Source organism: Anabrus simplex, chromosome 7 (genome assembly GCF_040414725.1).
Source record: "Anabrus simplex isolate iqAnaSimp1 chromosome 7, ASM4041472v1, whole genome shotgun sequence".
NCBI lineage: Eukaryota > Metazoa > Arthropoda > Insecta > Orthoptera > Tettigoniidae > Anabrus > Anabrus simplex.
The window spans coordinates 342,529,505-342,817,862 of NC_090271.1; the positions used below are offsets into that span (position 1 = coordinate 342,529,505).

The window sequence follows — 288,358 nt, forward strand, 5'->3', positions numbered from 1 at the left end:
CCATAGAGCACAGCGCTGCCCTCTTTCGCTACTTACCTTTGAAATGTGGTGGCGGATAATTTGAAAAATGCTTTTTGACAGCAGCCATCTTTAATCTAGAGAGCACCATGCTACCCTCTTTAGCTAGATACCTTTGAAATGTGGTGGCAGGCAATTCCACATGACAGCAGCCATCTTAAATCAAGAGAGCACCGTGCTGCCCTCTATGTGGTGGCGGCAATTTGAAAAATTCTACATGCTCCTGTTTGGAAACAAATTCACGCGCTTTTTTGACAGCCGTCATCCGCCATCTTTAATCAACAGAGCACAGTGCTGCCCTCTTTAGCTAGATACCTTTGAAATGTGGTGGCGGTAAATTCCACGTGCTCTTGTTTGGAAACAAAGCCATGTGCTTTTTGACAGCTGTCATCCACCATCTTTAATCAATAGAGCACTGTGCTGCTATCATGCGGGCAATTTCGTCAGTTGTCATCCGCCATCTTTAATCCACAGAGCACCGTGCTGCCCTCTAAGTGGTGGCGGCAATTTGAAAAGTTCTGTTAGCTGTTATCCGCCTTCTTTAATCAAGAGAGTACCGTGCTGCCATCTTTAGCTAGATACCTTTGAAATGTGGTGGTGGCAATTTGAAAAATTCTATGTGCTCTTGTTTGGAAACAAAGCCACGTGCTTTTTTGACAGCTGTCATCCGCCATCTTTAATCAATAGAGCACTGTGCTGCTATAATGCGGGCAATTTCGTCAGCTGTCATCCGCCATCTTTAATCTACAAAGCACGGTGCTGCCCTCTGCAGTAGCGGGCAATTTGAAAAGTTCTGTTAGCTGTCATCCGCCATCTTTAATCAAGAGAGCACCGTGCTGCCATCTTTAGCTAGATACCTGTGAAATGTGGTGGCGGCAATTTGAAAAATCCTATGTGCTCTTGTTTAGTAAACAAAGCCACGTGCTTTTTTTGTCAGATGTCATCCACCATCTTTAATCAATAGAGCACTGTGCTACTATCATGCGGGCAATTTCGTCAGCTGTCATCCGCCATTTTTAATCTACAGAGCACCGTGCTGCTCTCTGTAGTAGCGTGCAATTTGAAAAGTGTTGTTAGCTGTCATCCGCCATCTTTAATCAAGAGAGCGCCGTGCTGCCATCTTTAGCTAGATATCTTTGAAATGCGGTGGCGGCAAATTGAAAAGTTCCACGTGCTCTTGTTTAGTAAACAAACTAACGCGCTTTTTGCCAGCTGCCATCCGCCATCTTTAATCTATAGAGCTCAGTGCTACACTCTTTAGGTACATACCTTTGAAATATGGTGGCGGATAATTTAAAAAGAAAAATTCTACATCAGTCATCTCTCGACGCGAATTGCACAAGATGGTGGCTATACATGACTCCTTAAAGGTGCTTATGCAAGATGGCCGCTATACATAGGTTCTTATGAGATGCCCTTGGGATGCTTAGGCAAGATGGCGGTTATACAAGGCTCCTTATGAGACGCCCTAGAGATGCTTGCGCAAGATGGCGGTTGCTCTTATGAGGCGGCGTAAGGGTCCTTGCACAAGATGGCTAGAGATGCCCTAAGGATGCTTGCGCAAGACTGCGGACGCAAGATGGAGGCTATACACGACTCCTTATGAGACGCCTTAAGGGTGCTCGCGCAAGATGGCTGGTGCTCTTATGAAGAAAGCTAGCTTAGAGGCTACCGTGTCGTGCTAGTTCGATTCATTAAATTTGGGGCTTAAATGCATAATGTTAAATATCTCGAAAACAGTGCATCGTAGAGTAAAACGGACAAAATTTTTCTACCCAATACCTCGGTTCGCAGTATGGGGAACATGATATCATAAGAAAAACATAGTCTAATGATGAGATCAACGTTCGGTTCTAACTTAGGCCCTTTGGCATTAGCTCTGTTTCAGCTTGTAATGAAGCAAGTCTTCGTAACATGATCAGGTCTAGCTATGGTAGAGAGTATAACGTACCGTGCTGGTTCGATTCATTGCATTTGAGGCTTAAATGCAAAATGTTAAATATCTCGAAAACGGACAAAATTGTTCTACCTGATACCTAGGTTTGCAGTATCAGGAACATGATAGCATAAGAAAAACATAGTCTAATGATGAGATCGACGGTTCGATTCCTACTTAGGCCCTTTGGCATTGGCAGCTATCTATTTCTACAAGATGGCGGCTGTACATAGCTTCTTATGAGACAGCTTAAGAGCGCTTGCACAAGATGACTGCTGCTCTTATGAGACGCCCTAGGGGTGCTTGCGGGAGGTAGCAGCGACAAGACGATGACTATACACAGCTGCTTGTGATACGGCCCAGAGGTGCTTACACAAGATGGTGGCTGCTATGATGAAGAAAGCTAGCTTTGCATCGTGCAGATATTTATACAGCACTAAACCTCATACCTTTGAAATGTGGTGGCGGGTAATTTGAAAAATTCGACGTGCTTTTTCATAAGCTGTTAAGGCCTCCTCTTATGTCAAGGCATAGCTCTATCGAACAAGTTTAAACCTGCATCGGAATAGCTAGAGTAAGCACGTGCTGCGGTGATGACGTCATTAAGCATGTTTAGACTTGCAAATCACAGAAGAAACGTAACAAGGCTTGAATCGAAAACTGCACTCTATGCCGTTAACTTTATCATGTGATCGGAACATTGATTGAAGTGTTTAGAACACTAAATAAGTAGAACCGAACACTGTACTCGACACAACATGTGTTTAGAACATGACAGGGATACCTTTGTTCTAAGAAGATTAGTTTACCGCACATTCCTTGTAGGGCTAATAGGCTAAGGGGCTAATGGGCAAAAGGGCTAATGGGCAAAAGGGATAAAGGGCTAAATGACTAATGGCATAAGGGCTAAAGGTCTAAAGGGCTAAAGGAGCAACAACCTCATCGATCGCTATCAGCAAGAACGCTTATACTTTGCTAAGTGTAGAAAATTAATCTTTATTTGTAAATGGTTTCATGTTCAGAACAAGGAATGGAACCTAGGGGTTACGTCTTACCCAATAAATCCCCGAGGTGCGATGAGTTACGTTTTTCGAACTAGTGTTTGGAACACTGAACTTTTCAAGATGATAGCAGAGAGTTTAGCAATGTTCTGTTGTTGGATTATAAATTCCGCGCTACAACATGCATAAGGTGGCAGCCTTGAGGTTTACTGCCGTAAAGATGACAAGAGTGAGGTTAACAATGTTCCGTTGTTGGATTTTAAATTCCGCGCTATAACATGCAAAAGGTGGCAGCCGTGAGGTTTACCGCCATAAAGATGGCAGCAGTGAGGTTAGCGACGCTCTATTGTCCTTCAAAGTGAGGTTAGGGTTCGTCAAGAAGACAGCTGTCATAAAAGCACGTGGCTATGTTTACCAAACAAGAGCACGTGGCTGTGACGTCACGGTCACGTAATCAATCCTTAGCTGGACGTCGTTAAGAGCAGCATTAGGATTAGCTATGCTTAAAAGTATTGGGAACAGAGCAGCAGTATGATTTGCCATCTTTCAAAGCGTGTGCTCATCACCTATCGATTTTACGTGCATCGACCATCGAACTAAACTTCATCCGCTAGATCGTGCTGCTATCTTAGCATAACCTATACCCATAAAATTAAAGTACAATGAATAGCCATGTTTCAAAGCGTGTACACATCACCTATCGGTTTTACATGCATCGATCATCGAACTAAACTTCATCCGCTAGATCGTGCTGCTATCTTAGCATAACCTATACCCATAAAATTAAAGTACAATGAATAGCCATGTTTCAAAGCGTGTATACATTACCTATCGATTTTGCATGCATCGACTCTCGTACTAAACTTCTTCCGCTAGATTTTGCTGCTATCTTAGCATAACCTATACGCGTGACCTTAAAGTACAATGAACAGCCATGTTTCAAAGCGTGTCCACATTACCTATCGACTTTGCAAGCAACAAATATCGTACTAAACTTCTTCCGCTAGGTTGTGCTGCTATCTTAGCATAACTTATACACATGAACTTAAAGTACAAAGAATAGCCATGTTTCAAAGCGTGTACACATTACTTATTGATTTTGCATTATTCGAATCTCGTAATGAACTTCTTCCGCTAGATTGTGCTGCTATCTTAGCATAACCTATACCCATGAACTTAAAGTACAATAAATAGTCATGTTTCAAAGCGTGTACACATCAACTATCTAATTTGTATGTATCGACTCTCATACTAAACGTCTGCAGGTAGATTGCGCTGTTATCTTAGCATAATTAAGACGCATGAACTTAAAGTACAAAGAATAGCTATGTCTCAAAGCGTGTACACATTACCTATCGATTTTGCAAGCATCGACTCTCGTACTAAACTTCTTCCGCTAGATTGTGCTGCTATCTTAGCATGACCTTAAGGTACAAAGAATAGCCATGTTTCAAAGCGTGTACACATTACCTATCGACTTTGCATGCAACAAATATCGTACTAAACTTCTTCCGCTAGGTTGTGCTGCTATCTTAGCATAACTTATACACATGACCTTAAAGTACAAAGAATAGCCATGTTTCAAAGCGTGTACACATTACTTATTGATTTTACATTCATCGAATCTCGTACTGAACTTCTTCCGCTAGATTGTGCTGGTATCTTAGCATAACTTATACACATGAACTTAAAAGTACAAAGAATAGCCATGTTTCAAAGCGTGTACACATTACCTATCGATTTTGCATGCATTGACTCTCGTACTAAACTCCTTCCGCTAGATTGTGCTGCTATCTTAGCATAACCTATACGCATCACCTTAAAGTAAAAAGAATAGCCATGTTTCAAAGTGTGTACACATCACCTATCGATTTTGCATGCAACAAATATCGTACTAAACTTCTTCCGCTAGATTGTGCTGCTATCTTAGCATAACTTATACACATGAACATAAAGTACGAAAAATAGCCATGTTTCAAAGTGTGTACACATTACTTATTGATTTTACATGCATCAAATATCGTACTAAATTTCTTCCGCTAGATTGTGCTGCTATCTTAGCATAACCTATACCCATGAACTTAAAGTACAATGAATAGTCATGTTTCAAAGCGTGTACGCATCAACTATCGATTTTGCATGTATCGACTCTCGTACAAAACTTCTTCAGGTAGATTGTGTTGCTATCTTAGCATAACTAAGACGCATGAACTTAAAGTACAAAGAATAGCTATGTTTCAAAGCGTGTACACATCACCTATCGATTTTGCATTCATCGACTCTCGTACTAAACTTCTTACGCTAGACTGTGCTGCTATCTTAGCCTAACCTGTACGCGTGAACTTAAAGTACAAAGAATAGCCTTGTTTCAAAGCGTGTACACATTACCTAATGATTTTGCATGAAACGACTATCATACTAAACTTTTTCCACTAGATTGTGCTAAAATCGTGTAAGTGTGTTGCTATCTTAGCATAACCTACCGATTTTACATGCATCGACTATCGTACTAGACTTCTTCCGCTAGAGCATGTAGCAATCGCTTTTGTGTATCCCTAACCCATGTGCACGAATTTAAAGCACAAAGAAGAGCTATTTTCTAAAGCGTGTACACATCACCTATCGATAATGTATGTACCGAATATCTTACTAAACTTCTCCTGCCAGAGCGTACGACTATCGCTTGTGTGTGCACGAACTTAAAGCAGAAAGAATAGCAATGTATAAAAATCTTGTAAACAAAGCAGCAGCATTAAGTATAGCCATGTTTAAATGCGTGTACACATCATGTATCCATGATGCACGCAGTACTAAACTTATTCCATTAGAATGTACAAAGTTCGCATGTGTTTGTGCTGCCATCTTAGCATAGCCTATGTGCATGAACTTAAAGCATAAAGAATAGTTATGTGTAAAAAATCTTGTGAACACAGCAGAATGTTTACTACGTAGGTGTAGACATTGAATTTTGCATGCTGAGGCGGCATACTACGCGACCGTGACGTCACAGCCACGTGCTCTTGTTTGGTAAACATAGCCACGTGCTTTTTTGACAACTGTCTTCTTGACGAACCCTAACCTCACTTTGAAGGACAATAGAGCGTCGCTAACCTCACTGCTGCCATCTTTACGGCGGTAAACCTCAAGACTGCCACTTTATGCATGTTATAGCGCGGAATTTAAAATCCAACAACGGAACATTGTTAACCTCACTCTTGTCATCTTTACGGCAGTAAACCTCAAGGCTGCCACCTTATGCATGTTGTAGCGCGGAATTTATAATCCAACAACAGAACATTGCTAAACTCTCTGCTATCATCTTGAAAAGTTCAGTGTTCCAAACACTAGTTCGAAAAACGTAACTCATCGCACCTCGGGGATTTATTGGGTAAGACGTAACCCCTAGGTTCCATTCCTTGTTCTGAACATGAAACCATTTACAAATAAAGATTAATTTTCTACACTTAGCAAAGTATAAGCGTTCTTGCTGATAGCGATCGATGAGGTTGTTGCTCCTTTAGCCCTTTAGACCTTTAGCCCTTATGCCATTAGCCATTTAGCCCTTTATCCCCTTTGCCCATTAGCCCTTTTGCCCATTAGCCCCTTAGCCTATTAGCCCTACAAGGAATGTGCGGTAAACTAATCTTCTTAGAACAAAGGTATCCCTGACATGTTCTAAACACATGTTGTGTCGAGTACAGTGTTAGGTTCTACTTATTTAGTGTTCTAAACACTTCAATCAATGTTCCGATCACATGATAAAGTTAACGGCATAGAGTGCAGTTTTCGATTCAAGCCTTGTTACGTTTCTTCTGTGATTTGCAAGTCTAAACATGCTTAATGACGTCATCACTGCAGCACATGCTTACTCTAGCTATTCCGATGCAGGTTTAAACTTGTTCGATAGAGCTATGCCTTGACATAAGAGGAGGCCTTAACAGCTTATGATAAAGCACGTCGAATTTTTCAAATTACCCGCCACCACATTTCAAAGGTATGAGGTTTAGTGCTGTAAAAATACCTGCACGATGCAAAGCTAGCTTTCTTCATCATAGCAGCCACCATCTTGTGTAAGCACATCTAGGCCGTATCACAAGCAGCTGTGTATAGTCATCGTCTTGTCGCTGCTACCTCCCGCAAACACCCTAGGGCGTCTCATAAGAGTAGCATTCATCTTGTGTAAGCGCTCTTAAGCTGTCTCGTAAGAAGCTATGTATAGTCGCCATCTTGTAGAAATAGATAGCTGCCAATGCCAAAGGGCCTAAGTAGGAATCGAACCGTCGATCTCATCATTAGACTATGTTTTCTTATGCTGTCTTGTTCCTGATACTGCAAACCTAGGTATCAGGTAGAACAATTTTGTCCGTTTTCGAGATATTTAACATTTTTCATTTAAGCCTCAAATGTAATGAATCGAACCTGCACGGTACGTTATACTCTCTACCATAGCTAGACCTGATCATGTTACGAAGACTTGCTTCATTACAAGCTGAAACAGAGCTAATGCCAAAGGGCCTAAGTTAGAACCGAACCGTTGATCTCATCATTAGACTATGTTTTTCTTATGATATCATGTTCCCCATACTGCGAACCGAGGTATTGGGTAGAAAAATTTTGTCCGTTTTGCTCTACGATGCACCGTTTTCGAGATATTTAACATTATGCATTTAAGCCCCAAATTTAATGAATCGAACTAGCACGACACGGTAGCCTCTAAGCTAGCTTTCTTCATAAGAGCAGCGGCCATCTTGGGCGAGCACCCTTAAGGCGTCTCATAAGGAGTCGCGTATAGCCTCCATCTTGCGTCCGCAATCTTGCGCAAGCATCCTTAGGGCATCTCTAGCCATCTTGTGCAAGGATCCTTAACCCGCCTCATAAGAGCAACCGCCATCTTGCGCAAGCATCTCTAGGGCGTCTCATAAGGAGCCTTGTATAACCGCCATCTTGCCTAAGCATCCCAAGGGCATCTCATAAGAACCTATATATAGCGGCCATCTTGCATAAGCACCTTTAAGGAGTCATGTATAGCCACCATCTTGTGCAATTAGCGTCGAGAGATGACTGATGTAGAATTTTTCTTTTTAAATTATCCGCCACCATATTTCAAAGGTATGTACCTAAAGAGTGTAGCACTGAGCTCTATAGATTAAAGATGGCGGATGACAGCTGACAAAAAGCGCGTGAGTTTGTTTACTAAACAAGAGCACGTGGAATTTTTCAATTTGCCGCCACCGCATTTCAAAGGTATCTAGCTAAGGATGGCAGCACGGGCTCTCTTGATTAAAGATGGCGGATGACAGCTAACAACACTTTTCAAATTGCATGCTACTACAGAGAGCAGCACGGTGCTCTGTAGATTAAAGATGGCGGATGACAGCTGACAAAATTGCCCGCATGATAGCAGCACAGTGCTCTATTGATTAAGGATGGTGGATGACAGCTGTCAAAAAAAGCACGTGGCTTTGTTTACTAAACAAGAGCACATAGAATTTTTCAAATTGCCACCACCACATTTCAAAGGTATCTAGCTAAAGATGGCAGCACGGTGCTCTCTTGATTAAAGATGGCGGATGACAGCTAACAGAACTTTTCAAATTGCCCGCTACTGCAGAGGGCAGCATCGTGCTCTGTAGATTAAAGATGGCGGATGACAGCTGACGAAATTGCCCGCATGATAGCAGCACAGTGCTCTATTGATTAAAGATGGTGGATGACAGCTGTCAAAAAAGCACGTGGCTTTGTTTCCAAACAAGAGCACATAGAATTTTTCAAATTGCCACCACCACATTTCAAAGGTATCTAGCTAAAGATGGCAGCACGGTACTCTCTTGATTAAAGATGGCGGATGACAGCTAACAGAACTTTTCAAATTGCCGCCACCACATAGAGGGAAGCACGGTGCTCTGTGGATTAAAGATGGCGGATTACAACTGACGAAATTGCCCGCATGATAGCAGCACAGTGCTCTATTGATTAAAGATGGTGGATGACAGCTGTCAAAAAGCACATGGCTTTGTTTCCAAACAAGAGCACGTGGAATTTACCGCCACCACATTTCAAAGGTATCTAGCTAAAGAGGGCAGCACTGTGCTCTGTTGATTAAAGATGGCGGATGACGGCTGTCAAAAAAGCGCGTGAATTTGTTTCCAAACAAGAGCATTTAGAATTTTTCAAATTGCCGTCACCACATAGAGGGCAGCACGGTGCTCTCTTGATTTAAGATGGCTGCTGTCATGTGGAATTGCCTGCCACCACATTTCAAAGGTATCTAGCTAAAGAGGGCAGCACGGTACTCTCTAGATTAAAGATGGCTGCTGTCAAAAAGCATTTTTCAAATTATCCGCCACCACATTTCAAAGGTAAGTATCTAAAGAGGGCAGCGCTGTGCTCTATGGATTAAAGATGGCGGACGGTAGCTGTCAAATAAGCATGTAGCATTGTTTCCAAACAAAAGCACGTGGGATTTTTCAAATTGCCGCCACCACATTTCAACTAAAGAGTGCGGTACGGTGCTCCCTTGATTAAAGATGGCGGATGTAGCTGTCAAAATAGCACATGGTTTGTTTCCAAACAGGGTCACTTAGGAGTTTTCAAATTGCCGCTACCACATAGAGTGCAGCACGGTGTTCTCTTGATTAAAGATGGCTGCTATCAAAAAGCATTTTTCAAATTATCCGCCACCACATTTCAAAGATATAGAGGGTAGCATGGTGTTCTGTTGATTAAAGATGGCGGATGACAGCTGTCAGAAAAGCACGTGGATTTGTCTACCGATTCAAATCTCGCGCTAGTGAGGTTAAGTTGGTAGCACTAAGGTTTAGGCCCGTTAAGATGGCAGCACTGCGGATGACAGGTGACGAATTTACAGCTACTGCGATAAAGAGGGCAGCACGGTGCTCTGTAGTTTAAAGATGGCGGATCACAGCTGTCAAAAAGCACGTGGATTTGTTTATCTCGCGCTAGTTAGGTTAAGTTGGTACTACTGAGGTTTAGGCCCGTCAAGATGGCAGTACTGAGGTTAGCGATGCGTTGTTGTCGATGATAGCTGTCAAAAAGCACGTGGCTTTGTTTACAAATTCAAATTTCCCGCGGGTGGTGGAGGAGACCTCTGGGAGGCCTCTGGCTGTGGTGGTGGTGGAGGAGGCATCTGGGAGGCCTCTGGCTGTGGTGGCGGTGGAGGTGGCTTCTGGGAGGCCTCTGGCTGTGGTGGCGGTGGAGGTGGCCTCTGGGAGGCCTCTGGCTGTGGTGGCGGTGGAGGTGGCCTCTGGGAGCCCGCGGTGGCGGTGGCGGCCGAACTGTCCAATTATACTGCTCACCTTCACACGGTGAAATGCCCAGAGTTTTGGCCTCAAGATGTTTCTGTAAGGCGGTATGCCCTTCGTCCCCAACAACAAAGAGGAAACTCCTTTCCACACAGTGTTGGAAAGTGAACAAGGTCTGATTGTAAAGGAAGACTTGATCTCGCAAGAAATTAAAATGCTATCGTGGAACGTAGAAGGACTCTTGAGTATAGCAACAACAGTTCAGAATATGTTACAGACTTACGATATCGCAATTTTAGTTGAAACTTTCCTAACGTCGGAGTGGAACATCAATAGTCATTATTCAATTCATGTCTTGGCGGATAAAGGCCCAACTGGCAGGCCAAAAGGGGGAATCGCCTGCTTTTTCAAAGAGAATCTCGCACCGTTCGCTATACAACATAAGTCAAAGAACACGTTAGTAATACGAACAAGACAGTGCGTACTTATATGTGTTTATTTTCAACCAGAGTTTACATCCACAGATATTATAGAAGAAATAGGTAACTGCTTGAATATGGTAACTAAGAACGATCCCATCATCCTAGCGGGTGATCTCAATTGTCGTGTAGATACAGAATTCCAGAAGTCGAAAGAAGTTTTGAGCTATCTAGAAGAAGGGCTAATACTAATCAACAAGAAAGAACAGCCAACATATATTTGCTATAATGGCATGAGTACAATTGATCTTGTCTTCATAAATTCTAGTATAACCACCAAATGTCAAAGTGTTATCATGGAAGCTGAGAAGAAGCATCTGCCCGTGAAAACAACGCTGCTGCTAATAAACGGTATGAGGCACAGTAAGAAGTTACAGCCTTTAAAGTTGAGAAGAACATTGGACTTAACAGTACTGGAGGATTCAGACAACAAAGCAATAATCGAGATACTAAACAAAGGGACTCTGAATCAGGCTGCTTTAAAACTGGAGGAAATTCTTAAGAAGGCAATACATCCTACAGTAACTAATAATAGAAAAGCAAAACCATGGTTTACAGATGCATGCTACAAAGCAAGAAAAACAGCTTTGTCAGCCCTGCACGCAGCAAAATTGCAGCGCACGAAAGAATGGCTGGAGTACTACGCTAATTTAAGAAGAGAATATAAAGCCATAGCTAAACAAGCCCGTCAGACGTTTTTGGAAAAGGAAGAAAAACGTTTAATTGAAGAGGCTACTCAGGACCCTTACAAAGCTTTGCGTCCTAAACAGCCAACTTTTTCTCGTAATATACCAATGGATGTCTGGGAAGTGCACCTTCGTGCAATTCTTCAGGAGAGGGACACGCGGCCAATCAATTTTCATGTCGACCCAACAGTTATCCCGAATGACTCAGAGAGATTTACGCTTAAAGAAATAGAAGAAACTGTTAAAAGCCTAAAAAATAGGAAAGCATGTAGTCCAGATAACATTTATAACGAACATTTGAAAGGGATATTCCCAGTGTTGAAAGAATCCATCTGCCAGTTATTGAATGAATGTTTACAGCAGGGTAGGATACCAGACAGCTGGGCTAAGTCCACAATAAAAATGATGTACAAGGGCAAAGGTGATACAGCAGACTCTAATTCGCACAGAGGAATTGCTCTGGAATGCACTCCCTTAAAGACACTGACTCAGTTAGTATGTAAGCGCCTCACAATATTAATAGACGACAAGCTCCCAGATTCCCAGTTTGGCTTCAGAAGAAGAAGATCAACCATTCAAGCAATCGATTGTCTACAACAGTATATTAATGAAGCTCTCGCAATTCCAAAGGGAAAACCTCATGCAATCTTTATTGATTATTCTAAGGCTTTTGATACGATCAATAGAGTTATCGTATCAGAGAAGTTGCGAAATATCGTCGGGCCTAGTTGTTATCTACTTCCAATGATCAAGAATCTCCTTACAGACAACTGGGTAGAGATTAGTGATGGCATCACCAAGTCATATCCGATACTTCAAACCATTGGTGCCCTCAAGGCGACCCCCTAAGCCCATTGCTTTTCATTGCCGCCACAGCTGACATCGTACAAAGAGTCAATATTCTCATGTATGCAGATGACATGGTTCTGGCGTCAACTTCTCAGTTAGATTTGCAGACTAATTTTAATAAAGTTACCAAATGGGCAGAAGAGAACCAGCTGAGGTTAAATGAAAATAAGACTGTCTCTCTGACCTTCAGAAAAGAAGGAAAACGGGGAACATTCTTAATCAATGACCAACAACTAAAGTCAGTCACAAACTTTAAGTACCTAGGAGTCACTTTTCAAACACCTGGGAACGTGTTCTCTTTACATGTAAAAGACCGACTAAATGCTGCCATAAAATCCATTAACGACATCAGATCTTTGAGCCACCCCTCACTTTCATGTGCCATCGAGTTATTTCATCTTAAGGTTAGTCCTGTAGCCACCTATGGATTAGAAAATATATGGATATATCTTGGAAAGAGGCAACTACATAGTATAGAGAAGGTGAAAGCATTATATTTAAAGAAAGTACTTTGCCTGTTAAAGTACACTCCATCACGCCTCGTATACCAACTGTCGAGGGAATTATTCTTTGTGGAAGAGCTGCTCCCGGCCACCCCAGTGTATGAGGAACTCCTACAAGAGCTTCAACAAAAGAGAGACAGCATATGGTGTGATGCGATGATCAACCGCAACTGGACTCAGGGATGCTATGAGCTGAGACACGTTGTGACCAGACTTTCAGTCCACGCCTGTGTGTTACAGCGAGCTTTCATGAGCCAAGTCCGGACTGCAGGCGAACTTCGTGAACGCTATCATGTACTTAAGTGTAAACTGAGAATAGAATCCTTAACAAAATTCTGTACAGACGACTGCTCATAAGAATTTTTTTCCATGCACATTTGTGCGCAATAAAACATTTATTATTAAGCATATCAACATACCTAATATTTATCTCCGTTACTTCTAACACTTTATTCAAAACACTAAGGGAACTTCTTAGCCTAATTTCTTCTAATGATCTCTTCTTTTGCATATATCTAATCCTCCTGCAGAGTGCCTTCCGCTCTCTTGCTTCTGTCTTCGACCAAACCGCATCCCACATGTACCCCAAACTTATTTTCTTCAAATATCCTCTAATTTTTTCTAGCCAACACCCCTTATACATGCTCTTCAGTTGTTGATTGTACGCGGCTTACAACAATTTCACGCCCTCTCCTTTTTCAAAACTATTCTTTTACACACAACTTCTGTATCTTCTCCACATAGTAATTCCACCCCTGCATTATTTGTGCACTGCGGGAGCCGCATCACCGACTTCCCAAAATTACAAATGATTCGTCTTAATTCCACTCTTTTCTCATCCAACCCCAACACTTCAGCCCCATACATTACCCTGCCAAAAACCACCGATCTTAAAACTAACCTCAAGGTTTTATAACTGATACCTGGAAATTTAGCCAATAAGTTTTTGACTGATGCTAGGGCGGAAAAACCTTTGCTTCTCGTTCTACTTAATTGATGGTCCCAAGTCCCTTTTCTGTTAATAATAACTCCTAAATATTCCATCCTACATACTTGTTGCAGCCTTTCTCCCTGCACGACCCATTTCCCATCTTCCTTTCTTCCTTTGTGTATCTGGGCAACTAGCACTTTCGATTTATTTCCGTCAATTTTCAAGACCCATTTCTTTGCGAAATCCGACACCGCACTTAAGCCTCTTTGCATCCCTCTTGACGTTAGCGTCATCAAAATCACATCATCAGCAAAAATAAATCCCGGTATTCTCCAACCCATTAATTACCGGAACGGCCCAATTGCTTCCCCCATGTCCATCCAGAATATCGTTAACAAAGAAAATAAACACTATTGGCTATAATTTACACCCTTGCTTTAAACCCACCTTAGACTCTGGTGGTCTGCTCAACCTATCGTCACCCAATTTTACACATCACCTAACCACTTTATATATCGCTTCCACTGCCCTTAACATCTTTTCCGACACCCCAACCTACCCAATTTATCTAATAGAGCCCGTCTATTCACTCTACCATACGCCTTTTCAAAGTCAATTGTCGCTACATACACCTTACCTCTTGGCAAGCTCATATACTTCTCCAAAACCGTCTGCATTATCATTATATTGTCCACTGTTCTTTTCTTTTTTAAGCCACCTTGGTAATCTGACAATACTTCGTTTCTTTCTGCCCATTCACTTAACCTTTTTGCTAACACCCCTGTATAAATTCTACTTAAGGAATCTAGCAGAGATATACCCCTATACTTATTCATACCGTTTTACTACCCTTTCCCTTATATATTGGGCATACAATTCCTGTCTCCCACTCCCTAGGGTACTTCCACTAATCATAAACCTTATTGAATAGTTTAACTATGCCCTCTATCATTGTCCCATGTTTGCTCATTTCCTTCCAAAACTTATTATTGATACCATTGCAACCCCCCGCCGCCCTGCCCCTAATTCTTCTTATCACTCCCAAAGTTTCTTCTCTTGTGATTTTCTTGTCTAGTTCGTAAATTGCCACTCTTCTATTCCTCCAAATTTCTTCGTCCCTGGCCTCACTCAGCCATAACTCCCCCTCCCCCCGAGTAATTCCCTAAAGTAGCTAACCCACTGTACATCCTCAATACTCGTTTTCTCTAAACTCCTTCCACTCTTAATTATTTTATTTATCCTTCCCGAAACTTTCTCAGTGTTATTCAACTTACATTATTCATTTATGGCGTCAGTCTGTTCCTCTAACCACGCCTTTTTACCTCACAAATTTTCTTTTTGTAATATTTCCTTAACTTACAAAAGACCCTCTCTTTCTAAGCACCCACCTTTTTTCTATACTCCCCTAACGCTCCCAGCACCCTCTTTCGTATACCTTCACACTCTATATTAAACTATTATTCTCCCTCTTTCTTTTTTCTTCTTCTACCGTTATCTATCTGAGCTATCATCTTTATTGGATGTAGCAGCAATTCCAAGGTTTTATCGATCTTGTTCTCCTCTAACGCCCTTTCCCATCTATATTTCAGTAAGTGTACTTCTTCTTTTGCTACCCTGTCCCAATCCCTTTCCACTTTCTCTGTCCATTTGTACTTATTATACCCTCTCATTAGTTCGTCCTTCATCTTAACTTCTTTCCTTATATTCTTCTCCTCACCCCTTTTAACAGAACCCACACTGGGATATTGTGTGATTCAATCCGGTTACCTACTTCCATCCTTATTATATCCTCTAACACTCCATCCGAGCTTAAAACTATATCTATCACACAACCCCCCTGCTCTGAGACATAGGTCAATTTACCCGTACTGTCACCCTCTTTCCATCCATTCAGAATATATAAATTACCCGCTGCGTACAAATCTAAAGCTTCTCCCCATAACTGGTTATAGTTTTATCCTAACTTTTTCTACTCCTCAACATGCCACTCCTGTCTTCCCTACTATATACTACCGAGCTCGATAGCTGCAGTCGCTTAAGTGGGGCCAGTATCCAGTATTCGGGAGATCGTGGGTTCGAACCCCACTGTCGGCAGCCCTGAAGATGGTTTTCCGTGGTTTCCCATTTTTACACCAGGCAAATGCTGGGGCTTTACCATAATTAAGGCCGCGGTCGCTTCCTTCCCACTCCTAGCCCCTTCCTCCCTCATCGTCGCCATAAGACCTATCCGTGTCGGTGCGACGTAAAGAAAATAACAAGAAATAACCTACTATATACTGGGCTCTGTTCCCTTATTCTCGCGTTCCAATCTCCAAATATCAGCAAACCTCTCCCTTATCATATTAATGTCCACCAACAGCTCTTCAAAAAGATACTTATTTGTGTATACGGAACTATAAGGATGGCAATGCACGAACGCTAGGATTATTGTTTTTATCCTTCCCTCCACACATCCCATATTAAATCTCATCCTTATAACTTCCTGCATATCTGTCTCGATATTTTCTACATCTTCACTAATCTCTTCTTTAATTAGAACTACCATTCCTCCTGGGGCGGGCCCCTTATTCCTCTCCTTTCTTCTATAGTTATATTTAATCACAAATCCTTTTCATGAAATCTCTTTCCCTGCTTCCAACCACGTCTCCAAGAGTGCCACAACATCGAAACCTTCTACTAATTCTCTCACATTTTTATTTCCTATTTTGTTTCTTATCCCTTCTATATTCACACATCCTATTTTCCAATATAGTTATCACTTATCCTCCCTCCCTTCTAAATTGCCTCCCTTAATCTTCCTTCTTGTAGCTCTCACCACCCCATTTCCTGTTTCGATACCTCCTTTTCTTAACATTCTTTGCCGTTCTATGCCCTCCGTATCCTTCTCCCCTTGCACACGTTACCCCACAACTCTTTTAGGCTCCTATTTCTTCCTCTGTTCATAACATCTTTACCTTTTTGTCGATCACTCTTCTCATGTTCTTTCCTGGTCTCTAAACCATTACAAACTACACTCGCTGGTTCTTGCTGCTCACCCTCACTCGCCCCATTCACTGCTCTGTTCTTCCGTATCCACTTTGCGTTGCCCACTTCCACATGGGTTGACCTCCACTCCTTCCTCCACTTCACCCCTAGTTGTTTCTGGTTCCTGCCTTCCATCTTGCACTGCCATCACTCACCCCTCGGAACTGACGTGTTCGTGCATCTCTTTCAGCTTCGCCACTGGGTGTTCCCTAACCCATCTCCCATTCGTCACCACTAGTCTCTGGCCTCTTATGCGGGCTTTTAGCCCTTGCTGCCTCGCTCTCCAAAGATGCCTATTCAGAATCTTCATGTTTTCCACACCTTCTTTACCCATGTCCCTCCATAAGTTCTGACCCTGCAAGTTACTACCGTTTCTTATCACAATTTCTGCCGTTAGGGTAGAGAAGAACTGTACCCTAATTGGTCTCCGTCCTTTTGCTTTGCCCAATCTCTCCACATCGTCTATATCCACTTCACTGAAATTTATCTTCATCCTATCCTGTATGACCTCTACCACCTTACAGATTAAATCAATCTTTCCTTATTTCTCACCTTCTTCCACACCATATATAAATATGGCTTTCTTAATTCCTTCCTGCCTGTACCCCTCTGCTTCCTTCATCATCATCATCATCATCATCATCATCATCATCATCATCATCATCATCATCTCCTCTTCCAGATGTTTCACCTTCCCTCTTAATAACTCTATCTCTTTCTCACTGTTTCACGCTCTCTTGTTCGATTCTTCAGTCTTCGTTTCTAACCATTTCTTCATGTTCTCTATCTCCTCTCTCTGTTCATCCATCATGTCCTTTATTTCTTGCACCTTATCCCATTGAAAATTTTTTTCAGTTGGGTACTTCCTTCACCGCCACCCTCAGTGCTGCCATATCTTCCATGCTGAATTTGCCACTGGTATTTGGCCTGGGTTTAATCCCCCCCGCCCCCCAATGACCAGAAGCACAGCTAACACTGCTGCTACCTGTACCGCATCACCCCATTTTATCTCCTCTTTTCCTTTTGCCAGTCCATTCTTGGCCTCCTTCCTCTACTTCAGCTGCCACCTCCCAATCGCTGCCCAGTTCTGCTCGATACCAATCATATTTACGGCACGAACTGTACAAAGCGACCTCGCTCCTCGCTTGTTCAAGCCAGACTGATATCGTCTAGTACGTTGTTCATTATGGCTTTGGTAATTAGAAATATTTCTTCTGACAACTCTAAAAAGTCGTTATTTCTGAGTATGGGTCGTCTTTTGTTTTCTTCAGTTTATAAATAATTTTCATACAGCAGTAAATCTACATACTTACGTCTTCTACATGCCTCCATTTTGAAATTGTAGCAGCTGTGTAAAGGTTTAACAGTGGGGTGCTGCCAGGTTAATTTAACACAAGTAATAACCATTTGTCTGGTGTAGTGGTTAGTGTGATTAGCTGCCACCCCCGGAGTTACGGGTTCGATTCCCGGCTCTGCCACGAAATTTGAAAATTGGTACGAGTGCTGTAACGGCGACCACTCAGCCTCGGGTGAACAACTTAGTAGAGGTGGATTCGATTCTCACCTCAGCCATCCTTGAAGTGGTTTTCCGTTGTTTCCAATTTCTCCCCCAGGTAAATGCCGGGATGGTACCTTACTTAAGGCCACGGCCGCTTCCTTCCGTCTTCCTTGTCTATCCCTTCCAATCTTCCCATCTCCCCGCTAGGCTCCTGTTTAGCATAGCACGTGAGGCCGCCTGGGCGAGATACTGGTCATCCTCCCCAGTTGTATCCCCCGACCCGATGTATGAAGCTCCAGGACACTGTGCTTACGGCGGTAGAGGTGGGATCCCTCGCTGAGTCCGAGGGAAAACCAACCCTGGAGGGTAAGGTGGTGATTATTGTTTTAAGAGGAAGTACAACTGGGCAACCATCCTCTATATAACACTAATCAGAGGGAAAAATGGAAGGGATCCGACACTTCGAAAAATGAAGATATCGGCCAAAGTAAGACGAGGGCCACGAAGGGCGTGAAAATGAAAGACTCCCTAGCCCTCCCAAACCTAATAGCGTCGGGGTCGGAAAAGAACAAGAGTTGACCAAGGGTGGTCGGATAGGATAGATGAAAGTGAGGAGCCTGGCACAAGTAAGTGGAAGTAATGCCAAGGCTCAGCTGAGGGCCCCGTGGTCGCCAACCCACGCTCCAAAGTTCAGAGCCCCTGAGGCCCCTTTTAGTCGCCTCTTACGACAGGCAGGGGATACCGTGGGTGTTATTCTACCGCCCCCACCCACAGGGGGCCTGGAGGGTAAACAGATTAAGAAAGAAGGAAAGAAAGTAAGCAAGAAAGAAAGAAAGAAAGAAAGAAAGAAAGAAGATTAACAATTTGTTAGAGCTAACAATTCTTGATGAGACGTCTATTTTGTTAAATTTTGTGTTTAGTGTCCTTAACAGCAGAGTTAACACTTAACATTCGTTGAAGAAACCGGGCGGAAGTGTATGCTGTATGCGTATATACACATCCTCTTAGTTACCTTGGACGTGGAAAGAAAACGTCGTGGAGAATAGATAATCATAACCATAAGTGGTCGTAATTAGGTTGGCGGGTTCACAGTGTTTGAAGTTCATGAAAAAAGTTTAATTCACTAAACAGAAGTATTTGTTAGGGATCAATATCAGTTGTGAAGAGTATTCAAACAGGAAGTAAAGTATTAATTGCCACCGATGTTATATGACAACGTAACTCTAGAGTGGATAGCGCTGTGATTATGATTTAACCTAACCTACAGTTATAATTGGTGTGAGTTGTAAAGGTAAAGGTGTGATCTTTTATTAAACACCTTTGACTTGGAATCGTCTCTGATAACCAATCGTGACGAGTGTGTACGACTTAGTGTGAATATTTTTGTTATTTTTTTCGTGGTTTATTGTGAGAAGTGAACGCATAAGGATTTAGTGCATTAAAGACTGCGTGCAAGCCATACAGCTTCTTAACAGTATTGTGTAATTCATATGCTATTACGAGCCATTGTTGATTTAAACAAGACCGACTCCATTCCTCAGACCATAATACAAAAAACATTGCGGCCGAAGTAGCCGGATTGCTGGTATTGGCTAACACTAAATATCACGTACATATTATATAAACGGCGGTAATTTAACATGATAAATGTAACATCTTAGGGAAAATCACTTTTACACGTATGAAAACGCTTCGCCAACAAGTACAAACCACATATAATCAACTACAATCACATATATTCTAATAGAAAAGAGACCAACAAGCTGATTATTTAGACATTTCAATTCGTCAAATAACATTTTCTCTTATATTTCACTTCGCTGGATAAATGAAAATACATGATAAAACTGTTAAAATGATATTTCTAAGATCATTTTGAATGTTTCAAAATAAATTAAGGTGCGAAATTCCTCGATTTATACGCACTCATGACAACTGTGAAACCTAACTTGTTGCCTTAGTTTTGAAGTAGTGGACAATTTCTTAAATTCACCATCCAATGGATGGAAAGTACACCCGAAATAATAATGATATTAGCTAACGTCCCACTAACTAAATTTTTTACGGGTTTCGGATACGTCGAAATGCCGAAATTAAATCCTGAAGTAGTTCCTTTACGTGCCAATAAATCTACCGACACGAGGCTGACGTATTTGATTATCTTCAAATACCGCCGGACTGAGCCAGGATCGAATCTACAAACTTGGGATCAGAAGGCCAGCGCCTTAACCGTCTGAGTCACTCAGATCAAGTACACCGGAAATGATTATGTTAACCCAATGAACGGCCGTGGTAATGTTAACATACTGTTGACATATGGCACTACAGCACTTCACACAATGATAGCAACCTTAGTAAAGAAACGTTCAGACACTAAAGATGTATTAGGTTTTTACCCATTAAAGATCATGAGTGCAAAAACTGTATTGACTAAACATTGATATTTAACCACATGGACGAGCTTCAGTTCGGCGCAGTCTGCTTGATAACAGATAGCCACAGCACGAATCGGGAGGAGTTGGTAATGTAAAACCCTACGTTACAAACCCAGCTAATCCCTCTAAGTCACTATTTCTTTTGTGTAACAGTATACAGATTGCTCCATCTGTCACACTTATAGGTTTTTTATACTCCATATCCAGCCATTAATTTCCGCAGGCAAAGCAAAGATTATTGTAGAATACACTTGCATCTAAATCACTAGACACTATGAAGCACATAGACACTGACGCAATAACACAGTATCAATTATATTCTATCTAAGTTAATGTTTTTCAAGGAACACGATTAGTTCGGAAGTAGAGAAATGGCTCCCTAACCTCAGACTTATTCTCAAAATGATGTGTGCACTCTACGGTTTTTGCCATGGACTTCAAAATAATCATGATGTATATTCCTAATCGATTTCTCTTCTAACGTTCTATTCCGTAGGAAACTTAACAACAGTTGTATGAGAGGCATTGCCATAGTTAGACTAAAAACTGGTCCACCTAGTGCACTCATGTTCTTTAATGGGTAAAAACACGATCTTCATTTTAGTTTGTATTGCGTATTGTAATGTGTTATTTTAACGTCTAATGTAAATGATATATCTGCACCACCAAGCAATGCCTTATTCCTTTTCTCCCTGTATTTTCTCTTATTTTATTAGAAAATAAGGCATTACGAATTAGATCCACTGCTGTTTTAATCTCATACTCATTTCTCATCACCATATTTTTTTAACTCTTGTCAGTGGATATATTTTAAAATTTTAAATATCATGTATCATGTCGTCCATCACGTTCCATTAGGGGCCGATGACCTTCGATGTTTGGCCCCTGAAAACAACAAGCATCATCATCATCATCAAAACACGATCAAAACAAGCACATTCTCACATTACTGTGAATAATTTCAGATTCTATGTATCCACTGACTCATATAAATACACTCGCACACTTCTATTCTACAAATCAACTAGCATTTATCGTCAACTTTCATAAAATTACACCGATTACATACGATAACAACAAACCAAAACAAACCCACATTTCCAACAATTCCGACTACTCGATTCGCCATCTTTGAACGATCGAGAATAGCATGAAGGTCTGAGGATCGGAGTCGGTCTTGATTTAAACACGTGGATATCGACATTGCTGATTATTTGATATCACGGCTTTCCAGATATCAAAACTGATTATGACATCTTGAATTAGATATTATCATTGATCTGGCCGAAGGGAGTATTTGCTAGGAGATTTCGCCTTCGGAGGGGACACCCACGAAGAGATGAGGAAGACGGAGGATCACTTGAATAAACCATCAAAATACTTCTATGGAACGTCGTATGATTAAAAATGACATGGCGTATGGCTTTTAGTGCCGGGAATGTCCGAAGACATGTTCGGCTCGCCAGGTACAGGTCTTTTGATTTGACTCCCGTAGGTGACCTGCACGTCGTAATGAGGATGAACAGCTCCCGTGCCAGCGAAATTAAGCAATTATGGTTAATTCAGTGCCAGGAATCAATCCCGGGACCCCTCTGACCATAGGCCAGCACGCTAACCATTGAGCCATGGAGGCGGACGAAGGATTAAGGAATGCACTGCTATACATGCAGGAAAGTACATTAAAGGAGCGATACTTACCGAGACATTTCCTACAGAACCACGCATTGGCAACACTGACAGCAGGAGGAGTCACATACTACTGTAAAGGCTACTTGGGAAAACTCGAGGGTACTTCTAAAGAAGATAACATGCTAATAATTAGGGCTACAATGGTCAATCTCATAGGAATATACATCGCACCGGGCGAACCAACGGAAACTGTATCCAAGGTAATAGAACAAACAAAAAACGAGGAAATGTAATTATCGCTGGGGAACTGACAAACCCTGCACTAAAACAAGCTTTAGAAGAGCAAGGTTTTAAAATGTCAAACAAGAAACACGTACCTACATACATAGCCCGAAATGGAACCTTGTCTTCTACAGAGGGAACAGGCTACAATTAAAGAAACAGGAAGAATTGTGGACCTCAGAAGCACCCATAAGAAAGCATATCCCAATTATAACGCCGTTTCAAATGGAAACTAAACAAACAAACAAACAAACAAACAAACAAACAAACAAACAAATAAACAAACGAAGACAAGTGTGTTTGAGGGAATCAAATACTCAAGGAAACTGGATCTCGAAATCCTGAAAAATAGTAGGGAGAAATAGAGAAGCAAGGAAACAGGCAGTGGACGCGAGGGCTGACCCTTTCATAGCTCTAAGGAAGAGGAACTCACCCACTACAGGAGAAGTACCAATTGAGGCATGGGCAAACCACTTCAGAAAAATTCTAAACCAGCAACAGAAAGGTCAGACATATGATCCAATAATGCAACAGGTTCATGCGTATGATCCTATAACGAAGGAGGAAGTAAGGCGGGCGATAAAGGAGGGGAAAATATAAAGGCAGTGGGACCAGACAATATCTATATCGAGCGCCTGAAAGAATCTATGTATATTGTGCAAGATCTCTGGGTAGATCAGATGAAGAAATTCATTGAATTAGGACAGATACCCGAAAGCTGGAGAACAGCAACAATGAAGCTTCTCTATAAAGGTAAAGGAAGTATTACAAGCCTGGGCTCATAGAGTGGAGTGGTATTGGAAAGTGCTACCATCAAGATGTTCGCGAAAGTTCTAAATGAAAGGCACTGGAAATTATCGACAATCAAATACCTCGGTGTCAATTTGGATTCAGGAAAGGCAGGAGTACCTTACAAGCAATTTCTTACCTATTAGAGCAAATAGAAGACTTCCTTAGACACCCGGGGGGTATTATGTTGTATTTGTAGACTACAGGAAAGCGTTCGACCTGGTAAACAGGAAGAAGTTTATCGAGAAATTTAAAGGAATGACTGGAAAGGACCAAACATTTGCAAGGATACCAGAATATCTCTTAAAGTATAACTACATATGTATAATATAAATAACAACGTGGGAACATCGGAACGGATTATTCAAATCAATAGCATATTGAAGGGGGACCCTATCAGTCCTACACTATTTAACATCTATACAGCGGACATCATGAAAATCATTAAGGAGAACTCGAACTCAACTACAATTCTATATGCAGATGTCATGGTGATCGGGTCTCCTATAAGGACAGAAGTACAAGAAACAATTAACAAGCTGGAGAATTGGGCCAGGGGAAACGATGTCACTATAAACCAAGAGATAACTGTACATCTGACTTTTAGGAAGGGTGGTAAAGCAGCAGCGACTGACAAAATTGTGTTTTCAGGCAATCCACTAGAGAGAGTTAATAAATTCAAATACCTAGGGGTTACACTGCAAACAGTCTTCACATATAAGAAAAGACAGCGGCAGCAATCAGGGCAATATACTACGTAAAGAATATCAGGAACCTGTCTATCAGCACTATTTAGAAGTGCAATAGCCCCGATCATCACCTACGGCATACAGATCATCTGGGAAATTTTCAAAATATGTGAATTAACCAAAATTGAAAAGGTGAAGGCGATGTACATGAAAAGAGCAATGGGAGTAGGGAAGACAGTCCCCTCACAACTTCTATACGAGATGATGGGAGAAACCTACTTCATAGAGGACATCGGAATCTAACACCACCTACCATCAACAGGACCATATCAAGAGCTACTAAGGAACCGAAATAAGAAGAAATGCAGCTGGAATTCTACAGTTCGCCTGCATTGGTGGAGAAGTCCTGGACCAGAGAGGGCCAGAAGCAAAGACATGTGATAGCCAGACTTTCAGTACACGACTTTCACTACAAGCTGTGTATGAACAAACGATTTCACATACCAGACGCAGATTGCGTGTGTGTGCTGTGCGGCAAAAATGGTGACACAGACCACACACTAAAGTGAACGAAAAGATCGAAATCGATCACAGACTACAGTAGGGACAGAACGAATAGAAATGCATAGTGTAACGACTTCTGCTGATTGATATGTTCCTACACCACGCGGCACTGGTTTAGATAGACGGTGATCAGCTTTCTCCGAACATGCGATTCTAAATGAGATCTGATGTGACTTAATTCGGAATTTATCGTTTAAATGAATTATTTAAAACCGTGTGTTAATTATTGTGAAGTTTCAGGATTGTGTATTCTGTTTACTGGCTGATGACTGTGTTTATGTGCGATCTGTGCTTCGTTCAAATTAAGATATAGTGTTCCTTGTTTTGAAAGTAATAAGTGAAAAATACGTAGGAAATATTTTGCATTCAGTAATGATTTAATGACATTGCTTCTGAAATTGTTTCGTCAGTATCTTAACGAATATTTCAAACGTGAATATGTCTGTAGAGACAAGTGATCTTCCTTTAATTGACCCCGAAATCAAACTCATTTGCAATTATCAATTATAACCTTAAAACCCATGTTCAATTGTTAGTGTACATGCTACGTAAAATAAACATATTATAAATCTGCATTCACCCACATGATAGTTACTTACCGGTATCGCAGACACATTTAATTCCTGTATAACTACTTAAAAATATGTTAAAATGCTTAGCTTAATGAATTCTGCCAGCCCTTCACTCCCTCAGTCAGCTAATTGAACACCTTTGACATTTTACGGATATGTTTTGCGGTCGTGTGAGCTTGCATTTCTTTCCTTACTTCTTTTATTCGGAAATAAAATCGGAATCGTATTGTATTGGAAAACAAATTTTGGTACCAAGTCCTGATCAATGTTCAGTACAGCACCCAGGTCAATGGAGGTAAAATATCCAGGTATTCTTGAAATATTTCTCCCCATAATGCTTCTTGTACGCTAAAATTTGTCACAACTTCCACATGAGAAAACTTAAATATTTAATCCGAGGGGTAAATGGGATAGTTGAGTGAGTTACTATATTCTGGTAGACTTGTTAGTAATGAAAACGGACTGCATTTCGCCACCTCTGTATTAAATAAAATGGCGTACGGCTTTTAGTGCCGGTAGTATCCGAGGACAAGTTGGCTCACCAGATGCAGGTATTTTGATTTGATTCCCGTAGGTGACCTGCACGTCGTGATGAGGATGAAATTATAATGATTCGACGCATAAACCCGACCCCGTGACAGCGAAATTAAGCAACTATGGTTAATTCCTACCGGGAATCGAACCCGGGACCCCTGTGACCAAAGGCCAGCGCGCTAACGATTTAGCCACGGAGATGGACTCCTCTGTATTGTTTTGCGGAGAACCAATACATTCTGTAAAATCTGTCACTTTAATAAGAAGAAATTGCGCACAAATGTGCATTACATTTTAGAGTAATCCAATAAGGTGTGACGATATTTAGTGTAATTTGTTTATCATATCTAGTCGTGCTATGAAGTGCTACGCTCTGGCGACTAGGCTTTGAACTTTCGAGTCCTCCTGAGGGATTCTGCGCGTGTGCGTGCAGCAACAAGGTAAGCGACGCTGCTTGGCGTACGACGCGAGCAGTTGAAGTGGAATCGACACGAGGAGAAGTCGTGTGCATTGCAGCGGTGGTATGCTTCGGGTCGGTGGCTTTGACCCAGGCTAAAACCGGGCCTCTGTGGACATTTGGTGCCCTTTTAACCAGGTAGATGGCTTCGACAAATTCAAGTGCGGCACGAGCAGTTAAGCAGCATTTTTCTTCTTCTTTGGACCTTCTTGTATAAGGTAACATAATGTAGCTCTCGGCGTCCCTTCGCTGTTCATGGATCGAAAGCTGTTTCAATTTTATCTACTCATGAGAATTCTACAAGAACTGTGAAAAATTCCAAGAAATGATTTTGGTTGGTTCCAAAAGTGATCTCTACCCGGGATAATAATAATAATAATAATAATAATAATAATAATAATAATAATAATAATAATAATAATAATAATAATAATAATAATAATAATAATAATAATAATAATAATAATAATAATAATAATATTCTCTGACTTTTGTAATGACTGCATGTTCGTTACGTTACCATGTGTTCACCAAGAAGCTTCATCTTAATGTTTTAGTAGAAAACAGCGGTGTGGACTGATTATCAAAATTAATTTTAAGTTCAACGTTCAACTATGATTTTAGCTGGTAAATTTTTCTAGAACTTCATGTAAATGGTGACCCAGCGCAAGGTTCTGTTAGATTTTGGTTAACCTTCTAAATTTTCTTTATGGGTTGGGTTTTTGGGTTAATCTATTGTTTTCTGTTCTCCTTTTTCTGGCTCTTGTAATTTATTTTACATTTTGGTGCTATTTCTGTGTCGGTTTTTGTCCTTGCAGACACGCTTTTGTTGTTGTTGCCCTAGCAACGGGTTGTTGATTGCATTGTTGGGCTAACTTGGATTTTAATGGGTCGGTGGCGACTTAATTGTACCTTCAGTAACGTGGATGTGATTGATTTTCGTGTGCTCTAAGCGTAATGTTATTCTAAATTTTATTTGCCATTTATTTTTCTCGGTTTGGTAATGTTTTGAAATGTGGATTCGCGTGTTTTGGTGGGATCATATTCTATCCTTTGCGTAGGCTCGCCGTGATGTAAAAGAAATTCCTTATTAGTGAATTCTACTGCAACCTAGGCCTAATAATTTTCTAGATTTTAAGGTTAATCAATTTTAGGGTAGGCGACCGGTCGTCTAGGTAAGCTTTAATCCTTCTTGTTTCATTAGTTTCCTTATCGAGGTCAGCACTTTGTTATTTTTTCTTTAAAAATCAATTCTATTTGACTTATATTTTATTGTTCCTGTAAATTAATGTCAATTTAAATTATTCTTCCTTTTTAATTTAACTAAGTTAATGGGTTTTCCACTTGTTGGTTTTTAGCATTCCAAAACAGAATGGTTTTTCCATGGTTTACTAGAGTTATCCAGAGAGTTTTAACAACATTCAAGAACTTACAATTTCAAGCTGAATTTAAAGTTTCTCTTTTAACTTATTAAAAAGTTTTATTAAGTGAATTAAAATTATTTTTATTTACAAATCGTGGATTTTCATTTCACTAAATCAATGAAGCACTGTCACTGTTTCTTATTCAATTTCTGACCGTGGTCTTTTCTGCTTCCTGTCACCTTCTAATGTAAGTGTGCATTTTCCTCTTGTTTGGTGGATTCTTGTGTGTCGTTGTCTTACTCGACTATTTTTGGCCTCTCTATGGTGTTCGCTTTAACTCCCATTTTGGGGCGGACACGCTACCAACCTTTTCACCTGGGGACCTCACTCCCATGCGTGTAAGGTTATAAACCCATCGTCCGAAGGTTGTTTCGGGGACCATGAGGATGGTGCCGGTTTGAAAGGAAACTGTTCTTTCACTGCATTCACTAAAATGGTATCGATCACATTGTTTGTTATATAATACGCACACGCACTGCACAGATGGGTCATCAGAACCAGGTCGTACGCACAGTTTGTGATGGAAATCATGTATGTCCAGTCGTTTGAGAGCACTCCTCAGTTCGTTTTACGGCTCTTGTCCAGCTTCGATTAATCATTGCGTCCGTCCTGTAGAATTCCATGTCAATTTCCGATCGTTTTCTTAGTCTAATATGAAGTAGTTCCTGTTCTTGTCGTGTGGAGGGTAATTGTAGTCTCATTCTTATACCTTCCATAAGTAAGGTTTCTCTGGCTAGCTCATAAGCAAGTCTTGATGGTGACATTTTGGAAATACCTAAAATTCTTTTCAAGAATCTAGCCTTGACATTCTCAATAACTCTAAGGTCAGATAGATTTATATGTTCTCAAATTAGCTCCAAGCCGTATGTCTGGGCAGGTAGAACCTTTACATACAACAGCGTCATGGCTGTATTTAGAGACAGTTTAGCGGGTTCCTTCAAATCATACATATTTCCGATGTCTGCCAATGACCTTTCTCTTACATGAATTCTAAAGTAAGTAGAAGAGGGATGGAGCGTAATCTCCAAGTATTTGAATGAATTCACAACTTCCAGGGCTTCCCTCCTTCCGCAAAACCATTTGGGTTGTTTTCTTTCTGTTGATTACGATACTATTCGTGTCGGCATACTCATCGAGCTTATCCATTACAGCTTGTAGGTCATCTCTGTTGATAGATCCCATTGCTATGTCATCTGCGTACTGGTACATCACAACCGATGTGTTGTCACTTTGCTTGCAGGTTTAACAATATTCCCACAGAAGTGACCTTGACGCGGGATAGCCTCCGACCACTTTCAGAAGAGAATGGGATATTTGGGTGTGAAAATATGCCGTGTTTCATTCGAATGTTTATCGTAACCCGATTTGCAACCCGAGACATGGCAAGTTGTAGGCATAACCACATGCGTTAGTAAATTGATGGATATTGCAAAGTATACGTCCTACTTCTGAAATGGTTAATCGTTTTCACTTTTCAGTTCACGGAAAGTTAACACCAGGTATTTTGCACATATAAAACTGGAGAACGTATAAAACTACCAAAAAATACTACAGTATGTTAACACACATCCACATTAAGCCGACAAATAGCGACAAATAGCGCGCGTACTTGGACTTTTATCGACAGCAGCGCTACACGTGGCGGAGAACATGTACACCGTGTCTGTTAACCACCGCCGTCTCGATCCTCTTTTACTGCCTGCTCTATGCCACTAGTTTAACACAGGAAGGCGCGACTACCAATATTTCTCCAAGTCGCCGTAAGAGTGCAGCAGTAGACGCACAATCTTGGCTGTCAGTGTGGGGTGTAGCACTGTGTTATTGGAGCATGAATGTGTGTGAAAACCTGAATTATTTCGTATAATGAGTAAACGTGCCTGGTCACTTCCGTTCGTACATGAGATATTTTGTATAGACCTGTGAAATGAATTAATCATGTTATGCTTATAGATATTTCAAAATTGATATTAAGGGGTTGGTACTTGTTTCTTCCCGTTCATGCAAGGCATATTTTTCGTAGAACAGAAACTTCAGATTCTTTTCCAGAAATATTCAACTCTTGTGTACCATTTTGCCAATCTCGGCAAGGTGGTTCGCAGCCAGAAAAGATACACCTCCATGAAATACCGTCAAGAAGGGAATTAAGAGAAAAGTGGCTGTCAGCTTTATCGCGGCAAGGGCCTAATAAAGGAAGAAATTGGATATCCTCAGATTACCCTCGCGTCTGTGCCTTTACAACTTATTTCAGAAGGTGATGGAGCCTCCGCGGCTCAGGCGGCAGCGCGACGGCCTCTCACCGCTGGGTTCTGTGGTTCAAATCCCGGTCATTCCATGTGAGATTTGTGCCGGACAAAGCGGAGGCGCGACAGGTTTTTCTTTGGATACTCCGGTTTTCCCTGTCATATATCATTCCAGCAACACTCTCGAATATCATTTCATTTCGTCTGCCATTCATTAATCATTGCCCCGGAGGAGTGCGATAGGCTTCGGCAGCCGGCACAATTCCTATCCTCACTGCTAGATGGGGCTTCATTCATTCCATTCCTGACCCGGTCGAATGACGGTTTTTTTTCCAGAAGGTGAATAAAGCCGTGGAGGATAGTGGATTCCTTGTGATAAAAACTGTGACGGACAATCACAAAACAAACTCTTCATGTTTAGACATTTTGGACAACCTCAGATATCCAGACGATAATATTCCAATCAAACTAGGAACAGGAAATCAAATTCTAACTTGCGGGTACTAGGTTCGTGTTGTTGAAGAGAGGATGGAGTGTGACATTTTTTTCAGCAACATCTCACTGCCTAGAGCTTCGACACCGCTAAATGGAACTGATTATGCATTAGGACGGAGGAGGAGTTCGATACCCAAAACATTGTTTTGTTGCTCTGGTGAAAGATCTGCAGGAGTTCGTTTAAGCTGCTGTGCCCTATTGTCGAAGTCCCTCAAACGTACGAGCGTAATACGAGGACTTGCGACGTCTTCCCTTTCAGAATACCGGGCGAGTTGGCCGTACGGTTAGGAGCGCGCAGCTGTGAGCTTGCTTTCGGGAAATAGTGGGTTCGAACCCCACTGTCGGCAGCCCTGAAGATGGTTTTCTATGGTTTCCCATTTTCACACCAGGCAAATGCTGGGGCTGTACCTTAATTAAGGCCACGGCGGCTTCCTTCCCATTCCTAGGCCTTTCCTATCCCATCGTCGCCATAAGACCTATCTGTGTCGGTGCGACGTAAAACAAATAGCAAAAACCACCTTTCAGAATGTGGTTTTTTTTTTACAGTTTGAAGTCAAAGAACATCAGCAAACTGTTAGTGATATTATCCTAACGAAGTTCGTAAGACCTCTATTATTTGATATTGCGTTGGCAAGAACATAAAGAGTACGGTGCCACTCCAAGCCTTCCTCCAGGAAAATCTTTAAATTGTGCATGAAGAGGCCAACTGCGACTTCATACAGGTAATATGGCCGATATTTAATATTACTGATGTAATTTACGAACTTCAGGGAACATATGACCATACTCCATAGTGTTTTGTAGGCTGTCGTCATTAGAATAAGTTTAGAACATTGTGCGTCTATGTCTGCCATCTAGCGGAGAAATTTTGTCGCAGCGTAGTCGCAAAAAGGCTCGCATAGAGCAGGCAGTATAGGAGGATCGAGATGGCGGTGCTGTTAACATGTGATTCAGAGGGAGTCGTCACACCAATCATTTCTATTCGTCCTGGTAAGGACTAAGATGCTCAACCGTGCCAAAGCCCACTAGATACTACAAGCCTGGACAGAAAGCCAATTTCCTGCATTAAAAGCGGGGTAATGGTTTTTATAATTTCCACCGCTAGTTTCGCGTTTATGTTCTGTTGTTTGACGCGAATTCTATGATTACGTGTGTTACTGCAGCATGTTTTATGAGAAGAAAAGCGATCTAACATGAAATATAAAGAGTTTTTCGTTTTTTAAATTTAGTTGGTCTCACGATTTGCAAAATATGGATGGTTGCTGAGATGCATTTAACATTTGTTTGATTATATGCTTCCAAATTAATTTCAAGTTTCTCTTTCCGTTCTGTAGGTTAAGATGGTTTATTGTTGCGTGCCTAACTGCACATCTAACACAGCGAAGAAAGAAACAAATATCAATTTTCATTTTTTTCCTAAAGATCCGAGTTTACGGGAGAAATGGAGGGTCGCTTTTTCTCGACCGGGCAGCAGAAAAGAATCTCTTTGGGCTCTTAATGATAGCTCCAGAATATGTAGCTTGCATTTTGTCGAATCAGATTACAGTGTAAGTACTGTGAGGAGAATTCTGCTCCCCGCCAAATTGCCGACAGTTTTTAATAATTTCCCTGATCACAAGAAAAAATTCTTAAGCGTAGAAAAGACCCAGTTGTGAGGGCATGCAGTTCACCGATTAAACAAAAGAAAATTGACTGCAAACCAATGGACGCAGACGATCAACACCCTTCTATAGAATTCGAAAACGTGTTAAAATCTGATGTAGGCACCCAAACACCTTCAGTATCTGACTACAAAGACAAGCATAAGAATATCAAAAGGAAATTTGTTTTAAAATGAAAATCAAATTATAGGTTAAGAAAATTTTTAGTAAAACTGAGAAGTGAAATTAAACAGCTGAAACCTAATAAGAAACAGAAGTCTCCTCTAGAAGAGAAAATCCAGAAAATTAAGAAAGATGGAGAAAATAGGGTGATAAAAGCACTGTTTCTAATCGAACAAATTAAAACTTATAGTAAAGCACACATTTCATACGGCGAAACAACTCTTAAAATTTGCACACTTTGGCATATGAAAGCTCCGAAATGATACCGTTTCATAAGATCTGTAAACTGCCTCAAAATCCCTCATACGAAAACGCTAAAATGGTGCATTGGCTTCTCTAATGGGGAAACTGGAGTCACATCTTTAATAAAAGAAAGACTACAGCACGAATACAGTAATTTGGAATATCCAGGAGAAAAATTGTGGTCTCTCGTTATTGACGAGATGGTAACCAAACCCAGAGTGCGATATGACAGTAACATGGACCAGTTCCTTAGATTTTCTGAAAATGAAATAGAGGACTTGGGCCGAGTTGAAACTGTGGCTCCGTAGTTTGTCAGCTAACATCAGAAAACCCGTGGCATATTACTTCACTAGGCAGTTAACTGGCAGCTAGCTGTTAACACTGACAATGAAAGTAATCAGCGAAGTAGAAGAAACTGGATTTTTAATCCTGCTCTTTGTGACAGACAATTGCTCTGTGAATTCGAATATGAAGAAAGAGTTGTGTGAATGTCCAATCTTGTCTGAAATAAAACATCCTAATGATAAAAGCAGACCCGTGTTCCTCATTTTGATTCCAGCCATGTTCTGAAAAATATTAAGTCTCAGTTTCTAGCAAATAATCTTCGTTATAGAGAAATTTTGATTTCAAGTGAACATGTAAAAAGACTGTATAATATGCAGAAAAAAATCATTGTTAAACCAGTCCGTTGTTTAACAATTAAGGTTGTGTACCACTCCAACCTTGAAAACATAAATGTTAAAAGAGCAAATTACTTATTTGTTTTCCCTGTTTTCCCTTAATGTCACTGCAGCACTAAAATCCCTGCCTATTGTTGCTCCTGAGTCAGTGTTTGATCCTGTCAGTCTGAGAGAAACAATTAAGGAAACATCATGACATATACGATTTGTGCAACATAAAACAAAGTTACAATTCCAGGAACACAGACAAGAAAATGTTCACCGAATTGACTGACGATAGGTTTTGTAGTTAACAGAGGAATTTCCGCCGTTCGTTGATACAGTTAACAAATCTGGTCATAAGTTAAAATTCAGTCAAGAAACATATGAAGCTCTTATGATCACAACACATTCAACGGTAAAGTATATAAAGTACTTATTTCAAATGGATTTCATTATATTCTCATTAGAATCTTTCCAGTGATGCCATTGAACTGTTATTTAGTCATTTAAGAACGAATGGAGGTTTCAATGAAATGATGGACGCCAGGTCGTGTTTATATGCATTAGAGACGACTTTTTAATGTGGTATGCTCGATCCTTCTGACACTTCTAATGTAAAATCTCAGAAGTTCATGTTAATGGACACCATTAGGCAGAGAACAGCCAGTGATATTTCAACCTCGGCCGTTGTTCCCGGAAGTGTTTTGGAATTACTCGACGTGCCTATTCGAGGTAATTGCTTTATTTTAATATCCGTTACTCTGTATTATTCAGGTTCGTTTAAATGATCGCTGACCCTTTCACATAATAACCGTTTTCCATGGAGCTATCTGCATTGGCTATGGTCGGTGGTTATTTAGTTAGGGTCGCAGAGAAGAAAAATTGTGGATCTTGTTTGGAGCAACTGTCGTCTTGTATTACGGACAGTCCACTAATGTGCTTAAGAGGGGCTCAAGATCGGGGAAATTTGCGCTACCCTTCACGCAAATTCGTCTTTTTCTAAAAAAATATGTTAATATGTACAACGCGGGCGTTAGGATATCTCGGAAAAAGTAACCTTGTCCGAAGCTTAAATTCCTTACCACTCCAAAGATTAAAGAGACGTTTCAGTGCAGCGACTGTAATCAATCACACATCACAGATGTTAGACGTACACAATTTTTCAGACCTGTTCTTGATAACTATGCAAAGAAATTGACTAATCACTATGATTTATTAAACAAATTCGACAGCAAGCCTCTGAGCAGAAAAGTATTGAAATTATAGAAATAAGGAAAACTCGGGTAAGCACTTCTATTTATTCCCTATATTTTTGTGTGATAATCAAGTGCAAAATGAAAGAAATCTACGAAGTAAATGTGTTTTAAGCTGTTTTATATTTTTATATCTGAGTCACACCGGGCATAATGGTAATAAAAATGTATTATTTCGCGTTATTCTATGAATATTCAACGTAAGGATGTAGACAGAACATGCGAACAACAGAACATAAACGCGATCCAAACGGCCATTGCCTGAACTACTTTGTTCACCCAGAAATGTGTCGGCTTGTCCAGGCCTTCTATTAAGTCCCGCTCCCACCTAATGGATTGGAATCGAATCGAGCCGAACCAAAATTTGTTTTAACATGTGTTTAAAAGGGAGGTAGAGATGGTGATCGCCACGAGTCGAATAGAATCGAACCGAACGGAACAGGATTCTCTGTCAAGAATATTTTTCGACTAGCGGAGCGGAATCGAATATAAATATCAAGATTCGTGCAACTTCGTAGATGGCCGGGTCGAAATTTTTCATCACCTCCCAGTTAATAAGGCCTAACAACAGCGTGGTGACGTCACGCTAAGGAGGTAATGGCAATGCAAAGAAACGCGGAACATGGTTAAACACAGACATGATTTTAATATATTTTGCCATTGGAATAATTTATTTACTAACAAATAGCATTTCAAATTTAAAGGATATTGAATTATACTGCCGTTATTACCGTATTTTAGTGACTGCCGTTAAAGAGAAAAGCAAACAGTTGTAAAACATGACAACATTTTGCAATGTTAACTTACTTAGACCGAATTGCTCACAACACAACAGGATGTTACAAACATATTTCAATTTAAATAGGCATTGCACGATCTTAAAAGAAAACTAGCACGTATAATATTAGCATAGGCCTAACATCTAAGCTGATGTAGCATCACTGACAGTATTTGCAGTATTTCCTCCCTTGAAGTTCATGTATGGTTTAATGAGAATTTCACCTACCATCGATTTTACCAATTTGTCATTCTCTTCAAAGCTTGAAGTTTATGTTTTATGTATTCCAGAAATTATGTAAGTTTCTGTCCTAATATTGGACTACCATTCAGACTGGAGCCTACTCTTTTAAAAGTATTGACATCTGACAACATTAAATTGCTACTATGTCTCATAAATTTGTAAAAATCGCACAGCGCAACAGCCCTGAAGAGCTTAGCCTTGGCCCTGCTCAGCCCGAAGGCCCGCAGTTTGCGAGGTGTCTTGTGTTCGGCAGGACGAATCCTCTCAGCCGTTATTCTCGCTTTCTAGACCTGGGCCGCTATCTCACCGTCAGATAGCTCGCAAATGTAATCATGCAGGCTGAGTGGACCTCGAACCAGCCCTCAGATCTAGGTAAAAATCCCTGACTTGGTCTGGAATCGAACCCGAGGCCTCCGGGTAAGAGGCAGGCATTATATCCCTTCACCACGGGGCCAGCCATAAATTAGTAAACATGAGGAGATACCAGACAGAAGGTTCAACAAATAACAAGAAAATCATACACATACTGCTTTATGAACTAAGAAATGTTTTAACTATGACTATTAAATGAACTGTGGAGACATCATCCTCGGTGTTCAATTCAACAAATTTGGACTAGAATGAACTTACTTCTTGAATCTTTCTACACATTGTTACACTAATTCCTTGTGATGCAGCTATGATGTTTTGTAACTAAAGACTATACCGCATTTTTTATCAATAATTTTGTCCACACATACATTATAAATACTATTTTATACTTTAATAAACCCGCTTAGAATAAAGGCCATGTCCTATAAGATGATTACATATGCTATGCAGTATGGCTGCCTTGATGTATCGACGTACAGAAAAATTACTTACGTTCACTTCATCACAGTACAACAACCATCAGGTAACAACATGTTTATTGTATTTTTCAGCTGTGTAAGATTGCGGATTGAAATTCTGTGTATGAGATATGTACGATCTTCAGTGGCTCTGTTTATTGCTCCTCATTCTATTCTACATTTTTGCCTGGTTTTTCTCCTCACGTGCCAGAATGTAAATATAAATATGATGGGCAGTTGAGAAAGATATAAGCCACTGCAGTCTCTGACAGCCATGGTCTTGGAAGAGGAGTAGTTAAAAATATTTCCTGAGTATCAGTACCAGTTACTTCCCATAAAATATCACCGACTTTGAAATGTCTGTGGCATACCTGTACAATAATGTATTACCATGAGCGAAATTCGTTCATTTACAGAGTGATTCGGCCAACACCAGCAGCTCTTTTAGGTGGTATGTTTTAATGCGTATAATAATAATAAAAATAATAATACCGTTGAAATAATGTATCCCATGATTGTGAGCTAACATAACCTTATATCATTGAAAAGTAAATCTGCCTAAATACCACCAGCTGTTGCGTGTAGTTAAATACGTCATAGGCCTATACTCATTATGATTGTGTGAGAATGTAACAATAATTGTTACTCACCATCAGTGGCGACTCGTGGATATCAGCAGTGGGGGCGCACCTTAATTTCATAATTCCACAAATATCTCAAGTTCTTCAAACCATGTTATCAAGATACACACTTCGAACACCATACGGTGCAATGCATATGCAATTATTATTATTATTATAATAATAATAATTATTATTATTATTATTATTATTATTATTATTATTATTATTATTATTATTATTATTATTATTATTATTATTATTATTATTATTATTATTATATGCCTTTACTGGCAGGACCTAGTGTTTACAGTGCACTATGTCTTCTGGTATTAGCTAGAGCAATTTTGTTACTTTCATTGATCTGTCTCTGTCTTATCCTTGGCTTTGACAATATGAAAGTGACTGAGGTATGAGCGATGCTAGTAATGCCGTTCCTTCTTCAGCCAGTCCCTGCTATGAATGGTGTGAAAATGTTGCTCATAGGGTCGGTTGGTGCGTGCATTTCAGTGGGCTTGGCAGACTGATATGTAACAGCAACTTCTGGGTCAGTGAGGAAAGCAACGGGAAACTACCTCACTCCTGATTTCCCTAGTATGCCTCTTCAGTGATGCCTAGGCCATCTATGACAGCTGATGGCAGAGCTGTTGAGGATCCAACCAGCCTTAGGGCTGAAGACTGAACATACATCCCCCTGTGGGTGGGGGCGGTAGAATAAAACCCATGGTATCCCCTGCCTGTCGTAAGAGGCGACTAAAAGGGGCCCCAAGGGCTCTGAACTTTGGAGCATGGGTTGGCGACTACGGGGTCCAGTCCTGGCATTGCTTCCACTTACTTGTGCCAGGCTCCTCACTTTCATCTATCCTGTCTGAACTCTCTTGGTCAACTCTTGTTCTTTTCCGACCCCGACGCTATTAGGTTTTGCGGGGCTAGGGAGTCTTTCATTTTCACGCCCTTCGTGGCCCTTGTCTTTCTTTGACCGATATCTTCATTTTTCGAAGTGTCGGATCCCTTCCATTTTTCTCTCTGCTTAGGCCCGGTTTCATCAACACATGTTAAATATATACTGCACCCGTCCACCTCCCGAGTCCCAGACTAGCATTTATCTCAGGGGTGTCGGTTCATTATTTAAGTCATCAAATATAAACATAGCGGCATAAATGAACGCGGGAATGAACGGAGCAATTAAAATTAAAAATGGGGAAGGCTCGATTGTAAACTCGAATTTAAGGACTCCATGATAGGACTAGGAAGTGACTGCTAACTTTAAAAAGGGCATCATCTAACTGCAATAAAAAGATTATGAGAATGGTTTCCTTTGAAATAATTGCCAGAAAAAGCAGTTTATTACGCCATCCGACGTACGAAACTTTGATACATTTGGCAACGATATTTAAATTTTCCACACCTGTTACAAAAACAAATCACTTGCTATACCGCAAGTGGTATCAATATCGTGCTGGGTTGCTTCTGAAATAAAATGACATTTTGAGGTATAATTTACGGATCGATTCCATTTGAATCGAACCGTTGTTCAAGGATATAGCTTCCTTCTATCGGGAGCCCGAGCATAACCCATGTTACGGTCGGCTTCTCGATTTAACTAAGATGATGTACCCCGGCTATATACATTTTTCCGAGACCGGTACTCGGACTGGGTAATTTCTCGTGAATTACGAAAAATGGATTACACGGACAGTTCCTATCTTACGATATCCAGCTGACGCCATACCACTGAATTAGCATTTACATTTTTTTTACACATGATTTGAAATGTTGCAAAGTAGCCTCAGTAGACTACTGCCACAGATTAGATAACGAGAAGCGGTTGGGAAATACCGTGGCAATGGCCCCCCTCGCATCGCGAGCGAAGTAAACAAACACGCCAAATATTACTGTAACATCGTCCCATGTGGAAACCGTACGATAACGAGGCAACAAATGACTATAATATTATCATTCTTATTATTCAACATACGAATAGAGGGATGTTGTCACCAAGTAATTTAATTCACTATCGTCAGAATATTCATGTAATTATCATCTTTGAAATTATTATTATTATTATTATTATTATCATTATTATTATTACTCAACGGTTCCTGGCACTGTCACGTTTGATTAATATCGTCATTATTATGCGGGACGCAAACACAGATGGTTATTACTGTTATTATTATTATATCCCTCTTGTGGTTATTATTATTATTATTAAATAGGTGACTCCAGATTTTATTATTATTATTCACGTCACTCAAGAGGTTATTATTATTATTAATGAACCGGTCACTTCCGCCAAAATATTTTAAGATATCGGTCGCAATTACAAATATTTCACTGATCAACCAAGGGCATCATTACTGTTATTATTATGACAGTTATTATTAATCTGACCGCGATGATTTAACATCGTCCTTACATTGTTATTATTATTATCGGTTGCATATTATCATTTATATTCTCGTTTAACATCTTTATCAACGCTCATTTAATTAAGGCGGTCCAATCATTTATCTGCAATATTATTATTATTATTATTATTATTATTATTATTATTATTATTATTATTATTATTATTACGACATCATGATTGTCATCGCTCGTTATTACAATGATTACTATATACGATCCTTTATGTGGACTCCGAACTCTCATTATCCTTAGATCCGTAGTATCTCAACGAATAGCGGTGCAGTCTATTTATTTCGTACATGCTGTCACGGGTCCGAATTCTACCCGCTACGTAACTCAGTATTTCTCTGTGACACTGCCCGTACATTTTACACTCATATCAATATCCTAAGTGTCTCTCGTACGGAATTTATTTCCTTTTCTATCTCAATATTCCTTGATTCATTTATTTCTCACAGAATTATCAACTGACTTATTTACTCACTTTTGACATCGTACGACCTTTTATTATCTGACTGCAGATTCTTTAACATTTTCTATCTCATTTTGATCTACGCCTTAGTTCATTCTCCACAAATAATCGTAACATTTTGAAATTATATTTACCAAAATTTGACAATCATGGTTTCGTAATATTAGTCCTACGTATTCCGGCTAATGAATTGCAACTTTTAAGACACGATATTTATTCGTAAAAATACATTGGACCGTAATTTAAACCACACGTTAATTAACATGTACGGATTATTAGCACCGATCTACATTTCAATATTATTAATTGATCAAATTAAATTACCACACACTTTAATTCCGAATTAAAAACGACATCACGTCATTAAATGATTCCCGACAAACTCAACACCTGATCACTCAAATTTTATTATTACGCATTGATCACTAAAAATTTCCGATATCTCATGAATTATTACTATTTCCAAATTCAATTATAAAAAAAATTTCTTAAAAAAAGGAGTTTTATTTTTATTTATTATTATTATTAATTTTTTTAAAAAATTATTAATTTTCGCCTGTTACACGGTAGTCCACTCTTACTATGTTTAACGCATAACCCCTTTCACAAACTCGATTTATTCTGGCACTAATCACTCCAGATACGATTTACTTGGAATATATTTATTATAATCGCTTCTCACAAATTTGAAAAACTTCACTTTGAAAATATGAACATACTAATCACAACAAAACACAACTGGTATGGCGAAGCTGGATTTTTCTTCAGTGTCATTACATAGCTCGTTAAAATGACAAAACAGAAAAACACATATCGGGTCTTATTTAACTATCATAACCAAAATCAAATGAAAGAAAATTATTCTACAAAGAAATATGAATGCATGCATGACTTAACGTACTACACTATATATACAAAATTTACATCGACAACAAACTGAATACGTAAAAGACCCGATTATTTACATTGTTATATTTACTACTGTCCGTGCTACAAATTTAGGATGGAGTCGTTAAGCGACTCATCTTGTTACAGAAGGTAACCAAGTATAATAAAATTATTCCCATTTTTCCCAATCACGCTAACATTTCCCAAATATTATTTACAGTTTAGTACTCATCTTAGTTATCGGTATTCCATTACAGCTTTGCAGATGAGAGGCTCCTTTCGGCCCCTCTCTGCATTTTACTCCTCCATTCTTGATGGCGTAGTTCCACAAAAAATTTCCTGGCACATCACCATTTTACACTAATACCTTAATTCTCACCAAAACTTCACAATCGACAACGTTAACACTGAATACTTTAACTTTTATACAACAAATTAATCTCCTAGACCCAAAAATGTAATATTTACACTATTTTAATCTTCGTCCAATTACCGCACAATGGACCTGGACACGTACGACGAGGTGTCAAATTTTACGCCCGTCGCGATTTATGTCGTCCGACGCGATACGCCCGTTTCATACGGCACTCTTAAAGTGTTCATGATAGCGGTTCGATATTGCAAAGTACAGGCTATTATTCCCTTAAAGTACTGTTCGTCACACAGTAGGTTATTTACGTACTTATTGTGGTACAATTTATATTACTCTCTTGCAGTGCAATTAATTTACTTCACTGATATTTATAACTGACAAACACTGTCCTACGTTAACTATTTCCAGTTCATGTTGCTTGAGCGCGATCACATTTTACAAACACTGGCGGATGCTCGCGCCATTAAATGTTGAGTTACTGTATGCCCGTAAACTTCGAAGTTAGCTGCGACCGACAGTTCAGCTCCAGAGATTCAGTTCAAGTGTGGTGGCGAGGATCCCTTGTCCCGTATATATGGATGAAGCTTTCTCCCGCGGATTCATTGACGTCATACCCCTGAGGGAGGGGGTGGATTTTTAATATCGGTACTTGCACTCCGAATTGGACGTTAAAATTTACATCAAATTAATCCACTCCGCTAGCATATTTGCTGGATTAAATATGAACTGGTGATCACAGATTTAGGAGATACGGGTGGATTTAGCTCCTCACATTTCGCGCCTTCGGAAGCGTCCCTTACAACGTGGTCTTCGTCCAGCCAATGAGATTCAAGCTGTCTGGTTTCCAAGAAATCCAGCCTTCAATTTATTTAATTTGCCAATAATTATTGATTATTTTTCCATGCGTGACATTTAATAAATTCATTACATCGATCCGTGTACTCATAATAATTTATTACTGATTAATTTTGAAGTTACGAGAATATCTCATCCATCATTCTTTAAGATGGTATCCCTGAGTCTTCCATCAAATTTTTACGATTGGCCGGCAAGCGATCACGTGATTTAAATCTCCACCTGCCCGAACCTAGGCTAGCGAATGTACTGCAGCCGCTGTAGTTTTCCATGACGGCGCGGAATTTCCGTCCTGCCAAAAATATCCCAGTGCATTACTCACGTAGCGAGTTTCCTTTGTATCACCTATCCCCTTTCTCTTTCTGACCAACACTTATTTGTGGACTCTGTATTTCCTTGTTCGCCAACTAATGAGATCCCCTGCTGTGAAGTAGCTAAATTTTGTTGTGTCGAGCTAATCCGTCAGGCTCCAGTCTGTCGTCCTTCCTTCGCTCATTATTTCGACATTACATATATGAAATGTTTTCAACTAAAAATCTGTATTTCAATAAATGTACCATATATTATTTTATCAATCAAACTATGACTGACTATGGGCCTAAGTCACTCGGGTTCAATACTAACAAGTAGTTAGTTAATACGGAGTTAGTTAGAAATTTAACATCTACCGGGCGAGTTGGCCGTGCGCGTAGAGGCGCGCGGCTGTGAGCTTGCATCCGGGAGATAGTAGGTTCGAATCCCACTACCGGCAGCCCTGAAAATGGTTTTCCGTGGTTTCCCATTTTCACACCAGGCAAATGCTGGGGCTGTACCTTAATTAAGGCCACGACCGCTTCCTTCCAACTCCTTGTCCTTTCCTATCCCATCGTCGCCATAAGACCTATCTGTGTCGGTGCGACGTAAAGCCCCTAGCAAAAAAAAAGTTAACATCTTGTTAGGTTTCTCGCGTTTCATCAAACTTTTCTTGTGAAATGTTAACTAATCGACTGTTAACTCTCCCAATATTGCGAACTGGTGCGAATCAAGGAGGCAGTGGTACGAACATGCTGTTTTACAGCGCGCTCCGATGCGCTTTTGTTTGAGCACAGCTGTAAAATATGGCGCGTGAAGTGAAACTGAATCGTAGTTCTAATTTTTCCTCGTTCGAAAAAGAGTTGTTAATTGAATTTGTTAGTAAATATATATAAGTTATTGAGTGCAAGCGCACAGATGGCTTGACGATAAAAGAAAAGGACGAGGCGCGTGTAAAGTCCGCGAGGGTTTCAATGGGGTTAACAGATACTTTTTTTAGCGGGTATCCGCTGTCACCTAACAAAATCACTTCGTTAATTGTCCCACTTCAAACTGTGCTCCGATATGGGAGTTATAAATATTGTATTGTCGTGTGCAGAACCAGACCACCTAGCAAGTATATCCCTGATTTGGAGGTTAGGCTCACGAATCACCTGAACATTAACATTAACAGAGAAATAGCCTTTTTGATTACGATATATTTCGGCCCAATTGCCTCCAGGTGATTGGATTCTTACATGTGTGCAATCTATTGCACGTAGAACAAACACCAGGAAAACGGCTTATTTCATAGAAGTCGCGGATAATTTGCTGACGCTCTTCTACTAAAGGGAATGTTATATACCTCCTTCTCATGGATGCTATTGCTGCAGACACTCGACAAACAACTCTATTAACAGTGGCTTTAGAAATTCCAGCATAGTCTCCGGCCATTATGTGAAAATAACCAGTAGCAAAAACTCGTAATATTATCAGTACCTGCAACATTGGAGAAAGAGGTAAGATTCTCTTCGTAGGATATTCTAACCTCACTTGAATTTTGTCAACAACCTTGGCAACGACTGTTTTCGAAAACCTGTATCTATGAAGAAATTTCGGATCCGTCAAATTTTCAAAGTCATTATGTCGCTGAACTCTTCTTCGATCAGGATTGTTTTGTAAAAGATCTAAATAGAGCAATTCCGCCTCAAAAGCGCAATTCACAGCAGCCATTTTGGGACAGGATGCTAAATGCTAATGTTAGCCATTTAACATTGGAAATGGCTGATGTTAACTTTAATACGCTGTTTAACATTTGTTAATGTTAACATTTGTTGATGAAACGCAAATTTTCTTAAATCGTATGTTAAAATGATTTAACACCTTGTTAAGTACTAACATGTGTTGATGAAATCGGGCCTTAGTGTTATATAGAGGATGGTTGCTTAGTCGTACTTCCTCTTAATACAATAATCACCACCACCACCACCACTGAACATACATACACATACATTATTATTATTATTATTATTATTATTATTATTATTATTATTAAATAATAATTATATAATAATAATAACAACAACAACAATAATAATAATAATAATAATAATAATAATAATAATAATAATAATAATAATAATAATAATAATAATAATAACAATAATAATAATATTATTTGCCTGTTCTTGTCCACTATCGAGTTATGTTTACGAATAGTTTCACTGTAGTGATCACTTAAACAAGACACGACATTGACTTCACCAAGCATTTCAAAGTCCATGGTACTATTGATATCACCCCTGTGGTGACCCATTTATCTCCTTTCCTGGAACGGGAGAATAGCAAGCAAGGAAAGCAGTAAAAGATTTCTGAGATATCACTTCCACATATCCGCGAGTTCTTGTTATATACGTCAGGAGAATTAATTTGTCTTTGGAAAGCCCTATTTTCATTTTTCTTGGTCTCCGGTTTTTTCAACAAGAAGTCTGGTGTCGGCCTAAAACACTCCTTCAGTTCGTCTTTCTTCTCAATAGAAAGAGAAGAAAACGTTAGTACTTTAATATGTTCGACGGTAATCATACCGTACAAAGTGCAAACATAACTCTACGCCTACATATAAATCACAACCTTTCTCCTAAATTCACCTTGTCACAGTCACCTCACGAGATCATTCATCAACATCGCGCTCTCCGGTAAGGCCAACATGAGTCAAGTGCGAGGAGACAGTAGTTACAGTCGTTACTCGTTTCGTTAGTTAATAATCCTAAAAATTACAAGACTATTTTAAATATGTACCAGCACATTTAACTCAGGTAACTGCCTCAGTAAAATAGTTCCTAGTTTTAGGAGAGAAATGGCATAAACTGACCCCTATTAAATAGAAATCAGATCACCAATGTTTCGGGTAGGTTGGCTGCAACAATAGGCCGCGGCAGAAACGCGCCGGAATCTCCGAAGAACTGCACATCTCTACTACGCCTCTGATTGGCTCCCTCAAGGCCAGTCAAGCGAGACTCAGAGTATTTGGTCCGCTATGAGAGAGCGCCCTCCTGCGCGCGGCCAGCAGCGCTTCGGGCAGCAGTACAGTACCACTCGCGCCCTTGATAATAATCTTACAGTAAAATATTTCCCTTGTTAACATTTAAGATTAAAATTCCCGAATTTAATGGAACCCCGTGGGGGGCGCCAAACGAGCCGCCACTGCTCACCATTGACTTATTAGTAAATCTGTAGTCTTGTCTTGGAATTGCACGTAAACATATCTGCCGCATAATCTCGTCTTTCGTAAACTTAATGCATGCACTTCGTTATCACTGTCGGAATTCCCCTTACAGCTTAGTACGCAACACATCAGTACCATTATGTACAACGGTATTAGCAATTGGCATCATTAAACGAATTAAAACTCTTCTAAATTCAGCGTTACATGGCCAAACTCATTGCTGTGTTATTACTGAAAAGGTCCAAGCTTTCCTCCCTATGCTGACGTCACAGTATATTCCCAGAACAGTTGTGAGGCCTTATATATCTAGGAGGTGTTGGATCTTTCGGACGACCCCTTGGCGGCAAATGTGTATCAGCTTCAGCTGGGAAGTCAGCTGTTTCTTGGATACGGTCGGAAAGGTTCTGTTTTATGATAGTTTATTTCATCATCATCATCATCATCATCTGTTTACCCTCCAGGTTCGGTTTTCCCTCGGACTCAGCGAGGGATCCCACCTCTACCGCCTCAAGGGCAGTGTCCTGGAGCTTCAGACTCTTGGTCGGGGATACAACTGGGGAGTATGACCAGTACCTCGCACAGGCGGCCTCACCTGCTATGCTGAACAGGGGCCTTGTGGAGGGATGGGAAGATTGGAAGGGATAGGCAAGGAATAGGGAAGGAAGCGGCCGTGGCCTTAAGTTAGGTACCATCCCGGCATTCGCCTGGAGGAGAAGTGGGAAACCACGGAAAACCACTTCCAGGATGGCTGAGGTGGTAATCGAACCCACCTCTACTCAGTTGACCTCCCGAGGCTGAGTGGACCCCGTTTCGTACTGTGCCCTACAGGACCCTAGGGTTCCGGCCAGGCGAAAGCCGGTCTCGAACCCAGAGTACAGTAGTGAAAGGACTCTCACAAACGTGAGCTTGTGCACATAGTCTTACCTGAACACTTATCCTTGCTCAGCCGGATAATAGCGCTCTTCTCAGGGATAACATGGGTAACAATGGGCAACATGAAGATAAAACACTAGGATAAGTGACTAATCAGGTAAGAATCAGCTAAATTAAAATTTAAAAAATCTAACAGAAAACATCGCTGCATTCAAAGTTTAACAAACAGGGATTTATTACAAAAAAATAAATTATTTACAAATATAAGAGCTTTCAAAATGCTTGGGTCAAGATAATGTTGAGCCGATGACAACCAGTTCACTGCCTTCTCGTAACAGCTGTGCTGTAACAAGCATGTTACAAATTGTGTAAGTAACGAAATCTAGAAAAATGGATATCTGCTGAAATACACATCTAACAGCTTCAAAAAAATGGCGCCTGCCGGTCGTGTTGCTCCTCAAGCTGTTGAGAATTTCCAGAAATGTAGTAGTTTAATGGAAAGTAGTGAGTGCATAGAATTTAACGACGGGAAGAAGAAGGTGTCAAATACCAGTGGAAGTGTGGATCAGGTCATAGGCCAAAGGAAAAATAATTCGCGAAGTGTTTGTGTATGTGACGCACGCATCGTGCATGCGGAAGCGGGAAAGTGTGTTGACTGTGTTACTTTATTATCCGAATTGGCCTCAAGGGATGAAATTATTCGAATGTTAAGGGAAGACATTGAAAGTATTAAACGTAATACACTTAGTTTAAATGGTGTGACTGAAGTGCAAACTGAGACATGGTCGGAAGTAAGTACGAGGTGTTGTAACAGTAGGCCTAAAACTAATCATGATAGGGGCGTAGGCCTAGGTATTGAATTAAGGAATAAGTTCCAGGTCCTTGAATCAATTACCTCTAGTGAAGAAGAATGTGTAAAGATTAATAACATTCCAGCCATTACAAGGAAGCCTGCACTGGGGTTGAAGAAGAAAGAATGTAAGGTAGTTGTGTACGGGGATAGCCATGGTCGGGGTATTGCTGTCGAACTTGGTGATATGCTACCGGAGACTGAAGACTGTCAAGCCAGGTGCTCTGTTCAAAGAGGTTCTTCAGTCAGATATGGAAGAGATGGGAACACTTACTGAGAATGACTACGTGGTTATTATGGCAGGGACGAATGATATTGCCAGAAATAAAGCATCAAATGTGATTTCTGGGGTGAAGAAAGCACTTTGCAAATTAAAGACCACCAATGTAATAATATGTAATATTCCACATCGACATGATTTAATTGAATGGTCTTGTGTAAATAAGTTAGTTGATGATACAAACAGGCGGATACAGAAAATTGTCAAATACTTTCAAAATACAGAAATAATTGATATGAGCAATATGTATCGAGGATATTTCACAAATCATGGCATGCATCTTAGCAGAAGAGGGAAAAAGCAGCTATGTAATATGATAAGAAAGAAAACACAACAGACTTCAGGAACAACTATCACAACTAATGCCATACCACTGCTGTTCGATAAAGATGAGGAAGTTGCAGAACATTTGCAGGTAATGAAAGTAAGAAGAGTTGAGGAAGTAGTTGAGGTGAGTGCTACCACTAAAGAAGGATGCCTAGAAGAAGAAAATCAGCTGAAAGGGATTAATGTGATTCTACCACAATCATCAGAGACAGCAATACCAGAAAGCACTGAGTACTCAGGGAAAACTTGTGAGGAAACCATTGAGATCGTCAGTAGCAGTCAGTTGGATGAACGAGGAGAGGAGTTACTGGAGAAGTTGGATTTTGGAGCACCATCAGGACGAACTGAAGGAGGGCAAGCTAAACAACCAGAAATAAGAACGTCAAGTAGGACAAGGAAACGACCAGTATTACTAGAGCAGGATTTTTTACGGTAAAAGGTAGCAATAGTTATAATCTAAAGGGAGAGCTAAATTTGTTCCACCAGAATGTTCAATCTTTAAGAAATAAAATTCTAAGTGTGGAGGTTCTGTTGGCAGATAACCTACAAGGGTATGATGTTTTATGCTTAACTGAACATTGGTTGACAGAGGATGAGATTTCAAATTTTGTATTAGAAGGTTATGCTCTTGCAAGTAAGTTTTGTAGAAAGAAAATGAAGTGTGGAGGTTCATGTATATATGTGAATAATAATATCAAATGTAAGCAGTTGGATAAATTTGAATATCTGAATGTAGAGGAGCATTTCGAGGCTAGCTTTGTTGAACTAGTGGATTATAAGTTAATACTTATATGCATTTATAGAAATCCTTCTAGTAATGTTGAAACTTTTTATAATAATATTGAAATTATTTTAGATGACCTACAGAATCATAACAAAAATGTAATAATCATGGGTGACTTCAATGTAGATTTTTTAGGGAATAATGGTGGGCGAGATAAGCAAAGGCTAGAAATGTTGTTTTCCTTGCACGGTCTAAAGGCAGTTGTAAATCAACCAACTAGATATAATAAAATTCTTCCGGGCTGTTATGCCGTGGTCCACTCCTCTCGCTTCTCCCAGACGTTTCGACTACTGCTGCGGTAGTCATCTTCTGTGGCGTCGTGTAGATACGCTCTCCTGTATCCCGCTGGCGACAACCAACTAGAATATCTGGGGATACAAAGTCAGCAGTAGATCAAGTTGTATTGAATGAGGAAATGTGGAACTATGAAATAGAAGTTTATGATACAGGTTTTTCAGATCATTCTGCTCAAATTGTGCATCTAAATTTTAGGGTAATAGGAAACCATAATTTAAAAAATAACAATGTAATTTACAGGGAAACTAGAATGTGCAACAAGGAAAATATTTCATATTTTAACCAGTTATTGACCAAGGAAACTTGGGAGAGTGTATATAGAAATAACTCAACTAATGAGGCCTTCAGTGAGTTTTTGGGTTTGTTCGATTATTATTATCAAGTGGCAATACCAGTCAAAAGGGTAATTGTAAAGAATTATAGGAATGGGTGGATTACAACAGGAATTAGAAATTCAAGTAGACGATTAAGGATTTTAAGCAAATGTGTGAAAGGGAGTAACACCTCATCTGAATTGAAGGATTATTATAAGAAATATAAGAACATATATCAAGAAGTTTTGAAGGCTGCCAAAAGATTGCATAATGAGAATGAGCTAAAAAATTCTAAAAACAGGTCTAAATGTATGTGGAACATTATAAAAAGGGAGAAAGGTACTCTAGTTCCATTAAAAAATAATATTACTCTTACAAATGCAGGGAAAGAAATCAGTGATCCAGAAGAAGTTGCAGAAATATTTAGTAACTATTTTATAGAAGCAGTTTTGAGGTTAACGGAAAATTTTCAAACATCAGTGACAAGAACAAACTTGAATACAGTTCACAGGAATGTATCATCCATGTTTCTTACTCCTGTGACTGAGCAAGAGATAGATAAGGTAATAAAACAGATGGGTAAAAAGAAGTCTTCTGGTTTAGATGGTTATTCAAACTACCTTATTAAATGCTGTTACCAATACATAATCAAGCCTCTCTGTTACTTGATAAATTTGTCACTAACCACTGGTAAATTTCCAGACAAATTCAAGGTAACCAAAGTTGTTACGATACATAAAAAGGGTAGTGAAGAAGATGCTGGTAACTATAGGCCTGTCTGCCTCCCCTCTGTATTCTCCAAAATACTGAAAAGAATTATGTACGATAGACTGTTATCATTCTTAGAGAAGCATAATATATTAGCTGGTTGCCAGAATGGCTTTTGTAAAAATAGATCAACTACCACAGCATTCATCAACTTTATTGAACGGATATATGACACTCTAGATGGGAAGGGTGCATGTTTAGGTATTTTCTTGGACTTAACAAAAGCTTTTGATATAATTGACCACAGCTTGCTTTTAGAAAAGTTATACATGTATGGAGTTCGGGGAATGGCCTATGACTGGTTCAAATCATTTTTAGGGGATAGAAGACAGATTGTTGAAATATCATATACCGGTACTGATTTGAGCAAAAATGTAATTAAGAATGTGTATTCCTGTGCCAGAAACATAGATCATGGTGTTCCACAGGGGTCAGTTTTAGGACCATTATTATTTTTAGTATTTATTAATGATATCGTCCAAATTGTTGATGATATTCAAGGAGTGCAATTAACTTTGTTTGCAGATGATATTACTGTTTTTGTAGCTGATGAAAGTTCTGAAGGGTTAGAATTGAAGGCAGGCAATATAGTGAGTAATATCCTGAGCTGGCTTGAAGATAATAAATTAATTTTAAGTAAACAGAAAACTTCTGTTATTAGATTTCACCATAAGATTAATTTCAATATGGAAGTTAGTCCAATATCATTTGGAGAGACCATAATTGAGTACTCATCATCAACAAAGTTTCTTGGCTTGTGGATTGATGAATCATTAACCTGGGATAAACATACAGAGTTTATAGGGAAAAAGCTTAGTAGAATTTATTTCATGATAATATCTTTGAAAAATAGTTTTAATTTAAAGGCTTACCAAATTATGTATTTTGCATATGTCCATCCCATACTAACCTATGGAATCATTTACTGGGGGATTTCACGATATAGCGAAGTCATCTTTAAGTTACAAAAGAAAATAATTAGAGGAATGGCCGGTGTCGGCAGGAGGACAAGCTGCAAGAAATACTTTAAACTTTATTTTATTTTACCATTGCCTAGCCTTTATATCTTCCATACACTTGTATATATGAAGGAGAATGTAAACAGCTACACCATAAACTCTGATGTACATAGGTATAATACTATAAATAAACACAGTCTGCACATAGAACCACACAAAACTAAGCTATATGAATCACTTCACGCGCCATATTTTACAGCTGTGCTCAAACAAAAGCTCATCGGAGCGCCCTGTAAAACAGCATGTTCGTAGCACTGCCTCCTTGATTCGCACCAGTTCGCAATATTGGGAGAGTTAACAGTCGATTGGTTAACATTTCACAAGAAAAGTTTGATGAAACGCAAGAAACCTAAGAAGATGTTAAATTTCTAACTCCGTATTAACTAACTACTTGTTAGTATATATTTAACATGTGCTGATGAAACCGGACCCGAGAATAGCGTTAAGGTCTGAGGATTGGAGTTTAGCCTACAAGGAATACAAAGCCTGCTCACTCGCAGTGCTCTCTTCAGAAACAGTGCCCGCCTGGCAGTGCGCGTCTTGACCACTGCAGCGCTAGTATACCACCTCACATCAGCACTCACTAGCATTGCTGCCGGGAATTAAAACCAGCACAAATTTACCTCTACACCATACTTCTTGTATATTGCATACCTTACTGAGCAGAATGAAGTAGAAAATTAATAAATGTTCTCATTTTACCCCTAGGAGTTCAATTCAGCTGTGGATTTTCATTTCAGATAACACCCACAACTGTCGAAATTTATGTCTGGCATTTAAAAGGATATAAGATCTGCACTAGATATTTTTACTACTGCACCGTAGATTTTCAGTGAAAAGTAACGACTTTTAACATTTTCCTTGATATTTTCTTCTCATAAATTGCTTTCCTTCTTAAGAAGTATTCTCGGCGATACTCATCCGTCATGTGTAGTTAGTGACAGAGGGGTGCAGAAACTTCTGCAGTATTATTCTGCGTAGTTCCACAGGATGTTCACTTTTCCAACACTGTAGAATAGGATTTTTAGCAACACGTGGCAACAGTATTTCGGTTAATGTTTATGCTGTATTTGGACTGCCCAGCGTTACCAATATCATTTTGTCCGTTACTTGCGCCAGTTTCATCAGCAGTGAAACAAAACTTGGCTTTGGATACCTGAGACCACCTCAATTCTTGATTTTTATTAATGACGTTAGTGCAGATGGACTCTGGATTCTACTAATTTGTTCAACACACTCTTCACATGGCATGTGGTCTTCGACAACTCTTACCAAATACCCTCCAATATATGTCATTGTAGCACTCAACATAGAAATGCATGGTGCTCCTTCGTCTTCCTTTTCGATGCTTTTCAGTTGTGTTTGAAAATTTCTTGCTAACTCAGGATTCGTTACTGCCAGTTACCTTTAAGGGTGGTAAGGAATGGTAAAGACCCACCTTATTATAATAGAGAAATAAAGAGACTAAGAAGGAGGTGCAGACTGGAAAGAAATAGAGTTAGAAATGGTTGTGGAAGTAAGGAGAAATTGAAGGAACTTACTAGGAAATTGAATCTAGCAAAGAAGGCAGCTAAGGGTAATATGATGGCAAGCATAATTGGCAGTCATACAAATTTTAGTGAAAAATGGAAGGGTATGTATAGGTATTTTAAGGCAGAAACAGGTTCCAAGAAGGACATTCCAGGAATAATTAATGAACAAGGGGAGTGTGTATGTGAGGATCTTCAAAAGACAGAAGTATTCAGTCAGCAGTATGTAAAGATTGTTGGTTACAAGGATAATGTCGAGATAGAGGAAGAGACTAAGGCCAAAGAAGTAATAAAATTTACATATGATAACAATGACATTTACAATAAGATACAAAAGTTGAAAACTAGAAAAGCGGCCGGAATTGATCAGATTTCTGGGGATATACTAAAGACAATGGGTTGGGATATAGTACCATATCTGAAGTACTTATTTGATTATTGTTTGACCGAAGGAGCTATACCAGATGAATGGAGAGTTGCTATAGTAGCTCCTGTGTATAAAGGAAAGGGTGATAGACATAAAGCTGAAAATTACAGGCCAGTAAGTTTGACATGCATTGTATGTAAGCTTTGGGAAGGCATTCTTTCTGATTATATTAGACATGTTTGTGAAATTAATAACTGGTTCGATAGAAGGCAATTCGGTTTTAGGAAAGGTTATTCCACTGAAGCTCAACTTGTAGGATTCCAGCAAGATATAGCAGATATCTTGGATTCTGGAGGTCAAATGGACTGTATCGCGATTGACATGTCTAAAGCATTTGATAGGGTGGATCATGGGAGACTACTGGCAAAAATGAGTGCAATTGGACTAGACAAAAGAGTGACTGAATGGGTTGCTATATTTCTAGAAAATAGATCTCAGAGAGTTAGAGTAGGTGAAGCTTTGTCTGACCCTGTAATAGTTGAGAGGGGAGTTCCTCAGGGCAGTGTTATCGGACCTTTATGTTTTCTTATATATATAAATGATATGAGTAAAGGAGTGGAATCGGAGGTAAGGCTTTTTGCGGATGATGTTATTATCTATAGAGTGATAAATAAGTTACAAGATTGTGAGCAACTGCAACGTGACCTCGAAAATATTGTGAGATGGACAGCAGGCAATGGTATGTTGATAAACGGGGCTAAAAGTCAGGTTGTGAGTTTCACAAATAGGAAAAGTCCTCTCAGTTTTAATTACTGCGTTGATGGGGTGAAAGTTCCTTTTGGGGATCATTGTAAGTATCTAGGTGTTAATATAAGGAAAGATCTTCATTGGGGTAATCACATAAATGGGATTGTAAATAAAGGGTACAGATCTCTGCACATGGTTATGAGGGTGTTTAGGGGTTGTAGTAAGGATGTAAAGGAGAGGGCATATAAGTCTCTGGTATGACCCCAACTAGAGTATGGTTCCAGTGTATGGGACCCTCACCAGGATTACCTGATTCAAGAACTGGAAAAATCCAAAGAAAAGCAGCTCGATTTCTTCTGGGCGATTTCCGACAAAAGAGTAGCTTTACAAAAATGTTGCAATGTTTGGGTTGGGAAGAATTGAGAGAAAGAAGAAGAGCTGCTCGACTAAGTGGTATGTTCCGGGCTGTCAGCGGAGAGATGGCGTGGAATGACATTAGTAGACGAATAAGTTTGAATGGCGTTTATAAAAGTAGGAAAGATCACAATATGAAGATAAAGTTGGAATTGAAGAGGACAAACTGGGGCAAATATTCATTTATAGGAAGGGGAGTTAGGGATTGGAATAACTTACCAAGGGAGATGTTCAATAAATTTCCAATTTCTTTGAAATCATTTCGGATAAGGCTAGGAAAGCAACAGATAGGGAATCTGCCACCTGGGTGACTGCCCTAAATGCAGATCAGTATTGATTGATTGATCCGCGTGTGCGATTTGTTCAGTAACTAACAGTTGCAAAGTTGGAAAAGATACATTTTTTTATTTTGTTCCGAAAAATAAGAAAACCATTTAGAAGCTTATAGGAGACCATTTATTCTTTTTCTGGTTATTTTTCACAGAAAAACTGAAAGGTATAAAGGAACTACTTATATATTATGTCACTTTACGTTCCACAACTATTCCTCTCTTCCTCCTGCATAGACAAGCACATTAACCCATTCCGTGATAAGAATGGGCAGCTGCACTCTTCGAATATTCTAAGGTTCAAAACACAGTTTCGACACGGGCAATTCTCAATGTGAGTTTCATGTAGAGTATACCATGAAAATAATGAAAGTATGAGAGAGCCTTCAAGTCCTGGGGTACCTACTCCAATATTAATAATAAATAATGTTATTTGTTTTACGTCCCACTAACTACTCTTTTACGGTTTTCGGAGACGCCGAGGTGCCGGAATTTAGTCCCGCAGGAGTTATTTTACGTGCCAGTAAATCTACCGACACGAGGCTGACGTATTTGAGCACCTTCAAATACCACCGGACTGAGCCAGGATCGAACCTGCCAAGTTGGGGTCAGAAGGCCAGCGCCTTAACCGTCTGAGCCACTCAGCCCGGCACTCCAATATTTGTGCCAAATATGATGGCCATGCCACCCAAGGTGTCTGGCATTGCTTATACCTTCCCAAATAATATGCTAATGTTGACGGATCATGTAACTACTAAATATTTTTATTTCTCCCCTGAAGAGGGAGGCGGGCTTCCTAGACGGTGACACCGTCTCTCGGGCCAGGAAGTTGATATCAAAGATAATATTATTATCACCAGAACAGGAGCAATAATAATTTTTGCCGTCACATGGTCTGCGTATTTACTGTACCATACCTTGTCTGCTTATTGCTTTAATCCACAATTCCCTAGTTGGCCCTTGGCAAGGGAATTCATGGAAACTAGTTCCAAGAACTTTATTTCTATACTGAAATTCGAGTTAAGAGCTTAGGAAAAGTATCCTTCCGCATGTGAGCACGTCCCCTGTTCCCCCTTCCCGTCTCGTCGCGGTTCTCCATCTCCGCCACAACCAGCTTATCAATAACGCCGTGCGTCCATCTGACAAGTACAGTAGGCCTACTTCATTCTGAAATAGTGAAGCATCAAACGAAATCACTGCCTTTCACATAGCTGTACTTTGATTACGTACCATACCTATTTATTCCTTTATTGACCATGTAAACCTACAGATTACTGACGAATTCCGAGGCAAGAGAAGCAAGAATTATTTTTGTTTCATAATGCGATTTGTGTGAGGCACATGGAGACTTACAACATACGTATACGATTCCGCTCTCGTGCAACGACTGTCAGTGGCAGTTTCTCATAGTTAAGAAAGCTGAAAAACCCACCCGTGAGTGGGATTGCAGAATACAATGCTTCCAGGAATGTTGTAAATATTGTAGTCTCGTCATTCGGAAGGTACTCGAACTCATGATCCTCTCATGACAACATTTCTGTAGGTAGAGGGCGGTTGCGAATATAAAGTAAAGTACTCATTATTATTATTATTATTATTATTATTATTATTATTATTATTATTATTATTATTATTATTATTATTATCATCGAATACGCCAAAGATCCTATTCCCATACCGTGTTAAGGTCCTTCCTGTTTTATTTACGGCGAGTGCTGAGCTGACACATCGTTCTTTCCCTGGAAACTTGGATTTTCCTTTCCAAGCGAGCGGCGTAAACACTTTACACAGAAACGCCGATCAGCTGCGCGGACTTTTTCACGTCTTCCACAGTCCACAGTGGATTCTAATCTCGTAGGCTACTGTAAACGTTTAAAACAATTTGGTTTAGATTTTCTACTTTAATTTCCTCTACTTTTGTTAGCTTTAAAGTATTTCACAGGGAACTCAAGCGTCATAGCATCACACACGTCTTGCACACAGCTGGCAGCCATTATTAATACTGAACAGTGAACACGCTTTTGCAGCCAGTATTGCCAACAGTTTTATTGGATCCATCTTTTTTTTTTTTTTTTTTTTTTTGCTATTTGCTTTACGTCGCACCGACACAGATAGGTCTTATGGCGACGATGGGACAGGAAAGTCCTAGGAATGGGAAGGAAGCGGCCGTGGCCTTAATTAAGGTACAGCCCCAGCATTTGCCTGGTGTGAAAATGGGAAACCACGGAAAACCATCTTCAGGGCTGCTGACAGTGGGGTTCGAACCTACTATCTCCCGGATGCAAGCTCACAGCTGCGCGGCCCTAACCGCACGGCCAACTTGCCCGGTGGATCCATCTTCAACGTCCCACATATTATGCGAACTTATCAACAGTGGAATGAACTCAAACAAACTTACTAAGTACACAGTGCAATAAGATATCAATATCATATTAAATTATTATTATTTTGCTACATACACCACTGAGAACAATAACTATTCACAGCCATCTACGTATGAAATATAAGAGTTGGTAACGAACCCGAATAACATACAACCTGTGATATATTTTCCATATTCATACAGGGCAAAAATTTTAATTCATCAAGTCAGTTCACCAGAATATCTAACCAAACTGAAGGAAGCTCCTGACTTCAGGAACAAGTAACAAACCTAGGGAACTATTTGGCGCTGCGGAAGCCTTTTCACCGACCAGAAGTCTGACTAACATCAAAGGGACCGCTAAGGTCTTAAGTTGACTCTCAGTATAGAGCCTTCTGTACAAAACTGTACGCAACAATACACCATTGTAATGCAATTGACGATTTTAACAATACGACGTCTTCAGTAAGCATACAACGTGTAGAAATACTGCCAACCGAGATGCTCATGTGAGGTTGAATTGCAGCGCCTCTAGCGGCAAATATAGCATCCGCAGGGCGGACAGCTATGGTTGGCTATTGGGCAGGCTTTGTATTCCTTGCAGGCTAAGATTGAAGTTGGTCTTGACTGAGCCGTTGCCTACGAGATATACAAGGCCGGGACATAGCTACTAATTTGTCGCTGAAAAACTGGCCCGACCGTGTTCACGGTTTGGCCGCTAGATGTCAGGTTTCCGTTCTGTTCTTGGCGGAGTTTTAACATTGTGATATGCGGAGTGATTGTGATGCTGTGTTGATTTTGTGCAATTTATTGTGAATATTGTTTCTGTCGGTGAGTGTCTATGAGGAAGAAGGTGCACTCTTGTGTACCTCTCTGTATTTCGGTTGAATAATTTGATGAAGATACTCACCAAGCTAATAACCACTCGACTGACGGAAGAAATCGAAGCCAAACTTCCGGATGAGCAATTTGGATTTAGAAGAGGAAGAAGTACTCTACACGCAATAAGAAATCTACTGGACGATATACATGACACCTTACGGCTACCAAAGGGTAAATTTCACACAGTGTTCATAGATTTCTCCAAGGCCTTCGATAATCTTAATAGAAACATCATATCGTCGAAACTACATTATCTTGTAGAGGACAAGGCGCTCACTCTTTTGATCCATAACATGTTGATAAATAACACTGTCATCATCTCAGACAATATAACCTCATCGAGGGAGATCACGCAGACAAATGGCGTTCTACAGGGTGACCCTCTTAGTCCTTTATTGTTTAACGTAGCTACCTATGATGTGGTCCAAGCGATAAAAGAGGTGACAAACGAAGTAACCAGGTATTTATATGCCGATGATATCGTTCTAGGATCACACGATGTTAAAGAGCTACAAAAAGCACTGGATGCACTGGAGAAGTGGGCAGATATAAATGAATTGCAGGTAAACATCGAAAAGACTGTCTACATGATTTTCAGGAAGGGTGGACGAACATCCTCAAGTGACAAAGTGACGTACAAAGCAGAAACATTAAACGACGTGAACAGTTTTAAATATCTGGGCTTGACGATGCAGACGACAGCAAACTCCTTTAGACTTCATATTAGACTACGTGCTGCGGCAGCTATGAAAGCGATATTTGACATCAAGAATCTAAACAGACTATCTCTCAAGACGGCCATTACCCTGTTTGACGCAAAAATAATCCCTATTTTAACATATGGGCTGGAAATCATTTGGGATAAGCTAACAAAGAATGACCTACACATTCTAGAAAAAGTCAAAGCCCGATTCTTAAAGACAACCCTGTGTGTGTCTAGATTCACTAGATCAAGACTGGTTTATGAACTCGCAAAGGAGCCTTTCCTAATTGAAGACTTGAGATTCAAGCTTGCTCTACCTTATACAGACCAATGGAAGAAACTCCTGGACGAAAGAGTGGCCAAAAGGAATGATATTTGTCCCGAATTCTATACGACTGAAGCAATGACGAACAGAACATGGACCAATACAAACCAGGACCTCCGACATTTTATCAATTCTATGGCAATTCATGGATACCACTACAAACTCTGCAAAACCAGGATCTTTCATGAACCGGACGAGAGTTGTGTGTGTTAACTGTGTAATTTGACTTGTTCTCGTTACCATGTCGTGGAATGCTCTAAGAGAAATAGGCCTATAATTGACTTATGTTTAAATGACATGTAATCGCTTTATATACATAAATTGTGTGCTATTAAATTATATATATGTATTTCGGTTGACACTAAAAAGCATGAACATTGACGTTCCATAGTTTCCCTTCCGAGTGCGGTTTAAGGGAGAAATGGAAGCAAACTATTTCTACGCAAGGTGATGTAGTAGAATCTCTTTAGGTACCTAGCAATTCTTTTCATAAAACAGATTTCAGTGTAAGCACATCAATTAAACTTCCTTCAGTTTTCATTGTGTATCATGTTCACAAACAGGAAAATGTCAAACGCAGGAAGCGTCCTGCTCCCAAAACTGATGTGTTGTCATCAAAATTTAGTAAAAGTTCCAATTCAGATAACGATTAACATACCATATCTTCATACGTCAGGCACAAACGAAAAAGGAGTAAATGTCTCGTTTCTATATATAGGAAAGTCTACGAGTATCTCTGTTAAATCTAAAAAATATACTGATGAGAATATTAAATACCAGATTACAGAAAATAATCTGTAAATTGAGAAGTAGGATACGGGTAATGAAATCAGAAAAAAGGTTTTACGGTATCTGAACTTGACCAGAAAGCAAACCAAATTGAAAAGCATGCTAAAATTGGTCATTTAGGAGCTTTATTCCTGTTAGTGCGTATTAAATTTTCTTCTTCTTTCTTCATCCGTTTACCCTCCAGGGTCGGTTTTTACCTCGGACTCAGCGAGGGATCCCACCTCTACCGCCTCAAGGGTAGTGTCCTGGAGCACCAGACTTTGGGTCGAGGGATACAGCTGGGGAGAATGACCAGTACCTCGCCCAGGCAGCCTCACCTGCTATGCTGAACAGGGGCCTTGTGGAGGGATGGGAAGATTTGAATGGACAGGCAGGGAAGAGGAAAGGAAGCGGCCGTGGCCTTAAGTTAGGTTCTATCCTGGCATTTGCCTGGAGGAGAAGTGGGAAACCACGGAAAACCACTTCGAGGACGGCTGAGGTGGGAATAGAACCCACTTCTACTCAGTTGACCTCCAGAGGTTTAGTGGACCCCGTTCCAGCCCTCGTAGCAGTTTTCAAATTTCGTGGCAGGGCCGGGAATCGTACCCGGACCTTTGGGAGGGGGGGGGGTGACAGCTAATCACACTAACCACTACACCACAGAGGCGAACACAAATTTAATTTTAAGGGAAGAAAAAGAGAAATACGGTGAAACGACGCTAAATATTTGCGTAACGGACATAACATCGCTCACCAAGCAGCGGCATCAATTCGAATGTCAAAATATCAGATGTGCTCAGGAAAAGATTGGATCGTTGTTAATTGGTGAAAGGAGATTAAACCCAAAGTTATTTATGACCGCAATCTCGATCCGCTTATCGGATACTGTGAAGCACAATTAAAGTAATCGGTATGAAGTGACAAACTCGCTATCAGATTTCTCTGCTTCTTTCGTGAATTACTTATTTCGTTTAAGCATATTGTAAGAAATACGTTGTAGAAAATAAGTTAAAGCGTTGCTCTTGATCTATCTTTGATCTCATATCTGTTTACTGCCTTCTTCTGAAATTACTAGTTTTAATGAATTTTTATAGTTTTTCGTATTCGAACGTGTTGCAATGAGCGGGCGAGACAGAACAGTGAAGAGAACTCTAGTGGCACTTGCCGGAATTATCTGTGTGCTGTATTTCCCGGCCTTGTGTATCTCGTAGGCAACGACTGAGCGCTACTTATTCTCTTTGACTGAGCGCAGCTTCTTCTACTTCTCTTCTTCGTGTTATTATAAACTTCTAAACATCAAGAAGTAGTTTATATTCTTTGACAGACTGAAATACGAACGATATATGGTGCGATAATTGAAAGTCAGGAATAAATTTATTATACATCATATAGCATTCAGCGTATATTAGAAGGTTTCTGAATGATGCACTTATAGTATTATAGCTGAGCCGTGAAAGAAAGTAAGTAGGTTTTCCTACGTGATTGTTTGTACTGCTGTTTGAACAAGTTTCTATGTTTTTCAAATGGTTTACTCCGCCCACTTGTTAGATGATGTAAACAATAGATATGTTCGCAGTTCATTTTGCTAATAGGAAATTTGGAATTGTGTATGCATGTAAAGGGGCAGATCTGGATCGGTGACATTCTCGATAATTCTTTAGAGATTGACATTTGAATGCAATAATTGTAGGGGCCAAAATCTGTAGCGGTATATCTTTCGTCCATATGAATGGGAATTTCATTTATCCGGGCTATAGATGTACTATTAAACTTTTAAATCCTAAATTCTCCATTAGTCACTGAAAAATATAATGAACGAATTGTGATGTTCGAAATATTGGACTAATATCTTTCATATTTAACTTATCGTAGGCCGTACTCCTTTCAAAACTTAAAAAAAGAAGAAAAAATAGAGAATAATCTCCAAAAAGTATCATTATGTGATGTGTACGCTTTTGCCCATTAGTTTATACCACTTGGGGTTAGTGACATCAATATTAAGAGTATTAAACAGCAATCATAGCATTACCGGCTTCAACTTTCTCTGAGACCTTACAAACATTTCAAGACCGGGCGAGTTGGCCGTGCGCGTAGAGGCGCGCGGCTGTGAGCTTGCATCCGGGAGATAGTAGGTTCGAATCCCACTATCGGCAGCCCTGAAGATGGTTTTCCGTGGTTTCCCATTTTCACACCAGGCAAATGCTGGGGCTGTACCTTAATCAAGGCCACGGCCGCTTCCTTCCAACTCCTAGGCCTTTCCTATCCCATCGTCGCCATAAGACCTATCTGTGTCGGTGCGACGTAAAGCCCCTAGCAAAAAAAAAAAAACAAAAAAAACATTTCAAGAACAACTTTGACATGAATTTGGTCGGAAATACAGCAAAATTTATATTCCAAAGTGCTGCACATGCACATGGCCTAACAACTCAAAAGCTGATTCTATTGCGATTTTTAAAAATATTTCGAAGTTCACCATTCATTACATCATTTTTTCAGTGACTAATGGAAAGTTTAGCATCTTGTGACACAATACCTTTCTTACGAATCTGCTGGAAGAAAAAATCACGAGGACGACCGAGGAAAAATTCCTTCGAGACTTGGCACAGAGCCTTTTATATGGTTCTTATGAAATGAAACGACGAGCTGAGGACAGAAAAGAATGGTTGTATAGACAAGACATTGCCTTTAGACACTGATGGATGGATGATGATGATGATGATGAGGATTGTTTATTCATTGATTGTGCACCTTATTGGTGTTCAGAGCTGCAAATCTTTGCTAACATTTGAACCATTTTCCTGAATGACTACTGCTATCCATAGACTTATATTGGAAAGTTTAAAATTAACAATCCTTTACATGTGTTCTTTGGAATGAAATTATGTCGTTTGTAGAGTTTATCTAGGCCTACAGTAGACAGATTTCATTGATGTTACAGGGAAATTTTGTTACTAACTGTTCATTTCCTTCCCAGTACCCTAATTAATTTATATATTTTTATTTCATTCTTACACTAGTACGTGTTTGCCAAATGACACAGAATAGCTCGCACGTTCTTTGAAAATATAACTGAATTATTGGTTTCGAAAAGAAATATCTATGTCCCGAACAATATGAACTTCTTTATGCTCTTAGGAGAGAATTAAATACACTGTTTTCTATACAAATGGTTCTGCATTATTGCCACTGAGAATTTTATAATCATAGTAACAATTTTGTCTTGGGGAATATTTCTGCCCAGTCTGGAAGATTGCTGCCATTCAACAAAATTTTTGGGGATGTTATCTCTAGCACCCAGAAGCAGTTCTCTTACTCGCATTTGACATTTGCCAGTGCCTACAAGAAAACTGGCAATGGTCGGCTTGTGTAGGCCTACCATAACCATTTTTTCTTCAACTTCTTAGACATTTGACTGTGCTGATAACAGTGATGTTAGGAATCACTGAAGCATGAGTATAGTATGGGCAACTTTTAGTGATACATGGACACCGTAGTGCTGAATCAGTAGACCTCGGTTATCTTCGAGATTCGTATTGGCAACCTTTGAAACACAAACTATGAATTGCTTATGCATCGTCGTGAGACATCTGGCGTACACTTTACGTACTAGTAATGTTGTTGTTTACACAGCAAAACCAAACTATAGAATTCATGCTAGGAAAAAGATTCACATCGAGAAATATTATATAATGTGTGTGACACAGTTGTTGGCTGAAGATAATGAAGCTTTAGGAAATTCATATCGATCGATCATACTATCGATTCAATTCAGGTTTCATTTCCAATCAGTTGGCAGTATACCAGAACTGGGAGTGCTCCCTCCTTACTCTTCACCCCCGTAATGACAGCCATCGATGAAAGTTGTGCGTATAATAGGTTGATCTTTCAACGTCATCTGTGGTTCTTCAGATGGCTGCATAGAACACCATTTGCCACGATAAGCATAGGTATAATTGGGATGTTAGAATGGCCCTTCAGTTTCTTCTGAGAACTTCCTCCCCCCAATTGCTCCTGTCATTCTCAGTCTGTTGCCTGTTTTCTTCAAAACGAAGCGCTCCATTACGTACCAATGCTCTCTAAGATGTACTGTCTAGGGCTGATGTCTGCCAGTTATTAATACCAATGTTGCACCTTGTGATATTTGTTTTCTTGGAGCTCTGATACTGAAGGAAGGAGGTTGTTAGATATGTTAGACCACATGGCCCGTCCTGTGTAATTACCGTTGGACAATCATAGCTTCAATACTTAAGGACTGAACCTCATCCAGGGCACTGATATTTGTATGCTTGTCTTGCCATGTTATACCAACTCCTCAGACATGGTTGGTGATATTGCTTCAGCCTTTTTAAACTTCGTCTGTAGGTTGTCCAGCATTTGCACCTGTATGGCTAGGTGCGAATTAAAATTGAATTATACATGAGGATTTTAATTGTAGCACTTATATCATGGTTGTCGAAGACTAGCTGCCAAAAGATGTGCCTGCACGATTAATTTTGTGTTTGTGTTTATGTTTCGTAGATCTAGAGAAAGCATATGACAGGGTACCGAGGGAAAAGATGTTCACTCTATTGGGGGACTATGGAATTAAAGGTAGATTATTAAAATCAATCAAAGACATTTATGTTGACAATTGGGCTTCAGTGAGAATTGATGGTAGAATGAGTTCTTGGTTCAGGGTATTTACAGGGGTTAGACAATGCTGTAATCTTTCACCTTTGCTGTTCATAGTTTACATGGATCATCTGCTGAAAGGTATAAAATGGCAGGGAGGGATTCAGTTAGGTGGAAATGTAGTAAGTAGTTTGGCCTATGCTGACAACTTGGTCTTAATGGTAGACTGTGCTGAAAGCCTGCAGTCTAATATCTTGGAACTTGAAAATAGGTGCAATGAGTATGGTATGAAAATTAGCCTCTCGAAGACTAAATTAATGTCAGTAGGTAAGAAATTCAACAGAATTGAATGTCAGATTGGCGATACAAAGTTAGAACAGGTCGATAATTTCAAGTATTTAGGTTGTGTGTTCTCCCAGGATGGTAATATGGTAAGTGAGATTGAATCAAGGTGTAGTAAAGCTAATGCAGTGAGCTCGCAGTTACGATCAACAGTATTCTCTAAGAAGGAAGTCAGCTCCCAGACGAAACTATCTTTACATCGGTCTGTTTTCAGACCAACTTTGCTTTACAGGAGCGAAAGCTGGGTGGACTCAGGATATGTTATTCATAAGTTAGAAGTAACAGATATGAAAGTAGCAAGAATGATTGCTGGTACAAACAGGTGGGAACAATGACAGGAGGGTACTCAGGATGAGGAGATAAAGGCTAATTTAGGAATGAACCCAATGGATGAAGCTGTACGCATAAACCGGCTTCGGTGGTGGGGTCATGTGAGACGAATGGAGGAGGATAGGTTACCTAGGAGAGTAATGGACTCTGTTATGGAGGGTAAGAGAAGTAGAGGTAGACCAAGACTGTTGTATGTCCGGCGCTCCCTTTCTCGCTCCGTCAGCCAGCTGCACGCGCGCCTGTGTATCATTCTGCTAGCTTCGACGCGCAGCCCTCAGTGCGCGTGCCTGACCATCGAGTGTACTATAAATAGGAGCTCCCTGCCTGCTCAATTGCCCACTTGCCCGGTGTCCAGCTCCAGAATACACCCTACGTCGAGCACGGAGGCTACTCCTCTTGAAAATGTGCTTCGACCAGGTGGACTGAATTTCTGGCAGTACGAGGTTTCACCTCTGGTCACCGCTCCCTTACCTGTTTCCGCTGCCTATGTTCCGTAATTCTTTTACAAGCCATTTTCATTCCCTAATTTACGCAAGCTCCCTTAGTTTCGCTAGGTGGAATTTCTTCAATCAATTGAACTTGCTTTTTAGGAATTCAGGCACTTCAACAAACAAGGACTCTAAAAGACATTTATGTTAGTGTGCCAGATAGTTCTCGACTATCAACGTGTCAATTCACAAAGACTATCTTTTCAAGATAGAAGTGTATATAAAGACTGTAAACCTGTACATATTGTATAAAGACAGACTTTTCTCAAGATTCAATATTCCTTTTTGCTTCAAAATAAATTTCAATTATTTGTGTAAATATCATAAAGTGAAGCAAATAAAAGTTGTGTTTTGTAAACTTCAACCTTGGTTACAACAAAGACGACGATGGTTAGACTCGGTTTCTAAAGATAAGAGGTATAGAACTAAATGAGACCACAACACTAGTTGCAAATCGAGGATTGTGGCGACGTTTAGTAAATTCACAGAGGCTTGCAGACTGAACGCTGAAAAGCATAACAGTCTATAATGATAATGTACGTATGTAATGTAGACTTCTAGGTCTGCACTCAGAGAGCATACTGCCTATGTAAGGAAAGGTATTTACAACCTTCTCCATTGATGTTCACATTGGACCTTGTTCTTCCCTTGGAGTAGGTTGGTGCAGGATCTCTGTCTTTTCTGTATTAATCTGAAAACCAGTCTTTCTGTATGCAGTGTCAAAAGCTTTTGAGAGTATCAGTTCATCTTATGACTGTGCTACAATGTTGTCATCAGCATGTCATAGTTCAACTAAAGCTGTTCTTGCTGCCTATCAATCTACTCAAATTGAAAAGTCTCCCATTCATTCTCTATATTATTTGTAATCCTGGAGGAAGATCATCTTTAACAAGTTACATGACTGTGGCAGCATAGTGGGAGAATAAAGTGGGAGCAATCACATCATGTTGCTTAACTCCTTAGTTAATGTGGAATGGTTCTCCAGTAGAATTATTGCTGATGACTGATGCAGTCATAAGGTAGTGGTGGGTTTAGATGGAAAGTCATACAAAGCTAAGATCTTCCACAAAGCTTCACAGTTTACAGAATCAAATGTCTTGTGAGATCAATGAAGGCAAAGAATGCAGGCTTATTTTGTTTTCCTGCAGCTGCCATGCTGTGAAGATAACATCTGTAGTGCTTCTTGATGGTCTGGAACCACATTGGCTCTCAAAGTATTTCCTCAACAAGGAGTCGAGTAGTTCGCTTACCCACACAAGATATTAGTGATATTCCCCGATAGTTACTGCAGTTTACTTGATCTTTCTTGAAAGTTGGAAGTTCTAGGCTATTTCTAAAATCAGGAGGGATTTGTTGTACCTGACACCACTCTCCCAGTATGTGTTTGTTGTCACTTATGGTATGTTCGATGAAGGTGTTATTAAAAGAATCGTCATATACTTCAAAGCAGCAGTCGAGTTACAAACTGAGCATTTGTATATCATGAGTTGTTACGTTAGTCTATATGGTCTGTCTCCTACCAGGGCATGTTGGTGAAGATGGGAAAAGTTTCTACTTGACCTTGTATTTTAAGTATCTTGTATTTTCAAATAAACATTTAGGGGGAGAAAATGGGTAGAAGGTATTATCTACAACTTAAACATATAATAACAGTGAAATATCTGCCTAAAGAGTGTGTGTATGTTGAAAGTAATACCTGAAAAATTGTGGCAAAAAACAAGGAGATGCCATTTTTCTACTGCAGCTGTATGCTATATAATAATGGCGTGTGGTGCAGGCCGTATAGGCGACCTGCGCGACTGTGAGGATGGAACCCTATCTGTGATGAAGACGGCACACACACCCAGTGGCAGTCCACTCATTGGACGTAGAGGCTCGGCTTTTCTCTGCTTAGTTCTCGAAATTACCAATAGGAGCGTCTGAAGGGAGTGTATTCTCATGACAGAAATTGGCCTTGATTTCAAAAGATATGTTACAGCTACTAAATAACTTTTTTTTTTTTTTTGCTGTGCGGGCAGTATGCGCTGTGGCGATAATTAAGCTTCTCGAAGCGAGTATGGCCCCAAAGGGGCAACTGTTCTCATGACAGAGCTTGGCATGGATTTGCAAAGATAGGTTACAGGTACTGACAGATACTTTTCTTGCGTGGGTTGGTGACGGAAGCGGCAAGTTAGGAATTCTGGGAATAATGTCATGTCGGCCAATGGCAGTGGTCGCAGCTGGTGGCGAGTGAAATCTTCCATTAGGTTATAAAAGTAAATGTACCATTTTGGCCAAGTTGGGTGGCTCCCTGGAATTCATAATGAACACATCTCTCTTCCAAAAGGAATTTAAGGTAAAATTCACGTGTATTTCTTCGCTAAGTTATGTGTTATATACTGGAGTGCCTACATTAGGTGTGTACCGGACCCTGCAGGGTAACCCTGTCTACAAGAAATTTTAACAGCCCTATCCATTCGCTAGATTTAGCCCTAATATAGGCAAAATATCGAATTCGTCGTACAAGGACAAAGCAAAGCTCGTGTTAAGACTCATGACGCAAAGGCCCAGGCTTCGAAAACCATGCTGTAATGCCCTAAAATCAACCATTATGGAGGTTTTATTAATTTATTTGTATCAGTAGTAATACATCATATAAATTATTAGTTAAGAATGAGAAACATAAGTAGATAACTGGTAAAAACACACTAGAGGTACATTCAAAGTACCAACTATATCATATTGGACCAGAATTTGTTGTGATCTCGACTATTTGGTGTGGCCTTCACTAAATCTTGCATAGTGAAAACCAGAGGGCAGGAGTTGCAATGAAGGAAGTGCGCCGTGGTTCGTTCTTCTCCGCAGGCACAGAGGGTTGACTCATCAGATAGACCCCACTTCTACATATTGATCTTAGATCGACCAACCCCAGACCGCAGCCTGTTCAGACTCTTCCATGTAGACCACGACTCTTCATAACCAGCTGGAAGAGTTACAGATGGATCCATACCTCCATTGAGATGAAGGTTTCTGGATCTCCAGGAAGTTAGTCTTGATGATTGTGGTGACTCCGAAAGGCACTCAGTAGAATGTAGAAAACTTCTCCTTGATTTCAGTCGTTGTTGAGCAAGTTGATAATCATGTAATGGATGTGTTTGGGAAACTTCTACTTTATTTTTCATGTTTGGCAGCTACTTCACGTGTAATATCTGGGGGAGCAATACCAGCCAAGCAGTATACCTTATCATAAGGTGAAGATCTTAGGCAGCCAGTTATAAGCCGGCAAGTTTCATTTAAAGCAATATCTACCTATTTGGCATGACATGATCTATACCAAACAGGGCATGCATATTCTGCTGCAGAGAAGCTCAGTGCTAAAGCAGTAGTTCTCATTGTTTGAGCTTGCATTCTCCATTTGGTACCCGATAACTTGCGAAGAATGGAATTTCGCGTAGATACTTTGTGTTTTGTGTTAACACAATGTTGTTCATACGTAAGTGCACGATCCAGAGTTGTGCCTAGATATTTAGATGGTGTGCAGTGATTCAAGAGAGCACCCTCACAGAAAATCTTCAGTTTTCTTCTTGCCTGCATATTCTTTAACTGGAAATCGCAAACTTGCATCTTTGAGGTGTTAGGCTTTAGATGTTTTTCTCTGTAGTATGGACTTAGTCCTCCCCTGCGAACCACTTGGCCTTGCCGCGGTGGGGAGGCTTGCGTGTCTCAATGAAGCAGATAGCCGAGCCGCAGGTGCAACCATATCGGATGGGTATCTGTTGAGAGACCAGACTAACGAATGGTTCATCAAAAGGTGGGTAGCAGCCTTTCGGAAGTTGCAAGGGCGGCAGTCTAGGTGATTGACTGATATGGCCTTGTAATAATACTCAACATAGCTTAGCTGTGTTGATACTGCTACACGGCTGAAAGCAACGGGAAACTACAGCCATAACTAACTCCCGAGGACATGCAGCTCTCTCTGTATGAATGATGTACTGATGGTGGCTTCCTCCCGGGTAAAATATTCCGGAGGTAAACTAGTCCCCCATTCGGATCTCCGGGTGGGGACTACACGAGAGGGTGCGATCATCAGGAAGATGGATACTGACATTCTGCGAGTCGGAGCGTGGAATGTTAGAAGTTTGAATCGTTGTGGTAGGTTAGACAATCTGAAAAGCGAGATAGATAGATTAAAGTTAGATGTAGTTACGTTGGCAGGAAGAACAGGATTTTTGGTCAGGCGACTACCGAATTGTCAACACAAAATCAAACAGGGGAAATGCAGGAGTTGGTTTAATAATGAATAAGAAAATAGAGCAGCGGATAAGCTACTACGACCAACATAGTGAAAGAATTATTGTCGTCAAGATAGACACCAAACCAATGCCCACCATGATAGTGCAGGTCTATATGCCTACTAGTTCAGCGAATGATGAGGAAATCGAAAGAATATATGAAGAGATAGCAGATTTAATACAATATGTAAACGGTGACGAGAATCTAATTGTGACGGGAGACTGGAATGCAATGGTAGGCCAAGGAAGAGAAGGTAATACAGTAGGAGAATTTGGATTGGGACACCACAAATGACGTCTGTATATGTGGACGAGACCTGGAGACTCTGGAAGGTATCAAATAGACTTCATTATGATTAGGCAGAGATTCATAAATCAAGTGTTGGATTGCAAAACTTTCCCAGGAGCAGACGTGGACTCTGACCACAACTTTTTGGTCATGAAATGCCATCTGAAGTTGAAGAAAGGAAAGAATGCAAAAAGATGGGATCTAAGCATGTTGAAAGAAAAGAGTGTGAGGGATTGTTTCAAGGAACATGTTGCACAAGGCCTAAATGAAAAGGCCGAAGGAAATACAATAGAGAGTGGATACAAGTCAGTAAGGCTGCTGAAGAAATGTTAGGAAGGAAGGAAAGATCAACTAAGAATCAGTGGTTAACTCAGGAGATACTAGACCTGATTGACGAATGACGAAAATACAAGAATGCTAGAAATGACGAGGGCAGAAAATAATACAGGCGATTAAAGAATCAATGGTTCATGTTTGTGGGTTACTGTAGTCACGTCCTAGTTCGTGAACCATGGGCAACAGCTGAGTGGCCTAGTAAGTGGTCCTGAGAGTCGGGATACCAGTTGCTATGGAATGGGAGTGGGCATCTCGGGCATATTGTGAGTCATGGCCCTCCTTGTAGCTCAGGCGGCTAGGACTGTACAATTCATCGGTGTTCCATAACCCGTTAGAGGAGAGATCCTCACTTGGACTATGTGCAAGTAGGGTAGCAACCTGCTTCATGAATTTACCGAGCTCAGAAAATTTTAAGCAAGCCCCGGACCTATGGGAGTAACGGAGTCCCACTCCCATTTGACAGGCGAGGGACTCCTTGGAAACAACGTGGCGAATGAAATGGAAGAAAGAAATTAGAACTGGCTGAGTCAGCTAAGAGGATGCATCTGGATGTGCTAGGAGTAAGTGATATTCGGGTAAGGGGAGATAACGAGGAAGAGATAGGAGATTATAAAGTGTACTTGACAGGTGTTAGAAAGGGAAGGGCAGAGTATGGGGTAGGGCTGTTTATCAGGAATATCATTGCACGCAACATAGTTTCTGCTAGGCACGTAAATGAGTGAATGTTGTGGGTAGATTTGTCAGTTGGAGGAATTAGGACGAGAATTGTCTCAGTGTATTCACCATGTGAGGGTGCAGATGAGGATGAAGTTGACAAGTTTTATGAAGCATTGAGTGACATCGTGGTCAGGGTCAACAACAAGGATTGAATAGTGCGAATGGGCGATTTCAATGCGAGAGTTGCGAATAGAACTGAAGAGTACGAAAGGGTGATTGGTAAATGTGGGGAAGATATGGAAGCTAATAGGAATGGGAAGCGTTTGCTGGACTTCTGTGCTAGTATGGGTTTAGCTGTTACGAATACATTCTTCAGGCATAAGGCTATTCACTGCTACACATGGGAAGCTAGGGGTACCAGATCCATAATAAACTATATCTTAACCGACTTCAAATTCAGGAAATCTGTTAGGAATGTACAAGTTTTCCGCGGATTTTTCGTTGATACAGACCACTATCTGATCTGTAGTGAACGAAGTATTTCTAGGCCTAGGGTAGAGAAAGTGAAATCTGTCTGCAGACGAATAAGGGTAGAAAATCTCCAGGACGTGGAAATTAGAAGTACATGGATATGATTAGTGAGAAGTTTCAAACAGTAGACAGTAAGCAGGTTCAGGACATAGAAAGTGAATGGGTGGCATACAGGGATGCTGTAGTAGAAACAGCAAGGGAATGCCTAGGAACAACTGTGTGTAAAGATGGGAAAAAGCGAACATCTTGGTGGAATGATGAAGTGAGAGCAGCTTGTAAACGTAAAAAGAAGGCTTATCAGAAATGGCTCCAAACAAGGGCAGAGGCAGACAGGGAATTTGTACATAGATGAAAGGAACAGAGCGAAACAAATAGTTGTTGAATCCAAAAAGAATTCTTGGGAAGATTTTGGTAACAACCTGGAAAGGCTAGGTCAAGCAGCAGGGATACCTTTCTGGACAGTAATAAAGAATCTTAGGAAGGGGGGGAAAAAGGAAATGAACAGTGTTTTGAGTAATTCAAGTGAACTCATAATAGATCCCAGAGAATCACTGGAGAGGTGGAGGGAATATTTTGAACATCTTCTCAATGTTAAAGGAAATCATCCTGGTGGTGTTGCGAGCAGCCAAGTCCATGGCGAGGAGGAAAATGATGTTGGTGAAAGTATGCTTGAGGAAGTGGAAAGGATGGTAAATAAATGCCATTGTCATAAGGCAGCAGGAATAGATGAAATTAGACCTGAAATGATGAAGTATAGTGGGAAGGCAGGGATGAAATGGCTTCATAGAGTAGTAAAATCAGCATGGAGTGTTGGTAAGGTACCTTCAGATTGGACAAAAGCAGTAATTGCACCTATCTATAAGCAAGGGAACAGGAAGGATTGCAACAACTATCGAGGTATCTCATTGATTAGTATACCAGGCAAAGTATTTACTGGCATCTTGGAAGGGAGGGTGCGATCAGTAGTTGAGAGGAAGTTGGATGAAAACCAGTGTGGTTTCAGACCACAGAGGGGCTGTCAGGATCAGATTTTCAGTATGCGCCAGGTAATTGAAAAATGCTACGAGAGGAATAGGCAGTTGTGTTTGTTTTGTAGATCGAGAGAAAGCATATGACAGGGTACCGAGCGAAAAGATGTTCTCCATACTGGGGGACTATGGAATTAAAGGAAGATTATTAAAATCAATCAAAGGCATTTATGTTGACAATTGGGCTACAGTGAGAATCGATGGTAGAATGAGTTCTTGGTTCAGGGTACTTACAAGGGTTAGACAAGGCTGTAATCTTTCACCTTTGCTGTTCGTAGTTTACATGGATCATCTGCTGAAAGGTACAAAATGGCAGGGAGGGATTCAGTTAGGTGGAAATGTAATAAGCAGTCTGGCTTATGCTGACGACTTGGTCTTAATGGCAGACTGTGCCGAAAGCCTACAGTCTAATATCTTGGAACTTGAAAAGAGGTGCAATGAGTATGGTATGAAAATTACCCTCTCGAAGACTAAATTGATGTCAGTAGGTAAGAAATTCAACAGAATTGAGTGTGAGATTGGTGATACAAAGCTGGAACAGGTCGATAATTTCAAGTATTTAGGTTGTGTGTTCTCCCAGGATGGTAATATGGTAAGTGAGATTGAATCAAGGTGTCGTAAAGCTAATGCAGTAAGCTCGCAGTTGCGATCAACAGTATTTTGTAAGAAGGAAGTCAGCTCCCAGACGAAACTATCTTTACATTGGTCTGTTTTCAGACCACGGGAGCGAAAGCTTGGTGGACTCAGGGTGCATAATCATAGTTTTTCAGCAGTGACCTCTTTTGAAGAAAGTCCAAACTTCTTGCTGAATGGTAAACAAAACACGTAGAATTTCATACAGTACATGAAACTATAATAAAATAATTGCGTCAAATTACTGTAGTGACATCTTCTCAGTAAAGGTTTAGGTAGGTCTAGTTTCAAGTTCACAGTTTCTCATGTAGAGGAGGGGTTTTTTTGGCACAAGATTTAAATGTGCGGCTTAGAGGTGTACCTCCCTGTACGGACATCCCGCCCCCCCAAATGTCCTTCCAAGGGGTGATACAGATGAATTTTGCAAAAAAAAAAAAAAAATTCCCAAGAAAATTTTTTGAAGTTTTTTTGTTAATGGGTAGAAAACTTTTTAAACTCCAGCTTTAGAGTGTCTTTGTTGCAGTAGAGTGTGAAATACATGTTGATAATTTTGACGCCAAGTACTGCCGCCGCTGCCGATAGCCAGTTGAGGTCGCTCTGACCCCTCAAGTACCCTCAGATACACCTCTCCCGGTACTATGAGAGGGGTAGTCGTGGTGATGGATGCCACAGATCAGAAGTATATCTCCAGTCCCCAGATGAATTGGCGGTAGGGGCACCGCACTTCAGCCTTTGTCGGGAGATGGACTCAAGCGCGCCGTACCCAGGTATACATCATGGGAGTGGAGTGGGCCCGTACCCCACCTCAGTGGTGGTACGGCGACAAACGGCTGCGGGGGCACTGAAACAGTAAGATCTTGGTGACAGAAGGGTGTTGTTGGTGACTTGAGAATAGAGGGTACGATCTTTATTGGTGATGCTGAGGGGCGTGCATCGTGGAAGGCTTTTTTGCCAATTGTGTGGATTTGCAGGAGGCGGGGGCTTGGTAATGGCCACTCAGGAATTGGTAGCAGGAAAACCAGAGGGGAAGATCGTACATACAAAATATACTAGCTGATGTACCCATGCTTCGCTACGGGATTCTAGAAAAGACTGACTTTTTGGTTTTCCTAACTGAAGTCAACGTAGGTCATTACAAAAATGTCAGTAGGATTGTAGCGATTAAAAGCAATGTTACCATATAAAATACTCGATCAAATGAAAAACCGCATATTTTCTCAATTTTAACGAACAGTACTACGGTGCCGATCTAACAGTCCAAAGTTCCAGAGCTGGAATGACCAGGCCGCTGACTGCCGTAAACACTCCTCTGCCATTATTCCGTTAAATATGCACACTGCTGATTCTGATCAGTGCCTCAGAGTAGGGTTTGAATAGCTCGTTTGCTATGATGAACCAGTGTGTTATGTACCAGAAGTATCAGAAAATTTATTAACCAGAGGTACGGCATGCTAAAGAAGAAAGTTATCTAATTCCCCAGCTACTTCCCGCCAATATTCAGGCAGGCTGTTATACTCGGTACGACGGGGTGAGTTGGCCATGTGGTTAAGAACGCGCAGCTGTGTGCTTGCATCCGGGAGATAATGGATTCGAACCCCACTGGCGGCAGCCCTGAGAATGGTATTTCATTGTTTCCCATTTTCACGCCAGGCAGATGTTTGGTCTGTACCTTAATTAAGGCAAAGGTTGCTTCCTTCACACTCCTAGCCCTTTCCTATTCCATCGTCCCCATAAGACCTATCTGTGTCGGGGCGGCGTAAAGCAAATTTAAAAAGTATACTCGGTACGCAGCAGTAATCCTATCCATCGGAGATGAGTGGCAACAGAAGACACAAAGCACATCACGACACACAATGGTCGATGTAATGTTATTGTTGATCAATTTCATGAGCTTTCTATATTGTAGGCCTCCACATTTAATTTTTCTTTCGACTCGGTGATATTAGGGCGTTTTATAAAATTATTTATAGCGTAGACTGTAATTCCTTTTTCCCCGACTTTACATACCGATTTTCATTAAATTCTGTGTACCCATTTCTTCGTGACTCGGCTTCGATATGGACTTAGTAACAAAAATACAAATTCTTGAATATCTCTGTGATCATAGCCGGTACGGTAACAATGTATAAGACATAAATGATCGGAAATTTAATACTGTATAACTTTAGTTATGTAGTATTTATCGATAGGACCACAAATAACATAAATATTTGAGAATTACATTTTAGGCCTTCCCGTAAACTACCATTTCACGCAGTGTGAATACAATTATTTATGGCCTACATTGTAGCAACTTATTCCCCGACTTTGCCTACCAATTTTCATTAAGATACGACCTCTAATAACATAAATATTTGAGAATTAAATTTTAGGCATTCCCCTAAACTACCATTTCACTCAGCGTGAATACAATCATTTATGGCATAGATTATATCTACTTATTACTCCGAATTTGCATACTGATTTTCATTAAGATACGACCACTAATAACATGAATATTTGAGAGTTAAATTTTAAGCCTTCCCCTAAACTACCATTTCACTCAGTGTGAATACAATTATTTATAGCCTAGATTGTAGCGACATATTCCCCGACTTTGCATACCGATTTTCATTAAATTCTCTTCAGCCATTTTTCGTGATGCATGTACATACATACAGACAGACAAACAGAAATTACGGAAAATAAAAATTGCGTTTCCTTGCTCCTGTGGACACGACTGATACAGAAATACCATCTTTTTTAAATTCTGAGCAATGTACAGACAAAACTCTTATTTTATATATACAGATATATATAACAAAATCAAATAATTTAGGGCAGAAGGCCACTCAAAAAATATAACCTTCAAGCTCCTGCTAAATTTTAGTGGCAACAAAGTACTGCCATTAAACAGGTTTTATTTGTGAGAGGTGCACTCTAAAGATCCTCTCCGTGGCTGGATTGCTCACTAATAAGGTAACGGGAGTCAGGAAGTTCAAGATGATGCACAGCCCATGAAATCTGGGGGCAATCTTGCCCGCGGGAACAAAGTTTCTTACCATGACTTGATCTCCTACTTTTAAATTGGTGGGCCTCCATCCACGATCATACCTTTCCCTAACCTTTTCATGAGAAACTTTAAGATTGGCCTTAGCCTTCTTCCATAGATCTCTAATATTATCGGGATCTATTGTCTCTGGTAGAATATCAAGTGACCAAAGGTTAGAGAGCGGCGTGTTAGGCACAAATTTAAAGATCAGAGAAGCATGAGTAAACTTATGGGACTCATGAACTACCAAATTCAAAGCAAAGGCCAACCAATGCAGGGATGTATCCCACTTGGAATGATCTTCATGATGAAATGCGATAAGCGCCGATCTCAGATTACGATTGACCCACTCAGCCAGAGATGGTTGAGGATAATAAGCCGATGTAGTTACGTGAGAAATGGACAGATCAAAACAGAATTTACGGAAGAGATTGGAAGTAAAGGCTTTAGCATTATCAGAAACTACATATTGACACGGACCAAAGGCAGCAAATATTGTTTTTAAACAAGAAATGGTGGACTGAGCGGTTGCCAGCTTAGTCGGAAATAACCAGGAAAATCTTGTGAAACCATGTACACACACGAGAATGAATTTGTTGGCATTCCCCTTTGATTGGGGGAATGGTCCTAGGTAGTCGATATAGAGGCGTTCCATGGGGCGCGACGCTTGATGAGGAGATAAGACATAGCTTAGTGGACAAGGTGGGCTTACTAAGCAAACAAGATTTACAAGCCTTTACCAATTCTCGAATTTCACCGTCCATACCTTTCCAAATAAACATCTCTCGGATCTTTTTTCGAGTTTTGAAGATGCCTAAATGCCCCCCTAATGGGGTCTCATGGTAGTACTGGAAGATCATAGGTACAAGAACAGCTGGAACCACAACTTTCATCTTTTGATCATGCCTCAACGGGCAACATAAAACCCCTTTCCTCAACACATAAGGGACAACATGTTCCCCAGAAGAAAGGGTTTCCATAATAGGAGCCAGCACTGGATCTTCACGTTGATATTTTTCAATATCTCTAAACAACATGGGGGCATCAGTTAGAATGGCATTAATGCCCGAAGGTATGGGTGTGGGAAGAGAACTATCTTTCAATTCGGAGGTCTCCCCGTCCTGAGAAAACGTACGGCTTAATCCATCCGCAACAACATTTTCAGCTCCTCTAATATGCTTAACTGGAAGGCAGAAATCCTGATGGCCCAACGGGGTATACGACCAGTACGACGCGGCCTAGCTAAGACCCAGCTTAATGCTTGGTTATCTGTTTCCAGGTCAAACTTGACATGTTCCAGATAGAGGCGGAACTTCTCTAATGCAAATAAGACTGCCAAACCCTCAAGTTCATAGATGGAATACTTGGCTTCTTGAGCCGATAGTGTCCTAGGTGCATAGGCGATGGGTCGCCTTCCGAGTTCAGTTTCTTGAAAAAGCACAGCAGCTGACGACGAGGCGTCGGTTTGAACGATGAATTTCTTCGAGAAATCAGGTTTAGCAAGGACGGGGGCGTTGCAAAGGGCTAATTTCAGATCTTCAAAAGCGGCTTGTTAAGACGGCCCCCACTCGAATTTGACACCTTTTCTACGTAGTAAGTTCAAAGGCGCCGCTCTTTTAGCGAAGTTAGGAATAAATTTCCTGAAGAAATTCACCATGCCTATAAACCTGGCAATACCTTTGATGTCCTTGGGAGGTTTGAAATCACGGATGGCCTGTGTTCTGGAATGATGAATGGATACACCATCGGGCGACACAATATGCCCTAGGAATGACATAGAAGGCTTAGCAAACGCTACCTTGGATAACTTCACCGTTAACCCTGCCTTACGAAGGCGATTAAGGACCTCTTTTAGGGAAACCAGGTGTTCTTCACAGGTCTCAGAAAATACGACGACATCATCAAGATAATGGTACAAGTATTCGAATTTGATGTCAGAGAAGACCCTATCTAGCAGTCTGGTGAGCACAGTTGCTCCCGTGGGGAGCCCGAAAGTCATGCAGTTGTACTTATACAAGTTCCAATCCGTGGCAAAAGCTGTTAGATGATTTGATTCCTCGGCTAGAGGGATCTGATGGTACGCCTGATTAAGGTCTAAGATGGTGAAGAACTTAGCTTTCCAAAACCATGAAAAACAAGAGTGAAGGTCGGGAAGAGGCACAGATTGTAACACTAGCTTCCGATTTAAAGCCCTATGGCCTGAAGCCACCTTGGGGTTTCGGAACTAGGAAAATAGGCGATGAATACGCCGACTTAGAGAGTCGAATTATACCATCTTTTAACAGCTGATCGATGATCTCCTTGAGGGCCTTCATTTTAGGTAGAGACAGCCTATAAGGCGGAAACCAGACTGGGATAGAATCCATAACCTTAATCTTGTATTCAATAAGGCCAGTAACACCAAGAGCATCGGAAAATACATCCGAAAACTACTGATACAATTGACGAATACACTCAGCCTGCTCATCAGGTAGATGTCAATAAGTCTAACAACATCTCATCCTGGGTAGGCAAAACAGATGAACATGACACAGAATTACATTTTAGCAAGGAAATTTTACAATTATTAGCAAATTTGAAGGTGCACAACTTGCTCTGAATGTCGAGCACTAGACCAGTGGAAGACATGAAATCCGCTCCCAATATTATGGGGCAAGACAAGTTCTTAGCCACAAATAATTTAACTTTCCAAGTGAATTTAGAAATCCGAATTTTGGCAAAGATGAAACCTAAAATTTCTAAAGGAGAGGAATTGGCCGAAATGCATTGAATCAAAGATGAACGATAGTCAGAAAATTTACAGACAGACTATAATTTAGAATACCATTCAGCCGAAATAATGGAACAAACACTCCCTGAGTCCAATAGAGCGGTAACAGGTTCATTATTCAACTCAATTTTGAGAAAAGGTACAAGTGCGGGGGTCTCTGCCACAATCCTAAGACATTCTCTGGGGCATTCAAATGCGGGGTTAGAAGAACTGCTACCTTGTTCCGAGCTTTCGGTGGTTTTAACCGGGGCTGAGCCTTGTGGGGATGAATTGGCGGATTCAGCCGATGCCACTAGTCACTTTCGATCATTTGAGTGGGTGGAGGTTGCACCAGAGGTTGAACAGAAGGGGGTGCTATTGGCATTAGGGCAATTCATGGTGATATGAGAAAACCAGCCACATTTAAAGCATCCTTGTGATGACACTGCTCCATTCTTTGTCCCACCCGATTTTATTACTGGGCACTTGTTACGGAGATGATATGCCGACCCACAAGCATAACATTTGCGGGTGGTGAAAGTTCAACGAGGTAGAGGCCAAAAGTTACTCGAAGACGGAGGGGGCTCCTTAGCGACACGTAAGGTGTCCACATACCACACTCCTTCGGCTGAGACAGCCATAGCTTCCAGTTCAGCAAAGGTTTGAGGGCGCGACATGAAACACAGATATGACCGATAAGGCGGGGAAATACCTTTGGTCTTCTGGGAAATGAAGAGCAAAAACCCTGGTGTAGAACTTAATGTCCTGGATGAAGTCAGCGAGATTTTCATCCAGTCGCTGTACTCTGTAATAGTACCTTTGAATTAATGATGACATTGCTCGAGCCGGAATGAAATTCGCCAGAAGGAGTGCATGGAAGCCTTCTATAGAGGATTGTTCAGATATGGCTCTGACTATTTTGTCTCAGAGGACACCTATGAAGTAAGGGTAAATGATTTGAAGAATTTGAGAAGGAGAAAACACTAGAGCGTGATCTTGGAATTCAACTAAAAATCTTAAAAATGAAATGACATCATTAGTGGAATTAATAGAAAATTTGGAAATTTCCCTAAGCAACATAGCCAAAGGATGAAGCAAACTGCTGAACCCAGGGGGTGATGGAGCTTCAGAGACAGCGTTATTTAAAAAGAAAGGTGGAATTGCGGTACAACGATCAGACTCATTTCCTAATGGGGCAGAAGTTTGTTGAGTTACCACAGATTTTCTACCTTCTTTGCCCTTGGAAGAATCCTCCTCATTAGCTATGTTTACAACAGTGGCTTAGTCGGTTTTGGGAGGAACTGTCCCAGTTAACAATTGACTAACTTTACTGGACATTTTTGACAGATGATCAATTAAATTACTCGCCTCCTTAGCATGGTCCTCTTTTAGTTTAAGAGACAATAGGTCCCTTACTCTATTGTAAAAATGGTACAACCTAGCGTGTATTCTTTTAAGTAGGTTAGCAGAAGGATCACTCACTTCAAAAAAACTAACTACGGATGCTAGCTCAGTGGTGTTGTCTGTGATGGTGGACAGAGCCTCATCAATATCCTTCTTTCCCAAGGTTGGGAGACAAAGGTAATTCAACGGATTCCTTAAGCTTGGTGGTATCTGCCGCAACCGTGCCTCCAGATTGAACATTTCTAATAGATAACTCGTAAATCAATTCCTCCTTGCGCAAGTAGCCGGCATGGAGGACTTCACGAGGGCCGGACATGATGACAAAAGTTTACAAATTTAGAAAATAGGAAAACAAAATTCCAGCGACTGAGAAAATTGTTAGAGTACAAATCAAATCCTATGTTTAGCCGTCAAAAGGGGCTTAATTGAGACCCATTCAACCACGATCTGCTACCACTTGTTACGGGGTTATCCGTGGAACGCAGAGGTGAAAGAAGGTGCTGGGATGAATGGGTTTAACTACAAAGTCAAAGTTAATTTAAAACTTTTAACAAAGGTTATATTTTTGAAAAACAACAAATTTAACAACTTTTCACTTAGTGAGATAACAATTACATTTCAGGTACAAAATAGAAAAAAATCCAAGATTTCAGAACTTTAACACTCTTGGGCTACAAGCCCCTAGCTTCACAATTCTCGAGCTCCTAGCTCAAATTTAGAGATGAGCATACATTGGTACAAAGGGAAGAAAACCCCAAAATTCATGGAGCACTTGCTCCAGCAATTACAATATAAGGCCTCCCAGAGGCACTTTTACAACACTTGAAAAAGAGCTAACGTGCTCTCAGTTTTCCAAGCCTATTCAAGGCAGCGTTAAATTACAAATTCTGGCCTCTGAAGGCACAACGTACAATAGGAAAAATGATTATACAGGGGTATTTACTACCCAACCTTCATGTAAACGAAAAATGGTTAAATAAACGGCTCGAGCACAAAATGAATGGAGACGAAATCTTGCACTCCTAGATGTGAATTCTTAAAATCTAAAAGGCGCTAGGCCGATGAAACAGGGGCTGTTCCCAAACTATAGAGGTGACTCGTATAAGAAAAATTTAAGACATTACGGAAAGGAAAAAAGACCAGTCACAAACGTAGTCACCTCAAACCAATATGAAGGGGAGCTCGAGAGGGTACATCACTCTCTATCCCTGATTTACAGTTAAAGATTTTATGAAATTTTCACATAAGCCGGCAGAAATTACATTTTCAGAACAATAGGCTATATAGTTAAAGTTTCGGACCCCCCCCCCCCCCACCGGGTTAAACCGCAGAGCTAGCAAGAAATAAAGATGTTAATAGGCCATTACCTTGCTGAAGAACTGCTGCCTGATGAGAGGCACCTCCCGCCTCCTGCTCGACCCACACACTCTTAGATGTTGATCAAATGGCCAAGAGACGAGAAAATCCGCAGTTTATAAGACCTCGGGGAAAGTTCAAGACCTTTCACGAATAAAGCAGGTTGGAAATTAATTACAAAAATTACGGATTGGCTGGATTCAAAACTGGCGGAAGGAAAAGATAAATATTGCCAACCCAAAAATAAATGAACATCAATTAGTAAAAAAAACTTATGAATACAAAACTTCTTTGAATCAAAGTTCATCCACTTCGCACCAGGGTGCATAATCATAGTTTTTTTTAGCAGTGACCTCTGTTGAAGAAAGTCCAAACTTCTTGCTGAATGGTAAACAAAACGCGTAGAATTTCGTACAGTACACGAAACTTCACAACAAGATAATTACGTCAAATTACTGTAGTGACATCTTCTGAGTAAAGGTTTAGGTAGGTCTAGTTTCAAGTTCACCGTGTCTCCTGTGGAGGAGGGTTTGTTTTGGTGCAAGAGTTAAATGTGCGGCTTACAGGTGTACCTCCCGGTACAGTTACAATACGCAAACTGACCATTGGTCAAGGGGTTTAATGTGAAAAACGACATTGTTTGTATAAAAACTCGGTGTCGTCTTTTCAGGAATGCAATGCTAAATACAAAGCAGTTTTTGAAAGGTCATTTTTTAAAAATCTTGTACCACTAGTGGTGGATGTCATGATGAACATGTTAAAACTCATATAATTTGGAGTTTTCAGACTTGAACTCTGTTTTGCTGCTTTCCTTCTCTTTTCTATACGCCAGGCTTTCACCTCCAAATACATCAGAGTCTTTGTTTTGGTCTTGAATTGCCTGTTTCCATTTTTCTTTCTCTTCAGTAGCATGCTGAAGTTCGTCCAAGTATTTGACGCTCTCCTCGTGTCTCTGTTGTAACATCCCCCTTGGTTGGTTAGATTTGATACTCACTTCTCCAACTTCTATTCCTAGGGTTGACATAAGGTCTTCTCAAATTCCTCCTGTGATAGTTGAAATTCCTCTTCTTTCTTCTCCTGGACTATAGCTGATAATTCTCGGAATTGTTCCTTGGATTTTCTGTCCAGTTATTCCTCCATTCTGTAGGTCGATATTTCTCGAGTTTGAGGTATTGCTTCGCCTCTTCTGTTCACTGGATCATATTATAGATTTGATGTTCCGGCCTACGCTGACTTCGTTGTGATTCCTTTGATGTCTTGTTAAGCTGCCTAAGCATTCTTTGAGCTTGAATTGCTGCCTGAACGTTTGCTGCAATCATTCATTATCCTATGGACGTCTGATGATAGTTGTCTGACAGTTACTTTAACTGGGTGATTTCATCTCAAATCATAGAGTGCATGTCAGTTCCTCATCATGAATTTCTCTGGAAAAAATATGTATTAGACTTCTATATCACATGTATTCAGAAATAAAATATTTTGATTTTTTCTTGGTTCCTTATATTTTTCCTTATATGTATTAGACTTCTATATCATATGTATTCAGAAATAAAATATTTTGATTTTTTCTTGGTTTTTTTTAAAATGGTGAAGCCCTATGAAAAATGTTTATTTTGTAAATAACTCTTAATACAGTAGAGAACTAAAAGTACTGGAGACCTGGCAGAAAGCTCCCTCTTAGTAAGTTCAAACATAGTTGATACACACTCTTACGGGCTTTTTTTAAATTACAAATTTAAAAAGAAAATACAATGTGGTTTTTTTCTAATGTTCATTTTGTTTTGTTTTGTTTTGTTTGTTTTAGTTTTGTTATATTACCACATACAACCCTTTTGCTTGCATGATTGTTTTCAATGTTATAATGTGTATATCTTGTAATTTTGTATTTAATAGTTTGTGCTTACTGTTCAGGTATATTTAATCTTTGTATTGTTTTGTGTACGTTACCGTATGCTCTTAGTAATAATAATAATAACAATAACCACATATAACTGGTCTAACTATTAACAATCCCTTCTCTCCTCCAGCTGTCTGTATTGTGTAAATATTTATTATTATTAAAAAGTTTTTAAATCACATTTTTATGAGTTTTTACCAATTATTTACTCGAAAACCCACATCACAAAACTTATGAGAATTCAACAGTTTATTTTTTGGTTATTGTATTGGTAGTTGGTGCAATCAGAGGTGGCAATTTTGTGTGTGTAAAGTGTTAAATTTTTTCAACATTCTGCATATTTATCATTTAATTTTGCTAGAAATTCAATAACTGCATTTCATTTAATAAGCTGGGTTCAGCTTCATGAACTTGGAATACACTGTACAGAAAATAAGACAAGGAAATGGATATTTTCAGCAACAGGGCATGGTAAAAATGCATGTGATGGGGTAGGAGGTCTCTGTAACCACCTTGCAACAAAATTTAATCTGCAGCATGAAGCTGTTAATGCTATAGGAGATGCTACTGGATTTGTACAGATCACATCAAAATTTCTACAAAGCATTAAACTCTTACTTCTAAATAAAAGTACAGTAAGGGAATTCCATTTACAAAGGAGACAAAAGTAGTATACTATGAAGCCAGTTGTATTCACTGCTGGGTTGCATCCTGGAGTGGCACATACATTGCAATAAAGCCTGTTACTGTGTGAGAAATGCAGAGACCTCTTTGTTGGGAGCAACTTAATTTCTTCTGGTGGGTGGGACAAATAACTAGTGTCTCTCATGACCTACAAGATGTAATAGTCTCCTTTATGATGCCTCTTGGTCTGGCAGTGCTTTAAAATGGCCATCATCAGCTGATCAGTGTGTATTTCCCAATTGTTGCTCTCATTGGATCATCCTTCTCCACATGCAAATTTGGCATTGTTACACAAGTTGAGTGAGGAGCAGATGAAAGGAAACTAACCCACTCTTTTCAGCAGTGCCATGGTGATTCTTACAGTATGAGCCTCTTTCAGCAGATGTCTTATAGAGTAGTTGAAATATTCACTCAGGGTTAAAAAAATATCCTGGACAATCAATTGATTGCCTAGTAAAGTTTACAGATGCTTTGCCTTATATTTCAAACCCTGAACTAGTGTAGGCTATTCCAATTCAAGGAATGCCATAAAGAAGTAAAATAAAGACAGAAGAGAGTAAAAATTTGTGAAAAATTCAGAAACAGAAAAATGTACAAATGCATTTAATTTATAATAGGTCTTTCTAGATTATTATGCATATATATATGTAGAGTTTTCAGTCATCTATTTCACATTATCATATAATTTCTTTGTATCACGGCAATAATTAAATCTGAACGAGTTAAGTCTTAAGTAAGGTATTACATTATCACCCGTATGAATAGCTTGCATTAATTTCCAGTAGCCCGAGATCAGTCAGCCGGACACGCCATGCTAATTTTAGTCCTTTACCATGAAAAGAACATCATAGAGATTATGCATTTTCTATAATTTTGTTATAAAATGCTTGAACAAAATCAGAAGCTGTTTTCCCACTCATATCATTGTAAAACAGTCATTTTGACTGAGAAATACCAATTTTCCATGACATTAACTCAACATCAGCAAACATTTTAAATATTTAAGTGCCCAAGATTTTTTACCTTGATTTTAGACAGGCCTAACTTAAATTATCTCATTTTGCCCAGAAAAATATAGCCCACTCTGATTTGTACCTTCCAAAAGTAGAGTGCCCAAATAATATCCCATGTAATTTTTAGTATATTCAGAATGGGGGTTATAGAGAAAATAATTTCTAAAGAATCAAAAAATTTCAGATTCTCTCATTTTTATCAAGAAATATTTTCATAGTTTAAGAAGTTAATGAATTAGTGTCATTGCTGACAGTCGAGTTTCCACGTTATCATTTTTCAAGTCATTTAACATCATATGACTATTCATATTTTCAAAATACAGTTTTGAAGTTTGCAGAATGTTCCATATTTTCTAATTTTATTTTTCCAAATTAAAGTTGAAAAGAAAGCTCAGAACTGTGTATGTATTAATCATGTCTGATACTAGCCTTTTGTGAACAAGGTTTTTATTAAAAACAACTTCAAATCTCTACTGCTTTTAGTTTTTAATTAATTTTTTTATTTTACTTTTTTTAAATACATTTTCACAATTACCTTCATTTAGAAAGTTCTATAACTTTTTAACAAATCATCAGAAAATAAAAATATATTATTGTTTGATAGATGTCATGTGGAACTACAACATTTTTTTTCTTTTCAGCAAACTCTGAAGTATATGTAACACATTCACTCTGAACCTGTTGTGATGTTTTGAACATCACAGCATGTACATAAAATTATCAGACTGTGTAATTATTTGGAAAGATGTATATATTTAATTTATAGTAGGTCATTCTAGATATATACATACATACTGTATATAGGATTTTTAGTCATCCATTTCACATTATCATCTCATTTCTTTCTATCGTGGGAATAACGAAATCTGAACGAGTTAAGTCTTGAGTAAGATATTACATCATCACCCGTATTAATAGCTTGAAATTAATTTCCATTAGCCTGAGATCAGTCGACCGGACACACCATGCTAATTTTAGCCCTTTACCACGAAACGAACGTCATCAAGATTATAGATTTACCCTGCCCCACCAATTTAGAACAAGGCAGTTGGAATTTGTTAACTGCCACATTTTGAAGCTGGTTACCTAACGCTTGTGAAGCCCGCGGACTTTCAACCTTTGTGAATGTACATTACGAAACAAGATGATGGATATACAGTGATGGAAAGAAGAAGGGATAGAACATCAGATCAGACTGGACCATGTGATATGGGAGATGGAAGGAGATTTTAGAGCCTACATACTTCAACGACAAGAGCTTGAAATGGTCTTAACATCTTAATGAACGTTTTAGCATCTGTTGATCATGATGATTGAGGAGGAGTTTTTCTCGTCGTTCTTATACGAGAGAAGACAGGGAGGATAACAAGATGATGTTCTCCTTTTTGTTTACAAGTTCCCTTCACATCTGAGTAGAGCGCTACTCAAAGATAATATCAGTGATAAGAGATAAAGTTCGTGAGAGACCAGTTTTGACTTGTCTAGAACAGGATATTTTGATATATCTTCAGCTACGCTACAATTGTAAGGTCAGGAAAGTCGTCATGCAATTAGTGGGCAATGCATGAATCGGAAATAGGACTGGCACTTACTACGAGAGATGACAACGGCAGTATGAGAGGATCATCAAACAGCTCCTACATCAAACGTGTCCAGATACCAGAATCTACAAATGGCATAAATACTGCAAGGCTCATGAAGAAATGGTTAATTTTATTAAGTTTTATTTCATTCAGTTTTTCTTTTGTTACCAGAAGTTCAGTTTTTGTAAATATGCAGTCATATTTATCACCCTAATGAATTGTTATTTTAATTGGTACCTTCATAAATTCTTATTAATGATCCTTAGGTTCCTAGTTAGTGTGTATTAAATGGTTAGTGTTCTGTCGACCCATCTCTGGGAGTATTTAGAGTTATCAATTATCATCTATTATCTTCAAGCCATAAGTTTGAAGGCTGGTGCTCAAGAGATATTGTTTATGGAGAGGGAAACGAGCGAGTATTTATTTATATTAAAATTGAGGTGACTTGGCACGGCACACTGTATGATTTGGGATGAAATTGCCCAACTAGCTCATGTTCTGCTGGTGGCGAGTCTAGTTCTTTCAAGTTCCTTGGTTGACTCATAAAGTATTTTGCGTTCTTGGTTGGAACTGAAGATGTGTATTTCCGAACGTTTAGTTTCAGATTTGAGATTGTGCTGGATATCACTGTTCCAATACTTATCCAAGGAAACCTTCGAAAATTGTCAAAAGCATAGTGAAATGCAATAAACCCTGTATGAACAGAGTTTTCTGGGTGTTTCTTAGTTACCCGGAGTTATCTTTCTAGAGATATCTTCGCATCTCTGAAGTATTCCTGCAGATCCTTAATGAAGCTCTTTGGAGTTACCCCTTTTAAGTTATTGAATTTCTTGGGTTGGTCTTCTTGTAACCTGACTATGTTGATAATCTGGGGTTTACCTGTCCAGTTAGGCAGTTGAGATATATTTTCTATGCTTTGGCCTTCCATTTGTTCGTTCATGTGGTGCTCTTTTCCACCTCTTAGAGTTGAACTAACGACCTCTGGCTTTATCAGTTATTCCATCTGATTCAGTTTCTCGAACATCGAGGCTGTTCATACTCTCATGCTGTCATTTTGAAGTTTCAGTATTCTCAGGTCCTTTCCAAGGTTCATTTCTTCTGAGTATTGTTGCTTTCTTCTTGAGACCTTTTACAGTATCAGGGGATTTCATCATTTCTTGGTCTGTAGATGATTTAGTTTCCTTAATCCATTCCTTATTCTTCTCCACAATACCTTTGATGCAATGAAACCGATCTATGATCTCTTCCTGAGCCATTTTTATTTCGCTATGAATCTCTTTATCAGCTTGGATAATATCATTGCATACTCCCCAAGTTAATTTTGTAGCTGAGAATTCCGTCTTAGTTTCCTCAGTTCGTGATGTTACTTCCTGAAGAGACTGGTTTATACTCCATTCTTCTATTTATCAAAACCGTCCACAATGTCGTGTTTAACATTAAGTGATCTATCATTAAATTCATTGGCTGGGTAATAGCCTTTTCTACGTCCGATTTCATGGTTGTAAAGTTTAGTTTTACTACTCCTAGCTCGCTCTGAACTGAACTAGAATTCTTATAGACCATTCCACAAAATCAATACCACCGAGCAAGTGGCTGCGCGGCTTGCATTCAGGGGATGGTGGGTTCGAACCTTACTGTTGGCAGCCCTGAAGATGGTTTTCCGGGGTTCGCATTTTCACACCAGGCAAATGCTGGAGCTGTACCTTAATTAAGGCCACGGTCACTTCCTTCCCACTCCTAGGCCTTTCCTTTCTCATCTTCGCCACGAGACCTGTCTGTGTCGGTGCGACGTAAAGCAAACTCTTAAAAAAGTTTATAAATAGATACATCAATACCATATAATATCTCGCCTGACCAGAATAAATGTAGCTCTGTCAGTCAAACACTTACAATCACAATTATGCCATCATATTGATGGGGACAGTGAAAAGATAAATACATACAGTGGAAAACCTTTACGACAGAATGGAGAGGGATAAACTTAGATGGTTTGGACATGTTAAGAGGATGCCAAAACTGAAGACCCAGATAGGAGGAAGGGTAAGATGGAGATGCAGTCTAATGTGGTTGAAAATGATCAAGAATGGTATAAGTAGAAGAAATTTGCTATTAACAGATGAAATAACAAAGAACTGCTAAATGTCAAAGTCCTGAGAAGTGCCAACATTGATTCAGACCAGTACTTGTCTGTGGTCCAAATTAATTTTATTCCTGTCACAAGACATAGAGATCCCACCTGCAGAAAGTCGAAAGTCCCAAGATTCAGTGTGACGATGTTGAAAGATAACGATGACTTCAGCAAGACCTTAGCTGACAATAGAGAGAAAAGGGATTGGCCACAACTGCAGAAGGCCATAATAGATGCAGGTACAAAAACCATCCTGTCATCCAGAAGAAGCAAAAATACCATGGCATGTGATAATGTAATTGTGGAGAGAAGAGGCTCAAGTGGAACAGTAAGAAGAGCAATGTTAACTACACAAACTTCTTAACAACTGGGAAATCCACCACTAGAATATTCAGAAACGCTAAGATCAATGCAATAAGGACATTATCAACCTGCCTGAAAATGAGGCCTCTACCAAGCACTCAGGGTCCAAATAACCCTGCTCTACTCATCCCCTACACTTCACCTCCGGGGACCAGATGGGGAGGTGAATATGAGCAATGTGGATTGCACATCTGCCCTAGCAGAATATTTCAACAACCTTGTCAATACAGCAGAACCCAGAGAGAAACTACTCTTTAAAATAAAGGATGTTGCTAACCCAAATTCCCTCCCACCAACAAAGGAGGAGATCCAGAAAGACATTTTCGAGCTGAAGTCCAATAAAGTAGCGGGTGAAGATGGCATCATCGCAGAATTGTGGAAATATGTAGACGAAGATCCTATTGTTGAGATTATATCTAATCATGAGATTATATCTGACACCTGGATAACAGAGAAACTACCTAGTGATTGGACCTAGGATATCATCCACCCTCTGCACAGAAAGGGAGACAAGTCTGATTTTAAAAAATTACAGAGGAATCTCACTCCTCTCGATGACTTACAAGGTCTATTCCAAGATGCTTCTCTCTAGATTAGAAGCTCAATTTTATTCCTGCATTGGAGAGTATCAAGCCAGATTTAGGAAATCACGATCATGTGCGGAACAGATCCTGAAGCTCAAAATTATTCTCAATTACAAGAATATGAGCTCTTCACCCTTTGTGCCAATTTTTGTTGACTTCCAGAAAGCTTATGATTCCATAGAGAGACAATCTCTCTTTCAGACCCTTTCTGAATTGAATGAATGAATGAATGAATGAATGAATGAATGAATACACTTCTTTCCCAGTCACGGATGACCGGGGAGAGCATATTCGTTTATTGTAATCTAAAACATTACATGTAGTTAAATTTGAACGTACTCCAAACCAATAACCGAAAGCAAGATGCAAAAAATTCAAAGATATTCAAATTCGTTAACAGTTAGATAATGTTAGTATATATTATACATCCTTATAAAAACAGTGAATAGACCCTCTCCCCCCCAAATCAGGGACAACCGCCCACCGGGAAGGCGGAGAAGGTCTGCCCGCCGCGACCATTGCACTCAGATGCAACCAGAATTATTAATTACGGTAAATCAAATATATTTAACTCCACACGACCGATTGGAAACAAAGAGCGGACATCCGCCTTCCCCAACCACGGATGGCCACCAGCCCGGGGGAGAGACCATCCGATCATCGCATCCATCGCTATCACATGTCACTGGTTCTGTTCAATTTCGAAATACAACTCACTTGTAACTGATACTGCATTCAGTTATAGTTTACTACCACAGACATATTCTTAACCTTATCCTTATGAGGTATTTCCTGGATTTTAACTAAGTTGTACAGTCCAGGATACCACTTCCGTAACTACATGTAATTATCTGTTTTCTTTCCATTTTTTTCCCAAATACCTCTAACAACATTAAATAATTTTGTTATTTTTCCTGGTTTCTTCCATTCTTTGTTTAATAGCCTTGAAAGTGTGTAAAGTTCATGTTCATTTAGAATTTTATCCAACTCTTTCATTTCTATGTATTTCTCTCTAATATTTCTTGTTTCTTTATAGTCCTTAATCAAATGTGCCACTTCCATACTTAAATTACATAAAACACATTTATTTTTGTCATTTTTTTCTCTTATAGATTTATTTTTATACACTCCCATCAACCACCAGATTATTCCTCTCATTTCCCTTTTTGTTAACATTTGTGCCCCTATAGTCATATTCTCACTTATTTTACAAAATTCTATTACTGTTCTCTTGCTGTTGCATTCTGCCCTTATTGTTTGTCTTTTTATATCGTTCACTCTTTGAACTACTTTCTTATGCAATCTCCTGTCATCCCTTGAAATATTACTTACCCAGTATGATCCCAATCCTATGTATTCTAGAAGCTTCTTCACCCCATCCACCCAGTAGCCTTCGTTTAGATGTTTCATTTGGTTCTCATAGGCTATGCCTAATATTTCACCACCTCCTCCTGTCTTAAATCTCAACCAATACTTGACTATTCGTTTCACAATATCAGCCCGTATACTCACCCCTTCACACATCATTCTTACTCCACTGTTTGCAGTACAGTTTGGCAGTCCCATAATTATTTTGGCAAATTTGTTAACGATTACCTCTAATGCTACAATTCCCTGATCTATTCCCCAAATTTCTGATCCATACAATACCTTAGCTTTAACTACTGAATTAAATATGTTTTCCTGAACTTTGTATTCTATGTTAGGCATCTTTTATCTAATATTTTGATGCTAGCCAAGGCACTTAAATCCCTCATTTTTGCTCTTTTTGGTCAGACCATCTACCATTACTACTTATAATCATCCCTAAGTATTTGAATTTTTTTGACCACTTCTAACTTTGTCTTACCCATCCACCACTGTTCACTCTTAGAAAGCGTTTCACCCATTTTACAAACCATTACTCTGGTTTTCTGTGGGTTAACCTTTAAATTCCACTCTTTACATTGTAGTTCTCTACCTCATTTATACTATTTTGCATCTTGTTGAGTGTTAATGCGAGTAGAATGATATCATCCTCAAAGATTAGGCCTCGAATATCTTGATACTCGAGACATGGATAAGCTCCTTTTTCAAATTCTTTCGAGTGGAAAATATCGTTGATAAACAATAAAAATAATATGAGGGACAGGTTACACCCTTGTTTAAGACCCACTTTAGAAGTTATATCTTCCGCTACTAAACCATTTTTAACTTTGACAGTACATTTAAATTCTGAATATATATTGTCAATTGCTCTATTTGACATGTGATTAAATCACAATAAAACGTCATTGTATTGAATAGGTGGACCTTGAAAGAATTTAATTTTGTTGTAATCCCACTTCAATACGGAACCAATGAAATTCATAACTATAAGCTCTTCTACTCACCGAATCAAATGCTTTTTCTAAATCGATTACAGTAATGTACAACTTGCCTCTTTTCTTCTTGATATATTTATCTATTATTGTTTTAACTACCATTATTATTGTCCCTAGTCCTCATTCCCTTTCTGAATCCTGCTTGTAATCTCGACAGGACCGAGTACTCCTCCACCCAATTCATTAATCTTTTTGCCAATATCCCTGTGTATATCTTACTTAAAGAATCTAGCAACGTAATCCCTCTATAATTACTTGGGTTAGATTTGTCTCCACGTTTTTTGTATACAGGACAGATGATACCTTCTTGCCATGATTTAGGGAATCTTGCTCCCTCGAAGATCTTGTTAAATATTTTGGCTATACTTGCTAGGATAAAGCTGTTTTTGCTTCCTTCCTTCCAGAATTCATTGTTTATACCTGAAATTGCTCCTGATTTCCCCTTCCTCCCTTTCTCTAATATTTCCTTTACTTCGTCGGCTGAAATTTCCTTATCTAAATCGGGCAGGGTGCACTCCAATCCTCTCGAGACTCTCATCTTCTGTACGTCCTGTTTCCACCTATCTTCACTACTTTATAGTTTACTAAAGTATTCTATCCATTTTCTATGGCTTATATTTACCTGAGTTATATTTTTTGTATCTTTACAAATTTGATTGATTCTATGCCATATTTTCTTAATATCATTATTCAGAGCATCTCTGTTTAAGTTGTCAGTCTGTTTCTTCTGCCACAGATATTTAGTTCAGTAATGTAGAGTTTGAGGGATGTTCCACCATTCAACACATTGCAACAATTTATTAAATTATAAGAAGACCGGTTTCGACTCCCATTGAGTCATCATCAGTTCTTGATAAAAATTAAATTAAAGGAAATCTGATAACAATCATCATAACGAAAAATCCATGCACCTATAGGTGGTTGCATGGAAATACATCATTGAGTTGATAGATATAACCTTGAAATGCAACACACACTTGGCAAGGAGAACTTGGAGCTTAGGAAGTTCCCAGTTCTGGCTCTAACAGTCTTGTGTTCATGGAACTCGGAACACTGGAATTACATGTACTGGATTGAAAATAATTACAAAACACAATAAGGACACTTATAATGGTGTGGAAAACTTGGCTCTCTAAGAGCATTCTTGGATTTGACAGTCCTGTTTCTGTCTGAAAAAGATTGGATGAAATACATAAAGAAGCAAAATGTATAAAGACATAGATCTAGTCTAAACTGTTGCGCGTTCATGTACACGGAACACTGGGAACACTTGTATTGTTTGATAACACACTCGTTCAAATGAAAACACTTACAACCATATGAAATATTGGCGTTACTAGAACGTTTATGGGTTTGACTGTCCTGCTTCCCCTGACTAAACTAGTGAAATAGTGAAATAAGAATAGAATCAGATCACTATCTTACAGAAATCAAGTGCCTTTGGATTCCGCACAGGGGTAGACTGCCACAGACAAGTAGACCAACTGGAAAAATAAATATAGACAGAGACAAATTACGGCACAATCGATCCAAATACGGGGAAGGAATAGAAACTGGCAATGGATGGGATGACATGAAGCTGAATATGAGGAAACAGGCTGAAATATGGGGAAAGGAAGAAAAGAAAAAGAAACACTGGTGGTGGAATACGGACTGTGAGGAAGCGGTTGAGAATCGCAGGAAAGCCTGGAGAGACTGGAGCATTAAGAAAAACCTGGAAAAATGGGAAGTTTTCTTACGAGTAAGGAAGGAAACAGCCAGAACCATAAGATGGACCAAAAGATGGAGGATGAAGCAGGAATTGGATGAAATTGAAAACAACTTCAGGAAAGATCATAGTAGAGACTTTTTTGGGAAATTCAAAAAGAGCCTGAGTGGATATAAAGGCAGAGAACAATTTATAAGAGATAAGAATGGGGATCTGGCAGTTAGTGCGAAGGAGAACTGTAGGATACTTGCAGAATACTTTCATGACCTGTTAAACTGTGAACCACCTGAAGAGGAGCTGGAGCTGGGGACAAACACAGAAGAGAGAGAGTCATGTCCTCCAGCTAGAGGTGAGGTCGCACAGGCCATAAGCGATCTAAAGAATAACAAAGCAACCGGAGAAGATGGAATATCAGCTGAGATGATTAAGTGGGGAGGTGACAAGGCAGTAGACAACATGACCAACATCATCGGCCAGATTTGGAGAACAAAGAAGTTACCAGAAGGATGGAAGAATGCAATCATAATACCAATACATAAGAAGGGAGACAAGAGGGATGCAAACAACTATAGAGGAATTTCGCTACTAGAGATTGGCTATAAGGTGTTGTCAAACGTCCTGCTCAATAGACTGGAAGAACAGTTAGAAAGTACAATTGGAGACTACCAAGCAGGATTTAGGAAGGGAAGAGGATGCATAGAACAGATATTTACACTGAAACAACTGATGGAACGTAGGGCCTTAAAGAACAAAAAAAAAAGGTGGTAACCTTTGTAGATTTCACTAAGGCATATGACTCCATTGACAGACAAACCCTTGGAAGAATCCTGAAGAACAGAGGATTAGATGGCACTACACATGAACTCATAATGGAAATTCTATCAGACACAAAGGCAAGGGTGAGATTCAGAGGAGTACTCTCTGAAGAATTTGATATCAACACTGGTGTCAAACAAGGAGATGGATTATCACCAATGTTGTTCAACATAGCTCTGGATGAAGTCATCAGGCAGTGGAGAACAATGAATGAGACAATGGGAATACCAAAGACGCATGTTGGGGACAAAAAGGACAATAGGGCCCAAATAGATTGTCTAGCCTTTGCGGACGACATAGCTATAGTAAGTGAGACAGAAGATGCAAAGACACAACTCAACAACTTAAACAATATAGCCGGAAGGGTAGGACTGAGGATCGCCTACAACAAGACAAAGACATTGAATACCACTGAGGATTGGACAACACCGGAAGGCACCGTGCAAAAGGTGGACAAATTCAAGTACCTAGGAGAATTTATAATAGGAAGGAATAGGAGCAATGAGGGAATAACAGAGAGGATAAAGAAGATACGATCAGCCTTCTGTATGACCAGAGATATATACAATAAAAAGAATATATCTACAGACGCAAAGATTAGACATTACAAGGCAACGGTGTGAAATGCTGTATTATATGCTGCTGAGACAATAGCACTAGGAAGAAATGGTGCGGAACAACTAGAGAAAGAGGAGAGAAAAATATTGAGGAAAATACTAGGCCCTAAGAGAGGAGGTGAGAGATGGATGAGGAGACCCAGGGAAGAACTATACCGGAACATGAGGACAATCTCAGAAGAAATCAGACTGAAAAGAGCAAGGTTTGCGAGACGTGTAATCAGGATGAATATTGATAGAATGACGAAAAGAGTATGGGAAACAACAGCGAGGACACGAGGAAAGACAGGAACCAAGTGGGTAGTTGAACTCCGGAAAGATTGGTCGGAATTGGGGATCAAGGTGGAAGAAAAGGAAAATTGGAGAAGCAAGTACATACCGACTAATATGCTGGAGATCAATGATAGGGATGGATACAGGAAAAGGATTGAGAGTCACCGGTGGAGTAGACAAGAGAAGAGGATACTGAATATCTCGGCAGAAGAGCGGGAGAGAAGAAGAAAATGGATGAAGAGGTGCTGGGAGGGGAAGAAGAAAATGCAATCCATGAAGGAGCTGTCCATGGTCTTACAGAGGCCGTAACGCAAGAAGAAATATACATTGAATGTTAAAGGTAAACCACTTGGTATTTAAAGTTCTGGATTTGGTCACAAAAATTGTCATGTGTTCATGGAACACAGAATAGAACTGTTGGTCTTGCTTTTGTCTTCTGGAAACTAATCCATTAACACAGTTGAAATGAATTGATTGAAAGTTTATACACCAATGCGAAACACTTGGTACTTTAATATTCTTGGATCTGAGTAAAATATCGTTAAAACGTTTAAATACTAAGTAGTTTACCTTCAACATTCAATGTATATTTGTTTCACTAGATTAGTCAGGGGAAGCAGGACAGTCAAACCCATAAACGTTCTAGCAACGCCAATATTTCATATGGTTGTAAGTGTTTTCATTTGAACGAGTGTGTTATCAAACAATACAAGTGTTCCCAGTGTTCCGTGTACATGAACGCGCAACAGTTTAGACTAGATCTATGTCTTTATACATTTTGCTTCATTATGTATTTCATCCAGTCTTTTTCAGACAGAAACAGGACTGTCAAATCCAAGAATGCTCTTAGAGAGCCAAGTTTTCCACACCATTATAAGTGTCCTTATTGTGTTTTGTAATTATTTTCAATCCAGTACATGTAATTCCAGTGTTCCGAGTTCCATGAACACAAGACTGTTAGAGCCAGAACTGGGAACTTTCTAAGCTCCAAGTTCTCCTTGCCAAGTGTATGTTGCACTTCAAGGTTATATCTATCAACTCAATGATGTATTTCCATGCAACCACCTATAGGTGCATGGATTTTTCGTTATGATGATTGTTATCAGATTTCCCTTAATTTAATTTTTACCAAGAACTGATGATGACTCCATGGGAGTCTAAACCGGTCTTCTTATAATTTAATAAATTGTTGCAATGTGTTGAATGGTGGAACATCCCTCAAACTCTACATTATTGGTTAAACGTCAACACGGAAATGAAGATCGTAACTTACGATAATATTTAGTTCTTTAATTCTTTGTACTCTTTTCTTTTGCTACAGAATGCAGTTCTTAGTTCATGCCCGCCTATTTTTCTGAATGTGTCTAGTGCTTTCATTACTTCTGCTTTTTTTTGGTCTGCATTCTTCATTGTACCACCCACTATTTCTTTGTATTCTTACCTCCCGAGCCCGCATCTTATGTCCTGCCATCAATATTGTGTTTTCTATTAGCTTTATCGCCTCGTCTATTTTATTATCTTCCATAGTGGTGTTAATTCCTGTCTTAATAATTTCAAAGGACCTCCCTTCGAAATATTCCTTGAATTCTGTGCCAAGGTCTTTTCTCCATATACAGTGAAACCTCAGAATGCAAGTAACTTGGTCTACGAGTGTTTTGCAAGACGAGCAAACATTTTAAATAAATTGTAACTTGATAAGCGAGTGAGGTTCTGCAATACGAGTGTCACGTGTGCCTATGTTTTCCGCTCCCTGGTCCGTTTGTTGAATGGGTGAACGAGGTCTTTGGTCCTGTAGTGAAGATATACCTTACAGAACATAATCTGCTGCTGAAAGTCTTGCTGGTCATGGACACTGCTCCTGCTCATCCTCCAGGTCTTGAGGCTTTGAGGACGACTTACTGGAGGAATTCAAGTTTGTTAAGGTTAAGTTCTTCTTCCCAACACTACTCCACTACTCCAGCCTATGGATCAGCAAGTCATTTCGAACTTCAAGAAGCTATACACCAAAGCACTATTTCAGCGATGCTTCGAAGTGACTGAAGAAACAAACCTTATCCTCAGAGAGATTGGGAGAAATCATTTCCCCATCGTCATCGATAAAGCCTGGGATGGAATCACCAAGAGAACTCTCACTTCCGCTTGGGGAAAGCTGTGGCCTGACTGTATTCTTGGACGTGACTTTGAGGGGATTGTTGGTGACAATGAGCCACTGATTGTCGATGAAATTGTGTCCTTAGGGAAGACTATGGGGCTGGAGGTGAATGACATGGACATTCAAGAGCTGGTGGAAGAACATAGCCAGTAACTGACCACCAACGAACTGAAGGACCTGCATCGCGAACAACAGGAGGCAGTTATGGAGATTTCGTCCAGGGAAGAGGAGGAGGAAAAGTCAATGGAATCTCTCACTTTAACTGAGATTCGGGATAAGTGCAAAATGTGGGAAACGGTGCAATATTTTTTAGAAAAACACCACCCAAATAAGGCTGTAACAGTGCGAGCGATGAATCAGTTCAATGACAATGAAATGTCACGTTTTCGTGAAATCCTCAAAAGGAGGCAAAAGCAACAGTCATTGGACAGGTTCCTCGTTAAAGCTGCACGAAAAGAAAACAATTCCAGTGAGCCAACAGATAGCAGTGATTCCATTAGTGAAATTTGTGCTACACAGTAACTCGTCTCATGTCGTCTCTCGTCTCCCTCACACCAACAATTATTCTATTGTAAGAAAAGTGCACTTTAATTTATTTTACGTTATATTTTGTTTTAGAAATGGTATGCGAATAAATATTTTTGTGTTGTGGACGAATCATCTGCGTTTCAATTGTTTCTTATGGGAAAACCTGCTTTGATATACAAGCACTTTGGATTACAAGCATGTTGCCGGAACGAGTTATGCTCGCAATCCAAGGTTCCACTGTATATTTTGTCACTGACCTCCCTTTAATATTGCTCATATAATTACCCCCACTACTCTCTTCCGTGCTTACCATATTTATAATTATGGGTAAGTGATGCGATTCTCCCCAGCCTTTAACATTTATCCTCTTAATGAGTGGTAATGCCTCCTTAGAACATAATAGTAGAATAATTGCACTACCACCCGTTTCTGTTATAAACGTTACATTACCCCTTTCATCTCCTGGCCACCACCCATTTAAAATATAGAGTTCTTCTCTTCCACATAATTCTAATAGTTTTTTGCCATAGTTATTGCAAACTTTATCTTGACAGATCTTTTTCCAATTATTATTTCCTCAGCCTCTTTTCAATAAACTGGTTTTAAGTCTGCAATCCTCGCATTGAAGTCCCGCATTATTACAATACCTATTTCCTTATGTATATTCTTTAACCTGTTTACTTCTAATGCTAACTCTGTGAAGAATTTCTTGTTTGCCAATGTCGAGCCCTCGGGAGGATTGTATACAAAACCGAGACATAGATTAACATCCCTCTTCTGTTTTACCCTTGTTTTCACCCAAAGTATTTCTATATTTCATTCTATTTATTCAATTTTCTCCTTTTTCTTCTTCCCTTATCAAGGTTAATATACCACCGGGAAATTACCTTTACGAGCATTCCTGCCCCTTGCCTTGATATACATTTTAAAACCTTCAATATGTACTTCATATCTCGGTGCTATCCAATTCTCAACAAAGGGTAATGATATGCATTTTTGCCATTGACAGTTTCACCTGTTCATTTCCTAACTTGTTCAAAAAAACCTTCAATGTTGACCATACCAATATTCCATTCTAGCTATTCCTTACTTTTACCCTAAGACAGGTTACTTGTCTTACTTCTAGTTATTCTCTTTTTCTCCAGTTCTAGAATACTATCCTCTGGTGAAGTAATAATTTCTTTGTCTAAATTGTCTTTCTGTCCTTTGCCCTTTTTGACCCAGAAGTCTATTACACTCAAGGATTTACATTTCCCAGCCAAAGTCTTTGTTCTGTCATCAGACAGGCTGCTGCTCCCTGGATTCGTGTTGACTTGACAGTCGGCTAGTTTTCCATCCTCCTCTACTATGTGTTCGTCACTCTGCAGTCTTCTGTTCTTCTGTAGAGTATGAAGGTCACTGTTGTCATCAGATTGTACGTTATCAGCCACGGTACAGGTAGCTGGCTGGCACATTCCTTGCTCTACAGACGGTTGCACTTCATGGTGCGATGAACTCGCCTGTCTATCCATTTCCCGTAGTTGTGCAATTGACCAAGTACGCGACCAGTTACTGTCACCTACTATAAGACGTTTGCCTCTTATGTATGCTTTTAGTCCATAGTTCCTAGCTTTTACTAGATGAAATTACAAGACTCTCTGTTCCATGACTGACTTTTTATCCATCTCTCTTCTCACCCAAATCCTTTCTCGTTTTAAGTTGTTCCCATTGAGGATAATTTTGTTCGCCTTCAGAGCCAAAATCAACTTAACTTTAATAGGTCTTTTCCCTTTGACTCTCCCCAGTCTATAAATTTCATCAGTATCTTCTTCTTTACAGTTTATATGATTATTTATAATATCCAACACTTTACTCGTTAGATCATTCAAATCCTCCTTTTCGTTCTCCGGAATGCCGTATATGAAAATATTTTTCCTCTTTGCGTCCTGGATAGTCATTTTCTGTTGCTACTTTAATTTTTCCATTTCCCCCCTCAAACACCTTCACTTTTGACATCAATAATTCTATTTCCCTAGAGTTTTCCACCACCTTTTCTGTCATAATTCTTATCTCTTCCTTTATACAGTCTTTCATTTCTGTCATATTATTTCTCAACTCGCGAATTAGCTCCCTCGTTTGCTCAATCTGGCAAGCATCTTTGACTATTTCCCTAATCTTTTCTATGTCCTACCAGCTCAATGATCCCATTGGGCCAGGGTTCACTTCTACACCTCCTATTATCAGAAGAATTGCCACTACTGCTGCCACCATCATAGTTCCCTCGAGCTCAGATTGTCGTAGGTGCACCTTATCACTTGCTGTACACACACATCGCCCTATGGCCGCGCGATATTGCTCTACAGCAATATTCATTCTTCTCGCTCAGCACCGACTGAACAATACAACCTCTCGCTTCGCTAGCTCGATTACAACTGCTCTTTCTGAATTGAGACTAGATAATAAGACCTTGAATCTACTAAAGGCTACTTTGACAAACACGAAGTCAAAGGTAAAATTCAGAGGGGAACTATCAAAAGCTTTGATATGAGAACAGGTGTTAGGCAACAGGATAGTTTATCCCCTGCGTGCTGGAGAAAATCATTCGTGAACAGGGATAAATTTAGAATGCTGATCAGAACATCCAACACTGTGTCCTGAAATGGGAGGGAAGTGGACTCAGGAAAGGAAAGCAACCCACAGTGCAAAGATGAAAGAACACTGGAATCACATGGTCCAAGGGGGCCGCACCAAAAAAGAAGAAGAAATATCGATTGGAATATAGTTAAGGAGGAATGGTGATGTTTGGATAAAGGAAGATGGAAAGGTGCCATAAACGTCGCAACGCGGTGGGCGCATCCACATTCCTCTACTTGCAACTAGCAGTGTGGTCTCCTTTAGTTCCACACTTCTCTCCCTCTTATTCTCTTGCCCTCAATTATTCAACCTGATCCCACCACCTGAGCTGGTGGTAGAGTTTATTCCCAGGTCCGCCTTATTTCGTCATTCAGTGTACCCTCTTACCATTGTTCTGAGTTGTTTGTACCACACAGTATTCTGTACATACCCTTTCTGTTTCAGCTACCTGAAGAAATGTCTGATGCAAGTTATTCGACTGCATTTGCCCATTTAGTCCTTGCTGGATCGTCAGTTTGGACCTACAGATTGTTGGGTTCTGGAGCTGTTAGGAATTATCAGTGGGCTTATGGAACTCTTGGTCTGTTATTTGTCAACTCCTGTTTTGGTGTTATGAGATTTGGTAAGTTGAATTTATCCTTCGGATTGGTGATGCCAACTAACTTGTATAGAACAGCAGCAACATAATTGGAGAGCTCTTTTTCAAACTTGACCAAGGCCTTGCCCCACCAGCTAGGTAACCTGTACCAACCCAGCTGATCGGCAGTAATACTGCCCAGTACAAGAGAATTAAATCAGGAAGCGTCACACATCACTACACACCCAGAATTAAATAAAAAAAAGGAAAACAGATTACAACTTACCTCCAGGTGGTAGAAAACAATAGAAAACTGGTGGATCAAGTTATTAACCTGTCAGTGTGTCAAATTGTTTTGAGCAGAAACAAGACAAAATTTCCTTTTATCCAAGAAAAATATAATTCATAAGCTCAAAAGGGAATTAACAGATAAAATAAATTACAGATCATCCTCGAAGATTTAACAAGATAAAATATAGGTTACCTGAACTAAAATTCAATCAGTTTGAAATAGGATATGAATCAAATTATCTTTAAAACAACAGATTAAATTAAATTAAATTAACTTGTTTAAATCCACAGTAAAAGGCCAATGGAATTCAAGTTGAACTGAAAACTTTAATTAAAGGAAATTAAATTAAATACCGCCGGTTGGTAAGAAAGGAATTAAATAAATGAAAAGGTACAAATAAACCTTTAGGTTACCTTTGCAACAACCACAAATCACTTCTAAATGGAGAAATTACACCTTTAAAATTACCCAATGGCCATTAGTAGGGATTTGAAATTACAACCTTTATCAACCTTTCGAATTACACCTTGAGAGATATTTTCTTACTTTCTCGAAATTCTCCTTTTTCTGGGAGGTCCAGCACAGGATATCAGATCTTTTTGTAAAATACACAAAGGGAAAGGAAAAATCCCAGCAACACAAACGGCGGAACGAAAGGAAATGAGCGTAAATGTGCTCCAAAAATTAAATCAATCACATCCAACACGTGTTACATCAAAACCACAGAGCAATATCACAAGGTGCTGTCCACCATATTAAAGCATGATTATCTCATCCCGAAAAACAATTATCACCACCACGGATACCATAACTAATTGTTATACATGGCAAGGACCAATCTCGTGGGTGGACCAACAATGGTAGGAAAAAACTGAGACAGATAAGCAACAACCATCCGCAAAACACACGCCCGAACAAAGGTGAAATAAGGTAATTAAATTAAAGGAACAAGAAACAAATTTAATACGAAAGATATCCCACCCTGATAATCTTTACTGGAACTCCCATGTATTAACCCAGTTTTAAAACCAAAATATTTGAAACAGAAATAACATCAAAAGCTGGTAATAATAATAATAATAATAATAATAATTAGAATTTCCCATTTCTTACATTTCTTTACAATTTTGCCTAGTAACTATTTAAATTCCATATTATGAAAGATTACACACTAGGGGTATAAATAAGCAAAACTAATACATTTTCAACCCGATGGTAGACGTACCGAATGTTCATTAAATTTTCACAAGAAAGTTTATCATGATTTTCCGCCGCACACCACCAGTTTTATGATAGCAGGCTCTCTTCAAAGAAATCACAGAAGTAGTTTCACTCCGGGTGAAAAATACAAGGTAATTTTAAAAATATGGACTTACATTTTGGTTGCTCCAGCAGTAGAAAAGTTTCAAACATGGCCAAGAAATGTTAGCTTACCAGACCAAGATCACCAAAAATAGAAGATAAACACAAATCTTCTTTGTGAGGATGAAAACAGAAACCACCTGAGGGTTTTTGGAGCACAACGCTCCTTCTACTTGAAATTAACCATAATCCATGCCGCAACTCCAATATATAACGCAGCGACTCAAACACAAAGTCTTCTCTCCATGATGGGAACTTGCCGAGTACAAGCCTTCGCTTCCCTCTCTCCTTGGGGTCGACAGTTTCCAAAATGGCCGACTCAAGCGTTTTGATTGGCCAGAGCAAGACGAAGAAGAAGAGCGTCAAATAGTTGCCACTATAGCCATAAGATACCAGTAACAATCAGAGCTTACAAGCGCTCACAGAATTAAACATCACAAGTAAATGTGAGAACACAGTTTAAGTTGTAGAATAATTGACACAAATTTCTATGCTGTAACAGCCCATGCCAAAATGTAGATGTAGAGGAGACTAATACGAAACCCCGGTTTCAGCCTTTACTTTTTATATTCTTGGAAAACAATCATTGAGAGTATTTTGATCAGTAAAGTATTAATAATTTTATTATAGATAATATTTATAACCATAAGTGTGTAGTGGTTCATGGTGTGTGTACTGGGTAGTCACGTCCTAGTTCATGAACCATGGGCAATGGTTGAGTGGCCTAGTGAGTGGTCCTGAGAGTCGGGATATCAGTTGCTATGGAATGGGAGTGGGCATTTTGGACATATTCTGAGTCATGCCCCTCCTTGTGCTCAAGCGGCTAGGACTATACAATCCACCCTTGGTCCATAACCTGTTAGAGGAGAGATCCTCACTTGGACTATGTGTAAGTAGGGCAGCATCCTGCTTCATGAATTTACCGAGCTCAGAACATTTTAAGCAAGCCTCGGACCTATGGGAGTAACGGAGTCCCATCCCATTTGACAGGCGAGGGACTCCTTGGAAACAACTTGGCGAACCAAATCGAATTCGATGGGGAGCTATCAATATGAATGGGGCTTATGCAAGAAAGAAACTAGAACTGGCTGAGTCAGCAAAGAGGATCCATCTGGATGTGCTAGGAGTAAGTGATATTCGGGAAAGGGAGATAATGAGGAAGAGATAGGAGATTATAAAGTGTACTTGACAGGTGTTAGAAAGGGAAGGGCAGAGTATGGGGTAGGGCTGTTTATCAGGAATATCATTGCACGCAACATAGTTTCTGTTAGGCACGTAAATGAGTGAATGTTGTGGGTAGATTTGTCAGTTGGAGGAATTAGGACGAGAATTGTCTCAGTGTATTCATCATGTGAGGGTGCAGATGAGGATGAAGTTGACAAGTTTTATGAAGCATTGAGTGACATCGTGGTCAGGGTCAACAACAAGGATTGAATAGTGCGAATGGGTGATTTCAATGCGAGAGTTAGGAATAGAACTGAAGGATACGAAAGGGTGATTGGTAAATGTGGGGAAGATATGGAAGTTAATAGGAATGGGAAGCGTTTGCTGGACTTCTGTGCTAGTAAGGGTTTAGCAGTTAAGAATACATTCTTCAAGCATAAGACTGTTCACTGCTACACATGGGAAGCTAGGGGTACCAGATCCATAATAGACTATATCTTAACAGACTTCGAATTCAGGAAATCTGTTAGGAATGTACGAGTTTTCCAGGGATTTTTTTCGATGATACAGACCACTATCTGATCTGTAGTGAACTAAGGATCTCCAGGTCTAGGATAGAGAAAGTGAAATCTGATTGCAAACGGATAAGGGTAGAAAATCTCCAGGACGAAGAAACTAGACAGAAGTACATGGATATGATTAGTGAGAAGTTTCGAACAGTAGACAGTAAGCAGGTTCAGGATATAAAAAGAGAATGGGTGGCATACAGGGATGCTGTAGTAGAAACAGCATGGGAATACCTAGGAACAACTGTGTGTAAAGATGGGAAAAGGCGAACATCTTGGTGAATGATGAAGTGAGAGCAGGAAGATAGGAAAACTTAAAAGGGTCCACCTTTTCAATACAAAAATGTTATAGTTTATTTATAACATATATTTGCACTTGGAACTAGTTTCGACGCTGTTTGGCGTCATCATCAGTCAAAATGTGGGAAATAGGCCAGCATGTAGGCATTTATATTACACAAGGCGTTACATTAAACAATACATATCTTACAAGGAGATAAAAACAGGGACGAATATAGAAACAAATGAATCGTTGAGAAAGCAAAAGTTATACATATTAAAAATAACCTTAACCACACATCTTGCAGTGCGAAAATATTCGTCTTGAATGATTCCTGAATACAAAACACACGCGCACACATTTCTGAAGAGCCATCCTTTCCACTTTCTCAAGCATAATTTCACCAACATCATTTTCCTCCTCCCCATGAGCTTGGCTGTTCTCCTTGTAAGATATGTATTGTTTAATGTAACGCCTTGTGTAATATAAATGCCTACATGCTGGCCTATTTCCCACATTTTGGCTGATGATGACGCCAAACAGCGTCGAAACTAGTTCCAAGTGCAAATATATGTTATAAATAAACTATAACATTTTTGTATTGAAAAGGTGGACCCTTTTAAGTTTTCCTATCTTCCATTCTCAGTTCAATACGGACAAAAATGAAATTCTTAGATTTAAATGAAGTGAGAGCAGCTTGAAAACGTAAAAAGAAAGCTTATCAGAAATGGCTCCAAACAGGGGCCAAGGCAGACAGGGAATTATACGTAGATGAAAGAAACAGAGCGAAACAAATAGTTATTGAATCCAAACAGAAGTCTTGGGAAGATTTTAGTAATAACCTGGAAAGGCTAGGTCAAGCAGCAAGGAAACCTTTCTGTACAGTAATAAAGAATCTTGGGAAGGGGGGGGGGGAAAAGGAAATGAACAGTGTTTTGAGCAATTCAGGTGAACTCATAATAGATCGCAGGGAATCACTGGAGAGGTGGAGGGAATATTTTGAACTTCTTCTCAACGTAAAAGGAAATCTTCCTGGTTGTGTTGCGAACAGCCAAGCTCATGGGGAGGAGGAAAATGATGTTGGTGAAATTATGCTTGAGAAAGTGGAAAGGATGGTAAATAAATTCCATTGTCATAAAGCAGCAGGAATAGATGAAATTAGCCCTGAAATGGTGAAGTATAGTGGGAAGGCAGGGATAAAATGGCTTCATAGAATAATAAGATTAGCATGAAGTGTTGGACAAAAGCAATAATTGCACCTATCTGTAAGCAAGGGAACAAGAAGGATTGCAACAACTATTCGAGGTATCTCATTGATTCGTGTACCCGGCAAAGTATTCACTGGTATCTTGGAAGGGAGGGTACGATCGGTTGTTGAGAGGAAGTTGGATGAAAACCAGTGTGGTTTCAGACCACAGAAGGGCTGTCAGGATCAGATTTCCAGTATGTGGCAGGTAATTGAAAAATGCTGCGATATGAATAGGCAGTTGTGTTTATGTTTCGTAGATCTAGAGAAAATATTCTAGGAGCAGATGGATGGGGTCCACGAAACCCAGAAGGAACTAGACTACTATTGATCTTTGCTTGAGGAACAACCTTATAATAGGGAACTCATGGTATCAAAAACAAAAAAGCCATAAGGTCACAAGATATGGATGGGATAGAAAAAGTGAATCTCTTGTAGATTACTTCTTGATTGAGAAACAACTACAAAATAGACTGTTAGACGTAAAACTGATTCCTAATGTCTCCCTGGAAAGTGATCATAGACTCCTCATTGGATACTTCAAGTTTAATAAGTTAAAAGAAGTAAGAACCACACAGGTAAAGAAACTCAAGACTTGGAAGCTGAAGGACAATGATAGAATAATAGAGTTCCAAGAAAACTTCAAAACAGTAATACCAAAGATAGATGAAAGAACAGTTGAGGAGGAATGGAAGGATCTGAAAGAAAATCTAGTAATGGTAACTGAGAAGGTATGTGGACGAACCAGTGGCACAAGAAGATGGAAGGAAACTCCATGGTGCAATGACAGAACAAAATATTTCAAGGACTGGACTGGTCGTAATGTGGAACTATACAGGGTTGCTAAAAAACAAGCAAACAAAGTTGTTACAGAAGAACGAGAGAAGTGGTTGAACAAGTGGAGTGATGAATTGAAAGAGGATGTCCATGTAATAAGAAAATGTTATATGGGATGATGAAAAATAGAAAAAGAGATAAAGAACACTCCCAATACCTAAGAGATGGTAATGAAAATCTGATCACTGAAGATGAGAAGATCAAAGAGACTTGGAGGACTTGCTTTGATGAATTGCTAAATGTGAATTGCATGCAGCCTACACAAAAAGACAGTACCGGTACTACCTCCTACAAGTCTGCCTCTGACAACGGGTTAGACTTCACATGGAGTGATGTAGTATATGCCTGGAAATACATCAAAACTGGAAAATCAGCTGGTGCTGATGAAATTAATGGAGAAATGATCAAGGCTATGGGCATTTCTGGAAAACATTGGATCTACAGACTCTTTCGTAAGATCTGGAAAGAAGGGGACATACCAGTCGATTGGAAAACAGGCGTCATAATTCCAATTTTCAAGAAAGGAGATAGAAAGAAATGTTCTAACTATAGAGGCATCACTTTAACATCTCAGGTTGGTAAACTTTATGAAAGAATTATAGAGCGTAAAATCAGACCCCTTATTGAAGAGAACCTCTTCGAAGAACAGTATGGATTCAGGAAGGGGAGAACAATAACTGATTTAATCTTTACAGTCCGTCAGTTAATGGAAAAATACTATGAACACAACTGAGATTTAGCCTTTCTGGATATCAAGAAAGCATTTGATGCTGTGAACAGAGAGAAGGTGTGGGAAACACTGAAGAAAATTGGAATACAGGATGACATGATACACCGGAATTAAAATTTGTATGAAGATACCCGAAGTAAAGTCAAAACACCTGTAGGAATGACTGAAACCTCTGATATAAAATCTGAGTTAAGACAGGGTGGTTTTCTGTCTCCTCTTCTTTTCATCACTGTGATGAACGAGATTCAGAGAAAAGTTCACCAAACCATTGGAGGTAAGAAAATGAAAGTTATCTTGTTCGCGGATATATATGCTTGTGGGGAGACTCTAAAGAAGAACTTCAAGAACAAATAAACTCTTGGACAGAAGCTGCTAAAGAATGTGGACTCATCTTTAGCCAAGAGAAAAGTGAGGTTATGGTCATGAAGAGATACGGACAACCAATGGGACACATTGAAATGGAGGAGAAACAGCTGCAGATGAACCATCAATTCAAATATCTTGGAGGTGTTATCTCTGATACTGGTTTTATAGACAAGGAAATTTCCCATAGAATTCAGGCAGGTAGCAACTTTTACAAAATAGTTAGACATAATATGGAACAAGAAAATACCAACAAAATGTATGAGTCATATATGAAACCTATTATGTACCTATGGTTGCAAAACATAGACCATGAGAAACAAAGATATTAGTAGAATCCAGGCAGCAGAAATGAAATTTGTCCGTAGCATGATCGGTAAAACACGGAGGGACAGAGTCCGTAATGAGGAAATCGGCAAGCAGGCTCAAGTTTTAAGACTGTAGGACAGAATAACAGTGCAACGACTGAGATGGTATGGACATATGCGTCGCATGGGAGATAACATATTACCAAAAGAATATATGATCTAAAACTTTAAGCCAAAAGACCAAGAGGGCGACCAAGACTCGGGTACAAGGACATGGTGAAGATTGACATTCAACAGAGAGGACATACTTTGGAAAGCATTGAAGAAGGAGAGAAGTTCAGAGACTGCAACTGGTGGAGAAGCCTCGTTCGCCAACCCATCGCTTAAGATGGAACGACGTGGGATATGTATGTATGTATCTAGAGAAAGCAAATGACAGGGTACCGAGGGAAAAGATGTTCGCCGTACTGGGGGACTATGGATTTAAGGTAGATTATTAAATCAATCAAAGGCATTTATGTTGACAATTGGGCTTCGGTGAGAATTGATAGTAGAATGAGTTCTTGGTTCAAGGTACTTCCAGGGGTTAGACAAGGCTGTCATCTTTCACCTTTGCTATTCGTAGTTTACATGGATCATCTACTGAAAGGTATAAAATGGCAGGGAAGGATTCAGTTACGTGGAAATGAATGCAGATTGGTGATACAAAGCTAGAACAGGTCAATCATTTCAAGTATTTAGGTTGTGTGTTCTCCCAGGATGGTAATATAGTGAGATCGAATCAAGGTGTCGTAAAGCTAATGCAGTGAGCTTGCAGTCGCGATCAACAGTATTCTGTAAGAAGGAAGTCAGCTCCCAGACGAAACTATCTTTACATCGATCTGTTTTCAGACCAACTTTGCTTGGCGGGAGCGAAAGCTGGGTGGACTCAGGATATCTTATTCATAAGTTAGAAGTAACAGACATGAAAGTAGAGAGAATGATTGCTGGTACAAACAGGTGGGAACAATGGCAGGAGGATACTCTGAGGAGATAAAGGCTAATTTAGGAATGAACTCGATGGATGAAGCTGTATGCATAAACCGGCTTCGGTGGTGGGGTCATGTGAGGCGAATGGAGGAGGATAGGTAAGAGAAGGTAAGAGGGTAAGAGAAGTAGAGGTAGACCAAGACAACGATGGTTAGACTCAGTTTCTAACGATTTAAAGATAAGAGGTATAGAACTAAATGAGGCCATAGCATTAGTTGCACACAGGTGCGGCTTTTCAGGTGAAGTGCCACTTCACCATTTATTTTTACCAGAATGAATTTTTTAAAATTTATTTTTCTTATGACATTTGTTGGTTTTACGGAAAGAAATTTTTTTTTGTACGGCGTTTGGAGCACCAAGAGCTCGCATCACTTGATAAGAACCAGGGGAACTCACAAAAGCGCCGGCTGTCGGCCACCCACAGTACGGCGCGTGAGCTTGAGTGAAGACGGGAGATTCAGCAGCGGGCTCTACCTCCCAAGTGCCGCTTGGCCTTGGCGGTTGCCATGACAACCGTGACGTCATCCGCGTACTTTCCTCATAGCGGAATGTGCAAGTGAAGTTGCCAGAATTGTGGAATATTTTGTCTTCCCTGCGTAATCCTGTGTGAAATACGAGTACTTATGCATCGTGGTTCATTCGTAGTGTTGTGCTATTTTATTTAAACATATATCCTGTTTATTTATTTATTTATTTATTTATTTATTTATTTATTTATTTATTTATTTATTAATTATGCCTTTGTAGGTGGTGAAGTTAGGGCTCTTGGCCCTCTCTTACACTTAACCACTGTAGTGATACATCATTGGGAGCAGAGTTTGATTACATAATATTATATAGTAAATAATAACCTACACGAAAATACATTACACTTTTCTAACTCACATTCATTCGATCTTCCGGTCATACAGGTTAGTCATGACATAGTGTGTATTTTATTAGAAACACCATTTTCACGTTGGAGAAACGAAGATCAGAATGAAGTTCTACGTTTTGGTCGCCCTACTGAATCACTGCAAATTTGTGCTACAAAAAAAGTGAAACATTCCAGTAAATCGTACAATCTTAGTTTCAAACGATCGTGGTTTAAGGAATTTCAATGGTTGTGCTCCTTTCCAGCTCTACATAAGTTGTTTTGTTGGCCCTGCTTGCTTTTTAGCAGTAGAATAACGTATGGAATAAAGAAGGATTTTCAGCCCTTTTGAACATAACACATTCTTTACATAAGCACTCAGACTCTGCAGAACATATAAAGTGCTAGCTAGATTGAAGACTTTGGAAAGAAACCAAAATACGATCTATGATGCCTTGAAGGAAAATGCTAGACTGTATATTGTACAGTTCAATGAAAATGTACGTTTAAATAGGCTTTTCCTTCTGTTGGTTATATAACTTTTTTGGTTTCTAGCGTCAGTAAACAGCTGTGCGTGTAAATGAAAACATGACAAAATGTCCAGCTCTTCCCGAGGGTGCCGCGCTTCCACAATTGTTAGTCTCCTGGTCAGATCTTATCTCTACTTTGCATTGTAGAGCAAAGGCAGTCACATGGTAGCCGCGCTATGACGTTACACAACGCTCCAGTCTGTATACATTTTTGGTCACGTGCTGGATCTTCCGCCAGTCACAGGTACGAGGTACGAGTACAAAACAACCAAAAACGACACATAGTTCCTAAATCTGTCGCTTGAAACAGAACGGGTTATAGCCCTTCACCATACTTTTCAGCCACGAGCCACCACTGGTTGCAAATAGAGGATTGTGACGACGTATAGTTAATTCACAGAGGCTTGCAGACTGAACGCTGAAAGGCATAACAGTCTATAATGATAATGTAATGTATGTATGTATGTATGTAAGTAAGTGTGTAGTGGAGTTTTATTTGTTATTTGGGCAGAAGATAAATGTTAACTAAGTGGGATTTTCCAAGGTTATCAATTTCATTTTTGGTTCCGTATTGAATTAAGATTACATATAATTTAATTAACAAAGTTTTATTCCACCTACTCAATACTTTTCAGTAATTCCAATGCCTATGTATACATTACAATGTGCTGTTAAGGGACTAGTTTCGACACTTTTATTTGTCGATATCCTGTAAAAATATTTTATTGTGATCAATAAAATTATAAAATAAGCTATGTGTGTAATGTATTATGTGCATATACACTGACTGACAGAGCAAATGCAACACCAAGAAGGAGTGGTTCGAAAGGGATGAAAGTTGGGGAAAAAACAAAGATGGCACGGACGAATAATTGATGTTTATTTCAAACCGATATGCAGGTTACACAATGCGCACGGCATCGACTCAGTAGGATGTAGGACCACCGCGAGCGGCGATGCACGCAGAAACACGTCGAGGTACAGAGTCAATAAGAGTGCGGATGGTGTCCTGAGGGATGGTTCTCCATTCTCTGTCAACCATTTGCCACAGTTGGTCGTCCGTACGAGGCTGGGGCAGAGTTTGCAAACGGCGTCCAATGAGATCCCACACGTGTTCGATTGGTGAGAGATCCGGAGAGTACGCTGGCCACGGAAGCATCTGTACACCTCGTAGAGCCTGTTGGGAGATGCGAGCAGTGTGTGGGCGGGCATTATCCTGCTGAAACAGAGCATTGGGCAGCCCCTGAAGGTACGGGAGTGCCACCGGCCGCAGCACATGCTGCATGTAGCGGTGGGCATTTAACGTGCCTTGAATACGCACTAGAGGTGACGTGGAATCATACGCAATAGCGCCCCAAACCATGATGCCGCGTTGTCTAGCGGTAGGGCGCTCCACAGTTACTGCCGGATTTGACCTTTCTCCACGCCGACGCCACACTCGTCTGCGGTGACTATCACTGACAGAACAGAAGCGTGACTCATCGGAGAACACGACGTTCCGCCATTCCCTCATCCAAGTCGCTCTAGCCCGGCACCATGCCAGGCGTGCACGTCTATGCTGTGGAGTCAATGGTAGTCTTCTGAGCGGACGCTGGGAGTGCAGGCCTCCTTCAACCAATCGACGGGAAATTGTTCTGGTCGTTATTGGAACAGCCAGGGTGTCTTGCACATGCTGAAGAATGGCGGTTGACGTGGCGTGCGGGGCTGCCACCGCTTGGCGGCGGATGCGCCGATCCTCGCGTGCTGACGTCACTCGGGCTGCGCCTGGACTCCTCGCACGTGCCACATGTCCCTGTGCCAACCATCTTCGCCACAGGCGCTGCACCGTGGACACATCCCCATAGGTATCGGCTGCGATTTGACGAAGCGACCAACCTGCCCTTCTCAGCCCGATCACCATACCCCTCGTAAAGTCGTCTGTCTGCTGGAAATGCCTCCGTTGACGGCGGCCTGGCATTCTTAGCTATACACGTGTCCTGTGGCACATGACAACACGTTCTACAATGACTGTCGGCTGAGAAATCACGGTACAAAGTGGGCCATTCGCCAACGCCGTGTCCCATTTATCGTTCGCTACGTGCGCAGCACAGCGGCGCATTTCACATCATGAGCATACCTCAGTGACGTCAGTCTACCCTGCAATTGGCATAAAGTTCTGACCACTCCTTCTTGGTGTTGCATTTGCTCTGTCAGTCAGTGTAAAATGGTAAAATGCATGAAATATTATGTGAGATAAAATTGTATTGTGGTACTGATCAGTAGACCAAGTTTACATATATTGCAGTGAGACGATAAATATAGTACCACATCAATTTGTATAATAATGGTTGAAATATTAAATTTTAATTGTATATTAAAATTGCATAATGGTAAAAGTATAAAATGTGGTATGAATATAAAGTCCAGATACTTCTAGTGAATTCTATCGTTCAATTAAATCTTCTGTCAAAATATTGAATATTTGTTATGTACAACATTTGATATAGATGTTGATTCCCATAGGGAATCCATATTTGCCAACCCTTCCGATTTACCCGGAAACTTTCCGGTTTTTAACTCGTCTTCCGATTTTCCGATTTATTTTTACTTCTTCCTATTTTTGACCAATGTAACTTCTAGTACGGCCAATACTCTTCCCCTAGGATAAATTCTTATGTGCTTGTGTAATTTATGAAAACTCATTTTCAAGCGTATTTATTTGCTGCTTTATTTCGTGAGTGTTTCATCCGGCGCATTCGTGTATCGTATTTCCCGCTCACCACAGCAGCGTGTCCGCTTTATACAGCGGGGGATTCGGAGCGGCAATCGTCCTGCAAGCAAGCCAGCAAGCAAGACAGGCTGGCGCGCGCTGGCGACTCAGTTAATCGGGATGAAGGAATGAGTTTATTGTTCGGGCGCTTGTTAATATCGTTTCTATGCGTAATTTCGTGGGAGTTGTAGGCCACTTGTTTTTTCTTGCATTTCTATGCTTTCCCCCACTGCCAAAGTCGTATGTTAATAATGTATGGGACATATTGAATTGTTTTGTATGTGGTAGTTTCGCGTATTTAAGTGCATAATTTTAACGAGTTGAATTTTTTTAAGGGGGTTGTGTCGGTGACAGTTTCAGGTACTTTATTTTCTCGTTATGGCCAAAAAATATAACAAACATTATCTCAAGTGTTCAGAGATGCATATAAATTTCTGTTCATTTTACTACTACCGTATTCTCTCGCGTAATTAACTCCCTTGCATAATTTACGCATCCCAATGTTTTTGGGTCCAAAGTGGAGAAAAAAAATGTTCACATATTTGATGCACCCACAACTTCGAACATCCATCACGCTGCTCCGGATGCGTTTCGAAATAAAATGTCAACTACAGTGCTCAAGAAGCAGGCTTCCTATTGCGAAAGCTGGCAACGTGCTGTTATTAGCCGGCACTAGTTTTACGAGTGTTTCGGTTAGAGGACATCCTGTGATCTCAAAATTGTTTCAGTCCACAGTATTCGAGTAATACTGCATCATACTAACTCGCGATGATCAGTTACGCCGAAAAATACGGGAATAGGGCAGCGGGCAGCAAGTGTTCAATGCCCAAATGAAACTTGCGCTTCAAGCGGCCAACAAGTCTTGCAAAGCATTTCGTGGACCAAAAACGGCAAGTTTCCGCAAGTAGAGGAGGATCTGCTTAAATATATGATCTTGTTACTCAACGTTGGATAAGCCATTTCTCACGAAATGCAGTATTTTACAGAATGTGAAATAACCGCAGCACATGGAATCAGTGTCTCGGATTTGAAGGTTAGCCGAGGCTTGATTAATTTTATGAAGAGAAATGGATTTCCGTTTCGACGGAGAACAGCATCATGCCAAAAAATGACGAATGATTTAAACCATTTTCATCGCTTTATGATTGAGAAGCGTAAAGTGAAGGAATATTTGATCTCCCTTATAGGAACCGCAGGTCCGACGGCAATCAGTTTCCATATGCCACGAAGTCAGTCGATAAGAAAGGAATATACAGTGTTACCGTGCACGCTACCGAAAGCAAAAAACAACGATGCACTGCAATGCTTGCTGGAACAGCTGATGTCAGAAAGCTTGCACCTCACATTGTTCTAAAATGAAAAACAATGTCTAAAGCAAAATTTCCTCGAGTGATCCACGTTCGTATTCAATAAAAAGGGTGGATGGACACGTCACTCGTACAAGATTGGATGCGAACGGTTTGGGGTAATGTAGCAGGGTCCCTCCTTCGATGCCCGGCACTTCTCGTGTTGGACAGTTTTTTTTTTTTTTTTTTTTTTTTTGCCGGTATGTCATTGTTGTGACATTACATGAATTGTACTTTTGTTAGTTCATGTTTATTTCAATTCAGGTCGTATTGTCAGCTCGTAATGGGAAGAATATTTTCCAGTGTCGGTACTTCAATCCCACGTGTCTAACTTACCTGATGTACCCTATTTAACTTTTCAGAAAAATTCTCACGCCGGAATTTTACGCCAAATGACGATGAGTTGAAGCAGTTGTGTTTATATTATATTTGATGTATCTTTTAAATGTGAATGAATTGTAAATATCTGAATTCCTTGAATAATTTATGCATCCAAAGTTTTCGCCTGTATTTTTCATCAAAAAAGTGCGTTAATTACGCGAGAAAATACGGTATTATGCATTTTGTTGCGCGTGTCGGTGTGACGTAAATATTATTATACGCAAGTGTCATTAGCCGGCCCCGTGGTGTAGGGGTAGCGGGCCTGCCTCTTACCCGGAGGCCCCGGGTTCGATTCCCGGCCAGGTCAGAGATTTTTACCTGGACCTGAGGGCTGGTTCGAGGTCCATTCAGCCTACGTGATTAGAATTGAGAAGCTATCTGATGGTGAGATAGCGGCTCCGGTCTAGAAAGGCAAGAATAACGGCCGAGAGGATTTCGTCGTGCTGACCACACGACACTTCGTAATCTGCAGGCCTTCGAGCTGAGCAGCGGTCGCTTGGTAGGCCAAGGCCCTTCAAGGGTTGTAGTGCCATGGGGTTTGGTTTGGTTTTAAGTGTCATTAATGAGAATCATTAGGTACATTTTCTTGTAACCATTTTTATGTTTTGGTAGTTTAAGATTTTAAATTTAATGGTCAATTCGCATTGTAACTGTAGATATATATGCCTTTTATCTTTACCTTTTTTCACCTAGACTGTGGTGGAATATACCAGTATGTGATGAAATCCAAGAATTAAAAAATCTTCCTATTTTTGGTTTCTAAAAGTTGGCAGGTATGGAATCTGAAATATTTGTTCCAAATAAGTAAATTTATAATAGCAATATAAGTGGTCCATTATTGGACATTATAAATTTTCCAGCTAACTCTTTCCTGGTTGCCAGCGTTTCGCCCCCGTGTGCTAGGCTGGGCTCATCAGTTGGTACATAGCACACCTACCAAGACGCATGGCTAGTGCATACCGTGGAGGCCACTGTGTAGGCTACTTGGAGCCACTGGCAGTGCCAATGCACTATGAGAGACTTTGTCTCACTACCAAAAATTGATGCCTGCTTGGCCATCAGATGATATAGATGTTGATTCCCATAGGGAATCTGAAATATTTGTTCCGAATGAGTAAATTTATAATACCAATATAAATGGTCCGTTTTGGACATTATAAATTTTCCAGCTAACTCGTTCCTGGTTGCCAGCGTTTTGCCCCCGTGTGCTAGGCTGGACTCATCAGTTGGTACCTAGCACACCTACCAAGACGCTGGCTAGTGCATATCGTGGAGGCCCCTGCGTAGGCTACTTGGAGCCACCGGGGTGCCAATGCACTATGAGAGACTTTGTCTCTTTACCAAAAGCTGATGCCTGCTTGGCTATCAGATGATACGGATGTTGATTCCCATACGAAATCTGAAATATTTGTTCCGAATAAGTAAATTTATAATACCAATATATATGGTCCGTTATTGGACATTATAAATTTTCCAGCTAACTCATTCCTGGTTGCCAGCGTTTCGTCCCATGTGCTAGGTTGGGCTCATCAGTTGGTACCTAGCACACCTACAAAGACGCATGGCTAGTGCATACCGTGGAGTCTCTCATAGTGCATTGGCACTGCCGGTGGCTCCAATTAGCCTACGTAGTGGTCTCCACGGTATGCACTAGCCATGCGTCTTGGTAGGTGTGCTAGGTACCAACTGATGAGCCCAGCCTAGCACACGGGGGCGAAACGCTGGCAACCAGGAATGAGTTAGCTGGAAAATTTATAATGTCCAATAACGGACCATTTATATTGGTATGTACAACATTGGCGCAGAGGGTATCTATCGTGCTTAAAGTCCAATGTTTTATTCAGAAAATGTATACAGGATGAATATAAGCAACTTCTTATAATATAAGGAGTTCTGCATATGATGAGAGTTGAAATTCCCAACCCAAGATGGAACCAATGGGACCTGATAACCCACACAGGGTCGAAACTAGTCCCCTAACAACACATTGTAATGTATACATAGGCATTACAATTATTGTATAGTATTGAGTAGGTGGAATAAAACTTTGTTAATTAAATTATATGTAAGTGGGATTTGTTGATAACTTACAAAATCTCCTAGTTTAAGAACACCAATTAATGGTTTATGATGAAACCAGAATTTGGCGTATGAAGATTAAAACCTGAGATTGTAGTTCATAACCGAAAGGAACGCTATTTAATCTTGCTTCTTCATTTAACCACTCAGGTTACCGTTATTGGATCATTGCATCTTTGAGAAGAACTTTCTTCAGCTTGTAGGGTTGCTGGCATCACCCAGGTTCACAAGAGGATTAAGTTTTGATTCCCTTCCTGATGCCCCAGGATTTTAAAACTCAGCCATCCAGGTAGAGAGGCAGCTCAAGCCACTGCACCGATCATGCCTCCTCTGCATCTTTGGTCCTTCTCGAGTTGTAGGAGCAAGTTTCTTATGCTGAATATAACCTTGACATTACCTCCAAGAAAATTGGTGTAAAACTCACTCTTACTATACCTTTAATTTATCAGGCTAAATGTTTCCGTAACTCGTTCAGTAAACTACATAACTGTCTCTGTGAATTCTCAGAGGTGTAAGTCTGTCTCTTATTATTTTATTTTTTTCTAGGTTGTTTTTTATGTACAGGTTGCCAACTTTTCAAATAAATTGCAATATTCTTTATTGAGGTGACTTGACATGAGGTAATCAAAGGTGGTCACTGTGCCTCACCTTGGACCCTTGCAAGCCCCTAGCATATTTTTGGAACATTTGGAACATCTCTCTTGCTTGGCGGTCAGCCAGCTGTCCTTTAACTTGGAGGGTCTGACCTGCATACTAGTAATTAGTGTAAAATTGACAAGAGAGAACTGCTGGTTTTGTAACTTTCCTCTAAATTTGTTCGGATGTCTTGTTATTTCTACAGAGATTCCAGGGCACAGCTGCTTTTAGTTTTATCAAACAAAATTTTGTGGTTTGTTTTGCAGGAATCCTTAGTTGAAATTTCTGTGTCTTGATTCTTTATGTGAGTGATACATTATTTGTGGCTGGTAGAAATTAGTCACTTTGTTTTGCCTGTGTAGCAGATGCTGCAGCTACATTCAATGTGGTAGACTCCAGGATTTTGTAACTTTGACTGGTTGCAGATAATGAATTAATTTCTGTGTGGTTTGTAAATGGTCGTGATACATACACTGACTGACAGAGCAAATGCAACACCAAGAAGGAGTGGTCAGAACTTTATGCCAATTGCAGGGTAGACTGACGTCACTGAGGTATGCTCATGATGTGAAATGCGCCGCTGTGCTGCGCACGTAGTGAATGATAAATGGGACACGGCGTTGGCGAATGGCCCACTTCGTACCGTGATTTCCCAGCCGACAGTCATTGTAGAACGTGTTGTCGTGTGCCACAGGACATGTGTATAGCTAAGAATGCCAGGCCGCCATCAACGGAGGCATTTCCAGCAGACAGACGACTTTACGAGGGGTATGGTGATCGGGCTGAGAAGGGCAGGTTGGTCGCTTCGTCAAATCGCAGCCGATACCCATGGGGATGTGTCCACGGTGCAGCGCCTGTGGCGAAGATGGTTGGCGCAGGGACATGTGGCACGTGCGAGGGGTCCAGGCACAGCCCGAGTGATGTCAGCACGTGAGAATCGGCGCATCCGCCGCCAAGCGGTGGCAGCCCCGCACGCCACATCAACCGCCATTCTTCAGCATGTGCAAGACACCCTGGCTGTTCCAATATCGACCAGAACAATTTCCCGTCGATTGGTTGAAGGAGGCCTGCACTCCCGGCGTCCGCTCAGAAGACTACCATTGACTCCACAGCATAGACGTGCACGCCTGGCATGGTGCCGGGCTAGAGCGACTTGGATGAGGGAATGGCGGAACGTCGTGTTCTCCGATGAGTCATGCTTCTGTTCTGTCAGTGATAGTCACCGCAGACGAGTGTGGCGTCGGCGTGGAGAAAGGTCAAATCCGGCAGTAACTGTGGAGCGCCCTACCGCTAGAGAACGCGGCATCATGGTTTGGGGCGCTATTGCGTATGATTCCACGTCACCTCTAGTGCGTATTCAAGGCACGTTAAATGCCCACCGCTACGTGCAGCATGTGCTGCGGCCGGTGGCACTCCTGTACCTTCAGGGGCTGCCCAATGCTCTGTTTCAGCAGGATAATGCCCGCCCACACACTGCTCGCATCTCCCAACAGGCTCTACGAGGTGTACAGATGCTTCCGTGGCCAGCGTACTCTCCGGATCTCTCACCAATCGAACACGTGTGGCATCTCATTGGACGCCGTTTGCAAACTCTGCCCCAGCCTCGTACGGACGACCAACTGTAGCAAATGGTTGACAGAGAATGGAGAACCATCCCTCAGGACACCATCCGCACTCTTATTGACTCTGTACCTCGACGTGTTTCTGCGTGCATCGCCACTTGCGGTGGTCCTACATCCTACTGAGTCGATGCCGTGCGCATTGTGTAACCTGCATATCGGTTTGAAATAAACATCAATTATTCGTCCGTGCCGTCTCTGTTTTTTCCCCAACTTTCATCCCTTTCGAACCACTCCTTATTGGTGTTGTATTTGCTCTGTCAGTCAGTGTATTTACTTAATATCTTCCCAGTCTGTTATCTCTTTTTGTGTTCGAAGAGTTAATTACCAATGCACATTGAAGCAGAGGCAGCAAATTGACATGAGGTATCAGAAATATATTTGCAAAACTTACTCTGAATTAGACATTGTTTCTTGTGTAACTACTGCAGACTATTGAAATACTGAACAGATAAACGTTGACTCAACTAAGTGTAAATAACAAGGATAATGGGCGCCACCTGCAAAACAATTGCAGGAATATTTAATTATGTAGAGCAACGAGCCACTCCCTCTCCCAAGGCGACGGTCATCAGGCTGACGAGGCTCCAGACTTGCTTTATAACCTTACCTGTTGCTATATAACCCCTGAAATTAAATTTGGGTAACATGCCAGGTTCAGCCTTACTCCACTGACAAAAAACTCACTTAAAGTTTGATTCTATGACTTTACTCCCAGAATAAGAACTATTATGTGACAAACACCAACAAAAATAAACACTTATGCAACCCACTTAGTGCTTGCTCTTTACATATTGCTAATATACACAATACTACCCAACAAAATCATCTCTTCACGAGATTTATTCGTTTGCCGTCTACAAAGGCAAATTACACATCATTAAACTCACCAATAAAAATAGAACATCGAATAAGAACTAATATGTGGCAAACACCAACAAAAATAAACACTTATGCAATCCACTTAGTGCTTGCTGTTTACATAGAGCTAATATACACAATACTACCCAACAAAATCATCTCTTCACGAGATTTACTCGTTTGCCGTCTACAAAGGCAAATTACACATCATTAAAATCATCACTAAAAATAGAACATCATTATACTTTTAACATACCTCCAGGTAAGAGCCCCACTGCACTCCACTGTTACCGTGAATCCTAATCTGGTAGAGAAAAGTACGACGACTATTTCTCTACATATGGATGCAACCTTCTTTACTAACAGCATCCCTAATCTTATTTACACTTCTTCGTCGTCTTGAATTCTTTCCAATTGCTGGCTGGACAGAAAGCGTTACATGTCCGGAGGCAAGCAAACAGCAAAATTCTCCATCAACTGAAGCTGCATACTCGGTTGACAAGTTCCAAACAAATACTTTCTTTTACAGAAAGTCCACTGCAAAGCCGGTCAGTCGTTGAGATTATACCATGTTCACTCGGTATCAGATACTCACGAACAATAGCAGATCGTATAGCAAACTGCGCAAATACGTCGCTCCCGCAGACCAGTACAAATGAGAAACACGCAGTATCAGCATCAGAGTCAGAACAGAATGAGAATCAGAATCAGAATGACTCGCCGCACACGCGTACCCACTTATATATGCTTGCTACACGTGGTTATAGCGTCCTGAAAAGTTCACTGGTAGCAACGCTCACACCGGCACTTCTTCCCGCGTCACTCTGTCAACCCAAACCTCGCTCAAAACAAAGCCCTCGCATTGGCTATCGAGTATATGATGTGACATAGACCGTCCACTCATGTATGTCCACATTGATTCACTCCAATTCTTCAACCGATACAACCTGCCGTACCCCGTGTTTTCAAGCCACTTTTTGCAACACATCCAACTGACTTCAACCGTCCTTCCCGATATAGTCGCAGTTTTCCCAGTTGCACAATCCTTACGGCTAGGCCATATTTGCAGACTCTTACCCAAACGGAAATTTATACAAAATATAATGATGAACATCTGCAATATTCCCTAACTATACATTCTTCTTATAATATTACTTTTTTACATGGTAAATAAACAAAATTACAGGATTTTAACCTTACAAACTATATACGAAAATTTCCTAACCTAAAAACTCGGGGATTGTACATACGTACGGTTACACTTGTTGAAGAATTATGAGTGAATTACATACAATCCATACCAAGAACAAAGAACATGGGTGAGAGCATTGGAGACATTTGCAAGGTTAAATTAAGACACAAAGAATAGTCATAATTCCTCTATAACATATTTATTATAATAATGTTATTTGCTTTACGTTCCACTAATTATTTATACAGTTTTCAGAGAACATATTTATTAAATAAAAATTAAAACACATAAGGGGCACAAGAAATAAGTCCCTGGAGAAATGAAGTTAACATAGGTTAAATTTTCATGACAAGAAATGTAAACTCTACATGATTGGTGCCAGAAGGGCCTAAATTTAAAAAAAAGAAAGAAAGAAAGAAAGAAAGAAAGAAAGAAAGAAAGAAAGAAAGAAAAAGATTAGCAGTGCAAAATATACAATTGGTTAAATAACGAAAGGCTTTATAACGCTTTGTGGTTTACTGATTAATTAAATACAAAGGAAAGTCTGGAATTTCGTGCACAAAACTTGAAATATAATTAGTTCAGCATATTAAAGCCAAAATAACATTTTAAGATTCGTAATTACTAAGAAAAGGACAATTGCCTGGTGGTGGTGGTGGTGGTGGTTTTAAGATGAAGTTCAACTGGGTAACCATCCTCTGGCTCCCAGTGGGAGCCCGCATTGACTTCAGTCCATCTCACCAGAGACCCATCCAAGGAACGATTCCATGACAAGCGTCGTATCGTGTACAAGCTTACTAATACAAGGCGGTGAAGCCCCAAGTTAGTGGTTTTGGCTGAAGGCCAATCAGTATGCAGAATTTGAATCCAGACTCCTTTTCCTCCATCCAGATCTAAATACAGTACATTCTTCTGCCGTTCCATTTTAGTTAGATGTGAAAAAATAGACTTTCTCGCTGTCATACAAAGGGGATTCACATGTTGGAAAACGGTGTACCAGAAGTTGTCCTGAAAGTGAGGCAAGTGTGATGAACTGATATAACTTGAAAACAATATTCTAACCCATGGGTGAATAATGCCAATATCGACCTTGAATTATTATTATTATTATTATTATTATTATTATTATTATTATTATTATTATTATTATTATTCATCCCCTGTGAACCATGTGATCTTGCTGCGGTGGGGAGGCTTGCGTGTCCCAATGAAACAGGTAGCCGAGCCGTAGGTGCAACCATATCGGATGGGTATCTATCGAGAGACCAGACTAACGAATGGTTCATCGAAAGGGGGATAACAGCCTTTCGGAAGTTGCAGGGGCGGCAGTCTAGATGATTGACTGATATGGTCTTGTTATAATACTTAACATGGCTTAGCTGTGTTGATACTGCTTCACGGATGATAGCAACGGGAAACTACAACCGTAACCTACTTCCGAGGACATGCAGCTCTGTCTGTATGAATGATGTACTGATGATGGCTTCCTCCCGGGTAAAATATTCCAGAGGTAAAATAGTCCCCCATTCGGATCTCTGAGTGGGGACTACATGAGAGGGGGGCAATCATCAGGAAGATGGATACTGATATTCTGCAAGTTGGAGCGTGGAATGTTAGAAGTTTGAATCGCTGTGATAGGTTTGAAAATCTGAAAAGGCAGACGGATAGTCTAAAGTTAGATGTAGTTAGTATAAGTAAAGTACGTTGGCAGGAAGAGCAGGATTTCTGGTCAGACGACTACAGAATTAACACAAAATCAAACAGGAGAAATGCAGAAGTTGGTTTAATAATGAGTAAGAAATTAGGGCAGCGGGTAAGCTACTACGACCAACAGAGTGAAAGGATTATTGCGGTTATGATAGACACCAAGCCAATGCCCAACACAAAACTGCAGGTCTATATGCCTACTAGTTCAGCATATGATGAGGAAATCCAAAGAACATTTGAAGAGATAGAAGATTTAATAGAGTATGTTAAAGGTGACGAGAATCTAATTGTGATGGGAGATTGGAATGCAGTGGTAGGCCAAGGAAGAAAAGGTAATACAGTGAGAGAATTCGTATTGGGACAAAGGAATGAAAGAGGAAGCCGGCTGATTGAATTCTGCACCGATCACAATTTAGTCCTAGCTAACACTTCGTTCAAACACCACAAAACCAGGTGTTGGACTGTAGGACTTTCCCAGGAGCAGATGCAGACTCTGACCACAACTTGTTGGTCATGAAATGCCATCTGAAGTTGAAGAATTGAAGAAAGGAAGGAATGCAAGTAGATGGGATCTAGACAAGTTAAAAGAAAATATTATGAGGGATTGTTTCAAGGAACATGTAACACAGGGACTAAATGAAAGGGCCGAAGGAAACACAGTAGAGGAAGAATGGACAGTCATGAAGAATGAGATCAGTAAGGCTGCTGAAGTAAAGTTAGGAAGAAAAGAAAGATCGCCTAAGAAAGAATGGATAACTCAAGAGATACTAGACCTTATTGATGAACGATGAAAGTACAAGAATGCAAAAAATGAGGAGGGCAGAAAAGAACACAGGCGAATAAAGAATGTAGATAGAAAGTGCAGGACAGGTAAGGAAGAATGGCTGAAAGAGAAGTGCAAGGATGTTAAAGGTTGTATGGTCCTAGGAAAGGTAGATGCTGCATACAGGAAAATCAAGAAAACCCTTGGAGAAAGGAAATCTAGGTGTATGAATATTAAAAGCTCAGATGTAAAAACCACTTTTAGGAAAATAAGACTAATCAGAAAGATGGCAGGAACATATCCAACAGTTGTGTCAAGGTAAAGAAGTTGATGATAGTGTTCTGGAACAAGAAGAGGCTGTTGATGCTGATGACATGAGAGACCCAATTTTAGATCAGAATTCAACATAGCTTTGAGAGACCTAAATAGGAACAAGGCACTGGGAACTGATGACATACCCTCAGAATTACTGACTGCCTTAGGAGAAACCAGCGTGGAGAGGTTATTCCGTTTAGTGTGTAAGATGTATGTTACAGGAGAAGTGCCATCTGATTTTCGACAGAATGTCATTGTACCTACAGTGAAATCTCCGTAGAACAATTATCGATACGATTATCCCCTCTGTAACGATAAAATATTGTGGTCCCGGCATAAAACCTATTGATACAATGTTATTTTTTTCTTGATGCAATGGTACTCTGTATAACATAAAATATCTCTACTTCGATCCATTTTTCAGTTCCCTCCGACGAACATCCCCGCCGTACTACGATAATTTAAGCACAAAAATTATCAGGATCATATGCAACTGCGTAATGAAGAACGAATGTGTAAGCAAAGGAAGCAAGTGATTACTGTATACTGTATGGTAGCTGCTTATCTGAGGGTAGGTTTGTTGTGCAACTCTAGGAATTCACCAGCTATAGGATTCCAAGAAGGTCTAGAAGGATTGCATACCTTTAGGATTTAAACAATAATATTGTAGCTGTTAGCTCTCATTAGTGTACTGTACTGTTGTCATTGCTGCAGTCATGTTTCGCCCTGAAGAGATAGCGCAAGTGTTTTGAAGTGCTCTTTTCTGTATTGTACGTACATTACATATACAGCATGGCTTTACGTTCCCGGAAACAAATAAGTCTACGGCAGAAAGTAACAAAATAGATGGGGAAATGAAACAGACGTAGCAAGTAAACACAGCCTTTCACAATTGACAGTGGCTATGTTTTGGAAGAAGAGAGATTGAGGAAACGTTAAAATCAAATGCTGTAAATCTTGGAAGAAAGCGCATAAAAACTGCGACGTACAGTGACGTTGATGCTGCAACGTTGAAGTGGTTCAATGAGAATGGGCCACTACTTTGTGCCCAAGCTAGAAAGTTTGCTAACCTGCTGGGTGTAAACAACTTTAGAGCCAGCAATGGGTGGCTTATTAGGTTTAGAGTTCGTCATGGTATAACTTTAAAATCAATTCGAGGAGAAGAGTAGTCTTATGCGACAGGTGATGCTGATCATTGGCGAATTAATTCAATGAGAGAAATACACACCTATAATGCTGACGAGACTGTGATTTTTTATCAACTTCTCCCTGAGAAAACCTTGTCTATGAAAGGAGAGAAATGCAGTGGAGGCAAAAAATCCAAGCAACGTTTAACTGCTCTCCTGTGTGTGAACCAGACAGGAACGCACAAGCTTGGCCATTCATAATAGGAAGAAGTCTTAAGCCTAGGTGTTTCAAAAATTAAAAGTTTGTCAGGTAAGTCATTTTAAAATCACTTTGCAAAATTACATCTGTCAAATTTTCTGTTTCTTTTTTAAATGTGTACTGTACTGTACACTGTGCCTCAATACGAGTTTTCTCATTTCAAACTTTAGTTGACTACAATGCAAACAAGAGGCCGTGGATGACCGCTACTATGTTCTCAGAGTGGTTTCTGAAACTGGATGCTGAAATGAAGAAGAAAAGGAACATCACACTCATCGTGGATAATTGTGCAGCTCACAAGCAACTACCGGTCCTACAACATGTGAAGCTCTTCTACTTCCCGGCAAATTGTACCCTGATCCTGCAACCTTTAGATATGGGAATAATAAAGTGTCTTAGAGGGTACTACAGAACCAACTTGGTTGAGAGGATTATCACAAACGTAGAAAGAAATCTGTCAAATGCGCAACAGGTTAATATAAAACAAGCATGTGACATGATAGCTGCAAGCTGGCAACAAGTGAAACTGGAGACCATGAGGAATGGTTGGAGAAAGGTAGGATGTTCACCTGAAGAAGAGGTTGACTGCGATGATTTTGAGTATGGCGTGCTAACTACGGCAAACAGGTTGGTGAGAATGAGAATGTTACAGCAGCGGAAGAATACCGTTCGGTTGATGACAAAATCCTTGGGTTCTCTGAACTCACGGATGAAACAGTTATGGAGGAATTTCAGGGAATCCAGGCGGTAGATGAAGGAGAAGAAGAAGGAGAGGATGAAGAACGATGTAGCAAACCATTGCTTACTCTTCCACAAGCTATTGCATCTTGTGAAGCGCTGCAGAATTTTCTATCGAGTGTTCCATGTGTTCCGGAAAATCACTTAATGAACCTCGACATAATCAGGTCTTTGTGTGTTTCACTTTCTGTAAAGAAAACTGTCAGACTGACTACCATTTCAGATTTCTTTAAGTGAAGTAGTTTACAATAGTGAAGTGCTGCATAGTGTGAATAACAGGTGATGCAAGTATACGAAAATGTAATTACTGCACATTGTCAACATGACTGTACTCTGCTGAAAGTAGCTAAGATACAGCACTGTAATTTCATATTTCTTTCTGTGTTTCTATTCTCACAAATCGTATACACTGTATTTGTAGTAATTAAATTAAATTAAATGGTACCATGTGGTAAGTAATTAATGTAATTCAATTTCCAGGTTTTAATCTGTTCACCAATTGACACGAGAAGGTGTTATTCCAAATTCTATTTATAATGGTAACTCCTCTACAACAATTTTTTTTTTCATCCGCAAGGTACCGTTGTATCGAGATTTCACTGTATTCCCAAGAAGGCCGGTGCTGACAAGTGTGAAAACTACCACACCGTTAGTTTAGTATCTCACGCCTGCAAAATTTTAACACGTGTTATTTACAGAAGAATGGAAGGACAAGTTGAAACTGAGTTGAGAGAAGATCAATTTGGCTTCAGAAGAAATGTGGGAACACATGAAGCAATCTTGACTTTACGTCTGATTTTAGAGGACCGAATTAAAAAAGACAAGCCCACGTACATGGCGTTCATAGATCTGGAAAAGGCATTCGATAATGTTGATTGGAGCAGGCTATTTGAGATTCTGAAGGTGATCAGGATCAGATACCGAGAAATAAGAATTATCAGCAATCTATGCAATAATCAGTCTGCAGTGATAAGAACTGAGGGCTATGAAAAAGAGGCAGCAGTCTAGAAAGGAGTGAGACAAGGTTGCAGTTTGTCCCCTCTCCTTTTCAATGTTTACATAGAACAGGCAATAAAGGAAATCAAAGAGGAATTTGGAAAGGTTATCAAGGTTCAAGGAGAGGAAATCAAAACCCTGAAATTTGCCGATGATAATGTTATTTTATCCGACTGTGCAGAAGATGTAGAGGAATTGCTGAATAGTATGGACAGAGTCTTGGGGAAGGAATACAAGATTAAAATACAGTAAATAAGTCCAGTACGAAAGTAATGGCGCACAGTCAAACAAGGTCAGGTGATGCAGGAAATATTAGATTAGGAAAAGTGAAATGGCATATGGCTTTTAGTGCCAGGAGTGTCCGAGGACATCTTCGGCTCGCCAGATGCAGGTCTTTTGATTTGACACCCGTAGGCGACCTGTGCATCGTGATGAGGATGAAATGATGATCAAGACGACACATACACCCAGCCCTCGTGCCAGCAAAATTAACCAATTAAGGTTAAAATTCCCGACCCTGCCGGGAATCGAACCCGGGATACCTGTGACCAAAGGCTAGTTCGCTAACCATTTAGCCATGGAGCCGGACATTAGATTAGGAAATGAAGTCTTAAAGGAAGTAGATGAATATTGTTACTTGGATAGTAAAATAACTAACGATGGCAGAAGTAAGGATGACAAAATGCAGACTAGCACAAGCAAGGACATCCTTTCTTAAGAAAAGAAATGTGTTCCCCTCGAACATTGATATAAGAATTAGTAAGATGTTTTTGAAGATTTTCGTCTGGAGCGTGGCATTGTATGGAAGTGAAACATGGACGATAACTAGCACAGAAAGAAAGAAAGAAAGAAAGAAAGTGGAAGCTTTTGAAATGTGGTGTTGCAGAAGAATGCTGAGGGTGAGATGGGTAGATAGAATCACGAGTAAAGAGATACTGAATCGAATTGGTGAGAGGTGATCGATTTGGCTAAATTTGACCAGTGTGCCAGCCATACCGGCAATAACTAGCACAAGTTAACAAGCAAAAAAAATTAAACCAATAAAGAGAAAATTTAGAGTGGAAGCAAAATACTTACCCTCAAGAACACCGACTGGACCATTTAACAGAGGCAACACAGATCGTTACTAGCAGTTTTCGCAGTGGTAAATGTTAGAGAATGTGAAAGAAAAACCCAAAAATCTTATTTGAACGAATCGAAAGTTTAATTAATAATCTTTGTAAGAACCTTACAACGTTTTGAAAGAATACCTTGTTCAATCTTCCTTAAATGCACGGTGCACCGTCTAAATCAAATTTAAGTTCAAAAGTTAGAAATTAAATAAAATAAGAATGGATTAAATCAAAATGTTTTCCACTGAGAAGAGGGATGCCCTCAAAATTAAAGATAACATTAACATAAAGAATAAAACAATTAAGAGAAAATTTATTTCCTGGGAGAAAGCCCCTAAAATAAACAGTTTTCCAACAGGTTAATTTTCGAAGTATCACAGGTTTTCTTCTCCTTTAATTAATTAACAGACTAAATAATGAGAAGCCACGGATTCTCCCGAAGAAACCAGAACACAAGGCGAATCCGGAAAAGAGTAAGACAGGGAAAAAGAACTAGTTCAAAACCCGAAATAAACACGAAGGTTAAGTCAAACAGGTCACCAACAGGACCCAAAAATTCACCGCACATCACAAGGATGCCAAGTACCACCAAATTTGGGGGACAACCTTCGCAATTAATTCATCAAACCCCGAAGAAATGGGGTAAAACACACAAACACCAGAAACACGGGTTAAATCAGCACAAGCACGAATATCTTCAATACAGAGCGAAAGCACTCCAAGTTTAAAAAAAAAAAAAACAAGGCATCAGATAAAACATGATGCAACTGCCAAATTACAACTTCAATCACCTCCTTCTCCCTTTTTTTTTTTTTTTTTTTTGTAAATAATCATCAACATCATACCAACAACACATCACTAAGGGCAACGGTTGCAACAGAAACAAACAAGAGCAAGAGCCAAACAATACCTTTTTAAATATATAGAATAAATAAGCATTCAAAAGGGGGAATAGGAGAATGGAAATTAATGAATATTCGGGTTTCCTGAGAAAATCGCGTGGTCTCAATTTTACAGCAAATGACTACCCGTTAGTAAATTTACCTCTCTTCAAATTAACAAATTCTTTACATGATGCAAAAATTAAGATTTACAAAGAAGTTGTTTCTCGCAGAATAATGCAGAGACAAACAGGTTTTGAGAGTTCTTCCCGCAGTACGGAGTTTGAAAAAGTGCAGTAAATACACCAAACACTTTTCACTTTACCAAATTTCCAAGTCCATTCGATCGAAAATCAATCAGAAAAGTTTTTTGTAGGACAGAATAATATCCGCAAACATAATTAAGATTTTGAGACGAGGCAATCCAACTCCAGGAAAGGGAAAATAATAATATCTTGAAGTAGATAACTTACATTTTGCCCTTGAGTAGAATCTAACGCATGGCGTCAAATGGGATGTTGATTACTTACAAATCCATAGAGATAAAACTAGTTAGAATAAGCAGCGGATGTCCACTCCAGATAAGAATATAAGATTAATAAACTCTTCAGGGTGTTAGACCTGATCCTTCACACGCTATCCAGGCATGCTGAGATAAATACACGTTCTTCTGAGAAGCCACCACATCAAGCTTCCAACACTCATGGCGGGCGACAATCAACTCGCCTCACGCCAATAAGCAACGCGAAGCAGAGCCCGGCTGGACAGCAAACGAGCCCCGGGAGACAGACTCGCTTCAGAATCGGTCCAACACCGGACCAGATAACAAGAATAGGAGCAGAATACATCGTATATGGACGATAGAGCACAATTCCGCAGACGGAGTAGATGCAATTAAACTTAGCGACGTAGGTCGCCCAGAAAATAAAATTAAAAGAGTAGACATAAAATTTTAAAGTGAAACAAATTTGAAAGGTGAGTCACCTAGGCCTAAAATGTAGTAGGGAAAGGCTAAAATCATGTGCCAACCGGCACAAGAGGAAGAGATAGAATGATAGGGCACATCTTAAGACGACCAGGTCTTGTGCAGTTGGTTTTTGAGAGAAGTGTAGGTGGTAAGAATGGTAGGGGTAGGCCAAGGTACGAATATGACCAGCAGATGAGAGCAGATAGAGGATGTAGTATTTATGTAGAAATGAAAAGGTTAGCACAGGATAGGGTGGTATGGAGGGCTGTATCAAACCAGTCTGTGGACTGATGACTCAACAGCATTATTATTATTTTTTTATTATTATTTTTATTATTATTTTTATTTATGGTTCATGTTTGTGGGTTACTGTAGTCACGTCCTAGTTCGTGAACCATGGGCAACGGCTGAGTGGCCTAGTAAGTGGTCCTGAGAGTCGGGATACCAGTTGCTATGGAATGGGAGTGGGCATCTCGGACATATTCTGAGTCGTGGCCCTCCTTGTGCTCAGGCGGCTAGGACTATACAATTCACCGGTGGTCCATAACCCGTTAGAGGAGAGATCCTCACTTGGACTAAGTGCAAGTAGGGCAGCATCCATGCTTCATGAATTTACCGAGCTCAGAACACTTTAAGCAAGCCTCGGACCTATGGGAGTAATGGAGTTCCACTCCCATTTGACAGGCGAGGGACTCCTTGGAAACAACTTGGCGAACAAAATGGAATTCGATGGGGAGCTATCAATATTAATGGGGCTTATGGAAGAAAGAAGGTAGAACTGGCTGAGTCAGCAAAGAGGATGCATCTGGATGTGCTAGGAGTAAGTGATATTTGGGTAAGGGGAGATAATGAGGAAGAGATAGGAAATTATAAGGTGTACTTGACGGGTGTTAGAAAGGGAAGGGCAGAGTCTGGGGTAGGGCTCTTTATCAGGAATACCATTGCACGCAACATAGTTTCTGTTAGGCACGTAAATGGATGTGGGTAGATTTGTCAGTGGGAGGAATTAAGACAAGAATTGTGTCCGTGTATTCACCATGTGAGGGTGCAGATGAGGATGAAGTTGACAAGTTTTATGAAGCATTGAGTAACATCGTGGTCAGGGTCAATAGCAAGGATAGAATAGTGCTAATGGGCGATTTCAATGCGAGAGTTGGGAATAGAACTGAAGGATACGAAAGGGTGATTGGTAAATGTGGGGAAGATATGGAAGCTAATGGGAATGGGAAGCGTTTCCTGGACTTCTGTGCTAGTATGGGTTTAGCTGTTACGAATACATTCTTCAAGCATAAGGCTATTCACCGCTACACATGGGAGGCTAGGGGTACCAGACCCATAATAGACTATATTTTAACAGACTTTGAATTCAGGAAATCTGTTAGGAATGTACGAGTTTTTCGCGGATTTTTCGATGATACAGACCACTATCTGATCTGTAGTGAACTAAATATCTCTAGGCTTAGGGTAGAGAAAGTTAAATCTGTCTGCAAACGAATAAGGGTAGAATATCTCCAGGACGAGGAAATTAGACAGAAGTACATGGATATGATTAGTGAGAAGTTTCGAACAGTAGACAGTAAGCAGGTTCAGGATATAGAAAGTGAATGGGTGGCATACAGGGATGCTGTAGTAGAAACAGCAAGGGAATGCCTAGGAACAACTGTGTGTAAAGATGGGAAAAGGCGAACATCTTGGTGGAATGGTGAAGTGAGAGCAGCCTGTAAACGTAAAAAGAAGGCTTATCAGAAATGGCTCCAAACAAGGGCCGAGGCAGACAGGGATTGGTACGTAGATGAAAGAAACAGAGCGAAACAAATAGTTGTTGAATCCAAAAAGAATTCATGGGAAGATTTTGGTAATAACCTGGAAAGGCTAGGTCAAGCAGCAGGGAAACCTTTCTGGAGAGTAATAAAGAATCTTAGGAAGGGAGGGAAAAAGGAAATGAACAGTGTTTTGAGTAATTCAGGTGAACTCATAATAGACCCCAGGGAATCACTGGAGAGGTGGAGGGAATATTTTGAACATCTTCTCATTGTAAAAGGAAATCATCATGGTGGTGTTGCAAACAGCCAAGCTCATGGGGTGGAGGAAAATTGTTGATGAAATTATGCTTGAGGAAGTGGAAAGGATAGTAAATAAACTCCATTGTCATAAGGCAGCAGGAATAGATGAAATTAGACCTGAAATGGTGAAGTATAGTGGGAAGGCAGGGATGAAATGGCTTCATAGAGTAGTAAAATTAGCGTGGAGTGTTGGTAAGGTACCTTCAGATTGGACAAAAGCAGTAATTGCACTTATCTACAAGCAAGGAAACAGGAAGGATTGCAACAACTATCGAGGTATCTCATTGATTAGTATACCAGGCAAAGTATTCACTGGCATCTTGGAAGGGAGGGTGCGATCATTCGTTGAGAGGAAGTTGGATGAAAACCAGTGTGGTTTCAGACCACAGAGAGGCTGTCAGGATCAGATTTTCAGTATGCGCCAGGTAATTGAAAAATGCTACGAGAGGAATAGGCAGTTGTGTTTATGTTTCGTAGATCTAGAGAAAGCATATAACAGGGTACCGAGGGAAAAGATGTTCGCCATACTGGGGGACTATGGAATTAAAGGTAGATTATTAAAATCAATCAAAGGCATTTATGTTGACAATTGGGCTTGAGTGAGAATTGATGGTAGAATGAGTTCTTGGTTCAGGGTACTTACAGGAGTTAGACAAGGCTGTAATCTTTCACCTTTGCTGTTCATAGTTTACATGGATCATCTGCTGAAAGGTATAAAATGGCAGGGAGGGATTCAGTTAGGTGGAAATGTAGTAAGCAGTTTGGCCTATGCTGACGACTTGGTCTTAATGGCAGACTGTACCGAAAGCCTGCAGTCTAATATCTTGGAACTTGAAAATAGGTGCAATGAGTATGGTATGAAAATTAGCCTCTTGAAGACTAAATTGATGTCAGTAGGTAAGAAATTCAACAGAATTGAATGTCTGATTGGTGATACAAAGCTAGAACAGGTCGATAATTTCAAGTATGTAGGTTGTGTGTTCTCCCAGGATGGTAATATAGTAAGTGAGATTGAATCTAGGTGTAGTAAAGCTAATGCAGTGAGCTCGCAGTTGCGATCAGCAGTATTCTGTAAGAAGGAAGTCAGCTCCCAGACGAAACTATCTTTACATCGGTCTGTTTTCAGACCAACTTTGCTTTACGGGAGCGAAAGCTGGGTGGACTCAGGATATCTTATTCATAAGTTAGAAGTAACAGACATGAAAGTAGCAAGAATGATTGCTCTTACAAACAGGTGGGAACAATGGCAGGAGGGTACTCGGAATGAGGAGATAAAGGCTAATTTAGGAATGAACTCGATAGATGAAGCTGTACGCATAAACCGGCTTCGGTGGTGGGGTCATGTGAGACGAATGGAGGAGGATAGGTTACCTAGGAGAGTGATGGACTCTGTTATGGAGGGTAAGAGTAGTAGAGGGAGACCAAGACGACGATGGTTAGACTCGGTTTCTAACGATTTAAAGATAAGAGGTATAGAACTAAATGAGGCCACAACACTAGTTGCAAATCGAGGATTGTGGCGACGTTTAGTAAATTCTCAGAGGCTTGCAGACTGAACGCTGAAAGGCATAACAGTCTATAATGATAATGTATGTATGTAATGTTATTTTTATGATGTTTAGGCCGACATGCTAATGTAAGCAGTTAGCAGTCAACTGTTTCAAGGTTACAGCCTACATGTGCTTCGTGATAGGCAGTTGTTAAAGATGGTGGTTTGTTGATTTGTGTGGTTAATGTATAACCAGTAAATAATTGCAAATAAAATCCGTGTACATGAGTGACAGCATTTTGTGTGCATCTTTGTGGCTACATCATTAACGACCATGGACAGGACGTAAGAATTTACGAATGAATATGAGTGTAGTACGAAATAGAACAAAATGCAAGTAATACTAGAAATGATGTCCATTCAACAACTCAAAGATGAACTCGCCAAGATAAATCTTCCAATGAACGGCAAGAAGAAATCGCTGCAGATGCGGTTACGGAAAGATCTCGTCAAAAAAGAAGATTACATGTTACAGTTCTCATTTTGGTACATATTGAAATGCACGATAAGACAAAGAATGTTACAAGTGTTTATTGATTTCTACCTTTTCAATACAAAGTGAGTTCTTATGATTAAGAATTATATTTTGTCATATTCAATGCAGGGACATGTTTTGCCCATTATATGGGCATCATCAGCCTTAAACTCACACCTGTAGGATAAAAATCAGGATCCTGATTGTTCTTAATCAAAATTTTGAAGAGAAAAGTACATATGAAGTTGAGGATACTTGTTGGTACTTGTTTAACATTTATGTACTAAAATACGTCTAAAGGATGAAAGAGTAGGATGACTGTTACAACACTCTTGCAATAAAATATTTTTTAAACCCTACAATCAGTCCTTATTCATAACTTTTAAGAATGTCCATGGCTAAAACTGTGGTATCAAATTGCATGTTATAAGCTCTATGTGAACACTTTTTTGGTGCGTTAAATGGAACCTGGTTAAAGGCGCCCCATAATGGTTGAAGGCGTAAAATGTTAAAGAATATGAAAAGCTTAATCTTTAGATAATGATGTAGAAATGTGTTTTAGATCCTTTAACCAGGTTCCATTTAACGCACTAAAAGATGTTCAAATAGAGCTTATAACATACAACTTGATATAACACTTTTAGCCATGGACAATCTTAAAAGTTATAAATAAGGGCTGATAGTAAGATTTAAATAGCCTCCGTGGCTCAGACGGCAGCGCGTTGGCCTCTCACCGCTGGATACCGTGGTTCAAATCCCGGTAACTCCATGTGAGATTTGTGCTGGACAAAGTGGAGGCAGGACAGGTTTTTCTCTGGGTTCTCCGGTATTCCCTGTCATCTTTCATTCCATCAACACTCTCCATTGTCATTTCATAGCATTTATCACTCGTTAATAAATCACCTTGGGAGTGGCGACCCCATTGTAATAACAGCCTATATAAGTTTCATTCATTACATCCCTGACCCGGTCAATGACTGGAAAACAGGTTGTAGTCTTTCATTCATTCATTCAGAAAGATTTAAAAAAGATTTTATTGTAAGAGTGTTGTAACATTCGTCTTACTCTTTCATCTTTTAGATGTATTTTAGCACATAAATGTTAAAAAAGTATCCTCAACTCATGATATGTAATTTTCTCTTCAAAACCTTGTTTAATAGTAATCAGGATCCTGATTTTTATCCTACAGGTATGAGTTTAAGGCTGATGATGCCCATATAATAGGCGAAACATGTCCCTGTATTTAATATGACAAAATAGAATTCTTAATCACAAGAACTCACTTTGTATTAAATAGGTGGAAATTAATAAACACTTCTAACATTCTTTGTCTTAAAGGAGAAGATCCCGAAAAGTCTGCTTCTTCCCTGGTGGGATTGAGAGTGTGTGGACTTACATAGTTCTGACATGAATGTGTTGTGTGTGTTGGAACAAACAAACAAAGGAATTAAAACCTTGAAGCTGACCATTCAGCCAAGGAGACAGACATGAGTACAGTACTGAGGTCAAGCATAGAAGGGGAAAGGAATGAGTAAATGTCTTATCAAAGGAGAAAGTCACAATCTTATTTTCTCAATCATTGCTGCATTATTTATATTTTAAAAGTATAGTTTTATGTGGACCTACACTTAGCAATTTTTGCCTGATACGTTTTCATCTCGATCAGGTCAGGATCATCTTGCTACCGTAACATATCCACGAAGACGCACACGAGATGCTGTCGGCTGGTACAATTATTTAAACACGTCTCTTTACAAATTAACACACAAACATAACCTTAATCACAGTACCACAAACGGAACACTTCACTCCGAGAACATCAACAAAGCCACCATTTTAAAAGCAACTGCCAATTGCTGCACATGGAGATTACAACCTTGAAACACAGTTGAAACAGTGACTATTGACTGCCTAACCCGGCATGGCAGTTAACACGTGTTCACCAGTGAAACTCTTACTACACCATAACTTTACTAAACAGTAACTCTCCAACCAATATCTCATTACCATCAAGACCATCTCCTTATATATGTATCTGGCCAGGCTTCTAGAAAGATACGTTACCAAAAAAATCTTCTTGAAAATTCTAGAGTGCCTAATACATAGATTATAATGTACAGAATATTCTCAATCGTTCTAGTGCCTATTACCATTCTGGAAGTTACAATGTGTTTCACAATTATGGATTACAAATTATATATACAGGTAAGAATGAACTATATACAGGTTCTTACATTAATTGACCTGATATAAATGTCTATGTACAGCACATGTTTCATGACATAACCTCACACACCATACTATCATTCGACTATGTAAATAATAATAATAATAATAATAATACTTTTATGACATAACCTCACACACAATATGATTATTCGACTACATAAAAGTTAATAATAATACTGAATGGATGTACATCACTTCATAGCCATACATAAAGTAATAATAATAATAATTCAAGCTCAATATTTGCATTAGTTACCATGGGTGTGAGAATATTGTTTTCAAGTTGTATCAGTTTATCGCACTTGCATCACTAACCTCCCTCTAACTTGAAACAATTTCCATACTTTGTCACATTCGTCGACTTTACCTTGGACATAAATTGTGTCTTCTTTCTTCCTCGATGTCGCTGGATGTGCTCTCCTCCTCTTGACCAGCATGTGCCGGGTCAGGGTTGCGTTGCTGCTAGCCTCTTCCTCAATGATAATCGATGCATTTTTCTCACAATGACCAGGTGGTGCTCTGTCATTAGTAGCCTCTCCTCCAGGCTTACTCTGTATGCGCAGCGGTTGGGTGACTCGCCGCAACTCTGATGCATGGACCTTGACAAGAAGTTTGGCGTTCAGTAAGTAGACCCCATGGCCCATCTGTTTATCCACCTCGATGGGACCAACCCTCTTAGGTGCGAGACCTGCGTGCAATCTTATTATTGACTGGGTGGTTATGTCGCAGTACTTTAGATATTTTATTGCTTCCACCATCAAGTACAGAAAATGTACACTAGGTATCTTTCTTTATTCTAATCAGAAGTACAATAGAATAATACTACATTTAAAAGAAACAAACTATATAACACAAATATATACAAGTAAAAGGTCTACAATAATATGTCATACAGATGTCACACCGATTTAGCCCAAAATTTGGCCACTTCAAGGGCATTTGGATTGGCCAGCACAAAGTCTTCCATTGTGCAGTTTGATGGACACAGGGGCAGCATAGCAGGTGTTTGGTTGTCTGAAGTTCACCACAGTCACAAAAGGCCGTATCGATGGGGAAGTTCCATTTATTTAGATTCGCTCTGGTTGTACCCACTCCAGATTTAAGTCTGTTCAAGGACCTCCATGTCAACCAGTCCTCGGTGTGACTAGGAGGCAACACTTCCCGTAGTTTCATCCATTTCAAAAGGCCAGGGGTCCATTTGGTAATCCTGACTTTGTCTGATGATCCTTCCAGGTGTTCTGATGATGTTAAAAAGGCTTTCCAGGACTTCAGTCTTCGTTGGGCAGGTTGGTATCCAAAGAGTGGATGTGAAGGCATTAAATTTGTTTTAGGCCTTTTGTTATTAGCAGCGACCTCTCTCCTGAGGTTACAAGGAGCAATACCAGCAAGGTATTGTCAGTATTGATAAAAATAATCTATAGACAATATCTTAGCCATATGCCTGAGTCGTCAGAAAAATTATTTTAGCTACCTATATTAGGTTAGTTTTTGAAATACCACATTCTAGATACTCTTCTACACTATAAAATGCCTTTTTCCTTAAAAATTGTGACAGTACCCTGTTAAATGCACTATTGTCTAATGTTTGAATGGGTATGTATGTATGTATGTATGTATGTATTATGCCATAATTTTTAGTTGCGACCTTTACCAGCATATCTGTCTTACGTTTTTGAAATATTACCTGTGCATACACATATGTGAATATTGCTCCGGCCTCCAAATTCCAAGTATCGGGTCGCAAGTCACACACAGATTCCAAACTGGAATTGTATTTACGAGCATAAGTTCTAACAGATGGCATATAATCATTTCTCAGGGTAAAACTCGCTTCGTTGTTCCTAAATGCATTAAATAAATCGCGGATTCCGTTGAAGAGTCGCCATCCATTGAAATATTTATAATATATCCTTATATTAAAAGAAGGTATCAGATCCTCACCTAATATTAAGCGTAAGCTAGCTCAATAATTCCATATGCTATCCTACTACTACCTACTTAAGGGTTATAAATGCAAAATCAAATCTATATACAATTTATTAGCATGCTAACGTATAATTACAATGAATCATATATATTCATTGGCAATAAGGAAAGGAAAATCGTAATATTTTTAAGTATCATCCTCAAAGTGCTTGGATTCCGGAATAAACATATTTGAAAAAACGTTCAAATCTTCAATACATTTGTTTACATAATTGATAATAACCAAATTATACCATATCTTCCATGATTAAATTCGTATGAGGGAACAAATAGTGATCAGAACTTTATTAAATCAAGGAGGAATGGAATATCTTTCATTTAATGTTGTTTGGAATTTTCTTTGGGGCATAAGTTAAGTTTTATTTTGGTTTCCGGTCTATTTGACCAACAATTTAAATATATACGTTTGGCTTCTTGTTAGTGACTTTCCACGTTACGAGATAAGCATTCGCATTTTTAATTATGGGTTCAAAACACCCATACAGTTATCAAAAATTCCTATCATAACCCAAATGAATAGATTAATTCAGTACATCACCATCTGTACAACATAAACCAAATACATCTAGTACGGAGTGCCATAGATTTGACGGTACGTCATTCTAATCTGCGAAAATCGTGCCATACAGTGCAAGTCATGTGCTAAAATATTTACATACTCCCAAATATTTCTTCGCTGTGCCATAGTTTCGATAAAGCAGACCGTACTTCGTGTAAGCGCTAACATGCTGACCTTCAAATACGTAAATGAGCGAGATTTCATTCTACTCCTAAAGATATATATATCGTAATACGTAACAAACACGTAACCTCACCATATCCTCTTCCGAAAGTTACAACGACACAAAAACAGCATGGATCGAAACATGCATTCAACTCAACATGGCCTATATTCATTACTTGCAGTGCTAACCCAAATCTAAATATATTACGTAACACAGGAATCCGCATTCTAATTATCTGTCCCATTCTTTAACAACGAACCGAAACATATCTCCTCATTCTACTTATAACATGCCATATTAACATTTCATTTCCTCTGTAAATATATATATATCTTCATATTTAAAATATATCATCACTCAATTCCACTAAAATAACCCCTGTGTTACGGACGCAGTATTCAATAACCTGACTATTCTTTATACACTGCAACTTCGTAATATCAAACACTTCTTTACCATATTATTATCATACTGGCCATGGTTGGTATACATATTGACCCGAATTTCTAGGTTACGTCTTATATCTCGCTTATATTTATACATCCACAACTGGTTAAACGCTTCACGGTCTATACGTATTAATTGGCACAAAACATGCATAAATACTCAGTCAGATCTAGTTACCAATAACCTTAACATTATCACATTAGCATTGCAGTTATATAGCACAAAATAGCACTTTTCATCGGCTAGTAAATCGCATTTGTATTCATATATCTTCTCATTGGCACTTGATCTCTTATATCTAGCACTCCTGTACTCCTATAAATATTTTTCATTAATTGATTTGAAATTCATTACGATGCAACTCGTAATACTTATCTCGTAATTGGATTTCTGCTGGCTCTCAGCTGGACTACGGCATCATGGAACAGGCAATCGCTGCGATCCGAAGACTACGTCATCTGCGGCTTCATCTTGGGTCTTGGCTTGAGCTAATCAGTCTTGAGCAAAACAATTCCTCTGTTTAAGCTGAGTCCATGTCACCAGTCATCATGCAATCATAAAAGAATAAATACATGGTATAGTACATAGTATGCTGGTGAAAAATAGGCAATTCAATTCCCAATACTTGTTGTTGGAAACTCGTGTTAGACGAAAATATTCATTTCTTTAACTTTATAATGTTCTCTAATTTGGCCTATTCCTTGTTCTTTCTTTTGCTTAAACAGCTATTGCCTCCCTCCTGGAAACAATAAATTTTGCCGTTATGGTACTACTTTCGGCAACGTGTAATTCAGCTGAAGCTTTCTTTCCCCGATTCTGACTTCAGATCTCACAGTGACGAATATTTCTTTCAAATATACTCCTCTTCCGTATTGTATTCTTGCAGATAGAGTCTTCTATTCCGTTAATATATCAATATTTCCGTATGTGACGTTGAGTTGATCCTTTAATAATCTTATTATAAGCCGTGCAGCTTCCCTTAAACTTGTATCTTTCATCAGTCACAAAGTAGTCAAGAATCGTTCTCTTTCAAATTTTTCCGTCCGTCATTATTTAACTCTTGAAATTCTTTTCCCTTGCGGCCGGGCGATATCGATTTATTCGATCACTACTCTGTGTACTTGCACCTGAAGTTATTGTCCGCCATCTTTGTCCACTGTATTCATTACATTGACGGCCGCTAATGTAACGTAATGGTACATTTCACCTCCACGTTAACATTAAATATGTTGGATACAACATATTTAATCCGCTGTTCCATACACTTGTATAATGGACCTTTACGTTACATTATCCTCATTCTCTGTATCTCATTTCATGTTTGTCTATTTCTAAGTTTCTTCCGTATAGTCACTCCTGATCGTTTTTATTCCCGTTATCTGTCTGACATTCAATATATGGATCATTTTCTTTCTCAGTGATTTCTAAGGTATTATTTGGCATTAATTTCACTTAAAATTTTGTCATTCGATTTCCTTTCTTTATTGCAGCTGTCATAACTAATTCTTAAAAATCCATGGTTTTCTTTTTCTTCTCGGAAACATCTATCCCTGCACTAAAGTTTTGTGCGTTCGGATTCAATCTTCGTTTCACTGCCTCCATCTTCTTGTATTCCTGGAGTTCTAAGCTCTCCGCACCTTCTATATCACCTACCACTTCTTTGTCCTTAATCGCTTGTTCCCATTTATCCTTATTGCTTGAATTTTCCCTTAACTCTTGGATATATTTTCTCTTGGCAAATTCTCTACCTCTGAAACTTTGTTCTCTTCTTCCTTCGTAGGGTTGTCTTCTTCGAAAATTATTCCGAGCTCCGTTTCCTGCGTATCTATTATTTGTCCTATAATATGGTACATATCTATCGCTCGTTTGATATGTTCGTCGATTTACATATCCTTTCTGGCATTGGCATTCCTTCGCTTCTTTCTTTCCATCCATTTCCCGGTTTCTAACACCATTCTTAAGTTCTCTCCATCTATTATTCTCCACATTATCCGGCGTTATCACATTTATCGATGCCTCATTCTCTGCATTCCTCATTAACCTGGTTGTGGGATGTGCAGTTGCCATGTCTAGCTGCCTTAGCCGGTCTTCCATTTCTATAGCAGTCTGAACATTTGCTACTGCCAAGTGCCTTTGCACCTCGGGCGGAAATTGCCTCTGGATTGTTTTTATTGCTTCCAATTCGCTTGGTGCGGCGTCCAGATCTTGAAATCGTTGAAATTGGAATGCGAAATAGTCTGAGTATCTTGTTTGCCCATTAAATGCGAATTTTCGGGAGTATAGCTCCATCCTAAGCTGTAATTGTGCCTCTGAACTCCAGTACCTTCGCAAGAATGCTGTTTTAAATTCCTCATAATCATGAAAGCTGTACCTAAATGCTTGGTACCATATGCCAGGGTTAGAATCCAAGTGCTTTTCAACTATTTTTAGCTTTCTTTCATTCGGAATCTGATTAGCCCTAAAATAATCCTCCATTTCCCGAAGAAATTGCTTAGGTGATAAACTTGCGGTATTATCAAAATGTTTTGGTCTATCATCAACTGTCTTAATAATATTTATTACGGCTGGACCTCCACTGCTACAATTCCCGTTTCCAATCATTCCACCGTTGATAACTTGGTTGGAATCCGTCGTCATCGTCGGTGTTGTTTCTCTCTCATTCATTCGAACATCCATATTCCCTAACATACTGGATCCTGTGTTTTGGTCATGCACCCTTAATTCCTGTATCTCTTTTCTGATAGTCCGCAACTCCCTTTCCGTATTGTTAACTCTACTGTCAACCTCATTTTTATTCCGCTCTACTTCCTCTCGGATTATATCTATTTTATTCGATACCTGTTCTCTCGCCAAGATAAAATTTACTTCTATAGACTTATTTGTATTTCCTATTACCTCATCTAACTTGTTCATCCTTTCTTGATACTGTTCCCATCTCTCTGTGGAATCTAATTTCAAGTTTTCCAAATTCTCCGTCAAACTCCTCATCTCCTTCTCCTTTAGAGTTCGTATAGCCTCTCTACTTTCCTTCAATTCCTTGCTGACCTCATTTATTTTTTTATTAACCTCTTCACTCCTATTTTCCATAATTTCCGTCATTTGATTACGCAGCTCATCGATATCTGTCTTAATTTGCGTGACTTCGCTTCCAAATTTCTCAATTTCCGTTCTTATGACCTCTTTCATTTCTTCCCTCATTTCTTGCTGCCTCTCATTTTGCCTGTTAATCTCTTCTTGCTGCTTTTCATCCTGTCTGATAATCATTTCTTGAAATCTCTCGTTAATCATCTCTTGGAACTTTTCATTTTGCTCTCTTGTTTTCTCGTTGTCCTCATTAATCATTTGCTGGAATCTTTCTTCCTGCCTACTAATTATTTCTCGGAATTCTTCATTTCGCTTTCTTGCCTCTTCATTGTGCCCATTAATCATCTCTTGAAATTTCTCATTCTGCCTTCTTGTTTCTTCATTATGTCCATTAACTATCTCTTGAAATTTCTCATTCTGCCTTCTTGCCTCTTCCTGTCTTTCCCTTCTTTCTTCCTCATTCCGTTTTCTTGCTTCTTCTTCTCTTCCTTCCATTTTGTTAATCATTTCTTGGAATTTTTCATTTTGCCTGCTCATTATTTCTTGGAATTTTTCCAAAATTCCCTTTTGATTATCCCTAACTTCCTGTATCGCTTCGTCTCTCTTCCTGACTTCCTCCTCAGTTACCTTTTGGTATCCCTCAAGTTGGGATTTCAACTGGGCTAAATTCGACATCTCAATATTGTTTATAATTCTCTAATGTACCTGTTAAATTCTTTATAAACCTAACTTTCTCTATGTATTCCTTAACTCAGCTAATTCAATCTCTAAATATTACTATAACACAGTCTGACAGACTTAATTATACACTTATTCTACTACTTCTAGCACTTCAATAAATTCTTTCTTAATTAGGAATGTTCACCCAAGACTACTTTAGCTCAACCCAAACCAGCCTGTCCAAGTCACACAAGAATCCAAACATTTAAAATAATAATCATTTTCAATTATGTTTATCCCTTGTTTACTTAGCCTACATATACAATAAATAAAATTAACATTGCATTAATACATTTCCATTATCCTAAGTACCTAACGAAATTTTCTCGGAACAATCTAAATAAATGCATATTCAATCCTTTTCCTACATTATTCCTAGTATAAGAAATCATCCTTCATCGCATGCCATATTTGCATCCGCAATCCATCATGCTTCATCTCATTCTTCCATACAGCCTCATAGTTACATTCTAATTCAATGTGCAGCTTTCTTCTTGATCATGGTATACCATATTATGTTTGCCATCCTCTTTTTCTATTATTTCTCTTCACCGCTATAATCTGACCTCATATATCTTCATGTCATCCATAATCAGTCTTCTCAATATTCCTTTATCGCGATATATTTTCCTCCTCATTCCTCTTTCAACGGCTCACTTCACGAATAAAAGCTCAGAATATTACAGAATAGCCAGGGTACCCTTTTCAACTTGCTTGAGGCTACGGCATCATATAACCCATGTCCAATCCAATCATCCATATCTCATCCTCAATATCTGCTCCATAGTCAAATTATAAAATTTTTGTACACCCAGAATTCAATTAATCATCCGACCTCTTCAAACTTGCCTCACGGTCGGGACAAAATTTAATAATATTTGGCGACTACGGTACCTTACTCTTCAACTTGCACCACGTATGGGCGCCAATTTTTATATATGCCATAATTTTTAGTTGCGACCTTTACCAGCATATCTGTCTTACGTTTTTGAAATATTACCTGTGCATACACATATGTGAATATTGCTCCGGCCTCCAAATTCCAAGTATCGGGTCGCAAGTCACACACAGATTCCAAACTGGAATTGTATTTACGAGCATAAGTTCTAACAGATGGCATATAATCATTTCTCAGGGTAAAACTCGCTTCGTTGTTCCTAAATGCATTAAATAAATCGCGGATTCCGTTGAAGAGTCGCCATCCATTGAAATATTTATAATATATCCTTATATTAAAAGAAGGTATCAGATCCTCACCTAATATTAAGCGTAAGCTAGCTCAATAATTCCATATGCTATCCTACTACTACCTACTTAAGGGTTATAAATGCAAAATCAAATCTATATACAATTTATTAGCATGCTAACGTATAATTACAATGAATCATATATATTCATTGGCAATAAGGAAAGGAAAATCGTAATATTTTTAAGTATCATCCTCAAAGTGCTTGGATTCCGGAATAAACATATTTGAAAAAACGTTCAAATCTTCAATACATTTGTTTACATAATTGATAATAACCAAATTATACCATATCTTCCATGATTAAATTCGTATGAGGGAACAAATAGTGATCAGAACTTTATTAAATCAAGGAGGAATGGAATATCTTTCATTTAATGTTGTTTGGAATTTTCTTTGGGGCATAAGTTAAGTTTTATTTTGGTTTCCGGTCTATTTGACCAACAATTTAAATATATACGTTTGGCTTCTTGTTAGTGACTTTCCACGTTACGAGATAAGCATTCGCATTTTTAATTATGGGTTCAAAACACCCATACAGTTATCAAAAATTCCTATCATAACCCAAATGAATAGATTAATTCAGTACATCACCATCTGTACAACATAAACCAAATACATCTAGTACGGAGTGCCATAGATTTGACGGTACGTCATTCTAATCTGCGAAAATCGTGCCATACAGTGCAAGTCATGTGCTAAAATATTTACATACTCCCAAATATTTCTTCGCTGTGCCATAGTTTCGATAAAGCAGACCGTACTTCGTGTAAGCGCTAACATGCTGACCTTCAAATACGTAAATGAGCGAGATTTCATTCTACTCCTAAAGATATATATATCGTAATACGTAACAAACACGTAACCTCACCATATCCTCTTCCGAAAGTTACAACGACACAAAAACAGCATGGATCGAAACATGCATTCAACTCAACATGGCCTATATTCATTACTTGCAGTGCTAACCCAAATCTAAATATATTACGTAACACAGGAATCCGCATTCTAATTATCTGTCCCATTCTTTAACAACGAACCGAAACATATCTCCTCATTCTACTTATAACATGCCATATTAACATTTCATTTCCTCTGTAAATATATATATATCTTCATATTTAAAATATATCATCACTCAATTCCACTAAAATAACCCCTGTGTTACGGACGCAGTATTCAATAACCTGACTATTCTTTATACACTGCAACTTCGTAATATCAAACACTTCTTTACCATATTATTATCATACTGGCCATGGTTGGTATACATATTGACCCGAATTTCTAGGTTACGTCTTATATCTCGCTTATATTTATACATCCACAACTGGTTAAACGCTTCACGGTCTATACGTATTAATTGGCACAAAACATGCATAAATACTCAGTCAGATCTAGTTACCAATAACCTTAACATTATCACATTAGCATTGCAGTTATATAGCACAAAATAGCACTTTTCATCGGCTAGTAAATCGCATTTGTATTCATATATCTTCTCATTGGCACTTGATCTCTTATATCTAGCACTCCTGTACTCCTATAAATATTTTTCATTAATTGATTTGAAATTCATTACGATGCAACTCGTAATACTTATCTCGTAATTGGATTTCTGCTGGCTCTCAGCTGGACTACGGCATCATGGAACAGGCAATCGCTGCGATCCGAAGACTACGTCATCTGCGGCTTCATCTTGGGTCTTGGCTTGAGCTAATCAGTCTTGAGCAAAACAATTCCTCTGTTTAAGCTGAGTCCATGTCACCAGTCATCATGCAATCATAAAAGAATAAATACATGGTATAGTACATAGTATGCTGGTGAAAAATAGGCAATTCAATTCCCAATACTTGTTGTTGGAAACTCGTGTTAGACGAAAATATTCATTTCTTTAACTTTATAATGTTCTCTAATTTGGCCTATTCCTTGTTCTTTCTTTTGCTTAAACAGCTATTGCCTCCCTCCTGGAAACAATAAATTTTGCCGTTATGGTACTACTTTCGGCAACGTGTAATTCAGCTGAAGCTTTCTTTCCCCGATTCTGACTTCAGATCTCACAGTGACGAATATTTCTTTCAAATATACTCCTCTTCCGTATTGTATTCTTGCAGATAGAGTCTTCTATTCCGTTAATATATCAATATTTCCGTATGTGACGTTGAGTTGATCCTTTAATAATCTTATTATAAGCCGTGCAGCTTCCCTTAAACTTGTATCTTTCATCAGTCACAAAGTAGTCAAGAATCGTTCTCTTTCAAATTTTTCCGTCCGTCATTATTTAACTCTTGAAATTCTTTTCCCTTGCGGCCGGGCGATATCGATTTATTCGATCACTACTCTGTGTACTTGCACCTGAAGTTATTGTCCGCCATCTTTGTCCACTGTATTCATTACATTGACGGCCGCTAATGTAACGTAATGGTACAGTATGTATGTATGTATGTATGTATGTATGTATGTATGTATGTATGTATGTTTAGTCCGTCAGCGATTCCGCTGGTGGGATCCTCAACAGCTCTGCCATCAGCTGTCATAGATGGCCTAAGCATCACTGAAAAGGCGTACTAGGGAAATGAGGAGTGAGGTAGTTTCCCGTTGCTTTCCTTGCTCGAATAGATAGTGGAAGCTTATTGTACATCTTAAGCTGTTGATAACAGTGGCTGCTTGTGCTTTCACTAAGCCTGGAGTAAGGAGTATCTAGATTATTCTTGTGTCTTGTGTCGTGCATGTGAACTGTAGATCTTTCTTTAAATTCAGAAAGATTCTCTTTCACATGCATAATATTTGTAAGAATATATAAACAGGGAACTGTCATAATTTTTAGGCTCGCAAAGGAAGTTTTACAGGAGTCTCTAAATTATAATCCAGCAATTAGACGGACTGCCTTTTTCTGCCAAATAAATACATTGTAGGACAATTGCCCCATATTCTGATCCCATACAGTATAGTAATTGCCACGTAAGGAAATACCCCAAAAAGTAAATATCGCCGCCCGATGCTCTTCTTTTCTCTTTTTTGTAATGGCTGATCACTGCTGCCAACCTGCCTGGTTACATATTAAAATCATCAGACATAACCATAACAAACTAACCTCAATGTAAACACCGAAAATGAAGGTTTCCCTACCCTAGTAAATGATAAAAGATAAGATGAAATAAATCAAGATAATTATGAATATCTCCTCAATGAGGAATTAAGGAAATAAACACACTTTCTCACTTAAATTATCTGTCTTTATTTTGATATACAGTAGGCGTACTATAACCATATTCTTGAAAAGAGGGGCGTGTTAAACGATGCAGTTTATTTAATAAGTCTTTGCAGTGTGATTTTCGAAAGTTCCAGACATCCAATGACTTCCCTTTCTTTTGCGCGAATATTTCCTTCTCTCTTCAATACCGGTAACCAGTAAGGAGAGAGATTATTGGACATATTTTCAGCCTGCAGGCTGGTTATATCTTCAAGCTTATCAGGAAACATATAGGAATACTAATGTGCCAAGCTCCGTGAACAGAATTTAGGTCAGCTTTCAAGTTCACTGCGGATTTGAAAATAATAATGTTATAAGTTCTACTGCCAAAATTTCGTCCCGCAAGAGTTATTTCATGTACCGGTAGATCTAGACATGAGACTGACGTATTTGAGCACTTTCATCATTTCACACAAACTATGTTATTAAATGCATTATCCGAACATGCCACAATCCTACTTACCTGGTATTAGCCAAATAGATTTACAATCCCACAGAAAAAGAAAATATGCTTTAAATATTGTCGCAAATGTATCACTAGTGACTTTAACGGCGATGCGGTGGCAACACGCACTTCACGCTAGAGCAGTGATTGAACGTTGCCAACGTGCCAGATTAACGGTAAATGTAAGACGTCGTATCGGCAAGTAGGGTCCCTAAACTGTATGGTTACCGACACTGAAAAAGACCCAACAGCAAGAAAAGTAACCATAAATCAATATCTTAATATTACAGGGGAGAAAGGGTAAGGTTGCACCCTTAGGGTACGTCATTACACGGAGAGGACTATACATGAGGGTGAAAGAAAGAATGATAGGATGCAATTAGCATATCCCAGTTGATGCAGGTTTTCAGTTTCTGCAACAGATACCACACCCTGGCTAATCTCTTACAGAGTTCTGATGTATGTATTTCCCAGGTCAGTCTTGTATCTACATGTAGGCCTAATAATTAAACAGAATTATGGCAGCTGTTATTTACAGTGTGATCCAAGGTAAATATGATATTTTCTGTTTTAGTGACATTAATAGTTAATTTATTGTGATGAAACCAGTTTTCAGCAATTTTAACAGATGTGTTGACTTGGTTTTGTAGTGTTGTGATATCAACATTACTGTTTAGGAAAGTTGTATCATCAGCATATAGAACTGATGTGCAGGGAACATTACATGCTAGGTCATTGATATAGACCAAAAACATGAAAGGTCGCAAAACAGACCCTTGTGGGACACCTGCTTTAACCGTTTCCATACCAGATTTTTTATCACTTATTACCACCCTCTGTTTCCTGTGATGAAGATAGGATGCCATTAATTTCAGTTCATGACCCCTTACTCCATAATAACTGAGCTGATGAATTAAGATTTCATGCGAGACACAATCAAAAGCTTTTGTCAGGTCAGTTAATGTAGCACCTGTGACTGTTTTATTCTCAAAATTATTTAATATGTCTTTGATGACACATTCAACTGCTTTTATCCTCGTTGGCTGAACGGTCAGCGTATTGGCCTTCGGTTCAGAGGGTCCCGGGTTCGATTCCCGGCCGGGTCAGGGATTTTAACCTTCATTGGTTAATTCCAATGGCCCGGGGGCTGGGTGTTTGTGCTGTCCCCAACATCCCTGCAACTCACACACCACACATAACACTATCCTCCACCACAATAACACGCAGTTACCTACACATGGCAGATGTCGCCCACCCTCATCGGAGGGTCTGCTTTACAAGGGCTGCACTCGGCTAGAAATAGCCACACGAAATTATTATTATAACTGCTTTTATCGTTGAATGGCCCTTTCTAAATCCAAACTGTTTGTTGCAAAGCAAATTATTTTTGAAAAAGTACTCGTCCAGTTGTATAACTATACAGGATTCAATCATTTTGCTCAGAAGGGGTACTATTGTTATAGGGCGGTCATTTGATGGGCACATTCTATCCCCCTTTTTAAAGATAGGTAACACTTTAGACATCTTTAAACACTCAAGAAAAACACATTGTCTAATCATTAAATTTATTAAAAATGTCAATGGTATATCATGTCAATAACTGCTTTGATTGTATTGTTGGAGAGACCAGAAATGTCTTGGGTACTAGACGAATTCAGATTTGTGACAATAATTCTGACTGTTTGCAGATTTACTTCCACCCACCTAAAATCATTATTCAATACATTTGATGGAAGATCAAAGTTATGCAACCGTCTAAGATTATGTTTACTTGCGTCTCCATCTGATGAAATGCTATTATCCTCATCACATGTGCTTTCGTGTGCATTGATAAAATACCTATTACGCTGATCAGGTTCTAGAGGAATCACATCTTTGTTATTTGAAGTTTGACTAGCACTTCTTATGATAGACCATGCAGCTTTGCATTTATTGTTCGCACTTTGGATATGCCTGTCATTACATTTTACCCAAATCAGGCATAAACAAGTTTTTAACTCTATTTCTTGGTTTAGAGCTGTTTGCCTTAATAGCTACAACTTTTTCAGGGAAGGCTGAATTAAAATATGTAATTGTCCTGTTAATGAAACAAGAAAATGCAAAGTTGACATCACTTGTGGCATAAAGGCTAGTCCAGTCTGTTCTTATTAATTTGTCTTGGAATTCATTAACTCCTTAGATTGATATGACATGTATGATGCATTTTAATTCTTTCGATGGCTCAATAACTCTTCTCTAATAGTTAACTTTAAATTCAACCCAAATACCACCATGGTCTGACAATACATCTTGTCCTAGAAACGAACATTTGTAAAATGATTTGTGTACATTGGTTACAACATTATCTAGGCATGCGATATAAGTCATGCGATCTTAACATATTAAGGAAGTTTTGAGTATTTTGTGATACCTCTAAGATATTTATATTGAAGTCACCAGCTATAGCAATCTTTTGATCATATTTACAAGTTAAATAAGAAATCAACTTCTCTAACTGTGATATAAATAATTTTACGTTGGTGTTAGGGGCACGATACACAGATACTACAACAAAATCATATTCACACAATCTAATAGCTACTGATTCACATAGGTTATTAATGCAAAAGGAAGAAATATCTATTACTTCAAATTTAAGTGATTTCCTAACATATATTGCAGCTCCACCATGCATTAGTGGGAAGTCTCTAGTGAAAATACTTCCTAATTCAAAATCATGAGGTATATATAGATTGGTCTCATCTCTAGTCAGCCAGTGCTCATTTACACACAAAATATCAGTAGACCTTTTATTGAGTATTACATTTAATTCGTCCAGTTTATTTCTAATTGACTGTGAAAAATAAGTATGTTGATCATGAGGTTCATTGATTTTAGTGAACTGATGAGAACCTGACCTAGTCTGTCTACCTTGCACATAAACACTATTCCCCAATACAGTTTTAAAAGTATCTAACCATAAGCATTAATACCATTACTTGACTCTAACACAACAGACCGACCTACATCGGTCCCTTTCTCTAATTTTTTTTGAGGAATGGGAAAAGTTTTACACTTTACATCTTTAATTGCATTAGCAAACTCTAATATACTATTTACAACATACCTTTTTCCCAACCTATTTAGGTGCAGACCATGCCAGGTATAAAATCTCCTTCCTAAATTACTTATATCTACATATTTTACATTCTTAAAGTGCCTACATATTTTCAAAAGTTCTTCATTAACCTTGTTTACCTCCTTGTTAACACAAGACCATGCCGGAAGATCGTGTCTATGAGGAACCGAAAATACCACAGCATTGGTGTGATGCAACTCCTGTAGTCTTGATCTGAGGGAAGAGATCATTCCTCTTGCATTATTATCTTCCCACGTCGTTAGTCCCTGCTAGATAAACAGCAACCTCCGTAGCTCCTAAATGTTTACAGTATATTTTTGACTTTCTCAGGTTATGCAACACTGTTTTACAATATCCTTGTTACTTTTACTTCGAACATCCAACAAATTTACTTCAGAGCTGTTATCTACAGATTCATGAGTGCCACTTGCAAGGGGTTCAAAGCTATTTAAAACAGGAAAGTGACAATCGTCCTTTATCCGCTTTCTTAAGCCCGTGTATTTTACCGGCACCAATTCCAATCATCTATAGTTTTTAGGCCTAGTTGTTTCAGTTCGCACAGGTTCATAATTTGAATCCAACTCGAGCTCTAATCGACAGTTCAAATACTTACACTCTATCACATTAATCTTATCCATAACCCGCGAGGCCTCGCCGCGCGGTCTTTTCTACCGCACATTCATTTATTCATTTGTAATCTGCAATGAACTTACATCTCGTCTTGCTCCTGCTTCTCTTATCCTCCCCTGGCGAGTTGACAACGCTAGTGCAGTAACAGTTATTCTAAATTTGTTGTCCATTGTTACCGGGAGGAAGAAACTCTGACCTCAACAGAAGTTGCGGTCTTTTCCACCGCGCACGAGGCCTTGCGTTTGGCGTTGTGCTTTTGTTTGTGCTCCGTACTCAGAGTCGTAATAGTTTTTTTTTTTTGCTAGGGGCTTTACGTCGCACCGACACAGATAGGTCTTATGGCGACGATAGTCTTAATAGTTCTTTTTGCATGTAGTGTTATGTTTCGTGTTAGAAAACATGGATCCGAAGGAAATAGAGAGGATTGATCAACTTCTGCGAAGCATAGAAAAAGAAGAATCAGTGAACTGAGCTCTTCAACGACAACAGCGTACTGCAAGGCACTATTTGTTTGAAGATGACGATAGTGATTGTGAACCGTTTGATGACACTAAAGCATCTGATGATGAGAATCATTCAGCGAATGAAAGTGAACATGATACGCAAAGTGAGGAGTCTGGCGAATCTGAAGATGATATAGACAATCCTTGCGTGGAGCCTGATCAAGTACCACATCTGCTTGGTGTGGCGTATTGGGTCAGTATGAGGGCCGCTGAATGGTTGAGGCAAGCAAATATTGCTTCACTGGTGGAAACTTGTTAAACCACTGAAAGGCATATGCCTGTCACCTCAATAAACTGGGACGACACCAAGAGAAATTAGTATATCAGGCTTAGCTTTATCCAATCGACAGAGGCAGCGGAAGCTTAGCGGGCTAACTGAGAGGGCTGTCCGTGGTAGGTACCGAGTTCCAAAAAAAAAAGAATAAGCAAGGAGTGAGAGGACAGAGGATACATAGATCGAACCGAATACGAGAGTGAAGAATCAATTTAAAACAAGCTATATTTTAAGCATAAATGACTAGAACAGGTAATATATAAATCAGTTGAAGGATAGGAAATACAAACATATAATAAGGGCTCAGCCCACTTGACGACCAGAATACAATCGAGACAAATAATGATTAAGAATTCTTGGAGATACCCATTATAATATTCAGCTAAAGCTGAAGACCCGTATTCAAAAGAGAAAACACAATTAGTACCTAATAGATTACACGACTTCCAATAAAAATACAAATTAAAGACCACTCTTACAATCTTTATTTGAAACCTCAAAGAGGGAAAGAAAGCTAAAACACATCGGGAGAAAAGAGAATTACATTACTCAATATCGGAATAAAGGAAAGAAAAAGGAGACAAAATGAGTACGAAAGGAAAGAAAAGAAGAGAGAGGGGGGGGAAATCCTTCCAGACTGCTTAAACACTATTACTTCGGTGATGTAAGCGACCACTCGGGCCTGTAGAAAATGTTCAAAAGGTGGCAACACTTCTATCATTCGTCCAAGCACAATTGGTCTTTTAAGGTTATGAAATTGATTAAAATTTTCGGTCAGAAGGACTCTTTTACAATGGAGACCGAGAAGCCACAAAATGATGAATCATTCAAAGTTCAATTCTTGATTTAAAAGAACGAAGGACCACAACAACTTATAAAGTTTTGCTCACCCAGTCTGTTGAAGCACGATGCAGCTATTCACCAATTAAAAGGAAATAAAACATCGCTACGGGCCAGCCACCAGCTCTCTCCACTCTGCTCTCCACTTGAGTTAATATGCGCTAAATGTCTGACCGTCGAAACGAAGGAATGGCTTGCTTATATACGAAGTGAAGAGATTCGAGAAGTTACTCGACGAAGATCACGTAGGTGTGACATCACAGCCAGGCAGCAAGAGCCGTGCCGGAGAACAAGCCAGTCAGTAAACAGCTGGGTGAGCGAGCAGTAGAATGCAACAGATGGCAGAAGGTAAGATGTCGTAGAACGGTCGTAACATATTCCCTCCACGCGGCGAATCCGAAGGATGGGGGAGATGACGACGACGGTCCAGAAGATAAGAAGAAAGTCCTATGTTGACCCAAGAAGGTAGCACCGCAGGAACTCGTAGAACGATGAAGCAGAAACGGAAAGCAAAAACCGAACAGGCATAAACAGCAAGAAAAAAATAAAAGGGAGAAAAAAAATGTTTAGGATAGGGTGGGATAGAGGGGAAAAAGGAAAAAAAAGGGTATAAGGAAAAAGGAGGAGAAAAGGGATGCGGATAGAAAAGAGAAAATTACAAATATATATATATATTAATAAAAAAAAGGGAGTGGCCTTAATGTATAAATTAACAAATGCAATAAAGATAGATGTTTCAGTAGGATATATGTGATTTTCAAGTAAAATTTCCCATATTGAAAACAAAATGGGATATAAAACCCCAAAAATTGTATATGGGAGAGTCAGACATGGGGCAAGGGTAAGTGGAGAGAGCAAAACTGGGTGAGCAAAAGGAAAAGAGAGAGAAAAAAATATACAAGTATAGAAGACTCAAAAAGGGACGAATGAAAGAAGATAAATAACCTAACCAAAGGACACAATAAAGATAGCCTGGAAGAAATCCCTATCCGTGACCCTCAGGAACAGAAAGAGGAAATAATTTCTTCAGCTGAGAAAAATGAGCCTTCTTAACATCAGTAGGAGTGTCAAGGGATTGGAGAAGGGCAGTAGTCGGGGAGGGAGAGGAGAGGATACGAAAAGGGGCAATCCACCGGGGGGGGAGAGCTTAGCAGATAGATTGTGAGAATTAGAACTAATGGGGTGATTCTTTAGTAATACAAAATCAGAAACTTGAAAAGATGGAGAACGGACTCGGGAATTACAGGCCTTACGGTGAAGATCTCTGGTGTGAAGAAGTTGTTGAAGGGCGTGATTCAGTTGGGTATTAGTGAGAAGATGAGGGGGGGGGGGGGGTGTATCCAATAATGAGGGTAAGTTCCAAGATAAAGAAAGGGGTGTGTGTAACTCTGCCAAGAAACAACTTGGCAGGGGTAAAGGAGGTAGAAAAGTTAATAGTAGCATTTAGTGCCAAAATAAAATGGGGGAGTTCAGAATCCCAAGATTTATGGTCGGTAGAATGAAAAATAGAAAGAAAGGTTTTGAGATTTCGATGGTAATGTTCTACCATGTTACCCTGAGGGTGATATAGGGAGGTAAAAACTTTCTTGATACCATGAGAGAAGCAAAAATTATAAAAGGCCTTAGAGGTAAAGATAGAAGCGTTATCGGAAATTAATACTTCAGGAAGGCCAATGATAGGAAAAATCTGAGTAGATAATAAATTAATGATGATTTGGAAAGAAATATTTCGTAGCGGACGAACAATAAGAAACTTTGAAAACCGTCGAGCAAGGTGAATATATAAGCATTTGCTTTTGAAGATTTAACTAATGGGCCAACAATATCAATATAGAATTTCTCAGCGGAATGAGTGGCAGGAGAAGCGGCATAGGTACCATAGGGTTGGTGGTTGAGTGGCTTATGTTTTTGACAAGAATCACATAAACGAACCCAAGAATATATGTCTTTTCTCATATGTGGCCAAAAAAATAAAGAGGCAAGACGAGCATAAGTTTTGGCCATTCCAAAGTGGCCCCCAACAGGGGAACCATGAAAATACTGAAAAATCATAGGACGTAAATTTGAAGCGAGAACGAGGCGAGAAATAGCACGTGGAGTAGGTTTAAAGACGAGAAGATGATTTTGCAAACAGGAAGGACCAGAGTAATTTGGAAGAGAAAGGTCATGAATCAACTGTTGGCAATACGGATCTTGTTTCTGATGGTCTACACACGACTGAAAAGAAAGGGGAAAATTGGTAAGAGAAGAAAGAGAAGTAATAGCATTAACCGGCAAAGAATCAATTTCAGGTTCATGGAATTGATTATCTTCAAAAAGGCGGGATAAAGCATCAGCAACTGAATTATGAAAACCTGATACAAACTTAAGTGAAAATTTAAAACGAGATAACCGAAGGAGCCAACGACCAGTACGACCTATCTTAGGAGCATTATGAAGCAACCAGGATAAAGCTTGATTATTGGTATTAACTACAAATTCCCGATGGTCCAAGTATTTGGCAAAATGTTAAATGGCTAGAAGAAGCCCAAGAGCTTCTCTTTCATAGACAGAATACTTTCGTTCGCCAGGAGATAAAAGACGGCTAAAATAGGCAATGGGTAAGGTTTGGCCATTAGAAGTTTGTTGTAACGCAGCACCAAGAGCGACATCAGAGGCATCAGTTGAGAGTTCAAAGGGGAGGGGAAAATCGGGAATTTGCAGAAGAGCGGCATGAGAGAGTTTTGATTTTAAGGTATTAACTCTTACAGTGCCAAGATGCCGATGCATCGGCACTTACATTCTGTACGAAAAATGCCAGGATGCCGATTCCATCGGCACCCTCTTATAAGTGGTGTAGTTATGTAGTAAGGCGCTAGATTGCATCACAGATCAAGTAAAAAGAAGGTAGAATGTTTGTAATTCCTTCCTATGTCATTAGATGGCACTGACATAGCTTCATTTTTGCTAGTTTACTCGTCGATTGCGAGTGTATGATCTGTGAGCGCTTGACATCTATGATCCAATATGGCAGCCTCCTTGTTTGTTTATGTCCGCTTGTTGTGACTTGTTTTCAATAATTTTACATTCTAATTGATGTATTTGAGTTATTTATCGTAATATATTAAGTTTATTATTATTTATACTGCAGTTATAATTACCTAGCAATTTATTTAGGTCGTAGTAAAGTTGTAAATAGTACAATTATCACAACAAGGCATGTCGTCACGTAGGCCTAATTCGGGAGAAGAAATTGAGGAACTTTTGGGTTGCTTTGAAGATGTAAGCGACTCTAGTTTTATCGAAAGTGATAATTATGATATTTTTGGGGTCGTCAGGTAGCGCACCAGAGAATGATGGAGCCGTGCCATTGGCTAATGGGCTTACAACATTTCGTGCAATGTCAAAGAGTTATAGTGACAGTGAATTAGATGATACTTGGACAGAATGCATATTCCCTGAAAGTAATGTTGTCCATCCTCACCATTTTTATCAAATCCCAGGGCCTAAACACGTAGGCCTACCTCAATCTGATGCTCTGCCCATAGAATATTTCAATCTGTTCTTTACACTTTCATTTCTGACACTATTAGTTGATTTTGTATGTTGTTCTGATCTTCTGAACTGTTCTGTAGTAACAAATACTGCTACTAGACACAGTTCTCTCAAATGATAACTATTACTCTCTCAAAATTCATAAAATATTCAATCGTTGACAGGTTACACTGTTCGTGTCTTTCTCTCCACATGTTCAATGTTTTTGGAAATTAGTTTATAAATTGTAAAGTAGACCTACATTAACAACATAAATAGGTATATATGATCGCAGATATGAGTTAAGATTAAATATCTTCACTTAGTCACTTTGAGTTTAGTGTAAAATGTGCTAATTAATTTCAAATTATGTTTTTCCTTTTTTAAATAAAAAATAATATTTTTGTGCACATTATTCCACGAAATTTTGTTTTTTGAAATGCAAGTCACATGTTTATATTCCTTGGAGTATATCAAGCTCACATATCAAATTTTACCTCAATATCTTTTAAACTGAGACGTAAATAAAATATTTTATACATTGATGCAAAATCCATTGAAACATGCTTGGCATTCTATGCATATGATGACCTATTATGCGTCGGCATCCAAAGGGTTAAAAGCAATTTGTTGAGAATTAGTCCAATGAAATTTAACACCTTTTCTTTTAAGGAGATTTAAAGGTTCCGAGATTTGAGAGAAATTAGGAATGTATTTGGCATAAAAGCCAACCTTCCCTAAGAAAGAGCGCAACTGTTTCAAATTCTGAGGAGGGGGAATTTTGTGAATGGCGGAAACACGGTCAGGATCAACAGCGACACCCTGTGAACTGAGGATATGACCAAGAAATTTGATAGATGTTTGAGCGACAAGAACTTTGGAAGGGTTAACAGTCAAACCAACTGAACGAAGACGTGTAAGAAATTCACGGACATGCAGGAGGTGAGATTCAAAATCAGGAGAATAAACAAGGATATCGTCAATAAAAGGAAATAAATATTTGTACTTAAGATCGGAAAATAACGAATCAACAAAACGCTGCATGATCTGGGATCCAAGATTTAAAACCAAAAGGACCTTTTTTGAATTGATATAAACCATTTGGCATAATAAACGCAGTGTAGCGAGAGCTAATGTCATCAAGAGGAATCTGATTGTAAGCGGAATTGAAATAAAAAATAGTAAAATAATGGGAATTGGAAAAATGTTGAAAAGCAGATTGTAATTTGGGCATCGGATAGGCATCGTACAGTATACGGGAGTTCAATTTTCTATAATCGACAATAAATCGAAAGGATCCATCAGGTTTATTAATGATGAAGGCAGGAGAAGCGTAATTGGAGGATGAAGGAACGATAGTGCCATCACGAAGCATCTTATCAACTAATTCATTAAGAATTTTCATCCTTGGAGGGCTGAGAAAATATGGAGAAGAACGAACCGGAGTAGTGTCAGTCAGATCGATATGAGCAGTGAAGTTCTTAACAGTACCTAAATTAGGGGTGATCACATCAGAAAATTCGTGGAGCAGCGACTGTACCTGATCAGAATAAAGGGAATTAATTGTGAGGGAGGAAGACTGATGGGAAAAGGGATAATCAAACAGGTTTATCAATGGAACAGACTTAGATGAAAAGTGAAAGGAAACCTCTGGGAGTTAACTGAATCAAGAATGAGACCAGTGTGAGAAAAAAAAATCAAAACCGAAGATAAGAGGAGACGATAAATGTTCAACCACAAGAAAGGTAAAAGGCCAGGAAAAGTATTGCATTTTAATGCTTAAAGATACAGTGCCAAGGACATGAAGGGGTTGGTTTGATGCGGAAATACATTGTCGAGAGGATGGAATATACTGCAAATGAGGAAAATTAGCTTTTAATGGTTCAAAAAATGGTAAACTAATAAGGGATACAGCCGCACCTGAATCTAAAAGAGCAATCGATGGCAAATTATTCACAGTTATCAACACATGAGAAGTACATGGAAGAAAGAAAGCACTATTTATAGTGGAAGAAAATTGAGGAACATTTTGAGCAGGAGAAGAGGTAGATGAAGGCAGGTTTTCCCCAATAATATGACGACTGCCTAACGACGTGGGTGGAAGGCGTTTCCCGAAAGTGAGGCAGTACAATACTTAGAAATATGTCCCTGACCTTTACAACGGAAGCATGTTATATTTGAACGATTGGTGGATGGACAAGGGGAGATGGAAGGCGAAGGTAATGAAGTAGGTGAAGGAGGGGGGGGGGGGCGATACTAGGTGGGGGAGTAGATGAATAATATGAAAGGTCTCCTAAAGAATTAATGACATGAGACTGAGCCAAATTATATAGCTGAAGCATGGTAGTGGGGGGGGGGTTAAGTGCATCAATGAGCTGACGAAAGGAAGGAGCAGCATAAAAACGGACAATTGAGATTAACTCAGACGTATTATAAGCGATGTTTAATACATCACTATAAGTGGTAAGAGAATCAAGATAGTCATGTGTAGATTCAGTGGGTAATTGGTGGTGACGGACAAACTCAGTACTTAATTTATAACGAATCTCATATGGCAAAAAATAATTGTGTATTATAGTCTGTAAGTGAAACCATGAAGAGAAATTAGACATATTATCAAGCCAAAATTTTGAAAAGAAACCAGTAGTTTTTTCCGACAAAAGGCCGATTAATTGAGGGAAGGAAGCAAGTGTAATATTTTAAAATTTTCTTACAGAAAAAAGCCAAATGGTCAAGCTTCGAGGATCAGTAGCCTGTAGTTGAGGTACAAGAAGCAATGACTGTTTAACTCTCTGAATATTAAGTGCACTATCAACAGAATTGGGGTGAGGGGAGGAAGAGAAATGGGATGGTGGCGACGGAAACATTGCATGTTGAGAAAAGACTGGAGGAGGTTTTATGTCATCAGGGGAAAGCATTGATGAAATAGAAGAAGAAGAGAAAGAAATCAAGTTCCCAACAGAAGGGTTGGGGAAGGACCAATTATGATATGAAGGAAGTGGTGAAGAATTTGAACTGTCACCCAGAGGAAAGTTATCGGAGAAACATGTCATAGCTAGAAGTAAAAAAAGGAATGGCATATAGTTAATAGAAAGAATTGTCTGCTACCATTTGTGGCGTATTGGGTCAGTATGAGGGCCGCTGAACGGTTGAGGCGAGCAAATATTGCTTCACTGATGGAAACTTGTTAAACCACTGAAAGGCATATGCCCGTCACCTCGATAAACTGGGACGACACCAAGAGAAATTAGTATATCAGGCTTAGCTTTATCCAATCGACAGAGGCAGCGGAAGCTTAGCGGGCTAACTGAGAGGGCTGTCCGTGGTAGGTACCGAGTTCCAAAAAAAAAAAGAATAAGCAAGGAGTGAGAGGACAGAGGATACATAGATCGAACCGAATACAAGAGTGAAGAATCAGTTTAAAACAAGCTATATTTTAAGCATAAATGACTAAAACAGGTAATATATAAATCAGTTGAAGGATAGGAAATACAAACATATGATAAGGGCTCAGCCCACTTGACGACCAGAATACAATCGAGACAAATAATGATTAAGAATTCTTGGAGATACCCATTATAATATTCAGCTAAAGCTGAAGACCCGTATTCAAAAGAGAAAACACAATTAGTACCTAATAGATTACATGACTTCCAATAAAAATACAAATTGAAGACCACTCTTACAATCTTTATTTGAAACCTCAAAGAGGGAAAGAAAGTTAAAACACATCGGGAGAAAAGAGAATTACATTACTCAATATCAGAATAAAGGAAAGAAAAAGGAGACAAAGTGAGTACGAAAGGAAAGAAAAGAAGAGAGAGGAGGGGGGGGTCCTTCCAGACTGCTTAAACACTATTACTTCGGTGATGTAAGCGACCACTCGGGCCTGTAGAAAATGTCCAAAAGGTGGCAACACTTCTATCATTCGTCCAAGCACAATTAGTCTTTTAAGGTTATGAAATTGATTGAGATTTTCGGTCAGAAGGACTCTTTTACAATGGAGACCGAGAAGCCACAAAATGATGAATCATTCAAAGTTCAATTCTTGATTTAAAAGAACGAAGGACCACAACAACTTATAAAGTTTTGCTCACCCAGTCTGTTGAAGCTCGATGCAGCTATTCACCAATTAAAAGGAAATAAAACATCGCTACGGGCCAGCCACCAGCTCTCTCCACTCTCCTCTCCACTTGAGTTAATATGCACTAAATGTCTGACCGTCGAAACGAAGGAATGGCTTGCTTATATACGAAGTGAAGAGATTCGAGAAGTTACTCGACGAAGATCATGTAGGTGTGACGTCACAGCCAGGCAGCAAGAGCCGTGCCGGAGAACAAGCCAGTCAGTAAACAGCTGGGTGAGCGAGCAGTAGAATGCAACAGATGGCAGAAGGTAAGATGTCGTAGAACGGTCGTAACATTGGTAAGGATAATAAAACAAAGTGGGATGCTCATGTAATGTGTAAAACAGGCCGTAAAAGAAAACTGAATATAGTGAAACCTTCTCATTTACCAGGTGCAATAAGGGAGGCAAGACATGTCTAATCTTCATTAGAAGCCTGGCAGTTTTATTTCCCTGACGGTGTACTGGAGGAAATTGTAGCATATACTAATGTGTGGGTTGACAAAAATCGGACTAACTATAGCCGGCCACGTGATGCTGCCAATACAAATATTGTAGAATTTAAGGCTGTGATTGGCCTTCTTTATTTGGCAGGTGTAGTCAAATCAAGACATTTGAACTTGAAGAACTTATGGGCTACAGATGGGATAGGTGTTGAAGCTTTTTGCCTAACAATGTCCAGAACACGATTCCAGTTTATCTTACGTGCACTCAGGTTTGATGATATAAATGATCGAGGTAATAGGGTGATAGTTGATAAATTACATCAGCAAGATCTTCGAGGACTTTGTGACCGATGCATGAGATATTATTCACTTAGCAAATATCTCACAATTGATGAAATGTTACAGGGGTTTTGTGGTCGTTGCCCGTTCATGCAATATAATCCAAATAAGCCGGATAAATACGGCATCAAAGTATTTTCCATGGTAGATACCAGAACATTTTGTACGTATAAAACGGATGTTTACGTCGGAAAACAACCGGAAGAGCCTTACCAAGTTGACAACAGTGGCAAAAGTATAGTCGAGCGGCTAGTTCAACCAATTTCTGGGTCTGGACGCAATATTACCATGAACAATTGGTACACTCAGTACCATTAGCCGAATCATTGCTCAACGATCACAATCTTACAATCGTGGGAACAATGAAGAAAAATAAACCACAAATTCCTCCAGTTTTTGTTCAAACCAAGCCTTGTAAAGCGAATGCTAGCCTGTTTGCGTAGAGAGGACAGCAAACACTTCTGTCATATGTACCCAAAAAAAAAATGTACTTCTTCTTTCTACGATGCATGAAGGAGATAACATAGACCCAGATTCAGGAGAAGCGAACAAAGCCGAGATGCTTACTTTTTATAACTTCACGAAAGGGGGCGTTGATGTCATAGACAGGATGAAGTCTGAATACTCTGTCTCTAGAATCACAATCGCTGGCCCCTAACATTATTCTGCATGCTTTTGAACATTGCTGCCATCAACAGTTTTATTATTTTTAGAGACAGGCCTAACGGAAGTGGCATAAATCGCTGGAAATATTTGAAGGAGCTCTCAATGATGCTACAAAATGGTTACATGATTCATCGTGCATCCAATGACTGCATTGCTCTTGATGTAAAGATGCGTTTGCGTAGCATTTTGGGTATTGAAAATGAGGACCAACGTCACCAAACTGTAAATCAGACAGACAATGGTCTCTGTGCTTATTGTGACAGAAAAAAGAATCGGAAACCCAAAACTAAATGTGTTTCATGTTCACGTTTCACATGTAAAGAGCACACATCGCCATCATGTGTCCAGTGCACGGAGAAAAGTGTTGAAATCGTACAGGAGGAGGGGGATGATGACTAAATTCTTCAGCATTTGTGAGATCTGGCAAGTTCTGAATGGTTTTCCTGTATTGCACTCAGTGTTAAGTTCTGAGATTTGTTTTGAAGCAGCCATAGGTGATGAAAATTATTAATGACTGGTGCATTGGGACTTGAGTGGGTTTTCATTCTTTAATGTTTATTATTGTTTGCATTTTACATTTCCAGAGTTCAATTTTTAAACATCAGTAGCCATAAGTTCTGACGGACAGAAGTTCAAAGTAGTCAATTGAAATGAATATATATTTTGTGTCTTGTAGAATATTTTCTCAGCTGATTAGACATACATTTGTGTAATAAAGCTATGATATGACATTTCGGTGTATTGTGTTCGAAAAAATAATTTGTGCATTAAATAATGACCCATGGATTCTGTGCGGTCGAAAAGACCGTGCGCGACTTCTGGCAAAAAATATCTCTACAAGTTCTCATGGGTTAAGTGCATCATTTTCAGTAAGATCCTCAATGTCATTTCACAAAATATTGATAATTCTCAACGCATTTTCATACTCTCTAGATTTCGAGCCGCCATTACTGATGACAGCACTCATAATGCACTGATCACAAAACCAGTCTTCAGTTGCATTAATTTTTTCCTCCCTGGGCCTCTTCCTGCACTTAAAATGCCACCAACGCTCGCACAATTTACACAGGATGCCGTTTTTAACTGTTTTACGGCATTTACCGCACTTATCATCAAGTGTTACACTTACTTTCTCGGGAGTAGACATAACTGTGTTCACAATACCAGATTTCATGTTACTGCCAAGGAACATACGTCTATTTCACAACATCTCGCTGGGGAGTATCATTCCCTAGAAGAACATTCTAAGGTTAGGAAGATCTGGGTCTCTTCGACATCTTGAGCCTTGGCCTGGTTAAGGGATCTCTTCTCGGCCAAAGCTTGCTGCTGCTGCCACTCTGCCAGGAGAACAGCTGCATCATCTTGACCCGAAGTGGGTGGTGGACGAATCTCCCAATCCCCGGTGCCGTACAGTTGTCGACAAAGAAACATCTCTGCTGGGGAATAGCCGGTGACATAATTAATGCGTTGTCGCAGAGCAAAGAGTGATTGCGGTATCTGACAGGACCACAGTCGATGTTCTTCGTCTATCAGGTGGACTCATAGCACCCTTTTCACCTCCTGGTTCCGTTGGATTTGCCCTTGGGTTGTAGAGAGGGGTGGTCCAATGCTCCACACCCCATTCCGTCATCATTTGCTGCCACTTCCTCGACGTGAACTGACTCCCGTTGTCTGACAGAATGCACCGTGGATAACCGTAGCAGCTGAATACCTCTTCTTGTAGCAGGATGGTGATGCGCACCGTCGTGGCTTCAGGTATCAGAAAGGCCTCAATCCATCTTCTGAAGAGGTCATTGATTACTAGGAGTCCTGTTTTATCCTGTGGTGTTCTAAGGTAAGGACCCATCAAGTCCAGGGCTATGACCTCCCATGGGCATTGTGACAGTCTTCCTTGTTGGCTGGAATCTGCCTTCCTGTTGCTTGCCTTGGTCAGGCACAGATGTAGCACCCCTTTATGTAGTCCATGATGTCTTTCCGCATGTTGACCCAGAAGAATCTTCGTCGGATAGACCGATATGTCTCTTCACCTCCTGGATGTCCAACTTCCGTGCTGTCATGGAACTTCTCGAGGATGTCCGTCGTGTGCTGTCTGGGGATCACCACTACTGCAGGCATGTTGGTGAGGTGCGACCTGTACATCGAGAGTCCTCCATCAACCCGGAAGTTCTTGTAGCACATTTTGAATTCCCTCGGGACAAGTTGACTGTTGTTCTGTCTCCTACTCCACTGCGTCATGGTCCAACAGGGCTTGTCTTGTTCCTGCCATTGTTTGATCACTCCCAGATCAAGTTCCTTCTTGATGGGCATAAGTACAGTTTCCTTAGGCTCACTCAGGTGTTTTTGTAGGAACTCCCTCTCGACAATGGTGCTCCTAGCTTCAGGTTCCATCGCCGGGTGCCTAGATAAGCTGTCTGCTCCTAGGTTCGTTGGTTCTGAGATGTGACACACTTTGAAATCAAATTCTGCAATTAACAGAGCCCTTCGCATCAAATCAGATTTTGAGCCAGAGACAGAGTTCAGCCATTTGAGAGCAGCGTTATTGGTGTAGAGCTGGAACTCCCTTCCCTCCAAGTAGCCTCTGAATTTGCCCATGGCCCACACCATGGCTAAGGCTTCCTTCTCGGCAGTGCAGTAGCGTTGTTCTGTGGGAGATAGCTTCCTGCTGGCATACTCGATGATGTCCCTTCCACCGTCACTCCTCTCTTGGAATAACACTGCTCCTAAGCCGGAGTCGCTGTTGTCCGTCTGGAGACACATCTTCCGTTGAGGGTTGGCATTCGACTACATAAAAAATAATAATACTTAAATGAATGTACATCACTTCATAGCCATACATACAAATAATAATAATAATTCGAGCTCGATATTTGCATTAGTTACCCATGGGTGAGAGAATATTGTTTTAAAGTTATATCCGTTTATCGCACTTGCGTCAACCATATGTGACAGTACGCGGTACTACCTGCCACTGTCTGGACGAGGGTCAGATGGCCGTTACCAAATTTGACACCCGAAAGGAAGGACCAATGGCTATGGGCAGAGGAGGCCAGGTGAAGCCTTTGTGTAGGAAATGACGCACAAATTCACCAGGAAGGAGAATATGGTCAATGGTTTAAATGGCAGAAGGGAACCGCAGTACCACCGGGAGATAAAACGGGAGAACTTTCTCCTGTCAGCATCGTCTGTACTTCAGTGAAGCGGTTGCAAAAGGCGTCTGTACTCCTGTGGAGCGGCCTTAAGTTACACCTGGCAGTAGGTATAAAATGTCTGTGGGAGTGGCCATCTCCCATCATAACATGATATGGTACTTCTGAACTTGCCTCGGAAAATGTTGCTACAAGCAATGTGCAGTTCCTTGGGCACTAGGAGAACTGTGGAAAATGGGCGACCCGCAGCCAACATCATGAAGGTGGGCATAATCAACCTTTGACCCCGACAGGAAAGGCAGAAGTGGTGGATTTTATGAAAGAGGGTATAGAAATGGTGGGGTTGAGCAAAGTTAAAGGGAAAGGAAAGAAGAGAATGAGGAAAGGATGTACACTATACTGGAGTGGTGACAGAGAGGCGAGAAATGGAGTGGGCCTGATAACTAGAAAACAGCTGGAAGAGTGTGTGGATATGTTAAGAGTACATCAGTGGCAGGATAATGAAAATTAGACTGAGAATGAGGAACAAAGTGTATGCACCACATACAGGGAACAAACAGGAGGATATTGAGGAATTCCTGGAGAAACTAGAAAATGAGATAACTGATATGGTAGTGATTAACATGGGAGACTTAAATGCACAGGTGAGAAATGAAAGACAAGGAAAGGAAGACGTAATTGGACCATATGGATATGGGAAAAGGAATGAAGGAGAGAAACTAGTGGAGTTTTGTGAGAAGAATTGAATGATATGGACATCACATGATTTTTGAAGAAAAATAGCACGAAAATTACAAGATATGACTGGGATTTCAGATGAATATTGATTACTTTCTGATGGTACGCACAAATTGCAGACAGTTGATGGATGTAACATCATTACCAGGAGAAGGATTCGATGAAAGTCGTAGAGTTGTGATAGCAAAAATGAGAGTGGAGAAAGTGGAAAAATTGAAGGAGATAAGAGATCTTAAAATAAAAGCATGGAAATTAAAAGATAAGAGTGTACAGAAAGAATTTTCTGGAGGGACTGAAACAAGAAATTCCAGCTACTGAAGTTGGAAATGTGGAAGATAAATGGTCCAACTTTAAAAGGGTATTTGTAAGTGGGACAGTGAGTGCCTGTGATAGAACATCGAGATTGATAGAAAAGGAGACACCGTGGAAGAATGAGAAGGTGAGAGAAGCGGAGAAAGAAAAGGAGAAAGCATGAGAAGAATGAAATATAGATCTTTAAAAAAGAAGGAAGTATCTTGATAATAAAAGAAAATGTAGAAATTGACATGAAAAGAAAAGTTCTGTAAGAATTTACACAAAAAGATGAAAACAGATGGAGCTGGCAGCAAAAGAATGTTGTATGGAATCATACGAAGTAATAGGAAAGAAAGTGTTTATGCAAAGCTGATGAAAGAGGATGGTGGAGAGGTGATAACACAACACATCCAGAAGAAATAAAAACAAGATGGAAGTGGTGTTTTGATAAACTGCCAACTGAAAAATTGTGCAGAGGAAATGGTAAGTAATATGGTATGACGATTTGACAGTAAAAGATGGTATAACCATGTCAGAGATCTGTAAATTGAAAATGGGGAAGGCAGCAGAAATGGGTGAAATTAGTGGGGAAATGATAAAGGCTGCTGGAGCTTGTTGGACTACAATGGGTGTAAAAGTGCATATGGAGACAGAAACGTGTGTCAGACTGGGGAAAGGGATTATTATTTTTGTTACTAGTTTTAAAGAAGAGAAACAAAAAAGTGTGGTAACTATAGAGGAATCGCATACTCTTCACAAGTGGCAAAAATGTTGGAAAGGATATTAGAGAGGAGAATGAAGAGAAAGGTAGGCAAGAGGAAGAGAAGTGGAAGATGTACAGTGGACTCACTCTTCAGCATGAGGCAATTAATGGAAAAAAGTTAGAAATATGGAAAGGCTCTGGTTATAACAGTCATAGATCTAACAAATGCAAAGCTGTGGGAAACTATGGTCAAAAAAAGACTGTGGAAATGTACAGCGAGTTTCTCTCATCGGTTGAGCTTAGCAACAAGGGCAGCATGACATGAGATTACAATTAAAATTAAGAAAATAAGCTTATACCTGATGACAGGATATGTTGGAACTGTTCTTCTCCTGCATCCACAAATTTCTGGCGTCGTCTTAGGTTTCAGTTTGAACATTTTTGTAGCCCGCCATGCTGAGGTCTTCAAAACCCCAGCTTCTTGTCCAAGTCTTCTTAGGGATTTTGTAGGCGTATGTTCTAATCTTTCTGCGATTTCATTTCCTTTTTCCTCATTCAGTACATGTTTTTTTAACACTTCGCTTCTTATCGAGTAAACAACCAGTTCCTCTCAATTTCAGAGTTTGCACACGGTCTCTCTGTGTGGAGGGCGTATACCTGGAAATTGTTACAGATCGCTTAAAGACTTCCCTGCAGGACTCTCTTTTCACATAATTATCGTACATGTAGACCATTTCCTCTTCTGTGTACAAATGTGGAGGCATTTGAGAATTATACCCTGATATAACACTTAATACACGTTCTGAGCACAGAAATGCTTGGATGACTATGCTTCTAATGGAACAGTGGTTGAAAAAACTGGACATTAAAATGAAAAAGAAACAGAAGAAGATCCTTCTTCTTATGGATCGATGTGCAGCACATTTGAAACAACATTTGAAAACACTGAGTGATGCAGGAAATGAACCTCTCTCCATTAATTTGCTACAAGCCATGGACTTTATTTCGGCTGCCTGGAAGCACGCATCATCCTCCACAATCAACAACTGCTTCCGCAAGGCTAGTGTCTTACTAGAAGAGGCTGCCTCTAATGATGGTTATGGAGACGAAATTTTGTCTGGCAATGAGCTAACGCCACCGGAGGGTGTAGAATTCGATACTTTTGTGCATTTCAATGATAATCTGGCTGTATGTGGAGACGTACCAGATGAAGAGATTATTGCTGATGTATGTCAACAACGCGGTGGTGATTGACCAACTACAAGCGACAGTGACAGTGATGGAGATGGAGATAATGCCTTGAGTCTTGAAACACCTGAAGTGAGTGAAGTTTTAAGTGCAATCAATGTGTGTAGGCATTACATCAGTGCGAAAAGTTGAAGTGAAAATGCTCTGAATTCATTATTAAGTTTGCAAAAGGTGTTTTATACTCTTAATGCAAGAGAAGTGAAACAAGCCAACCTATCTGACTTCTTTAAGGCTGGACTAGGTTCAAAATAATATTTTCTGTCTTAATGTATTTATTATTTGCAAGGATTTACACATGTAGGTCTATTCCATTGGTTTTTCAGTAAATATGTGACCTATTGTGTAAGTCTGATTTCTAAGTAATTCTAACTTACAAGTAGTTTTTTTCTTGTCCCCTTAATATACATATAAGTCGGGTTTAACTGTAGTTGTCTAACGGCAAAAATTAGGTCTACTGTTCCTCTGTTGCCTCTAAAGCCGTGTTGTTCTTCAAGCTGATGTTCTATCCTTGTTCTTAATATCTTCACATCTTTTCCAATATCTTGAGGCAGTGTGGTAGCAGGGTAATTCCTCTGTAGTTTGTACACTTTCTTCTCCTTCCTTTCTTGAATACTGGTATAATCAGTCATTTTTTCCGTTCGTCTGGTATCTTATTTTCTCTCCAGATTACTCCTAGTGTTTGATTTAGCCACAGAAGACCTTGTATGAAGACCTTTTTTAACAAGTCTATCAGCACCAAGCATTGTTCAGTCTTCATGGTAACAAACCAACTGTCAATGATGGTACTTGTAATCTGCAATGTGCGTGGTCATTAGCCCCTGTTGATAAGGAAGATAATCAAAATCGGATGAAAAACATGAAGGAATAATTACTCAAAAAGTGAGATTTTGTGTGTGTGTGGAGGGAATCGCAAAATCAGGGTCAAAAGTTGAGGTTTTAAATCAACACCTCTTAATGTCACAGAGCCGGTTAAAAACAAAATGTAATGGCCTGTAGTGTCCGAAGCCTCTAAAACTTAACAGTTAAATTACACTGACTATTGTTGTTAGTTGATGTGTGCTTAATCTCTTCTGCTGTCAGTTGGATCACATTGTTGCTGTAATTACAAAATCTAACACGTAGTACACATGGCTAGTTGAATATATAGTAGAAGTCTGCTATATCGAGAACTCCTTAGTGACACATTTTTCTGTCCGTTAAAAATTCCTGTATTAAACTGTGTATTATCCTTCAGTTACCTGGAGAACCCTATCACTGATTCATCTGTTATTACAAGCGATTAAGCGTGCGTTATTTTTCTACGTTATCGATATTTGTGCACTCCAGCGATTATATTGAATGTAATCCATGATCTTCAGTATAGTTTTCTCGCTATGTGCACTAGCGAGCTCCCTCATCGACATTCAAACTCGAAGGTGATGTCGGAATCGATTAGTAATAGACTGGTGTTCGTAAACACAACTCGAAATGAAAGGGAATGTTTCTGTAATAAATGTGTAAATAACGTAGCCAATACCAGTTAACTGGCTGAATTAAGCGATCACTTAATTTTAATGCTATGTACTAATTAAATAAGAATATTATACACCTCAAAATACATTACACTTGGTAAATTTTATATCTGAGCCCGTATTGTCAATAAGTATTAACTTGTGAAAATCTTTACAACTAATGTTCCATCTTTACAATCTGTACCGGGCGGTACACCTCCACTCCGCTAATTTAAAATGTGCGCCAGTTGAAACTCCTCTGCTGGAGGAAGTCTGAACTTTATCTACGCTATTAATTCTCTACTTTCTCAGAAGATGTCACCACGTGGAAAATTTTGAGTTTTTGAACTGTGTCATTTTTGATGTGGTTTTGTTTCGCTTGAAGTAAGAAGTGTGAACTTTCTCTTCTAGAGGACACTACTGAAGATCAACAATAGTGCAACCTAGTGCGGAGTCAAAGAACTATTTTGTTGGAGAAATTTTTATTTCAAATGTTTGTTCTTTGCTAAATTTTTTTCAGTCTTTGGTTAAGTTGGCAATATTAACCCCTTCGTTCCCCTTGTTTTAAATCTAGCCTATCCCGAATTTCTTGAATTAATTTTCCACCAATTATGTGTTTCTTCTTAGTATTGTGTAGGGGGTTTATTGATCTACCAATAAAATCATCGCGGGAGGGTGTTTTCATTCCCCTAACGCCTAGAACCTTCTGCGAGAGTATTTAAAACTGCTGATTTTAGGGTCTCCGGGCCACTTCTGTTCCATCTTTCAGTGTATAAAGTACATAGCAGGAGGCGGGAAGCGCCTCTTTCCTCGGCAGCGGTCATCAATAAAGTAATGGCCGATTAATAAATTCTTTCTTTGCTAGCTCAGCAGTTTAACTCTCGGGGCGGGTGCGAAGCGTTCCTCCATGTAACCTTTTCCTAAAATGTAACGATCTTTTCTTCTATTCTCTTTTAAGCTGCATATTGGGATAGAGAGTGCTAACCCTCTCGAGCTCCCACTCACATTGTCTTGAGGTGAACTTATTTTCTCAACCTATTCTTCGTTAATGTAAAACAAATTGCTCTTTTCTAAAGTCACCTCGGTAGTATGGGATTAGCCCTTGCATTAGTGGCCTAGAGCCAGATTAGGTTTTTAAAAAACAAGTGTATTAGGAGTGCAAGATCGCCTCCTCTCAAATTGTTATTTTAGAGGTCATGTAATTGCCCATTTTTATTTAATAGACCTCAGTAGGTTGGGTATTTTACCCCTGTGTCTATGTCCAGTGAGGACAACTTGAAGGTGGAGTTTGGTGTGGCCTGGGAGAGGCTTAAATTTTGAGAGCGAGTGGCTCTTTTGAAAATTGAGTGTTGTATGCCTCGTGGAGGCTTTTCTGTGTAATTTGGAGCAAGGGCTCCTAGGTATGAATGGGGTTTTCTGCCCCTCTGTTAAAACTCGTGTTTGGGGTAAAACTGTGCTGATTGCCCAAGTAGTGTAAAATCAGGGCGCGAAGCCCAATTCCTGTAAATATCGTAACTATCCTTTTTGATTTGCTACTTTGTACCTGCCATGCTTGTTATTTCTTTGTTTTTGAAAAGAAAATATAACCTTGTTAAATTTTAAATTAATTTTGCTTTCGTAGCTGGAGACCTATTCACACCCGCACCTTCTTTCACCTCTACCTACCACGGAAAACTCCGTAACACAATCCATAAATCATTGTTATTGATAAGACTACATTAAAATATATTAGTGATCCATGTTTCGCCCCACTTTCGAGACATCTTCAGTCACACATGCAGTCATTTAAAAATATGGTAAGCACGTGATAAAACCAGTAGATAAAATGTCTATAGATCTTGTGACGCGACGTTTTGGCGTCTTGTCAAGTTTTTAGTCATAAAATAACATGAGCATGAATGTGATATGAATCACAAAGTCCAACTATTGCTCACGTTAAAATATCAATACATACGTGTATTGCACAGATGTAATGCAACATGAGTGGGTTTGTGAAATGAATTAATCATGTAGATATCCCAACATTGTAAACATATTGCACATGTTATTGACATGTGTACACAGACAGTGCAAGATTAATGTCACATTTAAATTAGCTTCATGCGATGAGATAGAGAAAGGCGGGCTTTTGTTGAATAACACGAGCTCATCATAGATCACGTTATTGACAATATGGGCCTAAAAAGAGGAAGGAAAATATAAATGAACGAGTGAATAAGCGCAATGTGAATTGTAAATTGTGTGCCCACCTTTCTCTAACTCATTGTATGAAGCTCAGACCCCAACTGGGCAGGTTAAATCTTAACTCAGTCCGGTGGCATTTGAAGGTGCTCAAATACATCAGCCTCATGTCGGTATGTTTTGTGGCACGTAAAAGAACTCCTGCAGACAAAATTCTGGCACCTTGGTGTCTCCAAAAACCGTAAAAGTAGTTGGTGGAACGTAAAGCAAAATAACATTATTATTATTATTATTATTATTATTATTATTAATTAAATGTGGCATTAATCTTGCACAGTCTGTACACACATCAGTAAGTTTACAATGTTAGGATATCTACATGATTAATTCATTTTACAAAGACACTCATGTTATATTACATCTGCGCAACCCACGTATGTAGCAATATTTTAATCCGTGCAATAGCAGGATTTTGCTTCACAGCACATTCGTGTTAGTATTATTTTATGACTTGAGACTTGACAAGACATCAATACGTCGCGTCACAAGATCTATAGACTTTTTATCTACTGGTTTTATTGTGTCCTTACCATATTTTTAAATGACTTTGTGTGTGACTGAAGATGTCTCGAAAGCGGAACGAAATATGTATCACTAATGCATTTTAAGTAATCTTGTCAATAAAGACAATTTATGGTATCGTAAAGGTGGAACATTTGTTGTAAAGATTTTCACAAGTTAATATAATATATAAGTAATAATAATAACAACGTAAACGTTTCCACCTTTTCAATACTAAAATATATTCACAAAATTATAAATTACACGGTACTAGTTTCGACCCATCTAGGGGTCATCATCAGCCGTATTGGAGCAAAAATCACTTTTGGCGAAATCCTGAGAAATGTTATTTTAAAGAATAACAAGTGTAATGAGATGTTATTATGGTAATAGTTAATAATACAAGGAATATACATACTAAGAGGTTTTTAACAAAGAATAAAGTATAAATGGGGTGTTGTAAAAATTATAATCATGGAAATCAGTAAGTTCTTGTATTGAAATGACATACAGTATATAAAATTATATATGGCTTAGGAAGAGGGCTTATGGTGGGGGGGCTGAAGGGTGCGGGAGAAAGTGTAATTGTCTTGGAAAAGTACCTTTGATTAAATTTAGGGTTGAGTTTAGGTTGGCTGCATTATTGTTTTTGAAGAAAGTGATAAATAGATCGAAGAGTATCGGGCAAACCGGGAGAAACTTCATTATCAGATACCACGAGCACACTAACGCAATAAAATACAACAGGTTTTCAGCCATCGGCCAACACATGCAAGATTATAACCATAATTTCACCAATATTGAACAAGACATGGACATCCTCGTATTAGCAAACAAGGGCCCTTTACTCAACATAATGAAAATTACTACATACACCTAGACCAATACTTTAATGCCAGTCACAATCTCAATGAAATCTCAGAGAAACCCAACATACTCTTCGATCTATTTATCACTTTCTTCAAAAACAATAATGCAGCCAACCTAAACTCAATCCTAAATTTAATCAAAGGTACTTTTCCAAGACAATTACACTTTCTCCCGCACCCTTCAGCCCCACCATAAGCCCTCTTCCTAAGCCATATATAATTTTATATATGTCATTTCAATACAAGAACTTACTGATTTCCATGATTATAATTTTACAACACCCCATTTATACTTTATTCTTTGTTAAAAACCTCTTAGTATGTATATTCCTTGTATTATTAACTATTACCATAATAACATCTCATTTCACTTGTTATTCTTTAAAATAACATTTCTTAGGATTTCGCCAAAAGTGATCTTTGCTCCAATACGGCTGATGATGACCCCTAGATGGGTCGAAACTAGTACCGTGTAATTTATAATTTTGTGAATATATTTTAGTATTGAAAAGGTGGAAACGTTTACGTTGTTATTATTACTTATATATTATTCTCAGTTCAATACGGACCAAAAACATGAAATTCATAACCATTAACAAGTTAATATCTCAACAAAAAAAAAAAAGGTCCAGGTTGGATGACTGATTTTGTAGATTAGTTATTATTATTATTATTATTATTATTATTATTATTATTATTATTATTATTACAACTTCCCCCATGCGGAGGCTGCCACAAGGACAAAGTATGTCGACTACACAGTATTTTGTCTTCTAAGTTACTGTTGACTTTGCTAGTGTGCCAGGTAGAAGATTCCCCAAAGGCTCAGGAATAGATTTGCAATACGGTTCGTCAGATGTTATATAGATGATTGCGGAGTATGGTCACTGAACCTCGTATTGCGGCGATAGCGATGTCGTGGAGTCGTGTCCGGCTGAGACCGAGAGAATCCCATAGCTGTACAAGAAATTTAGGGATTGTGCCTCGAGCTCCGATCATGAGTCCATGGACGGAAATATTGTCTAGGTGATATTTATCTTTATAGTAGTTTACAGTTGGCTGGTAAATTGACTTCTTTTCGGCGTCCACCTCTTCGGCCTGGCCAACGTGCGACTCGAAGCGTATTGTGGGATCTAAGATTAGTCCTTGCTTGCTAGCTGGTTGAAAGGCTATCATGTCAATACGTCTGTTACTCCCGTCGGTAGCTAGGCCAGAGACCTCTTCGTGCACCGTGAAACCGTGATCCCTCAGCGAGGTCGCAATCATGTGTCGTATTGTATGATGGCGGGAATTTCTCAATACCTCCCCGTGAGGGCAGGCTCCCAGGACGTGGGCAAGGGTTTCGTGCTCTCTGTGGCAACGCCGACAGAGGGTGTTGTCCTGGGACCTTCCTGGCACGGAGTGAACGGCGCACACGTTCGCTGTCATCTTGATGGCCTCTCTCCATTCCGCACAGGATAAGCCTCGGTGATCTCTTATCCATTTGTTCGCTGGCGTGTATTCCTGGAAGAGTCCGGCGCCCTTTCCTTTGTGCGGCAACTTCGTCCATGACTGAACTTCTCTGTCTCGTAGTGTCTGTCGGACCTTCCTTACGTTGGGAAGATGGCTATTTTTGGACATAACTCGATCATTCATTTCTATGCCTAGATCTTGCAAACAAATTGTACGCTCTTGTTCCAAGTTTCTAGTTGCATTAATGTAGCCGTTATTTGCAAGCGATAATTTATTACAGATGTTAATATGCTGTAGTTAGGCTTCCCAAGTCGCGCGAAACAAACCGAGGCCTTATACTTCCTTTCGGAGTATACCATGTGATCCGGAACGTCTGCTGGTAGTTGTAATAATTCTTTAGTTCCACTCTTTAATATTTTATCCGCATCTGATAGAAAAGATTGAGGTATCTTGTTTAGGGGAGTAACTTGGAGCGGATAAATAAGAGTAGGTGATATTGAACTGTTTAAAATTGAAAATTTCTGGTCAGATTGCAGCAATGGTGAGCTAACAAGGGTGTCAATCTTGTTTCGCGTCTTTTCAAGTACGGCTTGTGGATCCAGTTTAATTTCATTGATGAAATTCACACCTAAGTAACGAATTGCACTTCCGTTGCACTGTGATTTAATTTCACAGTCGTCATTAATGATGATATTCTCCTCCGTTAGCCGACCTTTCTTGATAGAAAGACAAGCTGATTTTGAAGCGCTGATGTGCAGGCCGAGTTCCTTAAATCTTTCTATGGCGATCCTGGCTAGTTCGGCAGCAGATTCAGTGTTTTTCCCAAATATTACCGTATCGTCGGCGAAACACATTATAGTGAGGTTAGGCTCCTCGTTTGCAATCGAGTAACCGTAATTCCTTGCTAAAGAATCTTCAGAAAGTTCTTCCACAATATGATTGGTAGCGATGTTAAATAATGCCGGTGACAAAGGGGAGCCTTGAAGCACACCGCGATTAATTTTGATCGGTTTTGTTCCCTGTTTTCATGTCTCTATCTGTGTTACGTTTCCCTCTTGTAGAGCAATTATCAGTCTCGTCAGTTTTTCGGGAACTCCGACCGACTCCAGTGTGCTCTGGAGGTGCGCATGTCCGACGTTATCAAAAGCTTTGCAAACGTCGAGAAATATAATGCATGCATCGTTCTTTTCTTGCCTAGTGTGCTGTAAAGCGGCTTCCAAAATTGAGGTATTTATGTAAGTACCGGGTGTATTGGTGAAACCCCTTTGGTTGTCATGAAACCCAATGTAGTTCCGAAGCTGTTTGTCAAGAACTCTCTCGATGACTCGTCTAATAACTGAGCATATAGTAATTGGACGCCAGTTACTGGGATCGTTTACGTCGCCTCCTTTGTGAACCAGAATTGTACGGGCTTTCTTGAAAGTCGATGGTACTAACCCTGTTGTTAGCATTCTAGTGGCGATGATTGCGATTATCTCTGAAATCGTGCTGTTTTTAATAGCTCGGACGATTACGTGGTCAGGACCGCTTGCGGTGTCTATCTTGATGTTCTGTGTTGCCTGAATAATGTCTTCTTTAGATATGACCGGATTGTATAGGTCGTTAGTCTCCATGATTTCACTCTCAGTGAATTTTTGAGGGTATTCTGGTCTTTTGTGGTCGTTAGGCCTAGAAAATATGTCCGAAAAGAATGTGTGCAATACATCTTCTTTCAGGCTGCAAATTGGTTGTTCGTTTGTAAACACATTGCGTATGGCTTTTCGCCGCTGATTGTAATAGTAGAACTGAGTGGATTCATACATGTACTTCCTTCTTCTCTTCTCTCTTCCCCTTTTCGTTGATCTTTCAGGGTTTGAAGAGGTCCTATATGAACGTTGGGTAGAATTTAGTTGGCCATTCTTTCTCAGTTCGTAATATTTCTGGGCGGGGTGTTTCGGCCCGGGAAGAATATGTGGTACTGAAGCTAAGAATTGGACAAAGTCATTAACGGCCTCGTCGAAGTGGTCGTCTGTTAGGTTTTCAGAAAACTTTGATTTCCATTCAATCAGATCGCGGTTGTACTCGTCCATATTCGGAGCTTCTCAACTATTACAGGGTCAGATAAAGCTTCACCTACTCTAATTCTCGGAGATCTATTTTCTAGAAATATAGCGACCCATTCAGTCACTCTTTTCTTCAGAAAAACATTGTTGGGATGTTTCTGTAGGGAACAAGGAAAGAGAATGTGTCAAGCGAGAAAAATATTATTGAATGCACAAATAAAAACTAACCAGCAGGGAAATGTAGTCTTAAACACTTGATATGATTTTTTGGCATACATGCATTTTATGTTTACGTTGTGTATGTATGGGTACGGTGAAAAAATATATCAATCAATCAATCAATCAATACTGATCTGCATTTAGGGCAGTCGCCCAGGTGGCAGATTCCCTATCTGTTGCTTTCCTAGCCTTTTCAGAAATGATTTCAAAGAAATTGGAAATTTATTGAACATCTCTCTTGGTAAGTTATTCCAATCCCTATCTCCCCTTCCTATAAATGAATATTTGCCCCAGTTTGTCCTCTTGAATTCCAACTTTATCTTCATATTGTGATCTTTCCTACTTTTAAAAACGCCATTCAAAGTTATTCGTCTACTAATGTCATTCCACGCCATCTCTCCGCTGACAGCTCGGAACATACCACTTAGTCGAGCTGCTCGTCTTCTTTCTCCCAGTTTTTCCCAGCCCAAACTTTGCAACATTTTTGTAACGCTACTCTTTTTTCGGAAATCACCCAGAACAAATCAAGCTGCTTTTCTTTGGATTTTTTCCGGTTCTTGAATCAGGTAATCCTGGTGAGGGTCCCATACACTGGAACCATACTCCAGTTGGGGTCTTACCAGAGACTTATATACACTCTCCTTTACATCCTTACTACAACCCCTAAACACCCTCATAACCATGTGCAGAGATCGGTACCCTTTATTTACAATCCCATTTATGTGATTACCCCAGTGAAGATCTTTCCTTATATTAACACCTAGATACTTACAATGATCCCCAAAAGGAACTTTCACCCCATCAACGCAGTAATTAAAACTGAGAAGACATTTCCTATTTGTGAAACTCACAACCTGACTTTTAGCCCCTTTTATCAACATACCATTGCCTGCTGTCCATCTCACAACATTTTCGAGGTCATGTTGCAGTTGCTCACAATCTTGTAACTTATTTATCACTCTATACAGAATAACATCATCCGCAAAAAGCCTTACCTCCGAATCCACTCCTTTACTCATATCATTTATATATATAAGAAAACATAAAGGTCCGATAACACTGCCCTGAGGAACTCCCCTCTCAACTATTACAGGGTCAGATAAAGCTTCACCTACTCTAATTCTCGGAGATCTATTTTCTAGAAATATAGCGACCCATTCAGTCACTCTTTTGTCTAGTCCAATTGCACTCATTTTTGCCACTAGTCTCCCATGATCCACCCTATCAAATGCTTTAGACAGGTCAATCGCGATACAGTCCAACTGACCTCCTGAATCCAAGATATCTGCTATATCTTGCTGGAATCCTACTTCAGTGGAATAACCTTTCCTAAAACCGAATTGCCTTCTATCGAACCGGTTATTAATTTCACAAACATGTCTAATATAATCAGAAAGAATGCCTTCCCAAAGCTTACATACAATGCATGTCAAACTTACTGGCCTGTAATTTTCAGCTTTATGTGTATCACCCTTTCCTTCATACACAGGGGCTACTATAGCAACTCTCCATTCATCTGGTATAGCTCCTTCGGCCAAACAATAATCAAATAAGTACTTCAGATATGATACTATATCCCAACCCATTGTCTTTAGTATATCCCCAGAAATCTGATCAATTCCAGCCGTTTTTCTAGTTTTCAACTTTTGTATCTTATTGTAAATGTCATTGTTATCATATGTAAATTTTATTACTTCTTTGGCCTTAGTCTCCTCCTCTGTCTCGACATTATACTTGTAACCAACAATCTTTACATACTGCTGACTGAATACTTCAGCCTTTTCAAGATCCTCACATACACACTCCCCTTGTTCATTAATTATTCCTGGAATGTCCTTCTTGGAACCTGTTTCTGCCTTAAAATACCTATACATACCCTTCCATTTTTCACTAAAATGTGTATGACTGCCAATTATGCTTGCCATCATGTTATCCTTAGCTACCTTCTTTGCTAGATTCAATTTTCTAGTAAGTTCCTTCAATTTCTCCTTACTTCCACAGCCATTTCTAACTCTATTTCTTTCCAGTCTGCACCTCCTTCTTAGCCTCTTTATTTCTCTATTATAATAAGGTGGGTCTTTACCATTCCTTACCACCCTTAATGGTACAAACCTGTTTTCACATTCCTCAACAATTTCTTTAAACCCATCCCAGAGTCTGTTCACATTTTTATTTACCGTTTTCCACCGATCATAGTTACTTTTTAGAAACTGCCTCATGCCTGCTTTATCAGCCATATGGTACTGCCTAACAGTCCTACTTTTAAGACCTTCCTTTCTATCACATTTATTTTTAACTACCACAAAAACAGCTTCATGATCACTAATACCATCTATTACTTCAGTTTCCCTATAGAGCTCATCTGGTTTTATCAGCACCACATCCAGGATATTTTTCCCTCTGGTTGGTTCCATCACTTTCTGAATCAGCTGTCCTTCCCATATTAACTTATTTGCCATTTCTTGGTCATGCTTCCTGTTGTTCGCATTTCCTTCCCAATTTACATCTGGCAAATTCAGATCTCCCGCTACAATCACATTTCTTTCCATGTCGTTTCCCACATAGCTGACTATCCTATCAAATAATTCCGAATCCGCATCAGTGCTACCCTTTCCCGATCTGTACACTCCAAATATATCAAGTTGCCTATTATCTTTAGAAATGAGCCTTACACATACAATTTCATGTGTCTCATCTTTAACTTTTTCGTAGCTTACAAATTCTTCTTTCACCAGAATGAACACTCCCCCTCCCACCATTCCTATCCTATCTCTACGATACACACTCCAGTGCCGTGAGAAAATTTCTGCATCCATTATATCATTTCTCAGCCATGATTCAACTCCTATTACAATATCTGGTAAATATATGTCTATTAAATTACTTAATTCTATTCCTTTCCTTACAATACTTCTACAGTTCAACACTAACAATTTTATGTCATCCCTACTTGATTTCCAGTTCCCTGTTCCCTTATCACCGCTCCCTAGGCCATCCCGTTTCCCTGAATGTACCTCCCTATTACCCTTCCAAACAAATTTCCTAACTTATTCGTACCACTGCGGTTTAAATGAAGGCCATCTGAGCGCAGATCCCTATCTCCTACCCACCCATTAGGATCTAGAAATTTCACTCCCAGTTTCCCACATACCCACTCCATAGTCTCATTTAAATCCCCAATCTCCCTCCAGTCAGTATCCCTCCTACACAGTATTCCACTAATAACAATCTCCGCTTTCTTAAACTTCACCCGTGCTGCATTTACCAGATCCCACACATCTCCAACTATGTTGGTACGTATATCAGCTTGCCTTACGTTGTTGGTACCAACGTGAAACACTACCACCTTCTCCTTCCCCTCCTCCCTCTTTTCTACTTTCCTCAACATCTGCCTCAACCTAATTCCTGGATAACATTCTACCCTGGTTCCCTTTCCTCCACACACTTTCCCCACGTGTCTAACGATGGAATCCCCCATGACCAGAGCCTCAACCCTACCCACCTCATTTGATCCCCTCCCCTCCTGGTCAGCCCTATCTTTCCTGATAGCTGCAGAAGCTACTTCCTCCTCCTTTTTCTCCTTCCCATGACCCTGTTCCACCTGTCTTTTCCTATCCTCTAATCTACATTTCCCTTTCCTACCTTTTCCCTTCCTCCTACTTCTACACATCTCACCAACAGTTCCCTGTCCCTCATCTTCCCTCTGTTGTTCTACCTGGAGTGACTCGTACCGATTTCGCACAGACACCTGTCCTGAATTCTGATCCTGAATAGAGCCCTTAGCCTGCAATCTCCTTCCCCTTAGAACCTTAGACCACCTGTCTTCTACAACTCCTCCCTTTCCTTCCCCTCCCTCTTGTACACCTACTGTAACCTGTACATTGTTTGAGGGAGTCCTATCTTCCTTCCTGTCTTCTGTGAGAATCCTAATTATCTCCCTCAAACTTTCCAACTCCTCCCTCATACCCCTCAATGCCTCACCACACCCACAATAAGTACACTCGCGCTCCTTAGCCATTCTTTACGGGGGAAAAAATTTAAATTAAAAAATAACTTATTTACAAAAAAATAAATGAACGGAGGGATATATTGTCTGGGATAGTACACAACAATAAGGTAATTAATATACGACTACACTACAATACTACAATACAATAGGCTGTCCGTTACCGTTTCTAAAGATGAGATGAGAGTACTAAAAGACGAGGGAACAAATACGAAAACCTTTTCCACTGGGTCTTATATTAACAACAGTGTATTAAAAGGTGTGTAAAACACCAGACAACAAAATATAAAAACACTCGCACTGGGATCAGTAAAAGTATCAGCGCTTTACTGCAGATCACACTCTTTCAAAGCTTTATATTTTGGACCAGTGGATTATTACATTGTTTTCTGGGTACAATTTTCGACCATGAATTATTTGGAGGTTAAACTCGGCCATGTGTGAGGGTGACTTTTGACGTCATCTTGAATGTGACAACTCTTCGAGTCGAAACTCGAACGTACGAGTTTAAACATACGCACCACTGTTGAAAGATGCGGATGCCTGTCCACTTCATGGATTTTAATTTTGTAAACGATTTCACAACTTGTTCTGCATTCATAACTGGGCTGCACAAAACAAATGTGCTCCGTGCTAGTCAACTTCACACGATTCTATTCCTAATTTTACGTAGTCTATTCACTCAAATATTTGCTACCCTTCACTACATCACTCAACACGGAATAAACTTCTAACTTCTGAATGGAATGCAAAATATGAGCTCACGAGGGAACGGTATGAAGTCGGACGGCGAATTTCGATTTGATTTTTACATATTCGTGAAGGTCTTTTTAAGCTGAAACAGGTAGTGGAAGTGTAATTTTTCGCTGGTCTTTTTTAAGGGGGCATTTGGGAGCTCAAAGTTGACGGTGCGCGCCCTGAATTGTACAGTACATGCTGGCACACATCACTGCTCACTGAGAGCGGATGCCCTGCCTCGCCTTCCCTCTCCACTCCTTCAGTTCTCCTCTATCTCCCACCTTGGGACGGCGAGTCCTATTGTGTTCGGCACGTTCTCCGCGACTGATGGCTATTCCACATACAGGAGATCGCATTGGATTATTTACGTTGTTATGGCTGCTTGCAACATTATTGCAGCTCTTATTAATGCCTACAGTGTTAATATTCAGGAAGCTATAGAGCTTTCTGATGAACAGCAAATCATGTATATACAAATAAAGATAACGTTTGATGAAATTTTGGAAGGAAGAAGCCGTTTTCGTTGATTCAGAAGATGAAGATGGCGTTGAGGAGGGGACAACATTACTGAAAAAACGCAAACACGGAGATGAGTTTAACGAAGATAACAAGTCTTGTGATGGTTGAGGAAGACTGTGTAAGTCAGTGGAAGATTATGATTCCGAATCACTGTTGGACATGTATCAAAAATAAAGGAACGAGGAATTATGTATGCTGTACGGAAGTATAAGAAGACTCAGAGACAAATTTATGGAATCGTCAACCACATTGAACACAATGGAGAAATTAGGAAATTTGCAATGGTTCGAGCTTATGTGAAAGAAGTGTTCACCAAGACTAGGATGCGTTATTTATATGTCACAAAAATGGACATTGAGCGTTGGATTGGTGAGGGTAGAAAGTTGTATTGCCCCAAACGCTCTCTCCAAAGCGACTCATAATTGACAAACATTAAAAGGTGTTTGAAAATTCGGTTCCGAAAAGTAATCAAACTAGTCAGTAAAACGTTTAAAACAGACGAAGAAGTACGACACGAAGTGGCTAAAAAGTTTCTAACATTCATTAATGAATTGCAAGAAAAGAAAGAGATCCCGGTTGCCAATATCTGGAATTCAGACCAGTCCCGATTTGAGAACGAAATAGCAACACAGAGAAGTTATGATTTTCGTGGTGTAAAAGATGTTCTTGCTACGCCTGTTTGCCGAAATAGTTTTACGCACTCCCACACAGTGCAATATAACATTTCTAAAGCCGGAGAAATGGGACATTTGTTCTTGATCATTTTCCAAGGAATTAATGGAAAGTTCGGACCTAGAGTATAAGAAAGTTTCAAAGCCTACATGGATGCCTTTAAATATGTCATAATTGATTGTTCGTCTTCCGGGAAAATGGAGAAAGGGCATGTACGTGACTGGCTTCAAAACGTTTTTCATCAGCAATTACAGGAAGACTGAAGAAATCTTCTTCTCATAGATTCATTCAGTGGCCAGGGCAAAAGTGCACAACTTGAATCCTTGACGAACAAACATGTACAAATTGAATACATACCGTAAGGAATTACGTACCTTTACCAGTCGTGTGATCTTGGACTCTTCCGACAACTAAAATGTTTAGTCTGTCGAATGGACAACATTTGCTGGGTAAAGAATTTACACGGCCAGTCAAAATTAAAACCAAAAAACAGACTTTTCATTATAACTAGTCAAATACTAGAGTAGAACGCAGCCCGGAAGGCGGTTTCGTTGCGCAGAGAGAGACAGAAGTATGAGGTGCCGTGATGCCAATTTGTCTACTCATAACAGCATGAATGTGTAAACAATTTTTCATCCAGTTATATCTTGAATTCCAAAGCGATGACCTATATTTTTCATGGGCTTAAATGTTTCCTGAAAGTCTAAATTAATTCTTAACATCAAACCCTGAGAAATTGTTGAGGAAAATTTACGAGATATTAAAGAAGGTAAGTGGAAGTTGAGAGAAATGAAAGGCGAAGAAGTGCAGAGCGCATAACAGCATGAATATGTAAACATTTTTTCATTCAGTTATATCTTGAAATCCAAAGCAATGACCTATACTTTTCGTGGGCTTAAATGTTTCCTGAAAGTCTAAATTAATTTTAACATCAAACCCCAAGAAATTGTTGAGGAAAATTTTCGAGATATTAAGGAAGGTAAATGGACGGCCCAGTTTCAATGCCATAGGATATTCGCCATTTTTATACATATCAAATTTTGTAGTACGGAGAACATTTTTATTGAAATCACTGAGGTCCGTCACTGGCTTAGGGTTCTTCCCTGGCGACCTGAACACTGCATTGTTTTTATTTCCGTAGCTTGTTTTATCCTCTGTACTGTTTGCAGGCCGATACCATACGCGAGTGTTGTCTTCTTTTGAAGCGTGGCAACATGGCGTTCCTCGCCTTCCCCGCCTATGAATGCCTGCTGCTGCATGCTTAGGAAATACAAACACACTCTAAATACTATTTTCCTCGCCTGTCAATGGAATACTTGTCATTTTGCTCTTCCTGGATCTTTCGTACACACGCAAATAGTTCCCTAAATTCGTTGATTATGATATTTACAAATAAAACTCAAAACATTCACTCGTGACCCGCACAAACAGGCACCTCTTGCTGAAATGATTCTATTGGCTCAGCAAAAAACACGTCACACTACAAAGTGCGGGAATGTTGCTGCGCAACCCTCTTGAAACCGCCTTCCCGGCTGTGTTCTACTCTAGCACATAACCAATTACAAGCTGATTGTTTTGTACCAATGCCGAAATATGGTTGGAAAGCAGGTGGTTATTCTATTACTGACAATATAGCACAATCTCATACTGTCTCGCAAACTAATTTTCATTATTTGACTGATAAAAGGTGTGCTGGAAATGATTGTACCAATTTTTCGTTTATAAGGTGCGCACATTGCTGTCTTGTGTTTTGTTATTCTCATTTTGTGTTAGATTTTCACTATCATGCCATGAACAATGAACCAATGCTAGACTATGTTAGAATAAAGTCATTTCTTGAACACTTTGAATGTCATGATGATGCAAATGATTTTATTATGTATTATTTGTATGTTAAGTAGTGACTTGTAAACAATTTTTATTGTTTATTTATTCCATAATGAATTCATCTTTGTAAATAAAATGCCCTAACTAACGTCAGTCTTGACCCGCAATCCCGTGTGCACAACTGTAGGCAGCCGTATGTTGTGGGGGACAGAGGAGAACTGAAGGAGTGGAGAGAGAAGGCGAGGCAAGGCAGTCGCTGGCCGTGAGCAATGACGTGTGCAGGCATGTACTGTACAATTCACTGCGCGCACCGCCAACTTTGAGCTCCCAAATGGCCCCTTAGTAAAGGACCAGCAAAAAATTAGACTTGCACTACCTGTTTCAGCTTAAAAATACCTTCATGAATATGTAAAAATCAAATTGAAATTTGCCGTCTGACTTCGTACCGTTTCCTCGTCAGACATGCTTGCTGTGTTATTCAACAATATCAGTTAAGACCGGAGACAAAACTGAACTTTCCTAAGGCTAACGGCTTTCTTCCTGAAGGTGTAATTTACCCTGTGAAAGTTCAGAAATTCAAGGCCATTTCCCGTTTTCACGCAACTCTCCTGGCCTTCCTCCTGTGTGAGGGCAATAATCTGTGTTGGAAATCATGTTCCTTTTACAAGGGATCAATCAGTCAATACTGATCTTCATTTAGGGCAGTTGCCCAGGTGGCAGATTCCCTATCTGTTGTTTTCCTAACCTTTTCTTAAATGATTTCAAAGAAATTGGAAATTTATTGAACGTCTCCCTTGGTAAGTTATTCCAATCCCTAACTCCCCTTCCTATAAATTAATATTTGCCCCAATTTGTACTCTTGAATTCCAACTTTATCTTCATATTGTGATCTTTCCTACTTTTAAAGACGCCACACAAACTTATTCGTCTACTAATGTCATTTCACACCATTTCTCCGCTGACAGCTCGGAACCACTTATGATATAGATGATATAGTTCTATATCATTTGATGGCCAAGCAGGCATCAATTTTTGGTAGTGAGACAAAGTCTCTCATAGTGCATTGGCACTGCCGATGGCTACAATTAGCCTACGCAGTGGCCTTCACGGTGTGCACTAGCCATGCGTCTTGGTAGGTGTGCTAGGTACTAACTGATGAACCCAGCCTAGCACACGGGGGCAAAACGCTGGCACCCAGGAATGAGTTAGCTGGAAAATTTATAATGTCCAATAACGGACCATTTATATTGGTATTACATACCACTTAGTCGAGCAGCTCATTGTCTTTCTCCCAATTCTTCTCAGCCCAAACTTTGCAACATTTTTGTAACGCTACTCTTTTGTTGGAAATCACCCAGAACAAATCAAGCTGCTTTTCTTTGGATTTTTTTTTTTTCCAGTTCTTGAATCAGGTAATCCTGGTGAGGGATGACAAAGAACATTTTCAGGGCTAGGAGAAATGTGATCGTACTAAGCAGTAAGCAGTTTGTGACCACAGTAATAATTATTAAATTAATGTTGTAATGGTCCTCCTTTCATTACTATATGTGCAATATTTTGATTTACATTAACTAGGGACTAGTTTCGACCTGGGCTGGCCATCTTCAGCCTTAATATAAAACATCTAATAACTAAAGAAATGTACATACACATAATTGACAGAAAACAAATGAACAAATGTATACAATTGATATTAAAATTATGAGAATAAACTAGGCTCTAAATTCTTGGAATCTTGAGTATGTTCATCATCGAGACTCTTTCACACACCAATATTCACAGAACTATTAGTTCCATCACTGCTAAACATTGCAATTTCAATTGTAAACCGGGAACTGGTAAATGTTGATCCTGTAGTTAATCACCAAATCTGCTTGAGTGGTGTTAGCCGTATGCAAGTCACTGAACGCCGGTGTAAACAACCACCAGCTGACGCAGAACTGCTAGCATCAATCAGCGTAATAAAATGAAATGCTCTCATAGTGCTTGTTTAAATCGTGCTGAAATGTTGTTGGACACTGTCTGGATGGCATATAAAGATGTGGTTAAAACAGATACATTGTGTCTGGAATAAAATTTGCAATTCATTGTGGTGTCCATGAAGTTAACCTGTATAAAATTAGATAAAATTTAATTAATGAATTGAAGGAGAGAGCGTGTTAGATGGCATAGGTTATATGACAATATGAGACTTATCTCTCATTGCGGCATGTGGTGTGTGTGTGTGTGTGTGTGTGTGTGCCTCATACTAACGGTTGTGAGATTTAAAGGAAAAGGAAGGGGTGGCACAAGGAGGGAGAGGCAGGTCAGGGAAGAGGGTTGGGACAAGGCGAGAGGTTGCGAAGGAAAGGGGGGTGGAGGGGAGGGGGGATTAAGGCGTGGCTGAAGGATGTGGGAAGGTGCTGTGAATATTATGAAAAACTGAATTATGACTTGTTGGTTTGGCATTTCTAAAAATGGGAATTAGAAGGTCAAAAAGGATATTTGGCTTTTCTGAAATTTCATTAAGATTATGATTCGGGTTGAAATATTGATCTATATGTATGAAGCAGCTTTTGGTAATGTTAAGGAGGGGGGTCATTTATTGATGGTTTTGAGAATTTCCCTATCTTGTTTTATGTCTGTGAATTTGTGATTATAGTCATGCATATGCTAGCCTACAGCTGAAAATGTATTGTACTTCAGGGCATTGATGCATTCCGAGTACCTTATGTTAAAATACCTCCCGGTCTGTCTGACGTAAAAAGAATTACAACTGTTGCAAATAATCCTGTATACTTCCGATTTTGAATAACTGTTGAACTTGTTTATGAATGTGGCATTATGTCAGACTTGTGCGTTCCTATTGTTGGTTTTGAAAACTACTTTTACATCGTGCTTTTTAAAGACGGTGACTTTGTAGATTTGTTTGTTGAAGGTAAATATAGAAAAGGAGGAGTTGTTTTGTTTATCTTTTTTCAGAGTCGTAGAGGGGCAATGTTTATATTTATTTTTTTTTCAATAAAAAAACTGTTGTGTCCATTGGATTTAGCTATATTACGAAGAGTGTTCAACTCATTTTTGAGTTCTTTTTTAGACATTGGAACACTGAAGGCTTGGTATACCATGCTGTTGTACGCTGTTCGTTTCTGAATTTGGGGGTGTGAAGAATCTTGACGGATTGTAGTGACTGTTTGGATGGGTTTTCTGAAAATCTTATATCTTAAGTAGCTTGGGTGCCTGATAATAGTTAGGTCTAAAAAATTTATTTTCCATTCAATTTCTGATTCAGGTGTGAATTTTATGTGTGGGTCAATGTTGTTTAAATTAATGAGGGTGATAGCTGCGTTTGTGATGCTCTCATCCATAACTACTATAGTGTCATCTACAAATCTTGTCCAGAAAAGGATGTTGTTAAAGTTATTATTATTATCAATTTTGGTGTGTTCCAAAAAATCCGAGTGAATCTCGGCTAAGATACCTGAGGCCTGCGATCCTATAGCCAGTCCTTCTTGTTGATAAATAACATTTTCGAAAGTGAAATAATTGTTGCTTATATCTAGTTTAAGCATAGACATGAAATCTTGTATTTCTAATATACTTAGGCCGCTGTATTTGCTTAAATTGTTTTGAACGATGGGGTATACTTTGGAGATTTGTATGCTAGGATACATGTTTACAATATCAAATGAGTGGAGAGAATGATTGGATTGAATGTTAAACATTTTTAATTTAACGATCAGTTCTTTAGTGTTTTTGACAGATTTGTTTGACAAGAAATGATAGTTTCTTCCTAAAAATTTTTGAACGAATTGTGATGCTTTGTATAACAGACTCGGTCTATAGTTAATGATCGGGCGAATGGGGACACCAGTTTTGTGTATTTTAGGGAAGGCTTTGGCGGTGGGTAAACCTGGGTTCATATTAATTAATTTAGTTTTTTCCTGATCTGTCAAAAGACATGAAATATTCTTGAGGATCTGTTTAAGTTGATGTTGGATTCTCGGTATAGGGTCTTTTTTTATTGTAGAGAATGAGCTATCTTTAAAAAATTGATTTGTTTTGCTTACATATTCGTTCTTGTCCGTTATAACGGTAGTGTTGCCTTTATCTGCTTTCGTAATTATAAGATTATTATAATTGATTTTCTTTCTTAGAGCATGTATAGCTTTTGTATGAGAATCAAATCTTTGTAGCTATTGTCGTTATGAGCAAGGGGTGAAATACTGGAGTTAATATTGTTTTTTGGGTTGAGAATGGAGTTTAATTTTCTTCTTACTTCAAATCTTACTTCGTCTTGTTTATCTGCTGGCAATTTGTTAATGGCTCATTCTGCTTCCACTGTTCTAGTGATGGCTGTGTTCAGAGTGTTAAAATTAGGCCCATTGTGTTTAGGGCCCTTGGACAAAATGGAACTTTCGTCTTCACTCATGGCCAAGTGCACAAACCTCGTTTAAGATTCAGCTAACCAGTGTGTACGTAAACATCGTTTAAATTTAAGGACTGGTTAGAGGGAAGTGTGGAGCACCATTCTTAATCAATGTTTAGTTAAGCATGTTTAGCTGGCAGTAGAATTAAACACTACCCTGATGTTTAACTTGGTAGCGAAGAATAGTGAACGCGCTTCGACGATTTCGTGTTTCTTTTGTTAGAACCACACCTCTCAGGAAGGAGAAGAAAAAGGAAGAATATTAATTTATTTTTTGCTGGAAGCTGGAAGTACTTATTAGAAACATGGATGAACAAAAGAGGAAAAGGTCGTCCAATTTTTCGGATTTTGAAACCGATATTGTGGCTGAATTAGTGATCAGACACAAAGATGTCATAGAAAATAAAAAGACAGATGGAGTTACAGTAAAGCAGAAACATGAAACATGGGAGAAAATAGCAGAAGAATTCAATTCTATTGCAGGTAAGCATTATATTTCTCTGTACTATTGTGAATTAATACAGTATTTCGAGTTAGGTTATGAAAATTGGTCAACAGAATATATAGTATGGCAGATTATTTCCTGTACAATACGAGTACTGGTACTACAAAACTACAACTAAAAGTACTTGGGTTTATTTATTCCCGTAAAATTGTACGAAAAAACAATATTAATACACCCGAATATTATAATTCTATTTATCTGTGCTATTGCGATTTATAGCCTTCTAAATTCAGATTATTTTCAAAAGCAGTACTTCAAAACTATAATTAAGAGTAGATGCTCCTTAATTTCATAAATAGTGAAAGCAAAATAGTGTTGTCACTCCAGCATGTTATAGTTCTGTTTTTTTTTTTTTTTTCCAGGTGTCTCTTGCAGGAGTGCAAGAAATTTGAAGACCTGTTATGAGAACTTGAAAAGGAAAACAAGAAAAATATGTGCAGACAATAAAGTGATGATGAACGCAACTGGTGGTGGTAACTTTAAGCCCACATTGTCTAAAACTACTGAAAAGGTTATGGCCCTAATACAACCGACTATCACACCACTTATGAACGCTCATGATTCAGATGCTTTATACCAAGGACATGTGAATGAAGGTAAGTGTATGGACACAGAGTACACTAATGCAATTTGTATCAGGCATTTAACAGTTAACCTCCAACTGAACATATTAATTACACGTTTTCTTCTTTTTTCAGTTTTAGTCCTTCCGTTTGAGGACGTGGAACTGGAAGAAAGATGTAACGAAACTGAGGCACACGAAACAGGAACACTGCCAGCTGTAGTAGCACCATCTGCTGACGCGGCAGAAACTTGTACTCAAAGTCAAGGTCAAGCGGAAGCACTGAATCCCTTAATCAAACCTCCCATAAATTCATTGACTCAACCATGCCTACCGTCTTCACATACAGCAGTACAACCTTCAACATCAGCTGATACTGTATTATCAAATAGAGCTAAATCTCGTCGGCGTAGACTGTCAACACCCAGAGACAAAATTACAGATGCCTGTGAAAGAAGAATTTCAGTGTTGGATTATCAGTTAGAAGTAATGAGAAAGGAACATGAGAAAGAAATGGAAATAAGAGTTAAAACTAAACATTATGAAAGAAAAACTAAAATACTGGCAAAATATGAACAAGAACGAAGATAGGCCAAACTAAGTGGTTTTGTAAAGCAGCAAGTGTTAAGATTAGCGTACTTTTATTTTCATTTTCTATAAAAGTCAAGTTCATTTGTGCTAGTAGGTTAGGACAATGAGGAATGTGACCGGTCGATAGAATACTAATTTGCTAAAGTGTATGGTTTTTCTAAAAGTTAATAAATTTCACTCACCTGAAATGACCATTTATTAAAGCCTGGCTCACTGCTGTGCCAGCATTGTCATCATTTCTGTACATTTGGTGTACTGGATTTAATTGTTCGCCATCTTCGATATCAGGACCTCGAGCTTGCTGGAGCTCTTCGATAATGTGCTGAACCATTAAATCATCCGAAGGGTTTTCTTCTCTTGTTGAAATTGCAATATTGTTCAATACTGCTGTAGCAACAATTATATTTAGAGCTTTATGGACTTCACACCTCAAACCAACAGAAAGAGCAGGAAACCTCTGCTTCCATTCACCATACTGTCTTTCTACGGTATTTCTTGTCTTAATATGTGCCCTATTGTACGTATGCTCTTCTCTGGTTTGCGGGTTCGGTAGAGGTGTTAAGAGAAATGGCTTGCACGGATATCCACTATCTCCCAATAAATAACCATGTTGTATTTCACCTCTCTCGAATTGTGCCCTCTTACTGCAGTTCTGAAATATTGTACTGTCGTGGACAGAACCAGGCCACCTAGCTACATTATCTCTCATGAGTAAATTACTGTCACTTATTGTCTGACAATGTATGGAAAAATAACCTTTTCTATTCCGAAATATCTCGGCATTTTCTCCACCTGGAGATCTGATGCGAACGTGGGTGCAGTCGATGGTTCCAATTACACCAGGGAATCTAGCAATATTAAAAAAGCTTTCCATTACCTCCCTCTTTTCTGCTTGCGATGTTGGGAAATAAATATAGCGTTGCCTGAAGGAAGCTATGATATTACTCACGTCGTGTATAATCAGAGCTGCTGCTGTTCTGTGTATATTAGTAGTATCACCTACAATTATGTTAAAGGAACCAGTAGCATAATACCTCAATGCAGTGAGCAGTCTGTTGATAGCAGAAATAGGATTATTTCTCTGCGTTGGAAACTGTAGGTTATTTTGCATTGTTTCCAGAAGAAATGAAACTGTTTGTTTAGATAAGCGAAACCTTTCCAAAAATTTCCTATCACTAAGTTCTTCAAAAGGATCACCTCTCTCCACTATTATACCTTCGCGCTCATTTCCATTCTGCTCCAGATATTCCAAATATAAAAGTTCATCTTCAATATCATCTCCAAATCTGGCAGCCATTTTGCCTTCACTGCTAATCACTGTTTATGTTTGGTAACCGCTCGAACTTTACTGGTTAACTTTAACCGACAATAATCAGGAATGATGCTCCGCAGTTTCATTTAAACAAGGTTTAAGAAGAATCTTAAACGCTGATTACGCTAAACGGGGTTCGTGCACTTGGCCATCAGTGGTACTTTGGACAGATTTGTGATCGGAGGGTGAAATTGGTTGGGTATGTTAGGCCTAGTGTTTTTGTTAATTTCTTTAGCATAGTTGTTGTTAAGTTTAGAGTTCATTAACGTATGCAGTTTTTTCTCTAGGGTTTGTTGCTTCTTTGATAATTCAGTAGATAATCTGTTGTCAACTTGGGCTTGAAATAGGTTCCAGTGAGCATTCAAAAGTAAATTTTTAGTTTTGAGGTGAGTGTCGTATTATCTATGGTTAAGGAAGGATTTTTTCTTGTACAAAAATTTGATCTCGTCTCTCAGCCACTTATTTGTTCTAGTTTGGGTTTTAGTAATTTGAAAAGAAAATCAATGATTTTTAGATTTGCTTTTAAGAAAGTTGGGTGTCAAATTGTGAGCGATACACTGTTTGAAAAATTCGATGTCTTTACCTAGTTTGGCTAAATCATGAAGTGTATATCCTATGAAAGTTTGTGACACGATAAGCCAGGTATTTTTATTTAGATTTAATAAGACTTGAATCAAGACTTTAAATTTGCAATGTGCTAAGTGAGAAATCGTGTTAATCACTATATTTCATCGTGTCTGGTTAAATTTTGGAAAGGCTATTCCTATGTAAATTTATAGCGAAAAGATTATCATTACCTTACTGGCGCTTGATATATGTTGTCATGATACATATTAGGTTACGTTAGGTGACTCTGTTTGAATAAGAAAACTGAAACGTTTGCCATGGAAGCCACTCCAGTTTTTCGGAATGTAAAATTGAGCATACTTGTTCGCATTGTCTCAGAATTAGAAAAATAACTAACAAGTAAGCTGTAGTATGGAAATCTGCAAAAATGAAAGTTTTGAACAAACTGATTGCCATTTCATATTGATTTTTATGTGTGCAAGGTTCACCCCAACTTTTACAAAAAGTTGGATATAACAACAATCCGTTATAGGGAGTAAATTTTTTGCCGTTATGAATTCTCACTCTAACGGACATCTACTGTAATCTCAGAATTTATATTAACACCAGAATTTAATACAATATTTTAATGGAACTATCTCTGAGGATTTTTATTTCACAATGTCCCGTAAATGACAGATGTATAGCATAATATTTGATAATGATCATAGATAGAATAATAAACATTAACTAATATTTATAGCATCGTTCTTCTTCTTTCTGTATCTGACTCTGACTTGAAATGTCCAGTAGTGAACAGCTAATACCATCTTGTCATTTGCTTGGAGCAAAGAACACTAACATCATACTAACATTCGCCATGCTCCCTCACTCAGGTGATTCTAAGTTCTCTATACCAGATAAGAGAGCTCTCCATCTGGGACCAGTTCTTGAGGAAAGGATCATCCACCTTGCTCCTCCATTTTAAGAGGTGATTTTCTTCCTGCGCTGGTCTTGAGAGGAAGCTCTTCCTTATTAGGTTGTAGTCCTTGGTTAGGCAGTAGACTTTTGTCAGGAGCATTCTGTGACTCATGGTGTTGTGTGCCACAGTTAGATCAATAAAGGCCACACGTGGGATTTGTTTGTCCTCATCGTGATTTTCCAGAACAGAAGCCTGCTTGCTCTGGAATGAACTGATCTCGTCAAGCACCTGTATTCATCAGGTTCAAGATCCATTGTAGTGTCCTCTCAACAAAGTTTGCGATTTGTGCAACTCTCGGCTCTCGAATTCCTGACTGAATGAGTGGCTGCGCCATGTGGATCACGTAGCCGGTCTGCTTGCATTCGGGAGATACTACGTTTGAACCCCACTGTCGGCAGCCCTGAAGATGGTTTTCCTTGGCTTCTTGTTCTCACACCAGGCAAATGATGGGGCTGTACCTGGTCGTTTCCTTTCCACTCCTATTTCTTTCCCATCCCATCGTCGTCATAAGACCCACCAGTGTGCGACGTAAAGTAGATTCGATAAAGCACGCGGCTGTGAGCTTGCATTGCAAGAGACTATCCTCATTTTTCTGTATTGAAAGTCTATTAAAGAAGATACAATAAAACTTTTGTATCCACCTATTCAATACATTAAAAGCAATTATAAAATTAGGATCCTTATTTTATTGCTTAAATATTAAAACATAGGACATGTTTCGTTCATATTTTGAACATCTTCAGCTATATTCTTACAAGGTTAAATGGTAACATTGATAATGATCATAGATAGAATAATTTGCCATTGGCAAACTTATCCATAATAAGCTTTGAAAAACCTCTTAAACGTCTTATTGAAAATAATTATAAGTTTTAACCTTTAAAACCTTATTCTAATATTTAAAATAAAACGTCAATACATTTACAATCTGTTGAATTACTTAATGTTTTCGAATTATTCATTGTATACACATTCAAACATTTTGTTACTACTGGTGTAACTTTTCACATATTATACTGTATTGATTTGGAATCATTACACACTCAAAACAGCTGAGGTTTGGTTTAAGTATTATACTATTCGTCCATAAAAGTGACAAAACTGATGTGCACTGTTGATTGTAGGTTATGAATTTTGTCCTATATTAAATATTTAACTTCAAATTTGTCAAATTCATAAATGGCTTGTAGTCTTGACCGGTGTAGGGCGATCGTACAGACATAAGCAGGGACTCTGTGATAAACAAGCTTTGGTGACATTCAAATGGTAATTTCATCAAAGTTTACGTAAGAAAGTCTGTTGACATATCTGTAACAGGAAAGTTATTTTCATATGAATGTGCCGAATGATTTAAAAGTTGTTAGTTTCTTCAACTTGTTTTGAGAGTGTGTTAAGATTCCAACTAGCAGTTTCCCGCTGGCTCCGCCCGCAGTGCACAAAGTAGGGTGTTGTTCATTACTATCCTCACGGATGTATTTGCAAAATTTCGAGTTAATGAAACAAAGCACATGATTGCTGCGGGAATAGAATGTAATATTATGTCAACAAAACACTTGAAAATAAATCACACAAAGAAATTGAATTAAACATTCCTCGGAACAACACTACGCGCCAAAATATTAAAAAGTCCTTCAAAGATCTTCGTCATGGAGACAAGTGTACTCATAACTTTTCTCAGAATCTACCAATATAAGTAGTTATTACTACAAAAGAAAGCACTTGATCCACTGAGTGTTTTTAGACCAAAACGAACTGCATACCTCAATTAGAATGAAGGATATGATTGCTTCAATGAGAAAAAATGTTGAAGAAATGAGACGTCAAATTGAATGTGCACTCATGACTTTCCTCAGAATCAACCAATTTGAATAGTTAAGAGCTCAAATGAAAGAGCTCGATCCCCTGAGTGTTCTTAGGTCAAAACGAATGCCGTACCTTAATTAGAACCAAAGATATGATTGCTTCAAAGAGACAAAAAGTTGAAAAATTCAAATAATTTGAGGAAGGCGGAAATTAATTGATTTATAGTACCTGATGACAAATCTGTGCATGAATACCTTTCAGTTAAGAAAAGAATGAAGGAAATCGACCGGATAAAATGGCCGGACTGACTGACTTTAGTTTTCATGAATTTTTTTAATATACAGATTCCATACAGTATAATATGTGAAAAGTTACACCATTAGTAACAAAATGTTTGAATGTGTATACAACAAATAATTTGAAAACATAAAGCAATTCAACAGATTGTAAATGTATTGACACTGTATTTTAAATATTAGAATAAGGTTTTAAAGGTTGAAACTTAATTATTATTTTCAATAAGACGACGTAATATACAAACATTTTAATATTTAAGAGGTTTTTCAAAGCTTATTATGGATAAGTTTGTCAGTGGCAAACCATAAGTGTAAGTTCTAAAACAATGTTATCATTTAACCTTGTAAGAATATTTATAGTCGAAAATGTTCAAAATATGAACGAAACATGTCCTATGTTTTAATATTTAAGCAATAAAATAAGGATGAGATCCAAATTTTATAATTGTTTTTAATGTATTGAATAGGTGGGTACAAAAGTTTTATTGTATCTTCTGTGAGCTTGCATTCGGGAGATAGTGGGTTGCAAGTAATCAGCTTCATTTTCCGTATCAAATTCTAATCACAGAGAGTGGGTTGGAATCCCACTGTTGGCAGCCCTGAAGATAGTTTCTCAAGGTTTCCCATTTTCACAACAGGCAAATGCTGGGGCTGTACCTTAATTAAGGCCACAGCCGCTTCCTTCCAACTCCTAGGCCTTTCCTATCTCATCCTCACCACAAGACCTACCTGTGTCGGTGTGACGTAAAGCCACTAGCAAAAAAAAGGCTGTATAAAAAAATTGTTCAGCTGTATTGTACAGTCTCTTTGACTCTTGTCACTTCTTTTAACTGATGTCTTGTGCATTTTTTTTGTGTTGATATGCCTGTCATACATGGATTATGCCTGACAAGTATTGTGCACGTCGTATTTGATTTGTTTCCTTACGACTGTTATTATAAGCTATAAATTTCATTTCTGTTCCGTATTGAAGTGCATTTATAAGAATAAATTGACAAGAGGGGTCCACCTTTTCAATACAATATATCAAGTAAATAATGTTACGAATAAAACTCCATCTGTTTCATTACTCTATTTCAGTAGGCACACACACAATTCTAACTAGCTGTGAATGGCCACACTTACTAATTACTGTCTATTTGCAAATTTCTCTTCCTTATGGCACAGCAGGAGGTCCGTCCCGCTACTCTACCCAGGGATTAGTGACGCTTAATCCTTACTTTCACTTTCCCATATCCATTTCAGCTGTGCGTAAACTGCTGGATTTGAACACAGTGCCACTGGCTACACAACTCATGATGACTGTTCGTTGGTTCGATTCCACGGATAGTCCAGTAATTCACAGAGTCGCATGCAGTGAACAGCTAAACAGTGTTCAACAGCAGAACGATACCCGCAACAGCAAACATTAACACAGGTCCATTTACCTTCACATTCTTGACAGTGGCTTCCCTCGCTGACTCACATAGAAATATACAAACACACAGTATAGTTTTCTGTTCAGTCGTCTCCAGTCCGTACACTCACTGGTCTCTCCGACACCACAACAACAACAGCTCCTGGTTCAGATCTGGGTGGGACACTAGCAACAGCCAACACCTCTGTCGCCCTCAGCCCAGCACACAGAGTCTCACACCGACTCCATCTCAGAGCCCAACTGTCACTCCGAGTCCAGCACTGACTGACTGACTGACTGTCCGTGGCTTAGGCTCTCTTTTTATAGCACAGGTGATTTGAGGCAGAAATTTTGCGATGTCACTAGAGGCAGAACATTCCCGTTGAATCTCCAAGAAACTCGCAGGTAAGCCGGCCGACGAGGACAATACACAGAAAGGCCGGCTGCACCCTACAAGCCTCATTTACCCGGATTAAGTGGGACCAGAACTGATACAGATTCGAAAATCCAGATAATCCGAAAAACAAAAACAAAAAGAATACCTTTTTTCAGTTGTACAAAAAATACATAAGAACACTTTTCTTACATTTATGACTGTTTTATGCACTAAAATAATTTGCAAATTTTTGTTTTGTTTTATATTTGTATAGCATTTGCGCACAGCACGATCACGAAGACGTTCTACTAACAACAGTCCTGCCGGTGTGGTTTCAGTCAAGGATTCTAAATAGGCCATCACTTTGTCCAGCTGCATTGTTGCTTCTCCATGAGTCATCGTTTCTTATGATGAAGCGCCGGTTTCATTTTCGAATTCACCATCAGTGATTTAATAGTGTGTTGCATTCAGAAGAACATGGGTTCGCATTCCACCTCAGCCGTCCTGGGAATGGTTTTCCACGGTTTCCCATACTCAATTCCAGGCGAACGCCGGGACAGTACCTTTGATAGACTGTAGCCGAATTACTTCCAGTTCCTGTCCTTAACTACCCTTGGCGGAAAAGGTATTCAAGAAGAGTCGACGCCGTAAAAGAAATACTGTACAAGTAAAAATAAATTTTTATTGTTTTTGATCTGGAATAATGAGGGCCGGATAAATGAGGTTCTTGTATAGGGCTGGCACATAACATCAGTCTTGGGACTAGTTTCAGCCATCTTCAACCAAATAAAACATACATATACAAGGCAAAGACAGTGTTGCAGGAATAATTATAACATTAAAATACATATAAAACAAAAGTCAATGTTGTGATCTTCTTGGCATATGTCTTCTTTAAGTAGAGTTAGGACTCAGGAAATCAAGTAAATGTCTGGTGTGGAACACACACTGATATGCCAGCATCAGGCATCCTAGATCATTTAGAACACACCAAAATTGATAATATCATCTTTAGTCATTCATTCATTCATTCATTCATATAATTTTTGCCCTTATGGACAGTGTTTGAACTCGAATATCTCACGATGACACAATTTTCACTTATTTCCCTTCTTCCTCTTCTCTCCCAAAATCTCTTCATCCTTTGGCTGTGCTCCTGTTTCCTTTGTTCTGTCCACAATGTTCCTGTCTTCTTTTCATTTACTATAAATTTTGTATTCCCTATTTTGTTTCTGATTTCTTTTTTATCTCCCATCGTTTGCCTGTTGATCCCCACCTGCCTTAAGTCTTCCTCTCTTTCATGATAAAAATTTGTTTTCTTGCTTGAACTGTTTACTACATAAAAGATTTTCTTTGTAAGTCTTGTTGTCCATTCTCTGTATGTGCCCATAGAAAGTTAGTCTGTGTTTCCTGATCATGTCTGTGAGTCTGTCAGCGTGCTGGTACAGCTCGTCGGTAGGTCGTTTCATCCATGTGCCATCTGTGTGTATTGGTCGAAATATTTTTCTGAGAATTTTACGTTCTATTTTTTCTGTCTCTACGATGCCCGATGCTCCAATTGTGGTCGTTTCTGACGCATACAATGCATCCTGTAATACGACTGTGTTGTAGTGTCTAAGTTTGGCCTGTCTTGATATGCTTTTCTTATTATAATGTGACCATGTGAGTTTTTCTGTTTGTTCTATGTTAGACGCCTTGTTTGATCCTCCTATTTGTATGCATTCCCCTAAATATTTAAATTTTTTGACTGTTTAGTAATATTATAAGAATAAATTGCTTCCTCGAATATGTACACATCAGGCCTAAGATATACTGTACATTTCACCATAGAGATTACCTGAGGTCCTAACTCTACATAAAGACGACATATTATGACAAGAAGATCACAACCATGAATTTTGCTTATATGTATTTTAATGTTATAATAATTCCTGCAACATTGTCTTTGTCTTTTATACATAATCTGTTTAGTTTGATTTGACTGAAGATGGCCACTAAATGGCTGAAACTAGTCCCAAGACTTAACTTGATATATTGTGTTGAAAAGATCAATTTATTTCTGGTAATTCTGAGGACTGTTCACATAAGATACACAGAGTAATGTATGTGCATGTTCCATCACAAACTATAATTATGTAGCATACCAATAAATGCTCATTAAGAACCCCTGCATAATTTACAAAACAATTTTTATTCAATGATGATAGTAGTAATAGCGAAGGGGAGCACTAAAAGTACAGTCACTGGGCTGTGAATGGCCAACTGGACTCGTGGAGAGCAGTGGGATTTATACAGAAATAAGCATAAATGCTAATATTTGATGTTCTTTCAAGAACAAAACATGTCATTCTATTTTAATTGTTACCATATGTTTTCTTTCTCATGTAGTTTATTTACGTATTCAGTATTATTTTTGGCAGACTGAAGAATGTAACAATTATAAATTAACCAAGTCAAAACTGAAAAGAGATAGCTTCAGCTGCCTGTGTCTGCTGTATAGAGACGACGGTACTTGTCTTAGCAGTTCCTTCGCCTATAGGCTATATGGTTTTTATTCCGTGGGACTCCAGTAGCCTCCCTATTCTGTTCGTTATCTTCCCAGTGTACGGCAGGGAGGCTTCACCTGCCCACTGCTTGTCTTTTCCTCCCTGGTTGTTCGACGCCTGGTATGGACTGTATAATTTTATGCCTGTACTTTTTAGCACGTATATGGCGTAGATACTCAATGTGGCCCTCCGTGAGTTTCTGACCTCAGTTCTCCTGCATCCTTAATTCCTAGTACATCTAACTGTCAAGCCGGTCATTGTTTAATAGGCTAATCATTGCAGTACTCTGGTGTCCATCCTAGTGTGGTCTCAGTTGAAACAACAATTTTTCTTGTCATCAATTTATGAGTGTTGTCAGCTCCTAGAAGTAATTTTCTTTATCTTGGCTTTCAAGATCATTCAGCACAATATCCTCTTTCTTCAGAATAACAACACAGCCTTTGTCTACCAAGTCTAAAACATATTTGCAAATTACTTCCTGGTCGAATACTTTGATATTTAATTTATTATTGTTATAGGGTTTTGCAGAGTCACATGTACCTGGGCACTTGTCTCTAGACTCTGGCGTATTCTGTTCAGGTTCATAAACTCCAGATATGAACATTGGGAGCCTTCCACCACTCTTACCAATAAAGTCTGGAATACACTTCATTTCTGTGATACTACTGCTGATGTTGGCACATATCACGGCAAGACAACTGCTTTACAGCATTTAGAATTAAGATATGTGAAGCATGTCTTTCTTCTAGTCTGTACTGAATGTGGTAGCCAACCTCAGACGACTCAGCACAACCCTCTTGACTGTAGACACCCCTCACTTAGAAACTAGTGGACTTCTTGTCAACATTCTCGTCAACTGATTCTCTCTTGTTGACCTGTGGTGCTCTCAGATCTGGTGAAATACTCCACCATTGGAAATAACATTGCTGCATATTTTTCTGACATAACCCTTAGCAACTACTATAGTTTGTCGTAAAGCTGTGCTGGTATTAACTGCTTCAGTTTGTTTGCTTGCTTTCTGCATGGCGAGTGAACATACACCTCAGTAAAGAACTAGTTACATGCAAATCTGGACTTAAGTTAAGTCGGCAGCCCTGAAGATGGTTTTCCGTGGTTTCCCATTTTCACACCAGTCAAATGCTGGGGCTGTATCTTAATTAAGGCCACGGCTGCTTCCTTCCAACTCCTAGGCCTTTCCTATCCCATCGTCGCCATAAGACCTATCTGTGTCGGTGCGACGTAAAGCCCCTAGCAAAAAAATAAGTTCAGTCAGTTATCAATCATTCGCCACTGATCTGCATTTACAGCAGTCGCCCAGGTGGCAGATCCCCTATCTGTTGTTTACCTATTCTTTTCTTAAATAATTGTAAAGAATTTGGGAATTCATTGAACACTTCCCATGGTAAATTATTCCAATCCCTAACTCTTCTTGCTATAAACGAATATGTGTTCACTTCCAACTTTATATTCATATTGTCAGCTTTCCTACTTTTAAAAACACCTATCAAACATACTTGTCTACTAATGTCATTCCACGCCATCTCTCCACTGACAACTTTTAACATAATACCAATATAATAGTCTGTTATTGGACATTATAAATTTTCCAGCTAACTCATTCTTGGTTGCCTGCGTTTCGCCCTCGTGTGCTAAGTTAGGCTCGTCAGTTGGGACTTAGCACACCACCCAAGACGCAAGGCTAGTGCATACCGTGGAGACCACTGCATAGGCTATTTGAAGCCACCAGCAGTGCCAATGCACTATGAGAGCTATGTCTCATTTCCAAAAATAGATGCCTGCCTGGCCATCAAATGATGTAGATGTTGATTCCCATAGGGAACCTTTTAACATACCGCTTACAAGTTAAAAACTTCATCCTTGTTCCGTATTGACTCCGAAATTTAAATAATAATGGTTGGGGAGATCCACCAAATCAATACAGCCTTGCAATCAATTATATTTACAAAAAACACAGTACGTGTTTCGGCTGTTTCAAATAAATAAGACGTTTTTTACATGATGATGTGCACAAACATAATAATCATTTCAAACAAAGTCTAACACATTAAAAACACCGTATACACATCACCATCATAATCATTTGCCGTTATCCAACTCCTGGTGGGTCGGGGTATTTATGGTACTTCTCCATCTTCCTCTTTCCTTCCACCATTCCTCTTCCACGATTTTATCCCAGTCTAAATTTTGTCTTCTAATGCTGCCCTTCACTGATTCAATCCATCTTGTTCTAGGTCTTCCTCTTGCTCTCTTGCCCTCGCACTTTGCCTCCAGCATCTGTCTTGGAATTCTATTCTCCTCCATCCTCTTTACATGTCCAAACTACCTTAGTTTATTCTTTTCAACTCTCTCATTTAGCTTTCTTATCCCAACTTCCTTCCTAACATCTTCATGTCTCACTCTGTCTTTCCTTTTCCTTCCTTTCATACTTCGTAGGAATATCATCTCACTGGCTCGAATTCTACTCTTGCCTGCTAGTCAAAGTCCAAGTCTCAGGTCAGTATAGGTACATAGTACATTGGGAGTGTGTATGTGAGGATCTTCAAAAGGCAGAAGGATTCAGTCAGCAGAATGTAAAGATTGTTGATTACAAGGATAATGTCGAGGTAGAGGAGGAGACTAATGCTAAAAAAGTATTAAAATTTACATATGATAACAATGAAATTTAAAATAAGATACAAAATTTGAAAAACTAGAAAAGCTGCTGGAATTGATAAGATTTCAGGGGATATACTAAAGACAGTGTGTTGGGATATAGTACCATATCTGAAGTACTTATTTGATTGTTGTTTGGTTGAAGGAGCTATACCAGATGAATGGAGAGTTGCTGTAGTAGCCCCTGTGTATGAAGGAGAGGGTGATAGACATAAAGCTGAAAATTACAGGCCAGTAAGTTTGACATGCATTGCATGTAAGCTTTGGGAAAGCATTCTATCTGATTATATTGGACATGTTTGCGAAATAATAACTGGTTTGATAGAAAGCAGTTCGGTTTTAGGAAAGGTTATTCCACTGAAGCTCAACTTGTAGGATTTCAGCAAGATATAGCAGATATCCTGGATTCAGGAGGTCAAATAGACTGTATTGCGATTGACCTGTCTAAAGCATTTGATAGAGTGGATGATGAGAGACTACTGGCAAAAATGAGTGCAATTGGACTAGACAAAAGAGTGACTGAATGGGTTGCAATATTTCTAGAAAATAGATCTCAGAGAATTAGTGTAGGCGAAGCTTTATCTGACCCTGTAACAATTAAGAGGGGAATTCTGCAAGGCAGTATTATTGAACCTTTATGTTTTCTTATAAATATAAATGATATGCGTAAAGGAGTGGAATCCGAGGTAAGGCTGTTTGCGGATGATGTTATTCTGTATAGAGTAATAAGTAAGTTACAAGATTGTGAGCAACTGCAACGTGACCTCGATAATCAATCAATACTGATCTGCATTTAGGGCAGCCGCCCAGGTGGCAGATTCCCTATCTGTTGCTTTCCTAGCCTTTTCCTAAATGATTTCAAAGAAATTGGCAATTTATTGAACGTCTCCCTTGGTAAGTTATTCCAATCCATAACTCCCCTTCCTATAAATGAATATTTGCCCCAGTTTCTCCTCTTGAATTCCAACTTTATCTTCATATTGTGATCTTTCCGACTTTTATAAACGCCACTCAAACTTATTCGTCTACTAATGTCATTCCACGCCATCTCTCCGCTGACAGCTCGGAACATACCACTTATTGCAGGTTATAAAATTCATTTTCCTTGTCCGTATTGAAGATCTACTTGCGATACAATTCCTTTAGTTTTGCCAATTGCCACCTTTTCAAGACAATAAAAATATATTACAAACTTACATATTTATTATGATGTTTACATGGTACATGTTTCGCTCCTTTTCATGAGCATCATCAGCCAAACTATCATTAATCTAAGATTGTGTAAGATCATAAAACAATTCTTTTGGTTCAAGATTACTCCTATAAAACTAATTGACCATCTTACAACATTTTAAAAGTCACACAACAATAAAATTATGTCTTAAGTTAACACTTTTTGTCTAAAATCTTCTTCAGTCCAAACATTTTATCGCCGAAACTCATCCGGTGAACATCTTTTAAAATTGTTTAAAAATAAGAATAAAAAAACTTTTGAAATCTGGCTAGTTGTGTTGATTCCCATTGCTTAACTTGTATAATTGTCATTAAAACTTCATAACAGTATTGAATATTTTCTGCAGTTGATAATTGTCATTATGGTCGATAGACTTGTTCTCGTTGCTGGAGTAACATTTATAAAATGTATTGGTATTAATTTATATTATCAATGGGGTAAAATTGTTCGTGAAACAAACTTGTTGATGAAACACTTTGTGATGTGATATTGGATTTAAAATGTTCTCGAACGTTCCATAATGGCTCGTAGGTGTATTTTCCTTTCTGCTGCGTAATTGTTTGGTGTTACTCCTAGCCTCTTGAGAACTACTTGTTATCCTGTTTGCACTTCTTGTGTTTACACCATTGATAATATAAATTATTACCAATACATTTTATAAATATTACTCCAGCAACGAGAACAAGTCTATCGACCATAATGACAATTATCAACTGCAGAAAATATTCAATACTGTTATGAAGTTTTAATGACAATTATACAAGTTAAGCAACGGGAATCAACACAACTAGCCAGATTTCAAAAGTATTTTTTTAATTCTTATTTTTAAACAATTTTAAAAGATGTTCACCGGATAAGTTTCGGCGATAAAATGCTTGGACTGAAGAAGATTTTAGACAAAAAGTGTTAACTTAAGACATAATTTTATTGTTGTGTGACTTTTAAAATGTTATAAGATGGTCAATTAGTTTTATAGGAGTAATCTTGAACCAAAAGAATTGTTATATGATCTTACACAATCTTAGATTAATGATAGTTTGGCTGATGATGCTCATGAAAAGGAGCGAAACATGTACCATGTAAACATCATAATAAATATGTAAGTTTGTAATATATTTTTATTGTATTGAAAAGGTGGCAATTGGCAAAACTAAAGGAATTGTATCACATACAACTTATTAAATGTAATAAATATCATTTTTGGTCCGTATTGATGATATTTTATTGAAATAATAACATTAAGTTATTTATTAGACCACCTAATCAATACAAAATCGTCTTGGATGATTTACATAAATTTGTTAACTAATAATGGTACATGTTTCGCCTTCCCTGAAGGCATCATCAGCCATAGTCTTAACCTTAAATTAATACCAATACATTTTATAAATATTACTCCAGCAACGAGAACAAGTCTATCGACCATAATGACAATTATCAACTGCAGAAAATATTCAATACTGTTATGAAGTTTTAATGACAATTATACAAGTTAAGCAACGGGAATCAACACAACTAGCCAGATTTCAAAAGTTTTTTTTAAATTCTTATTTTTATGTCGTAAGTTAACACTTTTTGTCTAAAATCTTCTTCAGTCCAAGCATTTTATTGCCGAAACTCATCTGGTGAACATCTTTTAAAATTGTTTAAAAATAAGAAAGTTTAAAAAAAACTTTTAAAATCTGGCTAGTAGTCTTCCGTGATCCACCCTATCAAATGTTTTAGACAGGTCAATTGCGATACAGTCCATTTGACCTCCCGAATCCAAGATATCTGCTATATCTTGCTGGAATCCTACAAGTTGAGCTTCAGTGGAATAACCTTTCCTAAAACCGAATTGCCTTCTATCGAACCAGTTATTAATTTCACGAACATGTCTAATATAATCAGAAAGAATGCCTTCCCAAAGCTTACATACAATGCATGTCAAACTTACTGGCCTGTAATTTTCAGCTTTATGTCTATCACCCTTTCCCGGCCACCGAAACCCTCCCAGAAATTTATCACCTATCGACCATTGAAAAATATAAAGATAGACTCTTAGAGGATGCAGGCAAAATACCCTGGCATGACATAACGAACTATAACAATCTAGATGACAAAGTTGACTTCTTTAATAGCAAAGTAACGGAACTATTTGACAAGCATGCCCCAAAGCGGCGAGCAAGAATATCGAAAGGACCCTCCCCGTGGTTAAATGACGAAATTAGACAACTTATGAAACAAAGAGACTGCGCTCACAGACAGTACAAAAATGACCCAACCGAACAAAACTTTGACGAATATAGGAAGTTACGAAATAAGACAACACAACAAATACAAAATGCTAAACTGCGACATGCTTACAGTTTAATTACGCCTGACGGTAGAACAGCGACGACATTTTGGAAATCTATTAATTAGCTTGGACTTACGAAGAACAAGACCAGAGAAGAAATTACAGTACCTCTCGAGACTCTTAACGAGTACTTTACTGCTAACTGCTCCGCAGTACGACATGACGACAAACAGAGACTTATGAATTATTATGGTACACACCCTACTCCTGACAGAGAGACATTCTATTTCAGTCACGTGACGCCCCTCCAAGTCAGAAAAGCAGTCCTCAGAATAAGCACGAAAGCAAAAGGAATTGATGACATTGGGACTGACATGGTAGAACTAATTATTGATTGTATATTACCAACCTTAACTTATATAATCAATTTCTCTCTTTTATACTCCACATATCCAACTCTCTGAAAGAAGGCTATTGTGCTACCTGTTCCGAAAAGTCAAACACCTTCGAACGAGGGAGACCGTCCAATATGTATTTTATCAGCTTTATCAAAAATCTTGGAATATGTAGTTCATACACAAATGTCTGAGTACCTTCAAACGCACAATCTCCTTAATCCTCTCCAGTCCAGTTTCCGACAAGGACATAGTACAACTACAGCCTTACTTAAAGTGACTGAGGATGTTAGACAAGCAACAGACAGAGGACGATTCACAGTTCTGGTACTATTAGATTACAGTAAAGCTTTCGACAGCGTAGACATTGACATTTTACTTGTAAAGCTGAGGGCTCTACATTTTTCTCAGAGTACGATTGCTTGGATGCATTCCTATCTTCACGGACGTCAACAATGTGTGAAAGGTAATAATGGAATCGTTTCCTCGTGGCGCCACGTGAAGAGAGGAGTCCCTCAAGGCTCTGTACTTGGTCCTCTTCTTTTCGCACTCTTTGTGAATGACATATCATCCAATTTAAGACACTGCAAATACCATATGTACGCTGACGATCTTCAACTCTACACCGACTCTACAGCACGAGACCTCCAGGAAAATATCGACTTACTAAATATTGACTTACAGTCTGTTAGTGATTGGTCTGCTGCGCACGGCCTGAAATTGAACCCTACAAAGTCGCAAGTAATCCTTCTTGGCCATCAAAGTCAAATAACAAGTATAACTAAACGTCCGTTGCCAAGAGTAATCCTGCAGGATGTTCCAATTCCTTTTGTATCACAAGTGAAGAATCTCGGTGTTATCATGGACGAACGCATGACTTGGTCTGCACATGTCTTACATATCTGTCAACAAGTTTACTCAGCTTTACATTCTTTATATAAATATAAACATATATTTCCAATAAAGCTTAAAAAGAAATTAATTGAAGCCCTTGTTAATGCCACATTTTGACTATTGTGATGTTGTTTTCAATGACGTCAGGCCACAATTTTCCCTAAGGCTACAGCGCGCTCAAAATGCATGTGTGAGATATATATGCATTTTAAGAAAATTTGACCACGTGTCACCATCTTTCCTAAAATTGGAGTGGTCGCGACTCCATGTTCGTCGTAACCATCATACTTTGTCTCTCCTCCATCGAGTTCTTACTACATCTTCCCCATCTTACCTTTCTTCACATTTCCATTACTTCTGAAATGTTCATGACAGACATACAAGGGCTCAAACATCCAACCTGCTCATCATCCCTCACCATCGAACTGCCGCATATAACAGCTCCTTCTCGGTGTCTGCCGCACGAGAATGGAATCTTTTTCCGGACGACGTCAGAGGAATACCAACTACAGTGTCATTTAAAAGAGCGTTAAGAGGTATAACAGGATGCGAGTGACCTGTGAATTTCTGGCCTTTCAGTGATCGTGCTACAACAATATCATTACTAGCTGCTATTATTATTATTATTATTATTGTTGTTGTTTCGTATAGGCCAGCTAAGGACCACGACATTCAACTATTGCATTTTGGAATGGGCTTTGATGTTTGCCCAGTAGTTGCGCATCCTCAGGCTGTGTTGCTCCTTCCTCTCCTTTGTCCAAAGGGCGCCAGTCTTCTTTGTTGATAATCTGTCCTGGAACTTCTTATGTTTAAGCATCTTCCTGAGTGCTGTACGATCCTTTAAGATTCCTTCTGTTATTCCCAGTTCCTGTAGATCTTTATTCACTTCCATCAACCATGGTGACTTGGTCTTCCTATTTTGCCAGTAGCTGAGAATCTGGTTGGTCAACCTGGTAGGATGCATCCTGTAGACGTGCCCATAGAATGCTAGGCGTCTCTTCCTTGCTACATTCGTTATTCTTTCACAGTACTTGTAGAGCTCTTGGTTAGGCCGTCTTTTATAACTGTCCCCTTCCTTGACTGGCCCCAGTATCTTCCTCATTATCTTTCTTTCCTGGATTTCAAGTTTTTCCATGAGTCCCTTCCTGTTGAATGTTAGACATTCTGAAGCATATAAGGCTTCAGGGCGGATGACTGTCTGGTAGTGCTTCATCTTAGTATTACGAGAGAGACACTTTTTATTATACGTATTCTTGGTCAGTTGGTAGGCCATTTCAAGCCTGTTAACTCGAGTTGACAAAGCTGTTCCTTCAGAGAGATTGGATTCCAACCATTCTCCCAAGTACTTAAACCTATTGGTTTTCCTGATCTCTCCCTGTTCCAGATGCAACGTACAAGGAGATTCACCGATGTTCGTGATGAATTGTGTTTTTTCGAGAGACACATGTAGCCCAACCTTTGCTGCTTGTTGTCTGAGAACATTCAGTTGTTTCACTGAAGTTTCTATTGAATTAGATATCAGGGCCAGATCATCGGCATACGCCAGACAGTCAACATTGAGCTCATTGCGCTTATGTCCCAAATAAATGCCACTTGGAATCTCCATTCTAGCTAACTCCTTTCGCCACTCTCTTATTACTTTCTCCAAGGCACAGTTAAAGAGGAGAGGGGACAGACCATCTCCCTGTCTCACTCCTGATTTAATTTCAAAACTTTCTGATATGACTCCTCTGAACTTTACTCGTGACCTGGTGTTGCTTAAAGTCTGTTTGATTAGGTTATGGGTCTTCTCATCAAGTCCTAGTTCCTGCAGAATCTTCATAAGAGTAGGTCTGTCTACCGAGTCATACGCCTTTGTAAAGTCGACGAAAATGACAACGTATTTCTTACCGGCCATTTTTGCTTGATGTAATACTGATTGCAGATTGAGTATCTGTTCTGTACAAGAGCGTCCTTTTCTAAATCCTGCCTGGTACTCTCCTAATTGTGGGTCTAGTTGAGGTTCGGCTCTATTTAATAAGGCTTTAGAGAAAATTTTGTATGTGACTGGTACCAATGAGATTCCTCGATAATTATTGATGTCAGTCAAGTCTCCTTTCTTGTGCAAGGGATGAATCAGTGCAGTGGTCCAGTCACTAGGTAATGTTTCGGTCTCCCAGATGTTTTGTAGAATTTCTGTCAGCTTGCTTACAGTCTTGTCTCCAGCCTGCTTCCATAGTTCGGCTACTATCGAATCTTCTCCGGATGCTTTGTTGTTTTTCAGAGACTGGATGATTTGTATTACTTCTTCTTTGGATGGTGGTTGCGAGTTTGGTTGCTTGATGTTGTCTTGGTAAACAAAAAAGGTATCAGGTGATTCACAATTAAGGAGATCCTCGAAGTACTTGGCGAGAAGGTGGCAATTGTCAGTGTCATTATAGGCTATCTTCCCATCTGGTCCACGGAAATGGAGACTGGGTGGACTGTAGTGACTAACGTTCCGTTTAAAGCCTCTGTAAAAGTTTCTGGTATTGTTCTTCTTGAAGTCGTCATCCAACTGTGTCAGTTGGTCTTTTGTGAATTGCCGTTTCACTTGTCTGATGATATTGGCAGTTATCTTCCGTTGCTCTATGAACTTCTGTCTGTTTTCTTGTGTCTTCTGTGAGTTCCACTTTAACCAGGCCATCTGCCTCTGCATTACCGCTTCTTCACATCTAGCTGTCCACCAGGCATGCTTCTTCTGTTTTAGTAATGGCGCAGTCTCTGTTGCTACTTTTACTAGATTTTTCCTCAATTCATCCCAATCTCTGCATTCTATTCTTTCCAATTTCTCTGTAAACTGTTTGCAAGTTGCAAGTTTTTCTAAATCAAACTTAGTAAGTTTAACTGACTTGGTTCTTTTAGTGTTCCTAGGTAGAAATTTCAGCTTTATTTTGGAGAGGTAGTGGTCGGAGTCCAAATTCGCTCCTCTTAACACTCTTACATTCTGGATCTCTCTATGGGCTTTCCTTGCAATGGCAACATGATCTATCTGAAATTCCCCTAAGAGGTTGTTGGGTGACGTCCAGGTCTTCTGTTTCCTTGGTAGTTTCTTAAAGGCCGTTGACTTCATTACCAGGTTGAAAGCTTTGCAGAGTCCCACTAGACGCTCCCCATTTCTATTTGTTCGTAAGTGAGCTGGGTATTCTCCCACAATGTCTCTAAATTTGCGCTCTTTCCCTAACTGTGCGTTGAAGTCCCCGAGTAGAATGATTGTATGACGCTCTGGGACTTTGCTGATGATGTCCTCTAGTTCTTCCCAAAATTTGTCGGTACTTTCAGGGTTACGTTTATTGTCCTCATTGATAGGTGCGTGAACATTTACTGCAGTGTATATCTTGTTTGTGCACCGGAAAGTTAGAAGGGACACTCGACTATTGGGCGAGTCGAAGTCAATTACCGAGTCCAGTATCTTATGGCTTACAATGAACCCAGTCCCCAGGTGTGGCACATTCTTCATTCTCCTGCGCCCTACCTTTCCCTTAAAAATACGGTACCCCTGCGAATCAAAGGCATTCTCATCTGTATACCTGGTTTCCTGTATTGCTGTGAGTAGTATCTTGTGGTGAGTCAAAGTATCAGTTAAATGCTTCAGTTTGCCTAGCTTAAGTAGTGAGTTGATGTTCAATGTGGCGAAATAGTTATGTTCCTTATATCGGATCTTATTGCTAGTAGTTCCAGGACGCTCCGACTCGTCCTCAAAGCATGTTGGTTATTATTATTATTATTATTGAACCGGGCAGTACACCTCCGCTCCGCTAATTGAAACATTGTGCTAGTTGAAACTCCTCTACTGGAGGAAGCCTGAACTTTAACTACCGTGTTAATTCTCAAGTTTCTCAGAAGATGTCCCTACTTGTAAATTTTGAAGTGTTCTGAACTGTGTCGTTTTCGATATATTTTTGTTTTTTCTCTAGCAAGAAGTGTGAACATTCTCTTCTAGATGGCACCTCTTAAGAACTACAATTGTGCACTCTAGTGCAAAGTGTAGGAACCTTTTTTTTTTTTTTGAAGAAATTTAGTATTTATAAGTTGGTTCCTTATTAAATTTCTTTCTGCCATTGTTTAAGTTGGCAATGTTAACCCTTTCTTTCCGCCAGTTTTGAAATAGGCCAATCGCAAATTTCTGTAATTAATTTCCCACCAATCCTGGTTTTCTTCTTCAGTTTTGACATGTAATCTTTTGGCCGTCCAATAAAAAGCTTGTGGGCGGGTGTTCTTATTCTTGAAAGGTCTCGAATGTTCCACGAGGGTATATAAACTGCTGATTTTCGGGTCTCCGGGCCACTTCAGTAACATCTATCATTGTGTAAATTATGTAGCAGGGGGCGGGAAGCGCCTCTTTCGTCGGGCAGCAGTTCTTCAATAAGGTAATGGCCTTTTAATAACTTCTTTTCTTGCTAGCTCAGCAGTCTAACTCTCGGGGCAGGTTCGAAGCCTTTACCATGTAACTTTCCTCTAACATGTAAAAGACACTTGGTAAAAATTCTATCTCTTTAAACTACATATTGGGATAGAGAGTGCTTAACCCTCTCGAGCTCCCACTCCTATTGCTTTGAGGTGAACTTATTTTCACAACCGTTTCTTCCTTTCCCAATGTAATATAATTTTTTTTTAAATATAAGTCACCTCTGTAGTATGGGATTAGCCCTTGCATAAGCGGCCTAGAGCCAAATAGTTTTTAATAAAGTATATTCGGAGTGCAAGTTATGCCTCCACTCAAGTTTGTATTTTGGGGCCATGTAATTGTCCTGTTTTTTTGGTGAATAGGCCTCAGTAGGTTGGATATTTTTACCCCTGTGTCTATGTCCTTGGAGGACAGCTTGAAGATGGAATTTGGTGTGGCCTTTGATAGGCTGGAACTTCGAGAGTGGGTTGCTCTTCCCAAAAAATTTGTTTCTGCGTGCCTCGAGGAGGCAGTACTGTGTAATTGGGAGCAAGAGCTGCTGGGCATGAGTGGGGTCTTCTGCCCCTTTGTTGAATCTTGTATATGGGTAAAGTTGGGCTTATAGCTCAAGAATTGTGTGTCTGGCTCTCGGAGCCCAAATCCTGTAACCACTGTAATTGTACATTCTCGATTTGTTGCTAGGCTACTAAGTACCTGTTATATTTGTTATTTCTTGATCTTGAAAAGAAAATATAACCTTGTTAAATTTTAAATTAACTTTAATTTCGTAGATTGAGACCTATTCATCCCAGCACCTTCTTTCACCTCTGCTGATCCACCAAACCACGGTAACAAGTGGTAGCAGAGCGTGGTTGAATGGGTCTCAATTAAGCCCCTTTTGACAGCTAAACATTGCTTTGTTTTCGAACTCTAACAATTTTCTCAGTTGCTGGAATTTTTTGATTTTTCCTTTTTTTCAAAATTGTTCTGTCATCATGCCCGGCCCTCGCGATGTCCTCCATCTCAACTATTTGCGCAAGGAGGAGTTGATCTATGAATTAACAATTAGAAATGTGCAATCTGGAGGCACGGTTGTGGTAGGCACAAATAAGCTTAGAGAGTCCCTTGATTTGCCCATTTCCATCCCCACTTTGGGAGAGAAAGAAATTGACGACTCTCTTTCCACGATCACTGACAATACTACTGAGCTAGCATCTGTAGTTAGTTTTTTTGAAGAGGATGACCCTTCTCCTAATCAAATTAAACGTGTGCAAGCCAGGTAATTTCATTTTTCTAATAGAGTTAACGATCTGTTGTCTCTGAAGTTGAATGACATTCAGAGGAAGGAAGCTAGTGTGGTTCTTGAAAACCTTTCCGAATTGTCCAGTAAGGTTATCCAATTGTTAACTGGGGAAGTTCCTCCCAAAACCGACCAACCCGCTACGGTAAACGTAGCCAGCGAAGACCGTTCTCCCACCGGGGAAGAAAGTACTAAATCGATAGGAGTTCAACAAACCTCTGCCCCATTAGACCATGAATCTGAACGACGTATCTCATTGAATAATGTACGTTCTGAATTAGCTTCTTTGCCACTTTAACCTTTACATACTATGTCACTCGGGTTCAGCAGCTTGCCTCATCCATTAGCAATGTTGCTCAAAGGTATTTCTAAGTTTTCGGTTAACTCTACCAGTGAAGTTATTTCATTCTTAAGGTTTTTGGTTGAATTTCAGGATCATGCCCTTGTTTTTTCTCTTTCTCCGTGTCAGATTTTGCAGATCATTTATCCCTATGCAATTGGGGTTCTCTCAGACAAAATAGTCAGGGCAATTGCTGAACAGTCATCTACTGAAGACTTTCATGCACACCTTCTCGCAAACTTCATTCCGGCTCGAGCTAGCTCATCGCTTATTCAAAAACACTACTATCGGGTACAGCGTCAGGACGAAAGTCTTGCCGACTTCATCCAGGACATCAAATTTTATACCAGGGTGTTTGCTCTTCATTTTCCTGAAGATCAAATTGTTCAGGCTATTGTAGAAGGTATTTCACCACCTTACAGATCATACTTGTGTTTTGCGTCGCGTCCGCAAACCTTCGCCGAGCTTGAGGTTATGGCCGTCTCAGCGGAAGGAGTTAGATACGCCGATACCTTGCGTGTCGCGAAAGAACCCCCTCCATCCTCTAGTAGTTTTCGGTCTCCACCTCGCCGACCCATCACACTCCGTAAATGTTACGCTTGCGGGTCGCCTGACCATCTTCGCAACAAATGTCCATTGATCAGATCAAGTAGGACAAATAATGGAGCCAGTTCATCTCGAGGTTGTTTTAAATGCGGCGCGTTTTCCCATATCGCCAAGAATTGCCCAAATTCGAATAGCACCCCCTCCTGCTCAACTTCTGGTGCAACTTCCACAAATGCCAATAATAATAAGTGACTAGTGGCTTCGGCTGAGTCGGCGAACCCACCTTCCCGAGGCTCAGCCCTAAGTAAACACACCAAAATTGCAGGGAAAACTCCCGCTTCAAATTTATCTTTTGAAGGCCCTCAGGAATGTCTTAGGATTGCGGCATATTCCCCCGCACCTGTACCTTTTCTTAAAATTGAGGTGAATAATGAACCTGTAACAGCTCTATTAGACTCTGGCAGTGTTTGTTCTATTATTTCGGCTGAATGGTATTCGAAATTGAAATCTATTTGTAAACTTCCTGACTATTGCTCATCTTCTGTTCAATATGTTTCGGCTAATTCTTCTCCATTAGAAATTTTAGGTTCCTTAAAAGCCAAAATTCGTATTTCTAAATTTACTTGGAAAGTTAAATTGTTTGTGGCTAAGCATTTGTCTTGCCCCATTATATTGGGAGCCGACTTCATGTCCCATACTGGTCTTGTGCTCGATCTTCAGAGTAGGTCGGGCACTTTCCAATTTGCTTCTAATTGTAAAATCCCGTTGTTGAAGTGTAATTCTGTATCGTGTTCATCTATTTCGCCTACCCAGGATGAGATGTTGTTAGACCTTAGACATCTACCTGAGGAGCAGGCTGACAGTATTCGTAAGTTGTTCAGTCGTTTCCAGAGGTGTTCTCTGATACTCTTGGTGTTACTGACCTTATTGAATACAAAATTGAGGTCACGGATTCGATTCCTGTCCGTTTTCCACCTTATAGGCTATCTCCACCTAAAATGAAGGCATTGAAAGAAATCATCGATCAAATGTTAAAGGATGGTATTATTAGGCCCTCTAAGTCGGCGTATTCTTCGCCTATTTTTCTAGTCCCGAAACCCCAAGGTGGCTTCAGGCCTGTCATTGATTATAGAGCTCTCAATCGGAAGGTGGTGTTACAATCTGTGCCCCTTCCTGACCTTCATTCTTGTTTTTCATGGTTTCGTAAAGCTAAGTTCTTTACCATCTTGGATCTAAATCAGGCCTATAATCAAATTCCTCTGGCTGAAGAATCCAAACATCTTACAGCGTTTACCACGGATTGGAATTTGTATGAATACAACCGCGTGCCTTTCGGGCTCCCCACCGGAGCAGCTGTGCTTACGAGGCTACTAGATAGGGTCTTCTCCGACATCAAATTTGAGTACTTGTACCACTATCTTGATGATGTCGTCGTATTTTCGGAGACTTTTGAAGAACATCTAGATCATCTAAAGGAAGTTCTCAATCGCCTTCGTAAGGCGGGGCTAACTGTGAAGTTGTCCAAGGTAGCTTTCGCTAAGCCTTCCATGTCATTCCTAGGGCATATTGTGTCGCCCGATGGTGTTGCAGTCGATCACTCTAGAACGCAGGCCATCCGTGATTTTAAACCTCGCAAGGACATCAAAGGTATTGCCAGGTTCATTGGTATGGTGAATTTCTTCAGGAAATTTATTCGTAACTTCACTAATAGAGCGGCGCCCTTGAACCTTCTTCGTAGGAAAGGCATCAAATTCGTGTGGGGGCCTTCTCAACAAGCCGCTTTTGAAGACCTGAAATTAGCTCTTTGTAATGCCCCTGTCCTTGCTATGCCAGATTTCTCGAAGAAATTCATCGTCCAAACCGACGCGTCGTCGGCGGCGGTAGCTGCAGTCCTCCTTCAAGAGACTGAACTAGGGAGGCGACCCATCGCCTATGCCTCTAGGACTCTATCGGCTCAAAAGGCCAAGTATTCCATCTATGAGCTTGAAGGTGTAACTACTGCAGACTATTGAAATACTGAACAGATAAACGTTGACTCAAATAAGTGTAAATAACAAGGATAATGGGCGCCACCTGCAAAACAATTGCAGGAATATTTAATTATGTAGAGCAACGAGCCACTCCCTCTCCCCAGGCGACGGTCATCAGGCTGACGAGGCTCCAGACTTGCTTTATAACCTTACCTGTTGCTATAGAACCCCTGAAATTAAATTTGGGTAACATGCCAGGTTCAGCCTTACTCCACTGACAAAAGACTCACTTAAAGTTTGATTCTATGACTTTACTCCCAGAATAAGAACTATTATGTGACAAACACCAACAAAATAAACACTTATGCAATCCACTTAGTGCTTGCTGTTTACATAGAGCTAATATACACAATACTACCCAACAAAATCATCTCTTCACGAGATTTACTCGTTTGCCGTCTACAAAGGCAAATTACACATCATTAAAATCATCACTAAAAATAGAACATCGAATAAGAACTAATATGTTACAAACACCAACAAAAATAAACACTTATGCAATCCACTTAGTGCTTGCTGTTTACATAGAGCTAATATACACAATACTACCCAACAAAATCATCTCTTCACGAGATTTACTCGTTTGCCGTCTACAAAGGCAAATTACACATCATTAAAATCATCACTAAAAATAGAACATCGAATAAGAACTAATATGTGACAAACACCAACAAAAAGAAACACTTATGCAATCCACTTAGTGCTTGCTGTTTACATAGAGCTAATATACACAATACTACCCAACAAAATCATCTCTTCACGAGATTTACTCGTTTGCCGTCTACAAAGGCAAATTACACATCATTAAAATCTCCAATAAAAATAGAACATCATTATACTTTTAACATACCTCCAGGTAAGAGCCCCACTGCACTCCACTGTTACCGTGAATCCTAATCTGGTAGAGAAAAGTACGACGACTATTTCTCTACATATGGATGCAACCTTCTTTACTAACAGCATCCCTAACCTTATTTACACTTCTTCGTCGTCTTGAATTCTTTCCAATTGCTGGCTGGACAGAAAGCGTTACATGTCCGGAGGCAAGCAAACAGCAAAATTCTCCATCAACTGAAGCTGCATACTCGGGTGACAAGTTCCAAACAAATACTTTCTTTTACAGAAAGTCCACTGCAAAGCCGGTCAGTCGTTGAGATTATACCATGTTCACTCCGTATCAGATACTCACGAACAATAGCAGATCGTATAGCAAACTGCGCAAATACGTCGCTCCCGCAGACCAGTACAAATGAGAAACACACAGTATCAGCATCAGAGTCAGAAACAGAATGAGAATCAGAATCAGAATAACTCGCCGCACACGCGCACACACTTATATATGCTTGCTACACGTGGTTATAGCGTCCTGAAAAGTTCACTGGTAGCAACGCTCACACCGGCACTTCTTCCCGCGTCACTCTGTCAACCCAAACCTCGCTCAAAACAAAGCCCTCGCATTGGCTATCGAGTATATGATGTGACATAGACCGTCCACTCATGTATGTCCACATTGATTCACTCCAATTCTTCAACCGATACAACCTGCCGTACCCCGTGTTTTCAAGCCACTTGTTGCAACACATCCAACTGACTTCAACCAAATACAGTAGAGACAATACACGACAATGAGCGAGATATCGAGGGACAGCTATTGGAGCACACTCTAGCGGATAGACCTGAACAGTACTGATTCTCTCATAAGAGCACGTGTATTTTTGTGTGAAGTTTTTGGTGTTATTTATGCGTTTTCATTGAGTTGACATAATTAAATAGTAGCGTGTGTCATTCCTTGATATCTCCTCTCAACATGAGGGGAAAGGTATGTGCTGTGTTTGTCTGCAGTAATTACGAAGTAGAGAAAAATGCGCGCTCGTTCTTCAGGTTCCCTCGTGACAAGAACATGTAAGTAATATTGTGTTTGCATATATATTCTTCCAGTGACAGAGATTTTTATAGTACTTCATAATTTTCTGACCTGCTCGACCCATGTTTTAACGGGCTTAAAATATAATACGCATATTTTATTGTATAGTGCAGCAGTTAACCTTCAATACCGATGTGTTGTTGTAGGTGTGATCTGTGGGTTTTGAAATGTCACAGAAGCGATTTGGATAAAGTGTACAAGAAAGAAGGGACGTTACGCTTGTATAAGAATTATAAGATCTGTTCAGATCATTTCCAGGCCAGCGACTTTAAAAATCCTCGACTATACAGCCAAGGGTATGTTACATTTTTACTCTAATTGTACGTAAATATTCCTCAAAGCATCACTATCGACAACATTTTCAAACTTTTCTTTCTTTTATCCCTCTTCTCAGATTAAAGCCGGGATTTTGTAGATTTTCTTTCTGTTAGTAGGTTTCATGTTAAGAGGAAAATTGTCCAGCTATTAAATGTTAATTCATTGCATCATATGTGTAAGGAATGTGCCGATATTTTTATTGACAAATGTCTTAATGTGATGATACATTGTTTCTAAATGAGAAAAAAAGACAAATCCAACCGTAAAAGTTCAGGCAGGAATGCTAAAGCTAAAAAAGTAATGCATAAATGAAAGATCAAACCATTTCACAGCAGCCCATTTCATATCTTGTTTATGTGTCTAATTTCAGTCTTTGAATAATAACCTTTTAAATAATTCTTCATTCATTTATCCAGAATTGCTTTAGCAACTTCGAAGTTAATATCTCAATACCACTTTCTTTCTGGACGTAATTTATTTATCCATTTCCGTATATACATTTCCATTGATATTTGAATTTAGCGCGATTTGTTCAGGTCAAGTCACTAGGAGCGCCACCGTCGAATTGTCTCCCATTTTAGCAAGGCGAAATCCGTAAGTGTCGTGTATTGTCTCTACTGTATTTGCTTCAACCGTCCTTCCCGATATAGCCGCAGTTTTCCCGGTTGCACAATCCTTACGGCTAGGCCATATTTACAGACTCTTACCCAAACGGAAATTTATACAAAATATAATGATGAACATATGCAATGTTCCCTAACTATACATTCTTCTTATAATATTACGTTTTATACATGGTAAATAAACAAAATTACATGATTTTAACCTTACAAACTATATACGAAAATTTCCTAACCTAAAAACTCGGGGATCGTATATACGTACGGTTACAAAGGTTTGGCAGTTTTATTTGCCTTAGAAAAGTTCCGTCTCTATTTGGAACATGTCAAATTCGACTTGGAGACTGATAATCAAGCCCTAAGCTGGGTCTTAGGTAGGTCTCGTCGTACTGGTCGTATAGCCCGGTGGGCCATCCGAATTTCTGCCTTCCAATTTGACCTTAGGCATATCAGAGGTACTGAAAATGTTGTCGCAGACGGACTCAGCCGTATGTTTTCCAATGACGTCGCGACCCATGAATCGGTCGATAGTTCATCACCTCCCGAGTCCATGCTATCTGAGGTTAATGCCATCTTAACAGATGCTCCCATGCTCTTTAAGGATATTGAGAAATATCAACGTGAAGATCCAACGCTGGCTCCGATCATGGAAACCCTTTCTTCTGGGGAACATGTTGTCCCTTATGTACTGAGGAATGGTGTTTTATGTTGCCCTTCGAGGCATGATAAGATGATGAAAGTTGTAGTTCCAGCTGTTCTTGTACCAATGATCTTCAAGTACTATCATGAGACCCCATTAGGGGGGCATTTAGGCATCTTTAAAACCCGTGAAAAGATCCGTGAAATGTTTATCTGGAAGGGTATGGACGGTGAAATTCGTGAACTAGTAAAGGCTTGTAAATCTTGCTTGCTTAGTAAACCCACCATGTCTACCAAGATAGGCCTTTTGTCCTCTCATCAAGCGTCGCGCCCAATGGAACGCCTGTATATTGATTACGTAGGACCCTTCCCCCAGTCAAAGGGGAATGCCAACAAGTTCATCCTTGTATGTGTAGATGGTTTTACAAGATTTTCTTGGTTATTCCCGACTAAGCTGGCTACCGCTCAGTCCACCATTACTTGTTTAAATTCTGTCTTTGCTTCTTTTGGTCCGTGTCGATATATTGTGTCTGACAATGCTAAGGCTTTCACGTCCAATCTATTTCGTAAATTCTGTTTTGATCTGTCCATATCTCATGTGACTACTTCTGCTTATTATCCCCAACCATCTCTTGCCGAAAGAGTTAATCGTAATCTGAGGTCCGCGCTGATTGCCTATCATCATGAAGATCATTCTAGGTGGGACACGTCCCTGCATTGGTTAGCTTTTGCTTTGAATTCGGCGGTTCATGAATCTCATAAGTTTACTCCAGCTTCTTTGATGTTCGAGTTTGTTTCCAACACGCCACTCTCTAACCTTTGGTCTCTGAGTGACATTCTACCTGAGACAATAGATCCTGATAGTATTAAAGATCTTTGGAAGAAGGCTGAAGCCAATCTTAAAGTGTCTCATGAAAAGGTTAGGGAAAGATATGATCATGGACGGAGACCCACCAATTTGAAGGTAGGTGACCAGGTGATGCTCAAAAATTTTGTTCCCGCGGGCAAGCTTGCCCCCAGATTTCATGGGCCGTGTATTATTCTCGATTTCCTTACACCCGTTACCTTATTGCTAAGCAATCCAGCCACCGAGAGGATATTTAGGGTTCACCTGTCGCAGGTGAAACCTGTGTAGCTTCCGCGGTAACGTAGCTGATTTTATATTTGCTTTAACATTTTTGAAAGAATTCGGAAGGTTTTTTTTTTTTTTGAGGCCTTCTGCCCGTGGAGTCAGGTTCTTTGTATTTAAGCATTTATTGTACACCTTCCCCGACCAGTTAAACTGCCATCCTGTTCTTGCCATGGCCATTGCCATGCTCCCGTCTCCTGCTCACATAAAACTGTGGCTAATTGGAATGAAATAAATATCTCCACGCCGCTGGCCCCTCAACCTCACCACAAAGCCTGTACCCTAAAATCATTATGGTCCAACAAATTCTGCCGCCGAGATCTTAATGTTTCAGTACCCCCGCAGCAGCGCGGCGCCGTACCGCCACTGAGGTGGGGTATGGGCCCGCCCCTCTCCAGTGAGGCCAACCAGTGTACGGCGAGCCGGAGCCCTCCTCCCGGCCACGGGTAATGTGCGGCGCACAACCTGCAACTTGCCCACGACCTGTATGTTCACCGCGGGCGCGGCGTGCTTCAACTCCACTACTCCTCTCATAGTGCGGGCGAGCGGTATCTCAGGGTACTTGAGGGGTCCGAGCGGCCTCCTCTGGACACAAGCAGCGGCGGCTGGTCTGGCCGTCAAACTTAATCAACATTGAATGTACTTAATCAGCTACATGGACATTTAATATCAACAATTACTACATTTTTGAATTCAACTCTAATATTTGGTGGACTTAGAAAATTTTTCTTCACTTTCAAGTATTAAAAGTTTTTCCTTCTGAATTCAACTTCTACAAGCATAAAGACATTCCTTCAAAAGTTACTACAAAGAATTTTGAAACTGGATCCAATCATTTTAAGAAAACTTGTTTGTAAATCCTTCTGCAATTAATTTCTATTTCAACAGCATAATTTGGACCTTGTTTTAAAACAAAATTTGGTCTTCTTCTGTGTTACCCCTTGGAGGGACTTTTGGGTGGGGGAGGTCTGTACCGGGCGGTACACCTCCGCTCCGCTAATTGAAACATTGTGCTAGTTGAAACTCCTCTACTGGAGGAAGCCTGAACTTTAACTACCGTGTTAATTCTCAAGTTTCTCAGAAGATGTCCCTACTTGTAAATTTTGAAGTGTTCTGAACTGTGTCGTTTTCGATATATTTTTGTTTTTTCTGTAGCAAGAAGTGTGAACATTCTCTTCTAGATGGCACCTCTTAAGAACTACAATTGTGCACTCTAGTGCAAAGTGTAGGAACCTTTTTTTTTTTTTTGAAGAAATTTAGTATTTATAAGTTGGTTCCTTATTAAATTTCTTTCTGCCATTGTTTAAGTTGGCAATGTTAACCCTTTCTTTCCGCCAGTTTTGAAATAGGCCAATCGCAAATTTCTGTAATTAATTTCCCACCAATCCTGGTTTTCTTCTTCAGTTTTGACATGTAATCTTTTGGCCGTCCAATAAAAAGCTTGTGGGCGGGTGTTCTTATTCTTGAAAGGTCTCGAATGTTCCACGAGGGTATATAAACTGCTGATTTTCGGGTCTCCGGGCCACTTCAGTAACATCTATCATTGTGTAAATTATGTAGCAGGGGGCGGGAAGCGCCTCTTTCGTCGGGCAGCAGTTCTTCAATAAGGTAATGGCCTTTTAATAACTTCTTTTCTTGCTAGCTCAGCAGTCTAACTCTCGGGGCAGGTTCGAAGCCTTTACCATGTAACTTTCCTCTAACATGTAAAAGACACTTGGTAAAAATTCTATCTCTTTAAACTACATATTGGGATAGAGAGTGCTTAACCCTCTCGAGCTCCCACTCCTATTGCTTTGAGGTGAACTTATTTTCACAACCGTTTCTTCCTTTCCCAATGTAATATAATTTTTTTTTTTAAATATAAGTCACGTCTGTAGTATGGGATTAGCCCTTGCATAAGCGGCCTAGAGCCAAGTAGGTTTTCATAAAGTACATTCGGAGTGCAAGTTACGCCTCCACTCAAGTTTGTATTTTGGGGCCATGTAATTGTCCTGTTTTTTTGGTGAATAGGCCTCAGTAGGTTGGATATTTTTACCCCTGTGTCTGTGTCCTTGGAGGACAGCTTGAAGGTGGAATTTGGTGTGGCCTTTGATAGGCTTGAACTTAAGAGCGGGTTGCTCTTTCTTAAAATTTGTTTCTGCGTACCTCGAGGAGGCTTTACTGTGTAATTGGGAGCAAGAGCTCCTGGGCGTGATTGGGGTCTTCTGCCCCTTTGTTGAATCTTGTATATGGGTCAAGTTGGGCTTATAGCTCAAGAATTGTGTGTCTGGCTCTCGGAGCCCAAATCCTGTAACCACTGTAATTGTACATTCTCGATTTGTTGCTAGGCTACTAAGTACCTGTTATATTTGTTATTTCTTGATCTTGAAAAGAAAATATAACCTTGTTAAATTTTAAATTAACTTTAATTTCGTAGATTGAGACCTATTCATCCCAGCACCTTCTTTCACCTCTGCTGATCCACCAAACCACGGTAACAATTATTATTATTATTATTATTATTATTATTATTATTATCATCCTCATTGCTGTTGTATGTATGTCTCACTGTGGTGGAATTTTATTTCAGTTGTATTTTGATTGTGTTTTAATTGCGTCTTCTAGTATTAATTACGGTAGTATTTCTTATGACTTTAATGTATACTAATTGGTTTAGTGTAAGAGAAGGCCCAATGGCCTTATCTACGCCAATAACGACATTTATCTATCTATCTATCTATCTATCTATCTTCATACACAGGGGCTACAATAGCAACTCTCCATTCATCTGGTATAGGTTCTCCGACCAAACAATAATCAAATAAGTACTTCAGATATGATACTATATCCCAACCCATTGTCTTTAGTATATCCCCAGAAATCTGATCAATTCCAGCCGCTTTTCTAGTTTTCAACTTTTGTAACTTATTGTAAATGTCATTGTTGTCATAGGTAAATTTTATTACTTCTTTGGCCTTAGTCTCCTCCTCTATCTCGACATTATCCTTGTAACCAACAATGTTGAGATGGACAGCAGTCAATGGTATGATGATTAACGGGGTTAAAAGTCAGGTTGTGAGTTTCACAAATAGGAAAAGTCCGCTCAGTTTTAATTACTGCTTTGATGGGGTGAAAGTTCCTTTTGGGGATCATTATAAGTATCTGGGTGTTAGTATAAGGAAAGATCTTCATTGGGGTAATCACATAAATGGGATTGTACTTTGTAAATAAAGGATACAGATCTCTGCACATGGTTGTGAGCAGTGGTGGCTCGTGACAAAATTTTTAGGGAGTTCACAGCAACATTTTTGTTCATGTCTCAAATCAGCAAAAAGTAACATAGGTACATAATCACTTCACTAAAAGTTCTTGTGTACGGTTCTCTTTTCACAAATAATATGGTAGAACCCCTGTAACCGAGGATACATTTTATGCTACACTAATCTGTTAGTGTAGAACAAAAGTAAAATTCATAATAACTTTACTACACTGCGAATATTGAAGGATGCGAGTACTATTCTTGGTTTTTTTAAACAGCACGAAGTTCACCTGTGTTTTAGTGTAGAACAAAACCAAACCCCATGGTCTACCAAGCGACCACTGGTCAGCTTGGTGGCCTCCAGATTATGAGGTGTCGTGTGGTCAGCACGACGAAAACTCTCGGCCATTATTCTTGGCTTTCTAGACCGGGGCCGCCATCTCACCGTCAGATAGCTCCTCAATTGTAATACGTGGGCTGAGTGAACCTTGAACTAGCCCTCAAATCCAGGTAAAAATCCCTTACCTGGCCAGGAATAGAACCCGGGTCATCTGGGTAAGAAGCAGGCGCGCTACTCCTATACCATGGGGCTGGCTGTGTTAGAGTAGAACGAAAGTAAAATTCATAATAACTTAACTGCGCTGTGAACATTGAAGGATGCGAGCACTATTCTTGGTTTTCAAATAGCACAAAGTTCACCTGGGTATGACGAGAAGCATATAAATAATGTGTACCGCATTTGCTGGTCGATTTTTTAAAAATAATTGTTTCCAAATTTACTCCAATAGTCTCCACATTATCTCGGTTAATCAGGGTTCTACTGTATCACATGTTAATTATTCTAGTCTTGGAAATTATAGACAACTCTAGCATAGGGAATTCACTACTTGCGTTTTTGTATCCATGAGAATTTTCCTGTTTGTTTATTTTTGCACTCAATTGAGCAAGTTCTGTGCACCCAACTGAATTCCTTACAATTCTTTCTTTGTTGAACAATAAACAGAGCAAACAAAAAAGTGCATTCCTAGATCTACATCCACAGAGCCACTTGCGTGTTTCGTACACTTCTCTCTTAAACTCGCGCCTATACCCGCGTTTGTCAATTTTTTTAACTTTTTCGATAATCAAATCTGGTCTGTCCGGTCCAAGCCTTTTAATTTGTAATTTATCATGAGGTTAATATTTCGCTGATTAAAATTACCTGAACTGAATTTGTTTCCTCTTGCACAAAGAATACCATGGTTTTAAACCATACAAACAGAGAGGCAAAACACAACACTCAAATAAATTTCACTTGAAAAGATTTTCCAGTCACAAGGTAAAGCAAACTTCTTCCCGCGATTACGAACACCTGTTCACAATGAGCTAGAAAATGCCTATTCAGAATTACTAGTGAAATCTGCCAGTATTGTGATGCAATAGTAGCTCCTGGGAGGCAGTGGGCTAACTGTAATAGGGGAGGTGGCAGACGCTTGTGGTCAACTGCAATACTGCCACTGGTTTGAGGGTGGCTCTTGATGGCAAGACACATACCCTGCCGTGTGTCTCGCTAATGGGAATCAGTGCATAAACCATGACGTCATCTGCTTTGCACATGCGTATAGTCTTCAGCACAATAGCACATTATCCAGTGTGCTCGCTGCATTGTCAGTCAAAACGAACAACTGTCGGTGCAACGGAGCTTCGATATAAGTCGAATGCTTTCGATCGATTGTCAAAATCAAGTCAAAAGAAAGGAAAGTTTTAAATTATCCATGAATACGTAAAGATGTATTAAAACTGGGTGTCCACGTGTTCATGTGGTGCTGAGAGCCCACCGCCACTGGTTATGAGGGTGTTTAGGAGTTGTAGAAAGGATGTTAAGGAGAGGGCATATAAGTCTCTGGTAAGACCCCAACTAGAGTATGGTTCCAGTGTATGGGACCCTCACCAGGTTTACTCGATTCAAGAACTGGAAAAAATCCCAAGAAAAGCAGCTTGATTTGTTGTGGGTGATTTCCAACAAAGGAGTAGCATTCCAAAAATGTTGCAAAGTTTGGGCTGGGAAGAACTGGGAGAAAGAAGAAGAGCTGCTCGGCTAAGTGGTATGTAAAAAAAAAAAAAAAAAAAAAAAGTATGTTCCGAGCTCTCAGCGTAGAGATGGCGTGGAATGACATTAGTAGACAAATAAGTTTGAGTGGTGTCTTTAAAAGTAGGAAAGATCACAATATGAAGGTAAAGGTGGAATTCAAGAGGACAAATTGGGGCAATTTTCATTTAATGGAAGGGGAGTTAGGGATTGGAATAACTTACCAAGGGAGATGTTCAATAAATTTCCAATCTCATTGAAATCATCTTAAGAAAAGGCTACGAAAACAACAGATGCGGAATCTGCCACATGGGCAACTGCCCTAAATGCAGGTCAGTATTGACTGATTTTTTTTTTTTTTATTGAGTCATTGATTGATTGTATATTATCTCTTTAATTTTCCTTGGTACTTCTTTGCTCCAAACAAGTTTTCTTACACTTTGGTGAAATGCATTACTCCGCTGTATCCTCCTGCTAATCTCCATGTCCACTGTAGCATTTTGCATTAATTCATTATACACACATTCAACTTGAATCTTAAAATAAGTTCATAGTCCAAATTAAAGTTTAAAAATCGAAGAACGCCGTGTCTTCAAATTTTAACAGTCCCATTTTTTAAAACTGTGTATACATGTGTTTAATGTGTTAGACCTTGTTTTAAATGATTATTTTGTTTATGCACATTATCATGTAGACAATGTCTTATTTATGACTATTTTAATTTAGACTATTTGAAACAGCTGAAGATGGCTGTTAGGAGCCGATACATGTACTGTGTTTTTTGGTAAATATAATTGATTGCAATGCTGTTTTGATTTGGTTGATCTCCCCAACCGTTTCAATTTAAACATACCACTGAGTTGAGCAGCTCGTCTCCTTTCTCCTAAGTCTCCCCAGCTCAAACTTTGCAACAATTTTCATAATGCTACTCTTTTGTGTGAAATCACTTCGAACAAATTGAACTGCATTTCTTTGGATTTTTTCATTTTCTTGAATCAAATAATCCTGTGAGGGTCCCATACACCGGAACGATACTCTAGTTGGGGTCTTACCGGAGACTTTTGGGGTCTTACCAGGGAATTATATGCTCTCTCCTTTACATCCTTACTACAACCCCTAAAAAACCCATAACCATGTGCTAAGTTCTGTACCCTTTATTTACAATCCCATTTATGTGATCACCCGAATGAAGATCTTTCCTTATATATAATTTTTTAAATGTTATTTGTTCGGGGCGTTGACCTAGAAAGATCTTTTGCCCCTACTTGCACCTTATGTTACGAATCTGCGTGTATTTGGAAATTGCGGAAGTGTGAAGTGTTGAATGTGAGGAAAGGAACGTTAAGGATGATACAAACACCCAGTCCCCAGGCCAGGGATGTTAATCATTTACAATTAAAAAACCCCTGACCCAGCCAGGAATCAAACCCGGGACCACCGGGTGACAGGCTGGCGCGTTGCCCCCTACACCGCGGGACCGGACTTTCCTTATATTAACATCTAGGTTATCGTTCTGCAGTGCGATTTTATTTTACATAACTAAATATCACACAAGAACACGTTCACTTCCTTGTATAAATTACTTTATTTACACTATACGTCACAACACACAACTATACACAGCAACAAATGACACTATAACACTCAGTAGCAGAGTACCCTGAAGTCAAGTACAGATATCAACACTGACTCGCGCACTATAATATGCACTCTTCACCGACTCCACCTCAGAGCTAAACAGTTACTCGCAGTCCATCACTTGCTTGAGTCCTAAGAACTCCGAGTCCAACACTTGACTGAGTCCTAAGAATTGACTTCACTGACTGACAGCTTGATATGTATACTAATCGATCAACCATCTAGAATTATCGACTTCTGGAAGAGTTCTTAAACACACTCGAAACATCGATCGACCAGCTAGTCGAATGGGTACTCGAACTTTCGTTTACTGTTTACCAATACACATGGAAATATCTACAACATTTGTAATATCTCTACATGTATCTGGATAATAAAACCTTACAGTAAGTTTCCAGAACCCTTCATAGATACCAAATTATAAAGTCTAACATACGAACATTATGGAATTTTCTACCGCTTTCGACTATATAGATTTTGAGGTTAAACTTGTACACAATACGTGTTTGAGATTATACAAATTTATACTACATATTTACAGGGAAACCACGTGCCAGTCATTTTTAACACTTAATAAAAGATAATTTAGCATTAAATAAACTATAATTAAAATATATTAAACATAATAATTGAAGGTTTTACATCAGTTACGATGTCGTACCTATGACAAGTTTTTTTTTTTTTTTTTTTATAGCCTTGGGAGAATTCTTTGCAGACAGAGGAAAACTTATTGTTAATTCATGTGCTGCTGAATCACTTTTCATCGACTGAATTAAGTACTGAAATTTATCTCTACATCAATATTCAGGTCATCGTGAATATTGTCTTTGTCCCCAGAAGCCAATCCATTGTGTCGCATCCCCATTATGCTGGTTCAACTCTTAGGCACAAATTTGTGTAAAATGGCAGCAGCCTCCATATGTTTTTACAAGTAATGAATAATAATATAAGAAAATTTATTGGACTCCAACCTATTCAATACATTACAGCCTCCATATGTCCAGCACACTCATATTTCACGTTAGCACTTAACCAGTTATCCCCGTGTTGCTCAGGTAGGTCAGAGAGTGTTCTGGAAAGAGAGCTGACAGCTCATCGTACAGCACTATGCACCAATACTGGGTTTGTTCTCCATTGCTGCCATGGTTGCCACTATTTTATATTCAGGAACCAGCTCATAATGGAAGATATAGATACTTTATTTTTTCATTGCACATGATGTGCACTGCTATGTTTTCTATTCAAAGTACATAAAATAGGAAACATCAGATATCACTCCACAGCCTCCTTGATCATTACAGACAGCGGACAACTCTGTCTCCTTCTCTGTAATATTTTTTATAACTCTTAAGTTTATATACAAGGTCCTAAACATCTGCTCTAGGGAAACTTGTGGATTTCATAACACTCATAAATAATATCTGCTGAGAATATATAAAATAGATCATTTCTAATAAAAGCTGAAAACATAATTTCTGAATTTATAGAACTGATGTATGTGATTGGTTCACTGTATGCAGTATATCTTGAATATTGATGATTTGTGTAGAAATCTTGTTTGAATGGCTGATAACTATGTTTGTTTTTAAATATAGTTTAGTTTAATATTTGCTTTGGTTATGTGACTTGCAGGTCACCCAAACCTTGTTCGTCAGTTGAGGACTGCATATGAGCACATATTATTTCTGAGCACATCTTTAGCCTTGCCATGCATTGGAACTGAGTTATATCTTTCTCATTCCTACAAGTTTGAAGTTGCTGTTCTTCACGCTGCATCTGGCCTCTTTCCTGTCCTTGCTGATTTAGCAGATAATAGTTCAAAAGACGATTTGCAGAGAATGGTCATTGCTGTGAATTGTGCATCACTTATGTATCTGGGTTTTGTTCACGAAAATTATTATGCTATAGCAGTAGCTGTATCCTTTGGATTGGATTACTTTGCTGTTAGGAATAGTAACTGTGGTGATGTTCCACCCCTGGATTTATTCATCATTGGCTTGTGCTTCTTCAATTACTTCAGTTACCGGGCACTTTCATTTTAATGTGTCTTGTTTTGCCAAGTATTTTATTTTCTATTTGCATACATTTATTCAAGATGCATAAATAACAAAATTTAGTCAAATTAGAGAAACAATACAATGAATGCTAATTTTTGAAATAAGTATGTTGATTGCAGTAAAGTTTGGGTATGCATATTTTCCTTGTTTTAGATTTGAAATTAAGTGACTTATAGAATAGCTTCATAATACATGCATGTTGGATGGAGATAATTAGATGTTAATATTTTTTAATTTTACTGTACCCTAAGATCAAGTAAAATACAGATGTAACATGCACTCAGGTAAAGGTACAGATTTGTAGGCATTACAGTTTGTTGTTGTTGTTGTTATTATTATTATTATTATTATTATTATTATTATTATTATTATTATTATTATTATTATTATTATTATTATTATTATTATTATTATTATTAATGTATTGAGTAGTTTACAGCATTAATTTTTAAAGCTTTTCTGTAATGGTTGTTGAATCTGGTTGTTCAGAAGGTAAGAATGTTCAGATTTCTTTCTCCTTTTGGGTAGCATATAGACATGCCAGGAGAGTTACTTTGAGATAAGGTTGGTTGTAGAAAGTTTTGCAAGTATGAAAAGATGTTTAAGACATTGATCCAGATACATTTTCTGTGACAATCTTGGTTAAACATAGCAGTAATGATCTTTGTGTTAATGGAAATGAACAGACAACTGCAAATCAAGTGTCTTGCAGTTGGAATCTTTCTGATCTTGTGGGAGAAGCCTGTTTTCAGTGCTAGTGCTAATGAGTTTACTAAAGTTTTGGTTCCCTCAAGTAGCAGCAACGTAATCTGTCAGGTGTAATATGATGCTGAATGATGTTGCCATGTAAACAAAGGGGCACAGTGTTGACTGCCACTGTCACATAAGATAGCAGTAGTGTAATTTGTTGATAGTGGCGAGTTCCAGGAAATTGTTTTTGTATGATGCGCTTGCGAGGTTGGTGAACTTTCTGCTTACAGCTACTCGAAACATGACAAACTGGATTTTGTGAAAAACTGTGAGATGTTCTAAAATCAGACTACAGAAAAGTCGAGCCAAAACAAAATTTGTAATATGAAACTGGAGGAGAGTACTTAATAAAATAGGTATGCTACACATGTTTATTTTATGTTAAAAATTAGAATTTTTGGTTACACAATTAACATAATATTATTCTCTTGCTCGACATCACCTGGGGAAATTTTTTTACAATGAGTAAAGGGTATGTTAGTAATTTCTTATGTAATTATTAGATAGATTTTGAATGTCCCTCGAATTTGTGAGACTGACTTTCATGCACATATATTATTTGCTGCTAGAGATTTGTATGCTGACGACTGTTCATCTTTGAAATATATTATTAATGCTAAGTCAAGCTCATTTGTTTTTAAATATTTTCTTTAATATTTCAGCTGATTAACATGCGTCACATCGTCATCAGACTCGGTCCTGACTCTGTTCACCGTCAAGTCGGTTGTCATTTACTTTCCTCTTTGTGTTGTTATACAACATCATACTTCACCAGTTACAATACTGCTACCCAAGGAAATCAAAGCTTTAGTTACTCTCTATTCTGCATTTTGTAATACTACTTTCCAAATGAGTTATACTTGCCAACTATGAGAAAACATAAAAGCTGCTGAGTATGAAACATTTTTACCTTTGAGTAAATCTTGGCAACAGTGTGGTGATCTCCCCCTGAAAGTTTGGTTCATTGCTGCATTCTGTTTGATCATACTGCTTTTGTCTGTCATACTTCATCCTGTTGTACACTGTTGAATACTGATACTCAAAATTGGCTACTAGCAACTGGGACCAAAGATTGACGTGTATCAAACTACTTTATATTTTAACTGCCAAAGTAATTAGTTGTTAGGCCTTTGAAGTATCAATTGCATTTATTTTGTTATCAATTTTTATAGTAGACTTTGTCTCTTGTGTACTAACTTTCTCTTGTATGATTAAATATGTTCATTTTCTAGAATTACTGCAGATGGTGGAGAGTAAAGATAGTACAAAAATTGTGATTCAGATGTGATATTTTGAAAGTAATTGATATGAAAGGCTTTAGCTTATCAAAATTAATATTCCTTTGACATTCGTAACATGAAATTCTGCGGAAATGATTTTGCACTAGGAAGAACTGCTTCATTATGCTGCTTACAGCGTACAACCATTCATTGGTAACTTGTTTTCTGACTTTATTTGGTACTCAAACATGATTTTGTAGTGGCCAGCAATATCTGCCAGATAATCTAACGTACAGTATATTTTTTGTGATTGTTTTAGATCCTCCCTCCGTTGTACCTTGTTAGGTGATTCTTCTCCTCTGAGAGAATAGGTTATCCATAAATTATTTAAGAACTACCAGGTTTATTTCTTTCACTTGCACATATCTATGTTTGGGAAATTATTTTTGAGGGAAAAGCTTATTTTCAGATTTCTGTTCATAAATTTTGTAAACTCTTAAAACCTATATGGAAGAGATAATACACCTGTTAGCCACCCCTTTTAGGGAATCGAAATGATCACCCTCCTAATCGGTTTCCAATGCTGTTTTAATTAGTGCAGGCGATATTTGAATTATGATTGCCATCCATCGGATGGACTTTCTCTTTCTGATTTTGTTGCAAGAGAAAATTCAGTGCATAATATTTCAGGCCAGGGAGTACAAATGGTGTCTAACAATCTCTGCTATGCTGTGGATGGTGGTGTCCAGCCCTCTAGCACCAACCGTAAGCCCAGTGACTTCTCACTTCTTTCTGAGGTGTAACTTGAATGCTTTTCTGTTTGTCAAACACTGATTAACACTATAACGTACCTCTAAAAACACTGTTAAACAAACAATGACATTACGCTCCTTGCTAGACGGACTAGAAGATAACATTTCAGTACGATAATTCTCAAATATTAAAGGGTATAAACAGAGTTTAAACATACATGTTTCTAAATTTGTAAACAATTTTAAGCTATTTATTAAAAAAACGTATGATTTGATAGAATCTTGTAACAAGAATATCTTTCTTTGTATCTTTTGTCTGATTAATGACAAAATCAACTTGTCTTGTGAATCTATTTGTGGGAAGACATCCAACTTCTTCATATACCTCAATGTTTTATGGAGGCTTCCAGCAATCAATGAGTGAACTGTATTGTGCCGATAGATTCTCATTAGCTCTCACTTGCAACATACATGAGGTACGGTTTTGAACTCTTGGTAATTGGACTGGGATGACATTACAGTTCATTTTAATCGCTTCTGTCCTTTGCCCACATGATGTGCCTCTCATTACTGATTCAAACATTCCCTTTCTTCCAGTGGCAAAATATTACTCCCTTGCCCTTGGTTATGTGCCCCAACTCCTACACGGAGTATTTTTCAAATGAGCTGGTGAAGAGACGTTCGACTTACTCCTTCCTGTGCTGTCCACTGGCTGCAACGTTTGGGCTTCTCGTGCCTCAGCCTCTTGCCATTATTTACATGCTGATTTAAGGCCTCCCATTGAATTTTGAAAATTCCAAGTCCTCTAAGACTGCATGCTACGTGGAGCATCGGTGCGTGATCGAATACAGTAGGACGTCTTTCATCCAAACCAATTGAGACCAGACATAGTCTGAATTATCAAGTTTTTGGATAACCGAACATCAAAGAATACTGCACATACAATGTTAGGTCCCAAAGTGAATTTCACCATGAAGATCAAATTATTTAATATAATTTATACAGTTGATTTACCTTTATTTTCTGAAATACAGTAATTAGTGATTTTTCACTGTTGAAAAGTAGCTCTGAGTATTCTACCTTCAAGGTCCTAATTCCCTTCAGTAGAAGAAGTTGAGTTGAGAAGCATTCAGGTTGATGTTCAATCCACATCATTGCAGTTTCCATGGCAGCAAACCCTTCATCACCTCCATCTTCATCCCTTTCATTTTCCAAGGCATCAGCCGTTCCCTGAACACATTCCAATTTAGTCTTCATTTAAAATTTGAAATCCGGGATCCGCATCACTTCCCAGCCACTGATTTGCATCTCGCTCATCCAAATCCAGAGATTGATTGAAACAATCCTGTAAATTCATTAACCTACTGCTCTTCAGGGTCATTTTTTGTAAATGGTTCTGCTAATAGGCTATATAGCAGCAGTCTTCAAGCTTGAGCAACAACATTCTCCTGGTTGTTATCTGTGAGTAGTAAACAGCACTTTTTCTTATACATTCTCTTCAGTGTTTCATTGACCCCTTGATCGATTGCTTGAATAAGAACAATTACGTTTGATGGAAAGTACATAACCTTAAAGGTGCTGTCAATAACATTCAGATGGCACGGTGCATTGTCAAGAAGTAGCAGAACTTTACCACTTTTACCTTGCTATTCACAGTACCTTTTAACATTGGATATGAAACTATTCACAAAAATGCTGTGAATTCTTACATGCTTTTTTTGTACAAGAAGGAACGCAAGCAGCATTTGTAAATCATCAAGGCTTCTTCAATTTTCCAATCACCAGCAATGGTAACCTATGTGTCCCACTAGTATTTGCACAAACCATGATCGTAATTCTTTCTTTACTAACTTTAACCCATTCAGGTCACAATAAATGTTTACATTGTTGACTGTGAAATCATTTAATTTGCCTGCCCATACTTCGAGTATACCTGTCACTCAAAAACATGCATAAAATAAAAACTAACACAGATAATTCACTCATTGAAGGTTATGAGACTTACCCATTCTTCATTCCTTGAGTGACTGCTGGCCGTTGAAATAATTTCAAAAAGACCGGATCCATCTACAGCAGGCAGACTATACGAAGTGTTGCTGTATCCACAAAATGGATATATATCAGGATTATCATCTTTTTTTTCCCCTCCAATTTCCAGTCACTGCAGTTCTTTTGTGTCACTGGCTGCGCACATTTGGAAGAACCTGGCACGGCATTCTCTTTCAATATTCTGCTCATTTCAGTAACTTTCACTGTTGCTATCACTATCTTCGAACTCGGACTCATTTTCATTATTGCCATAATCGCCGTCTAAAACTGTGTCTACAAGCGCTTTTAATCTCTCATCAACATTACCGCAAAACTACTTCTACAGCATACTGAATACTGAATACCGATGAAAATCAACTGTTGTTCAACAATCACAGTGTCACACAGAAATACAGACAGCATTGCTTCATCACCACCACCACCACCACCACCACCACCACCACCACCACCATCATCATCATCATCATTTCTCTTTATCAGCTGTAGCTGGGTAGGGGAAAATGTTTCCTCTCCACTTTCTTCAGTAGGGGACGCCCTAACATTTTCCGAGGCACCATATCTCCTTTATCATATAGGCTATTGTTACGATAGGCTTGCCACACCCAAAGGCATTTTATACCTGCTGGCAGATTCAAAATTAGGCCGCCTCTAATGTGGAGTCAGATGCCTTTCATAGCCGCTCTTCTGGAGTACAGACGCTACAGGTTTGCCCCTTCCGCCATCTGCACCGTACTGAAGCCCACCTTCTCCACTGTAGATGCCGTTGAGGTCTTCACTCGTGACCTTGAGCTGGGACCCATACCAGATGTTACATACTGGGTCAGTGTGCTCTGGGACTCGCATAGGCAGGTGCGCCACTCTCCGGGTAGGGCTGGCTCCGAAGGGGGTCCCTACCTGCTCCCTATAGACAGCATTGCTTACAAACAATATATGCCTCTAGTTCCCTACAGTGTGAATTGTTAGAATTGATATTGCAAAGGGAATCCAATACAAGAAGATAAGCGAGGCACTGCGTCGTTGCAAGCTGAGCTGTCATTTGATTGGTGTGCCAAAACACAGCCCGTCATGACGCGAATGGGTTAGATCCTATAGCTGCAGTTTCCCTTTTTGAAGCAAGCGATTTTTGCAGTATTGATTTCCAATTCATTCCCGTCTCATCTGCATTATAATCATCATCTCTGGAATATCCTTCATTTTGCACATTGTTGAGCAATTTTTGTTTCATTTTATTTGCAGCTGTATCATCGCTAGACAAGGAATGCCCCTCGACCTTATAGTGCCATGATTTGAAATGTTTAAACAATCCAGTACTGGCTTTTAATTCTGAAGACCTACCCAATTTATTAAGTTCTAATGCCTTTTCTCACATCTGTGGACCTGATATCGGTTTGCCTTTTGAAAGCCTCTGCACAAACCACATATAATCTGATTATTTCCTTCCTCCATAGTTTTTATTTTTCTTAAAACCATCCTCAGAAAAAAGTTTTGACACGGACTGTAAAAGTGATTTGCCAGTTTTGTTTTATGTCTGTTATCGTTTCTGCACTGTTGCTAGAGAAGGTCCATTTTCTTCTTTTCCTATGTGGTTTAAAATTTCTAATTTTGTTTTGATTGTCAATACATGATGATTTCATTTAATGGAAGATGCCATGTCTGATACACTGTTACTGTACTGTACACAAACAATGCACAGAGATCACAAGTTTATAAGACACAGCCTATTTTCGGAACTGCACGCCGGATCTTCACTCCAGTCGCACATCATTTACTCGTCCATGCAACTTTAATTTGAGCACATATGTGATTATTGATGTTCATGGGTAATATGGAGGTAGTAATGGCCAACATCTCTGACCTTGATGATAGTTTTAATTAGAACATTTGCCTCCACTCCCTTCTCAGAAACAGTATACTTGGGAGTTTGACATTTGAGTGGCAAAAGCATTTGCCATATTTATTGCAATATACGAATAGTATCCTGTAATACAGGCTGAATGTGTACCTAATAGAATTCAAAGTATATTGACTCGTTCCTAAACTCATGCTAATAATTTCAGCATTTGAGACGAAACACATCATTGCCAATAAATAAGATCTCATGATCAGTAAAATCATGACTTCTGATAATTACACCAGCAAATGCACAACATATAAAAAGTTGCAGTCAGAGCAGTCATAAGGAAATTGTTGTAATAGAGAATGGTACACTTCAAAATTGTAAACTAGCCACTGATAACCTGACAGAAATATTATTTGGAAAACAAACACATAAGGTAATAAAACTATTACATTGCCACTCTGAATGATATCACAAAAGCGACTGACAACAAATCAAACTATGTGGTGATAGCAGCCTTAAAATTTGGTATCTTTGGGATCGTTGCCATTGATACAGACTATTTTCGAGCAATGTTAGTCTTTTTCTCACTACTAGCACTAAATGCCAGACTCCAAATCTCATCGATCCTAGCATAGTGTTCCTTGGCATGTCAGAATACACATGGGTTTGGTCAGCATCATTGATCTGCGAGAGCAGGTAGGAGTTCTGGTGCCTTAACCTGGTCACATGCTTGTGAAACTCTAACTTTATTGGTGGTGCAGTCTGAAGGCAGTTTTTGGCACAAAGAATTTTTCCAATGCAATGACAACTTATTACATTGCATAAAGAGTCCTCCAACCGCCACTTGCCTCGAGTAAGTTTCGCGGAATATCGTGGGAACGTACAATTTTCTGTGCTTTTAGGAGTAACAGTTTGAGGGAAATACTGCAACCATTGTTCCGGATCTCTCTTGCCCATTCCATTATTGCTTCTTCAACACCTGGGCACTCGTCCTGTTCCTGGATGAATTAGTGTTTCAAATTTGCATCTTCAATCTCTCCCCCTGAGTCTCGTGGCCTGCTGCTCTGCTACCATTCTCCTCTGTGAATTTCACTGCTTTTAGCAAGTTGTGCAGCAGTGGGCCTTTCCTTTTGTTACTGCAGAATTAGGGATGTGGCTGAATTCAAGCAATTACAGTATTTTCTATTGCCCTGTATACTTGAAGTGAAGCTGAATCTGTCAGGGCGACTTCATAGGACGATCAGCAGCAACAGTTTTACGATAGGATATTACAGCATATAGTTTGTTGCTGACTCTTTCAAGAATTAAACCAGAGAAGTTCAACTCTCTTCGAAGTAGTATTGCCTGGTAGATCTTTGTTTTTATTATGTTGTTTTATGTCAAAAATTGAAAGAATAATTTTGAAAAAAAGAAACAGAGATTGAAGTTTAAAGATATTCTCTGCATTCCGGAAAGAATCTAGTGGAAAGTTTGTCAGGGAATCAAGGAAAGGAAGAATAATGTGACGGTTTGTGCTCTTGATGTTTTGTAGCAACACACAGAATAGTAGAAGAGGAAGTCTAGACTTGACAAACTTTTTAATGGATAATTTCCCCCCCACCTCCTCCTTTTCTTCTGCTTTCACATATACTCACCTCAGTTGATGGTACTTTCCCCCTACGTCCATACACTGGGTAATTAATGCATGTGACACATCAGTCCAGACACTTCTTGCTTCACATCCCTACTGAAATGCTGCTGCCAGTCCTACAACGGTTTGGTATGAAAGGGCATTATTCCCCTCAGCTTCCACGAGCTCTCTTTGACCTTCTTTGGCATACTCGCTGTTCTTGCCTTGTCGCGTCCATTCTGCCTGGTGCGTTGTACCATCTCGTACTGTATTAGTGTACATGAGTAGATATGACCATTCTATGGTGGTACAATGCAAATGTGAGGGGACTGGTGCCCAACCGTAGTGTATCTTTGACTGCTGAATTATGATCATTCTTCTTATCTACCCTGGAAAAATGTTTTTCAGAATTAGGTTGCAGGACATCAGCATTTAGGGTCTTGTAATTTAAAAACCATGAAACATACTAGAAGTCATTTGGTTGCTAGTGAATTAAGGTCAGACATCCTATATTACCTATACTTATACTTGCCTTTGATAAGTAGGGTCTTTAAACTCTTTGCCTTGGTGTATTACAATTTCAAGTGTTTTCCAAAATATTACAGAGATTTATTCCTGATTTTGTTCACACAGATTTGTTTTAACAGATGACAGAAGTGTAAAATCTGTCCTAACAAGCAAGTTGACTTTTGACAGAAAACTGCTATTCATATTAAAGTTTTGTTTCCCCTGTACTAAGTGTAAATTTGCCTCAATGTTTGATCATTGAACAGTAATGGAAGTGTAAAGTGCACTTGGCATTTTGCAAGTTCTTGAGTTACAATATTTCATTTACTGCTCTTGATTTTCTCAGCAAAAGCATGTTTCAGATACCCCCTGTTTCCAGAGATTTATTGAAACCTGGATTTGCACTAAAGCCTGTTTCTCCATAAAATGTTGTGTTTTTTGTTAAAAACTTAATTTTATCTGTTATAAATGAACAGTCGATTCCTAAATGTATGGCCCTTACCATACATAGAACAAATTTGCTTGCTGTAAGGTTAGGTATATGAGCACTGTGGTAATTTGGTAATCTAATGGTGTGTTACGTGTAATGATCAATTCAGAGTGGGCAAAAGCTTCATCCTGTTGCTGAGTTTAAAGAAATGGAATTGTCAGATCGGGAAACATAATGCCCAGAAATATTCTTGCACAAGTGGCTGGTATAAATATTCAGAATATTATCATCCTATTAAACAATGTTTTTTTTTTAAATTCCTCTATTCAACGCTATCTCCCTTTTACTAGAGGGTGGATGTCAGAAAAACAGACTTATATTTTATATATCCATTACATCTATCCATTGCCTGAAATCTTGGTACGATTAAATTTATATTGTCCTTGCTATAAGAAGAATTTGATGATCTGAGTGATAGGAGAAGCTTAACAACAGTAACGACCTATGTGATGGAGCGCTGTTAGGGTTACCAGTGCGCAGTGGAGAAGTGAGGGTAGCACCAGCTCCACTCTCAACTTGCCCTACTGTTCTCTGCTGAATGGCTTTCATCTTCACTTATATATATATATATTAAACAAAAATATATTAGGGAAATCATGCGAATGGTAAATAGAAAAAAGTAATTTAACCAGAGGAAGTGCAACAGAAAGGAAGAAAGAAGAAAAAGAGAAAATCTCACCCAAAACTCCCATGTTTGTCAACTCAGGCCCATAACATAACAACTGTTCGAAAAACCTGTTGTCAAAATTGACCTTCAGAATCAAAATCCAACAAGTTAGGTGACAGGAAGACAAAGCCAATAGAGAAACTTGCCCACCATGGTATTACCCATAACCACAACTCGTCAGCGAACACAAAAGGGGCAAATAGATTTCATGATTTCAGTACATACAATAATACAATACTTTGAGGCAAACAAGTTCACTAGTAGTAATGTTGTTACAAATACTAACCTAAGCATATGCCTGTAATTTTTGCCACGGATGGTCTCGACCTAACCGAACTCTGACTTAATCCTGTTACTAACAGTACCGGGCGAGTTGGCCGTGTGGTTAGAGGCGCACGGTTGTGAGCTTGCATCCGGGAGATAGTGGGTTCGAATCCGACTGTCGGCAGCCCTGAAGATGGCTTTCCGTGGTTTCCCATTTTCACACCAGGCAAATGCTGGGTCTGTACCTTAATTAAGGCAACGGCCACTTCCCTCCAACTCCTAGGACTTTCCTATCCCATCGTCGCCGTAAGACCTATCTGTGTCGGTGCGACGTAAAAGCCACTTGCAAACAAAAAAAAAAAAAATACTAACAGTAACTATCTGGGGTCAGTAGGAGGAGCCTACCAAACAACTACAGAGAAGAGAACATTGGAATGGAAGCTGTTACAACAACTTTGCATGGCTGTTAATTACTCCTATTGCTACAAATTTGTTATGTAATGCTCACAAATGTAGTCATACATGAACTTTGCAGACAGTTTAAACTAAAGCATTTTAAAGTGATCAAACAAAAGCCAAATAGAGGCAATTTTTGAGGCTGGAGAGAACAAGAGCATTATGTGGACACACACATGGTAGATTACAATATTTTAATGTAACTTTTTCATCTTATATTGTAGTTGAAAACAGAAAGTAGTGGCCAAGTTCTAGGTTCAGGTCCATATCTGTTGTGGACTGAATTGGTCTACAATATTATCTCTCAGAGGTACGGAATCTTTATTCTCTCTTTATCCCCTCTCATCAAGAATATCTTTAACCCTTAACACTCTAATAATTACTCTACTCGTATTTATTTTTCTGGAAAATTCTGGGTGGAGTGCAATCTGCTCTTATTGCTAAAACTGAAAAAAAGGAAAATTAAGCTCTTTACATGATTATATCAATCTATTTGCCTTTTGGTGTTTATTTTTACCCTTTGTATAGCACATCTCAATTAACATAAGGCTTAAATTTCTCTTCACATCTCTTTGTTTTGTCTATTGCTGATCTTAGACCTTAGTAATATTTAGAATGGTCAGTGTTTTTTTTTTAAAGTTGCTTTATGTCGCATCGACACCAGTAGGTCTTACCGTGGCGACAATGGGATGGAAAAGTGCTACGAGTGGAAAGGAATTGGTTATGGCCTTAATTATGGTACATCCCCAGTATTTACCTGGTGTAAAAATGGGAAACCACGGAAAATCATTTTCAGGGCTGCCGACAGTAAGGTTCGAAGCCACTATTTCCCGAATGCAAGCTCACCACTGCACGCCCCTTACCACCTTCTCCTCTCAATACGATGGCAGTTCTTTAGTGGAACACATACATTTGGTCGAAATGAGCTTAATGAGGCACTGGACCCCGGTTGCCCTTCGGATCATCTTGAAATTGTTGAGGTCTTTCGGTCACATCCTCGCTAATGATACCTTTTTGACACTGCACTTAAGGCAACCCCTACGATGCGTGATACTGCTGCTTTTGAATGTCTACCCTGAATCAACGCTTCAATTCTGGCTCAGTCAAATTGCGCTGTGTACACCACTACCAGTCTTCACTTGAAATGGCAAGGTTCACTCCATAGGCATCCGGCACGGGGGCTGGGTCATTTCATCCTCGTCGAGACGCGTATCTATCGAGCGGAACTTGTCCTCCAACACTCGCGGCACTAAAGACCATACTCCATAGGCGATGTATTGTAAACAAAAAAATGGAATCACTTGTGTGTGTACAGTGCTCTCTACCATATTCCAACCTGAAGCTATACACTCAAGCTTGTAAAAATTACAGTCTTGGTCACTTGCAAAAGAACCATGTGTGTTAATGATCCTGTCCCCTCAACTGCTTCATTTTACTCTTACTCTTCAGCATCACTACTCTGACTGACTTGATGTTGCATTGAAATATTGAATTTTGTGTTGTAATTGACATTTTTAGCAACTTTGTCAACAAAGTCACTCTTGTGCTGTTATAGCTTGATGGCACTGGACTTAAAGATTGACAGAGAAATACATACTTATGACATCAACAACTGGATGTTGACTTGTGCCATGACATTTATTTACGGATTCAGCATAGAAGCAAGCAGATATTGTCCATTTATAAATTTGTATAAGATAGAAAACCAACTTGTATGCGAGACACGTACTGCTTTACAAGAAAGAGAAATGTAGGCGTTGAACTGCTGAAGCATTTTTCATTTCTACTGTTGTGCTGCTGAATAGTTGGTCTTGTCATAGAACAGAATTCAGTCATATGCACATCTCAGGAAACTGTAGTTCTGTATGAACATTTAGTTTTTAAGCTCCTGATCTCTCAGAATATTATGAAGTAAATTTGCGAAGTGAGCATTGTCTTACTGTATGTGCACTTCTTTCAGCAGTAGTGCCATAGTTGCTGCACATAACTAACTTCCATTGCTAGTCTTCCGATGATATAATTCTTATTTGTACAATACACATTTTAAAAGTGCCAATTATTATTTCTGGGAACAGCTCCATAAACATTGCCTTGTTATGAAGTTTCTTATAAATTCTAATATGTCAACTATTTTTAGTTTGCCTGTCTTGGTATATGTAAGTGTTGTATAACTTAATCTGTGTGCCATATGTATTAATTATTTGTTCAATATAATCTGCTCGCTTGGTGGGCCTACTTATACTGTATAAATCAAAAGACCACGAGCTGTAACTGGCTCTTATCTGTACCTGTATATTTACTAAATTATGAGAGTAGAGATATTTTGTGATCAAAATTTTGATATTGTGATTTGTTAGAAAATATGTATAGATTTTAGTAATAAAGCTTTCAGTAAGAAATGTATGTATTTTGTATTATTTGATTTCTTCTTGTGTCTGATGGCTTGCACTGGTTGGCACATTTCATGCTCAGAAAGTGTGAGCTTCCAAAGGCCTGCATGTGTTAGAATCCTCAAACAAGGGAAATAAGTACTTTCAGTTCAGTACCACAAGGGCTTATCATAACAAGATTTGACACAATCCAGCTGATCAGCTTGAAAGTTGGTAAATAAAATTTGTGCAGATGATGGAGATGCGATGATATAGACATTGCATAGCGATCTTTATGTTGTTTAAGTTCTATGCATATATTATATACTGTGTTTCATAATTGGAGCTAGTTCTGCAAAAGGCAATGTTGAAATAAGAAAATAAATATCTACAATGCCTTACATGTTAGCTGTTTAGAAATACAGAGATATTATCAACAATAATTCCATTTATAGGTAATTCTGCAATAAAAATGTATATAAATTGCAAAACTAACCCATTATCTTTTCTCAGTTTTCCTCGACAGTGATTTAGTGAATTCGATAGAAACTGTAACAAAGAACTAGGTGCACTACGTATGTCAGTTCCTATCAACGCGAGTTATCCGAGAGATCGTATCTACACGGAGCTTACACAAGATAAAAATGTAGACATACATGGGAGCTGTATTTATGACATAAGTGGACAAATGCCCTGATAATGAATAATATTCATCTGCCAGACACTTGTTGCACACATCATGGTACAGGCAAAAATATATCTTTGTGATTTTTTTTCAACACAAATATTGAAAATCCTTCATTTTGTGTATAATCAAGCACAGTTGGCTGAGAAATGACTGATCAGGTATGAAATATGTTTAATGTATAAAGAATTAAGTACCATATTTATTGGCATAATTCTTACACTGGCTTATTTCACTTGCCTCAATTTCTTGAGGATGAAGTAGGGAAAAATTATTCATGGCTGTTTTCACTTAATGCTGGGGCTGTACCTTAATTAAGGCCACAGCCGCTTCCTAACCACTCCTGTCCCATCGTCGCCATAAGACCTGTCTGTGTCGGTGTGACGTCAAACAACTTGCATATTTCACTTACTCCATTCAACAAAATATCGCAGTCGTCATCCAGGGCTGTTGTCCAGATTACAGATTCCCCATCAGTTGTTTACATAGTCTTTTCTTAAATTATTTCAAAGAACATTGAAATTTATTTAAATTTCCTGTGATACTTTACTCCAATCCCTGTTTCCTCTTTGTATAAATGAATATTTGCCCCAGTTTCTCCTCTTTAATTCGAATGTTATGTTCATATTATATGATCTTTCCTACCTTTAAAAATCCCTACTCCTTATTTGTCTATTAATGTCATTTGTCATTCCGCACTATCTCTCCACTGACAGCTGTGTCAAGGAGATCGTCTCTTTACTCCCAACATCAATTGTAGTTTAGAATCTCTACGCCACTAAACCATCTTTATTTTTACCCCCTCTTGCCTTCTCTGATAACTAGTTACCTCATGGTCACTAGCATCTGTGTGGTGCTTTGTGTAAAGGTGCCTTTAGCCTTGTACCTCTCTTCCCATTTTCCAGCATTGCATAGGTATTAGAGACATACAAAATCCAATCTACTCATGTTTGAATGCACTTGGTTATACCTGCATATGCCCAGTCTCTTTTATTCGGGCGAACTGTGACCACTTCAGAGTTCTCCAACCTCGGCGAAAGGGCGATGTACTGTAGGATAGGTATTTGACGACTGAAGCCTAGAATCTAGAATGAAGACTTAGAACACAGGGGTTTGTTGGCATGAAACCTTGCATCTCCGTTGAAGCACATTGCGAAGCTACACATGTGGTGAAGCGGGAAACCTAATATGAAATAGACTATGGAACTGTATGATAATTTTCCTCTGAGATTTTAAGTGTTTTGTAGTATATATTGTTAGTGTAGTTCATGAATGTAATGCTTTAATTTATGTAAGTCAGAGACTGTGTGCATAAATTAGTGCATAAGTTCACATGTTTATTTGTTGAGGCCCAGAAAACTGTTAATCAGGATATACTAATGGCAAATCATTATGAATCTAAGATTCATAGAATCGTTAAAAAAAATTGGTACGAACTCAGCCTTAACCAGAACCTTCTGTGTATGTTAGTGGCTGTACGGCATCCTGAGAATTCAGCTGCATGTACATGCATTTGGTCCCGTGGTGCAGCTCTGTTCAGGTACGGTTCACTCTCAAGCCCGCATTCCCCATGTGGCGATCAACACAAGCTACATCACCTCTGTCATGCTGTTAACTCTAAGGAGGGAAAGCGACGGTCTGTCTCAATGTTCAGCATGCTACCATGCCCAGAGGAGGTGATGAAGTATCATAGTGTAAGGGCCAGGGGAAAAAAAAAAAAAAATGACACAGGCAGAAATAGAAAGTTGCCTACATGTAAAACCTGATACCGAGCTCGATAGCTGCAGTCGCTTAAGTGCGGCCAGTATCCAGTATTCGGGAGATAGTAGGTTTGGACCCCACTGTCGGCAGCCCTGAAAATGGTTTTCCGTGGTTTCCCATTTTCACACCAGGCAAATGCTGGGGCTGTACCTTTATTAAGGCCATGGCCGCTTCCTTCCCACTCCTAAGTGAAAAATGGAAGGGTATGTATAGGTATTTTAAGGCAGAAACAGGTTCCAAGAAGGACATTCCAGGAATAATTAATGAACAAGGGGAGTTTGTATGTGAGGATCTTCAAAAGGCAGAAGTATTCAGTCAGCAGTATGTAAAGATTGTTGGTTACAAGGATAATGTCGAGATAGAGGAAGAGACTAAGGCCAAAGAAGTAATAAAATTTACATATGATAACAATGACATTTGCAATAAGATACAAAAGTTGAAAACTAGAAAAGCGGCTGGAATTGATCAGATTTCTGGGGATATACTAAAGACAATGGGTTGGGATATAGTACCATATCTGAAGTACTTATTTTATTATTGTTTGGCCGAAGGAGCTATACCAGATGAATGGAGAGTTGCTATAGTAGCCCCTGTGTATGAAGGAAAGGGTGATACACATAAAGCTGAAAATTACAGGCCAGTAAGTTTGACATGCATTGTATGTAAGCTTTGGGAAGGCATTCTTTCTGATTATATTAGACATGTTTGTGAAATTAATAACTGGTTCGATAGAAGGCAATTCGGTTTTAGGAAAGGTTATTCCACTGAAGTAGGATTCCAGCAAGATATAGCAGATATCTAGGATTCTGGAGGTCAAATGGACTGTATCGTGATTGACCTGTCTAAAGCATTTGATAGGGTGGATCATGGGAGACTACTGGCAAAAATGAGTGCAATTGGACTAGACAAAAGAGTGACTGAATGGGTTGCTATATTTCTAGAAAACAGATCTCAGAGAGTTAGAGTAGGTGAAGCTTTGTCTGACCCTGTACAAGTTGAGAGGGGAGTTCCTCAGGGCAGTGTTATCGGACCTTTATGTTTTCTTATATATATAAATGATATGAGTAAAGGAGTGGAATCGGAGGTAAGGCTTTTTGCGGATGAAGTTATTCTCTATAGAGTGATAAATAAGTTACAAGATTGTGAGCAACTGCAACGTGACCTCGAAAATATTGTGAGATGGACAGCAGGCAATGGTATGTTGATAAACGGGGCTAAAAGTCAGGTTGTGAGTTTCACAAATAGGAAAAGTCCTCTCAGTTTTAATTACTGCATTTATGGGGTGAAAGTTCCTTTTGGGGATCATTGTAAGTATCTAGGTGTTAATATAAGGAAAGATCTTCACTGGGGTAATCACATAAATGGGATTGTAAATAAAGGGTACCGATCTCTGCACATGATTATGAGGGTGTTTAGGGGTTGTAGTAAGGATGTAAAGGAGAGTGCATATAAGTCTCTGGTAAGACCCCAACTGGAGTATGGTTCCAGTGTATGGGACCCTCACCAGGATTACCTGATTCAAGAACTGGAAAAATCCAAAGAAAAGCAGCTCGATTTGTTCTGGGTGATTTCTGACAAAAGAGTAGCGTTACTAAAATGTTGCAATGTTCGGGTTGGGAAGAATTAAGAGAAAGAAGAAGAGCTGCTCGACTAAGTGGTATGTTCCGAGCTGTCAGCGGAGAGATGGCATGGATTGACATTAGTAGACGAATAGGTTTGAATGGCGTCTATAAAAGTAGGAAAGATCACAGTATGAAGATAAAGTTGGAATTCAAGAGGACAAACTGGGGCAAATATTCATTTATAGGAAGGGGAGTTAGGGATTGGAATAACTTACCAAGGAAGATGTTCAATAAATTTCCAATTTCTTTGAAATCATTTCGGAAAGGGCTAGGAAAGCAACAGATGGGGAATCTGCCACCTGGGCGACTGCCCTAAATGCAGATCAGTATTGATTGATTGATTGATTGATTGATTGATTGATTGATTGATTGATTGATTAGCCCTTTCCTGTCCCATCATCGCCGTAAGACGTATCTGTGTCGGTGCGACGTAAAACAACTATCAAAAAAACCTGGCATTTTCTATATAGCACATGCAAGGATATGGGCTAGATGACCCAGGTTATGTTAGTATTGAAATACTGGTAATGTATTAGGTCTATGCACAAGTAATTAAACAAATTCCAAGGTGACCCAGTTATTCTGGGGATCAGTCATTCTAGGCACTGCTGTGGCTAGCACGGGCCTTGCCAGCTACTAAACCATGTCTCCAGAAATCCTAAGACCTGCGGTACCTATTTAAAGGGAAGGGCACATGGCGACGGGCCTCGCGATGGCCCAGTAAATGGGGCAACTGTGGTGGTCGCTAGAACAGCAGTTGCATCTTACCTGCAGTCCACCTTGTACATTGCAAGAGCTGCTGAGGGTGACGTTCTGATCTCTCTTGACAGCCTCCCTGGGTGCAGGGTAATGATTCGCAGTGAAGTGATATTTAACATTATCCAATGGATTCTAATAATGTTATTGGCTTTATGTCCCACCGACTACTTTTACGGATTTTGGATACGCTGAGGTGCCGGAATTTAGTCCCGCAGGAGTTATTTTACGTGTTAGTAGACACTGGAGTGAGCCAGGATCGAACCTGCCAAGTTGGGTTAGAAGGCCACTGAGCCACTCAGCCCGGCCAATGTATTACAGCTGTCTACTTTCTGTGCAAAATAAAGTATAAAATTATATCTCTGCAATATATGAGGTGTACGGTTAATTCAACAAATTGGAATTACTGAGTGGTTCACCAGCCCCTTGCATCCTACCGTTTGGACCTCAACAGTTCCCCACAGCCGTCGTACAACTGGGCAATAACAATAATCAGAGAGAGAAATTGGAAGGGATCAGACATTTCAAAAAATGAAGGTATCGGCCACAAGGAAGAGAAGGGCCACGAAAGGCGAGAAAATGAAAGACTCCCCAGGCCTCGATTGCACTAATACCGTCGTGGTCGGAAATGAAACAAGAATTGTCCAAGGGAGGTCGGATAGGATAGATGAGAGTGAGGAGCCTGCCAACCCATGCTTCCAAGTTGAGCCCCGGGGCCCCTTTTAGTCGCCTCTTACGACAGGTACGGGATACCGAGGGTGGTATTCAACTGCCCTCTACACACACACAGGGAGAAGGTGGCCCACATGTCACTGAAGAGATGTACGTACTAGGTGACAGAAGAGTGAGGTAGTTTCCGTTGCTTTCCTCAATGAGCCAGCAAGTTGCTATTACATATCAGTCTGCCAAGCCCCCTGAAATAACCGGCCCTGTGAGCAACATCTTCACACCATTCATAACAGGGACTGGAGTTGCTACCATTGCTCATACCTCAGTCACTTTCATATTGTTGAAGCCAAGGATGAGACTAAGACAGGCCAGTGTTCTAGCGGACACAAGAAGACATAGTGCAGTGTAAACACTAGTTCTTGCCAGCAAAGGCAACCGCTTTGACTAAATTCTGAAATAAAGCAGCCCCTCTCGCTAAACCGAGATGCTAGAAGACAGCAGGAATCGTGAACGCCACTATTGATTCGTTACGGGTTCCTCGAATGAACCCGTAAAACGAACACAGATACGAAAAACACGTGAGGTGCGCACACAGGCCAAGTATTATATATGCCGAAAATTGCGCGCTGGAAAGTGGACTGTGCTCGAAGGTTCAAATCGCAGGCACGGTTTTTTTTTTTTTTTTTTTCTCCAATTTACTGGGATGTGGTAAGGTTGCATACATGATAGCTTCCACAGAGTGATTTGTTTATTTGGCCCTGTAATCTATTGAGCTGGGTTGGAAGAGGAGGAGGAGGACATAGGACACAGGCAATCAATTAGCTGTGTCGTACATGTTACAAGCTTCGTAGACCACATGTGATGGTAGGTATGTAGCTGTTCAAACTCCCCTTCTTCAAGGCAGGTTATAACACAAAACTTCTTCACTGTCTCGTGACGAGTATGTGGATATGTTGCTCATCTATAGAGAAACTGGACAGAATGCCAACCAGGCGCGGATAGACGATAGCTGACAGGCATGGAAAGACGTCAGTGGCCTACTGCGCCTGTGTTGAATGCACACGAGACAAACATCACCCGGGCATCTGTTATGCGGATATTTGCATACCTAGTGGTTTCACCAGGAACTCCACGGTCATGACTTCGAAGCACGGGTGGCGTTCTGTCCATGTGGACACTGATCCTGCCTTTTTAGCAACCATCTTATTTAGACGACGCGTGGTTCCACAAAAATGGAACAGGTAATCAACATAATATGCATTACTGGAGTGTTGATAATCCCCATTGGGTACAACAGGCAGCTTTTCTGGGGCGTAAATGTATGGTGTAGCATCGTGCGTGGTCGCCCAATTTTTCCCCATTTCTTTGAGAGAGCTCTGACGGGAGAACCCATGCGACGTATCCTGATAAATGGATAGGAAGGGGAGGACCTGTCCCCTGGCCCGTTAGATTGCCCGATATTACGCCCCTGGATTTTTGTTCTGTGCCACCATGTAAAACAAGTGGTGTACCGGTACGCACAGTAGCCGAGCTTATCCTGTTACCTTAGCTCATCACCGAGGCATGCCGATGCGTTACGCCGGAGATGTTGCAACGTACCGGACGGTCCTTAAAACATCGCACGCAGCTCTGTATCGGCCACGGAGGTACTCACTCAAGCAGGTGCTTTGTTAAGACACAGGCAACTGAAATCCTTATACATGTTTCCCAATATCTTCCAACCCCGCTCCATACCATATGCCACTATACCAATGGCCCTTTCGAGGATCAAATAAACAAATCAGTCTGTGGAAACGATTAAGTATGCAACCTTGCCTCATCCCAGTCAACTGAACAAAAATTGCAAAGGATCCAAACATCCGAGCATCGTCCACTGTCACAGCTCCCAGCGCGCCACTGCCAACTGAGCGGTTGCGAGGCTTGGCATGCAGCGTGTACTTTCCATCCTATACAGTGCCTGTTTCTGATCTATGTGTGCACCTCCTGTTGTAAGGTACATATTCGTATCTGTGCTCGTTTTACGGCTTCATTCGGGGTACTGGCAATGAATTAATGGTACCACTCACGAGTTATTGCATTTTAGCCCGTAACCACACGTCTCGTTATATTAGCACGGTTTAGAGAGAGGGACCAATGTATTTCAGAATTATAGTTAACACGACAGGATGCATAAAAGTAGGAGAGCAGTGACAGTTCAAAAACAATGGGAGCTGCGTCAGCATTTTCCTGCGAAGTCATTGACCCCATGACCTCGTGATGTCACGACCACGTGGTCTTGTTTGTAAACAAAGCCACGTGCTTTTAGACAGCTATAAAGATGACGGATGTCATCGTGACGGGCCCTAACATCACTTTTTTTGGACAAATGAGCATCGCTAATCTCAGTGCTGCCAACTTAACAAGGCCTAGCCTCATTGTTGCCACCTTAAGCACGCGCTAGCACGCAATTTAAAAATCCATGTGCTTTTGACAGTTGTCATTTTGACACGTGGGCGCGGATTTTGAACAAGTGAACGTGGCTAACCTCAGTGCTGCCATCTTAACAAGACCTAATCTGACTGCTGCCATCTTAACGCCGTAGAGGGCGCGGAATTTAAAATCCACGTGCTTTTGACAGCTGTCAAGATGACAGGTCCTAACCATGTGGGCGTGGATTTTAAACAAGTGAACGTGGTTAACCTCAGTGCTACTATCTTAACAGAGCCTAATCTCACTGCTGCCATCGTACAGATCCTATCCACGTGGGCGCGGATTTTGAACAAGTAAACGTGGATAACCTCACTGCTACCATCTTAACAGACCCTAACCTCACTGCTACCGTGTGAACAATGTGGAGAGCGCGGAATTTGAAAAAGTGAGAGGTCCTAACTACGTGCACTTCTTTTGCCGCGGAATTTTAATCGATCGCTATAACCTTACTTGACTGGGGACATAGCCACGTTCAGACGCAGAATTTTGGAAAAAAAATTGAGCGATCCTAAAGCCAGGGGCCCTAAGCACAGTGGATTAAGAAAAATCTGCCCTTATCGACATGTTCATTCCCGACATGACTTTCATGCAAGCTGTTCTTCTCGGCATGGCACTATCTTCCTAGAAATCATAATTTTCTTATTAAAGAGCTAACTGATGTCGATCTCCCAGTCTTGTTTGCAAAGAATACCGGGTAAGAGGATTAGTCAAATATTTATCGAAATTATTGTCTTTTACCAGATTTACTTACGTTATTAAACTGGAAAGCATAGTGTGGCGTTGTCCTCTTGTTCCTCTGTATCGCATAAGTTTTTTATTTGCCCTTTTTTACCCTTTACATTTAATAAAAGAAGAGGGAGCGGTAGGAGGATAATGCGGTAAGGAGAAGGCAATACTTTTATCCCTTTTCCAATATTCATATTTTTCCTTTTCGATTGATAAAAGAAGAGGCGGGAGCTGTGGGAGGTGGGTGCGGTAAGGAGAAGGTAATATGTTTTTCCCTTTTTCTTTATTCATACTTTTTTCCTTTTCATTTGATAAAAGAAGAGGAGGATGCGGTAAGGAGAAGCTAATACTTTATTTCCCTTTTTCAACATTCATACTTTTCCTTTTCGAATGATAAACACGTCCAGAGAGGATTATAGTTTTAAAGCAAGCTGCCCTTCTCGACATGGTCCCTTCCAAACACCGTTTTGATCGTGTTCTGAACAGGAAAACTTACCTTGATTATAACGCAAACACAATAGTTACCATAACAGAATAACAAATCGTGGGATTCGAGCTCTGTTCCCTTTCTGTTCATCATTAGAAAAATCCTAACCGCGTAGCTAATTCGCTCGGTACAGGTGTGTTGGAACGGCATTAACACATAATGCTACTAGAACTATACAGTATAAAAAATATGGTTATTATAACTCTAATTGCTCTAACCGCGTAGCCAATTCGCTCGGTATAGTGGTGTTGCAAAGGCATTGACACATGATGCTATTAACCGACAACAAACAAATGAACCCTCGACTACTTCGGTTCGCGCAGCTTGTTTCGGTTCATCCCGATGTTACCCGACGAATCAAGGATAAGCACACGCGCAGCTGGCTGACAGACATGCCGGCTGCCAAGCTGACGTTAACACATACTGCAGGTAGCTGCAGTCAGGCTCTTCGATTGAGGTTATTCTTTCATTAAAGCCGGAAACGCAATGCAATTAAAAGAACGAAAATAAATGTAAAGTGGCCAAAAGTATTAAGCATTGAGTTAAATGGAACTACTTACAATACCCAAGCTGTAAACCATATTTTTAAAAATAAAAAATTAAAATATATTGCTCCAATAAGCGTACACACAGAGGACATAATATGAACAACACAAAATAACCGTTGAAGATACTCTCTGGTAGTCATGTATCTTTTCCGATTTTAACACACGCTTCAATTTGTCCAGTGTAGGTACAGTTTTTTCATGACGTAAAATTCGCTTATTTTCCGACGTATCACATCTTTTTTGAAGTCGTCTGTTTCGATCCTTTTCTTGTGGACTGTTTTCTTGCCATCAGGTGTAGAAAAATGCAAACGATCTTTGGCCATAAGACGTCTTCCCTTCCGCTAAAATACATTTCACCAGTGACTTTGAAACTCCTGTTGCTTCCCTTGTTGAAGACACTACATTATAATTCCATTTATGAACTGTTTTCTGTTCTCGTAAGTGAGCAGCTACATTATGTACTATTTCTCTGGCGTGTCCCCTTACAGGCCGTCCAGATTTGCTACCAGACTTCGAAATAGCAGCCGTATCTATTGTACATTCAAATGACGCTCTCACTAGAATAATAAACAACACTATATAGGTGAAAGACTGGGCTGCCGTCAATTATTTCGCTGCTGAGCGGCTTTAGATGTGTGTACGTGCGTGTGTGTGTGTGTGTGTGTGTGTGTGTGTGTGTGTGTGTGTGTGTGTGTGTTTTAGCATACCAGTTGCGCAACTGCCGATACTTCTAATTCTGTATTTTACACAGTCAAGAATTTAGTTTATTCACCTGGTTAATGTGCTCCGTAATGAGTAATGACCCTTGAAGGTCGCTAGGTAACACTGTTTAACACTATATACATAAAAACATTTACCAATACAGTACACGCTACACGCGAAGGAATTATAGGACTACAATTACTACAACTAAAGAAAGAAATGTGAATAAAACTGACAAAAAAACAAGAGCGCTAAAACGGATACAGAAGTGACAGCGAAACTCTTGTGTAACCGCGCTTCACAGTGTGCACGGTACGGTGGCCAGACAGCATGTGACCCCCTCCACTACTCCCTATGATGTCAGTCATCCACTCGGAGAGAATGCGCGGGGAAGTGAGCTTTGCGCAGGTTCTTTTGTTAGTTGCAGGGTAATATTAGAACTGTACAATACCGAGCTCGATAGCTGCAGTCGCTTAAGTGCGGCCAGTATCCAGTAATCGGGAGATAGTGGGTTCGAGCCCCACTGTCGGCAGCCCTGAAGGTGGTTTTCCGTGGTTTCCCATTTTCACACCAGGCAAATTCTGGGGCTGTACCTTAATTAAGGCCACGGCAGCTTCCTTCCACTTCCTAGGTCTTTCCTACCCCATCGTCGCCATAAGACATATGTGTCGGTGCGACGTAAAACAAATAGTAAAATACAATATTAAAATATGATTATTATTACTCTATAGCTACACTAAGGTACATCCGCAGCATTTTCCTGGTGTGAAAATGAGAAACCACGGAAACCCATCTTCAGGGGTGCCGAAAGTGGGGTTCGACCCCGGTATCCCCGAATGCGTGCTGATAGCTACATGAACCGAGTTACAAAGCTAGCAAGTTAAAATCATAATCACAGAAACTTAAACACTCTTTGAAGGAAACACATACATGACGAGGTAAGGAAATTACAAAGCAAATGCTAAGACAGATTAACACAACACACTAACAATATTTATCCCGTCTTCTCGCTAAAATGATTAGCGATGTTTGGTTATACACTTAGCGTGTCGTGATGACGACCGGTACGCTGACCACACATTACCTCGTAATCTGCAGGCCTTCGTAGGCTGAGCAGCAGCCGCTTGGGAGTCAAAGTCCTCCGTGGTTTTATATTTTTAGCAAATCACACATTTTACGAAAAGCTAAATAAAAACTGCGTAATAGGTTGCTGACTGTCGTATTTCTACTTGCAATCACGTTTGGAAAACATCGATAATATCGGCTTTACGTTCCTCCACGGTTTTCGAAGAGGGTGAGGTTTTGGAATGTTTTTACACGGATTACATTTTTAAACAACAATAATCACCACTATTACTCTGCACAGTAAAACTTAGATACGCATACACTTTTATTAGCTTACCTGAGATGATCAATACTTACCTATAAAGGGAAGTAACCTTGCTTAAAACTGAAATACATACGGTGGATAGTAAAGAGTGTTTTGCTCATATATCGGAATTGAGCAGCGAGCACATGTGTGTCTCGCCACAGGAAAACTGTTCACCAGCTCATTAACATGCATTCATTAGAAAGAGGAATATTGTAAAAAAATTAATTCGATAAAATAATGTTCTACCAAGTTGAGATTATCATTATTATCTAGAAGGGCTCCAGGACAAAATTCCGTTACCTTCAACGTTATTTGTCTACAGCTTAGCATATTCGATCCTGGCTTATTCAAAATGTATTTTTCTACTTTGACGGCCTAGGGAGTAATGCGCAATATGGCGACTATTAGCACGGAATCGTATTTTTATACATACCGTATACTTACATATCCATGTTTTAAATGTAATCTCTAATACGTGAGTGATAGACTGCATTCAGTAAAAGAATGGAATATTTTGCTACACTGCATAGAACTGTATAGTAAGCGTAAAATTGCTTCGTATGCTAAATCACATCCGGACGGGCAGGCAGTATCGTGCAGTGTAGTAAAAATGATGACAGGTATTGAACTTTCATCAATACGTGGGTTTACATCCGATTATGGTAGCGACATGCAGGCAGAATGTTCACACTCTTTTACTGAATGTAGTCCGTCACTCACGTATTAGAGATTACATTTCAAACATGGATATGTAAGGATACGGTATGTATAAAAAATACGATTCAAGTGTATAATATTGTCAGGGTGCTGTAACATATCTAAGATCCCAGCCCGCCTGAGCAGCAGTCGCTGGCTGTGCGGTTTGCGCCACGTAGCTATCAGCTTGCATTCGGAGATAGCGGGGTCGAACCCCACTGTCGGGTATGCAAAATACTAAGTTCATACCTTTTTAATCACTTGTCTTCAGCCATGATAATAGATTAGAGATGGGGAATCTGATTCATTTAGAAGAACCGATTCATTTGAAACGATTCACCAAAAGTGATTCGTTCATTCGATTACCACATGACGGAGAGCCGAAAGCGAAACCATGGACTCAGCTGATCCAATCCGTTATGTTTTTGTAACTGCTACTGCATTGCTAGCATTTTAACAAGAGTAATATCCTTTTTAGAGGTTACCGCCGAAAAATGCTACACAAATGTCCGACTAATCCTTTCCAAACTTAAGTAGTTACCATTCGAAACTATACGACAATCGAATTTGAAATTTATAGTAGATATGAACATTTTTGTGGCCTTGTCCACACGTTAGTTCACAGTAGTTCACGAGAACCTTGAAGTAATCTTAACCTAACATTTCGCAACAAGCTGAAAGTTGAATGTTCTGTTAAGCGTCTGACTTCAAACGACGTGATAATTTCTTATTTAAATAAGTCCTGTATAGGATAGAAGTACACTGACTGACAGAGCAAATGCAACACCAAGAAGGAGTGGTTCGAAAGGGATGAAAGTTGGGGAAAAAACAGAGACGGCACGGACGAATAATTGATGTTTATTTCAAACCGATATGCAGGTTACACAATGCGCACGGCATCGCCTCAGTAGGATGTAGGACCACCGCGAGCGGCGATGCACGCAGAAACATGTCGAGGTACAGAGTCAATAAGAGTGCGGATGGTGTCCTGAGGGATGGTTCTCCATTCTCTGTCAACCATTTGCCACAGTTGGTCGTCCGTACGAGGCTGGGGCAGAGTTTGCAAACGGCGTCCAATGAGATCCCACACGTGTTCGATTGGTGAGAGATCCGGAGAGTACGCTGGCCACGGAAGCATCTGTACACCTCGTAGAGCCTGTTGGGAGATGTGAGCATTGTGTGGGCGGGCATTATCCTGCTGAAACAGAGCATTGGGCAGCCCCTGAAGGTACGGGAGTGCCACCGGCCGCAGCACATGCTGCGCGTAGCGGCGGGCATTTAACGTGCCTTGAATACGCACTAGAGGTGACGTGGAATCATACGCAATAGCGCCCCAAACCATGATGCCGCGTTGTCTAGCGGTAGGGCGCTCCACAGTTACTGCCGGATTTGACCTTTCTCCACGCCGACGCCACACTCGTCTGCGGTGACTATCGCTGACAGAACAGAAGCGTGACTCATCGGAGAACACGACGTTCCGCCATTCCCTCATCCAAGTCGCTCTAGCCCGGCACCATGCCAGGCGTGCACGTCTATGCTATGGAGTCAATGGTAGTCTTCTGAGCGGACGCCGGGAGTGCAGGCCTCCTTCAACCAATCGACGGGAAATTGTTCTGGTCGATATTGGAACAGGCAGGGTGTCTTGCACATGCTGAAGAATGGCGGTTGACGTGGCGTGCGGGGCTGCCACCGCTTGGCGGCGGATGCGCCGATCCTCGCGTGCTGATGTCACTCGGGCTGCGCCTGGACCCCTCGCACGTGCCACATGTCCCTGCGCCAACCATCTTCGCCACAGGCCCTGCACCGTGGACACATCCCTATGGGTATCGGCTGCGATTTGACGAAGCGACCAACCTGCCCTTCTCAGCCCGATCACCATACCCCTCGTAAAGTCGTCTGTCTGCTGGAAATGCCTCCGTTGACGGCGGCCTGGCATTCTTAGCTATACACGTGTCCTGTGGCACACGACAACACGTTCTACAATGACTGTCGGCTGAGAAATCACGGTACGAAGTGGGCCATTCGCCAACGCCGTGTCCCATTTATCGTTCGCTACGTGCGCAGCACAGCGGCGCATTTCACATCATGAGCATACCTCAGTGACGTCAGTCTACCCTGCAATTGGCATAAAGTTCTGACCACTCCTTCTTGGTGTTGCATTTGCTCTGTCAGTCAGTGTATTTGACTTGTGAACTGGACTTCTGTTCAGGTAAAATACAAAATAACTGAGTAGTTTTTCACAAGATGTCATTGATTTAAAAATGGTGAATACCCGATTTGGCGATATGAATCAGAACGAACGAGGAACCAAGGAACGTGATGCGGCTGCCATCTATCGATTCAGTATTTGATTCACAAACGAGTGGATTCATTTCGTTCACTGAATCATGATTCAGTCGTTCAGTGCAATGATTCGTTCATTATGAATCACTCGTTCGGAATCTCCCCATCTCTATAATAGATTTATGTGGTTCGTTAGCCATGATAATAGATTTACGTGGTTTCCCATTTTTCACCAGGTAATGTCAACATTACAGTAGACAATGGAATGTCTCGTGTTTTCAATTCTATAAGATTAAAATGTTACAATAAAAAATTCCGTGTTCTAAACACAAAAAAAACTGTTGTAAGTGTCGACTAAAAGGGTGTCGCCTGAGTAGCCGTCCGAGCTATTCAGCGTAACAGATAAATTTTTGTGACTAAGTTCGGTTTATAGTTAGATAAGATTGTGGTATCCCTTTGTCTGATGTAAGAAGTGACTAAAAGGGTAAAAAAAAAAATTATAAACAAGGTAAGTTAAATATATATATTAATACATTTCCGATCCCCCTCTCACAGCTGACGTAAAATCATTTTATTTGCATGGTGGTAGTGATTATTGATTTAACAGAAAGTACAACTGTACACCAATCACAACTTCCTCACCTTTTTATTCAATCACTCAATACTGATCTGCATTTAGGGCAGTCGCCCAGGTGGCAGATTCTCTATCTGTTGTTTTCCTAGCCTTTTCCTAAATGATTTCAAAGAAATTGGAAATTTATTGAACATCTCCCTTGGTAAGATATTCCAATCCCTAACTCCCCTTCCTATAAATGAATATTTGCCCCAGTTTGTCCTCTTGAATTCCAACTTTATCTCCATATTGTTATCCCTCCTACTTTTATAAACGTCACTCAAACTTATTCGCCTACTAATGTCATTCCACGCCATCTCTCCGCTGACAGCTCGGAACATACAACTTAGTCGAGCAGCTCTCCTTCTTTCAATTCTTCTCAGCCCAAACTGCGCAATATTTTTGTAACGCTACTCTTTTATCGGAAATCACCCACAACAAATCGAGCTGCTTTTCTTTGGATTTTTTCCAGTTCTTGAATCAGGTAATCCTGATGATGGTCCCATATACTGGAACCATACTTTAGTTGGGGTCTTACCAGAGACTTATATGCCCTCTCCTTTACATCTTTACTACAACCCCTAAACACCCTCATAACCATGTGCAGAGATCTGTACCCTTTATTTACAATCCCATTTATGTGATTATCCCAATGAAGATCTTTCCTTATATTAACACCTAGATACTTACAATGATCCCCAAGAGGAACCTTCACCCCATCAACGCAGTAATTAAAACTGAGAGGACTTTTCCTATTTGTGAAACTCACAACCTGATTTTTAACCCTGTTTATCAACATACCATTGCCTGCTGTCCATCTCACAACATTTTCGAGGTCACGTTGCAGTTGCTCACAATCATGTAACTTATTTATTACTCTATACAGAATAACATAATCCGCAAAAAGCCTTACCTCTGATTTCACTCCTTTACTAATACCTTTTATATATATAAGAAAACATAAAGGTCCAATAATACTGCCTTGAGGAATTCTCCTCTTAATTATTACAGGGTCAGATAAAGCTTCACCTACTCTAATTCTCTGAGATCTATTTTCTAGAAATATAGCAACCCATTCAGTCACTCTTTTGTCTAGTCCAATTGCACTCATTTTTGCCAGTAGTTCCCCATGATCCACCCTATCAAATGCTTTAGACAGGTCAATCGCGATACAGACCATTTGACCTCCTGAATCCAAGATATCTGCTATATCTTGCTGGAATCCTACAAGTTGAGCTTCAGTGGAATAACTTTTCCTAAAACCGAACTGCCTTCTATCGAACCAGTTATTAATTTCACAAACATGTCTAGTATAATCAGAAATAATTCCTTCCCAAAGCTTACATACAATGCATGTCAAGCTTACTGGCCTGTAATTTTCAGCTTTATGTCTATCAACCTTTTCCTTTATACACAGGGGCTACTATAGCAACTCTCCATTCATCTGGTATAGCTCCTCCGACCAAACAATGATCAAATAAGTACGGTACTTCAGATGTGGTACTATATCCCAATCCATTGTCTTTAGTATATCCCCAGTAATCATATAAATTCCGGCCGCTTTTCTAGTTTTCAACTTTTGTATCTTATTTCTAACCGATCACCACCCTCTAGGACCCCGGTAACATCCTAGCGGTGATGAGGTTAATAACCTTACCCACCAGTAGAGGGAAAAGAAGGAGATAGGAAAAGAAGAGAGAGAGAGAGGGAGAAAGAGAGAGAGAGAGAGAGAGAGAGAGACTGGTGTGAAGGTTGCTATTGTGTCCGCCCCAAAAGGGTAGATTAAGCGAACACAAGAGAGAACAAGGGCGAAAATGAAGCAACAAGTCACAGTACATCAAAAAAATTCAAGGATAAAAACGGCACCAGCCAACAACATGATACTAAAATTACCCAAAAGGAAGAAAAGAGAGGCACTTACCCAAAACGTGGAGGAAAAGCGACTTAAGGTCCGTGGACACCCAAACAAAGAAATAGTTGCAGCGCTGCACCAAATGTGGTAAATGAAAACCAACTTTTAAGTGATATGAAAGAAAACTTTAATAGACATTTAAAAGAGAGGTAACATTTCAAGATAATATCAGGAGTGGACCTAGGTTCATTTTTAATTCAGATAATACTTTGAACCATATTGTTTAAAAGAATGTAAATACTCGATTAACAATAATTGGATTAACCTGCAAGAAATTAATATGATTAATAAATAAATACCCAATGAGGCAGCTTTAAATAAGAAAATGCAGACTACATTTAACAAAAATAAAGGAACTAAATCGTAAAAATCAACAAGAAAAAAAACAACAGTGACCTCCATACCGTCAAACAAGATAATTAAATATTGATTTAAATGTGATCGATCACGCGTTTAAGAGAAAAAACAAATACCATGTTTAGAAACAAACCGTAGTTCCATGACCTTCAGGCCGGTTGCCTTTTAACTTTACCACAATTCGTTCCAATTTCTACCAAGGGCAATTTCCAAGGGCACACGAAAATAAAGGAAGAAGTTACACTTATCGCCCAGCCAAAGAACGAGACGAAACGACAAAAGGTAGGCCGAAATAAATCACTTTATATGAAAGAAATGCCAACGATACCAGGCAACAAAAATATATTCATCCCACAAGAACACACCAACCAACAACAATCGCGGTAAAAAAACAAAAGCCACAACAATTACCCAAACACACGTTGCCATAGTAACGGACAAGCAAAGCACGGTCTACAAATGAGAAGAAAACCAACGGTTTTAAATCAAAAAATAAAACGGAGATCCCATAAACAATGCAAAAAGAACAAAAAGGAGAAATAAATCCCAAAAGGCAAGGAACCCGAAGGAAAGCTAACCCCGCTACCTTGGAAACTGCGCCTTGGTTCACACCTTATTGTACAATCAAGTGCAAAAAAAACTTTTACAGAATTTTACGATAAACATACTAATTTTTTCCACCGTGCGAACTGCATTCTAAAATGATTAATTGCCGAAACCGTTTCCTAAGGTTCACAGATGCACACGATATCCAGCACAATTTTCGAAGAGGAAGTCTTAATCCAAATATTATTATTATTATCATTACAGTTATCTTGAAGTACGCCGAAACACATAAATCTTCTTGCTTCCCCAGAATTACTTTAATCCAAAACAGTTACATACCTTTGAGTCCAGAAAAATTGAGAAGTTCAAACCTTGGCCATTGTTATTGAAGACCGGCAACCACGAGGCCGTGAACTAAAGTTGTTCACCAAGGATCCTGGAGGATTATCGTAGCAAAAACATAATCCAATGAAACAGTAGGAGGCCAGCAACTAATAGAATAAGGAATAATCCCTCTTAAGTTGGTTTCATGGGGGTTTCAGCACCACCACCCGCCGCATAGCGGAACACTCACATACACGTCTATCCATGGCGGCTACAGCACGCCGACTCGCTCGGAAGTAGTTGCTAGGGGTCAACACTAGACACGCCTCACCACTCGCTCACGCGCAGTAGGCGCAGACCAAAACTCCGTTCAACAGCGCGCGGCATATCATAACAAAGGAGATATTGGCGAAAGCCGATTGACATAGAATTTCCAAATGGCAACACACATGCCAGTTCGAAAAGGTTATGGGGGGGGGGTCACAAACTACATAATACTGTCTCATATTGTAGATGTAATTGTTATCATAAGTATATTTTAATACTTATTTATTAGCCTCCTCCTCTATCTGGACATTATCCTTGTAACCAACAATCTTTTCATACTGCTGACTGAATACTTCTGCCTTTTGAAGATCCTCACATACACACTCTCCTTGTTCATTAATTATTCTTGGAATTTCCTTCTTGGAACCTGTTTCTGCCTTAAAATACCTATACATACCCTTCCATTCTTCATTAAAATTTGTATGACTGCCCATTATGCTTGCCATCATGTTATCCTTAGCTACATTCTTTGCTAGATTCAATTTTCGAGTAAGTACATTCAAATTCTCCTTACCTCCACAGCCATTTCTAATTCTATTTCTTTCCGGTCTGCACCTCCTTCTAGTCTTTATTTCTCTATTATAATAAGGTGGGTCTTTACCATTCCTTACCTCCCTTAAAGGTACAAACCTGTTTTCGTATTCCTCAACAATTTCTTTAAACCCATCCCATTGTCTGTTTACATTTTTATTTACCGTTTTCCACCTATCATAGTTACTTTTTAGAAACTGTCTCGTGCCTCCTTTATCAGTCATATGGTACTGCCTAATAGTCCTACTTTTAAGACCTTCCTTTGTATCGCATTTATTTTTAACTACGACAAAAACAGCTTCATGATCACTAATACCATCTCTTACTTCCAGTTTCTCTATAGAGCTCATCTGGTTTTATCAGCACCACATCCAGGATATTTTTCCCTCTGGTTGGTCCCATCACTTTCTGAATCAGCTGTACTTCCCATATTAACTTATTTGCCATTTGTTGTTCATACTTCCTGTCGTTCGCATTTCCTTCCCAATTGACATTTGGTAAATTCAGATCTCCCGCTACAATCACATTTCTTTCCTTGTCGTTTCCTACATAGCTGATTATCTTATCAAAAATTCTGAATCCGTGTCAATGCTACCCTTTCCCGGTCTGTACACTCTAAATATATCAAGTTGCCTATTATCTTTAGAAATGAGCCTTACACATACAATTTCATGTGTCTCATCTTTAACTTTTTAGTAGCTCACAAATTCTTCTTTCACCAGAATGAATACTCCCCCTCCCACCATTCCTATCCTATCTCAACGATACACCTTCCAGTTCCGTGAAAAAATTTCTGCATCCATTATATCATTTCTCAACTATGATTCAACTCTTAATATCTGGTAAATATATATCTATTAAATTACTCAATTCTATTCCTTTCTTTACAATACCGGTACTTCTACAGTTCAACACTAATAATTGTTTGTCATCCCTACTTGATTTCAGTTCCCTGTTCCCTTATCACCGCTCCATAGGCCATCCCGTTTCCCTGAATGTACCTCCCTATTACCCTTCCAAACAAATTTCCTAACTTATACGTACCACTGCGGTTTAAGTGAAGGCCATCTGAGCGCAGATCCCTATCTCGTACCCACCCATTAGGATCTATTAATTTCACTCCCAGTTTCCCACATACCCACTCCATAGTCTCATTTAAATCCCCAATCACCCTGCAGTCAGTATCCCTTCTACACAGTATTCCACTAATAACAATCTCCGCTTTCTTAAACTTCACCCGTGCTGCATTTACCAGATCCCACACATTTCCAACTATGTTGGTACTTATATCAGCTTGCCTTACGTTGTTGGTACCAACGTGAAACACTACCATCTTCTCCTTCCCCTCCTCCCTCTCTTCTACTTTCCTCAACATCTGCCTCAACCTAATTTCTGGATAACATTCTATCCTGGTTCCCTTTCCTCAACACACTTTCCCCACGTGTCTAACGATGGAATCCCCCATGACCAGAGCCTCAGCCCTACCCACCTCATTTGATCCGCTCCCCTCCTGGTCTAATCATATAACACTAGAATCCCGCAAATCCATCCCCTTAACACAGTACGATGTATAATTATACGTAGGACAAGATTGCATATATAACTTAGAGAAATTCGTTTATCATGTATATCCATGATGCAGGTATAATGGTGTGTCAGTCTACCGCAGTGACGTCGAAGGCGGTAACATTTCTCGCTCTGTGAAGAGAGCGCATCGTTTACAATCGAGAGGCCACTAACATATTACTATAGTCAGTTTATTATTATGTCATTAATATTTTACTCTTACATTTATGTAATGAATGCCTTACACATAAGCGTTATACGGTAGCTCTAGCAGTTTGTCTGTCATTTTCTTGGACGTTTATCTATTTTTCTTCCTGTTAAACTGTTTCAAGCGAATACAAGATATTGTGCGCGACAAGGTTAAACTCACTTCTCGAGGAAATTTCACCGTTGGCGGTAATTGTTTCATAGCTCTCTCTCTGTTAGTTTGTCAAATATGTAGGGTTCCCCGCAAAGTTAGTTACTGTGAATGTCATTAAATTCTTTCTCCATTGTATTTGTAACTTTCAGTAACTCGTAACAGGATCTAATTAAATTTCCTCTAGAGACACATTGGAGCCAGTTTGTTTGTTTGTTTGTTTGTTTGTGGCTGCCGAACAGTCGTACCTTTCTTTCTTTCTTTCTTTCTTAATCTGTTTACCCTCCAGGGTTGGTTTTTCCCTCTGACTCAGCGAGGGATTCCACCTCTACCGCCTCAAGGGCAGTGTCCTGGAGCGTGAGACATTGGGTCGGGAGATACAACTGGGGAGGATAACCAGTACGTCGCCGAGGCGGCCTCACCTGCTAGGCTGAACAGGGGCCTTGTGGTGGGATGGGAAGATTGGGAGGGATAGACAAGGGAGAGAGAACGATGCGGCCGTGGCCTTAAGTTAGGTACGATCCCGGCATTTGCCTTAAGAAGAAGTGGGAAAGCACAGAAAACCACTTCCAGGATGTCTGAGGTGGGAATCGAACCCATCTCTAATCATTTGACCTCCCGAGGCTGAGTGGACCCCGTTCCAGCCCTCGTATCACTTTTCAAATTTCGTGGCAGAGCCGGAATTCGAAACCGTAACTCCGGGGGGTGGGGTGGGAGGCGCAGCTAATCACACTAACCACTACACCACAGAGGCGGGCTTGATTTTATTTTCACGGGTCATTAAAAATTTTATTTGCCCTGGAAAAAATATGTTCGAACATTGAAGTAATCTCAGAAATGACATTTGCCTTTTTTAATTGTTGTAGTAATTCCCATTCATTCTTCAATAGCTGTTCATATTTTTCCTTAAGACACTCTTTTCTCTTTCCAACAGTAGGATATTTCTTCTAAAATCATCCAACTCATTAGTTCCATTTTCTTCGTTATAGTCCACTTTCCCTTCAGTTTCATCTTCCCTAAAATTAACATAGACGAGTTATTTATTCTTTCAGTTGAAAAAATGGAATGTTATATAACATTTAAACATATATTTATTGTGTTTCTTCACTCACCTATTGAAATCAGCAGCCGGCGATCTTAGAATTTCAGCTACATCCTTATGTCGATTTCTCTGTTTTTCCCTCTCAACCCTCTGCCACTATTAGGAGTTAATATATTTCCTCCAAGTGGTATAGTCTCATACATCCGGTTTTAATTCACGGCTGCTTTTATTCCGATGATTTAGAAGTTGTTGTCTTAAAGGGATTTCAAAGCACGTCACAGTGAAATAAAGCGAGCAAACTCGACCTAAAGTAATAACGTAATAACAAACCTTGTATTAACTTAACACGGCATGTATTAAATAAAGAATATTATAATTTTTCGTGTATTATAAATACGTACCGTGTTTCACACTGAATCTATCATTGCACCGAGAAGCGTTTTCCCACAGTCTGGCAAGATCTTCGTTTTTCGGGAATGAAAATTACTTTGTGTATGATCCCTGGGTTTTTCTGTAGTAGCTTAAACAGCCTGCTACTGCACAGCCCGGCATTTTCAAAAGTGTGATCCGTGCAGATTAATGAAAAGAATAAAAGAGCTTCAAATTATGTACGGCACGTTTTTAATACATAACGCATGTTTAACACATTAAAAATACAACAGCAAAAAGCCATGCAGCCGCAGAGCCAGTTTCTCGCAGTGCTCCCCGCGTGACGTCATCTGCGCAGAAGCAACGCGTTTTCGTCTCTGTTACTGACACACCATTATACTCACATCACGATGTATAACCTGTTTTCAACAGAGAGATTAATGTTCGAAACCAATAATGCATGTATTAGAGATTTTTCTAATAATAATTTCGTGTGGCTATTTCTAGCCGGGTGCAGCCCTTGTAAGGCAGACCCTCCGTTGAGGGTGGGCGGCATCTGCCATTTGTAGGTAACTGTGTGTTATTGTGGTTGAGGATAGTGTTATGTGTGGTGTGTGAGTTGTAGGGATATTGTGGACAGCACAGACACCCAGCCTCCGAGCCATTGGAATTAACCAATTAAGGTTAAAATCCCCGACCCGGCCGGGAATCGAACCCGGAACACTCCGAACCGAAGGCCAGTACGCTGAAATGGATCAAAGTTCTAATCCCATTATTTTTTTATTCTGTTACGGTAACTATTGTGTTTGCGATAAGAGAACAGGGTTTGAATCCATTACTTTTTATTCTGTTACGGTAACTAAATCAGTTCGAAATCTATATCTGTAATACAGATTTATTTTTCTGTTGCATGCGTCAGTGTTTCTAATAGAAAGGGATCAAAGTTCGAATGCCAGGATTTTTTATTCTGTTACTGTAACTTTTATGTTTGCGTTAAGAGAACAGAGTTTGAATCCATGATTTTTTATTCGGTTACGGTAACTGAATCAGGGTTCGAAATGTATATCTGTAATACACATTTTTTCTGTTGCATGTGTCAGTGTTCGAATCTCACAAATCCATCTCCTTAACACAATACGGTGTAGAATTATAGGCAGGACAAAGATTGACCATGGTATCCCCTGCTAAGTAGTAACTAAAAGCGTAAAATCTTTTTATTTGCATAGTGGTAGTGATTATTGTTTTAAGAGAAAGTACAACTGTACGTCGGATGGAGACATACAGCATTTGCTTGTCCTACAATCAATTCCATATTGTGTGTGTGTCTGTGCTGATTGTATATATGACCTAAATAAGTGCGTTTATCATCATGTATAGCCTGTTTTCAACAGAGAGATTAGTGTTCGAATCCCATAATGCATGTATTAGAATTTTTTTCTGATAGAAAGGGAGCAGAGTTCGAATCCCATGATTTCTATTCTCTTATGGTAACTATTGTGTTTGCGTTATAATCAAGGCAAGTTTTTCTGTTTAGAACACAATCTTTACTATAAGATAACAACAGTACGTTCCATGTCCTCTGTAACAGGATTGAACCTGTCAATATGTTTTGTCCTGTCGGATAGAGACAGCATTTGCTTGTCCTTCATTCAATTCTATATTTTTGCGTGCGTGCTGATTGCATATATAACTTTTAAAAGTGCGTTTGTGATCATGTATAGCCTGTTTTAAGAATGAAAAAGGGTAAGTAAAAACTTGTGCGACACATCATATTAGGAGGTAAAAGAACAAGAGGACAACGCTATACCATGCTTTCCAGTTTAATAACGTAAGTATATCTGCACTAGAAAAAGGTAATATTAACGATAAAATATATTTACAAACTAGACTAGGAGATCGACATTAGTTAGCTCTTTAATAACAAACTTATGATTTGTAGCAAGATAGTGTGACGTCGAGAAGGGCAGCTAGCCTTAATCCACTGTGGTTAGGCCCCTTAGCTTTAGGATCGCTCCACGCCTGCACGGGGCTAAGTCCTCTTAAGGTAATAGCAGAGAGGTTATAGTATAATCCTCTCTCCGAAATAGTGTCGGGGAAGGGGCAGCTTGCTTTAAAACTATAATCCACTCTCCAAAATGGTGTCGAGAAGGGGCAGCTTGCCTTAAAGCTCTTCGGTCAGGCCCCTGGTTATGTCCCGTTCAATTTTTTAAAAATTCCCCAGTGTGGCTAAGTCCCTTCAGGATAATTTAAATTCCGCGCTCCTAGGTGGCAGCAGTGAGGTTAAACCCTGTTAAGACGTTAGCACTGAGGTTAACCACGTTCAAAACAAGTGCACGTGGTTACGACCTGTTATCTTGACAGCTGTCAAAAAGCACGTGGATTTCAAATTCTGCGCCCCCACATGCTTAAGGTGGCAACAATAAAGTTAGGCCCTGTTTAGATGGTAGCACTGAGGTTAGCGATGCTCACTTGTCCGAAAAAGTGAGGTTAGGGTCCGTCAAGATGACAGGTGTCAAAAAGCACGTGGCTGTGTTTGTAAAACATACCACGTGGCCGTGACGTCACGGTCATGGGGTCAATGACCTCGGGTGCTGACTCAACAGAAAAAATGCTGACCAATGATTTGGTACCACCATAGCTCTCCTACCCATAAATCTGTAGCAACGGGGTGGTGAACCATCCGATATATATTAACTATTATTCTCTCCTATCTTAGTGAAGATGATGTTGATGAAATGCACGGAATCTGCATCTCACTGTGACTAACAGATTGTGTTTGTTTTATATCACAAACTTTGTTCATTTGTTCAGCACTTCACAGTGAAAGTTACAGGACATACTGAGATATGTAATTACTTCACGTCTTGGAACACTAGCATCTTTTCGTTCACATAAGTCCAGAATATTATCATAGACTAGTATATTCATTACCGGTACCTAATTGATTTTTCATCGAAGTACTGCGGTTCGAATCTTTGTCGATGAAACATTTTTCTTTTCGAGTTCAGCGCAAACGGCAAAGGTCCCATGCCTTTGTATATGAAGTTTAAAACAACAAATACAACGGTCACGAGCATTTCTTGACCTTGAAATCATTTAACATTGCTTATAAATGTCACATTCTCACTTTTTGCTTATAGGCAGCCTCTACTTTTTTGGATTCTTCGTTTAACGGCCAACCAATGCAAACAGAGTAAAGTTCGAGTCCTAGCTTATGATTTCAAGACTTGTGGATATGCATCAGGAAAACGGCTTGTAAGCATCACAGACATATTTTTCGCAACTTTGGTTCCCTGTACAAATCCGTTCGCCCGTGAACTTCTGAAAATGTCAGTTCGAATTTAGGGATAGTTTGGTAGAAATAATCGGGAGAAACAAACATTTTTCCACGAGACAGCATGTGTACCCACCCCAGACTTGGGTCATGAGGCGGTGCCAATACTTTCCTGTAGGTGTGTGGAAGGAACTATCAAATTTCCGGCTGCGATATGCGATGAAGCCCGCAACCTTACAGTCAGTATCTTCCTCTAAGGATAGATCACCACAATCATCAGCTGACAGTTCAGTGTCATTAATATACTTGTCAGCCTCAATCATCGCCAGAGATGCAGTCACGTCAAATTTTGTTGATGTAACAAATTCTCTTTCGGCAGGAGCTACAGGTGGAAAGACGAATATCGCCATAATTGGCTCCTAACAACAACAACAACAACAATCTGATCCTCAGGCAGTGATGAATATTCGTAAAAGGTCTAAAAATGACATCAGGTGGTGCCAACAACTCTCGTGTAGGTGTGCTTAAGGACATGTCAAATTGTTGGCTGAGATATACGATGAAGCACGCCACCTTACAGTTAGTATCTTCCTGTAAGGATAGATCATCAGAATCATCAGCTGACAGTTCATTGTCATTAATATCCTTGTCATTCTCAGTCATCATGAGAGCTGCAGTCGTGTCTGGGATAATGTTGCTAAACATAACTGACGAAACAGACTGCTCTTTCGGCAGAAGCTACAGGTGAAACATTGGGAAGAGGAATATTGCTGGAATCGGCTCCAACAACAATATTCTGATCATATTTTTGACATCAAAAAGGGATGGATGGTCGTTAAAATATCTTCAGTTAGGGGCGCGCGGCTGTGAGCTTGCATCCGGGAGATAGTGGGTTCGAGCCCCGATGTCGGCAGTCCTGAAGATGGTTTTGCGTGGTTTCCTATTTTCACACCAGGCAAATGCTGGGGCTGTACCTTAATGAAGGCCACGGCCGGTACCTTCCCAATCTCCCACCCTTCGGTCGCCGAATACCTTCGATGTGTTAGTGCGACGTTAAACTAACAGCAAAAAAGAAGAAAGGTACTTTATTTCTTGCCTTTTGACAGAATTATAAAAACATTAACACATACAGGACATGTTCAATAAAACCTTAATCTATATTCCCTTGGGAACCTAAAACTATTGCTTAAGGTGCTGGAAAATTAATGGGGGGGGGGGGGGGGGTGAGGTGGCGTGTAAGAGAGATACTTGCATTACAATTTAATTTGTTAAAGTCTTAAAACGCCTGTGTGAGGTGGCTTAACCTTGTTTGTATTAAAAGTGTGAAAGCCTGCGAGTTCGTTCACATTAATTTCCGTTAAGTGTCCAATAATATTGACATCCAAGCATCAGGGAAACTAAGCCATTTTCAGATCTAATAATAAACACAGCCTACACACGCATTAAGTATACGAGAATCAAGACCGTAATAATGATACTTAGAATAGACACCATTCCAGAAAAGATCGTGAGGCAGCCTGCCCAAATCTGAAGGCCGCCTTTTCACGCAATATAACAGAGAAGTGTCCGACTCATTGGCTCAATGGTCAGCGTACTGGCCTTCGGTTCAGAGGGTCCCCGGTTCGATTCCCCGCCGAGTCGGGGATTTTAACTTTCATTGGTTAATTCCAGTGGCCCGGGGGCTGGGTGTCTGTGCTGTCCCCAATATACCTACACATGGCAGATGCCGCCCACCCTCATCGGAGGGTCTGCCTTACTAGGGCTGCACTCGGCTAGTAATAGCCACACGAAATTATTATATTAACAGAGAAGTTAGCAAAAGGTGTAATGCAAGTCATACAGTTCAACACAACCTTTTATCAAAATTAAAAAGGCAACTCTCAAACAAGAAACTGAACACAACATACAATCAACAAATACCTCGAGACTGATATACTCATCGACTTTTTAACATAAACAATATCAAGCCACCTAGTGTTTTTGCAAAAAGTGTCTCATCACAGACGTTTGAAGACTTTTAAAATTGTGTAATTAGAAAATAAGTTTTTTAAATTACTGTAGACGCAAATTGTAATTTAATTATCTTTCTTACACACCACCTCACCCAACCCCCAACCTTCATTTTCCATCTCCTTAAGCAATAGTTTTAGGTTCCCATTGGAATATAGATTAAGGTTTTAATGTGTTTGACATTCAAATGGTTTCATCTAAGCTAATTAGAGACAGCTGAAGATGACCACAAAGTGGTCGAAACATGTCCTGTATGTGTTAATGTTTTTATAATTCTCCCAAAAAGGCAAGACATAAAGTATCGATTAGGTGATATTTTAAATCGATTTGTTGATTGACTGAATCTGTCAAAGAAGCTGAGTACAAGAGTAAATCTGCTGCATAAACTAGCGGGCAGCAACTGGGGTGTAGATGCAATTACTCTTCACCCTGCTTCACTTTCCCTAGCATACTCACCTGGTGAGTACTGCGCTCCTGTGTGGGAAAACAGCGTACAATCGAGAAAGATTGACGTACAGCTCAATGAAACCATGAGAATTGTTACTGGTACAGTGAGATCCACTCCTACTCAGTGGCTGCCTGTTTTATAGTAAACATTGCTCCTCCAGATCTGAGGAGAAAAGCAGCGAAAGTACAGTTGCTCAAGAAGACCTTCGCACACAGGAACTCACTCTTGTTCAATGCCTTACGAGTTCCACCTGTGATGAGTTTAAAATCCCGAAATCCACTCTGAACTGATCTACATTCCCATGAAAAATTCAGTGTAAAAGCGGAATGGAGAAGGCGATAGGAACAATGTCCACCCACCAACGCATTTCTGATTAAAGACCCAACGAAGAAAGTGCCAGGTTTCGATCTTCCTCGACGGGAGTGGTCAAAACTCAACCGTTTCAGAACAGGCCACGGCAGATGCCGATATATGATGAAAAAATGGTGTTATTGTGAAAGTGCTGCGTGTGAGTGTGGTGCTGAGAGGCAGACATTGACTCATATTGTTGACAGCGGTCAACTGTTAGCATTCAAGGACGGTTTACGGGCTCTGCATGAATTGACACCAAGTGCAGTGGACTGGTTGTCGAAGCTGGACATTCTAGTTTAATTAGTTCTGATATGTAATAGCAACTTCTGGCTCGGTGAGGAAAGCAACGGGAAACTACCTCACTCCTCATTTCCCTAGTACTCCTCTTCAGTGATGCCTAGGCCATCTATGACAGCTGATGGCAGAGCTGTTGAGGATCCAAGCAGCCTTAGGGCTGAAGACTGAACATACACATACATGTTCATTGTATATTTTTACACATTATGCTTGTAAATGACATACGATAATAATAATAATATTAATAATAATATAAATAATAACAATAATAATACTCGATATAAATAAAAATGAAACGCTAAATGTGTTGCTAAGCACAAAACTCGGGAACGGCTTTGGGAAAGCATTCTTTCTGCTTATATTAGACATGTTTGCGAAATTAATAGCTGGTTTGACAAAAGGCAGTTTGGGTTTAGGAAAGGTTATTCCACTGAAGCTCAGCTTGTAGGATTTCAGCGAGATATAGCAGATATCCTGGATTCAGGAGGCCAAATGGACTGTATTGCGATTGACCTATCTAAGGCATTTGATAGGGTGGATCGTGGAAGACTACTGGCAAAAATGAGTGCTATTGGACTAGAAAAAAGAGTGACTGGATGGGTGGCTATATTTCTAAAAAATAGAACTCAGAGAATTGGAGTAGGCGAAGCTTTATCTGATCCTGTAATAATTAAGAGGGGAATTCCTCGAGACAGTATTATTGGACCTTTATGCTTTCTTATATAATATCAATGATATGTGTAAAGAAGTGGAATCAGAGATAGGGCTGTTTGCAGATGATGATATTCTGTACAGAGTAATAAATAAGTTACAAGATTGTGAGCGGCTGCAGGGTGACCTCGATAGTGTTGTGAGATGGACGGTGGGCAATGGTATGATGATAAACGGGGTTAAAATTCAGGTTGTGAGTTTCACAAATAGGAAAAGTCCTCTCAGTTTTAATTACTGCGTTGATGGGGTGAAGGTTCCTTTTGGGGATCATTGTAAGTATCTAGGTGTTAATATAAGAAAAGACCTTCATTGGGGTAATCACATAAATATGATTGTTAATAAAGGGTACAGATCTCTGCACATGGTTATGAGAGTATTTAGGGGTTGTAGTAAGGATGTAAAGTAGAGGGCATATAAGTCTCTGGTAAGACCCCAACTAGAGTATGGTTCCAGTGTATGGGGCCCTCACCAGGATTACTTGTTTCAAGAACTGAAAAAAAATCCAAAGAAAAGCAGCTCGATTTGTTGTGGGTGATTTCCGACAAAAGAGTAGCGTTACAAAAATGTTGCAAAGTTTGGCCTGGGTAGACTTGGGAGAAAGGAGTCGAGCTGGTCGATTAAGTGGTATGTTCCGAGCTGTCAGTGGAGAGATGGCGTGGTAGGACATCAGTGGACGAATAACTTTGAGTGGTGTCTTTAAAAGTAGGAAAGATCACAATATGAAGATAAAGTTGGAATTCAAGAGGACAAATCAGGGCAAATATTCGTTTATAGGAAGGGGAGTTAGGGATTGGAATAACTTACCAAGGGAAATGTTCAATAATTTTCCAATTTATTTGCGATCATTTAAGAAAAGATAGGGAATCTGCCACCTGGGCGACTGCCCTAAATGCAGATCAGTGGTGATTGATTGATTGATTGATTGATTGATTGATTGATTGATTGATTGATTGATTGATTGATTGATTGATTGATTGATTGATTGATTGATTGATTGATTGATTGATTGATTGATTGAATTCGGCTAATTCTTTTTTTCAAATATTCGTCGTAGTCCGAATAAGGTTTTTAAGAAGAGAGAAATTGGAAAAATCCCAGGAAAAACGTAAAAGCCCCATTTCCCTTTTTCCTTTCAAACTGTTCGTCTCTCTTTCCTTCTCCCACGTTTGCGCTTAGCGCTGTCCTCCTCTAACCCAGCGCGTTTGACAAATGTCCGTAAATCTCTATATTATCGTTTAAAATGGGTGAATATCGGATTATGTACAAAATTTCAAGCCACATTTTGTGCGGTTAACAAAAAAGGTTCACAAAATAATTGAGTGTGAAAATGTTAATATAATGGAATTTTACCTCAAATGCAAAATCTTCATTTCATAGAACTTATCATGTCATAACGCCTATTTTATATTCACTATATTTGTAATTTTTTTACTGCTGGTAAAGGAACATTTCAGCTCGACGCAGATAAGTTTCTTAAAATTTAAATGATAAAATCATGTACTATTTGTGTTTCTTTTCATTCATGTTCAGAGATTTTTACGTGCAGGCACGAAAAAGTCAATCGCTGGCCAACTTGTTTGCTATTGAATTTGAATGGTGGGGTCAAAGCGAGGCAAATGATCTTCATATATGGAAGTTATTTTTAAAACAAACCCCAAGTTCTTATCTCGCTTAGTTCTCAGTTTGTGACAGGAAGAATGTCTCCTTGAGATTTGGTTTCGCGCGTGACTCTGCTGCCTGGCTTGCTGTCTGGCTGCCTCGACAGCCGGTACGGATCTCCCATACCGACGCTCTCCAGACAGTCGCATGCAGTGTCGCGTTTTGTTATCGTTGGAGACTTTTGTCTACCCTGATTGATTTTAAATCTTCGCTTCTCAACAAACAAGTTCATCGATTTCTTCGGTTGATTCGCTTAATTTGTGTGAGCTTCCATATACAGTGCTCATTTCAAGACTCATGCCGCCTATAAGGCACGGGCGGAGCAACTTCGGTCGAAGAATTCGAAATGCTACAAGCCAAGCTAATTTTCAGTCTAATCGAACTTCACAACAACGTGAAGAGCGAAATGAAACTGAAAAGATTCGGATATCACAAACCCGTGCAGCGCGTCGTTCAGCTAATAATCTTCAAAGTCTGAATCGAGCTGCTTTCAGTTCGATGTTTCAATTGACTACTGTGCCTACCAATGCGTTGCTATTAGATCGGTGAACTCAGTTTGCCAAAATTTTAAGGCATTGAAATACAAAAATGGAGCCGCTGGATTCTGTTGCGCAAATGGCAAAGTGAAATTCGTGTCATTGATTTCACCACCAGATCCATTGTACTCATTGGTTTCAGGAACAGGAACAGATTCCATACATTTCATTACAAATATCCAAAAATATAACAACTGTTTTCAAATGAATTCATTTGGAGCAACAAATGTACTTCGGGACAATTTCACGCCAACATTCAAGGTAACATAAAACAAACAGACTTATCCCCCATATTGCTTTCTTTTAACATATAACGAACAGACGTATCCCCCATATTGCTTTGTTTATTTTATTTTATAGTTTTGTGACAAAAATAATAAACCTGTCCTTAATTTACAGATACAAGGCCAAATATATCACAGAGCAGGTTCACTGTTGCCGGTGTTAGATGGCGACTACAAATTCCTGCACATTTATTTCATGGGCAATTCAATACAAGAAATTGATCTACGTTGTACACGTAACAGTTCAGTGAAGAGGTCTCGTGTAGAACAATTACAAACTTTCTTTCAACAACACAATCAGTTGATTACATTGTTCAAAACTGCACTGGATCTCATCCCATCTGATAATCACAAAATTGTAATCAGAGTTGATAAAACGCCTGTGGGTCAACATGCAAGACGTTTCAGTGCGCCAACAATTGATGAAGTTGCCGTTGTTATAGTTGGAGAAAATTCGGAAGCCCGTGATATTCTTTTACATCGCCGGAATTATCAGTTAAAGCGTGACCGGGCGAGATGGCCGTGCGGTTAGTGAGCTCGCATCCGGGAGATAGTGGGTTCGAATCCCACTGTCGGCAGCCCTGAAGATGGTTTTCCGTGGTTTCTCATTTTCACATCAGTCAAATGCTGGGCCTGTAACTTAATTATTTGCCTCGGCCACTTCCTTCCCATTCCTAGGCCTTTACTGTCCCATCGTCGCCATAAAACCTATCTGTGTCGGAGCAACGTAAAGCAACTAGCAAAAAAAAAAAAACACATTAAAGCGTGTGTATGAAACACACCTCTCATACGATGCGCTACAATATGCCATCATATTTTGGCAAGGTGAAGATGGTTATCACTTCTCGATCAAAATGATAAATCCCCTTACAGGTAATTATACATTTGGATATTTTGTATCAGCTACTATATGTATTATATGCAAGTTCAATCACTGTCATTAAAACAATCAGTTATTTACTGGTGCCGAAACCAACAAAAAAGTCAGTTCAATGAAGTATTATTCATACCGCCTTATGGTTCGTGAAAATGAAAACAATCACATATTGAAATGTTGGCGATTATCTCACCAATATGCTGTTGATATGTATGTCAAAATTGAAACAGAGCGTTTGACATGCACCTAGTTCAACCAGAGCAAACTCCGTTCTGAAGAGTATATTCACCTTCAAGATGCGATTATCAGTGTTGGAAATGCAGAGAATGTCGGCCGGATGACCATTCTTCCAGCAACATACATCGGAAGTCCCCGACATATGCATGAATATGCTCAAGATGCCATGTCGTATGTTCGTCATTATGGCACAGCAGATTTATTTATCGCATTCACGTGCAATCCGCAGTTGATAGAATTCAAACAAGAGTTATTCCCTGGCCAATCAACCATTGATCGCTAAGACATTACGGCCAAAGACTTCCAACAAAAGTTGAAATCTTTAATGGATGTCATTGTGACACGGAAGCTCGTGTAGAAGATGCTCTACTATACCTAACAGATATCGCGGAAACAGGAGGTTATATGAAAAAAGAAAAGAAGGAGGAAATCCTAAAAGCGGTGAGTGTACTGAGAAATTACTTCACTGGGCAGACCGACTAAAATCGGACATCGAGAATCATACACTCCTCCAGACATACACCGAGAAAAGAAGATGCTACAAAACACTAACACGGGAGAAGAAAACGGCATACAGGGAAGAAGAAGGAAGAAAAATAGTTGAGGAAGCCAGGAGAGACCCATTCATAGCAATCCGCCCTCGAAAGCAGGCACAGACTCACTATATCAGCATGGAGGAATGGACGAGACATCTCAAAGACACCCTCAGCAAAGAAGGAAGAGAAGGAACACCGGAAAGCAACCAAGTGCATACAACGCATGAGATGGCAGCTTGGTCTCCACTTACTAAAACTGAGGTTCAAAACATTATTGAATCCACAAAAAAGAAAAAAGCTGCAGGACCGGATATGATATACAATGAATACCTGAAAGACACGGCTCATCTACTAGCTCCAATTTGGACGAAACTTTACAATAAAGGCATAGAAACAGCCAAAATCCCAGATCAGTGGAGACAATCAATAGTAAAGGTAATTTTCAAAGGCAAAGGAGACCCAAAGGACACAAATAAATACAGAGGAATAGCCCTGGAAAACAATACCTTTAAGGTATTCACAAAACTAATCACAGAAAGAATAAGAGACACAGTAGAAGAGCACCTCCCAGAATCTCAATTCGGGTTTAGGAGAGGAAGATCCACTCTCGCAGCGGTGGAACTACTGCTAAATAACATATGGGAAGCCATCGAAAAGAAGGAAAAATACTATGCAATCTTTATAGACTTCACAAAAGCCTTTGATCTCCTGGACCGAGCATTAGCACTTAGGAAGCTCGAGGAAACTCTAGGAAGAGACAGCGTCTGGACAAGAATCATAAACTCCATAAATGAATGGAACAAGATAAGAATCTCGGACAGCCTAGACCTTTCAGAACCAATAATTCAAACAAATGGTGTACTCCAAGGAGACCCACTAAGCCCTCTGCTGTTCATCCTGGCAGCGAAGGACATTATGGAAATTGCGCAAAATGAAGATGTAGCAGCATACGCCTATGCGGATGATATTGTAATTGGCTCAAAAAGCTTAAAGAAACTGCAGAACACTATAGACGAAGTGGGAAAATGGTGCATTGAACACAAGTTCGTAATTAACACTGAGAAGACGGAAATGATGGTGTTCAGATCAGGAGGGCAAATACCAAAATCGACAAGAATCACCTTAGACGGGAAAATAATATCGACCACCAAAGAATACAAATATCTAGGAATAACACTCCAGCCGTCTGCAAAATGCTTCACTACACACACAATAGAGAAAGCGACACAATCAATTAGAGAGATAAACGACATAAGCTTCATCAGAACACTAAGTCTTGACACAGCAATGGCGCTCTTCAAATCGAAAATTGTTCCAATACTTACGTATGGGATTGAAATTATATGGACACACCTGAAAGAAAAGAACTTAGCAACACGGGAAAGAGTTGAAGCAACATACATCAAAAGAGCAATCGGAATGGCAAAAACAACAAGATCCAGATTAGTCTACCTTCTCGCGCGTGAAACTTTCCTCATAGACGATTTAAGGACAATGTACCCCCTGCCTAACACAACGGCATCGGAGAACCTACTAAGGACACTAATAAGGAAAAGAGAAGAAGTACCCACGGAATTCTATGGAACTGGGGCCATGATTGATCGTACATGGACAGCAGCAAATTTTGAGACGAGGCACGTGTTTACAAGACTTGCAGTACATGGATTCCACCATGTCATCTGCGAAAACACAACATACCACGAACCGTCAAACTCATGCAAGCGTACATTATGTGGACAGTTATGTGAACGATATCACTTAGAACTCTGCAACAAGAGGACTAGATCAATCAGAGACTATGCGTCCAATGGTGCAAGTGTTAAATTGTTATAACACCCTTCACTAATGTATGGCTATTTTGCTGCAATCAATGTTTTATTTATTTCTTGTGAAACATTACGTGTTTGGCGAGACGCGCTGCTGGATGTATTCTGTAGAGTGGCAGAAACGTGGATTGCCTCATGCACATATTCTGATTTGGTTGGTTAGGAATATAAGACCAAATGAAGTTAATGAAGTGATATCAGCTGAAATCTCTGATGTAGAAGTAGATCCAGGCTTGCATGAGGTAGTTATTAAAAACATGATTCATGGTCCCTGTGGAACACTTACTCAAAATTCACCGTGTATGGTGGATGTGAATGTTCGAAGCGTTATCCACGGGCATTAGTACCAGAAACATTACCGGAAATGAAGGTTATCCATTGTATCATCGCCGGTCGATTGCAGACAACGGAAGATCAACAATAGTCAAAGTGAATAACCAATACATTGAAATTGATAATCGTTGGATTGTTCCATATTCACTGATCCTACCAAAGACTTTCAAGGCGCACATTAATGTTTAATCTTGCCATTCCGTCAAATCTATCAAATACATTTGTAAATATGTAACCAAAGGAAGTGACATGGCTGTGATTGGAGTTAGTGCAGAGAATTCCAATGATGAAATTACCCAATAGCAAATGGGCCGCTACGTTAGAAGTAATGAAGCAATTTGGCGCATCTTTTCTTTTCCTATTCATGAAAGACACCCCACTGTTGTTCACTTAGCCATACACTTAGAAAATGGCGAAAGAGTATATTTCACGGCTCAGAACGCATTACAACGAGCTATTGAACCACTATCTACAACCTTAACCAGTTGTGTAATTGTGTCAGAATGATGATTTCGCCCGAACACTGATCCCCAAATAAATTTCAACGACAGATACAAGGAAAACCAGCTCCAGGTTACCCTAATGTATATTTCACCGATGCAATAGGTCGAAATTATTCTGTCCATCCAAGCAACGATGAGTTTTTAATTTGCGATTGCTATTAGTCAACGTTCGAGGCCCAACATCATTCTATCATTTACGAACTGTTAATGGTGTATTTTGTGGCTCTTACAGAGAAGCCTTTCTACGTCTCAACTGTTAGAAAATGATGCTCAATGGGATCAAACACTCAATGGTGCTGTAATTTCTTCATAAACTCATCAAATACGAACATTGTTTTCTATAATTATATCAACATGCTGCCCATCAAAACCAATTGACTTATGGATCAAATACAAAGATGATATGTGTGATGATATCTTGCATCAAATGCGCATCACAACAGGAAATCCAAATCTGCAAATCAGTAAAGAAATGTACAATGAGGCGTTCATATCAATTGAGAACATGTCCTTGATGATGCCAAACAGAGCATTATCTCAATTAGGCACGGCCGCGCCCGATGCACAGCGCTTTTAATCAAGAGTTGCAACGCGAAAAACTGTACGATCCCGATGCTTTAAGAGAATCCGTTCGAATAAATCTTCCGCTGTTGAACCAATAACAAAAGTATGTATTCGATACTCTAATGAAAGTTGTAAATGATGGAACTGGAGCGATTTATTTCTTGGACGCTCCCGGTGTACAGGAAGAACTTTCTTAATTTCACTCATTTTAGCAACAATTCGCTCACACAATGAAATTGCACTCACACTTGCTTAATCAGGCATTGGAGCTACATTGTTGAAAGGCGATCGAACAACCCATTCAGCGCTAAAATTGCCGTTGAATATGCAAAGCAACGAAACACCGACCTGCAACATATCGAAGGACTCTGCAATGGCAAAAGTGTTGCACCAATGTAAACTGATAGTGTTGGATGAATGCACCATGGCACATAAAAAGTCTTTGGAGGCATTAGACCGAGCCATGAGAGATCTGCGGAACAATCAAAACCGATTTGGTGGAGCGATGATTTTGTTAGCAGGAGATTTTAGTAAAACATTGCCAGTGATCCCGCGGTTAACGCCAGCCTATGAACTTAATGCATGTTTAAAGTCATCAGTTCTGTGAAAACACGTCAAGATACTAAATTTAAGCCAGAATATGCGTGTCGAGTTGCAAAATGATCCACCTGGAGAGATATTTTCAAAACAACTAATTGACATTTGTAATGGCAAATTCCCTTTCAGACGTTCTAACTGGCTGTATTACTTTTCCTGCCAATTTTTATCTGTTTATTGAATCCAGAACCGAACTCATTCAAGTGGTGTTCCCAAACATTGCTCAAAATTACAGAGATCATATTTGGTTGAGCGAACGACCTATATTGGTTACCGAAAACATGGATGTATATGAATTAAATTTCAAAATTCATAATGAAATTGCCGGTGAACTGAGGACAGACAAATCAGTTGATTCCGCTACTAACCAAGATGATGTCGTCAACTATCCACCCGAATTTTTGATCTCGCTGGATTTGCCACGATTGCCGCCTCACATTCTTCAGTTAAAAGTAGGATCATGGTCATAATGTTGCGAAATATCAACCACCCGCGTCTTTGTTATGGCACATGGCTAGCGGTGAAAACATTACTGAACAACGTGATCGAAGCAGCCAGAATATGCGTGTCGAGTTGCAAAATGATCCATCTGGAGAGATATTTTCAAAACAACTAATCGACGTTTGTAATGGCAAATTCTCTTCAGACGTTCTAACTGGCTGCAATACTTTTCCTGCCATTTTTATCAGTTTACTGAATCCAGAACTGAACTCATTCAAGAGGTGTTCCCTAACATTGCTCATGCTAACGGGGAAGAACTCGCATAAAGGAGAAGACGTTTAGATACCACGCATCCCTATGATTCCGACTGACATACCATTTGAATTTAAACGACTGCAGTTTCCAGTGCGTCTCGCTTTTGCTATGACCATAAATGAATCCCAAGGGCAGTCATGAGTGTTTCGGCATTAATCTTGAAAACTCATGTTTCTCGCATTTTTATGTTGCCCGTTCCCGTGTTGGAAAACCATCAACTTTGTTTGTTTACGCGCCAGGTAATCAAACAAAAAATATCGTGTACTTTAAAGCTTTACAATGAAAAATATATTCATAATGTTGATTGGCATCAGTGTTTTCTATGATAGTTATTTCCTACGAAGAAAGAGGAGTAAGTTTGGCCAAATTATCTTCACGCAATCAACTAATCAAATTATTTGATTTGGAACGGGGGATAATTATGGCTCTGTGAGGGATTTGAAGACCTGCTGAACAGTTCACATCTGCGTTACAGTCAATCAGGGTTATTTCTGGGTAGTGATATGCTGTGACCTTTGTAGTGATTTACATTATTCTGATTTTTGCGTGCATTACACACTGAATTTGAGTTCGTTCCATTGTCATTTATTCTTGACAGAACGACGTCTGTCGGGTCAGCTAGTAATAATAATAATAATAATAATAATAATAATAATAATAATAATAATCGAAAATAACATTTTTAAGGGGTGACGCAGAAGATCAGTACAGAAATGCTGCTTAGTTCTCAAACCAAAACTAGTGTTGCTAATTTTAAATCAATGCCATGTAGAAGTTATAGAGACACGAGCTCTGAAGTGGACCGTAAAGTGTAAAAGTCTGTCAGTTCTTTCACATTAATTTCCGGTAAATGTCCAATAATGTTGATATCCAAGCAGCCATTTTCAGGTCTAATAATACATTAATATAAATGACACAGCCGACACACGCAATAAATATACAAGAATCAAGACCCTAATGAAGATACGTATGTATAAATACTTAACATATTTTTCATTGAAAGTCTGCCTCACATATGCATAAGCAGCAGGAGAATAAGCGTGCGCTCCTGCCTATCTCTTAATTACATCGAAAATTTCCTCAGAAATGTTATTGTTTAAAATGTCAAGATTGTGTTCATTAATTAAGTTCTTATTCCTTAATTATTTTGTTAGGATTTTAAGGTCACTAATTTTGAACATCTGTCTGTCACAAAGGTGTTCACTCCTAGCTCTTTTTTCAAAGCTGCAGTTTGCTTTTCTTTATTTCAAGTCTTTCGATTAAAATTTCTATTTCATTTGTGGGGCTTTCTGCACTGTGTAACACTACTGACTGATCTCTTACATGGAATGGGATTTCAGGTGTTATTTTGATGACTTGTTCCTCGAAAATCTAATTTCGTTCTTACAACCCTATGTGTTATTTTTCAGGTTGAAAAATAAATATATGTCGGTATATTTGATTACCGTGCGCAAAAACTTAAAACTTCTCAAAAAAGGAAACGAAGTAATGTAAAATCTGACCCACAAGTACCTTTCTTAGCTGATTTGAAAAATCAAACATCATCTTTCAAAATTTTCTTACCTTCAGATTTGCAAAAACATGCTTCTTTGAAATGAACTGAACACAATCTATGGGAATAAATTGGAAGAAACTTGTCTGTTTTAACAGCAACAAGCTACTTAGACAAGAGTGCATACTTATTCAACGGAAACCTGTAAGCAGGATGTTTAAAACTTATAGCCATGTATTCAAAACCAAAGAAATGTATATTTTTCCACCTGACTTTTTTCTCAACCATTCCTGGGCCAAAAGTCACGGGAAGGTGTGACACATTAGAAAATCTGCCGTGTTTGACCTCTGAGCGTTGCGGATAGCCGCGGTGTCCCTAAACAGTCTGTTGCAGACACCAGTGTCGTGAAGATGCAACACGTCGCGAGTGAACCGACGTCGAACATGGGATGATCATCGGCGCACGAGGTATGGGTCATAGCATTGCGAGTTCGGGTTTCCGAGGTGAACAGTGTCGAGGGTGCATCTTTAATACTCAGAGAGAATGTTACCACGCACTGGAAGACCACAAGTGGTTAACGAACGGAAATTACGTCGCATCCGCTGAACCACACCTGGCGCTCGACGGGCTACTGTGAGTCATATCACCGCCCAGCTGGATGTTGGGACAGATATATATTTATTTCAATAATTAATTCCAACGAGCCAAAGGCTCATACAGAGGAATTGTACAATGAATAATATATTCATTGGCGGATCTACAAACTCTGATACTTACAATGATATAATCAGGTGACTTAAACAGTAAAAGTAGAGACATCAGTACAGAAAGTGTAAAATATAAAATACCATTCAATAGTTCCTTTATTATACTGAGATATTTAAACTACTTAGTACTACAAGAGAGTAACAATGCAACAGGATTAACAAAGCGGGACGAGTGTTTGTTTTAAACATCACCTATTTATATTTATATTTCACCCATGAAGTATCTATGCCATAGATTTTCCGTTGCCTTTCGTTTGAAGGTGATTAAAGTAGGGGCAATTTTTAAGTCAGCAAGGAGTTTGTTATGTGCTTGAATTGCTGAGAATTTACAGCTGCTCTTCCCATATTTTGAAGAGTGGATGTGATACAAGGCCAAATCATCTGCATGCCTAGTTTGATACCTGTGGTTGTGTGAATTGGTTAAAAGTAGTGTTGTGAAATATTATGCTTCTTTTTATTTTATACACAAGAATGACAGAATTAAGCTCTGTAATTATGCTGAGAGGTGGAATTTTGGTCTGAGTGTACAGGTCTTTTACTGGGGTGCCTAATGGCAAGTTAAATATGTTCCTTATTGCCATGTTCTGTATCACCATTAGTTCATTCAGGGAAGACTTTATACAATGTTACCAAATTACACATAAGTACTGCAAGTGACTGTGTACTAGTGAATAATAAATTTGTAGGAGGAGGTGTTCAGGCATTAAATATCTAAGTCTTTTTAGTAACCCAGCAACTGGGGCGATTTTCTTTAGTTATGTGTTAAACATGGGCATTCCAGGTCAGATTTTCATCAATAATTAATCCAAGATATTTAACTTTATTCACTTTTTCTATTTTCGTATCATTTATGAGTAATTTATCACTATTTGAGTGAAGGATTTTTTGTTTGAAATAAGCATGTATTTAGTTTTCTGCAGATTGATTGTCAGTTTGTTACACTGGTACCAGTGTAAGAGAGTGAATATGTCCTGCTGCATGTTTTCTAAAACTGTGTCCTTACTTTTGCCCGTATAGACGTATAGAAGATATTGGTGCCATCAGCGCATAATGTGATATAGCCATTTAGATTACATGAAGAAATATCATTTATATAAATGAGAAATAAAATAGGACGTAGTATGGTACCTTGAGGGACACCATGTGTTACATACTTGGCAGGGCTCGAGTAGTTATTCACGGTAACAAGTTGCTTCGTCCTGTTAAGTAATTTCGAAACCAATTCGGTGCAAGGCCACTAATTCCCCCTTTTCTAATTTTCTTAAAATAATACTATGATCAACTGCGTCAAAAGCTTTGTTAAGATCAATGAATAAGCCTGCTGCAATGTTATTGTTGTCTACGGTGAATTGTAACATTGTAATGAGATCAACAGTAGCTACTTCGGTACTAGACCTCTCCCTGAACCCATATTGCCCCTTATAGAAGAAATTCTTTTTGTTTAGAAAAGCCAAAAGTCTTTTCTTCACAACTGTTTCCATCATTTTGGAAACAATTGATAAAATCGAGATTGGCCTATAATCACTTGGATTTAGTCTATTCCCTCCCTTAAACACAGGGATCACTTTAGCTGTCTTTAGTTTATTGGGTATTTTACCGGTAGTCAGAGACTCATTAATGATCTCTACGAGTAATCCTATTATTGGATCATTTGCTTTTTTAATAGTGAGGTGGTAATGTCATCTATACCGCAGCTATTCATACTTTTAAGGTTAGATCTGATTGACTTAACTTCTGGTGCATCCGTTGGATACAGGTAAAGGGATTCAAGACTTATAGATTCACTGAAAGACACAGTATTATGTTCAGGAATACTTAGAGCTAAGTTTTTGGCAATGTTTATAAAAAAGGAGTGAGTTGAATGCGTCACACAGAACATGATTATCAGTTATTACTTTGCCTTTAATTTCAAGTGTGGTACACGAGACCTTCGTTACTTTTTTATTGTGGATGATTTCGTTCACTAATTTCCATGTATGTTTTGGATTGTTATTATGAGATTTGAAAAGGTTTGAATAGTGGTCATGTTTCAGTCTTCTTTTCAAGTTAGTTACTGTATTTCTACACCTGCAGTATTCTTGTCTCAGAAGCATGTTATTCTTGTGAGTAGGATGTTTGAGTTTTGCATGCCAGCAGTCTCGTCTCTTTATAAGGGTAAGAAGATCATTAGTAACCCAAGGAATTTCCCAAGGTTTGTTTATGCCCTTTAATGTTGTATTATGTTTATTAGGACAGCTCGTATAATTGTCCTTTTCTCGTATTTGGTTAATGAATGAATCATACAACATACCTATGTGACAACTGTTCTCATGATATGTATCTGACTTGTGTACACCGGCGTTCATTCAGGTATTGGTCGATTCATTCTCCTTACACCTACTAGGTATTGCAGAAATATTAGAGTGAGGAGATGTTAGGTAATGGTCACAGCATGTCAAGAACTAAAATATTATGGTTACTTAAGTCATTATGAATATTTGATACTGTATAGCATAATTCAGAATTATTTACTGATATGTGATCAAGTAAGGTGCTAGCAGAGTCACTTATTCGGCTTGGATATGTTCTATTGCACTGAGCAAAACCATAGCAAGTTAGAAGATTGACATACTTTCTGTTTAATTGGTCAGTGGAAAAAACATCAGTCAGGAGTCAGGAACCCTTTTTTACCAGGACTGTAAGGAGGCAACTGCACAGCATAGGCAATTTTTATTAAGTTTTGCCCTAAAACACAGGAGATTTAGCGAGCTTTATTATTCATATTTCCCGATTGTAGGTCCACGTTTACCGGGACACAATTTGTACGCTTCTTCAGAATAACTGTTTGGTTCTTGAGAATTATCCCCAAAGTTGACAAGTAATTGCGTAAAAGTAACCTGTAACGATTACATTGTCAGTACTTTTACTTGTAATCTTTACATTGTACAAAATATAATGTTTACTTGTAATTTACTTCTTGAAATAAAACTGTAATCGGTACATGCTAGTAATAGATATACATCGCATGGAATCAGAAACGGAGAAAAAGTCATTGGTTACATCGGTTTTTCTTCTTCAGGAACGAGATTATGTAATCACTGTGCTGGCCCTATTTCATCAGTTTCAAAATCATCTGTCATATAAAATACTTGAAATAAATCACTTCATCAACAAACTACATCTCAATGTCCTTACGGTAATGTTCTCTATGTAGGCAGCTTCTTTAATTCCTGCACCTCTCTTCAACATATATTCAACAAGGAACACAAATAAGTAATGAAATGTATATTATGCTTATATACCTTATCCAGTATTGGTTGACAAATTTGAAGGTTATGAATTTCATGTTTTTGGTCCGTATTGAACAATATATAAGTAATAATAATAATAACTTAAATGTTTCCACCTTTTCAATACAATATATTCACAAGATTACAAAATTATACGGTACTAGTTTCGACCCATCTAGGGGTCATCATCAGCCGTATTGGAGCAAAGATCATTTGTGGCGAAATCCTAAGACAATATTATTTTAAAGAATAACAAGTGAAATGAGATGTTATGGTAATAGTTAATAATACAAGGAATATACATAATAAGAGGTTTTTAACAAAGAATAAAGTATAAATGGGGTGTTGTAAAAATTGATTTCCATGATTATAATGAAAATGGTCCACACCAGGCAAATGCTCGGGCTGTGCCTTACACGGCTGCTTCGTTCTAAATCGTAGTTCTTTCCTTGGAACGCGAAAACCTTCGATCTACTAAGAG

At 39.5% G+C, this 288,358-nt stretch overlaps 1 protein-coding gene across 1 annotated transcript; it reads left to right on the top strand.

The window, feature by feature from the left end:
• Window positions 1–60,514: 60,514 nt before the first annotated feature.
• Window positions 60,515–191,873, top strand: LOC136877638 (uncharacterized). The gene is made up of 4 exons (XM_067151831.2): window positions 60,515–60,643; window positions 101,006–101,183; window positions 191,083–191,316; window positions 191,419–191,873. Exons 2-4 carry the CDS (start codon window positions 101,018–101,020, stop codon window positions 191,871–191,873), a joined length of 855 nt encoding a protein of 284 aa, XP_067007932.2. The 5' UTR covers window positions 60,515–60,643; window positions 101,006–101,017.
• Window positions 191,874–288,358: the final 96,485 nt, after the last annotated feature.

What these genes read in the sequence shown, in the direction of transcription:
- LOC136877638 (XM_067151831.2), top strand. Translation starts at nt 101,018, where the DNA reads ATGTCTGATGCAAGTTATTCGACTGCATTTGCCCATTTAGTCCTTGCT. An exon ending in TTTTGGTGTTATGAGATTTG is followed by an intron (nt 101,184 to 191,082) that starts GTAAGTTGAATT and finishes TTTTTTTTCCAG; the next exon opens with GTGTCTCTTGCAGGAGTGCA. An exon ending in CCAAGGACATGTGAATGAAG is followed by an intron (nt 191,317 to 191,418) that starts GTAAGTGTATGG and finishes TTCTTTTTTCAG; the next exon opens with TTTTAGTCCTTCCGTTTGAG.